This window comes from Phocoena phocoena, chromosome 9 (genome assembly GCF_963924675.1).
Source record: "Phocoena phocoena chromosome 9, mPhoPho1.1, whole genome shotgun sequence".
Lineage (NCBI taxonomy): Eukaryota > Metazoa > Chordata > Mammalia > Artiodactyla > Phocoenidae > Phocoena > Phocoena phocoena.
In genome coordinates this window covers 84089555-84377912 of record NC_089227.1, presented here as the reverse complement: position 1 = coordinate 84377912, position 288358 = coordinate 84089555, and the positions used below count along the sequence as shown (strand labels likewise).

General features: G+C 40.3%; 4 protein-coding genes and 1 pseudogene across 7 annotated transcripts; 3 read left to right on the top strand and 2 right to left on the bottom strand.

Annotated features, from left to right (window-relative positions):
* Window positions 1-5920: 5920 nt before the first annotated feature.
* LOC136128365 (small ribosomal subunit protein uS12-like) lies at window positions 5921-6352 on the bottom strand (annotated as a pseudogene).
* Window positions 6353-73064: 66712 nt separating this feature from the next.
* On the top strand, window positions 73065-75109 carry KLF14 (KLF transcription factor 14). The gene has a single exon (XM_065884134.1). The coding sequence runs from the start codon at window positions 73320-73322 to the stop codon at window positions 74301-74303; it is 984 nt and encodes a 327-aa protein (XP_065740206.1). The 5' UTR covers window positions 73065-73319; the 3' UTR covers window positions 74304-75109.
* Window positions 75110-109087: 33978 nt separating this feature from the next.
* TSGA13 (testis specific 13) lies at window positions 109088-124477 on the top strand. The gene is made up of 8 exons (XM_065884308.1): window positions 109088-109169; window positions 110097-110271; window positions 112661-112739; window positions 114610-114681; window positions 115557-115763; window positions 120237-120376; window positions 120947-121074; window positions 124208-124477. Exons 2-8 carry the CDS (start codon window positions 110249-110251, stop codon window positions 124375-124377), a joined length of 819 nt encoding a protein of 272 aa, XP_065740380.1. The 5' UTR covers window positions 109088-109169; window positions 110097-110248; the 3' UTR covers window positions 124378-124477.
* Window positions 124478-124750: 273 nt separating this feature from the next.
* On the top strand, window positions 124751-254116 carry COPG2 (COPI coat complex subunit gamma 2). The gene is made up of 24 exons (XM_065884270.1): window positions 124751-124848; window positions 126018-126070; window positions 126634-126714; window positions 130098-130169; window positions 139631-139710; window positions 155968-156043; window positions 157733-157825; window positions 158804-158890; window positions 159974-160131; window positions 188082-188215; window positions 189223-189290; window positions 197929-198117; window positions 210240-210335; window positions 210634-210877; window positions 213229-213304; window positions 214154-214257; window positions 214745-214870; window positions 215850-215912; window positions 216375-216514; window positions 217079-217250; window positions 251974-252071; window positions 252818-252956; window positions 253252-253350; window positions 253841-254116. Exons 1-24 carry the CDS (start codon window positions 124812-124814, stop codon window positions 253969-253971), a joined length of 2616 nt encoding a protein of 871 aa, XP_065740342.1. The 5' UTR covers window positions 124751-124811; the 3' UTR covers window positions 253972-254116.
* Window positions 254117-254348: 232 nt separating this feature from the next.
* Window positions 254349-268010, bottom strand: MEST (mesoderm specific transcript). 4 transcript variants are annotated; one of them, XM_065883367.1, is made up of 12 exons: window positions 267831-268010; window positions 264485-264639; window positions 262330-262409; window positions 261844-261921; window positions 261584-261720; window positions 261373-261431; window positions 260230-260270; window positions 259628-259698; window positions 259275-259376; window positions 257831-257907; window positions 256579-256642; window positions 254349-254414 (listed from the first exon to the last, which is right to left on the bottom strand). In XM_065883367.1, the coding sequence occupies exons 1-12, from the start codon at window positions 267854-267856 to the stop codon at window positions 254354-254356; spliced, it is 951 nt and encodes a 316-aa protein (XP_065739439.1). In that variant the 5' UTR covers window positions 267857-268010; the 3' UTR covers window positions 254349-254353. The 4 variants fall into 4 exon arrangements, with proteins under 4 accessions (XP_065739439.1, XP_065739437.1, XP_065739438.1 ...); XM_065883365.1 differs by having other exon boundaries at window positions 254349-255659; window positions 267831-267878; XM_065883366.1 differs by lacking the exon at window positions 254349-254414 and adding an exon at window positions 255542-255659 and having other exon boundaries at window positions 264527-264639; window positions 267831-267856.
* Between the last annotated feature and the right edge of the window lie 20348 nt (window positions 268011-288358).

The following is a 288358-nucleotide window of genomic DNA, read 5'->3' as shown; positions in this document are numbered from 1 at the left end:
CGCTCCACAACGGGAGAGGCCACAACAGTGAGAGGCCCGCATACCGCAAAAAAAAAAAAAAAAAAATACCAATGGCATTTTTCACACAACTAGAATAAGTAATTCTAAAATGTGTATGGAAACGCAAAAGACCACAAATAGCCAAAACAATCTTCAGAAAGAAGAACAAATCTGGAGGTATCATGTGTCCTGATTTCACACTATACTACAAAGCTACAGTAATCAAAACAGTATGGTAATGGCACAAAGACAGACACAAATCAGTGGAACAGAATAGAGAGCCCAGAAATAAACCCATGCACTTATGGTCGATTAATCTATGACAGAGAAGGCAAGAATATACAATGGGAAATACAACCTCTTCAATAAATGAAGGTGGGAAAACTGGACTATTTTCTCACACCATATAAAAAATAAACTTAATATGGATTAAAGACTTAAATGTAAGAGCTGAATCCATAAAATTCTATAAAACAGGCAGTATGCCTGTTTGTATATGTCTCCTTAGGCAAGGGCAACAAAATTAAAAATAAACAAATGGGACTACATCAAAGTAAAAAACTTTTGGACAGTGAAGGAAACTGTCAATGAAAAGGCCTCCTACTAGGAGAAGATATTTGCAAACCATATATTTGATAAGGGGTTTATATCCAAAATATACAAAGAACTAATGAAATTCAACATAAAAAAATAGATTAAAAAAATAGGCAGAGTCAAAACTACAAGATATCACCTCACACCTGTCAGAATGGCTATCATCAGAAAGTCTGCAAATAAATACGGGATAGGATGGGAAGAAAGGGACCCCTTGTACACAGTTAGTGGTAATGTAAATTGATACAACCACTATGAAAATCAATATGGAGGTTCCTCAAAAAACTAAAAGCAGAACTACCATATGATCCTGCAATCCCGCTCCTGCGTATTTATCTGAAGAAAATGAAAACACTAATTTGAAAAGATACATTCACCCCCTATGTTCACTGCAGCGTTATTTAAAATAGCCAAGATATGGAAGCAACCTAAATTCTCATTAATAGATGAATGGATAAAGAAGATGTGATATATGTACACACACACACGATGGAATATTACTCAGCCATAAAAAGAATGAAACCTTGTCATTTGTGACAACTTGGATGGACCTAGAGGATATTATGATAAGTGAAATAAATCAGACAGAGAAAAACAAATACTTCATTATTTGACTTATATGGGGAATCTAAAAAACAAAACAAATGAACAAACATAACAAAACAAACATAGTCATAGATGCAGAGAACAAACAGGTGGTTGCCAGAGGAAAGGGGGTTGGGTGGAGGAGAGAAATAGGTGAGGGGCGTTAAGAGGTAGAAAATTCCAGTTACACAATAAATAAGTTATGGGTATGAAATGTACAGTGTGGGGAATACAGTCACTAATTATATAATATCTTTGTATGGTGACAGATGGTAACTGGGCTTATTGTGGTGATCATTTTGAAATGTAGAGAGGGACTTTCCTGGTGATCCAGTGGTTAAGACTGCACGCTTCCACTGCAGGGGGTACAGGCTCAATCCCTGATTGGGGAACCAAGATGGTAACTGGACTTACTGTGGTGAGAGATGGTAACTGGACTTATTGTGGTGATCATTTTGAAATGTATACAGGGACTTTCCTGGTGATCCAGTGGTTAAGACTCCACGCTTCCACTGCAGGGGGCAGGGGTTCAATCCCCTGGTCGGGGAACCAAGATCTTGCATACCACATGGTACAGCCAAAACAAATAAATAAAAATAAAAAAATTTTTTAAAGCTAAATTTTGTAAAATGTATAGAAATATTGAATCACTACCTGGAACTAACACAGTGTTATAGGTCAATTATACTTCAAAACCAAATAAACAAACTCAGAAAAAGAGATCAGATTTGTGGTTACCAGAGGTAGGAGATGAATATTGAATAAAGGCAGTCAAAAGGTACAAACTTCCAGTTTTAAGATAAATAAGTGCTAGGGATATAATGTACAACATTATATAATATATATATATATATTACATGTGTGTATGTATATATATGTGTGTGTATATATATATAATTAATACTGCTGTATGTTGTATATGAAAGTTATTAAGAGAGTAAATCCTAAGAGTTCTCATCACAAGGGAAATTTTTTTTCAACTTCTTTAATTGTTTTATGAAGTGTAGTTGATTTTCAACATTGTGTTAATTTCAGGTGTACAACTAAGTGATTCAGTTATATATATATATGTTTTCAGATTCTTTTCCACTATAGGTTATTGAATATAGTTCCCTATGCTACACAGTCAGTCCTTTTGTTTATCTATTTTATATATAGTAGTGTGTATTGCTAATCCCAAACTCCTCATTTATCCCTCCCCCCACTTTCCCATTTACTTTTGTATCTATATGAGATGACAGATGTTCACTAAACTTATCATGGTAGTCATTTCATGATGTATGTAAGTCAAATTATTATGCTGTTTACCTTAAGCTTATACAATGCTGTATGTCAATTATATCTCAATAAAACAGGAAAGAATAAAGATATGTACTAGAATATTCATAGAAACATTGTTTATAAAAGCCTAAAGGTAGAAAAAACAAATATGCCTAAACATAAAAATGGATACCTTGGACTTCCCTGGTGGCACAATGGTTAAGAATCTGCCTGCCAATGCAGGGGACACGGGTTCAAGCCCTGGTCAGGGAAGATCCCACATGCTGTGGAGCAACTAAGCTCGTGTGCCACAACTACTGAGCCTGCGCTCTAGAGCCCACAGGCCACAACTACTCAGCCCATGTGCCACAACTACTGAAGCCGCACGCCTAGAGCCCATACTCTGCAACAAGAGAAGCCACTGCAATGAGAAGCCTGCGCATGGCAACGAAGAGTAGCCCCCGCTCACCTCAACTAGAGATAGCCCGTGCGCAGCAACAAAGACCCAACACAGCCAAAAATAAATAAATAAATAATTTAAAAAATGGATACATTTAATAATAACTACATTCATCAGTATAGATTAACTTTACAAATGTTACATTTACTGAAAGAAACAATTCCAACTATATGTGGCCATCTATATAAGTCCCAAATAGCCAAAACTAAACAAGGATACATGCTTATATAGTAAAACTATAAATAAAAGCATGGATATTATTAGCCCAAAGGTTAGGATGGAAGGTGGCTCCTTGAAGAACACATTAAGGAGGGGTGTCTAAGGTCTTGGAATTATTTATTTCTTAACCTGGGTGATAGATACACAGAGATTTATTTATTATCCCTCACACTTTACATTATGTAACGTTCATTCTTTTTTGTTGACATATAACTGACGTATAACGTTATGTAAGTTTAAGGTGTACAATATATTGATTTGATCCATTTATATATTGCAGTAAGAGTGCTACCACAGCATTAGCTAACACTCTGTTATGTTACATAATTGTCATTTCTTTTTTGTGGTGAGAACAATTAATATCTAGTCTTTTAACAACTTTGAAATTTATAACTTAGTATTGTTGACTATAATCACTATGCTGTACATTAGCTCTCCAGGACTTAGTTATCTACTAGTTCCCAGTTTATACCCTTGAACAACACATCCCCACTTCTCCACCCCCCACCTCTGGTAAACACCACTCTACTCCATTTTTTACAAGTTTGTCTTCTTTAGATTCCATATATAAGAGAGATCATACAGTATTTGTCTTTCTCTGACTTGTTTCACTTAGCACAATGCCCTTGAGGTCCATCCATGTTGTTGCAAATGGAAAGATTCCATTCTTTTCGTAGCTGAGCAATATTCCAGTGTGTGTGTGTGTGTGTGTGTGTGTGTGTGTGTGTGTATAACATCTTATATATTGGGTTGGCCAAAATGTTCATTTGAAACCCAAATGAACATTTTGGCCAACTCCCCCCCCAAAAAATATGTATATATCTCACAATTTCTTTATCCATTTATCCACTGATGGACACTTAGATTGTTTCCATATCTTGGCTATTGTAAATAATGCTGTAATGAACATGATCTTTTTGAATTAATGTTTTCATTTCCTTCAGATATATCCCAGAAGTGGAAATGCTGGATCATATGGTAGTTCTATTCTTAGTTTTTTGAGGCACCTCCATACTGTTTTTCATAGTGGCCGCACCAGTTTACGTTCCCACCAATGGTGCACAAGGATTCCCTTTTCTCCACATCCTTGCCAACAGCTGTTGTTTCTAGTCTTTTTGATGATAGCCATTCTAACAGGTGTGAGGTGATATCTCACTGTGGTTTTGATTTGCATTTCTCTAATAATTAGTGATGTCGAGCACCTTTTCATGTGTCTGTTAGCCATCTGTATGTCTTCTTTGGGAAAATGTCTATTCAGATCTTCTGCCTGTTTTTAATTGAATTGTTTATATTTCTGCTATTGAGTTGTATGAGTTCTTTACATATTTTGTATATGAACCCATTATCAGATGTATGATTTGCAAATATTTTCTCCCATTCAGTAGGTTACCTTTTTATTTTGTTGGTGGTTTCCTTTACTGTGCAGCTTTTTTGTTTGATCTAGTCCCACTTGTTTATTTTTTCATTTCTTGCTTTTACTTTTGGTGTCAGATTAAAAAATGTATCACCATGACCTATGTCAAGGAGTTACCACCTATGTTTTCTCCTAGGAATTTTATGGTTTCGGGTCTTACATTCAAGTGTTTAATTCATTTTGAGTTAATTTTTGTGTACAGTGTAAGATAGTCCGATTTTATTTTTTCATGTGGCTGTCCAGTTTTCCCAACACCGTTTATTGAAGAGACTGTCCTTTCTCCATTGTATATTCTTGGCTCCTTTGTTGTAAATTAATTGACCATATATGCGTAGGTTTAGTTCTGGGCTCTATTCTGTTCCATTGGTCTATGTGTTTATTTTTATGCCAGTACCATACTGTTTCAGGAATTGCGATACCTCCAACTTTGTTCTTCTTTCTCAAGGTTGCTTTGACTATTCAGGGTCTTCTGTGGTTCCATACAAACTTTAGGATTTTTTCCTATTTCTGTGAAAAATGCCATTAGAATCTTGATAGGGATTGCATTGAATCTATAGATGGCTTTGGGTAGTATAAACATTTTAACAATATTAATTGTTCCAATTCATGAACACGAGATATCTTTCAATTTGTGTCTTCTTCAGTTTCTTTTATTAATGTCTTATAGTTTTCATTGTATAGGTCTTTCATCTCCTTGGTTAATTTATTTCAAGTATTTTATTGTTTTTGATGCTACTGAATCAAAATGATTGTTTACTTCTTTTTCAGATGTTTTGTTGTTAGTGTATAGAAATAATTGATTTTTGTATGCTGATCTTATATCCTGCAACTTTACTGAATTTGTTGATTAGTTCCAACAAACAGTGTTTTGGTTGAGTCTTTAGGGTTTTCTGTATATAGGATCATGCCATCTGCAAATAGTGACAGTTTTACTTTTTGCTTTCTGATTTGGATGACTTTCATATCTTTGGCCTAGTTGCTCCTAAGTAGGACTTCCAGTACCATATTGAATAAGAGTGGTGAGAGTGGGCACCCTTGTCTCATTCCTGATCTTAGAGGAAAAGCTTTCAACTTTTCACTGATGAGTACAATGTAAGCTGTGGGTTGATCATATTTGCCTTTATGATGCTGAGGTATGGTCTTTCTGTACCAAATTTGTTGAGGGTTCTAATGATGAAAGGACGTATTTTGTCAAAAGCCTTTTCTGCATCTATTGAGATTATCATATGATTTTTATCTTTCATTCTTTTAATATTGTATATCACATTTGCCTATGTTGAACCATCCTTGCATCCCAGAGATAAATCCCTCTTGGTCATGATGTATAACGCTTTTTTTTTTTTTTGGCATATGGAAATTTATTACTATCATGTTTTCATCATCAAAACTTATGATCTTGGTCTTTCCTTCCTGCCTTTGTATAAGGCCAAAAGAGAGACATTGGCTATTTTGACAACCTTAAAGCGGACTCCAGGAATGTCACCAACAGCATGACCTTTGCGACCAAATCCAGCAACCAGAACTTCATCATTTTCCTCAGTAAAATTCAAACAACCATCATAGGGTACAAAGGCTGTGATTTTTTTTGCCATTCTTGATGAGCTGAATCCTGACACCCTTCCTGATGGCAGAATTTGGCTGTTTGGCTTCAATCCTACTTTTTAAAACACACTTCCCTTGGCATTAGAAGCACCTCCAAAAGGGTTGGCCTTCAGGACTGTGCCCAAATGGGCTTTCTTGTACTGTTTATCATGCCACTTCTGGTCTCATTGGTGGCTACAGAGCTTCCTCACAGTACGAAGACTGCGACACTTGCCCATCCTGCCGGTGCCATGGGCCTGAACGAAAGAGTATAACCCTTTTAATGTGTTTCTGCTCTAGGTTTTTGCTTTGTTGTTGCCATGAGGCTTACACGAGACTTCTCAGAGGTAACACAGTGCATTTTAATTTGAGAGCAGCTTGACTTCAGTCATCTATGAAAGTTTCACCCTTTTACTTCTCTGTTTTTATATTTTCGATGTTGCATTTTTATATTGCATATTCATTAACACATTATGGTAACTATTATTACTTTTAATACTCTTTTCCTTTCACCTTTATACTAAAATTAAGTGGTTAACAAACTATCCTATTACAGATTTAGTTTCTAGGTCTGATTGTATATTTATCTTTACCAGTGTGTTATATACTTTTGTATTATTTTGTCACTGATTAGTTTCTTTTCATTTCAGCTCAAAGAACTCCTCTCAGCATTTCTTGCAAGGCAGGTCTAGTGGTGATGAACTCTCTCAGCTTTTGTCTAGAAAAGGCTTTATTTCTTCTTCATATCTGAAGGATAACTTTGCTAGATAGACCATTCATGGCTAGCAAGTTTTTTCTTTCAACCCTTTGAGTATGCCATTCCACACTCTTGGCCTGTAGGGTTTCTGCTACCCATTGATAGCCTAATGGGTGTTCCTTTGTAGGTTACAATCCTTTTTTTCCTAGCTGCTTTTAGAATTCTTTCTATATCCTGAGAAGTATCAAAAATATAAAGAGGGAGAAGTGAAAGGGTGAAACTTTTGTAGATGACTGAAGTCAAGCTGCTATCAAATTAAAATATACTGTGTTATCTGTTAGACGTCTTGTGTAAGCCTCATGGTAACTGCAAAGCAAAAACCCAGAGCAGATACACATTAAAAGTGTTATACATCATGACCAATAGGATGGTTTATTAGCATGTATTTGGGTGCCAAATTCTCTCCTCAGGTTTAGGAAATTCACAGCTATTATTTCTTTAAATAAATTTTCTGCTCCCTCTCTCTCTTTCTGGAACCCCAGTTATTATATTTGTCCTTTTGATAGAATACCATAGACCACGTAGGCTTTTTTCACTCTTTTCGACACTTGTTTTGTTTATTTGCCTCTAACTGGGTTCTTTCCAAATTCCTAATCTCTAGCGCACTTGTTCTGTCTTCCATTTGCTCTGCTCTACTGCAGATTCGACTTCATTTTTCATTTCATATATTGAGTTCTTCAGCTCCAGAATCTCTGTTTGGTTCATTTCTATCTCTTTGGGGAAATATTCATTTTGATCTTGTTTTTTTTTTTTTGAGATTTCATCAAACTGTCTTTGAGTTTTCTTGCAGCTTGTTGAGTTTCTTCAAGACAGCTATTCTGAATTCTCTTTTGGCTAGATCACAACATTCTGTACCTTTGAGCTTTGTTACTGGAGAATCATTATTTTCTTTTTGTAATGGTATGTTTCCTTGATCTTAAATGTTCCTTGTAGTTTTGCATTACTGCTCTCACATTTGAAATTAAGGAGATGCCACCTTAAACCTTTGTTAGTTGGTTTCTGATGGAGTATCCTGTTCAATGGTGTCGTTATTACCTGGGGTTTTATCTCTCTTTGTATTGGTACTCTTACTCCACTTCTCTTGCTCCCTCGTGTGGCAGGATTCTTAAGCTTTTAGGTCTTCTCTGATGCTTACAAGTCACCAGGCAGCCTCCTGGAAACCTCTCTTTTGTTTTCCAGAAGGTGGTGCTATAGCTTCAGTTTGTGGTTTCTCCCTTGTCCACATTACGTGGCCTGTTTCTGAGTGTGCTTCCTAGCCACAGGAGCTTGCTTTCCCTACTGCAGTAGGAAGCGTGCACGTGGAGATGCCACAGACTAGGGCGAGGTGTGGGTTTAGCACTGACCTGTGGATCTAGTAGGGAGATCCTCAGGTGTGGTACTCCCAGGGGTTTGTGGGTGGACTTCCTGCTGAGTGTAATCAGCAGGAAAGGCATCCCTTCTCTGCCTCTTACCCCATCTCCAGTCATGAGAGACCAACCTCAGTACTCTGGGTGCTATTGGAGAGAAACAGGTTTGTCCCACACAACTGAGGTAGCTGGGTACTCACCCCAAACTATCCTCCCCTACCCCTAACGAGGGAGAGGGTGCCGCCACTGGATACATCAGCCTGGTGCAGTGTTTCCTTGGGGGAGGAGACACTGGGAAAGTTCCTCTTACCACCCCCTCTGCTGTGACCAAACTTGTTTTGTTGTTGTTGTTGTTTCTAGAATGGTGTGCTGGAATCTCCAATCAGGAAGGCTGGACTTCTGCGAATTCCCTCTCATACATAAGTATCTGCCCAGGTCAGTACTCTCCAGTTTCGGTATATATTTTTTTCCAATCATAGCAAGAGGGGGTTCTGGGCAGGTTCACTGGCTCCCCTGATTCTGTAGCCTATACCGAAATCTGTCTGTCTATTACTGGATGCACAGGTAGGTGAGACTCCTGGATCCCACAGCTCCCACAAAGGTGCTTTGGTTTGTGGATGGATGTCTATTCTGTTGTTTTAAAAAGGGGACAAAAAAGAGGAATGTTTTATGCCACCATGATGCTGACATCACTCCCCTGATGTAATGTTCATTCTTTATGACATATTTCATAACTGGAAAAATATTGTGTAAACAACATGATATGATAAGGAGTTGATAGCTATCAGAGCTGCCACCTTCTGGGTACACAATGGGATTATCCTCTGGCTCTTTGTGGTTGGGCAAGGGCTAAAGCATATAAAAATTGTAGACTATGGTGCAGAGTTTGGACTTTAGTACAAGGCAGCCACTGGTGGGTTTAGGAGAATGATGTGATATGGATCACATTTTAAAGGGATCATTCTTGCTGCTGCATGGAGGATGTACTGTTGGGGGCAAGTGTGGAAACACAGAGCCCAGTTAGAGAACTGGTAATGGTGAGATGATGGTGACTTAAACTTCACCGATTACAGGCAAAATAGAAGTGTAATTTCTTTGAATGCATTTTGCAGGTGTATCTGAAAGGACTTACAGAAAAGTGGGGAATAGGGGTTGAAGGAAAGAGGGGGATTGTAGATGATCACTGTTTTGGGTTGAACAGCTGAATATATGGTAGGGCCATTTACCATAATGGGAGCAAATGAAGGATTAACAGGTATGGAGAGAGGGAATGGAGCTTATTGTTCTCTGTATTAGCTTTAGACAGCTATGTGCACATGTTAAATAAACCACTAGAGAGACAACCCCATCCCTCAAGGGAACGCCCAGAGCCAAAGATGTATATATTTGGGAGTCAGTAGCATATAAATGATATTTAATTCAAAGGACTAGATTAGATCATTCAGAGAGAATATACATAGAATAAAAGAGTGAAGACAGGAGAAAAACCAGGTTAGTATGCAGTCATAGAAGCCAAAAGAAGAAAGCGTGTTTTGAATGCTGTTGAGAGACTGAGTGAGATATTAAATGATAGTATTTGACAAATGGAGCTAACTGGCAGCTTTGACAAGGGAAGTTTCGACGGAGTACTGTGTGGTGGTGGGGAACAGGGGAGGCAGATGGAGGGGGTTGAGGAGAAAGTGGAAGAAAATGAAGAAAGAGAATGAAGGGAATTTTGGTAAGTTTCCCTCTGAAGGGGAGCCAAACTGGGCTTGGAGGAGGTATGTGGTGAAGGCAGATTTTCTTTTTTTAGGATAGGGGATACTAGAGTGTGCTTGTTTGCTGATGGTGATTCAGGAGTGAGGAAGAAGCTAGTGATGCAGGAGACGAAGAGGTTGATACACTGGGGAAGAGAGGGTTCTGATCCAGGGCACAATGGAGGGGCTGTCCTTTCACTAGAAGAGAGATCCTCCATCCAAGGATGGAAAGGCAGGTAGATGTTGGTTTTAATGATGAAACTATGAGGGAGGGAGTGCTCCTTGATTGTGGCTCTTTTCATTGACTTATGAACAAAATAAGTGGAATAATATTTGATGGAACTAAATAAAGACCCCACTGCACATCAAAAAGATTCCCATGAAGCAATAAATTAATGAAAATCAATCAACCCCTATATATTTCTTGGTTAATCTTAAGATTTAAGGGTAAAGAATGAATTCCATAAGCATGTAAGTAGAAAATAAAATTACAAACAAAGCAAAAAGGCAGGTTGTACTTCTGGTCCAGCCATGATGGAATAGCTAATATCAGATGAATTCTCCTGCTGAAAACAACTATAAAAGATGTACAATGTACATTTAAAAACTGTTTAAAATATTTAGAGAATATGTAACTCAGGCAGGACTTGAGGGGCTACAATATGTGAAACAAAGGAAACATAGTGAGGTGGACTTCATATTTCCCCTGGCTTTTCCCTTGAGGGCATTTGCTATTTCACAGTAAAGCAGGGGAAAAGAATCCTAGTAGAAAACAGCAGATAGAATGTTTAATTCAGAGATGACACAATCATATATACAGAAAATTCAAAAGAATCATTTATCATAATTAATAAATGCATTAACAAGGTCACTAGATACAAGATGGATATTAAAAAATCAATTGTCTTTCTATATACCAGCAACAAAAAATTACACAATGGAATTTTTGAAGATGTGCTGGCTTTGACTCACAGATATAGAGAACAAACCAGGGGCTACCAGTGGTGAGAGGGAAAGGGGGAGGGACACTTTAAGAGTGAGGGGGGAAGGGGTTATTCTGGGATTAGATGAAATCATGTGTGAAACTTCTCAAAATTGTAAAGCACTGTAGAATTTAAAGAATCTTTCATTTAATTTAAAAAATAGGCTGACTTCATATTATGACCAATATATGATGTCAGAAAATAAAACATTGTCTAACAAGTTTTGAGGGGAAATGTTATTTATTTATTTATTTTTGGCTGCGTTTTGGGTCTTCGTTGCTACGCGCGGGCTTTCTCTAGTTGCGGCGAGCAGGGGCTACTCTTTGTTGTGGTGCACAGGCTTCTCATTGCCGTGGCTTCTCTTGTTGTGGAGCACGGGCTCTAGGCCTGTGGGCTTCAGTAGTTGTGGCACGCGGGCTCAGTAGTTGTGGCTCACGGGCTTAGTTGCTCCGCGGCATGTGGGATCTTCCCAGACCAGGGCTCGAACCCGTGTCCCCCGCGTTGGCTGGTGGATTCTTAACGACTGCGCAACCAGAGAAGCCCGAGGGGAAATGTTTGTGATGTGCCAAATTTTCTTTCTTTGAAGCAACAGAAAGACAATCTTAAATATGCAAGGCTGTGCTAGTTTTAATGGTGAAACTATGAAGGAGTGCTATTTTCCACTAAAAATTATTTGATTTTGTACTTCAGCTGCAAGATGAATCAAGACAGAGAGTTCATGAATGCTAAAGACATAGTTTGCAAAAAACTGGCAGTGAGCATCAAATGATCTAAAAACAAGTAACTTTAAGATGCCATTAAGTGTATTCATAAAATATACCTTTTAGGCATATATGGACAAAACAACTGGACAAAAATAGTAGGTAGGTTATAACAAAAGTGGAAGATAGAAGATAATTTTCTCAAACATACTACCATTTCATTATTGACATTAGTCTTTAGAGAATTATAGACTTAAGTATATTTTAGCTTTTTATTGAAGTGTAATATGCATATATAAATATGTACATGTCATAAGTATACAGCTCACTGAATTTTCTCTAGGTGAACACACCTTGCAACTATCCCAGACATCAAGAAATAAAACCTTGTTAGAACCTCAGGAAGTTAAGCATATTTTAAAAAATAACCAGTAATAACTGGTAGAACAAAATGAAAGACACCAACCTACCCTCCAAAAAGTGTAATTATTAAAGGAACTACAATTTACTAAATAAACAGAAGAGGGCGCACGTGAACTGTGAAATACAGTAAGCTGTCAAATCCTTATCCTTGCCTGTTATTGCTAGTCCAAGAAAAAACAGAACATTTCCAAATGAATTGCAAATGGAAGATAACATACAAACAAAGCCAACATATAAAGGTAACATAGAATAAAAATCATAACATTTCAGCCAATAAAAAATCCCTCCCAAAAATGAAGCAGAAGGAAACATGCACAATAACCAAACTGAATTAAACATTGTTAAACATTTGCGGATACGAAAAACACCTAGTCGCAAATTCAAAAACTCAATCCCTCCCCCCCAAAAAACAAAACAAAACAAAACAAAACCCAAGATAACATAAAATGAGAGTCTTGCAATAATGGTGGAAGAGTTTGTTTGGGCCAATCCTCCTACAAATAAGAGCCATGAAATTCCTATCAAAATATAAAAACAACCACTTGAAGGCACTAGAGAACAACCAAAAGGAAGAAGAAACAAGAGGGGGGGTTGACACTTGGGAAAAGAGACCAGACTGGGTAAGTTTTCCCTTTTGATGGCTTTTAGACTAAGGGAAGCCCATAGTCCTCCTCCAAGGGAGCTACTAAAACTTAGATGGAGGTCCAGCGGTTAAGAGTCAGTGGTTGAGACTCCACGCTTCCACTGCAGGGGCCGCGGGCTCAGTCCCTGGTCAGGGAACTAAGATCCCACATGCCATGCCATGCGGCCAAAAAACAAACAAACAAACAGAACTTAGATGGAATCTCACAATCTTAATAGCTTGAAGAATCAAAGGACAGAGTTTGAGGCACCACAGAAGATATTAAGATGGGAGTTGTTATTGTTGAGTTGTGTTTCCCCAAAATTCAAATGTTGAAGTCCTAATCCACAGTATTTTGGAATGCGACCTTACTTGCAAATAGGGTCATTGCAGGTACATTTAGTTAAAATGAAGTCATACTGGAGAAGGGTGGGCCCCAATTTGATAGGACTGGTATCCATACAAAAGGGCGAAACTTGGACACAAACACACACAGGCAGAGTGACACGTGAACATTGGAAGGTAACTGCAAGAACAAATTTTCAAATTTTTCTGAGCATCAAAAAAATTTTAAAGAGAAAAGGAAACATACTACACAGAGAAAGGAACATATTAAATAAAACAAAATGCACAGTAAATATAACATTAAAATAGATATTAAATCAAACCTGTCACTCATTTCAATGCGTGTAAATGGAAACTTACCTGTTAATAAGATTTTCAGATTGATTCACAAAGCACAACGCTACTCTGTGCTCAGGAGATACAACTAAATCAAAGTGATTCAAAATGGCTAGAACGAGGGAGATGTGTAAAGGTATAGCAGGCAAATAAGACAATAAGAAAGCAGAGACTGTGATCATGATGTCAGAAAATGTTGAATCTGGACAAAAAGCATTAAATGAGACAGCAGAATACTTGATAATGCCAAGAGCTTAATTCACAATGATAATACATCAGTTGTGAATATATGTAACACAAATAGCACAGAAACTATCTGTATAAATCAGAAAGTTAAGGATATACATACATAAAACCGCAGCAAAACTAAGAGATATCACTTTTGGTCCAACACAGGACACAGGTCAAATGGACAAAAAATAAGATTATAGAAAATCTAACCAGCATAATCAATATATAGAATACATATATCATGCTAACAGGGTCCCACCTCAAGGGCATGCCAGGCGTTTCTGCTTTTGTGCCTCAGAGCCTTCTGAAAGGCACTGAAATCTGCTGATATGGACTGAATGCTTGTATATTCCCCCAAATCCATAGGCTGAAGCCCTAACCCTCAGTTTCATGGTATTTGGAGGTGGGGCCTCCAGAGGTAATTAGGTTTGGATGAGGTCATGAAGGTGGGGTCCTCATGATGGGATTAGCGACTTTATAAGAGAGAAACCGGAGAGCTTGCGCCCGCCCTCTCTCTCCCTCCCTCTCTCTCTCTCTCTCTCTCTCTCTCTCTCTCTACTGTGAGATGACGCAGTGAGAAGTTGGCTCCCCGCAAGTCAGCAAGACAGTCTCCACCATGCTGGCACTCTATTCTCAGACTTCCAGCCTCTAGAACTTGAGAAAATACTTTTCTATTGTTTAAGCCACCTAGTCTATGGTATTTTGTTATTGAGTTGACTAATATACCTGCTCAGCACATGAGCTAGCCTAGAAGAATGGAGAAGAGAATTAATGCCCCAGTGCCTTTCATCAACCATGGTGGATGAGAGCTGGTGGATAAAAGTGAGAGTTACAGAGTTGCAGAGGCTAAATTCCTGGGGAGTATGGCTGAGGTGTCAGGGCACCCTTCCTCCACCCAGCCCAGGCTCATAGTATAGAGGCTCTACCACAAGCACAGCCAGTAAAGAATATCGGAGCCCCAGGTGCCCTTGCTCCAGCTTGCTCATAGGGAAGACTCTCCATGCCAAGAGAGGCAAGCCACCTACCCAGCTCCCTGCACCTAAAGCAGGGTGTCCTCTCCAAAAGAAGCCAGTTCCAGAGATTTTGCCAGGAGGGAAAGACAGTCTACAGGATTAGAGAGCATCCAAGCTGTCCCCCAAAGAACTGACTTTATTTGAAATAGTGCGAGAACATTCAAGCCTAAGGACACTCTCAAAAACAATGGAGATTTTGTTGGTGAGCAACTAAGAGGAGACTGGTAGCTTCATTAGAGCAACATACTAAATCGTGGGCCAGCTAGCCTAACCATAAAAAATCAGGGAAAGAGACAGCTACAAAAAACACTTCTGAAGTCAGAACAAACCTCAAAGACCTGCCTCAAAAACAACCCCTGCAAAGTGGCTGATGTAATCAGGTCAGACTGAGGAGTGATGTATACCCCGGGGCATTGAAAGCAATAGACCAATCAGCTGGCAGTGAGTGAGCCTAACAGCTGGTGAGAAAGAGACAGTCCAAGGGAGTCCTGCAAAAGCCATGGTCAGACCAGGATGACCACGCACATGCCCAAGGCTGCACCCACTGAGAAGCAACATCAGAGGCTTCACACTGTGGGAATAATAGACTTCACTAAAATATTGCAGCCAGTCACTAAACAAATGAGCGGACAACAAGCCCCAGCATGGGAGGAAATCAGTATCCAGAGTTGCTACAAAGTATTCCTACATGTACAACTTTCAACAAATAATTATAAGACATGCAGAGAGACAGGAAAGACCATACACAGGAAAGAAGCAGGCAACAGACTGCTTATGAAAGGGCCCAACTGTTGAATTTAACAGATAAAGATTTCACAGCAATCCTTAGAACTATGCTTAAAGAGGTAACGGAAACAGTTCTTAAAGAAGTAAAGGAAGAAAGCAATTATACTCCAATAAAGGTGTTAAAAAAGAAAAGAAGTAAAGGAAGGAATGATGACAGTGTCTCATAAAATAGAAAATATCAATATAATAAAGAGATAGAAACTACAAAAAAGAACCAAATGGAAATTCTGGAGTCAATAAGTATAACAGAAATGAAAAATTCACTAGATGGTTCAATATTACATTTGAGCAGGCAAAAGATAGAGTCGACAATTTAAAAAATAAATTTATAGAGATTATGTAATCTGAAGGCCAGAGGAAAAAATGAAAAGTGAACAGAATCTCAAAGAAATGTAGGACACCATTAAGCACATCAATATACACATAATGGGAAGGAGAGGAGAGAGAGAAAGGAGGAGAAATAATGGCTGAAAACTCAAGAAGCTCAACAAGCTCTTAGCAAAATAAACACAAATGCTGAAAGTCAAAGATAAAGAGAAAAATTTGAGAGCAGCAAGAAAAAAGTGACTCATCATTTACAAAAGGATCCCAATAAGATTAACACCTGACTTTCCATTAGAAACAGCAGAGGCATTGGGGTGGCATATTACAAAATACAGAAAGAAAGAAAAATTGAAGGGAGAGATATACAATTTAACAATAATATCTGGAGACTTAAACACCTTGTTTTCAATAATGGTTAGAATATATATATAACATTTTCTCCTATCATAGGACCCAGCAATCCCTTTCCTAAGTACATTCCCAAGAGAATTGACAATCTTCACAAAACAACTTATACACAAATATATGTAGCAGCTTTATTCATAATATCCCAAACCTGAAAATATCCACTTGTTTAACAGGAGAATGGACACATTGTGATACAGCCTCACAATGGAAAACTACTCAGCAATAAAAAGGAAGAGATTACTTTCCTAGGCAACAGCATGTAGGCAACAGCATGACGGAATCTCAGAAACATATGCTTAAGGAAGCCGTCAAACACAAAGGAATATATATGTACTTCATTATTTCACTTATATGAAGTTCAAAAATAGCAAACTCATCTCTGGTGATAAAAATCAGAATACCAGTTGCCTCTAGTGGGGGAGTATTTACTGGAAAGTGACACAAGGGAATTTGGGAGGGTTATGAAAGTGTTTTATATCTTCATTTGGGTGTTATTTTCATGGGTGCCTACTGAGTTAGAGAAAGCTACAGGTCTCCTCCTGTGTAGGGAGAAACCCAGTCTTTCCCTTTTGAGTTTCTCCTGTGTGTCTGCTCTACTCTCACACTACTACCACGTTCACACAGAACACCACTTCTGATACTTCTGGTCACCAAATGTATGGGAGTTTTTCCTACACCAAGCAATTCTCTGTTTCACTGGCTGTCCTACAATTTAACTCAGTTCTGACTCAATCTACCTGGAGATAGTGTCAGAACCCACAGGTTAAGACTGCTCCCACACCACTTCAAATGCCAATTGCAAGAAGTAGGTTCCCAGGTTCCCCACAACTTCTGTCCGACGTGGCTATACATCGGAGGGTCCCACGACGCCCTCCTCAGTGTGATTAATTTGCTAGAGTAGCTCACAGAACTTAGGGAAACATTTATTTACATTTACCAGTTTATTAAAGTATATGATAAAGGATGCAGATGAACAGCCAGATGAAGAAATACACAGGACAAGGTCTGGCAGGATCCTGAGTGTGGGAGCTTCTGTCCCTGTGGAGGTGGGGTGTGTCACCCTCCCAGTGCGGATGTGTTTGGACCTGGAAGTTCTCTGAACCCTGTGCTATTGAAATTTTTATGGAGACGTCCTTACATAGGTATGATCAATTATTGACTGGGGCAAAAATTCCAAGCTTCTAATCATGTCTTGGTCTTTCTCGTAACCAGCTCCTACCAGAAGCCATCCAGGAGCCCACCCATAGTCACTTCAATAGAACAAAAGACGTTCCTAGTGCTCTTATCACTTGGGAATACACAAGGGCTTTAGAGCTCTGTGCCAGGAACTGGAGGCAGAGACCAGTATATATATTTTCTATTATCTCATACATACATTTGTCAAGTGTATGTATAATTAAGATCTCTGTATATATAGTATATGTAAACTGTATCTCAATAAAACTGAGTAAAAAAGGAAATTCATAGAACTAAAACTGAAATTCAGAAATAAAATCTCTGATTATTAAATAAGCCAAAAATTCAAATCTATTTTTTTTCTGCCAGCCTTCTGCTCTAGTTTCAGAGAGAACACCTCTAACCAGGGGCCGATGTGGGTCTTGTGGGGTCTGAAATGTATGTAATTTTGGAGATCTGTTGTGAGCAAGAGAACACAAATGTACAAATATAAAATTAGGCAGGAATGAGAATGTTCATTTAAAGTGATAAAACAGTCATAGCAAATTTAAAAATTGTAAACATATGACAAATACCACAAACATCATAAATCTAATTCAATGTTTTTATTGACTTATTGCCTGACAAACCTCTATGATATGTTTTGTACATATTTTGGCTGCATACTCTTTGATCACCTGTTTATATGAGAGTGACTTTATAATATTTTCTATAGAAAGATATTTCTTTCCTCTAGTATGGTCTTTTGTTTTTTATTTATTTATTTATTTTTTGTGGTACACGGGCCTCTCCCGTTGTGGAGCACAGGCTCCAGACGTGCAGGCTCAGCGGCCATGGCTCACGGGCCCAGCCGCTCCGCGGCACGTGGGATCTTCCCGGACCGGGGCACGAACCCGTGTCCCCTGCATTGGCAGGCGGACTTTCAACCACTGCGCCACCAGGGAAACCCTAGTATGGTCTTATATATATATTTTATTATATACAGTGTATATGCTTATTGCATATAAATGTATCTTTTATGATTGTTTGTAGGGATTCATAAAGGGTGCTACTTCATCCGTAGAAGTTACTGTTTGTGGTTGTAGGCTCATGCCCTGGCAATATTCTTTTGTGTGATTTGCCTAAAAATGTTTGGTGTATTTATAATTGGATTTGCTGCATTATCAAATATATTCCTGATAAGAGTACTTCTATTTTGACCAGGCATCTATAAGAACCAAATCCTGTGCTTATAATTTTACACGTCTAATGATTGTAAGAATTCTCTGTGGACTAGCTTCTGTGTCCATACATTCCAAATCTTGTTCTTCCACCACGACTGACATAATTTGGGGGTTTTTTGTTTTGTTTTGCTTTTTTATTGTAGTATAATTGCTTTACAATGTTGTGTTAGTTTCTGCTGTACAATGAAGTGAATCAGCTATATGTACACCTATATCCCCTCCCTCTTGGACCTCCCTCCCACCCACCCCACCATCCCAGCCATCTAGGTCGTCACAGAGCACCGAGCTGAGCTCTCTGTGCTTTATAGCAGGTTCACACTAGCTATCTATTTTACACATGGCAGTGTATATATGTCAATCCTGGTCTCCCAATTCATCCCACCCTCCCCTTCCACCCCTGTGTCCACATGTCCATTCTCTACGTCAACGTCTCTATTCCTGCCCTGCAAATAGGTTCATCTGTGCTATTTTTCTAGATTCCACATATATGCGTTAATATATGATATTTGTTTTTCTCTTTCTGGCTTACTTCACTCTGTATGACCGACTCTAAGTCCATCCACATCTCTACAAATGACCCAATTTCGTTCCTTCTTATGGCTGAATGATATTCCATCATACATATGTACCACATCTTCTTTATCCATTCATCTGTCGTTGAACATTTAGGTTGTTTCCATATCCTGTCTATTGTAAATAGTGCTGCAATGAACATTGGGTACATGTATCCTTTTGAATTATGGTTTTCTCAGGGTCTATGCCCAGTAGTGGGATTGCTGGGTCATATGATAGTTCTATTTTTAGTTTTTAAAGGAACCTCCGTACGGTTCTCCACAGTGGCTATATCAATTTACATTCCCACCAACACGACTGACATAATTTTGGTGCTGGTCACACATTCCTATTCCTATAGGACAACTGGCCCACAGTTTCATGTCATGATAATTGGGTAAGTTGGCTCTGTGGGTGACAGCAGTGCTCTTAGAAGCCATTCCAGCACCAGGGCACCTAACAGTAACTTAACTCTACAGTAATAACTGCAAATCCCATAAAAATATTCTATTAACCCCAAACTGAATGCATCCCCAGCTCCACTTGGCCTTAGCCAGGTCCAAGTCATGCTGAGGCCACCCAGAAGGACTGGATCTAGGGAGGCATGTGACCAAGAGAAAGTTGAGGAAGGAATAGCAACCTTAACTGACTGTGGTTAAAATAAATACCACGTTTTGCAAATTTTACAGAAACATATGACTGAACACAAATGCTGGACCTCTTCCTGGGACCTTGGAGAGGGCTGTGCGGGTGGGTGGTCCTGAAGCTTAGTTTTCATTAACTGTGTTCATGTAAATCTGTTTCTGTCTCTAATTCTTTGCTAGATGGACACTTGTTGAAGGCACTCTCCTCTCATTCTAATTATGCAGAAACCTCAGCTGTTTCCTTTTCCTCCAAGAAAATCAGGTTTTTGTGTTTGATTTGTGTTTGAGTTGTCCAGTTCCTACAAAAGTTGATCCTAAATTTATACTGCAATTCATCATTCAGAGGAAGCAAAAGGAAGAAAGCCAAGTGGTAACTCGTTAGGGAAGCACTAACCAGAACCACAGTGCCCCCTTTGGGAACTGGAGATCTTTCTCCAGACAAGGTGGTTGGTGAGGAAACCATTTTGGTGGAATTGGATCTCAAAGGTTTTGTTCATTATCTCCCATTATGGGGAGAGCTAAAAGGGGAAATAACTAGAGGGAAATTTCAAAAGGTATAGAAGGAAAGATGTAGGGATAGAATCTAGAAAAAATCAGTCAGACTTTCTGTGAAAGACTTGCATAGAAAACTGAGTCAGTTATTTTCTACATGAGAAAGATGAGTTAGTAATATACTCATGGAAAGAGAGTTTAGACCGACTGGCCACTTGAAATTATTTATGGACCAAAGATATCATGGATATGTACATAAATTAATGAATAGTACATAAATAAAAATCTGAAACCCTCCCTTGATCTACTCATCTCTGCTTTACCCTGAGAGGCAGTGTGGTAAAATGGAAAGTGCACCCAGTGTCAAACATACCCAGATTCTAGTCTCTGTTCTGTCACTCACTACCTTTGTAACTGAGCTTCAGTTTCTCATCTGTAAAATATTAATAATAGTACCTACCTCATCAGGTTGTTGTGATGATCAAATGAGATAATCCATGGAAAGCAGGTGGAATAATGCCTGACACAGTAAATACTCAATACATGTTAACTATTGTGGTGGTTGTTATCACATGGTTTGGAATCCTTGCTCTGCCACTTACTAGCAATGAAATCTTGGGCGAATTATGTAACCTTTCCAAACCTCTGTTTCCTCATCAATAATATGCAATTCTACTTCACAGGATTTCTTTTTTTTAAAAATAAATTTATTTACTTATGTATTTATTTTTAGCTGTTTTGGGTCTTCGTTGCTGTGTGCGGGCTTTCTCTAGTTGCAGTGAGCGGGGGCTACTCTTTGTTGCGGTGCACGGGCTTCTCCTTGCAGTGGCTTCTCTTGTTGTGGAGCACAGGCTCTAGGTGCACGGGCTTCAGCAGTTGTGGCACATGGGCTTCAACAGTTGTGGCTCGTGGGCTCTAGAGCACAGGCTCAGTAGTTGTGGCGCACGGGCTTAGTTGCTCTGCGGCGTGTGGGATCTTCCCGGACCAGGGCTCGAACCCATGTCCCCTGCATTGGCAGGCGGATTCTTAACCACTGCCCCACCAGGGAAGTCCTCACAGGATTTCTATTAGGACTGGAGATAATGTATCTATAGTTAATATAGTGGCGATTCTTAAAAGTGGAAACTGTTATACTTGAGAGCAGACAGATCAGTAAGAAATAATGTTATGTTAGAAAATGATTTCCAAATCATATCACCTTTGTTCAAGTAGGCCATCATTTAGGATAGAAAATGAGCTGTGAAATATATCTGGGACTAGCCAATGAAAGGACATAAGTACACAGATGTCAGTTTTGGTACATTAGGAGCTGAATCCAGTTGAAGGTATTTGACATAGGAGAAGATATCAGATGTATGTGGTAGCCAGCCTCTAAGAGAGTCCCCAATGCTCCCTGCCTCCTGGTATTCACATGCTTGTGTCCCTTCTCACACTGTATCATGGTTGGTCTCTGTGACCAATATATTCTGTGAAGTATGTCACTTTTTATATTGAGATATAATTTACACATATAAAAGCCATCCTTTTAAAGTATGATTTGGTGATTTTTAGTATATTCACCAAGTTGTGCAACCATCACCACTATCTAATTCCAGAATATCCCCCAAAGAAGCCCTGTACCCATTAACAGTCTCTTCCCACTTGCTGTTCTCCCCCAGTCACTGGCACCCCAACCTACTTTCCATCCATTGTATAGATAACCACATTTTGTTTATACATTCATGAGTGGATAGACATATGGGCTATTTCTACCTTTTGGCTAAATCGTGCTGCTATGGACTTTATTTTTATTCTTTGTTGTTCATCTATTTTAGTATTTATGACTGTGGATTTTCTAGATTGTGATACTCATTTCTAGCTTTATTGTACTATGACTGGAATCTGTGATATTGCTTCTTACATTGGGTTGATATTTTCTTTGTGGCTAGTACATGGTCAATTTTTTTTTTTTTTTTCGGTATGCGGGCCTCTCACTGCTGTGGCCTCTCCCGTTGCGGAGCACAGGCTCCGGACGCGCAGGCTCAGCGGCCATGGCTCACGGGCCCAGCCACTCCATGGCATGTGGGATCTTCCCGGACCGGGGCATGAACCCGTGTCCCCTGTATTGACAGGTGGACTCTCAACCACTGCGCCACCAGAGAAGCCCTACATGGTCAATTTTAGAAAATTTTCCTAGGCGCTTGAAAACCAAATGTGTGGTTTTCAGGTGTGGAGTTTTTTATATCCCAATTAGATATACTTAATTATCTTATTTATCTTATTAATTATCTGAGATGTACTTGACTGAAAGCCAGAGGTAGGGTGAGCCTCAAGTTGACTTACCCAGAGGCTACAGCACCAGATCATTTCCCATGATTCTCTTGAGCTAAACCCTCTTGTTTGTCAGTGCTTTGTAAAGATGGCTGAGTAGCGCCAGAACTCACATTCCTACACAACAGCATTCTGAAGACAGATGACCATGTTTCTTTTTTTTGTAGAATGCGGAAATTTTGCCTAGAAGCCCAGTGAATTTTCCAACTCTTTGGCCTAAATTGGGTTATTTGCCCATGTCCATTCCTAAGTAATCACAGGCATGGGGCATACTGCACAGTGACTGCATAGGCCTGGTTTGCTGAAACCATCACTGGGAGGCCTGACAAGATGGTCCTGATTAGGTTAAAACAATGAGGTGCTAACCCTGAATTCTAGACGGGATTAATTCCCTCTATCACCATTACCCCCACTCCAAGTGCACCTCACGTTTCTATTCAATGGGGGAGAGGTAAAAGAATTCCTGGGAGGCATCCACAGCTCCCACTACAGTTTTAAAATCTATTGATCTATCATGAGTAGCAAAAAGAATTTGCGTGTTCCTCCAGATTTTCTTTGTTTTATTTGGTGTGCAAATGTGCATGACTGTTATGTCATGAATGTGGAATGGCATGTTTATCTCATTTGGTGAACTTTAATTTGTCTTTAATTTGCCATTGTCTGATATTAAGATCTCCAGTTTCACAGATGAATGGATAAAGAAGGTGTGGCACATATATACAGTGGAATATTTCTCAGCCATAAAAAGAAACGAAATTGAGCTATTTGTAGTGAGGTGGATGGACCTAGAGTCTGTCATACAGAATAAAGTAAATCAGAAAGAGAAAAACAAATACCGTGTGCTAACACATATATATGGAATCTATAAAAAAAAAATGGTTCTGATGAACCTAGGGGCAGGACAGGAATAAAGATGCAGACGTAGAGAATGGACTTGAGGACACGGGGAGGGGGAAGGGTAAGCTGGGACGAAGTGGGAGAGTAGCATTGACATATATACACTACCAAAGGTAAAACAGATAGCTAGTTGGAAGCAGCTGCATAGCACAGGGAGATCAGCTCGGTGCTTTGTGACCACCTAGAGGGGTGGGACAGGGAGTGTGGGAGGGTGGGAGGGAGACGCAAGAGGGAGGGGATATGGGAATATATGTATACATATAGCTGATTCACTTTGTTATATAGCAGAAACTAACACAACACTGTAAAGCAATCATACTCCAATAAAGATGTGAAAAAAAAAAATCTCTGGGGCTTCCCTGGTGGCGCAGTGGTTGCGAGTCCGCCTGCCAATGCAGGGGACACGGGTTCGTGCCCCGGTCCGGGAAGATCCCACATGCCGTGGAGCGGCTAGGCCCGTGAGCCATGGCCGCTGAGCCTGCGCGTCCGGAGCGTGTGCTCCACAACGGGAGAGGCCACAATGGTGAGAGGCCTGAGTACCGCAAAAAAAAAAAAAATCTCTGCTTTCTCTTTATTTAATTTGCCTTGTATGACTCTTCCTATCCTCTTATTTTTCTAATTGAAGTATACTTGATTTACAATGTTAATTTCTGCTGTACAGCAGTGAGTCAGTTATACATATATACATTCTTTTTTTATATATTCTTTTCCATTATGGTTTATCATAGGATATTGAATATAGTTCTCTGTGCTATACAGTAGGGCCTAGTTGTTCCTATCCTCTTATTTTTGAACTTTCCGAGTCACTTTGTTTTAGTTGTATCCTTTATAAATGGTTTTGTTTTCTGACCCAATGTGTTGTTTTCTTATAATAGCAAAATTTCTTATAATAGCAAAATTAATCCCCCAGGTTTTAAATATTGATACAATATACTAAATCTTCTTTTACTTTACAATCAGATTTATATTGGATTCTCACTTGAAAAATGAGGAAATAGGTTTAATTCTACATTTCACTGCACCATCCTCCCCTTCACACTCAAATCTGACTACTCAATATTACTGTTGTACTGTTAAATAATATACTAATAGTTCTCATATTAATTTATCAACTCTGAAAGGCATCTACTAACTCATCATAGACCATGAGCAAATTGGCATATTTACACTGTCTTCCACTGTTTCTCCTCTTCCGTCTCCTGACGTTAGATAAATCATTTTTCTACCTTAAGAGTAAACACTTACCTGCAGTTTTCTAACTATTCTCTCATTTGTTAAATCTTAGTTTTTCATCCAATGGATTCAAGGCCATCCGTTGTTTTTTGACCCAAAACTTTTCCATTCAACATTTGATTCACAGAAGTTCAACTTATAATACTTTGTTCGAGAAATACACCAGGAAACTGTATTTGAAAATATCTGCCTTCAAACTTGGATAAAAATTTGGTAAAAATATTCACCACTTTTTTCACTAAGAATACTGAATATTGCCAGGTAGTATGAGGCCAAACTGATTCTCCTTTAAAAGTGTCTTATTTTTTCTGCCTGATGCCCAGCAGGTTCATTACGCATGTTTAACTTTATATTATATAGAATATGCTAACCAGAATATGTCTTGTGTGTATTAGCATATGTAGTATTTTCTTAAGATATAGTGTGTACTCTCAATCTGTAGATTAACGTCTATTTTAAGACCTAGTCCTTAATTTCATCTTTGAATGTTTTTTTTTCTTGTTCTTTTTTCTATGGTCACTAATTTTGACTATGTTAACTCAGCTCTCTCTTTTCAAAGCTATCATCTTCTATCCAATCCATTTGCATTCTTTGTTCATTTCCACTTAATAGTATTCAATTTTTTAAAGATTTTATCCCATGACCCCAGGTGTATATATTCAGCAGTATATATTCTACTCATTGCTGATTTAACAGTGATTTTAATTTTCATGATCATTTTAATTTTTCTCCTCTTTCACTTTCTAGATCTCTGCTAACTTATTTTTATTTTCCTGTACTGTCCTATCATTTCTTTCTTGAGCCTCTATATATCTTATATGAACTTACTTTTCATGGAGATCATTTCCTCATTAAATTATTTGATTTCATAAAGAATTCTTTGATCACAAGTTTTACTGGATCATGAGGTAATTTTTCTAGTGTGTGTATTTTTTTCTGTCTTTTATTTATTGTGGCTCTTTTCTTTTTTTCTCATGCATTTTTACATAGGTTCCATTGTGGGGGTTTGTTTTGTTTTATTGTTCTTGTTTGTTTGGTTGGTTTTTTGGTAGTTGTTACCCATCTTGAAGTGAAGGGAATTATTATTGGTCCAGCTACGTGGAGAAGGATAGTATAGGGGCGGGTCCAGGGGCAAGAATCGGAATACGCAGGAGCTTGAGTGTTTGTTTGTTTTCGTAAGTATACAATTAAATTTTTTTTTAGTAAATTTATTGATATATCAATTTAGCTATCACCTAATTTATAATATTTCCATCAGCCCCCAAATTCCCTTATGCCTATTTGAAGTAAATCCTCACTTTCAGTCTCTACAGATTTGCCCTTTCTGGACATTTTATATAGATGGAATAATAATTATGTGATATGTCTATTTTTTCACTTAGCATAATATTTTTGAGATTACCCATGTTGTAGCATTTATCAATAGTTCATTCCCTTTTATTGCTTAGTAATATATGAATATGTACACTTGTTTATCCATTCACCAGTTGATTAACATTTGGATTGTTTCCAGTTTTTGTCTATTGCAAATTATACTGCTATGAACATTCACTTAAAATCTTTGAGAAGACATATATTTACATTTATGGTAGATATGTAGGAGTACAGTTGCTTCATTGTATCATAAGTTTACACCTAACTTTTTAAAAAATAAATTTTATTTATTTATTTATTTTTGGCTGTGTTGGGTCTTCGTTGCAGTGTGCGGGCTTCTCATTGCAGTGGCTTCTCTTGTTGCGGAGCACAGGCTCTAGGTGCACAGGCTTCAGTAGTTGTGGCTCGCGGGATCTAGAGCGCAGGCTCAGTAGTTGCAGCACACAGGCTTAGTTGCTCTGCGGCCTGTGGGATCTTCCTGGACCAGGGCTCAAACCTGTGTCTCCTGCATTGGCAGGAGGATTCTTAACCACTGCGCCACCAGGGAAGTCCTACACCTAACTTTTTAAGAAACTGCCAAAATGTTTTCCAAAGTGGCTGGACCATTTTACATTCCCACTAGCAACGTAGCAACTGTTTATCCACATCCTCACCAACACTTGGTATTGTTTTATTTTTAATTATAGCGTTCCAATAGGCATGTAATAGTGTCTCATTGTAGTCTTAAATCACATTTCCCTAAGGTGTTGGGCATCTCTTCATTTGCTTATTAGCTATTCATAATTTTTTTTGGTGAAATGGGTATTCAAATCTATTGCCTATTATTTAATTGTATTGTTTGTCTTATGGAGTTAAAGGAGCTCTTTATATATTCTGGATATAAGTCCTTTATCCGATATGTGATTTGCAAATATTTTTACCAGTTTGTGGTTTGACTTTTAATTTACTTAATGTTATCTTTTGAAGAGCAACAGTCTTAAATTTTGATGAAGTCTATTTGATCAATTTGTTCTGTAGTGGATCATGGTTTGGGTATCATATCATATTAAGCAAAGAAATCTTTGCTGAATCCAAGGTCACAAAGATTTTCTTCAATGTGTTCTTCTAGAATTTTATAGTTTTAGTTCTTATATTTAGCTCTGTCATCTCATTTTAAGTTGACGTCTGTGTGCTGTGGGTTAAGGGTGTTTTTCTCTTTTCCCTCGAGACCACTTGTTGTTGAAAAAACTATTCTTTCCCCTATTCTGTTGCCTGGGCACCTTTGTTGAAAATCAATTAACCATAATATAAGGATTTATTTCTTAATTCTGACTCTCAACCCTGCTTCATTGATATCTATATCCTTACACTAAAACCACCCAAGCTGTCCCTTTATAGTAAGTTTTAAAATCAAGTACATAAAATCGTGTTCTTACTTTACAAAATCGTTTTGGCTATTTCAGGCTCTTTGCATTCCATAATACATTTTGGGACCAGCTTGCCAATTTCTATTAGAATGCTTCCTAGGATTTGGATAGGGATTGCATTGAACATATAGATCATTTGGGGGACAATTGCCACCTGTTAATTCTGAGTCTTCCAATTCATGAACATAAAATATCTCTCCACTTGTGTAGTCCTTCTTTCTTATCTTAGCAGTGCTTTCTAATTTTCAGTGTACTTGTCTTTTATTAAATTTATTCCTATGCATTTTATTCATTTCAATACTACTGTGAAAAGAATTTTTAAATTTTGGTTTTGGATTATTTGTTGCTGACATATAGAAATACAATTGATTTTTATCTTGATCTTGTATTCTGCATACATGCTAAACTCACTTATTAGTTCTAGCAAGGTTTTTTGTTGACCCTTTAGGATTTTCTCCATATAGGATTATGTCGTCTGGGAATAAAGACTCTAACATCTTCCTCTCAACCTGTATGCCTTTAAATTTATTTTTCTGGCGTTATTCCATTTCTCCAGTACAATGTTGAATAGGGGTGGCGAGAGCAGATGTTCTTGCCTTATCTCTTATATTAGAGAGAAAGCATTCATTCGTTCATCATTAAAAATAATGCTAGCTGTAGGTTTTTTGTAGATGCCTGTTTTATAAGGCTGAGGAAGTTCCCTTCTATTCCTATTTTGTTGAGAGTTTTTATCATAAATAGTTTTTGGCTGTTGTCAAATGTTTGTTTTTTTGTTTCTATTTAAGTGATTATGTGGGTTTTGTCCTCTATTCTATTAGTATGGTGTATTATTACATAAATTGATTTTTGGATGTTAGATCAACCTTCATTCCTGGAATAAATCACACCTGGTCATGGTGTATAATACTTTTCATAGGTTTTTGGATTTGGTTTGCTAATATTTTGTTAAGGAATTTTATGTCTGTTTTAATTAAGGATATTGTTCTGTGGTTTTCTTTTCTTATCATGTCTTTTTCTGGCTTTGTTATTAAGATAATACTAGACTCAGAATGTGTTGGAAAGTGTTTCCTCCTCCTCTATTTGCTGAAAGAGTTTGTGTGAGATTGACATTATTCCATCTTTAGATATTTGATAGAATCCACCAGCGAAGCCATCTGGGCCTAAGCTATGTTTGTAGGAAGATTTTTAATTACAAATTTAGTATCTTTGTTATAGGTCTGTTCAGCCTTTCTGTTTATCTGTTAGTCAATTTTGATAATTTGTGTCCTTCTAGAAATTTACCATTTCATGAAATTAAGTTATCTAATTGTTGGTACAAAGTTGTCCAGAACATTCCCTTATAATCTTTGTTATTTTTGTAGGGTTGACATTGATGATCCTTTTTTTAAACTCCTGATTTTGGTAATCTTGGTCTGTTTTTTTTTTCTTAGTCAAGCTAAAGTTTATCAATTTTGTTGAGCTTTTCAAAGAAACAACTTTTGTATCTACTGATTTTTTTCTATTTTTTTTTCTGTTTTCTGTTTCACTGATCTCCACTCAAATCTTTATTATATCCTTATACTTGTTTTAGGTTGACTTTACTTGTCTTTTTCCAGTTTACTAAAATTGAAGCTTAGATTATTGATTTGAGACCTTCCTTTTTAATATAGGTGTTTAAAGTTACCAATTTCCTCCTGATATTAATATAGCTAGCTATTCCAGCTTTCTTATGATTTCTGTTTGCATAGTATATATTTTTCTATTATATTTCTTTCAAGCCATTTGTGTCTTTGAATCTGAAGTGTGATTTTATAGTCAGAACATAGTTACATCTTGCTATTTTATCCATTCTGACAATACCTGCCTTTTGACTGGAGTATTTAGTTCATTCACATTTAATGTAATTATTGATATGGTTGGATTTACACCTGGTATTTTTCTATTTGTTATCTGCATGTCTAAACCTTTTTTGTTACTCTGTTCCTCCTTATTGTCTTCTTTTATGTTAAGTAAAAATCTTAGCGCACCCTTTTAATTGTTCTGTTGATTTAACTATACATTTTGAATTATCTTCTTAGTGGTTTCTGTAGGGATTACAGTATGCATTTTAATTGATCACAATCTACTTCAGATTAATATTTAGGTTATTCTGGTAAAACAGAAACTTTGCTACTCTATAGCTCCATTTCCTTCTCCCTGTTTACATCTGTATATCTATAGATGCTGTTTATATATTTATATTTAATATATTTATATTTTATGTATTTATATTTATAGTTTATAACACATATAGATATAGCATATAAATATGCTATTACATCTATATGTGTTATAAACCCCAAAACACAATGTTAGTTATTGCTTTAAACAATCTTATGTCTCTTAAATAAAGAGAAAAAAAGAAAAAGAAAAATTTATACAATTATTTACATTTACCCACAGATTTATCACTTTTTGTGTTCTTCATTCCTTCCTTTGGATTTGAATTTCTGTCTGGCATCATTTCTTTTCAGCTTGAAGGACTTCCTTAGTATTAGTATAAGGCAGTTCTAATATCAATTCTCTCAGGCTCTGTTTATCTGGGAATCACTTTATTTCATTTTCAGTTTTGAAGGACACTATGGTGATTAATTATATGTGTCAACTTGACTGTGCCATGAAGTGCCCAGATTAAACATTATTTCTGAATCTGTCTGTGAGGATGTTTCCAGATGAAATTAGCATTTGATTGGTGGGCTCACTAAAGTAGATTGCCTTCCCCAATGTGGGTGGGTATCCTTTAATCCACTGAAAGCCCAAACAGAACAAAAGGTAGAGAAAGGAAGAACTCACCCCTCTCTCTTCCTGCCTGCTGAGCTGGGACATTGGTCTTCTCCTGCCCTTTGACTGGGATTTTCACCATTGGCTCTCCAGGTTCTCACGCAGACTGGAATTATACCATCAGCTTTCCTGGGCCTCCAGCTTGCTTTTGGTATATCATGGGACTTCTCAACCTCCGTTACTGAGTGAGCCAATTCTTCATAATAAATGTCTCTAGATATAGATATAGATATAGATATAGATATATACAGCTCTGTGTCTCTCTAGCTCTCTCTCTGTGGCACTTATAATGTACCACTTCAATGAGTTCCTTTCATACCTGGTACTCAGATGAAGCAGGCATGCTTACCAGAATCTACCCACACTAATTAAAACAAGTGCATGACTTAAAAGAAAAAAAAAAGATCTTGTAGTTCCAATGGATATCATGGCAGGTAAGTTCTTCCATCAGACAGACCCATGCAGGCCCTTTCAAAAAGGCATCTCTTTATCTTGACATTGCCAGCTGAAATGTGTAATGAAGAGAACTTCTCCTTGACCACAGAACTGAAAAATTATTGAAGAGTTAGCCTGGCACTGATTGTAACAGAAACCACAGTGTCCTCGGATTTACAGATATATTATTTAGAATTTACGTAAAAGAGCTGCAGAATGCTTTCTTTTAGTAAGAAGATTCCAAAGACCTGTTGCATGCATATTATTATTAATTTTAGTATTGACACCGGCAGTGCAATACTAGCGTACTTTAAGGGTTAAAAACGTCATGTAAACACTTCTCGATATCAGAGCTAGGTGATATAGATTAGACAGCAACAAAGGGCCTGCATTCAGATCATGCCAGTTCAAACTCAGCCTTGGATTTGTTTCTATGTATTTCATAAACTTGCCTTGCCTGAATATAAACAGAGTACCAGGCAGCAGTGAAATTTCCACACCATTTTCCCTCTTTTTGTTCCATTTACAACAAGAAGCATTTATTTTTCCCCGCAGGCACATATTTATGTGTTCTGCTCAGCAGGGGAAGCTCACACTACCAGAGTGAGTTTATTTTAAACATGCAAATGATGCTTGTATATGTATAGAAAGAGAACTACCTAATAATCACATCAAGGAGGAGAACTGGGGTAGATACTGACTGAGCATAGTGGCTGCATTGAAAGCATGAGGGCTCTTACTAGGTGAAGAGAAACTCTCGTAACCTCAAGTCAAGTTGTAGGGGAAGGAACTTGAGAGAGTATTGTTTCCAGTTAAAAATGCCTTAGTTACCTTCCCTGGAGTAATATTAGTGCTGAATTTGCTCCCCTACCTGGCTCACCTGCGTGCCACTATTGTGCTTATAATACGAGGCTTCAACTTTAGGACTGCCTTTCTATCTGCCAATGACCACCATGAGTCGTTCAGGATGGGATGACAATTTAAAGCTATATATATACGATTTATAATATTAGTTTCAAATGTACAACACAGTGATTCAAAATTTTTATAGATTATACTTCATTTAAAGTTATTATCAAATATTGGCTATATTCCCTGTGCTATACAATATATCCTCGTAGCTTAATTATTTTATAAATAGTAGTTTGTACCTCTTAATCCCATAACCCTACCTTTCCCCTCCTTCTTCCCTCTCCACATTGATAACCACTAGTTTGTTATCTATATCTGTGAGTCCTTTTCTGTTATATTCATTCATTCTATTTTTTAGATAACATACAGTATTTGCCTTTCTCTGTCTGACTTATTTCACTAAGCATAATATTCTCTAGGTCCATCCATGTTGTTGCAAATGGCAAATTTTCATTCTTTTTTATGGCTGAGTAGTATTCTACTGTACGTATATACCACTTCTTCTTTATCCATTCATTTGTTGATGGGCACTTAGATTGCTTCCATATCTTGGTTACTGTTTTCTTTGGATATATACCCAAGGAGTGGGATTGCTGGATCATATGGTAGTTCTATTTTTAGTTTTCTTAGGAAACTCCATACTGTTTTCCACAGTTGCTGCACCAATTTACCAAGAGTGTATGTGGGTTCCCTTTTTTCCACATCCCTGCCAACATTTTTATTTGTGGTCTTATTGATTATAGCCATTCTGACAGATGTGAGGTGATATCTCATTGTGGTTTTGATTTGCATTTCTCTGATGATTAGCAATGTTGAGCATCTTTTCATGTGCCTATTGGCCATCTGTATGTCTTCTTTGGGAAAATGTCTTTTCAGTCCTTTTTCCCATTTTTTAGCGGTTGTTTGTCTTTTTGATATTCAGTTGTATGAGCTGTTTATATATTTTGGATATTAACCCCTTATCGGTCATATCATTTGCAAATATTTTCTCCCATTCAGTAGGCTTTTTGTTTTGTCAGTGGTTTCCTTTGCTGTGCAAGAGCCTTTAAGTTTAATTTGGTCCCATTTGTTTATTTTTGCTTTTGTTTCCTTTGCCTTAGGAGACAGATCTAAAAAAAATATTGCTATGACTTATGTCAAAGAGTGTTGAAATCAATATTTTTAAAGTAACTCAAATAAATCTAGTCTTAATGTATGTTGGCTGGGCCATGGGCCCAGATATAGCAACTTAATCCATCTTCCCAGATGGGAGTCAGGTTGAGAACCTGACTACCTTCCTAGTATCCTCTGGCTGTGAGCTGACTTTGAATGTGAAAACTCCTAAAGGGTTTATGATTTAGTTAAAATTTATGAGCTTTTTCTTTGCCTTAGTTTTCTATCTTAAGTTTCCTAATATATTCAACAATAACTATAATGTGGGGTTAAACTCAGTTATTTTGGTATGGTATATTCTATTCTCAATAAAAAGAAGCCTCTAGATTTATGGGTATCTTGCCTTGACAGAAGTCCATCTAGTGTTACAACAACATAGCTACTATTTTCTTTGAAATACTGTGTTTTTCCTTAGTTCCCCCTGCACTTTGAGGCTAGTAAGGAAGTACAAAAGTTGTTAGGCACTAAAATGTATTTATTTGATTTACTTCCTGACCCATTCTCCCTGACAATGGAAACAGACCATCTCCAATAAGGAATTAAATCACTCAAATATGTCTTTGTAACTGCAGATGAATTAGCTCTTTTATAATAAGCTGCATCTATATATCTGGAAAATATATAATCACTACTTTGGGAAACTGAAAGAAAACCCATTAGAAAGTTTGGGAAAGGACACAGCTGTCTTCCCAGGATTCTTTACACTGTGAACATAAAATAAGGCATGAGAGGTAAAGTCTTGAGAAAGGTGCTTAATACTTAGGGCAAAACAAATGTTTTCTAGCTGATTTATTATCTCCCCTTCTCTCACAAGCAGCAAAGAGCACCAATATAAACTGTAAAATGGAGAATAATCTGAAGGGCCACCAGACAACCATGTTATATGACCCAGATTATTTACTGCAGTGGTTCTCAAACTGTGTCCCTGGACCAGCAACATCAGCATCACCTGGAAACATGCCAGCAGTGCAGATCCTCAGGCCTTACCTCAGACCTATTTCTGGTGTGTTTTCTAATACCACCAAACAATCCTCCAATTCTAGGGGACACAGACTGTGTGTCCTATAAATTTACCTCAATTCTGACACCATCTACCTAGAGACACTGTCAGACTCCACAGGTTAAGGGCTCAGTACAGACTTCAGACACCGATTACAGACACCAATTACAAGTCCAGGTTGTCACCTGTACTTCTGACCAACTGGCTGTAAATCTGAGTTCCTGCAACCCCCTCCTTGGGTTTGATAATTGCCTCGAATGGCTCACAAAGCCCAGGGAAACATTTTCTTACATTTACCGGTTTATTATATAGGATATTATACAGGATGCAGATGAACATCAAGATGAAGAGGTACACAGGTGAGGTCTGAGAGGGTCCCTAATGCAGAGCTTCTGTCCCATGGAGTTGGGGTGCACCTCCCTCCTAGCATGTGGATGGGTCCACCAGTCTGGAAGCTCATCAAATCTTCTTGTTCAAGAGTTTGTATGCAGCTTAATCTGTAGCTCTTCCCCCCACCCGTACTTCCCAGAGGTCAGTGGATGGGGCTGAAAGTTCCAGCCCTCTAATTGCTTGGTCTTTCTGGTGACCAGCCCCATCCTGAGGCTACATAGGGGCCCCATCCTATCACCTCGCTAGCATAAATGCTGGTGTACTCAACAGGGGCTCCTTACAAAAAAAGCAAGACACTCCTACCGCTCGGGAAACTCCAGGGGTTTTAGGAGCTCTGTGCCAGGAACTAGGGACAACGACCAAATATGTCTCTTATTATACCACATACTGAATCAGAAACTCTGGGGATGGGCCCAGCAGTCCTTGTCCTAACAAGTTCTCTAGATGACCCCATTGCTCACTAAAGTTTGGGTACCACTGCTCTACGATATTTTTTTTCTAATTCTGGGGCCTGGTTTTGTAAATTTGCCACATCTCAAAAAGACAGCAGTGGGAAAGTCAGTTTTAATAGAAAAACCATTTCAAACAGAGGAAATAACAGAATAAAGACTGAAGGCCATTGCCTTGGCTGCAGAATAAGCTAATGCATTTACTTTTAGACCTCATCAGTTATTTTTTATTTATTTCCTTTCAATCCCAATATCTTGGAATTAGGTTTTATTGTACCAAAAAGGGCTAATATTCACCCAGAATGTACTAGAACATCATACAAGTCAGCATCTGGTATGACTGGCTGCTGCTCATACCGTACAAGGCTTTAAATAAATCTCTTCAAAAGGCACATGGTAGAAAACACAAACGCATGGAATAACTGTTCTTAGAACTACATTCGCGATTAATGGAAACACATGGAATAACTGTTCTTAGAACTACATTCGCAATTAATAGAAAATACAAATGAAAGAACATAATATGAATGTATCAGGGCAGGATCTCGGCAGAAAGAAGAATTCACTCCAGATGGTTCAAATGAAGAGACCGGAGTGAGGGGGAGATTTTAGAGGGGTGGGCAGGGTGACGGGAACAAATGAAGCAAAGCCAGGGACCCAGAGACTAGCAGCAGCGTGGAGCCACTAGAATCCCTCGGAAGGAAGAGACAAAGGGAGAAAACAATGTCACTGGGGAAGAAGTTCACCCAGTGGGAAATGTTTTCATGGAAGAATCCACTTAGTGCCCAAGATGTGACTCCAAAGCAAGGAAGGAAGGGGGAAGAAGTATCCAGACTTTTCCCTCCTGCCCCACAATCTCTTGCCTCCCATTTGCCAAAGTCAACCAGAAGCTGTTGCAGAGGAGCTTGGTGATGCAATCACAGAGTCCAGCTCTCAGGTCATGGTGCAAAGCAGAGAAGAAAGAGAATAACTGGGTGCAGTGAGGTAATGGAGAATAATGAGAAAGACCAGTTAGGACTCTGAGACTTTGACTCTCATTTAATTCTATTTTTATGGGAATCAGTACATCATTTCTCTTTTAGGACAGATAACTTTAATGCTGAACTCCCATTTTTATAAGGTCTTTAAATAAGTATTTACTGTCTCAATGTTGCATTAACTCTAAAGGTATCAGCAACTATCACCAAATTAATTACCAGAATTATCACGGATTTTTAGGACTTTTGATCCAGAAATGTCATTGGAACAATTTGTGTAGGTAAACAGCTTTAAAACACTGTTGATATTCCACAAGAACTACTCAAAAGACATTAGCATACTTTAATTAACTTTTTTTTTGTGGTACGCGGGGCTCTCACTGCTGTGGCCTCTCCCGTTGCAGAGCACAGGCTCTGGACGCGCAGGCTCAGCGGCCATGGCTCATGGGCCCAGCAGCTCCATGACATGTGGGATCTTCCTGGACCGGGACACGAACCCATGTCCCCTGCATCGGCAGGCGGACTCTCAACCACTGCGCCACCAGGGAAGCCCAATTAACATGTTTTGGTAGTAAAATTATATTTAAATTACATTTTGTTATCCTCCTAATAACTTTACAAGTAATTTTCAGACACATTTGAAACCCTGCCAGAGGGTTTTATTTAATATAAAACAACCAAAGAATTTCACAACATTTATGGAAAGTTTTGATTAACACCCAAATTTCCAAAGCACATCAAGCTCCAGTTTTGCATTCTGTGGTGAATGTGTAATCAGTGGAGGGGGAGGGACACAGAGTCACCTTTTTATAGTTGTCTTTGCTTTATGGATGAGGACAAACCAGACTCCTGAGTTAGGGCAGACTCAGTGGTGGGCTGCGGCTGGATGATACTGGCCCAAGAGGGTCACTGCTCTGCATCTCTTATCAACTCTGTGCAGTGACTTCACATTGAGAGTTCAAAACCTGCCATGATGGGAGTATCTATGGCGATACCACAGAAATCGACAACAAATACAAATAAGGGCTTCCTCCCTCCCTCTCTCCCTCCCTTCCTTCCTTCCTTCCTCCTTCTCCTCCATTTATTCATTCATTTATTCATCCATCCATTTATTTATTTAAGCACAGAGGCCCACCAGGTTCAGCTTCTGGCTAGGACCTGGTTGAGGCCTCTAATTTATTTTTGCTGTCTGGGATTTGCGGGGGATAGCCCCTGCCTATATAATTCCCATTTGAAATAGTTTATTCAATATTAAAATCTTTGTTTGGGGTGATAATACTGGAAGTTTCCACCTCGTATACCAGTTAGTACCTGCATTGCGATGGGGGAGACACCTCCCTCTGGTGCCTTCAGTGTCACTCTACTCTAGGCCTTTAAACTCTCCAGCTCCGGGAGAGAAAGCCTCTTTGAGGACACTGGTCCCCCTCCAGTCTGCCTAGGAGGAGAGCTGAGCCAACCCCTAGCGACTTTCCCCTGAGCCAGCATCCCCCTCCTCAACTTGGGATCCACCTCTGTCTCACCAACCGTCTTCTACTTCCTGTTTCTTTCGGTGTCCCCTGCAGCATGCCTAGGCCCCTCCGGGGACCTGGTAATTGAGGTCCTGATTTTGCTCATTTTAATAATATGCACTTTTTCTTTGATTAGTACCATCCCTTTCCCTTCTCCTCACACACTCCTTTCACTAACGGAAGGAGGTGGAGTGAAATTCAGCTCATCCCTCCCCCGCTCTCAGTTCAGAAGCTATATAAGCCGTGGCCACCAGCCAAGATCCCAAATTAACCTAAACCATAATTTTTCTCCTAATACTTGAATGGTTGGCAAGTTCTGGGCATAATGCCAGATGCTTTCTATCCCAGGCTATGAAGACCATCACTACCGAAATAAAATTGTGCCTGAAATAGAAAAATCAGCTAAGTCAGCTTTTTAACCCTTTAGTGACATTTTCTTTAAGCCATTAGGATTTACTATCCTTGGGAGCTATGGAGCACCCTCATAACAATGAAGTTTCTATTCAACACTTTCTTATTTGTGTTTAACCCAAATATTACATGGTTTTACCAGACTCACATAACAGGCAAATAGAAGTTTAAAGAATAAATTACTTTCTGTACTCTTGACCAAGAGAAGGTCTACGTCTGGGTGAATATGAGCAACGGCCCACCTCTGCAAGTTAGTTTCCCCATTTGCAAAATGGGAACCACAGTGGTGCCCACCCAGTGAGGCTCAGGTAAGACCTAAAACAAAGCTTGCACACAGCAAGCATCCGAGCATATTCATCATCTTTTTCATCATTACTGTTAGTGTGAAAGTCCACGCATCTCCTTCCATCTAAATTTTAACTTACTTTGAGTACATAGGATCCTTCTGAGTTCAAAAATAGAACTCTGGGAATTCCCTGGAAGTCCAGTGATAAGGACTCCATGCTCTCACTGCTAAGGGCCCGGGTTCGATTCCTGGTCGGGGAACTAGGATCCCAAAAGCTGCGTGGCCAAAACAAAACAAAACAAAACAAAACAAAACACCTCAAAATAGAACTCAAGGGTTTCCCTGGTGGCGCAGTGGTTGAGAGTCCACCTGCCGATGCAGGGGATGGGGGTTCGTGCCCCGGTCCGCGAGGATCCCTCGTGCCACGGAGCGGCTGGGCCCGTGAGCCATAGCCGCTGAGCCTGCGTGTCCGGAGCCTGTGCTCCGCAACGGGAGAGGCCACAGCAGTGAGAGGCCCGCGTACCGCAAAAAAAAAAAAAAAAAAAAAAAAAAAGAACTCAATTACTCAAATTTTTCAAAAACTCAATGTTTCTAAATTTTTCTATCTAGAATAGTTTGGGGGTTTTGTTGTTATTTAGTTTTCTTCTGTGAAGAGAAATAATATAAAGGGGCAACACGATTAATTAAAAGTAATTTTCTTATTACTGTTTGGTAAAGGCCTATTGTGCATATAAAAGTCGTTTGGGGACATTATCCAGTCTGCTTTTCTAGGTAGAGTTCCAAACACATTGAAGAAATTGCCACCTGAGAACCAGGGAGAAGGGTCATGAGTTTAATGCGGGGTAGAGGGAAACATAGCCATGGAGAGGATTTTATAATGAGACAAAATTTATCACTCTTGATTCTGGTCTTGTCCTCCCTCTGTAGGATTCTCTCTTTTTCTCATAGCAAAATAACATAAATGGTTTGGTGTAATCAGAGAGAGCTCTCAAAGCAGAATATGCAGAGGCTGGGGGAGGAGGGAGGTTGCTCTAACCGAGGAATGCACTTTCTTCATCTATTATCCATTTTATTATCCTGCAAAATCTAGTGTATTATGTTGTAAACATTTAAAATTCCTCGAAGTATTTATGCACTTAACAAAAAATAAAAAACAAATAAATATGAAAATAAGAGCTCCACAGATACTTAAATGTTGATTACAACTTACATTTTTCAACATCTAATATATCAGATTCTTGTAAATGCTTTAACACCCTTTAAGAATAGGTATAGAGCAACACAGTAATTACAGAACAGATGCATTCACGTACACTCTCACGGGCTATACAAGTGTTAATATTGTCCTCATCTCTTTACTCCAATAGGGAGATTTGTATCGTAAAAGCCTGGAATGTTACTCACCTGAACTCTCATCTTCTCAAATCTAAAACCTTGGCATCCATCCAATTTTACTTGCTGGATTCGGGTTCTTAATCATTTAAGGCCTTTTCGTGTTTTAAAGCTGAAGTGAGGATTACTAGTTCATCTCTATTTTTATTATAAGTAATGCATTTATTTACAGAATAATCGAAGGTTTGCGACTCCTAAGCCTTTCAGATAGAAGCAGATTTGCCTGAATTTAATAATCTAGTAAGGAGAATTATCATTTAGAATTATCCTGGATAAAGAAATACCAATTAGCCAAGTAAAAATTGCTGGTGTGACTGTGCCAGTGTCTCATACTCAGGGCTCTTATTCCCTCTTTTTTCTTAATCTTTCTTCCCCCCAGATCAAACTCTACTAAGAGTATAATTCTTGACTATAAGCGAGATTAGAATATAAAGGTATAGAATGTGCTTTGGAACAACTTCTTCCCTTCACCATACAGATGGCACCCTCAACATGCTACAATTCCTGTTCCCAGGAAGGACGGTCCCTCTTTGGAGATGGGGGCTTATACGTACCTAACCTCAGCCTATAAAGATCATCTTGCCAAACTCCTGATGAAATGGCCTGTTTGAAGCAGAGGGAGCTATTACCCAGGATGCAAATGAACCAGGTGTGCTTTTCAGGAACTACCAGAACAACCAGAAACTAAAGTGACCAGGATCACAGGGTCTGGACAGATGCTGGTGCAGGGCAACTCTCTCTGGCAGGTGGACCCAAACAGAGCTTTTAACTGCTGACCATGAGTGGGTGGGGGACCACTCCTCACCCACTCTGCCAGCTGTCGCAGAATCCAGACTGTACTCGAACATGCAAATGAGTATATCATCTGGGGTTATTTACAAGAGCAAAAGAAGGCCCTCCTTTGGTGAGAGGATTCCAAAGAGTGATTAAACACATCACCATTAGTAATGAAAGAACAGTGTACTTTAAGGGTGAAGAACCCATAAAAACATTTTTGGCTATCAATGCAGATGTGAAGACTTTTTGCTTTTAGATAAAAACTACTGAAATGGAAAATTTCAGGACAAAATGGAACAGCGGGCAAGGATCACCAACTTTGAGGAAAATATGCAACCTGGAAGGCAATGACCAGAATTAACAGGAAAAATGTCCCCAGAAGAAACAAATAATAAAGTGAAAAATCTAGAACTGGAAAAGAACATCTGGCATTTCAGAGAGATTGAGGGGGATATTTAATCCATGAAACAAAAAGAGGATCCCATAAAAAAGAGACATCAGAGAACATGAAAGAACATTCAGTAAATAAAAATGTGATTGTCAAAAAATAAAAGTGGATATATGTATATGTATAACCGATTCACTTTGCTGTACACCTGAAACCAACACAACATTGTAAATCAACTGTGCTCCAATAAAATTTTTTTTTTAAATGTGATTGTCAAAATGGAAAAAAAATCAGTGTAAAACATGAAAAGTACAGTCTAGGAATTCTAAGCAAAAGTAAAACAAAAAGTCAAGAAACTGGAACATGTGAAAAGAAAACCAGTAAAAAGCATCAAGATGAGTTAGGGGGCTTCCCTGGTGGCACAGTGGTTGAGGGTCCGCCTGGCGATGCGGGGGACGTGGGTTCGTGCCCCGGTCTGGGAGGATCCCACATGCCGCGGAGCGGCTGGGCCCGTGGACCATAGTCGCTGGGCCTGAGCGTCCGGAGCCTGTGCTCCGCGGCAGGAGTGGCCGCGGCAGTGAGTGGCCTGCGTACCGCAAAAAAAAATAAAAAAATAAAAAAAAATGAGTTAGCGAGGCCCACATTTGACAAACAATATTCTAATAAGAGAGAGCAGAGAAAGGGAAGGAAGGAGAGCCTTAAAAACCACAAAGCAAATAACAAAGGAAACAGTTTCCCCAGACAGAAGGATATTGGGCTTCATGTTGGAAGGACTCACCAAGTGTGCTTAACCAAAAAGCACCCAGCCTAAGACTGATCTCACGTCACTAGTCCAAACTGGCATTCCCTACTGTGTCCTCCCTCCCCAGATGCAAGGCCTCTCTAGGTTTTCAAAATAGAATCCCACCACACACAGAAAAACTAACAATAAGAAACTATTTTAAAACTATATATATATAAAATATAATATATATATGCTATATATATAGCTTATATATATAACATATATATACATACATAAAATTCTAAAGTGCCTTGAAAAGATGTACGGAGTACAGTGGGAAGAGAATTGAGGGCATGTGTGGCTGAAATTCAGATACAACTTTCCTGAATGAACCATGGCATGGGAAGCACCATGGAAAACCAATCACTTACCAACAGACCAATTACTGTAATACAGGCTCGAGAACTAGATATTTCTGAAATAAAGCCTATGGCTGCTTTTACAATTTTATACCAGAAAGCATACTCTTATAACAGCTCCACGATGTTCTCAAAAGTTTCAATTATTAAGACTCATCATCCCCGTTTCATACCATGTAGCTGTTATCACTCTGACATTTCCTTGTTTACTGCTTGTTTCTTTGTGTGTTGCAGGTTCCACAAAAGCTGGGGCTTTGCATGTCTTGTCCATTTCTCTATTCCCACTGCCTAAAACTGTGCCTGGCACACTGTAGGTGCAATCTTAATGTTGAATGAATGAATGAACAAAACTTCCTGGGATGCAGTTTTCTCTGTGCCTCAGGAGACTCTTAGAGTCCAGCCTGTCATAGTTGGTGTTGGTAATGAAGGTTCTCAATGCTCATCCTGGGTCCCAATTCAAGGACTTCTAAAGACAGCTTCTTTCAAAAAATGTCTTTCCTGGGACTTCCCTGGTGGCACAGTGGTTGAGAATCTGTCTGCCAATGCAGGGGACACAGGTTTGATGCCTGGTCCGGGAAGATCCCACATGCTGTGGAGCAACTGGGCCCGTGTGCCACAACTACTGAAGCCCGTGCGCCTAGAGCCCGTGCTCCACAACAAGAGAAGCCACTGCAGTGAGAAGCCCGCGTACCGCCACGAGGAGTGGCCCCCACTTGCCGCAACTAGAGAAAGCCTGCACGCAGCAATAAAGACTCAGCACAGCCAAAAATAAACAAATTAAACAAATAAGTAAAAAAAAAAGTCTTTCCTGTTGTTGTCAACCCCATTAGCATAGGTACAAAAAGTAAATGTGGAAAAGGCAATATTTGCTGTGACAAAACATAAATGTCCATCAGTGGGGAATGGAGAAATGTTGGGATTTGAGGTGGGCAAAAAATGATACTGCTCTCTCCCTCTTGAGAGAGAAGTTTTTTCTTTTTCTTTTCTTTTAAGGAAAAGTCATAATTCAAAGTCCACATTGAGCTTCTCTGGGGAATGTGACTGAAATGTGAGGCCACAGGTGAGCCTTCTTGTCTCCACTCTCCAAGAGTGGCTCACCTAGGACTTCAGTCTCATGCCTGCTGGAGCAGAGGCCCCCTGGTAGGTTCAATGGGGGAGGAGGCCACATGTGAGCATCTCCCAGGCCAGCCCAGAAAGGGTGAGGCCGCTTATGCCCAGTGAGATAAACCACTCTGAGTCTCATCAGTGAGATTAACCACTCCTACCTAGGGGGTGGAATCATTCATACTGTTACCCTGGGAGTGGAAATTCCCTCATGAAGCAGGAAGGGGAGGAATAAGATTTCCTGCCACGTAAATCATTGGTGGAACACCTAATGTTATAATATGCATCCATTTACAAAAATAAAGTGAGATCTGCTTATACTGACACAAGAAATGCTCCAAAGGATATTAAAAGTGAAGGGAAAAATCACAATGCTATGCATGACATTTTTGTAAAAATAAATGAATAATTCTAACAGATATTAGCATATGAGTAAATAAGGAAAAAAAGAAGACTGTGTATCAAACTTACTGATGGTTATCTTAGGAGGGAGAATTATAAGGGATGTTATCATTGTATTATAATTCGATGATACCTGAGTTTTGTATAATGGAAAAGCATTTCTTCTACAATTAAAAAAAAGAGTAGAAAAAAGGGAATTAAATTAGTGAGTAGAAGACTTTTCTTTTTTTCCTCCCTAAAATTGCCTAGAGAGCAAGAGTAAGAGACAAACTAAATGGGTATCTCTAAAATAATTGGCTCAGCAGATGGCCTTGCCCATGGGTGCCAGCACAAATGGTGAGGGTAGGGAGTTCCAGCCCTCCTGTGCCCTCAAGGCCTCTCCATGCTGTTGTCCCCAGGGTGGGCTTCCTGCTGCCTAGTCCCCACTCCTTCCTGATACACTGGGACAGGAAACCACGGTCTGGGGCCTGGACATTACTGCCTCTGAGGGCACAGAGGAACAAGCATGGCCTTTGGCAGTAGGTACTAGTGCTGCCATGTCCTCAGTGTTTAGGTTTGGGCAAATTACATAACCATCAAAACTCATCAAACTGCACAGTTAAAATGGGTGCCTTTTATTGTATGTAAATTCTGTGTCAATGAAGTTTTTTTATTAAAAACAAACAAAAAAAGTCAGATCACATCACTCCTCTGCTCAAAACCTTGCCACGATCTCCCTTTCACTCAGAGTAAAGGCCTTTCCCTGGCCTCCAAGGCCCTTCACAGTCAGCACCTTCTCTTACCACAATCCAACCTCATCTCCTCAGTGTTCTCCAAACAAGCCAGCACACTCACACTGCTACCTCAGAGCCTTTGCACTGGCTGTTCTCTGTGCCTGGAATGCTCTCCCCCAGATAGCCACATATGCTTTCTTTTCCTTAGACTCAAATTCCATCTTCTCAGTAAGATCCATCCTGACAATCCTATTTAAAATTGTACCGTCTGGGCTTCTCTGGTGGTGCAGTGGTTAGAATCTGCCTGCCAGTGCAGGGGACACAGGTTCGAGCCCTGGTCTGGGAAGATCCCACATGCTGCGGAGCAACTAAGCCCGTGTGCCACAACTACTGAGCCTGTGCTCTAGAGTCTACAGGCCACAACTACTGAGCCCACACATCACAACTACTGAAGCCTGCGTGCCTAGAGTCTGTGCTCCGCAACGAGAAGCCACCGCAATGAGAAGCCCACGCACCGCAACAAAGAGTAGCCTCCGCTCGCCACAACTAGAGGAAGCCCGTGCGCAGCAATGAAGACCCAATGCAGCCAAAAATAAATAAATTTATTTTAAAAATATTGTACCGTCGTTCTCCATTTTATTCATTTTCATCAATGTGCTGATCCTTCCCTAACTGCTGGTGGTATTATAAATTGGTATAGCCACTTGGAGGGACAATTTGGCATTGCTTATTGAAATATAAGATGGGCTTATCCTACAACTCAGTAATTACACTCCTCTGTTTCTACCCTAGATAAACAACTGCATATGTGCATGAGGAGGCAAGTATTAGGATAGTCACTGCAGTGGAGTCTAAAATAGTGGATAAATGAAAATAATTTAAAAGTCCATCAGTAGGGGGGTGGTTAAATATACTAAGATGTATTTGTACTATGAAGTTATATTCAGCATTTAAAAAGAATTAGGTATATGTATTAACGTGGGTGGATCTCCAAGACATATTGTTGAGTGGAGGAAATTAAAATTTTTATCAAAAAAATCAAAGAATGGGTGTGACCATAAAGAGCAGCACCAGGAATCTTTGTGGTGATGGAACAGTTCTGTATCTTGACTGTGATATGATTACATAGAGCTATACACACACAACTGAGTGCATGTAAAACTGGTGAAATCTGGGTAAGTTCTATGGATTGCACCAATGTCAATGTCCTGGTTTTGATAGTGTACTATAGTTATGTAAGATGTTACTTTTGGGGGAGGCTGGGTGAAGGGTATACAGGGTCTCTTGTACTATATTTGCAACTTCCCATGAATCTATAATTATTTAACAAAAAAGTTAAAAAAGAATAAAAAATAAATACTGATGTATTAGAATACTCAATTTGATGATATCAGTTCTCCATAAATTGGCTAGAGTCAATGCAATCTCAAAACTTTTTTAAAGTAACTTGACAAACTGGTTCCAAAATTTATAAGGAAATGCAAAGAACCAAGAATCACAAAAACATTCTTGAAGAACAAAGGAAGAGAATTTGCTCTATCAGGCATGAAGATTTATGATAAAACTATGGTAATAAGGAAGTATGGTATTGCTAAAAAGATAAGCAATTTGATCAGTGGAACAGAATAGAGGATCTGGATATGGAGATAGGGAACCATGAATGTAAGGATGCTTGATTAATGACTAAGCTGGCACTCTAAAATAAAGAGAAAGGATGTACTTTTCAATGAAAAAGTGCTGGGAAATCTGGGTATTTGTACATAAAAAATAAAATTAGATCCTTTCTTCACACCTAACACAAAAATCAACTGAGACATCATATAACTGCTTCAATGAGAAGTTAATGCAAATGAAAAAAGATTCAGAAAACATATATAAAGAAGAATTGAATGGCAGTTTTATGACAGAAAAATGCAGTAACCTAACTTTTAAAACTCAACAGATGGTCTTAATAGCAGAATGAAGAGGACAGAGGAAAGAATCAGTGAACTTGAAACAGAATTCTACCAGTTGTTTAAAGAGGAGTTAATACTATGCTCTTCCAGAAAATAAAAGAGGAGGAAATACTTCTCAACTCAAATTTTGAGGCCAGTATTGCCCTGATGTCAAAACCTGACAGAGACAGCACGCACTCACGCATGCACACACACACGTACACAGAGAGAGAAAACTACAAACTAATATCCTTCATGAGTAGAGATGCAAATTTTAAAACAAACTATCAGCAAATGGAACTCAATAATATATAAAAAGACATACATCATGACCAAGTAGGGTTTATTCCAAGGATGCAGGGCCAGTTCAATAATTAAAAATCAATGTATTCTACCATATTAATAGGCTAAAAAATAAAATTCACATAATCATATCAATTGATTCAGAAAAAATATCTGACAAAACTCAACACCCACTCATGGTAAAAACTGTAAGAAAGCTTGAAATAGAGGAAAATTTCCTCGACTTGATGAAGATCATATTTAATAGTGAAAAACTGAACACCTTCTCACTAAGGTTGGGAATAAGGCAGGAAGCCCACTCTCATCACTATGACTCAGCATAGGACTGGAAGTCCTAGCCAGTGCAATGAAGACAGAAAAGGAAATAAATGACAGATGAACTTTATATGTATGTATGTGTGTGTGTGTGTGTGTATGTGTATATGTATATATATATATATATATATATATATATACACATACACACACACACACACATACACACACATACACCCCAAAACAGCGGAATATACATTCTTTTTAGGTGCATGGGGAACATTCTCCAGGATAGATCACATGCCAGGCCACGAAAGAAGTCTGAATAAATTTAAGAAAGCTGAAGTTATATCAAGGATCTTTCCTGACCACAATGGTTGGAGATTAGAAATTGACTACAATGAAAAAAAGAAAAACAACAGCAGAAAACACAAACACATGGAGGCTAAACAATATGTTACTAAACAACCAATGGATCACTGAATAAGTCAAAGAGGAAATTAAAAAATACCTGGAGACAAATTAAAATGAAAACACAACAATCCAAAAATCTACGAGATTTAGCAAAAGCAGTTCTAAGAGGGAAGTTTATAGCAAAACAGTCCTACCTCAGGAAACAAGAAATATGTCAAACAACCTAACCTTCTATATAAAGGAGATAGAAAAAGAAGAACAAACATACCCAAAGTTAATAGAAGGAAAGAAATAATAAAGATCAGGACAGAAATAAATAAAAACTAAAAAAAAAAAAAAAAAAAGAAAAGATCAATGAAACTAAGAGCTGGTTCTTTGAAAAGATAAACAAAATTGATAAACCTTTAGCAAGATTGATCAAGGAAAAGGGAGGACCCAAATAAATAAAATAAAAAATGAAAGAGGAAAAGTTACAACTGACACCATGGAAATACAAAGGATCATAAGAGATTACTATGAACAATTATATGCTAATAAAATGGACAACCTAGAAGAAATGAACAAATTTCTAGAAATGTACAATCTCCTAAGACTGAATCAGGAAGAAATAGAAAATATGAACAGACCAATTACCAGTAATAAAATTGAATCAGTAATAAAAAAAACTTACAACAAATATAAGTCCCGGACCAGATGGTTTCACAGGTGAATTCTACTAAACATTTAGAGAAGAGTTAACGCCTATCCTTCGCAAACTATTCCAAATAACTGAAGAGGATGGAATGCTTCTGAACTAATTCTACAAGGCCAGCATCACCCTGATACCAAAATCAGACAAAGATATCATGCAAAAAAGGAAATTACAGGTCAATATCACTGATGAACATAGATGCAAAAATCTTCAACAAAATATTAGCCAACTTAATTCAACAATATATTAAAAGGATCATACAGGGAATTCCCTGGCTGTTCAGTGGTTAGGGCTCTGCACGTCCACTGCAGGGGGAACGGGTTCAATACCTGGTTGGGGAACTAAGATTCTGCATGCCACGTGGCGTGACCAGGAAAAAAAACTCATACACCTTCATCAACTGGGATTTATCCCAGTGAGGCAAGGATGGTTCAATACTCGCAAATTAATCATATGATACACTACATTCACAAAATAAAGGTTAAAAATCATGTGATCATCTCGATAGATGCAGAAAAACTTCTGACAAAATTCTGCATCTATTAGTGATAAAAAAATTCTCAACAAAGAGGGTATAGAGGAAGCATAGCTTAACATAATAAAGGCCATATGTAACAAGTCCGCAGCTAACATCACACTCAATGGTGAAAAGCTGAAAGCATTTCTTCTAAGATCAGTAACAAGACAAGGAAGACAACTCTCACCACTTTTATCAAGCACAGTACTGGAAGTCATAGCCACAGCAATCAGATAATAAAAGGAATCCAAATTGGAAAGGAAGAAGTAAAACTGTCACTGTTTCCAGATGACATGATACTATACATAGAAAATCCTAAAGACACTACTAGACTCAAAGTTTAGACACTACTAAACACTACAAACACTACTAGAACTCATCAATGAATTCAGTATAGTTGCAGGATACAGAAATGCAGATGTGGAAATCTGTTGCATTTCAATACACTAACAATGAACTATCAGAGAAATTAAGAAAACAATCCCATTTCTAATTGCATCAAAAAGAATAATATACCTAGACAGAAATCTAACTAAGGAGGTAAAAGACCTGTACCCGGAAAGCTATAAGATATTGATGAAAGAAACTGAAGACAACACAAACAGAAAGATATACTATGTTCATGAATTAGGAGAATTAATAGTTAAAATGACCATACTCCCCAAGGCAATCCACAGATTCAATGCATTCCCTATCAAAATGCCAACAGAATTATTCACAGAACTATAGCAAATAATTCTAAAATTTGTATGGAAACACAAAAGTCCCTGAACAGCCAAAACAATCTTGAGAATGAACACATATATGGTCAATTCATCTATGACAAAGGAGACAAGAATATACAATGGGGAAAGGACAGCCTCTTCAATAATTGGTGTTGGGAAAACAGCTATTTACAAAAGAATCAAACCTGACTACTTTCTTACATCATAAACAAAAATAAACTCAAAATGGATTACAGACTTAAATGTAACACCTGAAACCATAAAACTCCTAGAAGAAAACATAGGCAGTATGTTCTTTGATATTGGTCTTAGCAATATTTTTTGGATATATTTCCTCAGGCAAGGGCAACAAAAGCAAAAATAAACAAATGGGACTACATCAAACTAAAAATGTTTTGTACAGTGAAGGAAACTACCAACGAAACAAAAATGCAGACTACTGAATGGGAGATATCTGCAAATGATATATCCAATAAGGGGTTACTATCCAAAATACACAAAGAAGTCATATAACTCAACATCAAAAAAACAAGCAATCTGATTAAAAAATGGGCAGAGGACCTGAATAGACATTTTTCCAAGGAAGATATACAGATGGCCAACAGACACATGAAAAGATGCTCAACATCACTAATCATTAGGGAAATGCAAATCAAAATCACAATGAGCTATCACTTCACAGCTGTCAATGGCTAGTAGCAAAAAGAGAACAGGTAACAAGTGTAGGCAAGGATGTGGATAAAAGGGAACACTTGTGCACTGTTGGTAGGAATATAAATTGGAACAGCTACTATGGAAAACAGTATGAAGGTTCCTCAAAAAATTAAAAATAGAACTACCATATGATCCAGCAATTCCACTTCTGGGTATTTATCTGAAGAAAATAAAAAAACTAATTTGAAAAGATATATTCACCCCCTATATTCACTGCAGCATTATTTACAATAACCAAGATATGGAAGCAACCTAAGTGTCCATTGATAGATGAATGGATAAAAAGTGGTATAAAAAAGAATGATTTCTTGCCATTTATGACAACATGGATTGACCTAGAGGGTATTATGCTAAGTGAAATAAGTCAGACAGAGAAAGACAAATACCATGTGATTTCACTTATATGTGGAATCTAAAAAACAAAACAAATGAACAAACATAACAAAACAGAAACAGATGCATAGATGCAGAGAACAAATAGGTGATTTCCAGAGGGGAGGGGAGGGGGGAGGGGGATGAGTGAAATAGGTGAGAGAGATTAAGAGGTATAAACTTCCAATTACAAAATAAATGAGTCACAGGGATAAAATGTACAGCATGGGGAATATAGTCAACAATGTTGTAATAACTTTGTATGGTGACAGATGGTAACTAAACTTATGGTGGTTATTTTGTAATATCAAATTACTATGTTGTGCACTTAGAACTAACATAGTGTTGTAAGTCAATTATACTTCTATTTAAAAAATGAATAAAGTAAAAACCCAGACAAGGGTCCCCATATGATTGAATATAGTTATGGATGTTCCTCTCAATGCAATAAGAAACATGAAAGAAGATTAGTTATTGGGAAGGTGGTGGCAAAAATGGTCATTATTTCAGGTGTTGTGACTGTCCATATGGAAACTCAAAGCAATCAGCTAAAAAAAAAAAAAGATTAAAATTCAGACATCAGTAAGGTTGCAAATATTTAAAAATCAGCTGTATTCTATGCCTACACCCATAATAATTACTTAGAAAAATTATGAGTTGAGAAAGATCTAAATGCTAATGCAATTATTTAGAGGTTAATGCAACCTCTAAATAAAGGTTTAGAAATCTTTAAATTGAGATACTAGACCCTAATGATGAAAATTATAACATTTAATTGAGGGAACATAAAAGAAAATCCAAACAGATGGAGAGATCTACAATATTTCTGGATCTAATATTTCTAAACTCAATATGATAAAGCTATAAACTCTCCCCCAATAAATCTCTATATTTCCCACAATCTAAATACCGGTGGGATTTAAAAAACTGAACATAATTATTCTAAAGAACATCTGAAAAAAAAAATGAAAAAAAAAAGTGGGAAAATAACCAATATTATTTTGAAAAAGAGTAATAATGTTTCATTAGTACATATAGTAAGAAAAATTTCAAAATATACTAGATTGTTTATGGCAGATTGCAAATGGCAATTACATTTACAATGTAGCAGATTACAAAATGTTATGAGTACAGTCTGTTAAAAAAATAAATTATGCATAAAAAGGGGAGTGGAGTAGATATGGCAAAATATTGTAAGTGGTTGTCATTGGGTGATGGAATAATGTGTAATTCTTTTTCTTACCTCATCTGCATTTCCTAAATTTTCGACAACAAACATATATAGATACTCTAAAGAGTAAAATGTAGCATTTATTTCATCAAGTCTCAGATCACATCTTTACTCCTTCAGAAAGTCTTCTCTTATTTAACCCCATCCCTCCTGATCTGGGCTAGGTAGTTTCACATTGTTATTTTTATTTGTAGATATAGTGTATCATAATTCTTTGGCTTTCTCTCTTCTAGCCTTGTGAGCTTTTGAAAAATGAAACTGTGTCTTTTATCTGTTTATCCATAATACAGAACCTAATATATAGCAGGTCCTCATTAAATATTTGTTAACTGAATAAATAAATAAGGAAAATAAGAGAAATATACAATAAAGAAAATTTGCAACTCCTTCTAGCACCACTAGAGGGAACTACGTCCCCACCAAGATTATTCTTGGAGCTAATGGATTTTTTTTCTTTTTCTTCTTCTTTTTTTTCTTTTTAATAAACAAGGCTATTCAAATCTGAGAAACCTTCCAGACCATATTATCGAGCCCACCCAAGGGAGCTGAATTTAAACCATTCCTAAGAGTGAAATATGTCTTCTGTGATTAGATAGTCCCAAGATATCCCATCTTATCCAAACTCACTGTACTTCATATCTGCTCCTTTCAGTCTGACACTGATCAAAAGCAGTTTTATTGGTTATCAAAGCATATCCTGTGTCTGTGTCTTGTCTCCACAACAAGCGAGTAAGCTCATGTTTAAGCTCATTTCTCTCTAATTAGCCAGCTCAGTTCTAATCACTAAAGGTGTGCAAAAATATTTTTTAATTGAATGAAAAGGTTAACATTCCCCCTTGAATCATGTGCTACTCTAAGAAAATCTAATATGCGAAATTCCAAATGTATAAAACACAAAAATTATGTGCTTATAAGAACATTCTCAGATTTATAGAAGAGTTCAACACAAAGTTACAATAGAAAGCCTCTCCTGATACACTTAAAATATGATCTTGTTTTTAGAATTAAAGTGGCAGCCACTTTTACATGGGACAATTATGATTTAAATAGTGACAGGCTTTTGCTGATTAGACTTGAGGGGTAGACAAGCCCACTGAAGATGGGCAGAGGTGCTTCCAGAGGAAGGCGTGACTGGAATGCATTTGATGTTTAAAAAAAAGAAAGAAAAAACAACAATGGTTAGGGATCTACTTAGTTGCAGAGCTGCTGTGTCATAGAGGCAGGCTATGATACATACAAGTCGAAAGAAAGGCAGCAGTGGGCAATAGCTTCTCAGCCTCCAGCAGTGCCCATGAGAGGCATGGTGGCTGCTAGAACTCAAATCCCAGCTCCACCACTTGCTGTGTGACGTTGAATAAGTTACTCAACCTCTCAATGCCTCTGTTGCTCCATATGCAAAATGGGGATGATAATTAGAACCACCTGCTCAGATTCTTATGAAGATTAAATGATACAGTATATGAAATAGTACCTGGTACACGGAAAAGCACAAGCTAGTCACTATTACTCATAAGCTCATTCAACAAATTACACAGAAAATTGTCAACAAATTGCACCTAGCACAGAGTAGATACTAGGTAAGTGCAGGCTGTTATCATATGAGAGCAGGACACCCAACAGCCCATAAGTGTTTTGATCCTCATGGAAGGTGTGTTCCCATCACATGTAGGTAGGTGGTCATGAGACTACACTATAGCTTGATAGCACCAGCTGTAACGATTACGCTGGTACCTCTATTCTGATTCATTTCAATATGTAACTTTTTGATAGTAAGTTAGCATTCTATGTAAACATTTTGCTAAGGAGAAAATGTACTGATGAGCTGGTGCTAATATAACTAATATGCCATATGTTATCAGTTTAGGATACAAAATAAGGGTATATTTCCTTTAATGTTCAATTTTGGATTCTTAAGTCCCTTCATGACCAAATTAACAGCAATTAAGACTTTCCAGAGATCTTTCCCTGTAAATATTCTTAAGGAAACAGGGTTCATTCAATTCAATCAACAAGTATTTATCACTGCTATGTGGTAGGCACTACTGAACACTGTAGTTAAAGCAGTAAATGAAACAGCCCTTCAGAATCCCTGCTTTCATTAGGCTCACATTCTAATGGAGGAGACAAGTGAGAATTAAGGAGGGAATTAAATAACATCATAGCTGGATATTGATAAGTACCAAGGAGAAAAAGAAAGCAAGCAAGAGGGATTTATGGGGAAGGTAGAGGTGGAGGTGATGTAATTTTAGGTAGAGAAGCAGGGAAGTCAGGACCTGAAGGAGCTGAGGGTGGCATCCATTGGTCTAAGAGCCAGTTAGCCTTGTAACTCATCCACTGTGAATTTTAGGGACTCAAATGTTCCCCAATCTGGGTCTCCACAACTGCTTACCCCAGGCCATCTCTCCTGCTGAACTCACAGGCATCAGGGATACACCACGACTGCCAGGACCCCTTCTCCCATATGCAGATTCATTCTCTTCATCCTAGAAGTCCTCGCGCCCTGTATCCCCTGCTACTGTTGCCTGTGATAAAGATGATGAAAGCAAGTGGACCCATGTGCCACATCCTCCCCCCACACCTCTCTGGCCTCCTCATAACTCTCAGTTGGGTCCAGTGACCACAGAACATCCCTCCCTCTCTTGCTTTCAACCACAGAATTAGCCACCTCCTAAGACGACAGGCAGAAAGGTCTTCATGGCCCAAAAAGATAATCCCCAAATGAAATACTTCCACACTGATCTGATGCCTAGGGTCTGGGGTAGTCCATCACAGCCACAGGCACCTTCTTATATGAGGATTCTGACCCTGATGTCAGCCAGCTTTTTCTGTAAAGGGCCAGGTAGTAAATTAAATATTTCAGGTTTGTGAGCCACATAGATTTCTGTCCCATATTCTTATTTTTGTTTTACAGTCCATTAAAAAAAAACTTTTTTAAGGTTTCTAGCTCATGGACTGTACACAAACAGACCACAGGTCATAGTTTGGCAATCCCTGTTCTGATCCCTTTGCTGGTTACCAACATTAAAATTAATACATTTTCCCCTTGGTTTATCAGTCTTTTGTTGATTTATTTTTGTTGGTTCATTTAACAGGATACAGTTATCTGCTGCAACAGGTAATGTATCAGTTGTAAGACCTGATACATAGTAGGCATTCACTTTGTTGCAGGGTGAAAAAAAAACTATTTGAATGGCAGGTACCGAAGTTCCTGGTGAGGAGGCAATGGTCTTCTTTGAGAGGACCTTGATAGATCGCCTTGGATGTGGAGGGTGACACTCCACGGCCATGGCTGGGAGGGAGACTGTGATACAGAGTTACACTGCTCTGTAGGGGGCATCAGTGAGCAAACGAATGTTGGGGGGAAAAGTATAATAGATGGGAGGAAAGGGGGAGGGAGAAAACGGAGGTTGGACAACATGTGAAGTAACTGAAGCCCATGAGGAAATGTGGACAGAGACACAGTCCTGTGGCAGAGTGGCCAAAAGACTGTTTTTTTTCAATCAGCAAGGCTGAACAATAGCTCATCTTATGTTATTTGTATTGCTGTAATATAAACTCCTTCCAGATTCCAGACCTCCAGTTTTATGTTTTTTCTTTTTTCTTCACAAGCAGGAATGTGGCTAACTTCAAAACAGGATTTATTTGACGATATAGAACAGATCAAAGATCTGGGCTTAGCAAGCAGTACTGGTGATCTGACCAGCCTGTCACTCTTGAGCCCGGCAGCAGCCACTCCACTCCAGATTCAAAGTTCAGGGAGCCAACTTCTGACTGGCCTGGCTTGGTAGGACACTACATAGCCCCTGTATCTGTTTCCACTAGGGGAGAGGTAACTCCCCAAAGCAGATCAGGGTACTATGACCAGGAAGATGGGGACTGTTGGACAGGCAAAACAACAGATGTCTGCTACACCCGCATCTCCTGTGAGTGGTATTTGAGGAATGAGGGAAGAGAGCAGAGACACACATTCTGGTCATGTGCAGTATGAGGAAGGGAACAGCAGCAGATGAGAGCTCAGGGGAGACAGGAGCTCAGAACCAAAGGTGTCCCTGAGAACATAAATCCTAGGGAGGTCATTGGGATTTCCCCAGGATGTTGAAGGGGCTTGAGCCAATTTTATGAAAAATCTAGATTGCATATTATTTCCCTCACACCATAACTCAATTTGTGGCTCTACTGAGTCTGGGAGATTAAGGATCTGGCTTGATATATGGGACAGGGACAGGGACAGCACCTCCAAGATCATTCCCTGAGCAGCCAACCAGCTTCTCCCATTTAAATGTAAAAAAGGGTCCATTATTTAACAACCCTTGTATCAGGAAGTCCTTCAATACATGAATCCTAGGATTCTGGAATTAAGAAAGGGTCTTTTGAGATCTTCCATTCACTCATTTTATTTACCTGCTTATTGGGGTTCTAAGCCAGAGGTTCTCCAGTGTGGTTCCCAGACCAGCGGCATCAGTATCAACCTGGGAACTTGTTAAAAATGCTAATTCTAAGGCCCATCCCTGATCTACTGAGTCAAAAATTCTGGGGGAGGGGAAGCAATCAGTATTTTAACAAGCCCTCCAGGCGCTTCTGATGCAGGCTTAACTTTGAAAACCAGCAGTCTATGGGATTTGCCACTAACTGTTACAGACAGTTAGTGAAAGAGTCAAGAGAAGATTTCCAGTCCATGTATCTTTTATGTCTCATTCAAATCTCTCTACTGAAATTTGGTCATTTCCTTGCTTTATGCACTAAGTAGTAATATTTCATTCCAATTAACCCTGCATCTGTGCCCCAGAGTATTAGACTTTGACACTCTGCCCCTAGAATTTTGTCACTGTTGGAAAGATTTCTTTTTCTTTATTTACACAAAGTCACGCCTGACTTATTTCCTCTGAGGTTATGAGGGGGGACATCAGTCAGGATCCAATTTCTTCCCCAACCACTCTCTTGCCAATAACTTTGATTTCCCTGTCCCTATTGGCATGAGTTCCAGGACACCTCTTAAATTTCAGTGCTTCAAGGTCATTCAGAGAAGGACCTAGGGACATTTTCCAGCCTCGTGATGCCGCCCAGCATCATGGAAGAGGCAATGTATCACCTCAAGCTTAGCCCAAAGGAGTGCATGCTGACCTAGGTTTAGATCAATCAAGTCATTTCTTCCATTGCAATATCTTCTCAATTTTCTCCGAGTTTATTCCCTTCCCAGCACTGTGACAACCCAATCCCCATGAGAAGCAATGAAGATGTTATAGGAGAGACAGAATGAATAAGCCTTCCAACTGGACCTCCAGGACTAATGCAGATATTTGTCCTCGAAGGAATCCACAGTCATCTTGTTCTTCTTGTTGGATTTGGCCACCTTGTGACATACAGCCCTTTCCTACGATCCAACTTAAATGCTTCTAGGTCAATCTGGTCCCTCCTAATATCTTGGCACCCCTCAGGGGATATCCTACAACATTCATAATGGAGCCAAATACCAAAATCATAGGGAAAATGTGATGGCTCACTGTGGTAGATACCAGTCTCAGGAAAAGTGATTACAAGCTATCACCAGGCACCCCTGTTAAGGGAACAAAGAAATCCAGGCTGCTAGAAAGCTGAGAAACAAAGGGAAGAGAGATGTCAGCCAAAGCTGGTTTAAAGATAGAGCTGTCCAACCCTCAGGCAGAATACCCAGTATTATGTCCTTGCGTGTGGTCAAGTATCCTGTTTTAGGACTGCTTCACAGCCTGTTTGTCTTTCCTCCACACCACACCTGCAAGGGACAGCCCTGACACTGTGATCCTGCCAGTCCTTTTCCTCCTTTTTATAAAAGTTTACAGCAATTTGAGCTCATACAGTATTTACAGAATATGTTCTTCCCTTCACAATTTATCTATAACACATTTCATGTCACTGTATATTTATTATTGCCCACGTAGAGTTTCACTGTAAATAAATAGGAACCATAATATAACCAACCAATTCTCTATTTGGAGACATTTACATTCTTGACTGTATTGCCTTTGTAGCACATTCTATCATTTATCAGTATAAAATTAATTATATTTATTCCATTTACTCTTCTGGTCCTGAATCCTATTTTGTATAATTTTAAACTTAGCACATATGACTGTGTTCCCTTTGGTTGCATTTGTCTCTGATATTTCTGCCCATCCCATTACTTCTCAACTTTCTCTGTCATTTTCACTTTGTGTTTATTCATTTATTTATATTTATTATATGATATCTATAAGATATATTCATTTTATAAACAGCTTATGGCCAAATTTCTTTTTTTTTTTCCCCACTTAATCTGAGAGTCTTTTGTCTTTTGATAGAGATCTTAAAGCCATTCATATCTATCATGACAACAGTTTTACCTGGTCTTTGTTCTGTCTATTTATTTTATGACTTTTATTTTTAATGCTTCCTGGTTCTTTTTTTTTTTCTCACTATAATAGACAAGTTTACCTTCTTTTACCACTGATGATTTGGAAACTACATACCTTTGTGTTTTCTACTTGGGCTTATTGAATTTAAAATGTATAGATATATTTGAATTATACCTCTTTGTTTCATTAATTAAAAAAAAAACTATACAAGTAAAACATAGATACATTTGCATTACAAAAGTTCAAATAAGACCAGAGAATGTAAAGTGAAAAGCAAGTTCCTCCAATCTCATTGCTTTCCCCACAGACAACCACTACCCTGACTCTGTTGTGTATTTCTCCAGCCCTTTCTCTGTGCATGCGTATGTGTTTATGTGTACAGAATTGTAGACTTTTAAAAAATACAAATAGGAACACTATACATTCATTACTATTTGCTTTTTTCATTTAATAATGCATTTCTTTGTAAATAAATATACAGTGCTATATCAGTACTCACATATGTGTCATTTGTCATAACAGTCCATTATATCAATTAACCTCGTTATTTAACCACTCCTCTGCCCACAGACGTTCAAATTGGTTCCTATTTTTCACTATTACAAACAAGGCTCTAATAAAAAATTCTTTCATATACATCTTTGTTCACCTGTGGAAGTACTGCTATAGTATTAATACCTAGAAGTGACATTACTGAGTCAAAAAAATATGCATATTTAAGTTTTTGATAGCTATGCCCAAATTATCCTTCACAATGTACCGTTACATGCTCTTAAAAACTCCACAGGAGTATGTGTAGCCTCACATCCTTAGTAATGCTGGGTTTTAACAATCTTTAAAAGATCTGCTTATCTGATGGCTGAAATGTTATTATAGTATTGCTTTAATTGACAGCTCACTGAGTGACAGTGAGGTGTGAATCTTTTCATGTTTATTGACCATTTGGTTCTTTCTTTGAGCTCCCTGTATTTTACCCTGTACTTACGTACTTTGTCCATTTGTCTTTTATAATATTTATCTTTCTTCATATTAATTTGTAGGTATTAATCCTTGGTCTGTTATGTATGCTGAAAATATATAGTCTCTAAGTCTGTGGCCTGATTTTTAAATTTATGATGATGTTTGTCCTTTAAAAGTTTAATATTTTGTAGTAATCATATCTGTGAGTCTTTTCCTTCAAAGGTTCCTTCCCTATTGCACAACAGTTTTAATAAATTCATACAGCCAAGTAACCACCACCACAAAAAAGATATGGAACAGTTCTATAAACCGCCAAATTCAATTATTCCCTTCTTCCCACACTCAACCTATGGCAACTATGGATCTGTTTTCAAGGATTTCTCATACAAATGGAATCATAAAGTCCATAGCCTCTTACCTGACTTCTTTCACTTAGCATAATGCATATGGAATTCATCCATGTTGTGTGTATTAGCTGTTTATCTCATTTATTGCTGAATAGTACTCTATTGTATGGAAGTACATTCATCCTTCAGGAACAGCGGGGGATTGGTTCCAGGACAGCCCAATACCAAAATCCAGGGATGCTCAAGAACCTTATATAAAATGGTGTAGTATGTGCATATAACCTATGCACACCCTCTCCTATGCTTTAAATAATTTCTAGATTACTCATAATACCTAATACAATGTAAGTGCTATGTAAATAGTTGCCAGTACATGTCAATTCAAGTTTTGGTTTTTGAAATTTTCTGGAACTTTTTTCTTGAGTATTTTTGGTCCTCGGTTGAATCCGCAGATGCAGAGCCTATAGCTACACAGGGCCAACTGTACCACAGTTTGTTGATCCATTCACCAGCCAAAGGACATCTGGGTTGTTTCTGGGTTTTGGCTATTATGAATAAAAATATTATGAACATTCACATGAAGGTCTTTGGGTGAATATAAATTTTCATCTCTCTTGGCTAAATACCAGGAGAGGGATTACTGGATCATGTGTTAAGTGTATGCTTAACTTTATAAGCTATCAAATTGTCTTCCAAAGTGACTAAACTATTTTGCATTCCCACCTGCAATATATGAGAGTTCCAGTTGCTCTGCACTTAGTATTGTCAGGTTTCTAAAAAGCATTCAAATAAGTGAATAGTTGTACCTCATTTCGGTTTTAATTTGCATTTCCCTAACAACGATGTTGCGTATCTTTTGGTATATTTGCCATCCGTATGTCTTCTTTGCTGAAGTGTCTTCTTAAATCATTTGTCTATTTTAAAAACTGTATTTTTTTTAGTATTGAATTTTAAAAGTTCTTTATATTTTTTCAATACAAGTCCTTTGTCAGATATGTAACATGCAAATATTTCTCCCAGTCTGGGTCTTGTTTTCTCATTCCTTTCATAGTGTCTTCTGCAGAGAAATTTTTAATTTTGTTGAAGTCCAATTTACAATTTTTTTCGTCATGGCTTATGCTTTTGGTATTGTATCTAAGAAATCTTTGCCTAACCAAAGTTCACAAAGATTTTGTTTTTCTAGAAATCTTAATGGTTTGGGATTTTACATTTAGGTCCATGATCCATTTTTAGTTAATTCTGTATAAGGTGAAAGGTCTGGATTGAGGTTGTTTTTGCATATGGACTTAGAATTGTTTGAGCACCAACTGTTGAAAATGCTATTCTTTCAGTAGTAGAAATACTATTGATTTTTATATCCTACAATCTTATTAAAATTACTCATTAGCTCTGGTAACTTTTTGGTAGAGTCCTTGGAACTTTCTAAATAGACAATCATGTCTGAAAATAGACAGCTTTATTTCTTCCTTTCCAAGCTGTATGGCTTTCCTTGCCTTACTGTGCTAACTAAATCCTCCAGTATAATGCTAAATAGAAATGAGAGAGTGAAAATCCTTGGCTTGTTTCCAATCTCAGGAAAATCATTTGGTCTTTCATCATTAGGTACAGTGTAGGGTTTTTTGTAGATGCCCTTTATCAAATTAAGGATATTCTTTTCTATTGCTAGTTTTCTAAGAGTTTTTAATCACCAACAGATTTTGAATTTTGTCAAGAGCTTATTCTACCTCTATTGAGATTATTATCCCAGTAGTTTTAATTTTATTTTTATGCTTAGATCTCTAATCCACCTAGAATTTATTCTTTATATTGTGTGTGGAAGTGACTGAACTTTATTTTGCCCTAAATGATTAACTAATTGTTGAAACCCTTTAATAAATTGTCTATCATTTCCCCACTCATTTGAAATGTCACATTTTCATACACGGAGCTCTCATAAATAGCTCTGTTTCTGGACCATCTCTTTTGTTCCATCAATTTATTGGTCTACTCCTATGCCAATCTACACTGAATCAATTACTAAACTTGATGATGTGTTTTAATATCTGCTAGAAAAATGTTATTCCTGTCATTTTACTCTTCCAGATTCGAATCAGCTTGCCAAATTCCATACACAAACCTGTTGATATATTGTCTGGGATAGCATTAAATTTATAAATTTGGGGGAATAATTACCTTATAGCACTGAGCTTTTCTGATAAGAAACAAATGTATTTCTCCATTTATTCAGGCCTTGATTTGTGAACTTCATTCTCTTGTATACTTTCCTTCATGAAGACCTTTATATATTCACCTTACCAATATCTTACTAGTTCTAAAATTTCTGACACTTTTCTTTGATTTTTCCAGGTAGATGGAAATATTTGCCCAAAGTGACAGTTTTGTATCTTCCTTTCCAACATTTATATATCTTATTCTTCTCCCCCTCCCTTTTTTTCATTATTGCATTGAACCAGGACATCAAGTTCAATGCTAAATGGTAGTGGTAGGGGCTACGCCTGGATTGTTCCTCATTTTAATGGGAATGTTTCTAGTATTTCATGAATTAAACATTATGTTTGTTGTAGATTTTTGGTAGAGACACCTTTTCAAATGTAGGACGCTTTCTTCAATCACCTGTTTACAAAGATCTCCTTTTTGAACTAGGAATATGTATTGCATTTTACCAACTATTCTTTTTTTTTTTTTTTTGGCACCTGTTGAGATAATCATCTTTTTTTCTCTTCAGTGAATACAATGAATTCTATTAATGTAGTTTTTACTTTCCAACTACTCTTTCTCCTCTGGGATAAGCTCAATTTGGACCAGATGCAGTATTCTTTTAATACCCTGCTAGATTTCAAATGCTAACAGTTTATTTAGAAATGTATTTATGTTCATAAATGAGATCAACTTCTTCTCTTAGTCCTATGTTCATCTGATTTCAGAACTAGAGTAATATCTACCTCTTAAATGAACTGGAAAGCTTCCAATCTGTTTTATGGGCTAGAACCACATAAATATAACATGAGAAATATCTGCTCCCTCATTTTGGTAGCTCTAGATTGCAAAACTACTTGGGTCTGATGCTTTTTTGGTGGGGGAGAGGGTAAATTTTAAATTATTTTTCCATTCATTTTAGGTGATGGTCCATAGTTTTTCTCCTTCTTATTGAACCAACTTTGGTGATTTGTATGTTTATGGATCAAACATTTCATCTTAATTTTAAATTGCATTTATATAAAGTTGTACATAACAATCATTCCGTTTTTTCCACATTTCTTGTTCCTTACATTATTTATATCTTTTTTTCCCCTTAATCCAACTGACCAAGAATTTATCTACTTGATTGGTCTTCTCAAAGAGTAGTAATGGGCTTTAGTAATGAAGCCCAATTATTTAAAATTTTCATTAATTTCTAGTTTTATTCTTATTCTTCTCTTTCATTTTATTTCTTTGGGTTTATTTTTCCTGTTCTTTTTCTAGCTCTTCAGTCAAATGCTTAGTTTGTTTATTTTCACAATTTCTTTTTTCTACAAGGATTTGAAGCTGTAAAGCTTTCCATTTGGACCACTTTGGCAGCACTCACAGATCTTGAAATGTAATGTGCTCATGTGCTCATTTCCAAGTAGTTTTTAATTTCAATTTTAATTCCTCTTTAATCCAAGTTAATTAGAAGTGTGCTTTCTCATTTTCAAGAGAATAGTTTTTGTCTGTCATTTTTACTATTTTTGTTGTTGTTGTTTAATAGTTTTATGCATGTGGTCAGTGAATGTAGGTTTGAATGATTTCTACTTTTTTTGAATCTATTGAAATTTTCTTTGTAAATAAATATTCATGTAAGTTTAAAAGATATGTATATCTCCCCATTATTTCTTGAGTATAAAGCTTCTTAACAATTGAATCTCCCATATCCTTATTTATTTTTCCTACTTGAAATGTTAATTTGGTTATCTTTGTTCTGTCTGTTCTATTACTTAATTCTAAATTACTGGGTCATTTTGTTTTAGGTATTTTAGGTAGCCAGCATATAGCTCTTTAGGGCTTGGGGTCTTTTCTTTCTTTCTTTCTTTTCCAATCTGTGGGACTCTGTCTTTTCATACGGTTACTAAATCCATTCACATTGTGATTACTGACACTTCTGGACTAATTTTTGCATCTTGTGTATTCTGTTTACAATACTTTGTTATTGTTTCTCCTTTTTTCTCATTTCCCCTTTTGTTGAAAGGATGGTGTTTTCCTATTTAATTTTTTTTTCTTTTAATGGCTAGGAAGTTAGATATCCTATTTCAATTTTTCCAGTGTTTATTTCTTAGCATGTACTTAAACTTGTTTTATAAAATCAATATATTCAATTACTGAATACAACTAGTTTCTCTCCGAACAAGTCAAGAGCCTCTTCTTGCTTTTATTTTTCTCCTTTGCCCCTGCTACCTCCCAAGTAAAGATCATTAGGGATTTTAATCCCACATTGCTTGCTCTTTCTCTCTCTCTCTCTTTCTGCACTCTCCTCAATCAATAATGGTTTTAAATTTTGCCACAAGTTTTGCTGCATTTTGTCACCAGATTTTGTGTTCCTCACACCTTCCTCTTTGATTCATTTTTCATTTTCCTGAAATACATTGTTTAGTTATTCTTCCAGAGAGGGTGCTTGAGTGGTATATTTTCTGAACCCTTACATTTCTGAAAGTGTTTTTATTTTGCTCTCACACTTGAATGATGGGTTCACCTGGGTATAGAATTCTAAGTTCAAAATAATTTCCCCTCAGAACCTTGAAAGCTTTGCTCTACTGTCTCCCTAAATCCACTATTGCTGAAGAGAAGCTTTCCCTCCTAATGGCCACATACCCCACTGCTCTCCTCCTCAGGGACTAGAAAGCAGAATAAAAGGGGAGTCCAACTGGATGTTCCCTGAGCTGCTTCCCCAACCCATGCCACTTCTTAATCACTCGTTCATTCAGCAATTATTTCTTGTGCATGTAATGTTCCAGGCTCTGTACTGGGATTTTTTAAATAAAATACTTCATGCACATAGAAAAGTATAGAGAATAAATAACACAGCAAACAGCAGCATACGCACCACCCACATTGACAAATCTTACCATTTTGCCTTATTTAATTCAGATTTAAAACAAATAAATAAAACACTAAAGAATCTGTTGAAATCTCATTCCCTTTCCTCCCTCAACAGAGATAACTACTGCCTAAAATTTGTTGTTTATCCCACCCATTAATGGATTTTATTTTTAATATGTGGATGTATATGATGGATAATATATGGGTAAACAAAAATTAATAACTAATATTGTGCTTACTACCTGCCTACGGATGGTCTGATCACCTTACACATATTAACTGGTTGTCATTACAACCCAATGAAGTAGGTATTATTATTATCTCCTTTTTATAAATGAGGAGTAACTTAATAAAGGTCACATAGCTGGTGACCAGCTAAGTGACGGCACCAGAACCTGGCAGCCTGGCTGCAGAGTTTGTGCTATTAACAACTATAACATGTTAATTTAGAAGTAATTTCCATGTACTTAACCTTCATGTACAGGCTATCATGCCTTGCATTTTTATGAACATTTAGCTTGCTTCAAAAATTTGCAGCAAATGTTGCACTGAACATATTTGTAGCTGTCTCCTAGGGCTAAAGACAAGAGTTTCTCTAAGGTATATACCAAGGCATGAAATTTCTAAGTCACAGGGTACTTACACCGTCATCTTCACAAATTATTGTCAAATTGCTGCACCAACTTATATTCCTCCTTGTTAAAGGGGAGGGTCCTATGTCTTGTGCTGGGATTTGAATCTGACTTGTTAGTCTCCACACATATTGCTGAACTATTGGGCCATTATACTATAGAACCTTCTATCACCTACTTTTTTCTGTCTTAATGTAGACACCTCAGTCAAGCCTTTGCTCTCAGTCTCATTATGTAAAAATATTTACTGATTATTTACTATGTGCTAATTCTTCATGTCACTGGTTATTTTTTAAAGCTCACAACAGTACAGGCACTGAAAAGTATTTGAAATTAGTCAAATAAAGGCTCACCTGTTTTTCATAAGGTTTTGTATACTTAGCTTAGGCTTGTAAATTAACATGAGCCTGAATGTAACATGAAAGAAGTTCACCTGGATCTAAAATCTAAAAGAAACTGACAGCTAAGAACATAGGGGTTTTATTAAGAATTGAAACTGAATCTAAAACATTAGATTTAAGTTATTAGATTATATCAAACAGAAAGCATTCAATGTTTATAATTTAATATAAACTGTTAGTTTAAAAATACTTTGATAATGACTTATTATCATTATACTAAAAATACTAAATAAAATAATTATATATGGCATTTGAGAAACTACCAAGAGTTGGAATTCCTGTCCTCCAGGAATATACCTATAAAAATATATAACACTTTTTAAAAAATCCTTTTATCCTGTTGCTCAGCCAGGAATGCAGGCCAAACTGCAAAAGCATCAGACTCATACATCCAAATGCCTATCCAGCATCTCTACCATGTATGTCTACAAGGCACCTAAAAGTCTCCAAATACAAACGCCCACTTTCCACCTCCTATATCCTGCTTCTTCTCAAGTCTTCCTCATCTCAAAATACAAAGTATATTCTTCCAGTTGTTGGGCTGAAATCTTAGAGTCATTAGTGAGTCCTCACCATCTCTCCTACCCTATGTCCAACACATCAGCAAGCAGACATCCCTCACTCTAATGCAAAAGACATTCAGACTTGGACCACATCTCACCACCTTCACTGCCACCACTCTGGTCTAAAGTACCACCATCTTTTGCCTGGATTTCTGCAGTGGTTAACTAACCTGTCACCTGCTTCCAGTATCGCCCACACTCTAGTCTATTCTCCACACAGCAATCGGGGTGAACCTCTAAAAAGTAAGTCAGGTCATATCACTGCTCAAAATCCTCCCTAAAACTTACCATATCATTTTTTATACTGGTTTTCAAGGTCCTACATGACCTGCCTCCCACTCATCCAGATCTCAGAACTCATTTAACTCTTACCATGCTCTTATCATCTCTTCCTCTTCACTTACTCTGCATCAGCCTTGTGTTGGCAGAATAATGGCTCCCCAAAGATGTCCAAATACCCAGAACCCATGACTATGTTACGCTATTATAGTAGTTAGACCAAAAGATGATGGAGGTTTGGATTAGGACACTGGAGGGAAAATAGACAATTGAATGGTCAAGGTACATTTTGAAGGTAGAATTAACCAAACATTAGGATGAGTTAGATGTGGGGGCTGATGGAGAGGGAGGTGTCAAGAATGACACCTGGTTTCCTGGCTTGAGAAACAGGATGTATGAAAGTGCTATGTGCCGAGACAGAGAAAAATACAGGAAGATTAGATTTGGGGGTAATAACCAATAAGTCAGCTTTTGAATATATTAAGTTTGAGACATCTATGAGACATCTCAGGAGGGCTGGGTAGTTGTCAAGTAGTCATAGGGATACAAAACTACCTGACATCTCTGGAAAATATATCTGGTGTAAAGATTATAAGTTCATAAATTGTTGGTATATAGGTGTACCTAAGTCATGGAAAATGTTAAAAGTGGGTAGAGAGAATGGGTAGAATTGAGAGAAGAGGGCATTGTACAGAATTCTGCAGAACTTAAAATTTTAAAGATTAGGTAAAGGAAGATAAATGAACAGTTAAGACTGAAAAGGAACAGTTAGAAAGACGGAAGAAAGCCCAAAAGAATGTAGTACCACAGGAGCCAAAAGTGTCTCAAGGATGACTCAACTGCTCTGAAAGATCTATTAATTTGAAGATTCGATTTAGCAACATGGGCCAATGTTGATCTTTTTTTTTTCTTTTTGAGAAAAGAGATTTTTTACTGTGATAAAATATACGTAACAAAATTTACCATTTTTAGGTATACAGTTCAGTGGCATTAAGTACATTCACATCGTTGTGAATCAATATTGATCTTAACAAAAAGAATTTCTGTAGCAAAGTAAGGGCTAAATATTGGAGCAATTTTAATAATACATGAGGGTATGGAAATGGTGACAGAGGACAGATAAGATATCCATCTCTTGAGAAATTTGGCTTTAAAGGGGAATATGGCTATGTGACAGTAGCTAGAGGAGATGGAGAGTCAAGGGGGGAGTTTTTTTAAATTGGAGATATTAGTCCATTATTGAATGTTGATTGAAATTATTCTGTAGAGAAGGAAAGACAGAAGATGATGGAGAGAGAAGAGATATGTTATCATTTGTGGACCTTGAGAAACAAGAAGTAATGGGGCTATAACTCATGAGAATGGACTGGCCTTTGCCAAAAGTGGGGAAGGAGACTGGTACAGATGCAATGGGTTTGCAATATTTCTGGGAATGTTGAATGTCTATTTGAGATTGGTAATCATGAATGGTGATACTAATCTGTCAGTTTATATATTCCTATTCATTTATTCCATATATATTTATAGAATGCCTACCTCCTTTGAACCACTTGTGACCAAAGGGGTAGACAGGTCATCCTTTCCAGGCTTTCAGGAACATCTCTTTGACGTTGCTCCTGGAAGCTTCTGAACAAGCTTGGGGGAGGTAACATTTCTGTAACATTTACTTCAAGCTGCAGTAAACACTACATTGAGGAATTACCCTTATTCTACTTTCCATTTCAAATAATCCTCCATTACTTCCAGAGCAAATTCCTAAGAGGTTACATAATATGCACTGGTTACAGATCAGCTCAAGTGATAGAACACCACCTATATAGAGACCCCAAAGTCTTCTCATCAACTTAAACAACTGATGCTCTGTCCATTATCCAGTGAATTCCTCAACCCCAAGAAACAAGAAAACTCCCCTCCCTATCCAGAGAAACTACCTATGTATAAGGCATCTCTTCCCTGCCACTTCCTCCAACTATGCTTCTTTTCATACAGAGGAATCTCTTGGGAGGCCCTTCCCAGCGGTTGAAGACTGTGTGTCTTCCACTGGAAATGGAAGAGCTCCTTCAGCAACCTCCAAATCAGTATTAGCGCCCCAACCCCAAGCCCCTCATTTGCATTGCTTTTCCAAATTTCAAGAGGATCATCTAGACAATTTGCAGTGTAAGCGCCACATCCACAAATTAAGAAAAACATAAGCAAACACTTACATTAAACACAGAGGCACCTCCTTTTTTTCAGAAAGAGCTTTCCTTAGGTGATCACCTACACAAAAGTAAATGTTACTTTTTCTGTACTGTTGGTAGGAAAGATCCTGTCATCTATGGAAAGCACCCTTCTGAAAATTTAGTGTCTAAGAAGTCACAACGGAATTATGACGTAGGACTGAATGACAATGGAAGCACTATTTTGAAACCTGTGGAATAGAGATAAAGCTTGGGAAATTTCTCTTCAAGGGGAATTTATAGCCCTAAGTTATATTTTTAAAAAAATAAGAAAAGGACTTCCCTTGTGGCGCAGTGGTTAAGAATCTTCCTGCCAGTGGAGGGGACACGGGTTCGAGCCCTGGTCCGGGAAGATTCCCACATGCTGCGGAGCAACTAAGCCCATGTGCCACAACTACTGAAACCCACGAGCCTAGAGCCTGTGAGCCACAACTACTGAGCCCACGTGCCACAACTACTGAAGCCTGTGCGCCTAGAGCCTGTTCTCTGTAACAAAGAGAAGCCATTGCAATGAGAAGCCTGCACGCCGCAAGGAAGAGTAGCCCCCACTCGCCGCAGCTAGAGAAAGCCGGCGCACAGCAACGAAGACCCAATGCAGCCATAAATAAATAAATAAATTTATTCAAAAAGAAAAAATAAGAAAGATTGGAAATCAATGTGTTAGGTATTTAAGTTGAAAAACTTTTTTAAAAAAAGGTGTAACATGCTAAACTAGACAAAAGTATGAGAGATTAATAAAAATAAATATAGAAATTAAATATATTTTAAAAGAAATGGATATGATCAGCAAAAGCTGACTATTTGAAAAGATTGTAGACACACTTCTATAGGTTTGTCTTAAAGTGTAGACAAACCTCTGTTGTCTACATTTTAAGACAAACCTGTTACGACAAAAAGAAAAAAAGAGAATTCACAAGTATGTAATACCAGGAATGAAAAGGAGGATATAACTACAGATACTGTAGAGAATTTTTAAATAATGAGGGAATGCTGTGAACCACATACCAAAATTTTAGAGGCTTAAATGTAATACCTAATTTTTAAAGAAAAAAAAGTGAATTAATAAAGTTGACTCAAGAAGAAATAGAAAATCCAAATAAACTAATAATCATGAGAGAAACTGAACTGAATTTTCAAAACATAATTGTTTCACAGATGAGACTTACCAAATATTCAAGGAACAAATAATACCTATCTCATACAAATCGTTACAGAAAGTAGAAAAAGGGAAACCTCTAAATGCATTTTATGAGAGTGGTATAAACATGGACAAAGGTAGCACAAGAAACGAAGATCATAAGCCAATATCATTTAGGAACATAGATCCTAAAATAAAAAGCACTTGCAAATTGCATGAAGTAGTGTATTAAAAAATAATAGTACATTATGGCAAAACAAGGTTTATGTCAAAGAATGCAAGGATAAATCTACGTTAGAAAAATCTATCAAAGTGACCCGTTACTTTAACATATCAAAGACAAAACCGATAATCATCTCAAAAGTTTTAGAAAAAGCACTTAACAAAATTCAATGTTCATTTCATGGTTTTAAAATATTCCTACTTCAAACTCAACTGGGATAGAAGGGAACTCCCTAACCTTATAAAGCGTTTCTACCAAAAACTTATAGCAACTACCATAAATAATGATGACACATTAGAAACATTCTCAATGACATAGAAATAGGAAAACAATGCTTGCTCTCATTCTTGCTATTTGATGTTATATTGGAGGTCCCAGCCCATCCAATGACATAAGAAAAGGAGAAAGTATTGAGTATTATTTAAGGATAATATTATCTACATAAAAATACAAGAGAATTTAAAAATAAACAGTAAGAAAGTTCAGCATATTTGCTAAAACAGGATTATTCCATGAGAATTCCCTGGCAGTCCAGTGGTTAGGACACTGCGCTCTTACTGCCAAGGGCCCGGGTTCAATTCCCAGTTGGTGAACTAAGATCCCACAAGCCACGTGGCACAGCCAAAAAAACCAGGATTCTTCCAAAATCAGTAACTTTTCCAAACAGCAGCACTAACCAATTTAAAAATTTTTTAAAGGATCCCACTTGAAAAAGCAACAAAAACTGTAAGGTACTGAGGAATAAATCTAACAAAGAGGTACAAGCATTTTATACGCAAAGTATAAAATGTTATGGAAGGATATGAGGAAATCAGAATAATATTAATGTATTGGATGACTCAGTTTTATAAAGATGTCATATCTCCCAAAATTTAACCTACAAATTTAACTCAGCAAAATACTGAGAAGATTTTTCAGTGGAAGTTGACAAACTGATACTAAAGTTAACATGGAAGAGCAGAAGTCCAAAAAATAGCTGGTACAGTTTTTTTAATGAACAAATGGAGGAAATGCCCTTCTACAGGTGAAGACTTATCATAAAGCCATAATAATTAAAACTTTGTAGTACTGTCTCAGAATTGGTTTGATCAGTAGAAAAGGACAAAGTAGGAATATATCCATGAATGTACGGAAATTTAATTTATAATCACAGTGGCATTACACATTAATGGGAGGAATGAAAGACTGTTTAGTAAATCAGGTCATGACAACAGGTTTTCCATGTAGGGGGAGGGAGAATAAAATTAAATTCCTACTTTACACCCTTCCAAAAAATAAGTCCTGGATGGATCAATTTTACAAGTGTGGAAAACAAAACTTTAAAACATTAAGGGAAAAAACATAGGAGGCTATCTTTGTGGCATCACATGTGGAGAGTTGTCTTTAATATGACATAAATGACACAAACTATAAAGAAGATCAGTGAATATGACTACATTTAAAATTTTCTATAGTTCAAAAGTTATTGGAAGTTAAAAGAGAAGTCACAGAATGAGACAATATAATGTTAATATATGTGAACTCCTACAAATCAAGAGGAAAAAAGATGAAAACATACACAGCCCACTGGATAAACGGATGAAGGCTATGAAAAAACAAACCACAGACTCAGAAACCTTAATAACCAGTAAATATATGCTCAACCTCGTTGGCAGTGAGGGAAATCCAAATAAAGCGATGAGATCCTGAGCTTAAAAAAAAAAAATCAAATTGTCAGAAATAAGAAAAGTCTGAATCTAGAAAGTAAGGGAAGGTCATGTGAGGGAAACAAGAACTCTCATACACCGCTGATGGGTGTATAAATTGGAGAACCATTTGGCAGTCTCTAATAGTGTGTAACCTAGCAATTCCCCATATAGGTAGACAGAGAAATTCTACCTACCTATAGAAGACACATGTACACATATGTTCATATTAGCATTGCCCTTAATACCAAAATATTGGCAGCAGCTTAAATATTCATCAATAGGGGAATGAATAAACCCAGCACGTTCACATGCATGGATCTACAATATAGCAATTAAAATGAATGCACTGGATTTATATTTATCAACATGGAAAGAATGAAAACATACCATGAAGGAAAAAAAAAAACAAGTCACAGAATATGCATAGTCCAACACCACACCTGTGCATTTAAAAAATCAAAACAGTACTCTGTATTTGTATGGGTTCATATGTAGTAAAAGTATAAAGCCTAGATTTAAAAGTTACATACCAAATTCGTGATAATGTTTGCCTTTGGAGAAAAGGGTGGAGAATGGTTTTGGGGAGGAGCGCAAAGGGACTTCAATTTTATCAGAATGTTGAATAGTTCAATTAAAAAAAAAAAACAGACCTGAAGCAGATATAGCAAAATGCTAACATTTACCAATTACATGAGATAGGTGCATGGGTGCCTGTAATACTCTCTCTGCATTTTAAAATAGCTTTAGATTTTTTTCTAAATAATAATATTTTTAAAAAACAGCTAGTAAAGAATTCTATCTGATAGAATTTTAATATGTGTAGATAAAGAGTTAATTGTCTAAAATTTTGAAGCAAGCAGCTTTATAATAATTATGTTTTAGAATAGAATCTCCATAAAGATAACAAAGCTGACAAGATCATAAAACTACTGAAATGAATAAAGCAGATTCTATAAGTGTCAACATGGATAGTTCTCAAAATCATACTGAGGGGAAAAAGTATGTTGCAAAATGATATGTACACTACTGTACCATTTATAAAGAAAATTTTAAATATATAAGCATGGACATATATATTTACATATAATATATAGGTAATTAGGTAATAAAGAATAATAACAATGCTGGAAGAATACACACTTTATGATACTGATTACCTAGGCAAGTAAGGAGAGAGAAAGGTGAATGGGACTGGGGAGGAAAATAAGGTGACATTCAACTCTATCTGGAATTTTTAATAAAAATAAAAAACCTGAAGCAAATGTGACAAATATTTCACATTTGATTACCCTAAGAAGTGATACATGAATATTTGTTATTCTTGAGATATATGTATTTCTAATGCTCAAAAGAATAAGTACTGAAGAATTGCAAATAAACTGCACATAATTCAAAAATATGTAAGTAAAGCTTGTATACATCAAAAACGATACGCTATGACTATTTTTAGAAATTATCCTGTTTGCTTTTCTGTGTTTTTAATTTTTTAAAATTCAAAAGAAGAAAAAAATGAAAGCAGTGAAGAAATGTAAACATATACATACATATATCTGATTATATAAAGAGAAAAACCTCCACAATCACAAAACGCCATATGAGCAATTCTATATAAATTGCTGCATTTTCTTATTTTTAATTTTTGTCAAGAGAAAAATAAAAGGTGTTGCCTAGTTGGAAACGTGACTTTCTATTATTAAAATTGTGGGAATCCATTTTAATGTGTTTATCTCGCTGCTAGTCTATAATTTATATTACAGCGTGGAAATTTGTTTGTATGCCTGTGACAGGTTAAAGCAGTTTAAACATGCATTTTTCTTTCGTTGGTTGAATAGTTAAATCGTTACTCAGAGGATTTTAAGTTTCAATTTCAACCATGAGGGGATTCTTTGCTTTTCTTCAAGGTTAAAAATGTTTCTGGTTCAAACTGCTATTAATTAATGGCTACGTAGTGGCTCTATTTAGGGAATTGGTACCGACCCTGGGTTAGCAGTGGAACTGTTAGATGAGAAAACTTTTTTGATGAAGACTCGGGGATATTTTAAATTCGATCTGACAGCGGTAACAGAAGTGAAATGTAATTCCAGCCCGCTTAACTAACAATCGTAATTATGAATCGAAAGACATGTCAGGTATAAGCATTTTTTTCCCTAAATAAAAAAGTTTCTCGGACTCCGCCGGACACCCAGCTGGCGGAGGACCAGCGGGCGAAGGGGGAGCGAAGCCGGCAGGCTGCCCAGAAGTTACGATCGGGGAGTTTTCTCTTTATTAAAATTACCTGGCTCACCAGCAGAGGCAAGAACGCGAAGACAAGATAATTTCTTAGGCTGTTAAAAATGACTTAGCCCGGTGGGCCCCGCGTTCCGAGGGGGTGTCCTGCGGCCGGGGCGGGTCCCGCCGCCCCCGCGGGCTCCGGTGCGTCAGGGGCGCGTCAGGCGGGGCGGGCGCCGCGCGGGCGGCGGCGGCGGCGGCGGCGGCTGCGGCGGCGGCTGCGGCGGGTGGCGGGCGGCGCGCACCGGGCCTCCTGCTTCTCGCTCCGAGGCTGCGGGACGGACGCTCCCGAGAACTCTCTCGCCCGCGGCCGGCCGCGCTCGGACGGCGCGCGCCGGCGGCCCGGCGGTGCCAGCATGTCGGCTGCCGTGGCGTGCCTGGACTACTTCGCCGCCGAGTGCTTGGTGTCCATGTCCGCGGGTGCCGTGGTTCACCGCCGCCTGCCGGACCCCGAGGGCGCGGGCGGAGCGGCAAGCTCGGAGGTGGGTGCGGCGCCGCCGGAGTCCTCTCTGCCGGGTCCGGGGCCACCGGGGCCCGTGTCGGTCCCCCCGTTCCCCCAGGTCCCCGCCCCCAGCCCCGGCGCGGGCGGCGCCGCGCCCCACCTGCTGGCTGCAAGCGTCTTGGCTGACTTGCGCGGCGGCTCTGGGGGGTGCTTTGGAGACTACTCGGGGGAAGCTCTGCGCGCCTCGACCGGTTCCTCCGACCCGACCCCGTGCTCCGGCCCGACCCTGTGCTCCAAGCCGACCCCGGCCACCAGCGCGGCCGAGGTCTCCGGACCCGTGCACTCCTCCCGCGCGCTCGCGGTCCCTGGCGCGCCAGCCATCCCGGGAGTGCCTGCCCACCCTGGCGCGGTCTCCGGCGTGGCCCCTGGGACGGTCCCGGCCCCCGCCACGGGTCCAGGCCCCCGTCGGAGGCCAGTCACACCTGCTGCCAAGCGCCACCGCTGCCCCTTCCCGGGCTGCAACAAAGCTTATTACAAGTCATCGCATCTGAAGTCCCACCAGCGCACCCACACGGGTGAGCGCCCTTTCTCCTGCGACTGGCTCGACTGCGACAAGAAGTTCACGCGCTCCGACGAGCTGGCCCGCCACTACAGGACGCACACGGGCGAGAAGCGCTTCTCCTGCCCACTCTGCCCCAAGCAGTTCTCCCGGAGCGACCACCTGACCAAGCACGCCCGCCGCCACCCAGCCTATCATCCCGACATGATCGAGTACCGGGGGCGCCGTCGCACTCCCCGCGTCGACTCGCAACCCGCCAACCTGGTGGACAGCTCCGGCTCCGTCCCCGGGCAGGTGCCCAGCTTTACCACCTGCTTGTCTGACAGTCATTGCTGTTAGTTGTCCCCTCAAGGACGATCCCCCAGACCATTGTCCTTGCTTTCTTTCTGCCCATCCCTCTTTCCCAGAGTGATTAGACCAAGGCACAGACTGGCTTCTCCGCTCTGAGGGTGGGTCCAGGCAGGCACGTTGGACTCTGGGGAGGGACTGTGGGCCCGAAAATAGCAGGAATCCTTACAACACGTATATCATCCAAAAAAGGGGGGTTTGCCTCAAGACAGCCCCCAGGAACTGATAAGAAGGGATGAACCCCGGTACTCTCCAGAGTCCTGAAGAGTCTCCCTTCCATGGGAACCAGAGATGTGAAACTGGAATTCTCAGGTGCCTGAGGAGCTCTCAGTCTCAAAGGACTCTAGTGTCTTACCCACCCACCAGGGGCGGACCTTGGAGAGGGTGTCAGGGGTGGCAGTCTTGGAAATGTCCAAGACTGGGATGGTGAGAGGCCTTTGGAAACAGAAATGATTTCTATTTCTGTAAACAGCAATGTTTACTAATGTATTTTTAGTGTATTTTAAACAGGGATCACAGGTTGATAGGAGATTGATATCCCCCACTCCCCAACTGCCCCAGCTACCTCTGCTAGGAGAGGCCATGTAAGAGTCCATGTGGATGTATGGCTGGGAGATGCTTCTTGGTGTCTGGGGTGTGGTGCGAGCCTGTTTGCAGGTCCTGTTGCAAGGGTTGGAACCCTGCACTTGTGTCATAGCTTTTCTTCTAATTTGAAGTGCTACTTGGGGAAGTAACTTCCTGGCTCACTCGCAATGATATTGGTTTAAAAATTTGGAAACAATCATAAACGCACCAGAAATAAAAGGGTGATCCAGGCTAGTTCCCACTTCACCAAGAGGGCAAACCCAAGTGACGGTGGGTGAGATAGGTCCAAACCAAGACCTTTCAGAACCATTGTTAACGTTCAGGGAAATAGGGGTTTTTGGTCCCAGCTGGCCACACTCCCAAATAACCTCAGGTGTGGTAGATTCTGTTCATTTCTTAGTGGCTAGCTAGGGGGTTATTTCCCTTGGGGTCTGTGCATTTTTGTTTCTGCAACAGGTGAGTTGGTGGTTTGGGGAGGGGAAGGTGGGAGCGGCTTCTTTCAAACAGCTAGCTGCTCTGGATTTGGAGAAGGGACAGCAAGGTGAAAGTTACTGTCAAATAGGAGGACCCTTCTCCCCTGACCTTGGAGCCCCTCCAAGTTACATCCTCAGGACCCCTCTCCCCCAGTGCAGGAATTGAGCATCACCAGTATTTATTTTTCTCTGTAAGTGTTTCTGCTGCTATGGATGAAATTGTTGGCCACTCTGCTTATGTATGTGTGAATGTGTATACATGTGACCCTTTCATTAGAGATGGGGCTGAAAGGCATTTCCTGCTCTGGTAAAGTCCTCTTTAGCCCCCTTCTGAATATCTTGTCATAGTCCACCAATCACGTTTGTGGAGGATGCCAGGCTCTCAAAGGGCCATAATAGGCATCTAGTTAAACAAACCTCTTTCCCCTGTTTTGCAGATGAAGGTACTGAAGGCTAGGTAAGCTCGAAGTCACATGCTGAGTTGCTGGCAAAAGCCATGACTAGAACTTAGTTATCTGGCCTTCTGAGTGACTCTTTCCCTCATGCTTAGTTACCCCATCTGGGCCCTTAGTCAAAGGGCACCACTCTCCTTTACTACCACCAGGATCCCCTCCTTCCCTGTTCCCTATCATTTCTACGTTCCTTCATCTGTCCAGTCCCCGCTGAACCCTTTGCCTGTTGTGTTTAACCCCAAAGCCCTTTTCTTAGCAGGTTGAGTCCATTCCCTCCTTCCACACCATGTGGACTTAAAGTGGGAATGCCTCTTTAGCATCTTGGGAGAGACTTTATCTTTTGATCTGGTAGATAAATTTTCAATGCCAGTTTCTAGTCCTGGGCACTCTATCTTCCTTGAGAGAGTAAGTGATGTGAACACTGGGACCCTAATAAGTGCCCCTACACTAAGTGAAGGAAGGGCATTTAGGAAGGACTCAAAGGGTATGAAGAGGTTCAGTGTTTCCTGATGAGGACTAAGCAGGGTAGATGGAGCTTTCCTTGAGTTACTTGTGGGAATAGGAGGCCCGCAATTGTGAAGGTGGGTTTTGGTGGTGGAAAGAGTCCTCCCTTTGTTCGGTTTGTCTCCTCAGCTGGGACTTGATAGGAAGGGAACTCTGGGGCCCCCTTGAGGAGTGTGATTTCCCTTTTGTCCCCTTCAGTAGAAGATCTACCATTGGGTAGGTGGACCAATGAAGCTAACAGGAGAGAGACTCCCACTGACCATTCTGGAATTGGGCTCGAGAAAGCGCGACTTTTCCAATCACCCTCTGATAAATAACTTTTGATTTTCAATCTCCCAAGTAGTGTCCTTATTTGAGTTCTTGTACCTTGGGGACTTTTGTCTGGGAAAGGCCTCTGACAAGCTAAATGTAGCATGTCTTTCAGTGACTTCTCCAAGGAATTGGGGTGGTGGGAAGGGAGACAGACAATGGGGGTAATATTAGTAGGCTGACCTTTCTTAGCTTTGGTTATTGTTGTTACCCTTTTCACTCCAGTGGCCAGACAGCTCTTGAGGACCTGTTATTAGTGAAATACCTTGAAAGGGTCTTCCTAGTTTTATTAGTGTTTCTTTTGCTTCTTTTTGTTAATCAGATGGAGCTCAGCAAGTGAGTATGTCTGGGGTTTGGTTGTGGTCAATCTGAACCTCTGGGCTCTTGCCCGACTCCCACCATCCTGAGTTCTGATGTAGGAATGACCTAGTAACAGAATCTTTTAATAGAACTCTTCCTGAAATCTGGGTTGGGAGCTGGGATTGAATTCCAGGTCAGACCTTGGGCATGAGAGAATTGGATCCCCTGCCCCTGCTGGGAGGGGATGAAGAGTACAGGCCTTGCCCCACCCACAGGGACAAGAATCTGTCATTTGTCCCTATTTCCCTATTCTCCTCCAAGTAGGAAACTGTATTGGAATATCACTCTTGGCCTCTGTCTCTACCTCTTACTTAATCTTCAGAGGAAGATTGTGTTCTCTGATGGAGACATACAGAAGAGGGTCATCATGTACACACACATACACACACACACACACACACACTCTCTCTCTCTCTCTCTCTCTCTCTCTCTCTCTCTCTCTCTCTCTCTCTCTTTCTAAGCTCTCTTCTCTCTTTTGTACCTCTGCCTGCAATATGTACCTACTCCACTCGGATCCAGCTTTCATATGGTAAGCACACCTCCTGAGGCCCAGGCCTGCTTTCCAGAGGCAGGTCTGAAGAGCACTTCTCTGTGTCTCCACTTTTGGAACAGCCATTCCCCCTTGCAGCTCCCCAGGTAAGTGTTTTCTTTCTATATTCTTTGGGTGAGTAATACCAATAGGAGGAATTGGGAAGGGTGGGAAAGGCAGTGGAGGGTTGGTATTAGAAAGCCCAATTTTGGCTATAGGTACAGCCTCATCAACAAAATACTGATATTTTGATCCTCATTGGTCTGATTCTTGTATCTATTACCTAGTTGATTGAGAACTTAGAAAGGAAATGAATATGATTAATTTTCCCCCTTAAGCCCCAACACAAGCAAATATGCATTGGCTATTACGTCTTGAGAAATAGGCACTCTGACTGGAATTAGGGGACCAAAATAAGATGTGTAGAGATGGAACATCTGGTTTGCAAGGGCACAGGTTTAGTGCTGTAGTGATCTTGGGCCTTTTAGTTCTTTGGCCTTTTCAAGTTCTAGCAGCTTATGGTAGCTAATGTCCATAGGCAAGTCATTGTTTTTTTAGAGGTACTGGACATAGAGCTTTGCAAAAGTACAGGTCACTGTGGCTGATCTTGATTCACATAGATATAGTTGAGACAGGCTTGCTGCAGAAGGGAAAGGCACTACTGAATGGAAAAATTTGTGCTGCCATTTATTCTCAGCCAGAATTGCAGACGAGGACTTTAAGGAACTTAATGGCATAAGTTCCATGTGTACTTACAACAAACTTGGGAGAGTCTAGCCCTTAAATTGTGCTGGAGATTAGCAGGTGGCATTAGGTTAGTTTCACCCAATTTGGGCTAATCTTGATGGAAGGGGCCAACTTCTTTAATTCACATGGGTGTTCAGAGTCACCTTGCATTTATGTCCCAAGTGCCTGATGTGTTGACTATATGAGCCCTGATGGGAATTTCAAGAACTCAAGTTGTGTGTTCAATCACAGAGGAATGGTGGATTTTAATCATAAACATAAAAAGAGAAATGCAAATGTTTGTTATATGGGGGTTTGGGGTAGAGAGAAGCAATGCTATTGTAATTCCAAAGGCTAGGAAGAGTATTAAAAAGTGTTGTGCCTGGATTCTTCTCTTCCTAGGAAGTAGGTCTATTCAGGAAATCAAGTAAGAATTGTATTTGTTTCAAATATATGTTCAGGCCTTGAAGTCAAAATAGAAGCAGTGGGAGGGTGAAAAGTGAAGGAAGACAGGCCAGTTGATCTGGAGGAAGAAAAGGATTTCTTTAGAAGAAAGGTTGTGTTCTTAAAGGGCACAAAAAATTGACAATACAAATGGGAAAATGAAAATGACACAGAGCCAAATGATCTTACCATGGGACTAAAGAAGAGGGTGGTAGTTTAGTCATTACTTAATTAGAGGAGGTAATTAGAGCCCAAAGAGATATAACAGAAGAATGGAAGCAAGCTCTCAGAGAGAAAACAGAAATGCCCACTACCACCAGGGATCTCAGATCCAGGGAAATATTGAGAGGTACTTACCTGAATCTGTAGAGAAAACAATGGGAAATCATCCCATCAACCCTAAGATGGGTATGTTAGAAGGTTAAAGAAAATATAGATGTATTACTTCTAACATTTTTAGCTTAGTCTCAGTGATATTATCATTGTAAATGGGAACATAAATATGCCTTGGAGAATGTACAGAGTTAGACCTCTAAGGGAAAGCATAGGGTAGATGAGGCACATGAAATAAAGTAATTAATCAAATTAATAGAAATTAGGAAGAAAAATGCATGATCTCAATTGGTTCCAAAACAAGTATTTGTTAAAACTCAACACCAATTTGTGATTTAATTTAAAAACACCTTAGCATGCTGTACAGCAGTAATTAACACAACATTGTAAATCAACTATACTTCAATAAAAGAATAATTAAAAATAAATAAAAAGTAAAAACACCTTAGCAAACCGGTAACAAAAATAATTCTTAAATTGATAAAAAGTGTCTACCAAAAGCCTACAGAAAACATCGAACTTTGAAAGATTGCAGGAATTTCAGTTGACCATATGGTAAGATAGAAAGTTTCAACAAATTCCAGGTAGGCAGTCACATAAAAATACAATAAAAATCTTACCCAAAAATCCATATATGTGGAAATATAAAAGCAAGCCTCTACATAACTCAGATAAAAGTGGCCATTACAAAAATTTAGAACTGACTGAAAACCAAAAGTACAAAACAGCAAAACTTCTGTGATGCAAGCAAACAGCACTGGGGGAGAAAGTACAGTTTATAGCCTTAAATTTTTTACTTAAAAAAAAATTGGAAGTGAACGAACAAGCTTTCAACTCAGAAGAAAAGGAAAATAAATAACCCCAAAGAAAGTAGAAACAGACATTACCATGGGCAATGCATTCTCAGTAGAAAAGATATTGCCCCCAAGGGAGCGAAAATCGGTTCTTGAGGGCTGAAAAAAATGTTAGCTATTACAATGGTTGTGGCTCTTCAAAAGACCATACTACATAAACAGATATGTACTATATGTGTGGTTTAAGGTTGCGGGTTGCAGAGGGAAGAAAGTAGTGATTAAGGGAAAAAAGGTCTAAAAAGTTTCCTAGAGGGGTAATAATGAAAAAAGTTTGAAAAAACACTGCCATGGATAAAGGCAGAAGTTAGTGAAACAGAAAAAGAAAGTGAGTAGAGTGGTCTGAAACACTTTTTAAGAGCCTACTAAAAATAGATTTCTTTGGCAAATATTAAGAAAAAGGAGAGAAGGCACAAAAATTTATCAGGTATAAAAAAGGACATAAAATCATAATGCATGAGCAGATTTTCCTAATTATAAGAGAATATTACAAACAACTTTATATCAATAGAGTTGAAAAATATATGGCTAATTTTACAGGAAAATATAAAATTTCAAAATAGTCTAAGAAGATATAGAAAAACTGAAACTGAAACAGTAGTAAAAGATCTATCCCCAAAAAAGGCACTAGGTCTAGGTGGTTATATAGGCAAGTTCTCTAAACCTTCAAGAAACAGGTAACTTCCATATTTTATAAATTGCTTTAAATCATGGAAAGAGAAAGTTATCCAATTTACTTCATGTTATATAGTTAAGCTAACCTTAATACCAAAACAAGATATATAAAAGATAAGAAAATAATACACCACTTTTTATTTATAAAGATGGATGCAAAAATCCCAAGTACAATAAAATACTAAAAATTGTATTTCAGCAGCAAATGAAAATAATAATGCAACATGATAATGTTAAATTTATCTCAGAAATGCAAGATTAATTCAATAATGGAGGTCTGTTGATATAATTCACTACATTAATTGAAGAAAGGAGAAAATCTGACTTTCCTATATGCCAGCAATCATCAATCAAAGTGTAATAAACTAAGTGATTCCATCCATATACAGTAGCAATGAATAACATAAAGAACCTTTATAGACAAGACTATAGAATTTTGCTGAATGATGTAAAAGAAAATACGACTAAATGGGGATAAATAATGTTCCTGTAGATGGTAAAACTCAATACTATAAAGATGTCCATCCTTGGGACTTCCCTGGTGGTGCAGTGGTTAAGAATCCACCTGCCGATGCAGGGGACACGGGTTTGATGCCTGGTGCAGGAAGATGCCACATGCCATTGAGCAACTAAGCCCGTGTGCCACAACTACTGAGCCTGCGCTCTAGAGCCTGCAAGCCACAGCTACTGAGCCCACGTGCCACAATTACTGAAGCCCGTGCTCTGTAGCAAGGCAAGCCACTGCAATGAGAAGCCCACGCACCGCAATGTCGAGTAGCCCCCGCTCACTGCAACTAGAGAAAGCCCACATGCAGCAATGAAGACCCACCACAGCCCCCCAAAAATTAATGAATTAATTAATTTTTAAAAAGATGTCCATCCTTTTATCAAATTTATGTATTTAATGAAATTCCAATCAAAACAGCAAAAAGATTTTTCATGAAACTTTTTCAAGGAAATATTACAGAAGATCATGGGAGGTGGGGGGGAGAGGGAGGGAGGGAGAGTTGATCTGCCAGGTGTCAAAATACTACAAAGCTATGGTCGTTAAAACAGTGTGGTAATGTGCAGGAATAGACAAATAAGCGGATTGAATAAAGAACCCAGAAATAGACTTGTGACTATAGAAGCTGACATATAAGAGATAAGGCACTTCACATCAGTGTGGAAAAGATAAACTAGTCAGTAAATTTTATTGAGACAATTGGCTCTTCAGTTAAATAAATCAACAAAATAAAACACAGGATTACATTCTATCCCAAATCTTTCAGAAAAATAAATCCCAGATGGTAAAGACCTAAACATTTTTAAGCTATAAAAGCTTATTAAAAAGCTGGAAGATATAATCATTGGATAAAGACCTTCTTGTTTAGGATACAACAATTTTAAAAACAAAAATTTAAAAAAGGAAAAGACAGACTTGACTGTATCCAAATTCTAAAATGTTTTACATCTGAAAACCTAATCAAAGTTAAATATCAAGCTACACTCTGAAAAAAAATTAACAGGCACAGGATTAATATCCAGAATATATAAAGAATCAACAATTTAAGATATAAGGACAAAAAAAAAAGTGGTCAAAGGATAGTAACAGGCAGCTTAAAGAAAGAACCAGGGTTGCGAGGCAGTCAGCGGATCTTTAGCCTTGTATATACAAATGCTTTTTCTCTTTTAAAGTGAGCATATCTCCATGTATTGCTTGCCTACATTTAAAAAAATTGAAAGATATTTTAAAGGAGGGGAAAAATACTATTGATTAAAAAACAAAAGCAGATGGTAAGGTAGGAAAGGATATACCAAGCAAATGTTAATTAAAGCAAGCAGGTATGACAAGATTAATATCAGAGTCAAAATAAAATTCAAAGTATAATACATTAGTGGGACAAATATAGATTATTTTATATTGAGAAAAGGTATAGTACCCTAAGAATCTAAAGTAATTAAAACCCTTTTTGCCCATATATTAGAGATGTCAGCTCAGGAGCTCTAATGCCTATTCCAGGATTTGGACAGGGGTTTCTTCTCCTATCCCTCTCTAGAAATTCAGAGACCCGTCCCCATTTTCTAAGCTCATTGCAGGGGTGGGAGGGTGGAGGTGTGGTGCCAACAAAGGTTAAATCACATAGGAACTGAGCCCAATCTAAATTCCCTCAGGAAGGTCTCTCCACCTCCCCAGGTCTTCCTTCCTTTCTCCTCTTCCAGAATACTCTTTGTTCCTCTCATTTTTTTTTTTTTTACAAAAAGCTCTTGATGATTCAGAGCTTGACCCAGAATGCTAGTTCCCCTTTCAAAATATTTAGTTTAGTAAAGGGGAAGAAAAGAAAACCAGTCAAAAACGTGCAAACATTTACAGAGTGGTAGCATCCTGTATTATCTATAGCTAATTGTATCTTACTAGCAAGCTCCCACTCCTGTTAATGACAGAGGAGAAATTTTAGTTTGTCAAACTCCTCTCAGGGCTACCTCATTCCAAGGGTCTCTCTGATCCTTCCCACCATGGTTTCTGAATGCCAGGAACCCATGGCAGAAGGGAAAACAGTCTCAGTGCTGTGTGCAGTGCTGTTCTCTGGGTCCTCACTCATTTTCCATGCGGTGTGGCTATTCTAGGGATCTCTGGGCATATAGTGCTTATGCCCAATGAGTTAACAACAGGTCCTGTCTGGTTCTTTGGCTGCCTTTCTCATTTCCCTGCTGGAGCCAATGGTCCTGCTATAACCTCTAGTTCTGAGGTCTCTGTTGAATGCAACTTTCTCATCCCAAATGCAGACCTCTTCTGGACCTTGGGTTCTCTCAGCATTTTGGCACTCCTCTTGCCAAGACATAAAATATATTCTGGTCCCTCTCCATATCTCACCAAGGCCATAAGACACTGGGTTACAGACACAGGTCCATCTGCCTAGATATCTCTCAGCCATTTCAGAATTACTTCTTGATGGCACCATGTTGCCCTAGCACTACGCTGAACTTGCAGTGGAAGTGGAGGGTGAGCCCAGAAGTTCCAAATTCGACTTCAACTTATTTGGGTTCCTGATGTCATGTCCATCTTCCCCTTTCTGGGCCAAGACCCAAGGAATGAGGGGACTGATGGGTTCCTTCTCAGGGATACAAGCACCAGCAAGTCTTGTCTCAACCCCACTGACCTTCCCCTTATCCTAGGCTCTTCCAGCTGGAAGAACACTTCACTTCCTCTCTCAGTAGGTGACAACTTCCCACTGTCGTACTCTAAGTTTGCTTCGCCTATGATTATCGTGAAACTTTTTGTCCAGGCTTCATGCTTTGCTCTTAGTGTTTAAGAGTATTTGAAACTTGGAGCTTCTTTTACTTTCCCAACAAAGCTTTCAAGATGACTATTTAGTTATAGGCTTCAAAGGCTGAAATAGAGTCATCGTTTACCTTTGCATTCCTGCTGTAACTATCATGATGTTTTTTGAGGCAAATGGATGCCTTTGGTTAAAGAGGTAATGGTCGCATGGAAGAAAATAAGAAAAAAAATCACATTAATATTTTTCAAAGCATATCTCCCTCTCACCAATTTTTAGTCTGGTTAAAGATTAAGTTATTAGTTCTTGGGAATTCCCTGGCAGTCCGGTGGTTAGGACTCCGTGCTTTCACTTCTGAGGGTCTGGGTTCAATCCCTCGTTGGGGAACTAAGATCCCAGAAGCTATGTGATACAGCCAAAAAAAGAAAAAACAGATTAAGTTATTAGTTCTGAAGGTGTAACTAAGAGCAACCACTCCCATCCCCGACTAATGGGGTCCTTACAAAAGAACAAACTTATTAAATATAAGTAAAACAAAAGGAAGCTAAAGTCTATCTTCCGCAGACCCCTGGAATCAGGAAAAGTCCAAGGAAAAGGAAGGATTATAGTTATTACTGCTCCAAGCAGGATGTGTTTATGGCACAAATAGATGGCAGAGAGGGTATCAGCAGCATCCTGTCACCCAAAGAGTTTTGAGTCCACTTGTGCAGTCAAGGGTGGGACAGCAACTTGGTCAGTGGGTTCCAGCAGGGGTCAGCAATGGATTGGACTGGAATGCATCTAGCAGCCCCAGAGGCAGTGCTAGAGGCTTTCCTTCTGGGGCTGTGTGTATTCATGGCTTTTACCTAAAAGAACGAGGCTTTCATGGACCAGGACATACATTTCAACAAATATTTATTGAGCACTTAGAATGTGTCAGGCACTGTTATAGGCACTTAGGATACAAAGTGAATAAAACAAAGATCCCTGCCCTTATGATCTCATATTTTAGCGGGGATATAGAAAATAAACAATAAGTATATAGTATGTTAAGTAATAAAAGATATGGCGTTAACAAAAAGTAGAGCAGGCTAGGTAGGATCAGGAGTGCTGGGTGGGAGTAGGGGTTAGACTGAGGTAATAAACAGGGTGATCTGGATAGGCTTCATTGTACAAATAGGATATGAACAAAGACTTGAAGGAGGTGAGAAAGTTAGTCGGGAGCTATCTGAGGGGAAATTGTCCAGACAGAGGGAACAGCTAAAGAAACAACCCTAGAGGATGAGATCAAGAAACAGAAAGGAGAACAGGATGGCTGGAGCAGAATTATGATCAGAAGGAAGAGGGGATGCCAGATCATGTGGGTATTATAGCCTACAACTTTGGCTTTTTCTCTGGGTAAAATGGAGAGTCATTGAGGACTTTGAGCAGAAGCATGATATGATCTGCCTTATGCTTAAAAGGATCATTCTGACTGTTATGTTAAAGGGGCTCAAACAAGGTGCTATGTTAGGAAGCAGTTTCGTTAATCTAGATGATGGTGGCTTGGACCAGAGTGACGGTAGAGGAGGTGGTGAGAAGTGGTCAGATTCTAATACGTTTTACAGGAAAAGCCAATAGACTTTCCTAAAAGGTTGGCTACGGGGAGTGAGAGTATGAGAAGAGCCAGAGTGATTCAAATTGCTTTGGCCTGAGCAGCTAGGAGGATGGAGTTACCATAAACTGAGTTGAGGAAGTCTAGATATGTGGACAGGTTTGTAGGGGAAGAACAAGTGTTTAGTTTTGGACATGTTGAGTTTGAGATGTATGTTAGACGACCCAGTGGAAATTTTGAAATAAGTCTGGAGTTTGGGAGAAAGGTCTTGGACTAGAGATTAAAAAGATGGGGGTTGGGCTTCCCTGGTGGCGCAGTGGTTGAGAGTCTGCCTGCCGATGCAGGGGACACGGGTTCGTGCCCCGGTCTGGGAAGATCCCACATGCCGCGGAGCGGCTGAGCCTGCGCGTCCGGAGCCTGTGCTCCGCAACAGTGAGAGGCCCGCGTACCGCAAAAAAAAAAAAAAAAAAAAAAAAAGATGGGGGTTAACTGCATATTTAAAGCTCATAGTCTGAATCAGATCAACAAGAGAATGAGTGTAGAGGGAGAAGAGAAGAAAGGCTAAGGCTGATCCCTGGGACAGTCTTAAAGTGAAGAACTGAGGGAGTTGAGGAGGAACCAGAAAAGGAGCTGAGAAGGCGTGACCAGTGAGGTAGGAAGAAAGCCAACAGCGTGATGTCCTAGAAGCCTAATAAGGAAAGTATCCAAAAAGGGAGTGGTCCACTTTTGTCAGACGATCATGCTAAGTCAACTAGGATGAAGGCTGGGGAGCTGGCCATTGGCTCCCGCCACTCGGCGGTCATTGGTGACCTTGATAAGAGCAGTCGTGGTAGAGTGGTAGGGGTCAATGCCAGATTGCAGTGGATTTAGGAAAGAACAGGAGGAAAGATCCTGGAGACCATGAGTACAGGGAACTATTTGAGACATTTTTCTGTAAGTGGGAGCAAAGAAGTGGAGTGGAAATTGGTAGGGGAAAAGGGGGTCAAGAGAACTGATTGCTTTTTTTTTAGATGGAAAAACAAACAAACATACAACCCAGCCTGTTTATATGCTAATGAAAATGATCCAAGAGGGAGTAAAACGTTGCTAATGCAAGACAGAGATGAGGGAGAACTTCAGGAGTGATATCCTTGAGGAGGCGAAGGCAATGGGATCTAGTGCACAAGCGCAGGGATTGATTTTCGCTAGGAACATGAATATGTAATCTGTGAAGCGGTTGGATGTTCAGATCTCTTCCCTAGGAAGGCCTGCTCCACGTTACAGTGACCGTTTAATTACTTAATTACCGGCACAAAATCTGTGATGGGACATTTGCTTCCCCGATGAATTTTCAGCTTGGACAGTAAAAAGGAAAGTGTCCACCTAGAGTTTTGAGGTGTTAAATTCTTAGTTTCAAATCATACATACCTTTTTCCTTAGATTGCTAATATCACATAATTTCTCATCTCAGAAAACTGTTTTTAAGGCTGAGTGGGACATTTTGATCTCCTTTATAACTGGAATGACTGAGACAGATGGGGTCTTCTGGTCCTTTTTGGTGACATGTGGGCCATTAGCTATATTAACATCTTTGCAACAGGCAATCTTGCCTTACTATCCTGAACACGTATTCCGTCGTGCTCAGAGGACCACTATGATTGTGCTCAGAGTCTGGACTGTGCTGATGTAGTTCCTAGGAACTTTGGTATAGAGGTTGTTCTTGTACAATATGTACATCCAGAGGTTCAGAGACTGTTGTTTTTTTTTTTTTAAAAGACTCCACATTCTGCTAGAGCTCTTGGAGGCCCATCATCTAACAAGGAAGCCTCAAGGGAAAGTAACAGAGTCACTCCAGTCAGAGTAATGGAAACCTCAAGGCCAGAATGACAGTCCTCTCCTGTGTACTGACTTGGGTCCCTCCTGCTTCTTTGGCTTCCCACTTCAGGGAGCTGCAAGGTAGAAGACTGATGGGTGACTGACTGTGTATATAAACTGGAATAAGATGCAGGTCGCTAGACAAGGTGACAAGGCACTGAATCTCCTTCTTGGAAAAAGACACCTTCAGGGGGAAATCTATTTGACAACAGACATTTGTTTTGTTTTGTTTCGTTTTTGCGGTACGCGGGCCTCTCACTGTTGTGGCCTCTCCCGTTGCGGAGCACAGGCTCCGGACGTGCAGGCTCAGCGGCCATGGCTCACGGGCCCAGCCGCTCCGCGGCATGTAGGATCTTCCCGGACCGGGGCACGAACCCGTGTCCCCTGCATCGGCAGGCGGACTCTCAACCACTGCACCACCAGGGAAGCCCGACGACAGACATTTAATGCTCAGAAGTCAGGTACTGACATTCTGGAGCTTGAATATGTACAAATACCTCTGAATGGGCTGTCGATAAGGACATCATTGATACAGTCCTGCAAGAAAATTCTTAGGGAGACGGGAACACCAAGGAAAAGGTCTTGCCACACCACAGAGTAGTACAAGTCAGGAGAATTAATGCAACCATAGTTAAGTATGCTGAGGGTGTGTCACTGAGCATCACAAGTGAAAGGAGGGCTGCTGGTTGGAGTGGACAGAGATCTAGAGGAAAGCATGGGCCATATCAATGGCAGCAAACAATTGTGGTAGATGTTATATCTGAGCCAAGCTAAAGACCCACACAACAATCTCTATGAGTCATCTGTGGCCAATCTTTTTAAGAGGCCATATGAGAGAATCAAAGAGATGAGTGGTAGGAAAATAACCTCTACTGAAGGCTATCAGGCATAGTTGATGAATTTTCCTTTAAAGCCACAAGGCACCAGATATTGCCATGTCATTTGGGGTCCCAGCAACAAACATCTGGCACATTCAGTTGGGTCAATAGAGGGAAATTTAATAAAGGCACTGTCTTCAAAGGTGTGAATAGAAGTGAAGCAAGTATCCTGCAACTAGTAACTTGAGGTACCACTCCTAGACTTGAAGGAGCAAGGGCAGGGGCTTAGCAGCAAGTTACCACACCTGAAGAAAGAGAAAGAGAGAGCTGTGTAGAGAGGGTTACCTGGCAGGTGCAATGTTCTTCAGTTAAGGGGTGAAGCCAGCTTGTACAAGCCTGCCAGGAGGGAACCAAGAAAAAATTACCCAGCTCTCACTCTTCTCCTTCCCATGGATCTATTCTTACTTGCTCACCGTTGGCCAAACCCAGCTGGAAGCCAGACAAGACAGTAGTTTGACTGGCTCAGATTTCTGAGGATAAAGAAGAGCAGAGAGAGGTAGAGAGCGGATAGGGAGGGATATCAAAAGATATTCAGCAAAATATCAATAACTTTAAAGGGCTAGAGGAATGCCAGTAGTCCTTTTTTCTTTTTAACTTGTTTAGATAACAGAACAAAATATCTATTCACTCAAAACAGGAGATCTAGACTACACGTTATGGAACTCTGTTACATTCCTCAAGAAGAGCAGTAACTACCATGTGGTTAGCATAGCCAATAAGATCAACTTTGAAAAACATTACCTTTTACCAATGTATGATTTTAATGCTCTTTTACCCTTATTACAGAGCAAGAGCAATACATCTCCATTGTAGAACATTTAGAAACAGATAAACTGAAAAGAGAAAACAAAATTTCCTGTAATCCCACATTTTAGCAGGACTAATATTATGGGATATGTTTTTTAAGTTTCTTAATCAGACCTTACATATGTATTTGTATACTTTTTAACTTTTTATTCTGACATAATTCTAGACAGAGAAGGTTTGTGTAGCAGTACGCAGAGTTGCCATATACCCTTCACAATGATCGTCCAGATGTTAACCTTTTACCACATTTGCTTTATTCATCTCTCTCTCTGTGTATGTGCACGTGTGCACATATATACATACACAACTATAATTTATACACACATAAACATATTTTTTTCCTGAATCATTTGATAGTAATCAAATTTAAAATCTAACAGAAGCAAGTTATGCCAATAACCTCTAAACCATCAATATCCCCAAGTGTACTGGGAAATCCTCAAAATTAAGAGAATAATAATGATACAAGAATGCTTATCAAGGAATTGATCAGATCAGATCAGAATAGAGTTAGCCAGTAATTGAACACCCTCAGACATTTGTAAATACCCTGCCATCATATTGCAATCCTGAGACAGGCTGTGAAGGGTCCTGTGTGACATTTACCCAGCCATGTTCCTATTTATGGGGATGAGACTCTTTAAACCGGGTTAACCCAAGAGAAATACTAGAGGGCTCAGAGAGGGACCTCAGGAATTCACCTTTGAGCCAGATCATGGACAGCCAGGTAACTGATACTCCATTCCAAAGATTTTGTTGCTGGCATCCCATCTCATTTAGAGTGTATCATTGTGGAGAAGTCAGTTCCGGGTATCCAACTGTAAATGCTTGCTATAGAAGATAGAGAAATTAGTCATTTCTGCCAGGACATAAGCTACCTCCCCGACTGTGGAACCACTGGGGAAAGAAGAGGAATTACTTTCTGTTTCCTGTCAGGTCCTGATTTAAGGAGAATATGTTGGGACTTTGTTAAATAATTTTTTTTCCAGCACAGCACATCACCTTGAGAATTGGCATAAAACAGAGCCAGATGCTAAAATGCCTTCCTGGATAGTTTTCTAGAGTTGGGCCTGTTCCCCTGAGGTGTACAGTTGAAGATATCAGATGGTCCAGCCTTCTAAAAGCCAAACAGCAAGAGGCTTAGCCACAGGGTCAAAGCACAGAACAGCAGAACAGCATTGAGTTGGATGTCAGTTGACAGGAGCCAAGAGAGTCCAACTCAGGCTTATCAAGGAGCAGCACTTGCCTATCTGATCCCAGACTTGGCCCTATTTTAGAAGAAAAATTGCATTATTTTCCTTATAAACTGACACAGGTTTCAGTTAATTTAGGAGACTGTCTCTTGACCAAAAAGAAAAAAGACTATTTTAACATAGTAATTCCTTGCGGAGTGATTTTCCTGAGGATACCTACCAGTGTCCTATGAAGGAGGTTGGCAATTGGTAGTACAGGTGAATGTCTTCTTAAGCCAAAGGACCGGCAAGGGACCTGCCCTGTTCTTTGAGATCAGGAGGGAAAAATGGAGGAAAGATGGTATAGGAGGGCTAACAAGGAAAAGAGAAATCCAGGGCCACTCCCTCACCAAGTTCTCAGTTCCTGGAAGGAACTGCACATGAATCCCTCAAATGCCTGTGGGCCCAAGAGTTAGCTGCAGAGGGTGGATGAGATTGGGGGCTACAGTCTTCAGTGGGATTAAGATGCACACATATATTAAAAAAATGCACACATATAAAAAGAATGTGATGGGAGGACCCCAGTTGGAAGGTAGCCAAGGGGAGAGCTTGAGAACAAATCTTCTCTCAGTGGAGCCTGTTGAAACTACAACCTTGTCCACACTATGCCCATAGACAGTGAGCCAAAGAGAGACATAAACAATCTCTTTGTGGACAACCCAAAAGGTTCTACCCTTGCCGTCCTTCCTCCCCACTCCATAGTCAGAGGGACATGCGCCAGGGAGAGAGGGGTGAGAGCCAGACTGCTCTGAATAAGGGGTTTAGGGGAGACCTTAAAATCACATAGAAGATTTAAGTTGTGAAATGAACAGCAAGGAGTCATAAGAACTGGAAATGACTGTTCTAATAGATGAATCGCCAGGAATTGATAGGAAAGGAAGTTTCAGAAGAGTAGATTATGGCAGCCGCTAGGGGGAAAATTAATTTTATATCCAACAGTTGAGGTTCTTCTCCAAGACATTAAATTTAACATCCAGACACTTATACCCTGCCTCTCCTAAGACGCCTAGATTCCACCATACTCCTCCTGCATTTCTGCCCTCTTATTATAGCAGCAACATTATCAAGGATCAAATGTACACTAACCAACATCATAACCTCTCTTTTAATCTGTTTTCCCAGTGGCATGAGGAGCCCCAAATGGTCAAGAGGTAGCCTCAGCTTCTAATTCAATGGGACCATTGTGGGACTTTTAGTATTAGGAGCTTTAAACAAGCAAAGCCCAAAGCAGTGGAGAAGGGAAATAAGAACTTTGTAAGTGATGTGAGAATCCCACTCCTCCAACATTTAGCCTGATCCATGTATTCTGGCTTTGGGAGAAACAGCCCCATATATAGTCCTGGTTCAGAACATATGCCCTGACAAGCATCCCTATCTTATAAGTGCTCTCAATCATATAAGGTCTCCCTGCTGACACCAAAAATGAATCTTCAAAAACCTTTCTACCCAGTGACTTCTGATGATGGTAAAACCAGGAGATCCCATGGTCATAATCAACCTTTTGCTCTATTACTTTTATGAAGTGTGAATTTCTTGGTCCAAAATAAAGTTATACGAAATATTGTGTTAGTGAATCAACGCTAAGTCCAAAAATGATGCTAATGGGAGAGAAAGGGCAGGCATGGAAAACAAATTCATATCCAGAATAAGTGTTTATTTCAGTATGGGGAAAGAGAAGTCCCTTCCATGACTGAAGAGATTCAGTGTAACTCATTTACCACCACTCACCTGAGTGTGAAGGTTCAGAGGTCACTACTGCTCACAGGTTGATAACCTGAAAAGAAAGAAAAAAATCATGTTATTGAGTTTATGTATAAACTTGAAATCTGCCACTATTTCACTTTGTTTATGAGCCCATTAAACAAGCTCTCAGTGCTGGGAAGGAAACCAACTGATATCTACAGGAGAGGTCATTTTATCTACCTGATGATTCAGCCATCTCTGCAATAGGAGCCTTTTGTTGAGCAGCCGCAGGGGACATGGACATTCTTACACTCTGGGTTCATTCTGAGCTGTTCATTCATTCATTCTCTATCACTCAGGGTCCCAGCAGAAACAAATGGTACATGCAAATTAAGGTATTTCAAAGAGGTAACAAGGGTTATTTACAAAGGCATAGGCAGCATGTAGCACAAAGGACAGTAGAGTACCCTAGCACTGTTTCCACACCTAGACCCAAAAGCAGAGGGAAAAAAAAAACCCAGAAAGATAAACTCATATAGAGAGGGCTACCTGGAGGAAAGCTGTGACATTCATTTGCGATAACCCAATGGGGAGAGAGTCAAGGGACTATATCATTTGACTTAAATGTCCTTCTTCCCTCACATCTCTTCCTAGGATTCCTATTTACCAAACCCAACCAGCAGCCAGAGGACAAAGGATGCAGACCAAACAGGTCAGCCTCCCAGGGCAGAGAATAAGAAATGGGCAGAGAGGTGGAAAAGAGTGGAGAGTGGATCTAGAAAGTCACACAGGAGATATCCAGCACACATTAATTCAAAAATTATTATATGCCAAACACTACTCCAGATGTTGGGAACAGAACAGCCAAAAAACAGACAAAAACTCTTAACCTCATGGAGCTCATAAAATATATAGTATATAAAATATGCACAAGTATCAATAATAATGAGAAAATAAAGCAGGAATGGGATATAGGAAATATTGGCTGGGGAGGATTATCACAATCTTAAATAAGATGACAGATAGGGTTTCGGTTGAAACCTGAAGGAGGTCAGGAATTCATATCTGTAGATATCTTGAAAAGCAGACTATACATAGGGAATAGCAGGTGGAAAGGCTCTTGTGAGTACACGTGGCATATCTGAGAAACAAAGAGAAGGCTAGTAGGTGAGTTGGATTGAGCAAGAGGGATATAGTATTAAGAGATAATAGCAGAGAGGTGAAGGAGTAGTGGAGGCAGGGTGGAGACCATACCATGTATGTAAGGCTTTGTAGGACATTGACAGAATCTTGGCTTTACTCTGAGTGAGATGGGAAACCATTGAAGGGTTTTAAACAGAGGAGCAGCATGGTCTGACATGTGCTTACATCATTATGCTGGCTGCTATGTTGAGATAGACTGATGTGGAGAGGGGAATCCAGGTTAAATAAAGGAGGCCAGTTTGGATAGGAGGATATTACAACAATTCAGTCACGAGACAATGATGGCTTAGGCCAAGATGGTAGCAGGGACAGTGGATGGTAAAGGTGACAGGATTTGCTGAAGTACTGGATATGGATGTGAGAGAGAGCGAGGAAGTTGACTCCAAGGTTTTGTGGTTACTGGAAAAAAAGTAATTGCTATTTACTGAGATAGAGATTGCAAGAAGTTTGAGTTTGGTGTATTTTTCCCTGGGTGGATTTTAGGAGCTCAGTTTTGGACGTGTTGTTTGACATCCCAGTGGAAATGTGAAGATGGATATATGAGTATGGATTTTAGGAGAGAAGGGGAGATTTAAACACGCATGGATATTTGTGTGCCGTGTGTGTGGTGCCCTGGAAACCAAGGAGAGGTAATCAGCTATGACAAATGCTGCTGATAGTTTAAATAAGATTTGAACCTAAAATTACCATTGGAAGAAGCAATGCAGGTGACATTCATAAGAGCAGTTTTAGTAAAGTATGGGGATGTAAGGTGGTTTGAAGTGGGATCAAGAAAAATGGGAAGACAGGGAGCTATACTCAATATCCTATGATAGGGCTTCCCTGGTGGCGCAGTGGTTAAGAATCTGCCTGCCAGTGCAGAGGACATGGGTTCGAGCCCTGGTCTGGGAAGATCCCATATGCTGCGGAACAACTAAACCCGTGCGCCACAACTACTGAGCCTGTGCTCTAGAGCCCACGTGCCACAACTACTGAAGCCCGCACGCCTAGAGCCCTTGCTCCACAGCAAGAGAAGCCACCTCAACGAGAAGCCTGTGTACCACAATGAAGAGCAGCCCCCGCTCACCGCAACTAGAGAAAGCCCGCGCACAGCAACGAAGACCTAACGCAGCCAAAAATAAAAATAAAATAAATTTATATTTTAAAAATCCTGTGATAAACCATAATGAAAAGAATATAAAAAAAGAATGTCTACATGTGTATAACGGAGTCACTTTGCTGTACAGCAGAGATTGGCACAGCGTTGTAAATCAACTATACTTCAACAAAAAAAGTAAAAAAAAAAAAAAAAAAGAGAAAAATGGGAGGAGAAATATTGGAGATAGTAAATATAGACAAACCTTTCAAGGAATTTTGCTGAAAGGGAAGGAGAGGAAAGTGGGGTCAATATAAAGTCTTCTGTCTCAGTAAAGACAGAAGAAATTAAAAGTCTCTTTTTCAAACCTCATTGTCACCAATTCTCCAATTTTGGTCAATTAAAATTTGTCTCAGGGACTTCCTTGGTGGTCCAGTGGTTAAGACTCCACACTCCCAGTGCAGGGGCATGAGTTTGATCCCTTATCAGGGAACTAAGATCCCACATGCTGCACGGTGCGGCCAAAAAAAAAAAATCTCAGAAATTAAGGTATGAGTCTATATAAGAAAAGCTACCAACAAAATTGACAACATCAACCTTATACCACTAGTCACCAAAAACATTTGATTTTTGATAAACACCTATTTATGATGAAAAAACCCTTAAGAAAACTAGGAATAGAAATAGAAGGAAATACTTCACCTTGATAAAGTTCATATGTCAAAAACCAACAGCAAACATAATTAATGGAGAAACTTTAGACCCGGAGCAAGATTAAGATGCCCCCATCTCTGCTATTATTTATACTCAAGGTCCTGGCCAACTTTATAAGGAAAGAAAAAGATGTAAGTAGCTGAAAAACTGTCATTATCTGCAGATGATAGAATCATTGATCTAGAAGAATCAACAGAATCAAAAACTGTTAGAACTAATTTCTCTAAATAATAACCAACTAGAAAATGTAATAAAAATAAAACACTATTCACAGTAGCAACAAAAACTGTGAAGTAACTAGGATTAAATTTAATCCGGTATGTTTAAGACTTCTATGAAGTAAACTTTAAAACTCTAGTAAAGGATATAAAGAAAATCTAAGTAAACAATTTTATCCTCTTAAATGGTACAACTCCATAGGATAATAACTTATTTTGGAAAAAACGAATAGACAATATAAAGAAGATCTAAATAGATAAAATGTCATGCCTTTGGATGGTACAACTTTATAATAACAATGTTTCTCTATATTCATCTATAATTTTAAGTAATCCAACTCAAAATTCCAGTTGGACATTCTGAAGAAGATGATAAGTTGACTCTTAAATATGAATAAAAATCAACTTAAAAAATACGAGTATTGGGAATTCCCTGGCCATCCAGTGGCTAGGACTCTGCGCTTCCACTGCAGCGGTCAAGGGTTAGATCCCTGGTTGGGGAAGTAAGATCCTGCATGCCGTGAGGTGCTGCCAGAACAAAAAAAACAAACAAGCAAAAAATATAAGTATAGAGATAGAATTTGCCGTACCTGATATTAACAGAATTTTGGCGCTTAATACCTGATGAATAAATTTTTGGCTCAAGAACACACAGACCAGTGGAATAGAATAAAGAATTTAGAAACAAAAATTTATCAGAATCAAATGTATACTAAAGAAGGCTCCAAAAATTCATTGAGAAATGAAGATTGCTTTCTTGCTTGATTGATCAATTGATTTGTAGATGATGTTGAGGAAACTGGCTCACTCTGTGGAGCAATATAAACTGAATTATTACCTAACATCATCACTATATTGAGGAATACAAACTGGATCCTTACCTAACATCAAATACAAAGGGGTATTCTAGACGGGTTAACGACTTAAATGTAGGGGTAGGGGGAAAGTCCCAGAAGAAAAATTCAGAGAATATATTTACGTCCTAGGAGCAGGAACAGACTTTTTTTTTTTTTTTTTTTTTTTTTGCGGTACGCGGGCCTCTCACTGCTGTGGCCTCTCCCGTTGCGGAGCACAGGCTCCGGACATGCAGGCTCAGCGGCCATGGCTCACGGGCCCAGCCGCTCTGTGGCATGTGGGATCTTCCCGGACTGGGGCACGAACCCGTGTCCCCTCAATCGGCAGGCAGACTCTCAACCACCGCGCCACGAGGGAAGCCCTCATTGCTGTTTTAATTTGCATTTCGCTGATTATTAATGAGTGTGAACATTTCTTCATATCTTAATCAACTTTTGGTTTCTTCTGCCCATTGTTTTATTGCGATTGCTGTTTTTCTTGTTCATTTGCAAAATTTTTTGGTATATTCTAGATATCAATCCATTGTCAGTTTCTATGAGTACAAGTAATCTTCTTTAATTCTATTATTTGTCTATTCATTTTTTCTCTGGATAGAAAGCTTTTCTTTTTTAATACTTCCACCAAGACTTTTATTAACCATTTTGGTTTTTTAATTATCATTTAAAAATATTTATTTATTTATTTTGGCTACGCGGGGTCTTCGTTGCGGCATGTGGGATCTTTTCTCTTTTAGTTGTGGCATGTGGACTCAGTTATGGCATGCACGCGGGATCTAGTTCCCCGACCAGGGATCAAACTCAGATCCCCTGCATTGAGAGTGTGCAGTCTTACCCACCGGACCAACAGGAAAATCCCTATTAACCATTTTAAAGTGAGCGATTCACTGACACGTTCATTCACAATGTCATGCAACTACTACTTCTATTTAGTTCCAAACATCAGCCCAAAGTAAAACCCTTCTGCATTAAGCTGTTTCTCCCCATGCTGCCTCCCCTACAGCCCTGGCAACAACCAATCTGTTTGATCTCTATGAATGTTTCTATTCTGGATAGGTCATATAATGCAATATGTGGTTTTGTGTCTGACTTCTTTCGTTTCGTACTAAGTATGTGTATGGGGGGATACATCTTAGGTCATGTTCCACAGAAGCAGACGTTGAGATATGGACTTATTTGCCAGTGATGAAAACACTAAGGAAGTCTTCCCAGGATGAACTGGTAAGGGAGTGGGGGATACAGGACAGAAAAAAGAAACCGATGCAGCCAAAAATGAATAAATAAATAAATATTTTAAGAAAGAAAGAAAGAAATGGGACCTAATTAAAAGCTTTTGCACAGTAAAGGAAACCACCAACAAAATGAAAAGACAACTTATTAAATGGGAGAAAATATTTTCAAATGATATGACCACTAAGGAGTTAATATCCAAAATATATAAATAGTTCATATAATTCAATATCAACAAACAAACACACAAACATCCCAATCAAAAAATGGGCAGAATTTCTGAATAGACATTTTTCCAAAGAAGACATACAGATGGCTAACAGGCACAAGAAAAGATACTCAAAATCTTTACGTTGTTTCCATATCCTGGCTATTGTAAATAGTGCTGCAATGAACATTGGGGTACATGTGTTCTTTTGAATTGTGGTTTTCTCAGGGTATATGCCCAGTAGTGGGATTGCTGGGTCATATGGTAGTTCTATTTTCAGTTTTTTAGGGGACCTCCATACTGTTCACTCCACAATTGGTATTGGCTGTATCAATTTACATTCCCACCAACAGTACAAGAGGGTTCCCTTTTCTCCACACCCTCTCCAGCATTTAGGGTCTGTCATACAGAGTGAAGTAAGCCAGAAAGAGAGAAATATCGTATATTAACGCATATATGTGGAATCTAGAAAAATGGTACAAAAAAATCTATTTGCAGGGCAGGAATAGAGACGTAGCTGTAGAGAAGGGACATGTAGACACGGGGGGGAATGGGAGGGTGGGACGAATTGGGAGATTAGGATTGACATATATACACTACCGTGCATAAAATAGATAGCTAGTGAGAACATGCTATAAAGCACAGGAAGCTTAGCTCAGTGCTCTGTGATGACCTAGATGGGTGGGATGGGAGTGGGGTAGGAGGGAGGTCCAAGAGGGAGGGTATAGGGGTATACATATAGCTGATTCACTTTGTTGTACAGCAGAAACTAACACAACATTGTAAAGCAATTATACTCCAATAAAAAAAAAGAAAGGCTATCATCAAAAATTCTACAAATAACAAATGTTGGAGAGGATGTGGAGAAAAGATAACCCTTGTACAACTGTTGGTGGGAATGTAAATTGGTGCAGCCACTATGGAGAACAGTATGGAGGTTCATCAAAAAACTAAAAATAGATTTGCCATATGATCCAGCAATTCCACTCCCGGGTATATATCCAGAAAAAAGGAAAACACTAATTCGAAAAGATACATGCACCCCAGTGTTCATAGCAGCACTATTTACAATAGCCAAGATATGGAAACAACCCAAGTGTCCATCAACAGACGAATGTATAAAGAAGTTGTGGCTTATATATACAATGAAATACTACTCAGCTATAAAAAAGAATGAAATTCTGCCATTTGCAGCAATGTAGATGGACCTAGAGGATATTATGCTTAGTGAAATAAGTTAGAGAAAGATAAATATTATATGATATCACTTATAAGTGGAATCTAAAAAATAATACAAATGAATGTATATGCAAAACAGAAACAGACTCACGGATATAGAAAACATAGTGGTTACCAAATAGGAGAGGGGAGAGGGGAGGGGCAAATTAGGAGTATGGGATTAAGAAATACAAATTACTACATATAAAATTGATAAGCTACAAGGATATATTGTATAGCACAGGGAATTATAACCATTATCTTGTAAAAACTTTTTTTTTTGGCCGCGCCATGTGCAATTTGCGGGATCTTAGTTCCCCAACCAGGGATTGAACATGGGCCCTCGGCAGTGAAAGCACCAAGTCCTAGCCACGGGACCACCAGGGAATTCCCAACTTATAATGGAATATAATCTGTAAAAATACTGAATCACTAAGTGGTATACCTGCAACTAATATAATATAGTAAATGAACTATACTTCAATTAAACAAATAAAATAAGCCATTATTAATAAATTATAGCACCTTAAAAATAATAAAACACATTTTTTAAGTAGTATTGAATTTTGTGGAATGAATATAAATTTTTCTTAGATAAATAAGGATGGAAAATATTTTTATTGAATGATATAGTTCTATAAATTGGTATTTAAAAGCAAGGAAACATTAATAATATTAACAAGCAAGATATTCTGTGGGATATATCTGCATATTCTTCTAGTAATTACCCTTAAATTTTCAATGTGCACGTTTTTACAAATTTAAGAAATATACTCCTGAACAGATGGAGTTAAAAAGGAAGACTGTTTACTTCTGAACTATTCCCTGCCACTTTCCCTGCTATCAAGAAGTATTTTGGTTACATCTTGTCTTTTTGGTAACTATTCATTTTGATAGAATTTAAAATTTAGAGAAAAGTTGTGAGAATGGTATCTACCCTTAAACCAGACTAAACAGTTGTGTACATTTTTCCCCCTTTGCTTTATCACAGGTTTTCAGAAATTTGAGTATAATGTTTCTCAGTACCATTTTCTTTTTGTTTATTCTGCTTTGGGTTTGTTGAGCTTCCTGAATTGGTTGATTGATATTTTTCTTCAAATTTGGAAACTTTTCAGCCATTATCTCTTAAAATATCTTCCCTTCCCCACTTACCAGGGCCTCCAATTACACGTAGGTTAGACCATTTGATATTGTCCTACAGGTCATGAGGCCTTGTTTATTTTTCTTATATGTATTTCATATGTTCTCTATATGCTTCAGTTTGGATAGTTTCTTTTGTTATGTTGTCAGATTTACTGAGATTTTCTTCCTTAGTATCTAGTATGCTATTAAGCCCTTTAGTGTAATTAGATGTTGTATTTTTTTCCTATGGAACCTGTTAGACTCACAACATTCAGTGATAAAAACCCATACAAGCATTTTTACTATGCCAAATATTCAAAAGTTAGTGTTATTGAATGTTTTAATTGTGTGAATTGAAGTATCTGACCAAACAGTTTTTGAACAGGGTAATGTGTTTCTCTTCCATGTGTGAATATTTTCCCCTATATTAATTGAGGTTTCGATTGGGTTAGGTTTTAATCTCATATAGTGTATGCCTATATGTTTTTTCTTTTTATAAATTGAGTTATGAAACTTCCCAGGAGAACTTCCAGAAGTGCTCATGGACCAACATAGAATCTCCTACATCCCCTAAACGTTATCTGTGGGCCAACTCTAGCACCCCGTCAACTGGTGTCTCTCCCCTGAAGTCAAAGTCTCAGGTAAAAGTTAAAGTCTGTACGTGTAGAGGAGCTGCCTAAGACTATGCAGTAAGAAAGAAGAAGGAAGACTGTTCTCTACTCTGATCTCCAGCATATTGGTAACCACTCAAAGATGTCTGGACATGTAAGGGGTAGAGGCCAGGCACTGGGGAAATTGATTGGATTCCTTGCAGATCCAATCATGTAAAGTGCAAATGTTGTTTTAGTCACTACTTAGAGGCTATTTTCACATCCCGAATTATGGATTTGAGCACCTGAAATGCATGTAATAATGTAATAACTATTAATTTGATCAGCTTTCCAATAACTATTTAGCTATATTGGCTTCCTCAAATCCAAATCGATATCTTTTCCCCTTAGCTTATATTTACACTGGCCCTAAAACTCAAAGTTTCTCTGTTATCTGCTTATGGATTCCTGAAGCATCCCTTCCCCAAAGTTTTTATTCCCAGGAATCATCAAAGTCCCCCAGTTGTTCTCATTAAGGCCTTCCTATTTGTTACCATCGGAGGGCGACTTTCAGTAATTTCCTGGGGGCTTCCCTGGTGGCGCAGTGGTTGAGAGTCCACCTGCCAATGCAGGGGACGCAGGTTCGTGCCCCCGTTCGGGAGGATCCCACGTGCTGTGGAGCGGCTGCACCCATGAGCCATGGTCGCTGGGCCTGCGCGTCCGGAGCCTGTGCTCCTCAGCGGGAGAGACCACAACAGTGAGAAGCCCGCGTAACGCAAAAAAAAAAAAAAATTTCCTGGATCCAGGCTCCCTCTTGGGGTATAATTCTAAATTGTTCCCTAATATCATTCCTTTCCTCTTCCATTAAATCTCTCTAGGACACAGTCATTTTCCCAGACCTACTATCATCAAAAACATCTCCCCAAACTTTTCCTATCCTAGTCCCAAGTGTAAAAGCAGCTAGGTCCATATAAAATCAGAGAGATATTCTTCTTTTCTTTTTGTATAAGACTAGTTTTGACATTTCAGATCTCATGTCTTCCCCTGAGTGTCAATCTCTCTTCATTCGTCTACTGATATGCCACTACTTTGCCTTCTATCATTTCTAAAACTAACATTTTCAAGCCATAGTTCTCTCTTCATTTGAAACACCCAGTGGGTTGGCCCTGCCTGCAGATCAGGGCATTCCCACTGTTTCTGGACCAGCCTAACTCCATAAGTAAAGGCATACCAGATGCAGGCTCCCTATAGTGAATTTTCAGCCTTTCCAATGGTATTGTTTCATTCTTCTTGTAAGAATAGACCTCTTCCTCTTCATCTAGTCATGGCTATACTGCTATGGTATTCACAAATGTGATTGGCTCAAAACTAATAGACATATCAGAGCCAAACTGAGAGCACAGAGCAGAGGTGGGTAGGGAGGGAAATGCCTCAAGGAGGCTTTTGATAAGCCACATAAAACCCTTGATTCTGGTTCCACGCTGACTTTTGCTCGCGCCTACTTCTTCTTTAAGAACAAGATAAAAAGGAAGAAGGTTTGGGATGGCTATTTAGTACCACCAACAATGCGTAGCAATAATAAATCAAGCCCCCAACCTCACATAGTCTATTTGGAATTTTTCAGCGGGGTTTTCAGTTACTCATTCATTCAACAAATATTTGCCGAATGTCCACTGTGTATCAAGTAGTACTCTTCCAAGCACTGGGGAGATAGTAGTGAAGAAAGCATGCAAAATCCTTGCCACATTACAGTGTACATTCTTCTAAAGGAGATGGATAATAAATTTTAAAGTATATAAATTCAGGTAAATCAAAGGGTTTTGAAGAATAATAAAGCATAATAAAGAGATAGAATTTCATTGGGAGAGAGCACCTATTTGGAGTGGCTAAGGAAATCCTGTCTTATAAGGTGACACTTGCCCAGAAAAATGAATGGAGTGAGGGTGTAAGTCATTGGAAGTTCTTGGTGAAGAGTGTTCCAGAGACTAGAATTAACAAAAGCCCTGAAAGGGAATGACCTTAGCGTGTTCAAGGAATAGCAAGAAGTCCCAGATGGCAAGAGTTGCTGCCATGATGGAGAGCCTAGAAGGAGATGAAGTTAGGGAGAAGGGTGATCTTGTATAATATAGTAAAGAGTTTGGGTTTTATTTTAAATGCTATAGGAAGTATTGAGAGGGTTTGAGCAGGAAAATTCTGTAACTTTTTAATTTTTACATTTGAAAAAGATCTATCTACAGAAATACATTTGCTTCTTTCCTTCCCCTTCTCCTGTGTGTTTAACACTGTCTCTGGGTTTAACCAAGTGTTCATGAGGACATAAGGGAAGCAGGCCCACCATGCAAACTCAGGGAAATGGAATACTTGGACCATAATTCATAGACTCTTTCTAAAAGCCTGAGAAAGATCACTTAGAATTCTTTCTTATCAAATGTCTTTGATTTCTTAAGGGAAATAGAGCTGATAAGACCTGCCAACAGGCATCTAATCTGTGCCTGACATATTGTTCACTCCCTAACATTACTCCCCCTTTTCCGCATCTCCTGCAAAGGAGATTCATCACAAAGAAAGCTGCAATTGTTTTTAGGCAGCCCATAGTGAAAGGAAGCTTTGGCTTGGACCAGGGTGGTTGGAAGGCAGTCAGATTTGGAACACATTTGGATAATGGAATCAATAGGTCTTGACGATGAATAGATTGGATGTGTAGTTGAGGGAATAAGAGAAATCAAGGATAACTCCAAAGCTTTCTGCCTGAACAGTAGAATAAATGGCAGTGCCACCTCTTGAGATGGGAAAGACTGAGGGAGGAATGATGGGGAGGGAGAATCAAGAATTATTTTGAACTTGTCAAGTCTGAGATATCCGTTAGCATCCAAGAGCAGATGTAAACTGCAATTACATCTGGTCCCCAACCAGAATGTAAGCTCCAAGAGGATAGAGATTTTTGTCTGTTTTGTTTACTACTGTATTCTTGGAGCCTAGATGAGGCCCTGGCACATAGCAGGGTTTTTTGTTTTTTTTTTTTAAATAAATTTATTTATTTATTTTTGGCCACGTTGGGTCTTCGTTGCTGCATGCGGGCTTTCTCTAGTTGCAGCGAGTGGGGGCTTCTCATTGCGGTGGCTTCTCTTTGTGGAGCACGGGCTCTAGTCATGCAGGCTTCAGTAGTTGTGGCACGTGGGCTCAGTAGTTGTGGCTCATGGGCTCTAGAGCGTAGGCTCAGTAGTTGTGGTGCACAGGCTTAGTTGCTCCACGGCATGTGGGATCTTCCTGGACCAGGGCTCGAACCCATGTCCCCTGCACTGGCAGGTGGATTCTTAACAACTGCGCCACCAGGGAAGTCCTACAGCAAGTGTTTGATAAATATTTAGTATTTGCTGAATGAATGAACAAATAAATGAATAAATGTGAGTCTGAAGCTTTCATAGTTTGAAGTCCTGGCCTGTAGCCATTGCTGAGCAGAATGATAAAAAGCAAATGGTGGCAACAAATACCATATATTAATACCTAAAATAGTGAGAGAAAGCCGTGTCTGAGGGGCCTCTTCCCTCTATCAGAACTCAAATTCAAATTTCTGGATTGGCCTGCCACATGGAGAAAAGGGAGACATGGAGGAAAGAGGGCCAGAGCCTGAACAGAGGAATGAGTGAAACCATTTATGTGAACTTTTAACGTATAAGATCTCTCCAAATACAAAGGAAGCCCCAACAGTGATATGAATTTGCTTCTTGAGGGAAAACAAAGTGGAAAAGTGAGAAAGAAGAGGCTTCCTAAAGAGATCCTTCCACATTCCCAACCCCCCTCACCCTAAGTCTACAATACAAAATATTGAAGTTTTTAAAGTTTTTGTCAGCACTGAAGTTCAATATATGGTTTGGTGTGAAAATGTAATGTACAGGAAGACATATAGTTTGGTATGATTATGTATTATCCTACATCACTGTTGCTGGCTATCACACTATGAAAAGTCTGATGTTATTTGAAAGAACTGGAAGGATCAAGAAAATAAAAAAGAGGGTGGGAGAAAACTTGTGTTTTTCAGCCTACTGAGATGCCAATAAATCAGTGCTAATTGCCCAGAGTCTACCTTTTGTGGGTGAACTCAATCTTGTCAATGAATTGTGACACTGTGTCTCCCATATCAGGGTAGCATTCTGTAATACTGACAAATATTCTGCTCTCTTGGAGAGAGGCATCTTTATCGATCACATCTATTTCCTGAACCATTCTGTCTTACAGTTGGGTCTTTGATGCTTGGACTTACAAGCTAAGAATCTGCAACCTTGTTCTGTGGTGCCATTGAGCTAGATCAGGAGAAAGGCTCTGAAGATACAAGAGAATGAAATGTGTCAGTGGGGTTGGGAAGGTGCCGTAAATGGGAAAACACATCTGCTCCTCCAAATAGCATCGCAATCACAACACTTAGAAACTTGCCATGGTGAGCGGCTTCAGTCCCAAGGTTTTTCCTGAGACCACCTTCTGTCCCTTACTGTCCATCCTGTATATTTTTAAAAACCCATTTTCTTCCCTTTTGTTTCTCCTTTGGCCCCCATGTCCCTTACACTCCTGTGATAAATTGAATGAAAGCTCTGTGTACAGAGACAGCTTCCACTCTGTCTTGTGAGTAGATATCCCCATATTTTAAATAGACAGATCTACAAACGAATCTCATGGCCTTGAATTTCCCAGGTTCCCAATCTCCTGATCTTCTTCATATGTCTCTATTTCTGATAGTCTTTCTTAGCTCCATGTTTATTCCACAGTGGCTATTGCTGTGGCTACATTCTCCTCATAAAATTCATTAACTCTGAAAGTCATTTTCCATTCATTCATTGCTGAATAATGCTACTTCTGTTCAGATTTGGTATTGATCAACAGATGAGATGAATGAATGTTTAAACCCTGGTCCCACTCTGTCCGCAGATGGAAGGCAGGTTGCTAGGCAAAGCTTTCTGCCCAGGCTCCAGTTTCTAGCAGGCTTTCATTTTTGCTTTGCCATGGAGATAATTTCCTGAAACCCCTATTTCCTTGTTCGCTGGTAACTGAACCAATGTAGAACATTCACACTACAGCCGCAGCGTTCACTGCAGCCAGGATGTTGAGGTAGTTGACGTACCAAATATATCTCCTCCCCCTACAGGTTCCGAAGAAATTTTTTTAAAAATGCAAAAATCAGGGCTTCCCTGGTGGCGCAGTGGTTGAGAGTCCGCCTGCCGATGCGGGGGACGCAGGTTCGTGCCCCGGTCCCAGAGGATCCCACATGCCGCGGGGCTGCTGGGCCCATGAGCCATGGCCGCTGAGCCTGCGCTCCGCAGCGGAAGAGGCCGCAGCGGTGAGAGGCACGCGTACCGCAAAAAAAAAAAAATGCAAAAATCAAATAATTTCGAAGTATCTGTTTTTGCTAGAGGCTAGTTTGGAGTCTGTGGCTGGGACCTGAATATAAATTTGGCTTCTTGATACATCCCCCTAGCCCCCAGGTAACTTACCACGTGTTGCTGGCAGGTTGTTTGGGAAAGCAAGAGCCAAAATTGGGATTACCTACCCTTGCTCAGTACTATATGCCATAGTTTTTCTTTTCAGAGAAGAAGGGAGGATGCTACCATACCAATACTTTTAAATGAAAAGAAGTTTCTGTTTTATAAGCAGTTAGAAATAGGAGGAGAGGAAGAAAATGGTTCCACAAAGGGTTCTTCCTGCCTCCTGCCCTCACCTAATACTCCCAAAATGCTCTATGCCACCCCAAGCACCCCATCCTTACTACCCAGTGTTTACCTGGGCTGTGAGGTCTCCATCTAGACATAGAAAGTTGTGGAGATGAAGGGTTGAGGAGGAACAATTCTTAGGTCCCATCATAGATCAACACCTAAGGGGTAGTAGAAAGGGGTGACCAACCTGAGTTTTGGTGGATGCAGCTCCTGTGTTTGGAAAGAAGACAGTCAGGGGAGAATGTATGATACATTCACATTATCTTCTCTCAGATGGTCTCTGTTCAAGCAAATCCTGGCTTTGCCATGAACTCAAGCCTAGCAGGTTTTTTGGATCTGTTTTATCTGCCTTATAACTGGTAGCATGGGCTTGCTTATTAAGCTTTGATACTTTTTGTGAGTTTTTAATCGTTTTCTGTACCTTCAAAGGTTGCAGTTTAGATGCTTTAAGGTAGAGGCTCTCCTCTCTTTTCTCATCTCTTCCCGTGATTTCTGGGGCTCCTTTCTCCTGGTTCTCCAACCTCTGGCCACTCCTTTTTGGCATTCTTTACACCATCCACTCGTGATGTTCTTCTTTTAGTGTTTGCTTTATCTGAGGCTCTGTCCCGTGCCTTAGTGTCTTTTCAGCCCACCGTTTCTCCTGCTTAAGCTCATTGGCTCCAATACTTTCAGCTAGCATATATACTTGATGCTGATTCCCAAATGTGTAATTCTTTCCCAAAAGCATATTTTAAGCCATTTACTCGACACTGTCCCCACCTGCATCTCATACTCAGTGGACCAAAACCAAAATTCATCAACTGACTCCATCTTCTTTATGCTACATTTTAGTAAATTGCACCCACGTTCACTCAGGTAACTGAGCTAGAAATGTGACTGTAATATTCATGAGCCCATGGATCCAACCGGTTACCAAGTCTTATTAATCCCACCTTTCTAACATCTTTCAGATCTCCTTCTTTTATCCTTCTTCATTGCCACTACCTTATTTTAGACCTTATATCAGTTCAGGCTTTTTAGGTTGCAATCAACAGAAACAAACTGACTAATTTAAGCAAAGAAGGGGTATTTATTTGAAAAGACATTGGGAAAGCTCACAGAATTGGAGGGAAAACTGAATAACCATGCTTTAAGGAAGACTAGATCTGAGGTGTTTCTGGGGACCTTAGCAGGTGGAGCTCAAACTTTCTGTCTGGGACACTGGGTAAGGTAACTCAGCTACAATCATCTTTCATCTCTCTGTCTTTATCAAATTTTCAAATTCCTAGTAGAAAGAATCTGGTTGACCATCTTTGAATAAGTCATCAGGGCTAGGAAAAAGGGGTGAGTGGCAAAAATTGCCATAGACCCTTCTCAACCCTTCCTCAATACTAACTAGCTTTCTCAAATGCCTCTGCATCTTTCCAATCTATAGTTCACATGGCCACCATTTTTGTATTTTAGAAATATATACTGTTCAAAGTATCCCTACTTAACATCACTCCATAGTACTTCATTATTCATAGAATAACCTACAAGCTCTTCTAGGGACTTCACTCTAGGATTTAGACCCTGGCTTCCTCTCTCATCTCATCCTTGCTACCGTTTCATTAAATCCTTTTTTTAAAATTAACTAATTAATTAATTTTGGCTGCGTTGAGTCTTTGTTGCTGTGCGGACTTTCTCTAGTTGTGGCGAGTGGGGGTTACTCTTGGTTGCGGTGCACATGCTTCTCATTGCAGTGGCTTCTCTTGTTGCGGAGCACGGGCTCTAGGCACGTGGGCTTCAGTAGCTGTGGCGCACGGGCTCACTTTGTGGCTCACAGGCTCTAGGTCGCAGGCTCAGTAGTTGTGGCGCTCGGGCTTTGTTGCTCTACGACATGTGGGATCTTCGTGGGATCGAACCCATGTCCCATGCATTGGCAGGCGGATTCTTAACCACTGTGCCACTAGTGAAGTCCGTTTACCAAATCTTATGTTCCAGGCATACTGTGGTTACTGGCAATGCTCCTAAACAAGACATGCTTTATTCTATGTTCATGTTTTAGCTTGTGTTGCTCCCTCTTTCTCAAATGCCCATTTCCTCTTCTTTTCACCTGGTTGACTCATACTCATCTTTCCAGGCTCACTTTAGGGATGAGTTCCAAACCTCTCCCTGTCTCTCCTTATCCAGGTTAAGTGCTCTTCCTCTCTACTCCGCTAGCATCCTGAACTTCTCTCTAACATGCCCATTGCAACGTGTTGCATTCCACTCTTTCCTGGTCTGTCTTCTAGGTTACACTGTGAGCTCCTTGAGGTCGAAGACTGCATTTAATTTTTATTTGGATCCCATTACCTACGACAGTGCCTAACATGTCATAGATGTTTGGCAAATATATTGAAATAAACAAATATTGATTTTGAATGCCTAATGTATAAAGCACTGTGGGTGGAACAAACATAATATGTATATAATTCATATTTCACTTTCAAGGAGCTTACTGCCTAGGGAGCAAACAATCTGCATATAAGAAAAGTATGCGTAGAATAACAATTTACTATATAATTGCGTGCACAAAATAACAGTACCTACAGGCTAGAATTTGGGATTAGATTGATGTGGAAAGTCTTCTCTGAAGAAGAAAGGCCTAAGTAGTTACGTAAGTAAAGAAGAAGACTCAAATGGTTTGAAGAGGCTGGGGAGAGAGTTTTAAGTTTGGAGAATAAGAGAAATAAATGTTCACTGTGTCTGAGGAAAAGGGTAAAAACATTGGCTAAGGCAGGGGTTGATTAAGATACAGTGAAAATATATCCTTACTGTATAGCACAGGGCACTGTATACAATATCCTGTGATAAACCATAATGGAAAAGAATATGAAAAAAATGTATATATACATGTTAACTGAATCACTTTGCTGTACTGCAGAAATTAACACAACATTGTGAATCAACTATACTTCAATAAATTATTTTCAAAAAGATACAGTGAAAGGGTCAGTGTGTGTGTATGTTGGGGAGTCATAGGTTAGAAAAACAAACTGGAGCAGATTGTAGCAGATTTTGTTTGAAATGTTTGGACTTTTCATTCTCTGACTCCAACATAGAACACCTCAGCATTCTAGATTGCCCTTTCATCACAAATTCCCTGTGTCTCCTCTAGAATATTTTCAAAATGGACAGTTTCCATGTCAAGGGATTTCCCCTTCTTCCCTGAGCTAAGCTTTCCTAATGTCCTTCAAGGTATTGTACACTCCATCTTTCTATTCTTATTTTAGATGTAGTTTTTGTGTTTGTGTGATATTTTCCCCCACACTGGGTTGCAGACAAACAGCACAAGCCTTATATCCCCCAATTTGTTGGCTCCTACTTATTTTAGTTTCAATATACATGTGAGCTGGATTCACAATTCCAGAAAAACTAAAGGTGAGAAAAGGGTGAAAAGCTTATTAGTCTATTTCCCTTGAAGGGAAGTTTCAGAGGTTAACTCAGTCTAGTGATAAACTCTAGTCATATTTAGGGTTTGTGTCTAGACACTCAAACTAGACATAAAGCCTGAGCAATCACCTATCAAAACTATTAACATTAATATAGATCTTTCCTTCAAACCCATAGGCTTTATAGGAGCTTGGGCTAATAGGCCTTATCAAAGCTCTCCTTAATTTTCAGGGCCCCCATTATTTGATCTCATCCTACCTCCCCACTTTTATGTCTTACCACTTCAAACAACAACAGCAAAAGAACAAAAACAAAATAACCTTCCAGTTAGGACTAATATCTGGAAAAGTATGATTATATTGAGAGGGGAGGTATACATTAAAGGATGGCTACTCCTCCAAATTTCTCCCGCAACTGACACGTGAATTAATTTTATTTCAGGTCTTTATATAGGTAAATCTCACCACTGTCGTGGAATTAGAACGTCACCTTTAAATCATTTGGTTAACTCTATTTTTACAGATGAGGAAATTGAGGCCCCAAGAAATGAATTGACTTGCCTAATATGTTAGCATGTATTTGTCATTATTGTTTCACATTTAACAATCACTTTCTCTTCCCTCCCCACAATTACCAACTAAACTTAGGTCCTTGAGGGCAAGGATCATCATGTCTTGTGCATTTTCTGCCTTCACAACGGCATCAATAAGTCTCTTCTTGTTTCCCACACAGGATCAAGAATGGGGCTGAACACAAAGAATGTGCTAAGAAAAGAATGTTTGGATTGAACTGAACCCCTGCAGAACGTGGACTATTTAGAGGCACTGAGTTTGGCCTCTGGGTGAATATTTGCCTTGAGTTGGCCCACTTAGCAGTGAACAGTAATGGGCCAAAGGAGACAGGCCAAGTGTGTAGTCTTGTTTGCCCAACTAAGTTATGAATACCTTCTTATACAGACTCATTTTGTAGTCCATATCACTTTGAACAGTACTAGTCACAGAGTAGACACTCATTAAAAACATTTTAATTGACTTACTGTCCTTGGATCAAAAATCAGATCTTGATCTGTGCTTCATACAGCAACTAGAGTAGCTTTACCAAAAGAAAAACACCGGGCTGTCAAATATGGACGCTGCTGGGCTGAAGAAACATTTTTCATGCAGTTCTATGCCTTAACTTGGCCTTGAACAAGAGTATCTGGGATCCTGTGCTGCCTCTTAGATACCAAAGAATCATTTTGAAAAGTGCTACAATAAAGCCTATAATATAGTGTTAATTATTAGATAACTTAAGGCAACAGTACACATCAAAAGGGCACCAACTCTACGATGTTAAGTGGGGGTGAATTTATTTTGGTCTACCCACAATGTGTCACCCTCTCTCCTGGGGACTATTTTTAAGACCTCTGGCCTGAGTTAATGATGCAGCTGGTGACCAGCAATAGATGGAAGTGAGCCATCCTTGGATGGGATTTGATCCTGGATTTGGGATTATTTATACCATGCTATAGCCCGTTGACCTATCAACTACATAGCTTGGCCATTTCTACTTTTCTTGTTTTGGTCTTTACTCTGCCACCCTCATTTTTAAAGGAGAGAGCTTTAGTTGAGGTAGTTCCAGGGTCCTACTTAATTTAAGCTAGTTTAACCTCCAAAGAGAAAGCAGGCTATTTATTTTAAGTAACCCAATCTTACTGATGAGCATCTTTCACTATGTTAGGGCAGTAAATGGGTTTAGTAAGAATTGGTCAAGGAATCCAAAATACTTTGTTACTAAATATTGCAACTTTTGCCCTTTTTCTCCAAAGGGAACTGGTATCTGGGGGAGAGGAAGATGGGAAAGTAAATGAAAGTTTAGATTATGAGAATATTTGCCACTGATGATTGTTTTTATTACCTTAATTCTAGGTAGGGAAACTTAGATGTGGTTAGGTACATGAGGGAACCAGTAATCCAAGCATGGTCATTAAGAATTGGAAATTTAGTTGGGAAGTTCCACTAACTGTATCCCTTCTCATGGAATCATTGGCTAATTATTGGCAAGGGCAGAGCTCTTTCCATGTGGAGAAGAGTATGCAGGTAGACATTCAAAACAGTAGGTGGTCTTTAAGGGTATTATGATTGTCCAGTTGCCCAAAAGAATTTGCCTAAGCAGTCTACTAGGCCAGTTACTTGAGTGGTCTAAAACCTCTATTTTTTTTTTAAATTGAGGTATAGTTGATGTACAATATTATATAAGTTTCAGGTATACAACATGGTGATTCACAATTTTTAAATGTTATATTCCATTTAAAGTTATTATAGAATATTAGCTATATTCCCTGTGTTGTACAATATATCCTTGTAGCTTATTTATCTTATACATAGTACTTTGTACCTCTTAATCCCCTACTCCTATCTTGCCCCTCCCCCTTCCCACTCCCCACTGGTGACCACTATTTTTTGTTCACTATATCTGTGAGTCTGTTTCTTTTTTGTTATATTTCCTAGTTTGTTTTATTTTTTAGATTCCACATATAAGTGATATCATATAATATTTGTCTTTCTCTGCCTGACTTACTTCACTTAGCATAATACTCTCCAAGACCATACATGTTGTCGCAAATGGCAAAATTTCATTCTTTTTATGGCTGAGTAGTATTCCATTGTACATATATACCACATCTTCTTTATCCATTCGTCTGTTGATGGACCCTCAGGTTGCTTCCATATCTTGGCAATTGTAAATAATGCTGCTATGAATATTAGGGTACATGTATCTTTTTGAATTAGTATCTTCAGGGTTTTTTTTGGATATATACCTAGGAGTGGAATTGCTGGGTCTCATGGTAGTTCCATTTTTAGTTAATTTTTTAGGAACCTCCATACTGTTTTCCATAGTGGCTGCACCAATTTACATCCCCACAGTGTATGAGGGCTCCCTTTTTTCCACATCCTCTGCAACAATTGTTATTTGTGTTCTTTTTGATAATAGCCATTCTGACAAGTGTGAGGTGATAGCTTATTGTGGTTTTAATTTGCATTTCTTAAAACCCCTATTTTAGAAGAAATCAACTTATCAGTTGTCACCATGTCCTCAAGAGGTCCCACTTGATTAACTCTTCACACTGAAGAGCCCAGCATGCAGGCTGAATAATGAGTCCTGTTCTTTACTACCCATACATATGCAATTAGTGATCACCCAAACTGGGCTCTTCTAAGTCATGTCCCCAAACTTCATTGAGAGAGGTTGAGACATGTAGAAGACCAAGACTCTGAGTAAGAAAAAAATAATTCAATATTCTGCCTCTTTTTCAGGTTTCAGTATGGCAAATCAAAGACTTCAAGAACTAGCCCAGTTAAATTTGAGAAAGAAACAATTGTTGATAGTGATGAGGTAAGAAAGAGCATTAGCAATGTTCACTTATAATCTTTCTTTGGAATTGCTTAGACTACTTTATAAGCTGGGTCTCACAAACTTCCTGTTGAAAAGCAAAACAGGGTCAAGATTTATATAGAAAGCAACGTTAATTTATCTAATTTTATGAAAGAGAAACAGAGACATAGAAAAGGGAAGAGACAGGGACATATCAACAAAGAATCAAAACCCAGGGACCAGAAATCTATTTTAGGGGATGAGCGAGTGTTAAACCCTGACTTAAACTTGATTTTGTGGTCACTTCTTGCAACAAAACTCCTTTGGATAGCTTGGTTGCTTCCCAAGGTTTATCATATTCAAGTGAATTTTCCAGGTCAACTTTTATTTCATCAGCCAGAGATAGTACAATTCAACATAAAACTAAAAACATACTCCAATTTGGACATTCTTATGGATTTAGTCAACTACTGGAGACTAATTTGGAAATAAGATGCAATACCTTAGAAAAATTTGGGAGTAAAAACATTTTTCCCAGAGACTTTCCCCAAAAAATTAATTAAAAAAAACAACTATAAAGGAAAAGTCTTCACATCTTCTCCCAAATAAATTTTTCTGAGATGTCTGTGATTCTAAATATATATGTCATATCTGTGAAGCCAGTTTTTCAAATGTATTTTTGTTTTGAACAAAGGGACTTCAGTTTTACAGAAGGTAACACAAATGAAATCATTGCATCTTTGGATTTGTCCCCTATTTCATCCCAGCATTCCTAAAAGAATGTATGGCATATCTCTGCTAATCCTCCCCACAGTCCTCCTCCAAGCCCTGGAAATTGCCAACTCCTGGCATTTTCCTCCCCTCATCACACAGTTCTGTCCTACTCTTACTATCTCCCTCTTCTCCATTCACCTTCTTGCTGCATTCACCTGTTCAGTGTGAGTTCCCTTTCTTCTGAATCCCAGCTTACTATATCACCTCCTTGGGGGCATGGCAATCTTTAGAAATGCTCATCCACATACAGGATTGTGCTCTTTATCTGATTCCTGATTAGGCCAAGCCTGAAGGAGATAACTCAGAGCTTTTATCTCCTTGTGTTCTTGTCCCTTTTATATATCCTTAGACAACCTGGGGCTAAGCTAGAGGCCAGGCAACAGCCCCGGGGGTCAGCAGAAGGAAATGGAGGAGGTCCAGCAACTCTACCACCAGACATGGCACTCAAGCAATCCACCAATCACCAGCACCACCACCAGCAAAAAAACACAAAGTGGTGGACAGAAGGGTTACCAAAATTCAATTACTTTTTGCCACATTTCTGGAAGAATCATATGTCACAGAAATATTCAAAAATGCAGACTGCACCATTGTTTCTCCCTTCTGTGTGCCGCCCCCAGCCCCGAAAGCAGTTATCCCCCAGGCTTCCTTTCACTGACAGCCCTTAAGTTATTGCCCTTCTGTAACTTGTTTTTCTCCTTAAAGGTTGTTTTGTTTTTCACCTGATTTTGCATGTTTTGTTTTGTTTTTCACCTGATTTCCCTTCTATAGAGATGGAAAAGGCAGAAGAAAGAGGTGTGAGCTCTAGGGGTGATTTGTTGCGGTCTAAACTTTGATGCTGCCCTTGTCTATTTCACCCCTTCACTTCCTAACAGCTCCTAACGTTTCACAAAGCTGGTCCACATTTCCATGTACAAGCTACCCTGTCAGGGTGCCTTAGAACCTAGCTCTCCATGCTATGGCTCTCATTCCAGAAACCCAGGGTGCAGAGCATGGAGTTCTTCTCACTTAATTTAAGTTAGAGACCAGATTTTAGCCAGACTAAGGTGAGGTAAGGAATGGAATATTGTTTAGAATAGGTACAACTTGAAATACTAATTTTGATTATTGTCTCTAGATTTTTGATGCAGTCGGGCAATCAAAATTTGTTCTCGAGAACCTTCACCATTACACAGTCCATCCAAATTTGGTAGGTGATAAAAGCATTCCCCCAAGATCTCCAACAGCAAGTTTCAGCTGAGGCCCACTGCAGAGTATCCCAAGTGCCTCCAAGTGTCACCAGCTTCTGTGACTGTGCATCCTCCTAGGACAGGGAAGCAGAGCTGTCTCAGGACACTGTTGGGAATGGTGGTGAGGGAGGAGGGCGGGACTGGGAAGAAGGTGGTCCCTGCAGCTGATTTTTTTGTTTTTAATTGAGAAAACATATTTCAAATCAGGAAGTGTTCTGTTCTCTCCCTCTCCCTTCTTCTCTCTCTAATCCTCCTACTGATGGAAAAGCAAGTTTAGTGGGCGTGCCCCTTCCCCCACTACATCTTCAGTGACATGCTGTCTTTCTGACTGCTTTTCCTTTTTTTAACTTTGTGTTTATTCTGCATATTAATGTGGTTGTGCCTGTGGAGAAACGTTGGTGGGTAGGAAGATGCGGGTAAGGGCTGTGTTGGCCCCCTCAGGGCTCTCTGAACTAGGAGATTTGGCTCCTGGCAGTCTCCCCCCTCTGCCTCAGAGTGAGTTGTAGAGAAGGCCGTTTAGGTTGAACATAGAAACTTCTGCTTGCCCTGTTTTCTTGGGCACAATGTTGGGCACAACTTTTCCACAAGAATGAAGTCACCTCACTCCTTTTAATGTGGAAAGTTTTCCGTCTCATTTCCCCAGCCCCTTGGTCTGTTTGCAGGGAAAAGCTCTGAGAGGAGAAAGGGACAGAGAACTTCAGACATTTTCTATTAAACCCAGCCCCTGTCCGGCTTCTATCCCTACCCCATAGAGGCAAAAGATTAGCCAACTGATTTGTTAATCTGCTCTTGAACTAATCCCTATGTCTCTCTGGAAATCTTTCTGTCTGCTCAGGCCCAGTACTATGAGCCTTTGAAGCCCACTGCACTGCATAAATTCCTGGCTCGAAACAGGAAAATTCAAAGCTTCACATTGAAAGTAACAGAGTATGATCAGGATAAGACCTTACTGATTATGACCAACAACCCACTTCCCTGCTCAATCGACCATCAAGGAAAGGACATGACATCAAAATACTTTTCCAGTGAGTTACTGCTCAAGGTAACGGCACCTGGGGAAGTTTCCTGGCACCCTGAGTAAGGATCCTGAAGAATTAGGAGTTAGCTTGAAGAAGGGAGCTAACCTAACATGGAGGATGGTACTCAGGACCCAACCTCTTCCTTCTTATTCTTTGCCATGTGCTTCACCAAATAGAATCTGAGGGCCTGGGAAATACTCAGAATCAGAGTTGTACAAACTTCGGTCATGAAACTTCATTACACAGAGAAAAGAGGGTCTTAATTCAAAATTGTTCCTCCTTGGTCAAAGATATTTAGTTTGTAATTAACAAAGGGTAAACTAGCCACTGGCTTTCTAGTTGAGTATAAAGTAGCAACAGATAAAACAGGAAATGACGAACAAGGAACAGAAACGAATATCAAATTGGGAAAGGGGTAAAGGGTTATGCTCTATACCCACTGCTCTTGGGTGTCAGAAGGGGAGAACAGAAAATTTACTATCACAACAGCCAGATGTTTGGGACTTTGTTATACACTAGAGAAGTTCAAATTCAATTCAATAAACAATTGCTGGACATACACTAAGCTAAGAACTAAAATATGAAGATGATTACAGGACAGTTTCTATCTTGAAGGAACTTGGAGTCTAACAGGAGAGACAGATCAATAAATGAGATATAAAAAGTAATTATTATATACACCAGGATATATGAATAATAAAAGAATATACAAGATACACTAATATACAGTAGGAAGTAATCAAGGAGGTTTTACAGAAGAGGTGACCCCTGTCCAAAAAAAAAGGAGAATATTCCAATCAGTGGGAAGGGCAAAGGCATAGAGACATGAGAAATTGAGGTGCATTTAGGGGGATGTAAGAGAGTAAATGGCAGGAGATAAAAGGTAAAATCAAATTTGCATTTTAGAAGAGCTTTTTAGGAAGTTGAGAGAAAGGTGTATTAGTTGTGGAAGAGAAAAAAATCAGTAAGATTAGCTATATTGTTACTACAATTGTCAAAGTGAGAGATGCTGAAGAATTGAATAAATCAATAACAGAGGAAATGAAGAAAATCAATTAAGAGATATTTAAGCATATGATCTAAAAAAGATCTTGACAGCCTTGACAGTTGGCCTAATATAACAAGAAGAAATTAAATAAGTGAAAGTGTAAATTTTAAAAATCTAATTATTACAGAAATTTGATGCTGGGAGTGGAATGATCCAAGACAGACTGTTATAATAAAATGTGGTCAATATGGAATTAGTATTTATCAGCTAGATGGATGGCAGTGAGAGATTCCTTTCCAAACGGATGATAAAATGCTAATATCCAGTGGTATATGCTGACAAAGGAGTTAATTAATTCATTGCCTATGGTTCCTTGGGTCTCAGAATTTGTGCCATTTGGACGTAACCTCAGAGGTTGTCTCTCATGGTAGTGGATAACATACACTGAGAGGAACAAATGTCAAGCCAGGGCTGCCTTGCTCAAGGTAGAGAAGGAAATACAAGACTATCACGTAACCTTGGTGCAAGAAGAGCTTTCTTCCAACAGCTGGCACTTTGTGAGCCTTCCAGGTCACATGTGGGACCTGATCGTACTCATGAGTAAATTGTGGTACCAGCCAAATTGTATTAATAGACAGTATTAAGGCTCTGATTGTCAAAGACTGGCAGCATGGTAATTTTATGGGGCTATCTGGAAGAAGTCCAAGAAGATGGAAATGCCCAATATCTAGAATGCCTCTTTAATATTCATGCTGCATCCCTTTCTCTTACTATACAAATGTGATAATCTTTTGTGAGCCTAAGATTATGCACAAAAGAAGCATTCTTTTGCTACACCCAGACATGTGTATAAGAAGAGTGTGGGTACCAGCAATCAAGTTGAAGAATGAACCAGACATGTCTATCACGGTGATTGTTATACTCACAGCCCCTTCTAAGTGACATGGCCCTACCACAGTCTGTGAAGAATAGGATGCCCCGAAAGGTCCTATTTTGAATAACTAGACTCAATTCTCTATGCCTACCTAGGACCAGCGAAGGCCACCTGATCCAGTGAAGCAAAATTCATAGGCTGGTTAGTGACCTGTGGTGTAGATCGGTACCCCCAAATCTAACCAAACAAACAAAACCCAAAAACCAAACCAAAACCCAAACCAACTAACTGGTGTCAAAGTGTTGGCCTCTGTACCACCAGCGCTGAATTAAATCTTGGAGACAGTTTTGGGTGAAGTGGAAAAGAATAGCTTTATTGCTTTGCCAGGCAAAGGGAGACACAGTGGGCTCCTGCCCTGAAAAACTACGTTCCAAACCTGGGAGGATTTGATGAGGAGTTTTACAGTAATGGTTCAAAGGTTACTGATAAGATTAAGGTGTGTGCAGGGCTTGCACTCCTTTAATCTCAGGTGGTCTTGAGGAGCTTCTCTGGTTAATCTTGCCTCAGGTGGTTTCTTGCCTGCTCCTCCCTTGGTTAGCGACTGTTCGAATCTTTCCCTTTGGAACTCAAGGAAGGTCATGGAGGCTGGAGGCTGGAGTCTGTTCCCTATGAACAAGAAATGGGGGACAGAAAGGCTTCTGTGCCCAGGAGCCCCACAGGGTCCTGCTCGGTTTTGTAACTTATCAACAACCAAAATCCCTGAGCTAATCATATTCTTGCTTCCAGGCATCTGAATTGGGAAAGGAAAAGATTGAGGCTGTGGGAATAAAACCTGAAAGGGCATGTAGAGGAAGGCCATAAAAACGTCAAACCATGAGGAAGAAGGTAGGGGCAGCTTGAAGTAGAAATGAATAAGCAGAAGCTGTGGGTAGAAAAAAGATAAGCAGGGTAAAGGTAAGGAATGAACACTAGAGACAGAAGGAAGCAGACAGGAAGAAAGTAGGAAGCGTGTTAATGACATGATGCAAAATGATATGAGACAAGATAGACAAACTCATGCAGTAGTGGTCCTAGATAGTGCTGCCTTGGATTCCAGATAAGATTTTTATTTTTGTTTTTCTGCTCTAAGGTCTAGCTCTGCTAAGGTTTCTGCTCTTTTGTGGCCAGATTATTAGCTGTGTCTTAGGTCCTAGGCACACATGCTGCTACCGTAAAACCCCTACTAATTGAGGTAACTTAAATGAATTCCTGTTCCTCAAAACTGGAAGACTTTAAAGAGAATGAGTACAGAATTGAAAAGACTTGGTTCAGGCAGCAAGCAGTTTTAAAAAAGAGGTTTGAAAATTCTGAGCAAAAACGTTCAGTATGGGTCAATTAGTTTGGTTATTCATTCATTGTCATTCTTTTATTCATTCAACAAATATTTATTGAGCACTTACTATGTACCAGGCAACGTTATGGGGTAGTAAGGATCTATCAGTGACTAAGTCAAAGTTTAATTCCAGTGAGGTAGAAGACCATAAGCAAGCCAACAATCGCACGGATAATGTATAATGTGTTAAGTGCCCCAAAAGCAGGATAAGGGAATGGAGGGTGATGGGTGTGAGTGGTGATTTTAGATAGTGTAGTTAGGGAAGGCTCTCAGAAGCAGCAATGACACTTGAATAGAGACTTTAATAGGATGTGTCCTGCAGTTGCTACAGCTAGCATATTGTTTTCATTTCAGATTGCCACGCATTATATAGATATAATTATAAACATAATGTGTAAATATAAGTTGTAACTTTCTCAAATGAGTGAAAATGAGAGAAATCAGGAGAACAGTGAACCCAAAGCCATGTCATATGAAAAAAAAAAGTTCAAAATGTTGGCAATGTTGAGCCTGGAAGAGAGAGGGCGCTCAGGGGGAACGTGATAGATTTCTTCAAATTCTTTAAGGATTCTGTGGAAGAGACACTAGATTTATTCCGTTTGGACTGTAGGGTAGAAGTTACAGGGGATAGCAATCAGCTGATCAAAGATTAAGTAGGCTGGGATTTTAGATATAGGAAGATGGACCACTTGACAGTGTTACTATGGAGGGAATAAGAGTGTCAGATGAATGGTTAGACTTGATGGTCTTTAAGATCCTTTCTGAAAGTCTTTGATTCTATGACTTTAATAATGATGAAATTATTACCTCACAAAACATCCCATTCTGTGGCCTTTTCACTGCAGACGGAGAATGGGATGTGAATGAGACAGCCATCTCCAAGAAAGGTGGGTAGAATCCCATGGATCTATTTCCCAATTTATTACCAAATGTTTGGTTTCCTAAGCGATTCACTAGTTGAATCCTTCTCAAACCCTGGGAAATTTTTCTTCCATTTACTACAAACGGCTAGTGGGCAAGCTTAATTGATTACTTAGGAAACTGACCTAACTTTGGACAAATCATCTGGCTGTGAAACGAACAGGTATTAGCCCACCCAGGGAACTGTTTTCTCTTCTTTGGGTTTCTGCATCCCTACTTCCCTCTTCGGCAGGTTTCGCTGCATGATATTAGGGGAACGGGAGCTTAGCCCAGGAGCTTAGGTCAGGAAGTCCAGGAGACTCAGCTAACTCCCTCACTTACTCTTCTTCCCTTTGCTGCAGGAAAGTCATCCGCACAAGCCCACAGAGAACTTCTTCCTACCTCTGATGTATCAGAAAAAAAAGTTAAGATCTGGGCTGAAACCAGTCTTCCCTGTGACACTGTTGGAGGACCCCAAATCCAAGAGAGAACAATGGTTTAGGTGAAGTCCTGGCTCTTTCTTACCTTTTCCTTATTCGTGTCAACTATCTCTTTTCAATATGATTTAACAAACACTTTTCGGTTGTACGGAATGTGGACAACTGTATAATAATAGGACAGCTTCCCTACATGATCCCCAACCACACTTCTACCTTAGCAACAGAGAAACAGTAATGCAAAACTAAAGTTTTTCACAAGAATGATTTTCAAGAGTGAAGAAAAGTATTCAAAGGTCCATGCTTTGAGGAAGCAACAAAAAAAAATTTCCCTCGGTGCCTGTTAAGGGTTGTGATATAGGAACAATTTGCTATGTATGAGATTTGATTTGAAACTGGTTATAGGAGAGCTTATATCTTGTTTGGAGAGGAGAGAGGAGATTCTGGAGTTCCTTCATAGGTTTACAATGCTAGGTTCTAGAAGCATCCCTTCCACTGAACAATACTCCCACTCTGTACCAATGAACACCCTCAAATCCTACTGTCCTTTCTTGTCCCCCAGAATCTGAGAATGCAGTGAGTGGTTCCATTAATCCCTCACCCTAGGATCTACTAAATGAACTTTCTTTGTTAAGGTTTTCCACGGACAAGGATTTCAAGAGTGAAGGGAAGTATTCAAAGATCTGTGCTTTGAGAAAACAGAAAAAAATGTACCCTCAGCTCAACTTTGCTCCAGTCTGTAAAAGAGATCTGAGGAGTGACGGTAAGGTCCTCTCTATCAAAACAATGGTTTATGGGATGGAGATGTGGGCAGGAGGGACAAACCATGGGGACGAGAGATAAGGGCAAATCTCTCTTGGAGGTTCTGGAGACTAGTTTTCCTTTTAGCATGGAAGCCAAGAACTGATAGAGGCCCAAGTGGTGCTAGGCTTTCCACCCTGTTTCAATCCTCACATTTCAAGAAAGCTCTAGCATAGTGTTTTCCAAACTACATCACCAACCACTTTACTAGTTTTGGTCAATGAGTTATTTGCCCTGTTATTTACTTAATGTTTTTCTTTCAAATTATTTTTTTTGTCCTAATTAATACTATATCATTGACATCATGGGTTTGATATACTAATCACATGGGTTTTTTTTCTCTTATACATTTCTCTCAAACATTTAATCAAATTCATAATAATTAAATTTTAAAAATTATTTTGGCTGTGTAGGGTCTTCGCTGCTGAGTGCGGGCTTTCACTAGTTGCGGCGAGTGGGGGCTACTCTTCGTCGCGGTGTGAGGGCTTCTCCTTGTGGTGGCTTCTCTTGTCGCGGAGCATGGGCTCTAGGCGTGCGGGCTTCAGTAGTTGTGGCACGAGGGCTCAGTAGTTGTGGCTTGCGAGCTCTAGAGCACAGGCTCAGTAGTTGTGGCGCACGGGCTTAGTTGCTCCGCGGCATGTGGGATCTTCCCAGACCAGGGATCGAACCCATGTCCCCTGCATTGGCAGGCGGATTCTCAACCATTGCGCCACCAGGGAAGTCCCATAATAATTAAAATTTAAAATGTTTATCTATGTATCACCTAAAACTACCCAGTGGTACGCATATCACACTTCGAGGAAAACTGTTCTAGAAGGGCCAAAGGATAAGCTATGCGTCTCAGAGGTCCATGAGTCTCTTTGGGGTTGAGGCAGGACGTGGCGTGGAAGAGGTTTGGGATAAGGTTGTAAGGAAGGGGTACAACAAAAATGCTCCTCACAAATTGTCATTCATTTAGCAACATTTATGGGGCACTTACTCGTGTTGGATATTTATCAAGCACCAATAATAATAGCACTTTCCATATGTAAGACAGATGGATGGGCCAGGTCATGAAGGGCTTTGTATATTTGTATAAATAAGGGCTTAGGTTTTATCCAGCAGGCGGTTGGGACCCACTGAAAAATTTCAGAGCACTGAACACACATTTGTGTATTAGAAGTATAATCGATGGCTCCCCAGACTTCACCAGCCTATGGCTCCAAGATAAGGTTCATTTCTCCCACGGGACTGCTCTCCTCGAGCAGTTCCTGGAACTCCCTAAGGTATGCTTCCCTGTTCTACAAGGCCATCCTGGCGATTGGCAGCCATCCTCAGCTAAAACAGTCACAGTTCCAGAGGTATGAGGTCATATCGTACCATCCCTTACCTGGCTTCTTCAAGTGTCTCTGCTCCTTCTGTACCTATCTGCTGCACCACCTGACATCCCTCCTGCCTCTCTTAACTCCCCATATACAGCTAAAACCAAGCTGTGATATTAAATAACACTTCATAGATGTGAAGAAAAATTAAAGGATGGCAGAGAGTCATTTATCTTGCTTTAAAAGGGGACACTCTTAGGCTCAGCCTCAACCCCTCCTCAGTCCCTTCATACTTCCCAGCAGGCCCCCAGCACATTATCCATTCTTGGGAGTCTCTTGGCTTACCAGCACTGTCTCTGCCTAGGCTCCTAATACCCTTGGCCCAAGAAAGGGGAAAAGGTAGCTCCTTCCCCTAAGCCTGTTTATTTTCAGCCCCCAGAATAAATCAGTAGGAACATCTATTTCCTTCAAGGGAAACTCCACATGGAAAGCAAGCTTTGAGCTTTATAAGCCAGATAAGGCAAACATAAAATAGTACATTTAGTCAGAGCTAAATCTTAAATGATACCATACGCAGGATATCAGCAGTTCAGCTTAAATTCATATTGGGAGGAAGAATTTCTCCAGTCTAGAATCTAATCTGGATTAGAATCTCTCTGATTTTTCAAGGGCATGATTCTGTTAAGGTATCCCAGTTTACATTTCTAAACAGAACACTTAACATCTCAGTCTGCAGCATTTATTAGAATTATGGTGACTTTACAGTTTCCCTCAAGAAAAATGAGTGGATATTTACTTATGTATCTAAAGGGCCCATTATTGTGCTTTTCCTAAACAAAGACAATCCACTGTGAAGTTGAAACAGTGTCTCTACTTCAAGTAAAAGAGAACCTAGCAACTCCTCCTTCCATCAATAATTTTCCACGTTTACCAGGCATCCAAATAAAGAAAGATTACACAGAGAATTGCTTGCTTGGTAAAAGATTACCAGGCCATGAAGGCTGGTTAGGAGGCTGTCCAAGAAACAAACAGATAGGACCTGAATTAAGGTGACAGCAGTAGGAATAAGAAAACAAATTTTTTTTTTTGCGGTACGCGGGGCTCTCACTGTTGTGACCTCTCCCATTGCGGAGCACAGGCTCCGGACGCGCAGGCTCAGCGGCCATGACTCACGGGCCCAGCCGCTTTGCAGCATGTGGGATCTTCCCGGACCGGGGCACGAACTCGTGTCCCCTGCATCGGCAGGCGGACTCTCAACCACTGTGCCACCAGGGAAGCCCAAGAAAACAAATTTAAGGGATATTTACAAGGCATAATACTTCAAAATGGGGGGGGAGGGATGGGAGCAAGAAGAGCCCACAACGGAGGGGTCCAAGAAGGGCAGAAGTTGAAAGAGAATCTGGAAAAAGTGATGACAGTGAAGCCAAAGGTAGAAACAGTTTCTTAGTTACACTCTCGGACAGGAGAACTGAAAAGGCTAAGAGGAATATGAATATACAAGTGAAAGTTCCTTCACTTAGTTAAGCGTTATGTAAGCGTCAAAATGGCCACAGATGGAATCGTTTGAAAGGGGTGGGATTAAATAGGGAAGACCCTAAACTGGTGGGTGTTGATGAAGGGAAGAATTATAAAGAAGGTTGGAATGATAGTCCGTGGTCCAAAACCTATCCTCTTGCTCAGAGTAAAGAGCAGCTTTCTCGGCCCTCCGAGCGGGTCTCTTTTTACGTCTCACAATAAGTGTCCTAAACCCTCTGGAAATCCACATTCACGAAGGTGCCCTGTGCTTTGTTGCAGTCTCCAAGAAGTCAGGGAGCGACCTGCCAACTTCCCAGATGATTTGGGAACCATTAACCCTTTCATCACTCCTGGAGGAGAAGCCCACCAGAACCGCGCCAGGAGAGAGCGCGTTCCGCAACGGAAGGGCCCAGCAGTGGATTATAAAAAACGCCAGTGTCATTAAATGAAAACAAGCCCTACATGCCCCTCGCCTCATCTCCAGAGACTGAGCGGCCTGGAGAAGTCGCCATTTAGGGCGTGCCAACCAAATAAAATCTCATTCTGCCCTCTCCGGGCGTGGGCTGCCGCGTCGCTTGCAGGGTGGGCCGTGGTGAACCCCCTGCTGCGACCTGTCACCGTAGGGGCGGGGACGCGGCCCCGGGGAGCCCACCCTTGGCCCCGCCTCCGCCCGGCTTGGGGAGGAGGAGAGGGCGTGGCCACGTCCCCTGGGGTTGAGAGCGGTCGGCGACTGCCGGGGAGGGCGGGCCTTCTCTCCGAGTGACGGGACCGCGGCCCAACCGGCGCCGGAGCACGGGGCCGACCTTCCTGCAGCTTCTTCCGCTTGCTGGCTGCGGCGCCTGGGACGGTGGCGGTGGGCTTGGGCGCTGGGAAGTCGTCCAAGATGATTAAAAAATTCGACAAGAAGGACGAGGAGTCTGGTACGCGCGGGGCGTCTGACGCCCACCCTCAGCCGCGGGGTCCCCTTCCCCTGCCCGCCGCCACCTGCTCTCGGGGACTGCGGACCTGGGGGCGTGGGCGCCGGTGTGCCGGCGGGCCGGAGTTGGAGCCCAGCCCCTCCTCCGACCCACTCCTCTCCAGCCGGGGGCCTGCCCCTAGCCCCTCCCCCGGGCGCCGGAGCCTCCCCTCAAGTCGCGCGCGAGCGCCCGGGTGCTCGCGCGCAGCCTCGGGCTGCTCGGCGGCCCCGCCCCCAGCCCCCTCCTCCGGCTCAGCTCCTCGGAGCCACCTGCTCCAGTTCGCCAGGCCTGGGCTGCCCACCAGAGTCCGGCCCATGGCAGGTGGCGGAGGTAGTGAGTGTGCGCTTGCGAGAGGCGGGGTGGGGTGGGGTGCTGGTAGTGCAAGGCCCACGGTGGGTCTGGGATTGACGGGACTGAGTGTGTTTGTGAACTTTGTGGTGTCTGTACCTTGCAGTCTCCCCGGGGACCTCTGCTTTGTCCACTTCCGTGCGGGCAAGCCTGCTCCGTGGTACCTAGCTCGTTTAATACTCAAGCATCCAAAAGTGAGTTGCATCTTGATAGCCGTCTTTGGTCCAGAGTAAATGAGGAAGATGCCAAGTCACCTCAAAAAACAAAAACAAACAACCCCCCCCCCCAAAAAAAAACCCTCAGTGATTGATAGCTGCTCTAAGTGTGGTCGAGGGTTGGGTTAGTAAACCTCTGTGGCCCCTTCCAGCTTGACGTTATCTAATTCTCTGATAAACTCCTCACAGTAAATGTTAGAAACACATAAAATAGTGCTTTCCTTTAGGGAAATCCAAAGGACCCTACCACAGTCTCATTAATTTTAGTTGTATGGACATGACAGATATTTCTAACATTCATATAAAAAGAAGGCAGGGAAAGAATACACTCATTTCAGGCAGGGTTTCTGCAAAAGAGAAGTACAGGATCTTGCAGGATAGCAGACAGAGCTAGTGTCAGAATCAGAAGGATTTTAATCAGTTTGTATGCATATTAGTAATGATTATCCCTGTGAAATCCAAGTGGTCACCTCACTTGGGTGAGATTTCCCAAGCATTCAGTACCCTTCTGTAGAAAGTAAGTTTGTGTAGGACAACTATTAAAGACATTTTTTTCCCCCCGTGACATAGGTAGTGGCTCCAATCCTTTTCGGCATCTGGAGAAGAGTGCTGTCTTACAGGAGGTATGGCTTGGAAGTATAGTGTGTTTTTTTCTTTTCTATTCCATTTTAGAATGGGGGACAAAGAGCCCCGGAATGCTCTGATACAAAATAAGAATTAAGGAATGCAACTGAGTTCAAAGAATATATACTTGAGGGAAAAAGAAGAGGGGTTACTTGTCATAGGAGAGTGTAGAGCTTATAGAAATGCAAAAATATGTAGACTCTGTCACATGTTGAGAATTTTAAATAAAACACCAAATGAGGTGTTTAGTGCAAGGTTATTGAAGGAAGTTATAGATATTAAGCCTATTGTATTCAAATGATGTAGATAAATATTGTGATTCTTACTTAATAGTTAAAGCCCACAAGTTGAAGTAGCAGACCTAAGGGAGTGAATAGTATAGAATGGAAAACCTAGGCCACATCTAATAATTTATTATATAACATAATAAGTTGAAAACTGTAAGCAACATTATTTGGATACTGTGATTAAAATGTATAATAGTCTTTATTTAAGTTGATTTTCTGTAATCTGTGATAGCAAAGATAGAAAATATATATAGCAATGTTTTTTGTTTCCACAGGCTCGTATATTCAATGAAACGCCCATCAATCCAAGAAGATGTTTGCATATTCTTACAAAGATTCTTTACTTATTGAACCAGGTAAATTATTTTGATTTTCCTCAGATTTGTGTCCTGGAATAGAAATACATAACATGCAGTGAAGTACTTTCTGGCAAGTGTAATTATTTATTTTTTTAAAATTCACTTAATTTTAAAATTTACGGTGTTTGATTAACATAATAATATGTAAAATTTCTTGAGGACGAGGAGTACGACAGACACTTCTTTTTTATTCATGAGGTACCAAATCAGCTAAGCACATGGTAGGATCTCAACGTTGATTTGAATTTAACAAGTATTAGTTAATATTAAAACATGTTGTTTAGATGTGTTCAGAAAATAAAAATATATTGCAAAATCTTACACAAATTCCAGATAGATATTTTATCCTTTTGGGGGGAGTATATTACTATATTAAAGCTTTGATTTTAATATTCAAATTTTATACAGGCATACCTCATTTTATTATACTTTATTGCATTTTTTTTTACAAATTGAAGGTTTGTAGCAACCCTGCATTGTTAGATGATGGTTAGCATTTTTTTTAGCGGTAAAGTATTTTTAAATTAAGGTATGTACATTGTTTTTTTTTTCAACGTAATGCTGTTGCACAGAATAAACTACAGTATAGTGTAAACATAACTTTTATACGCACTGGGAAACCAAAATATTCCTGTGACGTGCTTTATTGCAGTATTCACTTTATTGCTGTGGTCTGGAACTGAACCCACAGTATCTGCAAGGTATGCCTGTATTTATTTTCCCTACTCCACCACTAGCAGTATGATTCTGCGCTTAATTGTTTTGTACCTTAATGTCTTTTTCTGTAAATGGGGATTATGCTAATACCTGTTTTATAAAGTTATAATGATTAAATGATACAATAAATGTGAAGTACTGTGAATAGTCCTGGACACATAGTAAACATTCAGGAATAGTTTTCATTCGGTCATATAGCATATATATTTATTACATACCTGCTGCGTTCTATGCACTGTTTTAGGCACTGGGGACGTAGCAGACAAAACCAACAAAAATATTTGCACTCATGAAACATAGATCCCACTTGCACTTTTTTTTCTTTTTAAATTAATTAATTTATTTTTGTCTACGTTGGGTCTTCGTTGCTGTGCACAGGCTTTCTCTAGTTGCAGTGAGCGAGGGCTGCTCTTCATTGTGGTGTGCGGGCTTCTCATTGTCGTGGCTTCTCTTGTTGAGGAACACAGGCTCCAGGCGCGCAGGCTTCAGTAGTTGTGGCGTGCTGACTCAGTAGTTGTGACGCGCGGGCTCTAGAGCGCAGGCTCAGAAGTTGTGGCGCACGGGCTTAGTTGCTCCGCGGCATGTGGGATCTTCCCAGACCAGGGATCGAACCTGTGTCCCCTCTATTGGCAGGCAGATTCTTAACAACTGCACCACCAGGGAAGTCCCCCGCTTGCTCTTATTGTTATTTATTTAATTTTTTTTTTCTTGTGTGTGGTTTTATTTTTTTGTTTGTTTCTTGTGTGTTTTTTTGGTTTTTTGTTTTTTTTGCTTCAGACTAAAAAATCTCATGATTTTTAGTCTAGGGCCTTAGAAAATGTGAGTCTGTTTCTTAGATTCACACACACACACACACACACACACACACACACACACACACACCCCTACCTCAGGTGGTTTACATATGGTGCTTAGAAGACTGTGGTTTCCAATCTGAATTCCATGAGAATATTTTTACTTTACTATGCTTCATGACTGAAGACCTCATCCAGAGATAGGAAGTTTTATAGCTTGCAAATGGAGGCAGAGCAACAAGAACATGCTTTTAAATAAAACATATCTATTCACAAACATACATTTTCATGTGGTATTATATTAGAAACATTTAATGCAAAGTCAGTTTGATTTAACTTTTCATAGCATATATTGTGTCCAAGTTGGGGAACTCCAGTCTATAAGCAGAATTTTGAGTAGTTAAAGTTGGTTCAGAGTAGCATGTATTTTTACATTGACCAATACTGCTTTGATGGGCAGCTCATGTTGAAACATATAATTATCTTGATAAGGAAGTTACCCACACAGTCTGATAAACACAGTCAACTAGGTGAACAGATTTGGGAACTTTAACTTAATCTTTTGCCTAGTTCTTGGTAGTGCTTTATGGAAAAATACTTCTAAGTTTCTACTAGAGTTGACATATCCGTATATTCTCTGAGTTTCAAGTCAAAAAGTAGGGACTTAGGATTTACTGTACTAGTATGACTGACAAGTAGATGGGCGTTTGTATGTTCTCTAAATATGAAAGAAAGTAAGGGAAATGTCTTGATGGTGAGCAAGCTGGGTACTCTGACTTAAGTAATTGTAAACTCTTATACTTTGTCTTTCATCCTAAACTTTCAGGGTTTTTCATCAAAATTTGTTTATTCTTACACCTATGACAAATAGATTGACTAGTTATATTTTTTATGAGAGCTGAAGCCCTGAAAAGTGATTGAGCCTAACATATTATATAGGATTGTTTTTAATGAAGAAGTTAACTATTGAAATGGTAATGTTTCAGGTGGTCTGTGGTCTGCAGTGTTTTGACTATTAATAAAATATTGGGTTGGCCAAAAAGTTTGTGTGGGTCTTTCTGTAACATCTTATAGAAAAACCCAAACGAACTTTTTGGCCAACCCAATAGGTTATCTAACACCTCGCTACTCAAAAATATGTGGTTCCCAGATCAGCAGCATTCACATCACTGGGAGCCAATTAGAAATGGAAAATTTTAGGGTTCACACCAGAGCCACTGAATCAGAATCTGCATTTTGGGAAGATCCTCTGATGATTTATTAAGCATGTTGAAGTTCTGACCCAAAGCATGTTTTTAGGGGTTTGAGCCAGTGTCTTGAGATGTATTAGCAGCCCTATAAGCCTTACTTTTATATAACTAATCTGCTGCCCTTTTGGTTGGTCCCTTTTTACCATGTTTTCTGGGATTCCTAATAGATAGTTCTTTACAGTTTAATATTTATTATGCTCCTATGATATTGTCAGGCACTGGATTATAGAAATGTAGAAGGTATGATCTCTGCTCTTAGGCAGTGTAACAGTAACATCCTGTTCTGATAAGGAAGTCAATTTACTATCATTTTCTGTCTCCTTGTAAATCACAATTCTTCAGGGAATTTAAAATAGTTCCTGCTAAAAAGTTAGATACCACTATTCTAGAACTTTCATAAAAGCATGGTATATGATAATGGATTGTTTTAAATAAGGAATGGATAAATGGCTATGTAGGTTTATAAATTAAAAGCCAGAAAAATAGCAAAGAGGCACAATGTTTATACAGAGAGTTTTTCCTGAGTTCTAAAAGATCTTTGCAGAAATAAATGGAAAATCCTTAATTTTTGTTGAGTTTAAGAAATTGTTTTAATTTAAACTTAATTTAAATTACTTAGGGTGAACACTTTGGAACTACGGAAGCCACAGAAGCCTTCTTTGCAATGACTCGATTGTTTCAATCTAATGATGTAAGTCTTTTTTTTTTTTTTAATTCTTTTAGGCTAAAAAAAGCTCCTTTTATCTGTTTTCCTTGGGGGAACTTAGAGTGCTCCAAATTAGGGAAAGTTGCTTGAAATGTTTAAAATTACTTAAAAATTTTCTCTTCATAGAATTTATAAATGTTCATTAAAGGACATATGAAAATGAAAGAATGAAAGTATATAGTTCAAAGCTGTTCACTCACAGATCTACCGTGCAGTCATAAAGACTGCTAATATCCAGCTTCTGGCGTGACACTGCGAAGGTGGACTGGTATAGAAGTCAGAGGACATAGCTATCACATCTCTAAGTTCTTAGTCAAGTTTCTGGTGGGCCTGGGGTTGCTGTTGGCAGATGAGAAGAAGAGCTGGATGCAGAGTGGGGAAGGGACATGGAGTAGGGAAGAAGAAGAGTGAGGACAAACTAAAGCTGCCAGCACCTCTGCATCTGCCTCTCATTACCTTCGACCACCCTGACTTTCAAGCATAATGTGTGCTTCACTTCTGTCTTCCCAATGTGGCACATATTTCCTTTTTGCCCAGCTCTGACTCAGAATCCTCAGAGAAGGGGAATGTGGGATCTGTATTTCCCAGGTTTCTGTTAACATAAATTGGCCAAATTGTGCAGTTCTTTTGGTATATATTGCATATCATCACAGGCCACATTTTGTGCCTGACCCCGAGGATTTTATAGGATTTGAGTCTGTTTATGTGTCTAGATAGTGAGCAGTTTGGGGATTAGGTCCTCAGGAACATCGGTGTCCCATGTAAGGCAACTATCTCAGGGAAAGTCAGTGCACGTTCTTCAGGCAAATGGAGCCTAATTTCCTCAGACAGGGTATGAAGGACTGCTTCTGCTTGCCCAGGAGGCTTGGAGGAATTTAGAGGTTCAAGGTACTTCACTTCATCAGAATCTGCCCTTATGTCCCCATTCCAATTTTCAGGGCCCCTCTCCTTGCCAATCATGGTCCTAACTTTAACATAAAATGGCTCACAAGGGGGTAAATTGAATTTGCATTGTAATTCAGTCACCTGCAGGATATACTTTTCAGAAATCTCAGCCCTGTGTCCACATGGCATGAGGCTTTTTATTAAGGCATTATGGACATTTTCTAGTCCCTGACATAGACCTTAAGCTGTGAATTCAAAACTCCGAGCTTAGCATTTTCTTTTACCTAGTTTGCCAGTGTACTTAGAAGGAACTAGCCCATTATACAACTCATTTTTACAAAAATGTTCTATGGCAGCAACTAGTTGATTACCCAAACCTTTGTCTTCTATAGTCCTTGATTATACTTGTCTGCAGGTGATGATTTAAGTATTTTGCCACGGCATGCCACGGATGACTAGTGTCCCCTTTACCACTGGAGACAGGGTCATTAATTCCTTTTATCAAGTCAGAAAAGCAATTTCAGATTCCTATCCTTAAGGCCCTATTTCCCTTTAGTCACTTCCTGTACCAAAATTTGGGGTTCAATCAGGGAAGCAGAATTGCTGTGTTCATTATTGAATTATTTATTAGAGGAATTAAACTAGAAAACGAGGCATTTCAAGCTGCTGGAGAGTGGGGTCACGGAGAGGGACTATCATAAAAGTTGTGGAAGTCTGCTTCACGTGTCTTGTGGTAGGCCAGAGGCTGTCACTGCTCACAGGGCTGGCAGTTGGGAAGAAGAGCTGGACATGGAGCAGGGAAGAGGATGCAGAGCAGGGAAGAAATAGCGTGAGGACAAACTCGAAGCTTCTAGCACAGAGGTTGTATTAAGAGAAGAAGACATGAAGTAGTTTTCTAGGAAATGGATTGGGGAAATGTAGGATTGTTGGACAGGACGCATGGCCCCTTCAAGTTAGTGGTCATGAATTAAAGTATTCCCAGGTAGCATGGTGAATGTTTTTCTCCAGCTACAGGCTTCAGGTTAAGGCATGGAACAGTTAAAGATGGAATTTAATCAAGATTGGGGTTTTGCCATGTTAGTAAGCAGAGGGAGGAACAAAGAAATTGAGTGATTGAAATATTGACTGTGGAGTCTCTGCTTGGTTAGGAGGCAAGTAAGAACGGGGGCTGATTGGGACAGTAAAGAGTTGATGGAATCAATGGCTTGTAGGTCATGATGGAGTGAAAGAGTTGAGTCAGAAGTGGTGGTTGGAGAGTGAATGCTTGGAAATGAAATACAAAAGGGGTACTGTTATTGAGTAATGACCAGGATATTTTTTTTTTTTTTTGTAGTGACTGAGGTTTAGTAACCATGTACAGCATGATGTGATTTGTTTTGATGGTCCCTTAGGCAGAGTATGGAATTGAGGATATGATTTTTTGTGGGGGTTTTGCCAGTGGCATGTGGAACTCCTTCCTTTCCCAGCCTTCCTTTACCAGAGGGTAATAATTATTTTGAGATTGGTATCCTCCTATGTTTATATATTATATCTGTTTGTATCCATAATATATACTTAGTATTTTTGTGTTTTAAAATATAATCTGAATGATGTCATCTTGATATTATTTTGCAATTTAAAAAATTAATGTTTTTGAGATCTGCCCACTTGCTACAAGTACTTTTACTTTATTTTACTGCTGTATGGAATCCCAGTGTGTGAATATACAGTATTCTTATTTATTTATCCATTCTCCCATTGGTAGATCTATAAGTTGCTTCTACTTTTTCGCTATTACAAATGACATTACACATAATGTTTATGTACATGTCTTCTTGTGCACATAGAGAATTTTTCTGGGGTAGATACCTCTAAGTGGAATTTCTAGGTAATGCTATTTATACGATCTTGCCAAATTGATCTTAAAGGGTTGTACTAATTTACACTGATTTGCTTCATCCTTACGTGCTCCAAATAATAATTTCTATTATCTGATCTAAATATTTGCCATTCACAAGAAGGTGCTATGGCATCTCTTTGTGGTTTTAATTTGCATTGCCATATCACTGCCGAAATTGAAACTCTTTTCATATAGTTAATGGCCATTTTACTTTCCTCCTCTGTGAATTGTCTGTTTATATTCTTTGCTTATTTATATTCCATCTATTGATTTATAGGTTTAAAACTTTATTTTAGCCTTTAAAAAAATCTTTGTTTTTTTACTTTTAAAAATCAGCTTAAATATACAATAAAATTCACCAATTAATTGTACAGTTGTGTTTTGACCAGTGTATAGAGTCATGGAACAATTACCACAGTCATGATACAGAAACTTCATCACCCCAGAATGTGCCCCTATATTTCTTAGTTGTCTGTCTCCTCCCTCAACCCCTAGCACCTGGCAATCACTGATTTACTTCCTGACAACATAGTTTTGCATTTTCTAGAATTTCATTTAGATTTAATCATATAGTATATAGTCATTTATGACTTTTATGTCTTGTTTCTTTCCCTTAGCTTTTGAGATTGATCCAAGTTTTTGTATGTATCAGTAGTTTGTTCATTTTTATTGCTGAGTAGTATTCCACTGTATGGAGGTAGTCTTTATTTATCCGTTCACAAGTTAATGGATATTTGGGTTGTTTCCAGTTTACAGATATTATAAACAAAGCTGCTAAAAATATTCAAGTACAAGTCTTTGTGTGGACCTATGTTTTCATTTTCTTTGGTTAGTATCTAGAAGTGGCATTCTTGGGTTTGCATTTCCTGAATGATGAATGTATTAAGCATGTATTAAGCAAATATATGCTTATCTGCCATACGTTTATCTTCTTTGGTGAAGTGTCTGTTGAAATCTTTTACCTTTTTTTTTTTTTTAAAAAAAATCAGGTTGTTTATCTTCTGCTTATTGAGTTGTAGGTGTTCTTTTTATTTTCTGAATACAAGACCATCATCAGATAGGTGTTTTGTAAATATTTTCTCCTTCCCAGATCCCAGTCTGTGGCTTGCCTTTTCATTCACTCACCACTGCATTCTTTTTCTTTTTTTTTTAAGTATAATATACAAATGGTAAAATTCACCCTTTTTAGGGTATAGTTTTATGAGTTTTGACAAATGCATACAGTAGTATTATCATCACTGCAGTCAAGATTTAGAACATTTCCACCACTCCAAAAAGTTCCCTACTATATGATCTATTCCTCGCATCCTCAGGCCCAGGAAACCAGTAATCTCTTTTCTTTCCTTATAGTTTTGCCTTTCCAGGAAGTCATAAGAATGATATCATACTATATGAAGCCTTTTGAGTCTTCTTTTCAGGCACTTAGCATAATTCATTTGAGATTTGTCCGTGTTATTTTTTGTGTCAGTTTACTCCTTTTTATTTCATTGTAGTAATTTGTTGTATGGATGTACCTCAGTTTACTTGTTCATTAGCTGAAGAGCATTTGGTTTGTTACCATTTTTTGGTGGTTATGAATAATGTTGCTATAAACATTCATGTATAAGTTTTTAAATGTAAGTTTTTATTTCTCTTGGGTAAATACCTAGGAGTGGAATTGCTGGGTCATATGATAGGTGTGTATATGTTTAACTTTGTAAGAAACTGCCAACCCATTTTCCAAAGTGACAGTACCATTCCCCCCATTACTGTATGAAGCTTCTAGTAGCTCTGCATTCTAGCCAGCACTTGGTATTATATGTTTTTTGTTTGTTTGTTTGTTTTTTAATTTTAGTCATTCTAATACGTATGTAGTAGTATCTCTTTGTAGTTTTAATTTGCATTTTCCTAATGACTAATTATCTCAAAATCTTTTTATGTGCTTTTGTTGCCTTCTATATATCTTCCATGATGAAGGATCTGTTTATATCTTTTGCCCAATTTTAATAATTTGGTTGTATATTTCCTTATTATTGAGTTTTGAAGGTCTCAATGTATTGTGGATAGAAGTTGTTTATCAGACGTTTCCCAAATGTTTTCTCCTAGTCTGTGTCTTGTTTTTTCACTTTCTTAGTCTTTAACAGAGCAGAAGTTTTAAGTTTTGATGAAGTCCAGTTTATCATGGTTTTTTTTTCCTGTTATGGATTGTGTTTTTGATGTGTATTATAGAAATCTTTGCCTAACCCAAGGTCACAGAGATTTTCTCCTATGCTTTTTCCCTAGGCATTTTGTAGTTTTTGTGTCTTAAATTGCTTTATGATCATTTTGAGTTAATTTTTCTACATGATATAAAGTGAGGGTTGAATTTCTTTTCATCTCCTTCCTCTTCCTCCACCACTCCCTCCTTTTCCTCCTCCTTTCTTTTCTCATCAAATTCTACTGGAATAATTGCATACCAATATGGAGGGAGGAGGAGGAGGAAGAAATAATGATGATTGCGTTACAATGGCACATTGGAACATTATATTTTTTTTCATTGATATATATATCTATTCTTATTCCAGTATCACACTGTCTTGATTACTGTCGCTTTATAGTAAGTTTTAAATCAGGTCATGCATGTTTTCCTATTTTATTATTTTTTTCTTTTTCAAAGTTGTTTTGGCTCTTCTAAGTTCTTTGCATTCCTCTATGCATTTTAGAATCAACCTGTCCATTTCTATTAAAAAGGCCTGCTGGAATGTTGATGGTGATTGCATTGACTCTAAAGATCAATATGTTCAACTATACTTCAAGAAAATAAAAAAAAAAATGATCAATTTGAGGAGAATTGACATTATAACATTATTGAGTTTTCTACTCCATAGACATGGTATATATTTCCCTTTATTCAGGTCTCTAATTTCTGTCAGCAGTATTGTAGCTTTCAGCATACAAGTCTTATACATACTTTGTGAACTTTATCCCTGAAGCAGTTAACATTTTTTATACTATTGCATTTGTATTGTTTGTAGGTAGTCTATAGAGATTAAATTGATTTTTGTATATTGACCTGTTTCGTGTGATCTTGTTAAATTTATTTATTACTTCTAAGAGTATTTTGGGAGATTCCTTAGGATTTACTTTTTTCAGTCTGTATGCTTTTTTTTTTTTTTTTTTTTTCCGGTATGCGGGCCTCTCACTGTTGTGGCCTCTCCCGTTGTGGAGCACAGGCTCCGGACGCGCAGGCTCAGCAACCATGGCTCACGGGCCCAGCTGCTCCGTGGCATGTGGGATCCTCCTGGACCAGGGCATGAACCTATGTCCCCTGCAGCGGCAGGTGGACTCTCAACCACTGTGCCACCAGGGAAGTCCTGTATGCTTTTTATTTATCTTACCTTTTTGTCTTCTTGCACTATTGTATAGTGTGAATAGAAGTGATGGTAGAGGACATCCTTGCTTTGTTCCTGATCTTAGAGGAAGGGTATTTAATCTTTCACCATTAAATGTGATGCTGGCTCCAAGTTTTTCATAAGTGACCTTTATCAGGTTGAGGAATTTCCTTTCTGTTCCTAGTTTGCTGGGAGACTTTTTTTTTTTCCATAAATGGGTATTGAATTTGGTCAAATGTCTTTTCTATATCCATTGAATTATTGTGGTTTTCCTTTTTTAGTATATTAATATGGTGAGATGCATTTATTTTCCTGGAAAATTTAAAATCTTTGTTTTCTGTTTGTTAAAATTTGTTATGGATTTTGAGTCTGGTCATGAAATATATTTATGTATAGTTTTTTCTTTGGTATTGTATTTGGGTATTGTTGGCTTCGTAAAATGAATTGAGAAGTGGTTCTTCCTCTTCTGCTCTCTGGAAGAGTTTTTCTACAATCATCATTAATTTTTCCTAAAATGTTTGATGGAGTTCACTATTGAAACTATCTTCATTGTAGGAAGGTTTTTGATAATTAACTACTTTAAAAGGAAATAGATATGCTGCTATTCAGACTATTTGTCTTTTTTTTTTTTTTTTTTTTTTTGCGGTACGCGGGCCTCTTGCTGTTGTGGCCTCTCCCGTTGCGGAGCACAGGCTCAGCGGCCATGGCTCACGGGCCTAGCTGCTCCACGGCATGTGGGATCTTCCCAGACAGACCGGGGCACAAACCCGTGTCCCCTGCATCGGCAGGCAGACTCTCAACCACTGCGCCACCAGGGAAGCCCTATCTTGCTGTTTTAATTTGCCTTTCCCTGATGACATATAATGAGGAGCATCTTCTCATATACTTATTTGCCTTCTGTTTTTCTTCTTAAGTGAGGTGTCTGTTAAGGTCTTTGGCCCATTTTAAAATTAGGTTGTTTTTCTTATTTTTGACTTTTAAGAGGTTTTTCTGTTTTTTGGGGGTTTTGTTGGAGTGTATTTTGGATAACAGTCCTTTCTCAGTTATGTATTCTGTAAATATTTTTCCCAGTCTGTGTTATCTTCTCATCCTCTTGACATTGTCTTTTGCAGAGCAGAAGTTTTTAATTGTAATAAAGGCTGACTTATCAATTATTTCTTTCATGGATGATGCCTTTGGTGTTGTATCTAAAAAGTCATCACCATACTCAACATCATCTAGGTTTTCTTCTAGGAATTTTATAGTTTTGCATTTTACAGTTAGGTCTGTGGTCGATTTTGAGTTAATTTTTGTGAAGAGTGTAAGGTCTGTGTCTAGATTCATCTTTTTGGCATGCAGATATCCAGTTGTTCTGGCACCATTTGTTGAGGAGACTATCTTTACTCCATTGTATTGCCTTTGCTCCTTTGTCAAAGATCAGTTTACTATATTTATGTGGGTATATTTCTGGGTTGTCTTTTCTGTTCCATTGATAAATTTGTCCATTCTTACGCCAATACCATTCTGTCTTGTTAGTGTTTACTGCTTTCTTTTTGTTTTTACTCTTCATTCCTTACTGTATTTCTGAGTTATTATCTAGAATAATTTTCCCTGTGCCTGAAGAATATACCTTCTAGAATCCATCTTTTGTAGACTTTAGATACTTTATCCTATGCAAGACCCTGGGCTTATACTTCTGTGGCTATGAGTTGTGTGTTTTTCCATTTTTGGCACCTGTGAATTTCCCTTCATTTTCCCTTGGCTATGTATTAAAATTTTTTTGTTCCTGTTTTATTCAGCATTTCTGTGTATTTGTTTAGGCAGTATAGTTGTTAAAAACACATCTTTGTCAACACTACATTGTCACTCTTTAATTTTAGCCAATTGGTGGGTGTGAGGTGGTATATGAAATGTGGTTTTAATTTGTATTTCCCCAGTGACTAACAGTGTTGAGCCTCCATCTTTTGTGCTTTAGCTAAATTTTTTTGGATTTCCAGTTTTATTCTGCTTCATGGTAGATTTTTGCTTGGGGGGGGGAGTGTAAATTTTCTTCTGCTCTGAAGTTTTGATTGTCCTTTTTTTTGCTTTCTTCTCATAGTAGCTTCATATGGATGTGATATGCCTCATTATCTGCCCCCATGCTGCCTTTCTCATTCTGGGATGATTTTTTTCTGTGTTTAATCACCATGAGAATCCTCACTTTGTTCTGCCTGTTCCTTAATGGGCTCAGTAGTCTCCAACAGATCCTTTGTACAGCTTGGACTCTGGAGCTGGGTCTGATGTATTTGAGTTTCACTACTTATAAGAAATTTGAAGTTACTTGGTAGAGAATGAGGCTAGACAGGCTAGAGGAACCAAGGCTTTGAGCATTGAGTATGAGTGTTTATGAATAAAATCAGAGATCCAGGTGAGGAGAAAGGGTGGGCGAAAGTTTATTTAACACTTCTTTTGGATCCAGATATCCATCTAGAAATCTTGATAATAGAAAATAGTAGTTGTACAACCACAAATACCTTAAGAAAAAATATGCTGAACTGAGGAAAACACAGAGTCTGCATGTCTCTCTGTATATATTTTTAAAGAATTTAAAAAATACACTTTCTAGGACAAGCCTTTAGCACTTTGAAAAACCTGTCTTTGGACTCACATTGTCACAGTCACAGTTTGGGTCCTTCTGTATAAAGATCCATGTAATTAACTGAATTTTTGAATTTTCATCTAGGTGTCTTCTACTGTTAGTGCATCAATTACTTGTGTTTAGGAAATACTAGAATTTTGAATATTTTCTCATCCAGGCCTTTTTTTTTTTTTTTGCGGTACACGGGCCTCTCACTGTTGTGGCCTCTCCCGTTGCGGAGCACAGGCTCCGGACACGCAGGCTCAGCGGCCATGGCTCACAGGCCTAGCCGCTCTGTGGCATGTGGGATCTTCCTGGACTGGGGCACGAACCCATGTCCCCTGCATCGGCAGGCAGACTCTCAACCTCTGCGCCACCAGGGAAGCCCGAGAATCTTTTTTTTTTTTTTTTTAAAGTATTTACTTATTCATTTGGTTGCGCTGGGTCTTACTTGCAGCACATGGGCTCCTTAGTTGTGGCATGCAAACTCTTAGTTGTGGCATGCAAACTCTTAGTTGTGGCATGCATGTGGGATCCAGTTCCCGGACCAGGGATCAAACCTGGGCCCCCTGCGTTGGGAGCACAGAGTCTTATCCCCTGCGCCACCAGGGAAGTCCCCCGAGAATCTTTTTAAGAATAGCTTTCTAAATATATTTACTTGGGGTCCTCACTTCAAACAGTTTAAAAAACCATTTCCTTATGAATAACCTTTTGCCTTTTATAAATAATTTTTCAGCAAACATTGAGAAGAATGTGCTATCTTACTATCAAAGAAATGGCTACCATCTCTGAGGATGTCATAATTGTGACAAGCAGGTATGTGAATAGTTAAAACCTACGATGTGATACTTACATATTTAGTGGAGTATTTGTTGTTCTCTTTCTGTTAATTTTACTTTTTGACTGTAAGAAAGCCAGTAGGAATTGAAAAGAACATAATGTCTTAAAGCATTCTTTTCTAAAATGTGGTTGTCATGTGAAAACCATCTCTGTTTAATAAAGCAGAGAAAGAAGTCACAAAGGATAATACTAATAGATTTGATTACATTTTAAAATGTCATAAAAATATATAAGCAAAACTAAAAAGTAAATGATACATTGAAATAAAATATTTATTTATTAAAAAAATGTTATTTTATATTAGAGTATAGTTGATTTATGAAAAAAATATAACAAGTACATCAAAAGGCTAACATCTATAATGTATAAAGAACTCTTATACTTCAAAAAAACTCCAAATGATACTTCATAAAATAATCAATATAAAGGATCTAAATATCTTTAGTCATTCTCACTAGTAACCAAAAAATGTAATTAAAAATTCAAGAATGAGTTACAATATTTTTTTGTTTTGTTTTTTGTGCTTTTTAAATTCAATTTATTTAAACTAAAAAAAAAACAAACCCCAAAACAGCTCCCCCATTTCTCCCACTCCCCCAGTCCCTGCCTCTGGGAAACCACTAATCTGATCTCTGTATCTATGAGCCTGGTTTTATGTATTTATTTAGATTCCACATATAAAAGAGATCATATGGTACTTGTCTCTCTCCGACTTATTTCACTTAGCATAATGCTCTCAAGGTCCGTACATGTTGTCACAAATGTCAAGATTTCATGGTTTTTTAATGGCCGAATAATATTCCAATGCATATATGTACCCCAATTTCTTTATCCATTCATCTGTTGATGGACACTTAGGTTGTTTCCATATCTTGGCTAATGTAAGTAATGCTGCAGTGAACATGGGAGTGCATATATCTTTTTGAATTAATGTTTTCTTCAGATAAATACCCAGAAATGGAATTGCTGGATCACATGGTAGTTCTACTTCAATATTTTGAGGAACCTCCATACTGTTTTCCATAGTGGCTGTACCAATTTACATTCCCACCAACAGTGCAGAGAGTTCCCTTTTCTTCATGTCCTAAACAACACTTGCTGCTTCTATCTTTTTGATAGTAGCCATTCTAACAGGTGTGAGGTGATAGCTCATTGTGATTTTGATTTACATTTTCCTGATGATTAATGATGTAGAGCATCTTCTCATGTACTTGTTGGCCATCTGTATGTCTTCTTTGGAAAAATGTCTGTTCACATCTGCCCATTTTCAATCAGATTGTTTTTTTTTTGCTATTGAGTTTATGAGTTCTTTATAAATTTTGAAAAATTATAATATTTTGCCAGTCAAATTGGCAAAAAAGAAAAAAGGCAGTCAATACTTGTAAGGGATATTGATATTCTTGTATACAGGAGGTAGAATAATAAATTGATTCAGTTTTTTTAGAAAGCAGCGTGGCAGCATTTGTTGAATGTTTGAAAGGGTTTATCCCTTTGATCCAGTAATTCCACATCTATGGAATTATCCGCAGAAAACAATCAGAGATAGCACAGAAATATTTATATACAATGATGCTTATTGCAACACTGTTTACACTAGCAAAAAGGAAAAAACAACTTGAATGTCTGACATTGTTAAAAATGATCTAATTAATCATGTTTTAGTCATATTATGAAATATTTTAATTTTTTGAATATATTTTTGAGACATCTTTAATGATATGGAAAAGTCTTCTTTTAAAGTGCTAAATGAAAGTTGGATTCAAGTCTGTGTATTCCCTGTAGTCTCTTTTAAAAATATTCTAAGTATGTATATAAAAATATATGATTGGATATACACTGATATATTACCAGTAAGTTATCTCTGGGTGTTTGGAATTGTGGCTATTTATTTTCTTTAAACTTTTGATAATTTCCAAATGTCCTAGAATGAGTATGTATAATTCAGAGTCCTAAGATATATAACAAATGTTATTTAGAAACTAGTTATTAACAGTTATTAATATATAGTTGTAGTTAATAGTTACTAATTATAAGTCATTCAAGTGAATCTGGTATTTGTACAAGAAAATAAGTTTTGGAGGAGGGTACTTACGTTTAACCAGCAGTTGTGTTGAATGTAGTTTCATAATATTAGTAAAGCTTTCAGCTGAAAATAACACAAAGCCAGAATTAAATAGTAACAAACAAAATAAGCACAGAGTAGCTGGTGTTGGTTCAGTAGTTCAATAGTGTCAGGGCTGGTGTCTCTTAAATTCTTTGGGACATCCTCACATTATTGCAAAATAAGATGCCTGAATTACTGGCAGTGCACCATTCAGGGTGGGAGGGGTACCGAGAAGGGGGCCAGAGAGAGCCAGTGCTGTCTGCCCCTTTTATCAGGTATGCAAAAGCTTTTCCCAAGGCAATTTTTAGATTTTATTTGGCACAACTGCGTTATGACTAACGTTAGGAGGTCAGGAAAGTGAGTATATAGCTTTTATAGCCCAAGGGGCAGGCTTGGGAGAAGGGAGGGGATTAAAAATGGGTATCGGATTAGTCAGCTAACAGTGTGTGGCACAAATACAAAACAAAAAAATCTTCACTTAGATTGCTAGATTCACTAAATATTGGAAAAATTAAAAATAGATTAATCAACTGTTGATTGAGGGTGTTTCGTTCCTTTGTTTAGCTGTTAATATTTCCATCTGAGTCCTGTTAGGCCGCTTTGAATCATGGTTTGCTTCTCCTTCGTTTTAAGTAATTAGTAGATGTAGTAGGCAGAATAATGCCCCCTCCACCCCCAAGATATCCCTGTCCTAATTCCTAGAACCTGTGAATATGTTACATTACATGGCAAAGGGGAATTAAAGTTGCTAATCAGCAGATAGGAGAGTATCCTGGATTATCCAGGTGGGCCCAATATAAGGATAAGGGTCCTTAAAAGTAGAAGAGGGAGGCAGAAGAAAAGGGTCAGTAAAGAGATGCGATGATGGAAGCCGGTTCAGAGGGATGCACTGTTGTTGCTGGATTTGGAGATGGTGGAAGGGAGCCATAAGCCAAGGAATATGGGTGATGTCTGGAAGCTGGAAAAGGCAAGGAAATGGATTTACTCCTACAGCCTCCAGAAAGGAATGCCTTGCTGCTGACACCTTGATTTTAGCCCAGTGAGACCTGTGTTGGACCTCACCTTACAGAACTGTAAGGTAAATAAATGAATGTTGTCTTAAGCCTCTAAGTCTGTGGTAATTTGTTACAGCAGCAATAGAAAACTAACAGATTTTTGCAGTATTTAAGTGTATCAAATCAATACATTGTATACCGTACAGTTACACAATGTTATATGTCACTTATATCTCAAAACTAGAAAAAAATCCTAATAGAGACTTTGGTACCTGGAAGTGGGGTGCTGCTGTAACAAATACCTAAAAATGTGGAAGTGGCTTTTTAATTGGGCAGTGAGCAGGTGCTGGAAGAGTTTTGGGGAACATGATAGAAAAAGCCTACACTGCCTTGAACAAACTGGTAGAAATATGGGCGTTAATGACTCTGCTAGACTTGGAAGTGAGGAGCAGGATAGAGAAAACATTTATCATACAGCATTGTGAACAGACTTCATAGAAATATGGACGTTAAAGGTGTTGCTGGTGAGGGCTCAGAAGAAAATGAGGAAGGTATTAGAAACTGGAGGGAAGGGGATCCTTGTTATATTGTGGCAGAAAGCTTAGTGGCATTGTATCCTGCAGATAGGTGGAAAGCAGGGCTTGTAAGCAATGAATTTGGATATTTAACTGACATTTCCAAGCAGAATGTTGAGGTGTGGCTTGGTTTCTTTTTGCCACTTGTAGTAAAATTTGAGAGTAGGGTAATAAATTGAGGAGAGACCTGTTAAACATGAACCAGGAGATCTTGATAAATACCAAATCCTTATGTTGTACACCTGAAACTAATATAATGTTTTATGTCAATTACATCTCAAAAACAAAAATAAACCAGGAGTTGTTGATTTTGGAAATTGTCAGCCTACCAAAATGGCAAAGGATGCTAAAATCAAGAGATGTGTGTTGGGAAAGCCTTCTCTAGAGAAAAAATCAGAGTTACTCTACAGCCTTTTCCTGAAACCTCAGAAAGATTTAAAGGTCAGTGCATTCACTCACACAAAACACTGAGAGATGAAGGGTGTGACTCATAGATTCCCTCAGCATCTAAGCAGAAGCCAAAAATAGAGATGGGATTATCTAGGCAAGATCTGTGGAGGAGCCTCTTGTCTAGTGGAGTCTCTGTACGTATATGGTAGTCCCACAAGGCTCTTGAGAATCTTATACCAGCAGAAACACTGCCAGCTTGGACTGAAAGGAACAGAGAGGTGAAGTGAAAGAAGGCTATCAGAGCCCCAAAATTCTACAGGCAGGAGACAGGCTGATAAGACTCCTCAGCTTTAAACACAAGCTGCCCTTTATAAAAAGGAAGGATGGCTCAGAGGGCGGAGGCCCATAATGTAGAGCTGAGAACCATAGTGAATTCTGCCACGACTTGAAACCTCTTGCAGTTTGCCTGGCTGGATTTCAGAATTGCTTGGGAACAGTAACTCTTTTTTTATCCTTCCATTTTTTCTTTTTGAACTGGAACGTCTGTATGTGTTATCCTATGGCAGTCCCATCTTTGTTTTTCAGAGCAGGGAACTTGTTTTTTAGTTTCACATGTCCATGCATGGAGAGGAATTTTGCCTCAGGATAAATTATACCCAATCTCACCCATCCCTGATTTAGATGATTTTTGATGATAAGATTGGGACTTTTGAGTTGGGTGAGATTTTGGAGTTTTTTTGTGTTTTTTTTTTTTTTTTGACTGCACCGCATGGCACGTGGGATCTTAGCTCCCCAACCAGGGATTGAACCTGTGTCCCCTGCATTGGAAGATGGAGTCTTAACCACTGGACTGCCAGGGAAGTCCTGAGATTTTGGACTTTGAGTTGATGCTATAATGTGTTGATTTGGGGGGGATCTTGGGATAGGGTGAATATTATTTTGCGTATGAGATGGATGCAGCCCTGCTGACACGATGATTTTAGCCCAGTGAGACCTAAGTTGGAATTCTAGCCCATAGAACTAACTGTAAGATAATAAATACATTTTTGTTGTTTTAAGCCACTAATTGTGGTCATTTGTTTTAGCAGGAATAGAAAACTAATATATTAGATGACCATTCTACATGCATAGACAATTGTGTTAGCTTGGTAAGAAATCATGGATATTGAGAAAACCTAAAGGCAGACACTTCACAAAAGAGTATATACAGATAGCCAATAAGCACATGGAAGTGTTCTCAATATTATTAGTCATCAAGGAAATAAAGATTGAAACCTCAGGGAGATACCTTTTCATACTCACTAAAATGGTTAAAATAGAAAAGCCTGACAGCACCCAAATCAACAAGCCTGCTCCAATACCAAGTATGGAACTTGGTGTATGGAACAGTTGAAGCTCTCCTACATTGTAGGTGGGAATGTAGAATGAATGATACAACCACCACAGAAAACGTTTGTCAGTTTCTTATAAAGTTAAATATATACCTACCCTGTGGCCAGTAATTCCACTGCTAAGTATTTACCCAAGAAAATGAAAATCTTTGGCCACAGAAAAGCCTGTATAAGAATTTCATAGCAGCTTTGTGGTAGCCCTAAACCAGAAACAACCCCAAAGTTCATCAGCAGGAAAATGGTTAAACCAACCGTGTTATATTAATACAGTGGATCACTACTCAGCAATAAAAAGGAACAAATTGCTGTTTCAAGCAACAACACAGATACATTCCTAAAATAATATGCTGGAGCAAAAGAAAACAGACACAAAAGAATACATGCTGGATGATTCTATCTATATAAACTCTAAGACCAGTCGAAACTCAGTTGTGACAGAAACCGGAAGTCTGGTAGGTTGGAGGAGACTGACTGGAAGTGGTCATGAGGGAACTTTCTGAGGTGATGGAAGTGTTCAGTATTTTATTTTGGGTAAAGGTTATATGAGTGATCACAATTGCCATCTAACTGAACACTTAAGCTGGCATTTTTATTGTATATAAATTACAACTCAGTTAAAAAAAGAAAAACATGAAGAGATTTAGTTAGTGGCTTAAGGATGGTCAAGTATATTGACAATCTGGTTATACTGTTCTACCCCTGTCTGATGAGACTCACCAGTGAAAAGCTGCATCTGAAGATTGCTTAGAATTCTGGAAATGAGTCCTGAGGAATGACCCATCACTCACATGGGGAGTAGCATGGGGGAATGGGTTTCAGTATGTGATTAGTTACATCCCTAGTCTCAGAAAATCAAAAGAACGTTCATAGGCCATGGTTTAGGAAGAAATAAAGGGGCTGTAGAAACGGCTGTCTGGCAGGCAGTTTTGATATCAATTGTGGGAATAATGTGAGGATTTGGGCAGGGGGAGGATAATACTTAGCTTCCTGAGGGAACTAAGAAGCTAAGACCATCCATAGACTTGGTAAGAAACATGCAAGCCCGAAACAACTTTTCTATTTGAATGGTGCTGCTGTCCCTGACGTTATGTCTGCCAGGACTTGGTGTAGAGCAAGAAAGGAAATGAGATACTATTCTAATCTGACTTAGCCACCACTGTAGTGAAACTTCTCTCTCAAAGATTTCCAGTAATCTCTTAATTGCAAGATCCCAAAGCTGATTTTTCAGTCTGTATTTTAATTGACCTCTCTCTTCGTTTTAATATGGTTAAACGCTCCCTGAAGTTCTACCGTCTTTGGCTTTCACAACCATAGTCCTGAATTTCCTCCCATCTCTGATTATTCCATTTTATTCTTCCACAGAAGTGGCTGTTTTATTCTGCCTGTCACCCTAAATATGGGCATTCCCTGGGGTTCACATCAATGCTTTTGCCATTTCCCAAAGTCATCATGCTATTTGATACTCTGTATCACTGTACATGTTTCTCCCTGTGCCTGCATTTATCCTATTTCCTTTTCCACAAAGCTCAAACATCATTTTACGTATTGACTTTCCTGTTCTTGACAGGTTAGTCATTGTCTCTTCTGCTGTTCTTATAACATTTTGTTTTAACCTCTATTCTAGTGTTTAGTACATTGTGCTGTGATGATTTGTTTACCTGTTTTTCTACCCTCTGTACTGTTAGTTCCTTGAGAGCAAAAATTATATCATATATGACTTTGTAACATTCTTAGAAAAGTGCCTTGCATGTATTAGACCCACAGTAAAAGTTTGTTTCATGAATTAAGCACAGGATAATCCATTTTCTCACTTCAGTTAAGGGGGCTGAAATCATAAGGATTATTTGTCTTTCTCAAGACAGCAGTCACGCATATGAAGAAGTGGAGAAATATGGGTGTATTAGTTGGCTTTCTCCAGACAACAGAACTAATAGGCTATATATAGATATATAGAAAGAGATTTGTTATGAAGGATTGGCTCACGCAGTTATGGAGGCTAAGCCTCATAATCTGCTCTGTGTAAACTGGAGGCCCAGCAAAGCCAGTGGTATAGTTCCAGACCAGACCTGAAGTCCTGGGAACCAGGAGTCCTAATTTCCCAGGGCAGGAGAAGATGGATGTCCCAGCCCAAGCAGAGAGCAAATACTCCCTTCCTCTGCCTTTTTATTCTATTCAGGCTCCTAACTGATTGCGTGATGCCCATTCCTATTGGTGAGGGTGATCTTCTTTATTCAGCTTATTGATTCAAATGCCAGTCTTCTGGAAGCGCACTCATAGACACACCCAGAAATAATGTTTGACCAGTTATCTGGGCATCCCTTAACTCGGTGAAGTTGACACAGAAAATTAACCATCACTGTGGGTTTAATGGGAGTTGAGAAACCTTTCTGTGTCCTGCCTCTTTCCTGCCCAGTCGACAAGCAGACTGCCCTGATTTATTTGGATTCATACTTAATTCTCTTTTAAAATGAAATTGTGGAAAAATTTTGAGAGAAAATCATGAAAATGATGCCAAGTCATAAAACTCCTTTCTCCAAAGCCTAATGAAATGAACACCAGTGAGTAAAAGGGAAAGTCAGGGGACTTTAGATTCTAGCCAAGATGGAGTAAGGGGCAGGCCGTGTCTCCCAATGATCACAACAAAAACCTGTGGACAAAAGTACAGAAAGTGACTACCCGAGGCCTTTGAAAATGGAATAATAACAGTGAATTTGAGGAGAGAAAACAGTAATTAATGAATAACCAGTGTGGTAACAGTGAGTTTCATGTTTATTTTTCCTCTTTATACCCCACGTTTGACCCAAGAGCAGGCTAATGGGAGAACTGTACAGTGGGAGGAGTCAACAAAGGCAGAAGCCCATCTCTCTAGCCTGAGCACAAGTCAAAGAAAAGACCCCTGTAAGCTGGAGAGCATGGGGGAGAATCCTTGTTTGTTATTGTTTTTTTTTGTTTACTTTCTGGTCCTGCCTTGAGGCCAGCCCTAGTTGTGGAACACACTACTATGACGTGACAGCAGTATTTCAGACACGTGAAACCCTGAGATAAGACCTGTCTCTGAGAAAATGGGCCCCTGGCGTGTGAAGAGTGGGGGGAAATCCACATTACAGTTGACCCTTGCAACAGGAGTTTTGAGCTGTGCAGGTCCACTTACACATGGATCCTGAGGAACCACGTATAGGGAGAGCTGAATATAAGTTATATTCAGATTTTCGACTGTGTGGAGGGTTGGCACCCCTAACCCCTGCATTGTTCACGGGTCAACTGTATTCTTTTTTTCCTTCCTTCTTTTATCTCTTTTTCTTGAGGGCTCGCTTCCAAAGAATTGTGCAGTAGCATAGGGAGCTAAAACTCTGAGAGAATCTCATATTTCTAGTGAGAAGAACTGGGAAAAGGAGTCCTTGAGAGCCAGAGAGTGTGGGAGAAATGACATGCACAGAAGGCCACACAGAACTTGCGATCTGAAACTGCCTTGAGTGCTTGGTAAAACGAAAGTCAGCATTCCTCAGAGGCTTTTAACAGGACTCAGAGTCTCATGACATAGTATTCAGAATCTCCAGATACAATCCAAAATGGGTCAACCAGGAAAGTCTGACCAGTTCTCAAGGGAAAAGATAATCAATAGATGCCAACCTGGTTATTATCTAGATGTTGGGATTGTTAAAGACTTGAAAGCAGCTGATACAACCGTGCTCCATAAAGGTGAACACTCTTGAAATGAATAGAAGAGTAGAAATTCTCAGCAGAGAACTATATATATAGAAAAGAACCAACTGAAAATTTTAGAAATTACAAAGTACAACATGCAAAATAAAAAATTCATTGGCTGGGCTCAATAGTAGGAAAGAGATGTCAGAGGAAAGCGTCAGTGAACTTGAAAGTAATTCAGTAGAAATAATTCCAATTAAGAATAAAGAGAAAAAAGATGGAAAACAAAAATACACAGCCCCACTGACCCATGGGACTGTATCAAAGGGTCTTACGTTCATGTCATTGGAGTCCCTGAAGAAGAGGAGAGAGGGATTGGTGCAGAAAATTTTTGAAGAAATTATAGCTGAAAACTTCCAAATTTGGGGAAAGACATAACTTTACAGATTCAAGAAGCTCAGTGAAGCATATGCAAGATAAACTCAAAGGAATCCACACCCAGATCATAAGGAAACTGCTGAAAACCAAAGATAAAGTATAACCCTTGAAAGCAGTTTGAGAAAAATAACTCATTACATATAAGGAAACTCCAGTTTAAAATACTGTGGGAGGACTTCCCTGGTGGCGCAGTGGATAAGACTCCACGCTCCCAATGCAGGGGGCCTGGGTTTGATCCCTGGTCGGGGAACTAGCTCCCACACGCATGCTGCAGCTTAGAGTTTGCATGCCACAACTAAGGAGCCTGTGTGCTGCAACTAAAGAGCTGGCTAGCTGCAACTAAGGAGCCCACCTGCTGCAACTAAGGAGCCCACGTGCTGCAACTAAGGAGCCTGCGAGCCTCAACTGAAGGAGCCCTGGAGCCGCAACGAAGGAGCCCACATGCTGCAACTAAGGAATCCACCTGCCACAACTAAGACCTGGTGCAACCAAATAAATAAATAAATATTTTGAAAAAATACTGTGGATTTCTCATCAGAAAACACATTTCGGAAGATGGTGGAACACCGTCGTTTAAGTGCTGAAGCAAAAGGAAATGACAACCCAGTATTCTGTATCCACAAAAAATATCTTTCAGGAGTGAAAAATAAAGACTTCCTCAGATGAAGGTAAATCAAGAGTATTTGTCACCAGCAGACCTACTCTGAAGGAAATATTAAATGAAGTGTTTTAGGCTGAAGGGAAATGATACTACATCTTTGTAGTACTGAAAGAAAACAAAAAGCACAATTGTTAGCCCAGAATTCTGTGTCCAGCAAAAATAGCTTTCAAAAACAGTTGGCATAAAAGCAATTTCAGACATGAAAAAGCTTAAAGATTTAATCTGTAGCCTTTTTTTTTCTTCTAAGGTCTATGGACCTAAATATAAAACCTAAAGCTACAAAACCTCTGAAAGAAAACATATGGAAAAATCCTTGTGACCTTGAATTAAGCAAAGATTTTTGAGATACAACGTCAAAAGCTTGATCCATAAAGAAAACAAAAAGACAAACCACAGAGTGGAAGAAAATACTTATAAATTATATATAATAAAGGACTAGTATCTAGGGCATATAAAGAGCTTTCAAAATTTAATAATGAGAAAACAATACAATAAAACGTGTAAAATCTGAATAGACACCACTAAAGAAGACATATACATGGCAAATAAAGCAAATGAAAAGATGTTCAACCTTCTTAGTCATTAGGGAAATTCAGTTTAAAACCACAATGAGATACCACTATACATCTTTCAATCGACTAAAAATTAAATAGACTGACTTTAGCAAATATTACTAAGGATGAGGAGGAATTGGATCTCCGGTAGGAATGTAAAGTGGTGAAATCATGTTAGAAAACATTTTTGCAGTTTCTTAAAAAGTTAAACATGAACCTACCATAAGATCCAGTTCGTTCACTTCTAGATATTAACCCAGGTGAAATGAAGCAAAAGTTAAATGGAGGCTTTTGGGGTATAGAGATTTGGAAAGAGCATTATGTCCAATGTTTCCATGAAAAGGGGGCTGAACAAATAGCAAGTTCAGTAATTTATCTGAATCCTTTAGAGTGCTGACACATATCTCAGAGTAACCAACTGGCTCAAAACCTAAAGAGAGATCAGAGCTTACAGCTTACCAGAGCTTGGACTGGGTTTGGTTTCTTGTTGCTCTTGTAACGCTCAGTGCTCCCCAAACTTGGCTTCAAATTCCTCTAGTAATACCCTATGTTTAGGTTGAGGGCTGGTGAGACAGAGTTTTTTTTTTTTTCAATGATTGCCCTCAGCTTTTGGTATTTTCTTCCCCCAGCCCCTCAGAGAGGGTTGTTCTCTTGCAGGTTACTTACTTATCCCTCAGTGCAGTGGGCTGGTAGGGGTGGGAGGCTGTTCTTTGTTCTAATTAAGGCTGCCTTAGGCAGGCACCCTGTTCCTGGATCTTAGGGTTGTGGCCTTCACTTCTGCGCCCCCCCCCCCCAAAAAAAAAGAATAGCCAGGAAATAACTGAAAAAGGGAAAACCGTGAGGAAGGACTAGCTCTACCAGTCAGTGAAATACTAAGGCCTGTACAGTTACAACAGTGTGGTACTGACACGTGAATAGACAAAGAGACCAGTGGAGTAAAATTGTGTGATGACTGTGTAAAGTGTCAGCTCGGCCGTGCTGATTTACATTTTTCAGAATTCTCTGATACAAATGGAAAGTACAGAATTAGACCCAAGGACACATGCAAACTTAGTATATGACAAAGGTGGCATCTCTAATCACTGGGGTAAGCATGTACTTTTTTTTTTTTCTTTCTTTTGCGGTATGCGGGCCTCTCACCACTGCGGCCCCTCCCGCCGCGGAGCACAGGCTCCGGACACACAGGCCCAGCGGCCACGGCCCACGGGCCCAGCCGCTCCGCGGCATGTGGGACCCTCCCGGACCAGGGCACGAACCCACGTCTCCCGCATCGGCAGGTGGACTCCCAACCACTGTGCCACCAGGGAAGCCCCAGCGTGTACTTTTTAATACATGTTTCTGGGACAACTGAGTACTCAGCCACTTAGAAAAAGATAAAATTAGATATGTGTTTCACATCATATACATGAGTAAACTCTAAAAAGATGAGTATAAATTTTAAAAAATGAAACCATGCAAGTACTAGAAGAAAACAGTATATTCTTCTTTAACCTTGGTGTAGGGAAAAGTTTCGTAATTATGACTAAAATCCAAAGGCAATAGAAAGGATTGATAAATTTGACTACATAATTTTTTTAAATTGCATGACCCAAACACCATAAAATATAGATAGAATAAACCAGGGGTTTGCAGTAGGGCCAAGTTGTGGTATAAACAGTTATTCTTAATTTATTGTCATGGTATCCTACATGACATTGCCATTCATTTTATGGCAAAAGCGGAGTGATGGTGGGCTCGTGACTGGGCGGGAGATGAGTAGTTTTATTATATTGTGCTTCACCTAGGAGCAGACAGCCTGATGCTATGATAAGATGGCCTATTGAATGCTCAGCTGAGGTAGTAGGTTGGAGGAAGGACTCTGTGAGGTTGGGGAATTCTCCTTCAAGATGCCATATATCCATTGAATCGATTGCCAGTGTATGGTACTGTCACCAAGAAATAGAATAGGCAGGTCCAGAAATCAAGAGGTGGAAGTAGGACTGGCTCCTCTAACCCTCACTCCCAGTGACTCACTTGTAGAATTTATGCTTCCCATTCTCACCGCGAATGTGGATTAGAGGTCCCGGTTCCCAGGGGACAATGTTTTCAAGGGGTGAAAAGGGGGAAGCATTTAACCCATTGACTCCTGGTTCCCGTGGGTTGTGGATTGTCTCCAGCACAGAAACATCCCACACTTCTGGATTCTACATGTCTGAGTAACAGGTTGGCAACCTAAGGCATCCCACACTGCAGAGTCAGAGCAACCGTGGGGCAGGAAGTGAGCCAGTTTGCACACTTGAAATGATGACTCCTATTGGGTCACTTTGTGTTCTTCATGCTAGTAGACTAGCAGGTAATGAAAGGAGCTGCTATACTTGTAGAGGTAACTGACCTTGATCCCTATCAGGATCTAGGGTTGTTTCTATATAAAGGTGACAGGACTGTATCTAGAATTCAAGGTATTCACTTGAGTATATTTTTGTGCGTTCACGCATGGGAAAATGTTGACTAGGGACTAGGGAACAACCAATGGTCCAACCAGGGTAAATCCAACAAAGGCTCAGATCCCTTGGGATAAAGGTTTGAGTCACCTACCAGACACATCACCAAGATGAGATGAAGTGCTGGCCAAGAGTGAGGGAAATAAAGAATGGGTGGTTATAGGAAGGAGATGATGATTATCAATTATGGCTTTGAAATGTGTTGTAGCAGTGTGGGTTGTACCATGTTCTACTCATCTTCCAGTCTCTTGTAGAAATAGTGGATGGTTACCAGCTTGAAGACTCAGTGATAGATTAGATTCAATGGAAGACATATTCAAATGTGAGGGGTGCAAAAGGTGGGCTGTATTGGGTGCCACTTTTGAGCAACCTCCCGTTTCCTCAGCCTCATCTTTTGTTCCAGCTGTGGCTGTGGTCAACATTGCCATGTAGGGTCCAGCTCACTAGCATCGATAGTGCCTCACTTCAAGTATGTCCTGTGCGTTTTGCTTCCTGCCCTGCAATTTCTTGCACACTCACTGAACTCACATGTGTGAGTTAACATGTGAATGTTAAGAGAATGGGGAGTTAACACTCCAGGGTGAAATCTCTACCAGGGGCTAAGAGCTAGTGGATAAATTCTTTCCTTTTCATCCCTTGAATGTGTGGTTTCTGAGATGTATTTCATTAAGCTCCTCAGAAGATTGGTCATTAAATAACCAGTTGCTTGTGGCAGTGACACACTAGAGAAAACTTCTTTGGGTTGACTTTCCCTCCTCCTTCGTTTACTTCCTTATCTTTTACTTCTCCCTCGAACACACTCCCAAATAAACTATCTGTATGTAAGCCTTTGCTGTCAGGGCAGCCCAAGCTAAACAGAAGTACAGAGCAGGGGTTGGCAAACTATGGCCCATGGCCAAAACTGTTGCCTCATTTTGTAAATAAAGTTTTACTGGAACGTAGCCATGCCTTTTTGTTTATGCATTACTATGGCTACTTCCATGCCATCAGCAAGCCAAGGAGAGAGGACTCAGGAACCAAACTGCCAAGCCTCAGTTTTTCAATCTAATTGGAAAAATGCAAATATTTGTAAAAAAGACTGGTTGATAAATTATTTATCCCCAAACAATGGAAATCTGTGCTACCATTAAAAACATATTTTAGATATACTATTTAGATATTTTAATATATATAAATATCTAAAATTTTAAAACATCTGCCTATAAGGAAAGATTTTCAAGTTATATTACTAAGTAAGATTGAAGGTACCAGAAGAGTGGTGATCCATTGGCATGGCATTTTAAAAAGTCTCTGTGGTTGCATATATTTTAAGAACTTTCTTAAGAAAACTTTAAGCAACTGTTCACAATGACTGTCTCCAGTTGAGTGGCACTACAGGCTAGGGTGGGTGAGGAGAGACTTAGACTTTATATTTTATACCTTTCTGAATACTTTGAAAATGGATTGTTATATGAGTGAAATACTCTACCTAATAATTGAAAAATGAACGAAATTGAAGGACTGTCAGTTATTCACAACTTTCTCCTCTTGGTGCCCTAATGGAGTGAGTTGGAGTTGGAGGCTGTTTTGGATTATGTGAGGGAAGTTGGGTGAGGGAAGAGGTGGATAGTCAGTTTGAGGGTAGTATAAATGCACAGAGGACAAGAGAATGAAGGGTAAAAGAGTGAACAATCTAAAGGTTAAAAACCTTTTAAAATTACGGCCATGAAATTTTGTAGCTCAGTCCACGCTCCTCTGCCTGTTTTTGCAGCTCCACAGAAAGGTCTGAAACCATTGACAATTATTTTAGAAAGCCATTCCTGTGAGAGCGAGACCTCATGAAGTAATCATTTTAGTCAGTTTCTTTTAAAGAGTTATTTTTAAGTCTGATGAGTTTTTGGGATTTTGGGGGATTTCAGCCTGAGGCTCTCTGTATAATTGTCTGCTTTTTATGCCAGTAATCAGTATCTAAAATTATTTATATATTTAGTTTATGTGATTAATATCTCTTTTCCCACTGGAATGTAAGCTCCATGAAGGCAAAGACTTTGTTTTCCTTACTGCCATATTCTTTTTTTTTTTTTTTACATCTTTATTGGAGTATAATTGCTTTACAATGTTGTGTTAGTTTCTGCTGTGTAACAAAGTGAATCAGCTATATGTATACATATATCCCAATATCTGCTTCCCTCCCACCCTCCCTATCCCACCCCTCTAGGTGGTCACAAAGCACCTAGCTGATTTCCCTGTGCTATGTGGCTCCTTCCCACTAGCTCTGTTTTACGTTTGGTAGTGTATATATGTCCGTGCTACTCTCTCACTTCGTCGCAGCTTACCCTTCCCCCACCCCATGTCCTCAAGTCCATTCTCTATGTCTGCATCTTTATTCCTGTCCTGCCACTAAGTTCATCAGTACCAATTTTAAAATTTTTTTTTAGATTCCATATATATGTGATACCATTACCGTATTTGTTTTTCTGATTTGCTTCATTCTGTATGACAGACTCTAGGTCCATCCACCTCACTACAAATAACTCAATTTCGTTTCTTTTCATGGCTGAGTAATATTCCGTTGTATATATGTGCCACACCTTCTTTGTCCATTCATCTGTCTGTGGACCCTTAGGTTGCTTCCATGTCCTGGCTATTGTAAATAGTGCTGCAGTGAACATTGTGGTACATGTCTCATTTTGAATTGTTGTTTTCTCAGGGCATATGCCCAGTAGTGGGATTCCTGGGTCATATGGTAGTTCTATTTTTAGTTTTTTAAGGAACCTTCATACTGTTCTCCATAGTGGCTGTATCAGTTTACATTCCCACCAACTCACTGCTGTATTCTTAAGATTTAAAATAGTCTTCTACCCAATAGTTTTTATATTTATCCAAGGAAGGCATGCAGTAAATACTTGTTTAATCGGTAGTTGTATTAAGATAATTATGGGGACAAGTGGAATTAGCAAGGGGTGGACTCCACAAAAGAGAAAACTTTAATCTTATGGTAACAAATTTGATTTTTCTCAGTCTGACTAAGGACATGACTGGAAAGGAAGATGTGTACCGAGGCCCAGCCATCAGGGCTCTCTGCAGAATCACTGATGTAAGTTCTTTGTTTTACTGAGGTGTCAAAGGGGACCTATGTTTATCTGCAGGTGGCCATGTAAATTTAGTAGGATTCCCTGTCTGACTTTGTGAATCATCAGCAGAAGAGGAACATGACCACCAGAAAGGCTTTTGTGGCTCCAGGTTTTTTTTTCTTTTAGATTGTTTTTTCCTTTTGTTTATTTAGATTATTCTATTTCTCTCTATATTTACCCTCATGGACTTTTGTCATAGTCAGGGCACATTGCTTGCAGGAGACAAAAACCCATTCGAATTTAGCTTTAAAAAAAAAAAAATCTTTCTTACAAAATACAAATCTCTCAGAATTTGAGGTAAAGCTTACAACCAGAACAAGAAATAGGGCAGCTCTAAGGAACTCAGCAGCAAGATTCTCAGATATTTACTATTACGATCCATCATTTACCAGGCTCAAGCCCTCTCATTTAAGTATTTAAGAGAAAAAATCCGATTAGCCATCAGCCAGCCAGTGGCTTGTTATCTACCTGGGTCCAAATCAGGTGTTTAACCTTGACTTAGTCTGTTGTATTAGGAGGGATGAGGTTATAGAGTATGTTAGGCTGTCCCTTTCTTGGAACTCTGAGAAGGAAAGGTTAAAATGAAGGACAGGCTGGGCATTGCCAAGCAAATTGAATAATATTCCAGCTATATTCATGATGGGGTGTATTTTATGTATATGCTTGCAATCTTCTCAAATTTCAAAGGTTGAGCAGGATTAAATGGTAAATCTGGATCCTAGGAGGAGTAATAGAAATGGTTTAGTATTTTTCAGTGCTCAGTTACTTTATTGTGGTTGCTTTTGCTTTTAGCATTAAATTGATACCATAAGACTTGACCATTCCAGGGCTAGCTAAGACTCTTCATCTAAGTATCGATCTTGGTGTGTTTATGCATCCTTACTTACCTGCCACCACCTTCCCAGTGCTAAGCTTTCTTCCAGATAAATTAAAAAGAACTTTATTTTCAGAGGATTTCCTATTGAGGACTCAGTATAGTAGCATATTGCACATTTAATTTCTTATGAATCTAAAATAATCAGAGATTACAGTTGATTATAGGACTCTCTGGGATCCATATAAAATACGTGCCCTACACGTAGAGGTACCTTCAGGACTTTAAAAGCATCCCCATTTAGGAATTTCTTTTATAATATCCCTGATAGGTTCAGCCTCTACTTGTGTATTTCTTCCGAACTGGGATTCTTCATTTTGAGATAGTTTATTTCATTGTGGAACAGTTAATTCCTCTTCCTTACAAATGTTCCTTCTTTTTTTCTTTTTTTTTTTTTTGTGGTACACGTGCCTCTCACTGTTGTGGCCTCTCCCATTGCGGAGCACAGGCTCAGCGGCCATGGGTCATGGGCCCAGCCACTCCACGGCACGTGGGATCTTCCCGGACCGGGGCACGAACCTGTGTCCCCTGCATCGGCAGATGGACTCTCAACCACTGCGCCACCAGGGAAGCCCCCAAATGTTCCTTCTTAAAGCTGCCACTTGGTTGTCTGGGTTTTGCCCTCTGGGATCTGATTATTATATGATAAGCCTTTTAATGCATTCTAAATATTTGCACAGAGACAAATATGTGACTTGTTTTTGTAAATTATTTTGAAGTGGTAGTTTTGGATGAAAATGTTCTGCTTCAACCGCTTTTTCTTTATGAATGTTCTCAGGGAACAATGTTGCAGGCCATTGAAAGATACATGAAACAGGCCATTGTGGATAAAGTCTCCAGTGTATCCAGTTCAGCATTGGTATCTTCCTTAGTAAGTGAACAAGTAACTGGTTCTCATGCCTGGTACAGTTTCTAGTTGCAAAAACAAAGTATCAGTATGATTCTCTCACAAATGAAATATTTAAAAATATGTATACATTTCTGTTACTTTGTACAATAATGCTTTACCTGAAAGAGGAACATTGAGCAATTAAAATGGGCAGTTATAAAAACATGAAATTTTCATATGTTTGAAAGGTTTTGGTAATCAGAAAGCTATGTTGTATATATAATACAGATAGTGGGTTAGGGTGGGATGGGGATCAGGGAAGAAACTGAGCTAATCTCTTTCTTTAAATCTTCCTTTGTGACCTGCCCTTCTACCTCTTGTCTCTTTGTCCTCTGCTTTTGTTGGTGCCCTATGTCTGCAGTGTCCTTCAGTCCAAAGTCTACTGTCCCATTACTAAATTTCCTCCCAGGAAGTGCTGTTTGTTTTAGTAATATCTTTTCTTTCTCTTTTTTATCAAAACAAAATTTATTCATGACAGCCTATCACATTGTATTTGATTAAAATTGGTTACTAATGTGTGAATGGATTAGATCATCTGAATCACGAGAGTTGCTGGTTCTGGAATATAATTGGTCAAGTTTTACAGCAGGTACTCTACTTTTTTATGGTACTCTGTTTTTTTCTTCCAGGTGAGTTTCCTGGAAGTAAAACCTATAATGTTAACATTATTTAAGTACCATCCTATTAATTATCCATTCCCTCCCCGTCCTTCCCCTCTCATTACTTCCCTTTATACACCTTTCCCAGCCCACAAACATATGCTCACCTTTGCAAAGGGGTCTTGGAGGAAGTGTTTCAGGTTTATTAGTTGTCTCAGAGACTTGAAATAGACTTATAAAAGCTATAACATTGTTTCTCTTTTCTGGAAATGTCTGTTAGTAATTTTCCAAGAAAACTAACTCATGTTTCTAAACTTTTAGTGACTATGCATGATCTGTTCTCAATTTTTTCTGTATTTAGCACATGATGAAGATAAGCTATGATGTGGTTAAGCGCTGGGTCAATGAAGCCCAAGAAGCTGCTTCAAGTGATAATATTATGGTCCAGGTACTGTCATTGAATCACCTTAGCTTATGTCTCCACATCATCTTTCTTTAGCCCTACATTTTAGGGGCAGTTTATTGATTCCCCACATGAGTATTAGCTAAAGGCTTATATTAAGCAGCATGATATTTATATTAGTGCATATTCCCAAGTGAGTATCCCACTAATTATGATTACCACTGTAGGCCCTGCTATAGTGTTTAGTAGAAACTGTAGGAATGTTTGAGAAGATTCTTATATTCAGTGGTGGTTTGAGATGCTCATTCCAGAGGTCATAATTCATTTCAGTCCTTTGTTTGAAAAATAATTTGTGAAGATGGATGTTCAATTCCAAGCTTTTCAGGCCTTGATTATACTAGACATTAGAAAAACAGTAAAGAGTAATTATCACTTTGTGAAGCTTTAAAACTGTTCTGTTGGAAAGATCTCCTTTTGATATTCATTACGCTATTCTTAATTAAAAGGAACAAGATTAAATTCTTAACTGGCAATTTTATGTAAAGTACTCCATTTATATTTGAGAGGGTACTTATTTATCCTCTTTTAATGTTTACTTCTCATGTTAGCATATTCACTTATGAGGAAGTAGAGTAGTAATTTTTCCCTTGGGAAACATTCTCACCTTCCTAACTCTGATCATTGTGTTTTTACACAAAGTGCCATGATAATTACATGCCATAAGCCTACTTCAGGAGATTAATCCTTTAACCACTAACATAACCACAGATGATTTAAATCCACTAAGCAAGACCTGTAACACTGGTTAAAGCCTTGGACCTGAGAGCCTTTGTACTAACGATGGATGGGGCAACGCTGAACCTGCTAGAGCCATCTTCAGATTGTATGTCACCCCCTTAATACTTACCTAATCTGTATTAACAACTTCTGAGGGTAAATTAGAAACTCTTATCCTTTCAATCATGCCTGTGTTTGATTCAGTATGAAAAAGATATTCTATTTCTTTACATTAAACTTGGGTATCTTTTTATTAAAAATGTATTTCCGTATGATTCTATATTTATGTAAGTTTTATCCTCTTCCTACTCAGCCTTCTCTCTATATCATATTCTTTTTCTTGTTCTTTAGTACCATGCGTTGGGAGTTTTGTATCACCTTAAAAAGAGTGATCGCCTTGCTGTTTCTAAGATGTTGAATAAATTTACTAAATCTGGTCTCAAATCACAGTTTGCCTACTGCATGTTGATCCGAATTGCCAGTCGCTTACTAAAAGAAAATGAAGAGGGGTAAGTGTTTTCAGCTAATCCTAAGTAATTTTCCATTTGCTGGTTAACATACCTCAGAGTTTATTTCCTTTATGAATATTTTTTGGGCAATGTCGACTTTACAGATGGATTTGGTGTTTTCCAAATCAAGAAAAAAAATATGGGATTCCAAGAATCACAACTTTTTTTTGTGGCCTCTCCCATTGCGGAGCACAGGCTCCGGATGCACAGGCTCAGCGGCCATGGCTCACGGGCCCAGCCGCTCCGCAGCATGTGGGATCTTCCTGGACCGGGGCACGAACCGGTGTCCCCTGCATCGGCAGGCGGACTCTCAACCACTGTGCCACCAGGGAAGCCCAAGAATCACAAATTTTATTTTTACTTTAATGTATGCTCCAGCATATATACTTAACAGATTATGATTGCTAATAATACAATAAATAACAAACTGATATTGAACAAAAATATTTATCATAGGTTATATAGTAGCTAAATGTGAAAGCTGGAAGTGACATTAAGAATCATCTTGTTTATCTTTTTTATTTTTATAAAAGAGAATGTTGAAGTACTGCATTTAATAATTTATTTAAAGCACATGAGGGAAGCTAGTAGAAATACACATTCATAAGGTTCTTATACTGTTCATGAAGTAGTGTTATAGTATCTGATGGTAGACTGATAATATAAGGATGAATACTGTAACCTTTTGAGTAATCACTAAAAAAACTAGGAGATATAAATGTCAACAGAGAAGAAAAAATGGAATATTAAAAAAAATATTCAGGGCTTCCCTGGTGGCACAGTGGTTAAGAATCCACCTGCCAATGCAGGGGACATGGGTTCGAGCCCTGGTCTGGGAAGATCCCACATGCTGCGGAGCAACTAAGCCCGTGCACCACAACTACTGAGCCTGCGCTCTAGATAGAGCCCTTGAGCCACAACTACTGAGCCCATATGCTGCAGCTACCGAAGCCCATGTGCTTAGAGCCTGTGCTCCGCAACAAGAGAAGCCACTGCAATGAGAAGCCCACGCACCGCAATGAAGAGTAGCCCCCGCTCGCTGCACCTAGAGAAAGCTCGTGTGCGGCAACAAAGACCCAACACAGCCAAAAAAAAAAAAAAAAATTTCAGCTGAGCTTCCTGCTTTCAGTAATGGTAGAGTAGCTTGGCTATATTAGCCCTCCTGCAAATACTGATTATATCATTAGTCCAAAACTGTGCGTCCGTGAAACAAAAGAAGCCACACTATTTGAAAGTACTGGTGAGTGGTGAAAAGCAGGCAAAAACTGGAGGGAAATTACTGCGTGGAAGACAGAAACTATACTGGGTGAGATTTGTGTATATCTGGCTGGTCTCTGAGGGCACTCCACAATTTTGGGGTGTGGGATCATAGAAAGCCATAGTATTTATGGACAGTGGGGACAGAACACAGTTTGAAATTAGAAGAATGATGAAAATTTAGGGTGGAAATCCTGGGAAAGAGGGAGCCACAGGTACAGTGAGCCTCAGAATCAATTTTAAACTCTGCAAAAATCTTTGGCTGACTACTCAAGTGTGCTTATACAGGGGAAGACTCTAGTAAACCTGTCCAAAAGCAGTAGCTGTCAGCTGAAAGAACTGAATGGAGAGTTCACTTGCAACTCACCATGGAGAAGATAACGTTTGGAATTCGATCCCAGCTCAGTTAACTGCCTGCTACAGGAACATCTTAGATTCTAGAGTCTTTGCATTATATCGTTCACAATGTCTATATACAGTAATAACTAAAAAAATAAAAATAAAATAAAATTGCTAGAAGTGCAAAGAATTTGGGAAATGTAACCAGTAGTCACATTTTACTATAAGCAGCAAGAGGAAACCAGGTCATACCTTCACCACTTTCCTTGGAAATTCCCTCAAGTAAATATCCCTCAAGTAAATACCCAAAAATTACAAATTCTGCTTTCCACATAACTGTAGGACACAGTTTCACTGAGCTCTGTGCCAGTACATAACAAGGATCCACCTTACTCCATTTTACAATAACAAGTTTCTGACTTCCTTCTGATCCTCCAAGACCAGCTTTCTACAAGCAGTCTGTGAGCCCTCACTGCCTCTCCTTCAAGATCAAATTTATAATAACAGCCCGTCAAGGCATTTTAGATTTTCTTCATTATGCTCACTAGAATTCTTCCAGCCTCTGCCTATTGTCTGGTTCCAAAAGCAGTTCCACAATTTTAGGTATTATAGTAGCACCTCACTTCCAGGTACCAAAATCTGTATTAGTGTTTTATTGCTGCCATAACAAATTACCACAAATGTAATCACAACATCCATGATCTCACAGTTCTTTAGGTTAGACATTGGTCTCATGGGGTAAAGTTAAGATGTTGGCAGTGTGCTTTTGCTTACTGGAGGCTTTGGGAAAAAATCCACTTGCAATCTCGTTAAGGTTGTTGGCCAAATTCATTTCTTTGTGGTTATAGATTGTAAGTCCCTGTTTCCTTGCTGGCTGTCAGCCAGGGGTTGGTCTGTGCCATTTAAGGTAACATATTCACAGGTTCCATGGAGGAAAGCATGGACATCTTTGGGAAGCCATTTTGCCTGCTACAAGTACAATAACTGAAATGGATTATTTGCTGGATGAGCCTAACACCAAACTAGAGATGGCTGAGGAGAGTGAAAGTGTTAGTGAATTTGAAGATAGTGCTATAGAAAGTAACTAATTTGAAGAACAGAGAGAACAGATTAAGGAAAAATAAACAGAGCTTCAGAGAACTGTGGCATAATATCACTTGATATATGATTGGAATCCAGAGGGAGATGTGAGAGAATGGAGCAAAAACGGTATATGAAGAAATAATGAACAAGTATTTCCCAGTATGCATTTATTCTAGAACTGTAAGGTTGACCTAACAGTCAAAAATCAACATAATATTTCTCATCTAAAGAATAAAGGAGGGCTTCCCTGGTGGCGCAGTGGTTGAGAGTCCACCTGCCGATGCAGGGGACACAGGTTCGTGCCCCGGTCCGGGAAGATTCCGCATGCCGCGGAGCGGCTGGGCTTGCACGTCCGGAGCCTGTGCTCCGCAATGGGAGAGGCCACAACAGTGAGAGGCCCGCGTACCGCAAAAAAAAAAAAAAAAAAAAAAAAAAAAGAATAAAGGAGATAAATCTTAACATCTTGATGCTAAAAAGCAATTGATAAAATTCAGTGGCAATTTGTAATTAAAAATATCTTTTCAAAGCAAATAATAGAAGGGAACATAATTATTCTGGTAAGAGTACCAAAAAATCTACAATAAACTTTATACTTATTGATGAACAATTAAAGGCTTTTCCTTTAAGATTGTGAATGAGACAAGGATGCTTGCTAATCCTGTTTTTTAAGTAACATTTTACTGGAAGGCCCTACTTGGTGCAATAAGTTAAGAAAAAAATAAAATACCTAAAGATTTGAAAGATGACATGAAAGTGTCTTTGCAGACAACATGACTGTGTATATAGAAAGTGCAAAATAATCTATATATTACCTATTAGAATTGATACATGCATTTACCAAAGTTACTGGATAGGCTAATATCCAGAATCAATTTTATTTCTACATACCAGCAACTGATCAATAAGATACAATTTTGAAAAGATGGTACCATTTTAATTAAAATCAAATCATTAGGAATAAATCTACCGAAAATTGTATACATCTCTACACAGAAAATTATCAAATGTTATTTAAAGTAAGACTTGAATAAATGGAGGGATATATCATGTTTTTAGATTAGAATATTCAATACTGTAAAGATAGCACATCATCTTATTTTGATTCATGAATTCATTGAACCCTCAATCAGAATTTCAATTGACTTCTTTTAAATACCAAACAGAAATGCATACGTTTGTGTGTCAAAAGACATACCAAGGATACCTTTAGTACTGTTTTTCATAATAGCCCTGAAATGGAAGCAGGCCAAAGGTCCATCACTGGTAGAATCAAAAAATAAATTGTGGTATATTCATATAGTAAACAGTATGCAACAGTGGAAATGAACATATTACATTGTCAAATGTAACCACATGGATAAATCTCAAAGAAGTCACATACAAATACATTCTGTATAGTTTTGTATAAATTAATTTCAGACTTAACTGGCACAACTAATCTGTAGTATTTTTTTGTTTGTTTTTGTTTTTGCGGTATGCGGGCCTCTCACTATTGTGGCCTCTCCCGTTGCGGAGCACAGGCTCCGGACGCGCAGGCTCAGCGGGCATGGCTCAAGGGGCCAGCCAATCCGCGGCATGTGGGATCTTCCCAGACCGGGGCACGAACCCGTGTCCCCTGCATCGACAGGCGGACTCTCAACCACTGCGCCACCAGGGAAGCCTACCATGATGAATATTGGTGTTAGATGGAAGTAAAAGCATGTTAAGGTTTTTGTGGTTTGTTTTTGTTTGGGAGGAAGATATTGTTAGTGATATTAAACTTTGTCAGAAATATATATGGGTTAGTAACTAAGAATATAAATGGAATATAAAGCTTTAATAATGTTGAAATAAAAATGGAACAAAGAAAAGTTGATTGAAGGTTGGTAAGGAAAAAATAATAAAGGCAAAGTATATAAATAGAAAAAAGAAAATAAATTGGATAGAATTAAGTGTAAATGTGTTATCTCTTGCTGTGTGACAGATTAGCCCAAAACATAGCCGCTTATAGCAGACATTTATTATCTCACAGTTTCTGTGAGATAGGAATTTGGAAGTAGCTTAGCCGTCTGGTTTTGGTTCAGGGTTCTTCATGAAGTTGCAGTCAAGTTGTCAGAGCTGTAGTCATCTGAATCTGGAAGATTCCAATTTCATTCATGCAGTAGTTGATAGGCCTCAGTTTCTTCCTGGCTATTGACCACGTGCTTCGTTTCTCACTTTGAGAGCCTTTCTCTAGGCTGCCTGGACGTCCTCACAGCCTGGCATCTGGCTTCTCCAGAGTGAACTGAGGGAGAGAGCCTAAGGTGGAAGCTGCAGTGTTTTATAACCTAATCTTGAAAGTGACATGCCATCACCTCTGATGCTTTCTCTTGGTCACACAGACCAACCCTCGTATAATGTGGGAGGGGACTACACAAGGATGTAGACATTCAAAAGTGGAGATTTGGGAGGACCATCTTGGAGGCTGGCTAGCAAACAAGATATTTCAATTATAATAATAAATGTAAATGGGTTTACTTACATTATTAAAGGATTACTTATTAAAAGAGTCTCAGATTGGTTAAACAAAATAACAGACCTACTATATAGCTTTTTACATAAGACACTTCCAAACAGAATGACGAGGAAACATTTCAAGTAAATATGTCAAGAATATATGCTAGATATATACTAACACAAAGAAATAGTTTAGCATTATTAATCTAGCCCCAATAGGAATCAAGGTTTAAAGCATTAAAAATGACAGTGGGATTTTGTATTTTGACAAAAGTAATGGTCTTAAAAATGGTATAACAGGAGCGATCTTACATATACTTAACAGCGTTGTTTCAAAATATGTAAAGCGAAATGTTAAATACAAGAAATTAAGGTCTTGGGAGACTTTATTTATTTTTGGATTTTGAATTTTATTTTTTTATACAGCAGGTTCTTATTAGTTATCTGTTTTATACATATTAGTGTATATATGTCAATCCCAATCTCAAGGTCTTGGGAGACTTTAAACACTTCTCTTAGATGGCCAATCAAGCATAAAAACTTCAGACTGTCGTTGACCTGTATATCACTGATAACAAAATTGACCTTGGATTTATAACCCTGTGTCCAAGAGAGAATACATAATATTAATTCTTTAAAATTTTTAAATTGAGAAACATAATGTACATATAGAAAAATGCATAAAAGTTGTAGTTGTATACATTATGTCCACTTTCTGTGAGACACTCTTATATACATTAGGTGGTAGTACATTTCTGGTATTTCAGAAATGTTTTATGTATCCTTCTTGGTCATAACTACCCCCAGTAGAAACCACTTTCTGACTTTTATGGTAGTTATTTCTTTGCTTTTATTTAGAATTTTACCCCCCTGTGCATGTATCCCTAAACAGTAAAGTTTAGTTTTCCCTTGTTTTGAACATTCTGTCTGTAGAATCATGCAGTATTTTGGGTCTTGTTTTTTTTTTTTTTTCCACTCAGTATTCTGGTGTAAGATTCACCCTTGCTTTTGGTGTAGCTCTAGTTCATTTTAATTATATTTTATATTTCCTTGATTGAATACTTCCTAGTTTATTTATATTCATTCCTCTATTAATGGGCGTTTGGATTATTTTCTGTTTGGAGGACTTATTAATAATGAAATGGCTATAAACAGTATCCCTGTACCTCATACCACACTGCCTCATTACCATAGCTTTATGACTTTGTATGTAAGCATGCATTTCTATAGGATACATATCTAGGAATAGAATTGCTAGATCATTGGGTATACATCTCTTTACTAGCTAACGTTAGACTTGTTTTCAAAGTGATTGTACCAATTTACACTCCAGCCAGCAGTGTGGGATTTCCTGAGGCTTGATATTGTCAAACTTTAAAAATTTTACTAATCTAAGGGGTATATTATATATTTTTTATTGAGCTATAACTTGCATATCATAAAATTCACCTTTGTAAAGTGTATAATTCAGTGGTCCTTAGTATATTCACAAAGTTGTATAACCACTACTACTAACTCCAGAACATTTTTACCACCCTAAAAAGAAAACCCCAACCCATTAACAGTCCTACTCCCTATTCTACCCTCCCCTCAACCCCTGGAAAACATTAATCTGCTTCCTGTCTCTATGGATTTGCCTGTTCTGGACAGTTCATATAAGTGGAATCATACAATATGTGGTCTTTAGTTTTTGGTTTCACTTACAATAATCTTTTCAGGGTTCATCTATATTGAAGAAGTATCAGTACCTCATTCTTTTTATGGGTGAATAATATTCCACTGGGTGGCTATACCATATTTTATTTATTCATTCGTCTGTTGATGGACATTTGGATTGTTCCCACTCTTTGGCTATTATGAATAATGCTGCTATTGGCAGTCATGCATAATTTTTTACGTGGACATGTTTTCAATTCTCTTGGATATTTACCTGTGAGTAGAATCCCCAGGTCATAATGTAACTATGTTTAACTTTTCGAGGAGTGCCAAACTGTTTGACAAAGTGGTTGTAACCATTTTACATTCTTGCCAGCAGTGTGTGAAGTTCTGATTTCTCCACATCCTCACCAACACTCACTATTGTCTGTCTTTTCTTACTATACACACCATAGTAGGTATGAAGAGGTATATCAATGTGGGATTTTTCCCCCCGCCACTGGAAAAGTTTTATTGAAAAAAAAATTATACAGATAAGTTCTTGGTCTGACAGCAAGAAAAGTTTTAGTTCTCTAACAAGTTTCAGCATCTTTTCATATGCTTATTGGGCATTTGTATATCTTTTTAAAATCCTTTGCTCGTTTAAAAAAAAATGGGGTTATTTGTCTTTTATTGTTGTTTGAAATAGTTGTTAAATATATTTTGGATACTAGACCTTTACTAGGTATATAATTTTCAAGTATTTCCTCCCATTCTGTGGCCTTCCTTTTCACTTTCTTGATAATGTCCTTTGAAGTACAGAAGTTTTAAATTTTAATGAAGTCTAATTTGTCTTTCTTTCTTTGGTTGCTTGTGCCTTGTTATTATACCCAGGAAACCATTATCTAACCCAAGGTCACAAAGATTTACACCTGTGCTTCCTTCTTCTAAGAGTTTTATTTTTTACATTTTGGTCTTTGATCCATTTTGAGATATTTTTGTATATGGTGTGAAGCAGGGGTCCATTTTCATTCTTTTGCATGTGGATATGCAGTTGCAATATGAGTTTGCAGTTGTCTCAGCACCATTTGTTGAGAGACTGGTCCTTTTCCCTTGAATTGTCTTGGCATCATTGTCAAATCATTGTGGTTTTAATTTGTAATTTTCTAATTACTAATGAGTTTGAGAACCTTTTTCTATATTTATGAGCCATTTGGATATTCTTTTTATTTAAATATCTATTGGAGTTTTGCCCTTTTTTTTTGTTTGGGTTATCTGTTTTATCCTTATTGATTTCTAGTTCTTCTGTATTCTAGATGTGAGTCCTTTGTTGGTTGTATAAGTTGCAAATAGCTTTTCCCACTCAAGTTTGTCTGTTCCCTTTCTTGATATCTTAATGAACAGAACATTCTTAAAGGTCATGTCATTCTTTTACTTTCAGAATAATATTTTTGGTGTCTTGATCAAGAAATGTTTTCTACCCCAAGTTCTCAAATGTATCTTCTGATTTTCTACAAGCGTTATAGTTTTAACTTCCATGTTTTAGGTCTATAATCTACCTGGAATTGTTTTTTGGATATGGTATAAGGTAGCAGTCTTTTTTTCCCATATGGATATGCAGTAGTCCCAGCACCATTTGTTGAAATACCTGTCTATACCCATTGCTATGCAATATCAGCTTTGCCATGAAACAGGCATCCTTATATGCATTGGTCTGTTTCTGGGCTCCTGTTCTCCACTACTCTATATTTCTCTCCCTGTACCAGCAAAACATTGCCTTATCATCACAGCTTTATAATAGTGTAGATATATGGTAGAACAAATCCTCCTCTCTTATTCATTTGCAGTAGTGTTTCTCAGTTCTTGTTTTGTATCCTTATTTCTCTTCTCTCTGTGTGTGTATATAATTTTATCAGGGATTGTTTAGCTTTCCCCTCAGTTGAGTTTGCCTCTTCCTGGGACACTCCCACCAAGAACATTAATAAAAACCAAGAAGTTCTAACCTGGGCAATCTTATCCCCAGATTTTTCATTCATTGGGACTTTAGGGATATTTTTCCACAGGCAGCTAGTGAGACCAACCATCCCAATGACTGGCCATGCTGCCAAAATGAGTCTCTTTTGGTCATGCTGCCAAATGACCTCTCATTCTTTGATCCACTTCCAGAAAGCTACAGTAGAAACCTGGCTTGATGCCCACCTTGCTGTAACAATTTTTATGCAAATAAGTACAAATATCCAAGCAAAACTCATACCTAACCTACTGGAGTAACATTCATTGGGCAAAACGCATAGACTGGTGCAGTACTAGTTGCACTGGGCTCCACATTGCCTTTTCATCCTAGGACAGTGTACAGAGGTCTATCAGGACCATTTTTCTCACCCCGAGAAAGGGATTATGACCCTTGGGTTTTGAGATTTTTAAACTACTGTGTATAAATATGCCAACAAATTGGATAACCTAGAACCTATTTTGACGGCTTAACATAAATTTTGAGGGAAGCAGCCCTTCCCTGGCATAATCAAGGGCTGGGATCCAAACCTTGCCAGATGTATGACATGGCATGCTAGTAGTAGAAATCTCCATGTCCACCTTTACTGTTGGGGAAGCACCAGCCCCTCCTTTGGCATGATAGGAAGGAGCTTGAGTACAAGCTTTGTGGGTGACCAGAATCGATTACACATTTAGCTGAGTCCAGTTGTTATGGAAGTTCATAGGAATCCAGCTTCTTTTCTGAGTGGCCGGAAGATCAGTTTTAGACAAAATGACCATACTCCGCACTTGTTAAACTCATTTATTAATTTCCAGAATTTCTCTGGCAATTATTTTTGATTTTGTATGTCCAGTATTATAGTTGGCCTTTAAAAAAATTACAGTTTTTGCTATGAACTTCCCTCTTAGTACTGCTTTTACTGCATCCCATAAGTTTTGGTATGCTGTGTTTTTGTTTGTATGAAGGTATTTTCTAATTTCTCTTTTGATTTCTTCTTTGACCCATTGGTTGTTCAAGAGTGTGTTGTTTAATTTTCGTATGTTTGTGAATTTTCCAGTTTCCTTTTGTTAATTCTAATTTCATCCCATTGTGGTTGAAAAAGATACTTGGTATGATTTTAATCTTCTTGAATTTGTTAAGACTTGTTACCTAATGTGATCTATTCTGGAGAACATTCCCTGTGCACTTGAGAAGAATGTGTATTTTGCTGCTGTTGGGCAAAATGTTCTGTATATGTCTGTTAGGTCAATGTAGTTCCAGCCCACTGCTTCCTTATTGATTTTCTGTCTGGATGTTTTATCCATTATTGAAAGTGGGGTATTGAAGTCTTCTACTATTATTGAATTGCTCTCTTTTCCCTTCAGATCTGTCAATGTTTGCTATATTTAGTTTTTTGAAAATTGTTTTGACTATTCTGGGTCCTTTATATTTCCATATAATTTTAGGATCAGCTTTGAATTTCTACAACAAAAAGCCTGCTGGCATTTTGATAGGGCTCACATTGAATAGAATAGATCTATTTTGGATAAATCAAGTTGGGAGAATTTCCATCTTGACAATATCTAGTCTTCCAGTCCATGAACAGAAATTGTTTCTCCATTTATTTAGATTTCTCAGCAGGGTTTTGTAGTTTTCAGTGTAAAAGTCTTGCATTGCTTTTATTAAATTTATTTCTAAGTATTTTACTCTTTCTGATGCTGCTGTGAATGGAAATGTTCTGTTAATTTTGTTTTGGATTAATTGTTGCCAATATATAGAAATCAGCAGTTGATTGTTGATTTTTGATTTTCACGTGTTGATCTTGTATCCTGTAACCTTGATATGGTCATTTATTTGTTCCATTTGTGTGTGTGTGTGTGTGTGTGTGTGTGTGTGTTATATTCCTTGGGATTTTCATGTACAGGATCATGTCATCTGAGAACAAATACAGTTTTACTTCTTCCTTTCCAAACTAGATGTCTTTAATTTCTTTTTTTCCTAATTGTACCATCTTGAACCTTCAGTACAATGTTGAATAGAAGTGGTGAAAGCAGGTATCCTTGCCTTGTCCCTGATCTTAAGGGGAAAGCATTAAGCATGACGTTAACCATGGATTTTATGAAGATGCCCTTTATCAGGTTGAGGGGATTCCCTTCATTCTCTAGCCTTTTTGAGAGTATTTATCATAAATGGGTGTTAGATTTTGTTGACTGCTTTTTCTGTACCTGTTAAGATGATCATGTGGTTTCTGTCCTTTTTATTATTAATTTGGTATGTAACACAAAGTGATTTTCTTTTTCCTTTTTTAAAATTGAGGTAGAGTTGATTTACAATATTATATGTTTCAGGTGTACAACATAGTGATTCACAATTTTTAAAGGTTATACTCCATTTCTAGTCATTATCAAATCTTGTGTGTATTACCTGTGCTGTACAATATATCCTTGTAGCTTATTTATTTTATGAATAATAGTTTGTGTCTCTTACTCTCCTACCCCTATATTGCCGCTCCCCCTTCCCTCTCCCTACTGGTAACCACTAGTTTGTTCTCTATATGTGTGAGTCTTTTTCTTTTTTGTTATATTCACTAGTTTGTTTTATTTTTTAGATTCCACATATAAATGATATCATACAGTATTTGTCTTTCTCTGACTTATTTCACTTAGCATAATATCCTCCAAGTTCATCCATGTTGTTACAAACAGTAAAATTTCATTTATTTTTATGGCTGAGTGGTATTCCCCTGTGTATATATACGACATATTCTTTATCCATTCATCTGTTCATGGACACTTAGGTTGCTTCTATATTTTGGCTGTTGTAAATAATGCTGCTGTGAACACTGGGGTGCATATACCTTTTTGAATTAACATTTTCCTTTTCTTTGAATATATCCCCAGGAGTGGAATTGCTGGATCATATGGTAGCTCTGTTTTTAGTTTTCTGAGGAGTCTCCATATTGTTTTCCATAGTGGCTGCACCAATTTATATTCCCACCAACAGTGTAGGAGGGTTCCCTTTTCTCCACACCATTCTCCACAGCATTTGTTATTTGTGGACTGTTTAATGATGTCTGTTCTGGCAAGTATGAGGTGATATCTCATTGTGGTTTTGATTTGCATTTCTCTAATAACTAGTGATGTTGAGCATCTTTACATGTGCCTGTTGGCTATCTGTATGCCTTCTTTGGAATAATGACTATTCTGTACTTCTGCCCATTTTTAAATCAGGTTGTTTGTTTTTTTGTTTGTTGTGTTTTTGTTTTTCTTAACATCTTTGTTGGAGTATAATTGCTTTACAATCGTATGTTAGTTTCTGCTGTATAACAAAGTGAATCAGCTATACATATACATGTATCCCCATATCTCCTCCCTCTTGTGTCTCTCTCCCACCCTCCCTATCCCACCCCTCTAGGTGGACACAAAGCATGGACCTGATCTCCCTGTGCTATGTGGCTGCTTCCCACTAGCTATGCCACTATCTCACTTCTTCCCAGCTTACCCTTCCCACTCCCCATGTCCTCAAGTTCATTCTCTACATCTGCATCTTTATTCCTGTCCTGCCCCTAGGTTCTTCAGAACCATTTTTTTTTTTTTTTAGAATCCACATATATGTGTTAGCATACGGTATTTGTTTTTCTCTTTCTGACTTACTTCACTCTGTATGACAGACTCTAGGTCCATCCACCTCACTACAAATAACTCAATTTCGTTTCTTTTTATGGCTGAGTAATATTCCATTGTATATATGTGCCACATCTTCTTTATCCATTCATCTGTCGACGGACACTCAGGTTGCTTCCATGTCCTGGGTATTGTAAATAGAGCTGCAATGAACATTGTGGTACATGACTCTTCTTGAATTATGGTTTTCTCAGGGTATATGCCCAGTAGTGGGATTGCTCAGTCATATGGTAGTTCTATTTTTAGTTTTTTAAGGAACCTCCATACTGTTCTCCATAGTGGCTGTATCAATTTACGTTCCCCTCAACAGTGCAAGAGGGTTCCCTTTTCTCCACACCCTCTCCAGCATTTATTGTTTGTAGATTTTCTGATGATGGTCATTCTGATTGGTGTGAGGTGATAGCTCATTGTGGTTTTGATTTGCATTTCTCTAATGAGTAGTGATGTTGCGCATCCTTTCATGTGTTTGTTGTCAATCTGTATATCTTCTTTGGAGAAATGTCTATTTAGGTCTTCTGCCCATTTTTGGATTGGGTTGTTTTTTGATATTGAGCTGCATGAGCTGCTTGTATATTTTGGAGATTAATGCTTTGTCAGTTGCTTCGTTTGCAAATATTTTCTCCCATTCTGAGGGTTGTCTTGTTTATGTTTTCCTTTGCTGTGCAAAAGCTTTTAAGTTTCATTAGGTCCCATTTGTTTATTTTTGTTTTTATTTATCTTTCTCTAGGAGGTGGGTCAAACAGGATCTTGCTGTGATTTATGTCATAGAGTGTTCTGCCTGTGTTTTCCTCTAAGAGATTTATAGTGTCTGGCCTTATATTTAGGTCTTTAATCCATTTTGAGGTTTTTTTGTGTGTGTATGGTGTTAGGGAGTGTTCTAACTTCATTCTTTTACATTTAGCTGTCCAGTTTTCCTAGCACCACTTATTGAAGAGGTTGCCTTTTTTCCATTGTATATTCTTGCCTCCTTTATCAAAGATGAGGTGACCATATGTGCGTGATTTATCTTTTGGCTTTCTCCCCTGTTCCATTGATCTATATTTCTGTGTTTGTGCCAGTACCATACTGTCTTGATTACTGTAACTTTGTAGTATAGTCTGAAGTCCGGGAGCCTGATTCTTCCAGCTCCGTTTTTCTTTCTCACGGTTGCTTCGGGTATTCGGGGTCTTTTGTGTTTCTATACAGATTGTGAAATTTTTGTTCTAGTTCTGTGAAAAATGCCATTGGTAGTTTGCTAGGGATTGCATTGAATCTGTAGATTGCTTTGGGTAGTATAGTCATTTTCACAATGTTGACTCTTCCAATCCAAGAATATGGTATATCTCTCCATATGTTTGTATCATCTGTAATTTCTTTCATCAGTGTCTTACAGTTTTCTGCATACAGGTCTTTTGTCTCCAGGTAGATTTATTCCTAGGTATTTTATTCTTCTTGTTGCAGTGGTAAATGGGAGTGTTTCCTTAATTTCTCTTTCATATTTTTCATCATTAGTGTATAGGAATGCAAGAGATTTCTGTGCATTCATTTTGTATCCTACTACTTTACCAAATTCATTGATTAGCTCTAGTAGTTTTCTGGTGGCATCCTTAGGATTCTCTATGTATGGTATCATGTCATCTTCAAACAGTGACAGTTTGACTTCTTTTCCAATTTGTATTCCTTTTATTTCTTTTTCTTCTCTGATTGCTGTGGCTAAAACTTCCAAAACTATGTTGAATAATAGTGGTGACAGTGGGCAACCTTGTCTTTTTCCTGATCTTAGTAGAACTGGTTTCAGTTTTTCACCATATGGCCTTTATTATTTTGAGGTAAGTTCCCTCTATGCCCACTTTCTGGAGGGTTTTTATCATAAACCGGTGTTGAATTTTGTCAAAAGCTTTTTCTGCATCTGTTGAGATGATCATGTGGTTTTTCTCCTTTAATTTGTTAATATGGTGTATCACATTGATTGATTCACGTATATTGAAGAATCCTTGCATTCCTGGCATAAACCCCACTTGATCATGGGGCATGAGCCTTTTAATGTGCTGTTGGATTCTGTTTGCTAGTATTTTGTTGAGGATTTTTGCATCTATGTTCGTCAGTGATACTGGCCTGTAGTTTTCTTTTTTGTGACATCTTTGTCTGGTTTTGGTATCAAAGTGAAGGTGGCCTCGTAGAATGAGTTGGGGAGTGTTCCTCCTTCTGCTATATTTTGGAAGAGTTTGAGAAGGATAGATGTTAGCTCTTCTCTAAATGTTTGATAGAATTCACCTGTGAAGCCATCTGGTCCTGGGCTTTTGTTTGTTGGAAGAGATTTTTAATCACAGTTTCAATTTCAGTGCTTGTGACTGGTCTGTTCACATTTGCTGTTTCTTCCTGGTTCAGTCTCAGAAGGTTGTGATTTTCTAAGAATTTGTCCATTTCTTCTAGGTTGTCCATTTTATTGGCATATAGTTGCTTGTAGTAATCTCTCGTGATCCTTTGTATTTCCGCAGTGTCAGTTGTTACTTCTCCTTTTTCATTTCTAATTCTGTTGATTTGAGTCTTCTCCCTTTTTTTCTTTGTGAGTCTGGCTAATGGTTTATCAATTTCGTTTAACTTCTCAAAGAACCAGCTTTTAGTTTTATCGATCTTTGCTATCGTTTCCTTCATTTCTTTTCCATTTATTTCTGATCTGATCTTTATGATTTCTTTCCTTCTGCTAACTTTGGGTTTTTTTTGTTCTTTCTCTAATTGCTTTAAGTGTAAGGTTAGGTTCTTTATTTGAGGTGTTTCTTGTTTCTTGAGGTAGGATTGTATTGCTATAAACTTCCCTCTTAGAACTGCTTTTTCTGCATCCCATAGGTTTTGGGTCATCGTGTTTTCATTGTCATTTGTTTCTAGGTATTTTTTGATTTCCTCTTTGATTTATTCAGTTATCTCTTGGTTCTTTAGTAGTGTATTGTTTAGCCTTCATGTGTTTGTATTTTTTTACACATTTTTTTCCCTGTAATTGATATCTAGTCTCATAGTGTTGTGGTTGGAAAAGATACTTGATACGGTTTCAGTTTTCCTAAATTTACCAAGGCTTAATTTGTGACCCAAGATATGATCTATCCTGGAGAATGTTCCATGAGCACTTGAGAAGAACATGTATTCTGTTGTTTTGGGATGGAATGTCCTATAAATATCAATTAAGTCTATCTTGTTTAATGTATCATTTTTTTTATTGTTGTTTTTTGTTTGTTTGTTTGTGGTACATGGGCCTCTCACTGTTGTGGCCTCTCCCGCTGTGCTCCTGGTGCGCAGGCACAGCGGCCATGGCTCACGGGCCCAGCCACTCCACGGCACGTGGGATCCCCCCGGACCGGGGCACGAACCCGCGTCCCCTGCATCGGCAGGCGGACTCCCAACTACTGCACCACCAGGGAGGCCCTAATGTATCACTTAAAGCTTGTGTTTCCTTATTTATTTTCATTTTGGATGATCTATCCCTTGGTGAATGTGGGGTGTTGAAGTCCCCTATTATTATTGTGTTACTGATTGATTTCCCCTTTTATGGCCGTTAGCATTTGCCTTATATATTGTGGTGCTCTTATGTTGGGTGCATAAATATTTACAACTGTTATATCTCCTTCTTGGATTGATCCCTTGATCATTATGTAGTGTCCTTCTTTGTCTCTTGTAATACTCTTTATTTTAAAGTCTATTTTGTCTGATACAAGAATTGCTACTCCAGCTTTCTTTTGATTTCCATTTGCATGGAATTTCTTTTTCCATTCCCACACTTTCATTCTGTATGTGTCCTTAGGTCTGAAGTGGGTTTCTTGTAGACAGCAAATATACGGGTCTTGTTTTTGGATCCACTCAGCCAGTCTATGTCTTTTGGTTGGAGCATTTAATCCATTTAACTTTAAGGTAATTATCGATATGTATGTTGCTATTACCATTTTCTTAATTGTTTGGGGTTTGTTATTGTAGGTCTTTTCCTTGTTTTGTGTTTCCTGCCTAGAGAAGTTCCTTTAGCATTTGTTGTAAAGCTGGTTTGGTGGTGCTGAATTATCTTAGCTTTTGCTTGGCTGTAAAGGTTTTAATTTCTCCATCGAATCTGAATGAGATCCTTGCTGGATAGCGTAATCTTGGTTGTAGGTTTTTCCTTTTCATCACTTTAAGTATGTCCTACCACACCCTTCTGGCTTGCAGAGTTTCTGCTGAGAAATCAGCTGTTAACCTTATGGGGATTCCCTTGTTTGTTATTTGTTGATTTTCTCTTTTAATATTTTTTCTTTGTATTTAATTTTTGATAGTTTGATTAATATGTGTCTTGGCGTGTTTCTCCTTGGATTTATTCTGTATGGGACTCTTTGTGCTTGGACTTGATTGACTATTTCCTTTCCCATATTAGGGAAGTTTTCAACTATAATCTCTTCAAATATCTTCCCACTCTGTTTCTTTTTCTCTTCTTCTTCTGGGACCTCTATAATTTGAATGTTGGTGCATTTAATGTTGTCCCAGAGGTCTCTGAGACTGTCCCCAATTCTTTTCGTTCTTGTTTCTTTATTTCTGCTCTGTGGTAGTAATTACCACTATTTTATATTCCAGGTCACTTATCCATTCTTCTGCCTCTGTTATTCTTCTATTGATTCCTTCTAGAGAATCTTAAATTTCATTTATTGTGTTGTTCATCATTGTTTGTTTGCTCTTTAGTTCTTCCAGGTCCTTGTTAAACTTTTCTTGTATTTTCTCCATTCTATTTCCAAGATTTTGGATCATTTTACTATCATTACTCTGAATTATTTTTCAGGTAGACTGCCTATTTCCTCTTCATTTGTTTGGTCTGGTGGGTTTTTACCTTACTCCTTCATATGCTGTGTGTTTCTCTGTCTTCTCATTTTGCTTAACTTACTGTGCTTGGAATCTCCTTTTTCCCAGGCTGCAGATTCGTTGTTCCCGTTGTTTTCGGTGTCTGCCCTCAGTGTGTAAGGCTGGTACAGTGGGTTGTGTAGGCTTCCTGGTGGAGGGGACTGGTGCCTGTGTTCTGGTGGATGAGGCTGGGTCTTGTCTTTCTGGTGGGCAGTATCACGTCTGGTGGTGTGTTTTGGGGTGTCTGTGAACTTATTATGATTTTAGGCAGCCTCTCTGCTAATGGGTGGGGTTGTGTTCCTGTCTTGCTAGTTGTTTGGTATGGGGTGTCCAGACCTGTAGCTTGCTGGTCGTTGAGTGGAGCTGGGTCTTAGCGTTGAGATGGAGATCTCTGGGAGAGCTTTTGCTGTTTGATATTACATGGGGCCGGGAGGTCTCTGGTGGTCCAATGTCCTGAACTTGGCTCTCCCACGTAAGAGGCTCAGGCCTGACACCCGGCCAGAGCACCAAGACCCTGTCAGCCACACAGCTCAGAAGAAAAGGGAGAAAGAAAAAGAAAGAAAGAAAAAATAAAGTTATTAAAGTAAAAAATTATTAAAAATAAAAATAATTTAAAAAAAGGAGAGCAACCAAACCAATAAACAAATCCACCAATGATAACAAGCAGTAAAAACTATGCTAAAAAAAAAAGTGGACAGACAGAACCCTAGGACAAATGGTAAAAGCAAAGGTATACAGACAAAATCACACAAAGAAGCATACACACATACACACTCACAAAGAGAGAAAAAGGAAAAAATATATAATATATATAAAAGGAAGAGAGCAACCAAGTCAGTAAACAAATCTACCAATGATAAGCTCTAAATACTAAACTAAGATAAACATAAAATCAGAAACAAATTAGATGCTGAAAGCAAACCCCATTCTACAGTTGCTCCCAAAGTCTACCACCTCAATTTTGGGATAATTCGTTGTCTATTCAGGTTTTCCACAGATGCAGGGTACATCAAGTTTATTGCTCCTGAGGCTTCTAGGAGAAATTTCCCCTTCCTTGTTCACACGGCTCCTGGCGTTCAGCTTTGGATTTGGCCCTCCCTCTGCGTTTAGGTCGCCTGAGGGCTTCTGTTCCCTTTTGGGAAGTCTGAGGTCTTCTGCCGGTGTTCAGTAGGAGTTGTTACACATGTAGATGTATTTTTGATGTATTTGTGGGGAGGAAGGTGATCTCCGCGTCTTACTCCTCTGCCATTTTGAAGGTCCTCATGATTTTCTGATGTTAAATCAATTTTGTTTGCATTCTTGGGAAAAATGCTACTTGATCATGATATATAATTCTTTTTATGTATTGGTGGATTCAGGTTGCTGATATTTTGTTAAAGAGTTCATATGTCTATGTCAGGAGGGATATTGGTCTGTTGTTTTCTGAGAATTTGTCAGGCTTTGTTATCCAGGTAATAATGGCATCACATCATTAGCTGGGAGGTAGTGTACCCTCATTTATGTTATAAAAGAGTGTGTGAAGGATTGGTATTATTTCTTTAAATATTTGATAGAATTAACCAATGAAGCTGTTGTGACCTTTGCTTTTTTTGAGAGAAGGTTTTGGGTTTTTTTTGCAGTACTCGGGCCTCTCACTGCTGTGGCCTCTCCAGTTGTGGAGCACAGGCTCTGGACGTGCAGGCTCAGTGGCCATGGCTCACGGGCCCAGCTGCTCCGTGGCATGTGGGATCTTCCTGGACCGGGGCACGAACCCGTGTTCCCTGCCTCAGCAGGCAGACTCTCAACCACTGCGCCACCAGGGAAGCTCTTGAGGGAAGGTTTTAAGTAACTAACTCATAGGTCTGTTTAGATTCTATATTTCTTTGTAAGTCAAGTTTGGTAGTTTGGTATTTCTAGGGATTTTGCCATTTCATCTAAGTTATCTAATTTGTTGGCATATAGTTGTTCATAATATTCTCTTATAATCATTTAAATTCCTTTAGGGTCAGTAGTGTTGTCCTTTACTTCATTCCTGATTTTGGTAATTTGTATTCTTCGCTTTTTTTTTTCCTTGTTTAGTCTAGCTAAAGGTTTGTCAATTTTGTTGAATTTTTTCAAAGAACTAGCTTTGTGCTTCGTTCATTTTTTTTCATTGTTATTTTTCTGCATTCTAGTCCATCGATCTTTTCTCTGATCTTTATTTACTTTCTTCTTGCTGTGGACTTGGTTTACTCTTCTTTTTCTAATTTCTTTATCGTGGATACTTAGGTTACTGATTTGAGACCTTTCTTCTTTTCTCGTATAGGTGGTTAGAGCTGTAAATTTCCCTCCAAGCATTGTTTTGGCTACATCTCATAAATTTTGATTTACTGTGGTGGTGTTGTCATTCTGTTTCAGATTTTTTCTTGTTTTCCATTTGATTTATTCTGGATACATGGGTTACTTAGAAATAAGTTGTTTAATTTCCAAATATTGGGGATTTCCTTTATTTTCTGTTGCTAATTTATAATTTACTTCAGTCGTGGTTGGGGAATATGCTTTGATGATTTCTATCCTTTTAAATGTATTGAGACTTACTTTATGACTGGCATTTAATCTGTCTTTGAGAACTGTCCATGTGCACTTGAAAAGAATGTATTTTATAGTCACTGGGTTGAATGTTCTAAGTTGAGTTGAGGAATTAAATTGTTCAGGTCCTCTATATCCCTGATGATTTTGTCTAGTTGTTCTATCAGCTATTGGGTAGGTATAGACATCTCCAGCTCTTATTGTTAAAAGATCTATTTCTCCTTTAGTGTTAAGTTTTTTTTTTTTTTCGTTTTTGTTTTTTGCGGTACGCGGGCCTCTCACTGCTGTGGCCCCTCCTGTCACAGAGCACAGGCTCTGGATGCACAGCCCAGTGGCCATGGCTCATGGGCCCAGCTGCCCCGCGGTACGTGGGATCCTCCCGGACTGGGGCAGAAACCTGCACCCCTGCACTGGGAGCAGACTCCAACCACTGCGCCACCAGGGAAGCCCTAGTGTTAAGTTTTGCTTCATATATTTTGAGGCTCTGTTGTTAAGTGTGTATATGTTTATCATTGTTATATCATCCTGATGTATTGAGCAGCTTCTCATTATGTCTCTTTTTGTTTCTTGTAATATTTTGTCTTAAATTCTCTGTCTGATATTAATATAGCCACTCCTGATCTCTTATGATTAGTTTGCATGGCATATCTTTTCCCATCACTTTACTTTCATCTCATTTGTATCTTTGAATCTAATGTGTATCTCTTGTAGACGGCACATAGTTTGATCTTGCTTTTTTATCCTGTCTGGCAATCTCTATCTTTTGGTTGGGGTGTTTAGACCTTTCACATTTAATATAATTATTGACATGGTTGTATTTACCTTCACCATTTTGCTGTTTTTTCTATAGAAGTGTCTTTTTTGTTCCTCTCTTCCTCTTTGACTGCCTTCTTTTGCGTTAAATAAAATTTTCATTGAATCATTTTAATTTCTCTGTCAATATTTTTACTGTTTAAAAAGTTGTTTCTCGGGCTTCCCTGGTGGCGCAGTGGTTGGGGGTCTGTCTGCTGATGCAGGGGATGCGGGTTCGTGCCCCGGTCCGGGAGGATCCCACATGCCGCGGAGCGGCTAGGCCCGTGGGCCATGGCCGCTGGGCCTGCACGTCCAGAGCCTGTGCTCCACAACGGGAGAGACCGCAGCAGTGAGAGGCCCGCATACTGCAAAAAAAGAAAAAAAAAAAGTTGTTTCTCTGGGGATTAGAATATGCATTTTAATTTACCATGATTTACTTCAGATTAAGACTAATTTAATTTTAGTAAAATATAGAATCTTTGCTCCAGTATAATTCTGTTCTCTCCCTGCTCCTGTTTGCTATTATTGTCATATATTACATATATGAGCATTATCCAATAATGCAGTGTTATAATTATTTTTATATAATTTTATGTCCTTTAATTAGTTAAGAGAAATGAAAAAAATTATTTGTAGAATAATTTATATTAACTCATATTTACCATTTCTGGTGCTCTTTATTTCTCATTGATTATTCATGTCACTGGAGTCAGTCTTTCCATTTAACAGACTTCGTTTAGTATTTTTTATAAATCAGGTATGTTAGCAATACATTGTCTCAGTCACTGCTTATCTGGGCATGTCCTTTTATTAGCCTTCATTTTTGGAACATAGTTCTGCTGGATAGAGAATTTTTATCTTTTTATTTCAACACTTTGAATATGACATTCTCTATTTCATTGTTTCAGGTGAAAAGACACTAATTGTATTGTTGCTCCCCTGTACAATGTGATGAGTAGCTTTTATCTTGCTTCTGTCAAGATTTTCTCTTTGTCTTATGCTTTCAGCACTTTGATTATGGTGTGTCTATATTTGGATCTTTTTTTATTTTTCCAACTTGGGATTTGTTGAGCTTCTCAAGTGTGTAGATTAATATTTTTAACAAATTTTGGTAGTTTTTGGTCATTATTTCTCAGGATATTCCTTTTGTCCCTTTGTCTCTCTCCTTTCCTTCTGGGACTCCTATCGTGAAAATGTTGGTACACTTAGTCGTATTCCATAGGTCTCCAAGGCTCTGTTTTTTTTTTTTTCCTTCATTCTTTATTTTCCTCAGCTAGATTATCTCAGTTTAACCTATCCTCAAGTTTTCTGGCTTTTTCTACTGTCAGTGCAAATCAGCTGTTGAATTGCAGATTTGAATTTTTTATAAGTTGTTTCTGAACTCTCTCAGTTTTTTAAAAATTGAAGTACAGTTGATTTACACTACTGTGTTTCAGGTGTACAGCAAAGTGATTCATTCTTTTTTATGGCTGAGTAATTGTGTGTGTGTGTGTGTGTGTGTGTGTGTGTGTGTATTATATATATATGCATATTACCTCTTCTTTATCCATTCATCTGTTGATGGATACTTAGGTTGCTTCCATGTCTTGGCTGTTGTAAATAATGCTGCTATGAACATTGGGGTGCATGTATCTTTTCGAATTAGAGTTTTTGTCTTTTCTGGTTATATGCCCAAGAATAGGATTGCTGGATCATTTGGTAGCTCTATTTTTAGTTTTTTAAGGAAACTCCATACTGTTTTCCCTACTTACTGGTTGCACCAGTTTACATTCCCACCAACAGTGTAGGAGGGTTCCCTTTTCTCCACACCCTTTCCAGCATTTATTATTTATAGACTTTTTTTTTTTTTTGCGGTACACATGCCTCTCACTGTTGTGGCTTCTCCCATTGCGGAGCACAGGCTCCGGATGCGCAGGCTCAGCCGCCATGGCTCACGGGGCCAGCAGCTCTGCGGCATGTGGGATCCTCCCGGACCTGGGCATGAACCCGTGTCCCCTGCATTGGCAGGCGGACTCTGAACCACTGCGCCACCAGGGAAGCCCTATTTATAGACTTTTTGATGATAGCCATTCTGACTGGTGTAAAGCGATACCTCCTTGTGGTTTTGATTTGCATTTAATTAGTGATATTGACCATCTTTTTTTTTTTTTTTTTTTGTGGTACGTGGGCTTCTCACTGTTGTGGCCTCTCCCGTTGCGGAGCACAGGCTCCGGACCCACAGGCTCAGCGGCCATGGCTCACGGGGCCAGCAGCTCTGCGGCATGTGGGATCCTCCCGGACTGGGGCACGAACCCGCGTCCCCTGCATCAGCAGGCGGACTCTCAACCACTGCGCCACCAGGGAAGCCCTTGACCATCTTTTCATATGCATGTTGGCCATCTGTATATCTTCTTTGGAAAAATGTCTATGTCATCTGCTCATTTTTTGATTGGGTTGTTTGTTTTTTTGATATTGAGTTTTATGAGCTGTTTTTATATTTTGGAAATTAACCCCTTGTCAGTCACATTGTTTGCAAATATTTTCTCACATTCTATAGGTTGTATTTTCATTTCGTTGATGGTTTCCTTTGCTATGCAGAAGCTTTTAAGTTTGATTAGGTCCCGTTTATTTTTGGTTTTTTTTCTATTGCCTTGGGAGACTGGTCTAAGAAAATATTGCTACTATTTATGTCAAAGAATGTTTTGCCTGTCTTCTAGGAGTTTTACGGTGTCACATCCTATATGTGTCTTTAAGGCATTTTGAGTTTATTTTTGTATATGATGTGAAGGAGTGTTCTAATTTCATTGATTTACAAATAGCTGTCCAGCTTTCCCAACACCATTTGCTGAAGGCACTGTGTTTTCTCCATTGTATATTCTTGCCTCCTTTGCTGAAGATTAATTGTATGGGTTTGTTTCTGGGCTCTCTATTCTGTTCCATTGATCTGTATGTCTGCTTTTGTGCCAATACCACAGTGTTTTGATTAGTGTAGCTTTGTAGTATTGTCTGAAGTCTGGGAGAGTTATACCTCCAGCTTTGTTCTTTTTCCTCAGAATTGCTTTGCCAATTCGGGGCCTTCTGTGATTCCATATAAATTTTAGGATTATTTGTTCTAGTTCTGTGAAAAATGTCATGGGTAATTTGATAGATATAGCATTAAATCTGTAGATTGCTTTCAGTAGTATGGCCATTTTAATAATATTAATTCTTCCGATCCAAGAGCGTGGGATATCTTTTCATTTCTGTGAATCATCTTCAGTTTCCTTTATCAGTGTTTTAGAGTTATCAGCATATAGGTCTTTCACCTCCTTGGTTAGGTTTATTCCTGTGTTTTTGTGTGTGTTTAGTGCGATTTTAAACTTTTTTTTTTTACTTTCTGATATTTCATTGTTACTGTAAAGAAATGCAGATTTCTGTATATTAATCTTGTACCCTGCTACCTTGCTGAATTCATTTATTAGTTCTAATAGTTTTTGTGTGGAGTCTTTAGGGTTTTCTGTATAGAGTATTGTGTCATCTGCATATAATGACAATTTTACCTCTTCCCTTCCAATTTGGATACATTTTATTTCTTTTTCTTGTCTGGTTGCTGAGGCTAGGACTTCCAAAAATATGTTGAATAGCAGTGGTAAGAGTGGGCACCCTTGTCTTGTTCCAGAATTTAGTGGGAAGGCTTTCGGCTTTTCACTGTTGAGTATTGTGTTGGCTCTGGGTTTGTCGTAAATGGTTTTTATTATGTTGAGATGTATTCCCCCTATACTCACTTCAGTGAGAGTTTTCATCGTGAATGGGTGTTGAATTTTATCACATGCTTTTTCTACATCTATTGAGATGATCATGTGGTTTTTGTCGTTTCTTTTGTTGATGTGGTATATCACATTGATTGATTTGCATATGTTGAACCATCTTTGTGACCCTGGTAAGAATCCAACTTGATCATGGTGTATGATCCTTTATATGTGTTGTTGGAGTTGGCTTGCTTAAATTTTGTTGAGGATTTTTGCATCTCTATTTGTCAAAGATATTGGCCAGTAATTTTCTTTTATTTGTAGTGTCTTTGTTTTTGGTATCAGGGTGATGGTGGCTGCATAAACTGACTTTGGGAGTGTTTCCTCCTCTTAAGTCTTTTGGAATAATTTGAGAAGGATAGGTATACGTTCCTCTTTGTATGTTTGGTTGAATTCCCCAGTTAAGCCATCTGGTCCTGGATTTTGTTTGTGGGGAGTTTTTTTAGTTTTTTTGTTTGTTTTTTATTACAGATTCTAGTTCACTTCTAGTGATTGGTCTGTTCAAATTATGTTTCTTCTTGATTCAATTCTGGCTATGTTTCTAAAACCTTTTCTGTTTCTTCTCGGTTGTTCAATTTGTTGGTTTATAACTGTTCATAGTATTTTCTTATGACTTTTTGTATTTCTGCAGTATTGGTTGTTTTTTCTCATTTCTTATTTTGTTTATTTGGGTCTTCTCTCTTTTCTTCTTGTTAGCCTGGCTAGAGGTTTGTCGATTTTGTTTATCCTTTCAAAAAAACCAGCTCTTGGTTTTATCGAGCTTTTCTATTGTTTTGATCTCTATTTTATTTATTTCCTCTCTGATCTTTATTATTTCCTTCCTTCTAATGACTTTGGCTTTTGTTTATTTTTCTTTTTTCTAATTCTTTTAGGTGGTAGGTTAGGTTATTTGCTTGAGATTTTACTTGTTGCTCAAGAAAGGCCTGTATCGCTCTGAATTTCCCTCTTTGAACTACTTCTGCTGCATCGCATAGATTTTGTAAGGTTGTGTTTTCATTGTCGTTTGTCTCGAGGTATTTTCTGATTTCCTCTTTGATTTCATTGTTGACTCATTGATTTTTTAGTAGGATGTTGTTTAGTCTCCGTGTGATTTTTTTTCCCATTTTTCTTTCTGTGGTTGATTTCTAGTTTGATACTGTTGTGGTCAGAAAAAATGCTTGAAATAATTTCTTCTTAAATTCATTGAGGCTTGTTTTGTGTCCTCATGTGTGGTCTATCCTAGAGAATGTTCCATGAGCACTTGAAAAGAATGTGTATTTTGTTTTTTTTTTGTTTTTTTTGGATGAAGTGTCCTGTAGATACCAATTAAGTACATCTGTTCTGTTGTGTCATTTAGGATCTCTCTTGCCTTATTGATTTTCTGTCTGAAAGATCTGTCCATTGATGTCAGTGGGGTGTTAAAGTCTCCTACTATTATTGTATTCCTGTCAATTTCTCCCTTTATGTCTGTTAGTATTTATTTTGTATATTTAGGTGTTCCTACATTGGGTGCATATATACGTTAACAAGTGTAATGTCCTCTTCTTGTATTAATCCCTTTATCATTATATAGTGTCCTTCTTTGTCTTTCTTTTTGGACTTTGTTTTAAAGTCTGTTTTGTCTGATACGAATATCGCTACTCCTGCTTTCTTATTGTTTCCATTTGCATGAAGTATCTTTTTCCATCCCCTCACTTTCAATCTATGTGTGACTTTTGCCCTAAAGTGAGTCTCTTGTAGGCAGCGTATTGTAGGTACTTGTTTTTTTATCTGAGCAGATTTGAAATTTTTATTCTAGTTATGCACTTTCCAAATCCAGAGTTTCTATTTGGTTCCTTTAAAAAAAAAAACAACTAATTTTTTCCTCTTTATTGATACTCTCTCTTGGGTGAGGCATGATTGTCATGCCTTTAACTTTTTAATTCCCTTTAATTCTTTAGATGTGGTTTCTTTTGCTTCTTTGAACATATTTATATTAGTTGACTTAAAGGCTTTGCCTAGTAAATCCAACATCTGGGCTCCCTCAAGAATAATTTCTATTGACTGCTTTTTTTCACTGTATATGGGCCATACCTCACTATTTCTTTGTGTGTCATAGCTTTTTGTCAAAAACTGGATATTTAATATACTGTGGTAACTGACAATCTTATTTCCCCCTTTTCCATTCTCAGAGTTTATTTTTGTTGCTGTTTGTTGTTGTTGTTTGTTTAGTGACTTTCCTGGACTAATTCTGCAGTCCTTATTCCTTGTCATGTGTGGCTACTGAAGTCTGCTTGGTTAGCTGAGTCTTCGGATAATGATTTGACAGATTTTCTTAAATGCTTTTGACCAACATGTCTCCCATCTTTTTTTCAGTGGGCATTTTGTGTGTTGGGGTATGCATAACTGTGCCTTAGTCTTCCCTTCCTAATTGTGCAGAAACTCAAAGTCAAGCATGGGTGAGAGGCTAGAGCTCTGTAAGCTCTTTCCTGGGTATTTGCACAGCCTTCTAGATCCCCAGGAATATGTCAGAAATTAAAGCCCCTTATGGGCATCTCATTTCTTAGATTTTCCTTTTAAGTTTTTTTGGCCAGACTCTTGTTTGCGCCAACTAGAATCAGTACCTGTGGCAACTGCAGTGTTAAGCAATTGCCGCCGTTTTTTGGAGACAAACCTCCTGGGGATAGGGCTTTCCTCACTGAGTGTCCTCAGAGTTAGATGAAATAAAAATTAGCTTCGGGAATTCCCTGGTGGTCCAGTGGTTTGGACTCCACGCTTCCACTGCAGAGTGCATGGGCTTGACCCCTGGTTGGGGAACTGAGATCCCACATGCTGTGTAGTGTGGCCAAAAAATTAGCTTCATGAATGGGGCTTTTTTTAAGGAGCATCATTCAGGTCAAGTAGTGACAGTGCTCTGGGAACAGGGCTTTTGATGGTGCTCCAAATTCATCTGCCTCCTTCAGTGGCTACTAGGCTGCTGGCTTTCATAACTAGTGTGGTTCTGAGGCCCAGGTTTCCAAGGCTACCATGAAGCTGGGAAGAGGGTATGAAATAGAGCAAGTTAAAATACCAGAAAGCTTACTGTTCTTATGAAGATTCAGCTGTTCCTCTTGAATAAATGTTCCTAGGATTGTTGCAATCCTTTAGCTAACTTCTAGTGTGCTGAAAAAGTTGATTTTGAAAATTTACACCAGTATTCTCATTGCTTTTATGGAGGAGTGTATTTTCAGAGGTCCTTCATTCATAATTCCAAAAGTGCTTCTCATTCTGTCTTTGCTTTTTTTAAAAAAAAAATTTTATTTATTTGGTCGCACCAGGTCTTAATTGCGGCTCGTGGGCTTGTTAGTTGCAGCTTGTGGGCTTGTTAGTTGCGGCTCACTGGCTCCTTAGTTGCAGCACACAGGCTCCTTAGTTGTAGCATATGAACTCTCAGTTGCGGCATGCATGTGGGATCTAATTCCCTGACCAGGGATTGAACCCAGGCCCCCTGCATTGGGAGCATGGAGTCTTAACCACTGTGCCACCAGGGAAGTCCCCCTGTCTGTGCATTTAGCCACTATGCACATTGTCTCTGTTCTTTATGATATCTAATTATGGCCTGTGTATATTTATTGTCAGCCATGAAAGTCCAGTCTTCGATTTCATTGAGAGCTGCTTGCGAAATAAACATGAAATGGTTATTTATGAAGCTGCTTCAGCTATCATCCATCTTCCTAACTGTACTGCAAGGGAGTTGGCACCTGCTGTTTCAGGTTAGTTGTATATTTGATAACTGGCTTTTGTTTATTTTCTTATGTTTTTGTTTTAAGTTCCATAGGTCTACAGAATAGGTATTTTTGAACCTTAGCTCTGTATATATAGTTTTTACATTTTGATACATAAATGGTTTATTTTAGCTGTTTTTTAGTTAAAATTGTACCTCCATATCCTTGGGTTCCACATCCCACCAATTCAACCCAATCGATTCACAGTTCGTTGAATCCTCAGATGTGGAACCTGCAAATACATACCAAGGGCTGATTGTGCTACACCATTTTATATAAGGGTCTTTAGCATCCCCAGATTTTGGTATCTGCTAGGCATCCTGGAAGGTCCGGGGTCCATTCCCCTGCAGATATGGAGGGGTGACTGTATTTCTTTTTCTGAAGTTATCATTTCCCCATATTAAAAAATTTAAGTTTTTACTTAGAAAACAAGTAACTTTAATGCCTTCAGTTTTCCATGTTTAAAAAACCCATTTATTCTTACAACCATAAATATTCCTACTCTTTAAATTCAGGTATTAATGGGTATATTAACTTTTTTAGGAAAAAAAAATAAACTTTGTTTCCTATATATAAAGTTTTTATAGCTCAACAAAAAGTACTTTTTCTATTTTTGATGATGTATTTTTCATGTGAATTTTTTTTTCTTTTCTTTTCTTTTTTTTTTTTTGCGGTACGCGGGCCTCTCACTGTTGTGGCCTCTCCCATTGCGGAGCACAGGCTCCGGACATGCACGCTCAGCGGCCAAGGCTCACAGGCCCAGCCGCTCCGTGGCATGTGGGATCCTCCCAGACCGGGGCATGAACCCGCGTCCCCTGCATCGGCAGGTGGACTCTCAACCACTGCGCCACCAGGGAAGCCCCATGTGAATTTTTGATGCTGTCATCTAATTTCCTTATGCGTATTTTGAATGTGATTCTTCATGTATTGTATTTTCAGAAACATGCTATATGTTGAAATGAGCTATGTTCACAGTGACCTTTTTTCTTTCCTAGTTCTTCAGCTTTTCTGTAGTTCTCCTAAGCCAGCTTTGAGATATGCAGCTGTGAGGACCTTGAACAAGGTAGGTGTTCCTTTGCTAACTATTGACTTGTATCAGTGTTCAATTGAGAAACATTAAATACGAAGCATTTGGCTTTCTGTCCAAGGTTAGTAGATATGATTTATGGGCTTCACTTCTGTAGCACCTCACTTGTATTTGCAGCTTTAGATGTGGCCATTTATACTATTATTCATGTGCTCAATAGCCACATGTAGTTAGTGACTATCATATTAGACACTGCAGATATAGAATATTTCTATCATTGCAGGAAGTTCTCTTGGACAGTGTTGGTCTATAGCGACACTATCCAATAGAAATACTATGTGAGTCACATACGCAATTTTAAATTTTATTGTAACCACGTTAAATTCTTTATGATGAGATTAATTTTAAACATATATTTTATTTACCCTAACATTTATAAAGTTTATCAACGTGATCAGTATTAAATTATTAGAGATATATTTTACCTTCTGTTTTTCATACTAAGTCTTTGATATCTGGTGTATATTTTGTATTTACAGCATACCTCTGTTTGGAATAACCACATTTCAAAGGCTTAGTAGTCACATATGGTTATTGACTACCATATTGGACAGCATAAATCTAGAGGATAGAGTGCAGAAACACAGAATGAATTAAATAACTATAAAAGTTTTATTTTATTTATGTTTTTAAATATTTATGTGGCTGTGCTGGGTCTCAGTTGCGCCAGGCAGGCTTCTTAGTTGTGGCTTACCAGCTCCTTAGTTGCGGCTCACTGGCTTCCTAGTTGTGGCATGTGAACTCTTAGTTGTGGCATGCATGTGGGATCTAGTTCCCTGACCAGGGATCGAACCTAGACTCCCTGCATTGGGAGTGTGAAGTCCCAACCATTGTGCCACCAGGGAAGTCCCTAAAAATTTTAAATGAAAGTTTAATGTTGTAGAATAATGGTCTAGTGTAATATGTGGTCGACTAAATTAATTGTATTAACAACTGGAGGAGAGAAATTTAGAGCAGCCATGAAAGGAGGCTTTATAGAACAATATGAATTCTATTTTGAAGAGTTGATATTGGTCCACATTCCATCATCTATAATCTTGGGACCAGATGTATCTCAGAAATCAGTATTTTGAGAATTTTAGAGAGGTAATATGGTGCCATCTCTTATATTAATACTAACCCCTTTGGGCCTAGAGCAGTTAGACACATTAGACATGTTAATATTTCTGCTTTATACATATGACTATCCTCACTACATGGAATAAATTAAAACTTAGTTTTACATTAGTTTGGGTCATTTTTTGCTGTTAAGTGAATTCTGATGGCAATACTTTGCTGAGTTCTCAAAATTTTAGCATTATGGATAAAGGATTCTATACCAGTATTGGATTAGGCAGAGAGGCAAACATCATCAACAAAAGCAAAGAAGCAGGACAATGACAGACATGTTTTAGTGACCGTGAGCAATCCAGTTTGGTTGCAGTTTGCTTGCTTAAATACAGAAGTGTTTTATAAGTGGTAAGATATTACATTTAAGTGTTTTCGAGTAGTGTTTATCATTCTAGGTCCTACTCTCAGATACTCTAAAATCTAGTAGAATAGATAACCATGAACACATGTACTTAAGGACGAACAGGCCAACTGTAATAAAAGACAGACTATGATATTGTTATAAAGGTTATAGAAACCTAGGAAGATAAAGTGCTGTGCTATACTGTAACTAGCAGTTAATCATTTATCAAATGATATATCGTATCTTATTTATTACAAACATTCATCTTGAAACAATTGCCTTTTAATGTATGTTGTCCCATTTAGATTTTAAAAAGCCATTTACCTTAATTAAAATTTCTGCCCAGTCCCTCCCATCAAGCCTCTTAGATAGCCTCATCCACCAGAGGGCAGAGAGCAGAAGCAAGAAGAACTACAGTCCTGCAGCCTGTGGAAAAAAACCACATTCACAGAAAGATAGACAAGATGAAAAGGTAGAGGGCTATGTACCAGATGAAGGAACAAGATAAAACCCAAGAAAAACAACTAAATGAAGTGGAGATAGGCAACCTTCGAGAAAAAGAACTCAGAGTAATGATAGTGAAGATGATCCAGGACCTCAGAAACACAATGGAGGCAAAGAATGAGAAGATGCAAGAAATGTTTAACAAAGACCTAGAAGAATTAAAGAACAAACAAACAGAGATGAACAATACAATAACTGAAATGAAAACTACACAAGAAGGAGTCAATAACAGAATAACTGAGGCAGAAGAATGGATAAGTGACCTGGAAGACAGAATGGTGGAATTCACTGCTGCAAAACAGAATAAAGAAAAAAGAATGAAAAGAAATGAAGACAGCCTAAGAGACCTCTGGGACAACATTAAACGCAACAACATTCGCATTATACGGGTCCCAGAAACAGAAGAGAGAAAGGACCAGAGAAAATATTTGAAGAGATAATAGTTGATAACTTCCCTAACATGGGAAAGGAAATAGCCACCCAAGTCCAGAAAGCACAGAGAGTCCCATATAGGATAAACCCAAGGAGAAACACACTGAGGCACATAGTAATCAAATTGGCAAAAATTACAGACAAAGAAAAATTACTGAAAGCAGCAAGAGAAAAACGACAAATAACATACAAAGGAACTCCCATAAGGTTAACAACTGATTTCTCAGCAGAAACTCTACAAGCCAGAAGGGAGTGGCATGATATACTTAAAGTGATGAAAGGGAAGAACTCACACCAAGATTACTCTACCTGGCAAGAATCTCATTCAGATTCGATGGAGAAACTAAAACGTTTACAGATAAGCAAAAGCTGAGAGAATTCAGCACCACCAAACCAGCTCTACAGCAAATGCTAAAGGAACTTCTCTAAGTGGGAAACAAAAGAGGAGAAAAGGACCTACAAAAACAAACCCAAAACAATTAAGAAAATGGTCATAGGAACATACATATCAATAATTACCTTAAATGTGAATGGATTAAATGCTCCAACCAAAAGACAAAGGCTTGCTGAATGGATACAAAAACAAGACCCATATATATGCTGTCTACAAGAGACCCACTTCAGACCTAGGGACACATACAAACTGAAAGTGAGGGGATGGAAAAAGATATTCCATGCAAATGGAAATCAAAAGAAAGCTGGAGTAGCAATACTCATATCAGATAAAATAGACTTTAAAATAAGAATGTTACAAGAGACAAGGAAGGACACAACATAATGATCAAGGGATCAATCCAAGAAGAAGATATAACAATTATAAATATACATGCACCCAACATAGGAGCACCTCAATACATAAGGCAAGTGCTAACAGCTATAAAAGAAGAAATCAACAGTTAACGCAATAATAGTGGGGGACTTTAACACCTCACTTACACCAATGGACAGATCATCCAAAATGAAAATAAATAAGGAAACATAAGCTTTAAGTGACACAGTAGACCAGATAGATTTAATCGATATTTATAGGACCTTCCATCCAAAAACAGCAAGATTACACTTTCTTCTCAAGTGCACACAGAACATTCTCCAGGATATATCACATCTTGGGTCACAAATCAAGCCTCAGTAAATTTAAGAATATTGAAATCATATCAAGCATCTTTTCTGACCACAGCGCTATGAGATTAGAAATGAATTACAGGGGAAAAACGTAAAAAACACAAACACATGGAGGCTAAACAATACGTCACTGAATAACCAAGGGATCACTGAATAAATCAAAAAAGAAATTTAAAAATACCTAGAGACAAATGACAATGAAAACACGACGATCCAAAACCTATGGGATGCAGCAAAAGCAGTTCTAAGAGGGAAGTTTATAGCTACACAAGCCTACCTCAAGAAACAAGAAAAATCTCAAAAAAGCAATCTAACCTTACACCTAAAGGAAGGAGAGAAAGAAGAATAAACAAAACCCAAAGTTCGCAGAAGGAAAGAAATCCTAAAGATAAGAGCAGAAATAAATGAAGTAGAAACAAAGAAAACAATAGCAAAGATCAATAAAACTAACAGCTGGTTGTTTGAGAAGATAAACAAAATAGATAAACCATTAGCCAGACTCATCAAGAAAAAGAGGGAGAGGACTCGTCAATAAAATTAGAAATGAAAAAGGAGAAGTTACAACAGACACCACAGAAATACAAAACATCCTAAGAGACTACTACAAGCAACTCTATGCCAATAAAATGGACAACCTGGAAGAAATGGACAAACTCTTAGAAAGGTATAACCTTCCAAGACTGAACCAAGAAGAAACAGAAAATATGAAAAGACCAATCACAAGTAATGAAATTGAAACTGTGATTAAAAATCTTCCAACATGACTTCCCTGGTGGCGCAGTGGTTGAGAGTCTGCCTGCCGATGTGGGGGACACGGGTTCGTGCCCCGGTCCGGGAAGATCCCACGTGCCGCGGAGCAGCTGGGCCGTGAGCCATGGCCGCTTAGCCTGCATGTCCAGAGCCTGTGCTCTTCAACGGGAAAGGCCACAACAATGAGAGGCCCACATACTGCAAAAAAAAAAAAAAAAAAAAAAAAAATCTTCCAACAAACAAAAGTCCTGGACCAGATGGCTTCACAGGTGAATTCTATCAAACATTTAGAGAAGAGCTAACACCCATCCTTCTCAAACTCTTCCAAAAACTTGCAGAGGAGGGAACACTCCCAAACTCATTCTGGGAGGCCACCATCACCCTGATACCAAAACCAGACAAAGATACTACAAAAAAAGAAAACTATAGACCAATATCACTGATGAATATAGATGCAAAAATCCTCGACAAAATACTAGCAAACAGAATCCAACAACACATTAAAAGGATCATACACCATGATCAAGTGGGGTTTATTCCAGGAATGCAAGAATTCTTAAATATACGCAAATCAATCAATGTGATACACCATATTAACAAATTGAAGAATAAAAACCGTATGATCATCTCAATAGATGCAGAAGAAGCTTTTGCCAGAATTCAACACCCATTTATGATAAAAACTCTCCAGAAAGGGCATAGAGGGAACCTACCTCAATATAATAAAGGCCATATATGACAAACCCACAGCAAACATCATTCTCAATGGTGAAACACTGAAAGCATTTCCTCTAAGATCAGGAACAAGACAAGGATGTCCACTCTCACCACTATTATTCAACATAGCTTTGGAAGTCCTAGCCACGGCAATCAGAGAAGAAAAAGAAATAAAAGGAATACAAACTGGAAAAGAAGAAGTAAAACTGTCACTGTTTGCAGATGACATGATACTATACATAGAGAATCCTAAAAATGCCACCAGAAAACTACTAGAGCTAATCAATGAATTTGGTAAAGTTGCAGGATACAAAATTAATGCACAGAAATCTCTTGCATTCCCATACACTAATGATGAAAAATCTGAAAGAGAAATTAAGGAAACAGTCCCATTTACCATTGCAACATAAAGAATAAAATACTTAGGAATAAACCTACCTAGGGAGACAGAAGACCTGTATGCAGAAAACTGTAAGACACTGATGAAAGAAATTAATGATGATACCAACAGATGGTGAGATATACCATGTTCTTGGATTGGAAGAATCAATATTGTGAAAATGACTATACTACCCAAACCAATCTACAGATTCAATGCAATCCCTATCAAATTACCAGTGGCATTTTTTATGTAACTAGTACAAAGTAATCTTAAAATTTTGTGGAGACACAAAAGACCCTGAATAGCCAAAGCAGTCGTGAGGGAAAACAACAGAGCTGGAGGAATCAGACTCCCTGACTTCAGACAATACTACGAAGCTACAGTAATCAAGACAATATCGTACTGGCACAAGAAAAGAAACATAGATCAATGGAACAAGATAGAAAGCCCAGAGATAAACCCAGACACCTATGGTCAACTAACCTATGACAAAGGAGGCAAAGATATACAATGGAGAAACGACAGTCACTTCAATAAGTGGTGCTGGGAAAACTGCACAGCTACATGTAAAAAAATGAAATTAGAACACTCCCTAACACCATACACAAAAATAAACACAAAATGGATTCGAGGTCTTTCCTGGTGGTGTAGTGGTTGAGAGTCTGCCTGCCGCTGCAGGGGACATGGGTTCATGCCCCGGTCCAGGAGGATCTCACATGCCACAGAGCGGCTGGGCCCGTGAGCCATGGCTGCTGAGCCTGCACATCCAGGGCCTGTGCTCCGCAATGGGAGAGGCCACAACAGTGAGAGGCCCGTGTACTGCCAAAAAAAAAAAAAATGGATTGGAGACCTAAATGTAAGATCGGACACTATAAAACTCTTTAGAGGAAAACATAGGAAGAATACTCTGACATAAATCATAGCAAGATATTTTTTGATCCACGTCCTAGAGTAATGGAAATAAGCACAAAAATAATCAAATGGGACCTAATGAAACTTCAAAACTTTTTGCACAGCAAAGGAAACCATAAACAAGACGAAAAGACAACCCTCAGAATGGGAGAAAATATTCACAAACGCATCAATGGACAAAGGATTAATCTCCAAAATATATAAACAGCTCATGCAGCTCAATATTAAAGAAACAAACAACCCAATCCAAAAATGGGCAGAAGACCTAAATAGACCTTTCTCCAAAGGAAACATACACATGGCCAAGAAGCACATGAAATGCTGCTCATCACTAATTATTAGAGAAATGCAAATCAAAACCACAGTGAGGGATCACCTCACACCAGTTCAAACACACATCATCAGAAAATCTACAAACAAATGCTGGAGAGGGTGTGGAGAAAAGGGAGCCCTCTTGCACTGTTGGTGGGAATGTAAATTGATACAGCCACTATGGAGAACAGTATGGAGGTTCCTTAAAAAACTAAAACTAGAATTACCATATGATCCAGCAATCCCACTACTGGGCATATACCCAGAGAAAACCATAATTCAAAAAGACACATGCACCCCAATGTTTATGGCAGCACTATTTATAATAGCCAGGCATGGAAGCAACCTAAATGCCCATCTACAGAGGAATGGATAAAGAAGATGTACATATATACAATGGAATATTACTCAGCCAGAAAAAGGAACAAAATTGAGTCATTTGTTGAGACATGGATGGATCTAGAGACTGTCTAGAGAGAGTGAAGTAAGTCAGAAAGAGAAAAACAAATATTGTATATTAACGCATATATGCGGAACCTAGAAAAATGGTACAGATGATCCGGTTTGCAGGGTAGAAGTTGAGACACAGATGTAGAGAACAAACATGGAAACCAAGGGGGGAGAACTGCGGTGGGTTGGGGATGGTGGTGTGCTGAATTGGGCGATTCGGATTGACATGTATACACTGATGTGTATAAAATTGATAACTAATAAGAACCTGCAGTATAAAAAAATAAACAAATAGAAAAACTATACTAAACTTTCTTTGGGTTATTTATATGGAAATATGTTAATATAAATGTTTCAAACATTACATGAAATTTCTAAAAATCTTATATGTTCTGGTATAATGTTATAAGTCATAATTCTAGTTATTACTTTAAAATGTGTATCTCAGAAATAACTAAATTTCCTTGTCAATTGCATTGTTATGAACTTTCATCAAATCTTTAACCGTGGTCATTTTAAAAAAATTAATTTATTTATTTTTAGGTGTGTTGTGTCTTCATTTCTGTGCAAGGGCTTTCTCTAGTTGTGGCAAGCAGGGGCCACTCTTCATCGCGGTACGTGGGCCTCTCACTATTGCGGTCTCTCTTGTTCCGGAGCACAGGCTCCAGACGCACAGGATCGGTAGTTGTGGCTCACGGGCCTAGTTGCTCTGTGGCATGTGGGATCTTCCCAGACCAGGGCTCGAACCCGTGTCCCCTGCATTAGCAGGCAGATTCTCAACCAGTGCGCCACCAGGGAAGCCTCAACCGTGGTCATTTTTAAGTCTTTTGTCATTTACAGACAGTTCTGGGTGTACTCTGATGCTTTCACTAACATGTTCCTATAAAAGAGTTTCATCTTCAAGGAATTCATGGAAAAGACTCTGACAAGTACAGGTTTCTGGTAACTGACCATACGGCTGAACTGAATGAATAAGCATTTTCAGAACTCTAATGGAAAACTGATGAATTCATAAAAGTGCTAACAAGATCAAGATAAAAAAAAAATTAATTACATGAGACTGAGTGAACTGAAGAGGATGATTATAATTTTTGTGACTTTCTGTTTGAATAATAATAAAAAAAATCCCACAAGGATTCAGAGGCAAAAAATATACAAATCAATTTTCACTGCAAAGTAAAGGAGCTGTTACAGTGGAGGATTACTGGACTGAATGTCAATATTATGACATAGTATGAGTATGTTTCATGTTTGGTAATTGCAATCATTGTTGCTTTTGTTGTGGTCATCCATTTACAATGCTTGGTGTCAGTTTATTTATCTCTTGTAAAAAGAAAATACAGTGTGTGTGTGAGTTGTGAAAAAAAAAAGGGAAACTTTTAAATTCCTGATTCTGGTTTTGCACAACTGTATAATTAATGGTGACTATCATATTATAAGGGGAGGCCCAAATAGAAGTTACAAATAAAGGAAATAAAATTCCATATAAAAATTTTTCTATTTTCGTCTTCTTTTATTTTTTAAAGTTCTGGTCTTTATCAGTAGCAATTCGCTGAATTTTTTTCATGCCCTTTGGCCAGGTGGCAATGAAGCACCCCTCTGCTGTTACTGCCTGCAATCTGGACTTAGAAAACTTGATCACAGACTCAAACAGAAGCATTGCTACACTGGCCATTACTACACTCCTCAAAACAGGAAGTGAGAGCAGTGTGGACAGGCTTATGAAGCAGATATCATCCTTTGTGTCTGAAATCTCAGATGAGTTCAAGGTAAGAGTTTAAATATGAGCATGTTTTCTCCCAGTCTCTGGCTTCCCTATTTCATTTCTTTTTTTTTTAAATTTCAATAAATTTTATTTGCTTTTTAAAAATATAAATCTTATTAAAAATAGAGATGTACATGACATATATATATTAAGAATATAAATAAATCACCTAAAAAACAGCTACAAATTATCCACAATCTCAATACCCAAGAACAACTTTATGATATTTGTTAAACATGATTCCAAATATAGCTCTGTATATGTGCAGTTGGGTAAATGAATAGCTAGATATATTCAGAAAAAAATTAAGAGAAATATAATCATACTATGCATAGTGTTTTAAAATTAACAATATAAAAATATATTTTGAACTTTAAAAAGGAAAATAATTAAAACTGAAGTTAATTGTGAACTTCAAATAAGTATTTCTTTACGCAAGACAATTTTTTCTTTTTTTATTTTAAACATTTTATCAAGAAGGCACATTTTTTTAATACAGCAGGTTTTATTAGTCATCAATTTTATACACACCAGTGTATACGTGTCAATCCCAATCGCCCAATTTATCACACACCCCCCCCACCCCCGCATGGCTTTCCCCCTTGGTGTCCATACGTTTGTTCTCTAATTTCTGCCCTGCAAACTGGTTCGTCTGTACCATTTTTCTAGGTTCCACATATATGCGTTAATAAACGATATTTGTTTTTCTCTTTCTGACTTACTTCACTCTGTATGACACTCTCTAGATCCATCCACGGCTCAACAAATGACCCAATTTCATTCCTTTTTATGGCTGAGTAATATTCCATTGTATATATGTACCACATCTTCTTTATCCATTCCTCTGTAGATGGGCATTTAGGTTGATTCCATAACCTGGCTATTGTAAACAGTGCTGCAATGAACATTGGGGTGCATGTGTCTTTTTGAATTATGGTTTTCTCTGGGTATATGCCCAGTAGTGGGATTGCTGGATCATATGATAATACTAGTTTTAGTTTTTTAAGGACCCTCCATACTGTTCTCCATAGTGGCTGTATCAATTTACATTCCCACCAACAGTGCAAGAGGGCTCCCTTTTCTCCACACACTCTCCAGCATTTGTTGTTTGTAGATTTTCTGATAATGTGTATTCTAACTGGTGTGAGGTGATATCTCATTGTAGTTTTGATTTGCATTTCTCTAATAATTAGTGATGAGCGGCTTTTCATGCGCTTCTTGGCCATCTGTATGTCTTTTTTGGAGAAAGGTCTATTTAGGTCTTCTGCCCATTTTGGATTGAGTGTTTGTTTTTTAATATTGAGCTGCATGAGCTGTTTATATATTTTGGAGATTAATCCTTTGTCCGTTGCTTCATTTGCAAATATTTTCTCCCATTCTGAGGGTTGTTTATTCATCTTGTTTATGGTTTCCTTTGCTGTGCAAAAGCTTTGAAGTTTCATTAGGTCCCATTTGTTTATTTTTGTTTTTATTTCCATTACCCTAGGAGGGAGATCCAAAAAGATCTTGCTGTGATTTATGTCAAAGAGTGTTCTTCCTATGCTTTCCTCTAAGAGTTTTATAGTGTCCGGTCTTACATTTAGGTCTCTAATCCATTTTGAGTTTATTTTTGTGTATGGTGTTAGGGAGTGTTCTAATTTCATTCTTTTACATGTAGCTGTCCAGTTTCCCCAGCACCACTTATTGAAGAGACTGTCTTTTCTCCATTTTATATCCTTGCCTCCTTTGTCATAGGTTAGTTGACCATAGGTGCATGGGTTTATCTCTGGGTTTTCTATCTTGTTCCATTGATCAGTGTTTCTTTTCTTGTGCCAGTACCATGTTGTCTTGATTACTGTAGCTTTGTAGTATAGTCTGAAGTCAGGGAGTCCGATTCCTCCAGCTCCGTTTTATCCCCTCAAGACTGCTTTGGCTATTCGGGGTCTTTTGTGTCTCCATACAAATTTTAAGATTACTTTGTTCTAGTTATGTGAAAAATGCCATTGGTAATTTGATAGGGATTACATTGAATCTGTAGATTGGTTTGGGTAGTATAGTCATTTTCACAATATTGATTCTTCCAATCCAAGAACATGGTATATCTCACCATCTGTTGGTATCATCATTAATTTCTTTCATCAGTGTCTTATAGTTTTCTGCATACAGGTCTTCTGTCTTTCTAGGTAGGTTTATTCCTAAGTATTTTATTCTTTATGTTGCAGTGGTAAGTGGGAGTGTTTCCTTAATTTCTCTTTCAGATTTTTCATCATTAGTGTATAGGAATGCAAGAGATTTCTGTGCATTAATTTTGTATCCTGCAACTTTACCAAATTCATTGATTAGCTCTAGTAGTTTTCTGGTGGCATTTTTAGGATTCTCTATGTATAGTATCATGTCATCTGCAAACAGTGACAGTTTTACTTCTTCTTTTCCAGTTTGTATTCCTTTTATTTCTTTTTCTTCTCCAATTGCCGTGGCTAGGACTTCCAAAGCTATGTTGAATAATAGTGGTGAGAGTGGACATCCTTGTCTTGTTCCTGATCTTAGAGGAAATGCTTTCAGTGTTTCACCATTGAGAATGATGTTTGCTGTGGGTTTGTCATATATGGCCTTTATTATATTGAGGTAGGTTCCCTCTATGCCCTTTCTGGAGAGTTTTTATCATAAATGGGTGTTGAATTCTGGCAAAAGCTTCTTCTGCATCTATTGAGATGATCATATGGTTTTTATTCTTCAGTTTGTTAATATGGTGTATCACATTGATTGATTTGCGTATATTTAAGAATCCTTGCATCCCTGGGATAAGTCCCACTTGATCATGGTGTATGATCCTTTTAATGTGTTGTTGGATTCTGTTTGCTAATATTTTGTTGAGGATTTTTGCGTCTATATTCATCAGTGATATTGGTCTATAGTTTTCTTTTTTGGTAGTATCTTTGTCTGGTTTTGGTATCAGGGTGATGGTGGCCTCCCAGAATGAGTTTGGGAGTGTTCCCTCCTCTGCAAGTTTCTGGAAGAGTTTGAGAAGGATGGGTGTTAGCTCTTCTCTAAATGTTTGATAGAATTCACCTGTGAAGCCATCTGGTCCCGGACTTTTGTTTGTTGGAAGATTTTTAATCACAGTTTCAATTTTATTACTTGTGACTGGTCTTTTCATATTTTCTGTTTCTTCCTGGTTCAGTCTTGGAAGGTTATATCTTTCTATGAATTTGTCCATTTCTTCCAGGTTGTCAATTTTTTTGGCATAGAGTTGCTTGTAGTAGTCTCTTAGGATGTTTTGTATTTCTGTGGTGTCTGTTGTAACTTCTCCTTTTTCATTTCTAATTTTATTGATTTGAGTCCTCTCCCTCTTTTTCTTGATGAGTCTGGCTAATGGTTTATCTATTTTGTTTATCTTCTCAAACAACCAGCTGTTAGTTTTATTGATCTTTGCTATTGTTTTCTTTGTTTCTACTTCATTTATTTCTGCTCTGATCTTTATGATTTCTTTCCTTCTGCAAACTTTGGGTTTTGTTTATTCTTCTTTCTCTCGTTCCTTTAGGTGTAAGGTTAGATTGCTTTTTTGAGATTTTTCTTGTTTCTTGAGGTAGGCTTGTGTAGCTATAAACTTCCCTCTTAGAACTGCTTTTGCTGCATCCCATAGGTTTTGGATCGTCGTGTTTTCATTGTCATTTGTCTCTAGGTATTTTTTGATTTCCTCTGATTTCTTCAGTGATCTCTTGGTTATTTAGTAACGTATTGTTTAGCCTCTGTGTGTGTGTTTTTTTTACAATTTTTCCCCTGTAATTCATTTCTAATCTCATAGCGCTGTGGTCAGAAAAGATGCTTGATATGATTTCAATATTCTTAAATTTACTGAGGCTTGATTTGTGACCCAGGATGTGATCTATCCTGGGGAATGTTCTGTGTGCACTTGAGAAGAAAGTGTAATCTGCTGTTTTTGGATGGAATGTCCTATAAATATCGATTAAATCTATCTGGTCTACTGTTTCACTTAAAGCTTATGTTTCCTTATTTATTTTCATTTTGGATGATCTGTCCATTGGTGTAAGTGAGGTGTTAAAGTCCCCCACTATTATTGCATTAACTGTTGATTTCTTCTTTTATAGCTGTTAGCACTTGCCTTATGTATTGAGGTGCTCCTATGTTGGGTGCATGTATATTTATAATTGTTATATCTTCTTCTTGGATTGATCCCTTGATCATTATGTTGTGTCCTTCCTTGTCTCTTGTAACATTCTTAAAGTCTTTTATCTGATATGAGTATTGCTACTCCAGCTTTCTTTTGATTTCCATTTGCATGGAATATCTTTTTCCATCCCCTCACTTTCAGTTTGTATGTGTCCCTAGGTCTGAAGTGGGTCTCTTGTAGACAGCATATATATGGGTCTTGTTTTTGTATCCATTCAGCAAGCCTTTGTCTTTTGGTTGGAGCATTTAATCCATTCACATTTAAGGTAATTATTGATATGTATGTTCCTATGACCATTTTCTTAATTGTTTTGGGTTTGTTTTTGTAGGTCCTTTTCTCCTCTTTTGTTTCCCACTTAGAGAAGTTCCTTTAGCATTTGTTGTAGAGCTGGTTTGGTGGTGCTGAATTCTCTCAGCTTTTGCTTATCTGTAAACGTTTTAGTTTCTCCACCAAATCTGAATGAGATCCTTGCTGGTAGAGTAATCTTGGTTGTGGGTTCTTCCCTTTCATCACTTTAAGTATATCATGCCACTCCCTTCTGGCTTGTAGAGTTTCTGCTGAGAAATCAGCTGTTAACCTTATGGGAGTTCCCTTGTATGTTTTTTGTCGTTTTTCCCTTGCTGCTTTCAGTAATTTTTCTTTGTCTGTAATTTTTGCCAATTTGATTACTATGTGTCTTGGCATGTTTCTCTTTGGGTTTATCCTGCCTGGGACTCTCTGTGCTTCCTGGACTTGGGTGGCTATTTCCTTTCCCATGTTAGGGAAGTTTTCAACTATTATCTCTTCAAATATTTTCTCTGGTCCTTTCTCTCTTCTGTTTCTGGGACCCGTATAATGCGAATGTTGTTGTGTTTTATGTTGTCCCAGAGGTCTCTTAGGCCGTCTTCATTTCTTTTCATTCTTTTTTCTTTATTCTGTTTTGCAGCAGTGAATTCCACCATTCTGTCTTCCAGGTCACTTATCCATTCTTCTGCCTCAGTTATTCTGTTATTGACTCCTTCTTGTGTAGTTTTCATTTCAGTTATTGTATTGTTCATCTCTGTTTGTTTGTTCTTTAATTCTTCTAGGTCTTTGTTAAACATTTCTTGCATCTTCTCAATCTTTGCCTCCATTGTTTTTCCGAGGACCTGGATCATCTTCACTATCATTATTCTGAATTCTTTTTCTTGAAGGTTGCCTATCTCCACTTAATTTAGTTGTTTTTCTTGGGTTTTATCTTGTCCCTTCATCTGGTACATAGCGCTCTGCCTTTTCATCTTGTGTATTTTTCTGTGAATGTGGTTTTTGTTCCACAGGCTGCAGGATTGTAGTTCTTCTTGCTTCTGCTGTCTGCCCTGTGGTAGATGAGGCTATCTAAGAGGCTTGTGCTAGTTTCCTGATGGGAGGGACTGGTGGTGGGGAGAGCTGACTGTTTCTGTGTTGGGCAGAGCTCAGTAAAACTTTAATCCTCTTGACTGTTGAGGGGTGGGGCTGGGTTCCCTCCCTGTTGTTTGTTTTGCCTGAAGCCACCCAACACTGGAGCCTACCTGGGCTCTTTGGTGGGGCTAATGGCAGACTCTGGGAGGGCTCACGCCAAGGAGTACTCCCAGAACTTCTGCTGCCAGTGTCCTTGTCCCCATGGTGATCTACAGCACCCACCTCCTTTACAGGAGACCCTACAACACTAGCAGGCAGGTCTGGTTCAGTCTCCCCTGGGGTCACTGCTCCTTCCCCTGGGTCCCGTTGCACACACTACTTTGTGTGTGCCCTCCAAGAGTGAAGTCTCTGGTTCCCCCAGTCCTGTCAAAGTCCTGCAGTCAAATCCCACTAGCTTTCAAAGTCTAATTCTCTAGGAATTCCTCGTCCCGTTGCCGGACCCCCAGGTTGGGAAGCCTGACATGGGGCTCCACCTTCACTCCAGTTGGTGGACTTCTGTGGTTTAAGTGTTCTCCAGTTTGTGAGTCACCCACCCAGCAGTTATGGGATTTGATTTTACTGTGATTGCGTCCCTCCTACCATCTCATTGTGGCTTCTCCTTTGTCTTTGGATGTGGGTTATCTTTTTTGGTGAGTTCCAGTGTCTTCCTGTCAGTGATTGTCCAGCAGCTAGTTGTGATTCTGGTGTTCTCACAAGAGGCAGTAAAAACACGTCCTTCTACTCCGCCATCTTGTTTTAGTTCCCTATTTCGTTTCTTAACAGTGTCTTTTGATGAGCAGAAGTTTTAAATTTTTATGAAGTCTAATTTATTAATTTTTTTCCTTCACAGTTATTGCTTCCTGTGTCCTAAAAATCTTTTGTCTATTTCCAAGTCTTAAAGATATTTTCCTATGTTTTATTGTAAATGTTTTACAGTTTAGCTTTTACATTTTGGTCTATGATCCAACTTGAATTAATATTTGTATGTGATAAGTTCAGTTTTTTTCCATACTGATTTCCACCCATTCTAGCATAATTTGTTTAAAACACTTCTCTTTCCCCATTGGTGTGCCTTGGCATCTTTGTCTAAAAAGCAGATAACCATATAATTGTAGGTGTATTTCTGGGATCCATATCACATTCTATCGAACTATTTGTCAATCCTATGCCAGTACCTCACTGTATCGATTAATGTAGCTTTATGGTACCTCTTAAATATGTGGTCTTCCAACTTTGTCCTTCTTTTTTTTAATATTCTAGTTCCTATTTCCATATACAATTTAGAACCAACTTATAATTTCTGTAAAACAAAGCCTTCTAGGATTGTGATTGGGGTTGTGTTGAATCTATAATAAATTTGAGGAGAATTGATAGCTTAATATTATTTATTCTTCCAGTTTATGAATATGGTGTACCTCTCCCTTTATTTAGGTTTTCTTTGTTTTCCCTGAGCAGTGTTTTATAGCATTTATTCTAGAGGTCTTGCATGTCTTTTGTTAAATTTATGTATAAATATTTTATGCTTTTTAAATTCCATTTTATTAACATTTCTATTTCATTGTTTGCTACTAGTATATTAAAAATACGTTTTAGGGGCTTCCCTGGTGGTGCAGTGGTTGAGAGTCCGCCTGCCCATGCAGAGGACACGGGTTCATGCCCTGGTCCGGGAAGATCCCACATGCCATGGAGCGGCTAGGCCCATGAGCCATGGCTGCTGAGCCTGCGCGTCCAGAGCCTGTGCTCCACAACGGGAGAGGCCACAACAGTGAGAGGCCTGCGTACCGCAAAAAAAAAAAAAAAAAAAAATCTTTTTTGTTTTTTAACTCTCCCATAATTTGGTATCCTTGCTGAGTCCCCTTATTGGTTCTAGTAGTTGTTATATGCATTCCTTAGGATTGTCCATATAAATAGTCATGTTATCTATGAATGGAGACATTTTTACTTCATTTCCAATCTAAATACCTTTCCTTTCTTTTTCTTGCCTTATTAAAATGACTGGGACTTCCAATACAGTGTTGAAGAGAACTGGTGAGAATGTGTCAGAGATCATCAAAATAGCAATAAATTTCAGTTAGAAGAATTAAAGTAAAAAGATATTATTCCTTCATTTTTATTTAATTCTCAGTCAAGAGGTATAGCTGACTCTGTTTACTCTCTTCTTGTATTTATCTACTTTTAAAAAACAAATGTAGCCTGTATATTCAAGTAGACATTTTGAATCTTTGGGAAACCTTGGGAGGTTATGAAGGTCATTTTGTAATATAGTTTATTGAATGAATCTCGTATGCTTGGATGTTTAAATAGTCTGCAGTATTTTGTGATTACAAATAATGCTGCAGTGGATAACTTTCTGCATGTGTTTTCTTGAAATTTTGGAGGTGTGTCCTCAGGGTAAATTCCTAGAAGTTCATATACTAGATTGAAAGGTAAATAAATATGTAGTTTTGTAGAGAATGTTAAATTCTACCAGGAGTGTGAAAGAGTACCAGTTGCCCCATAGCCTTACCAATAGAGTACATATGTTGTATTTTGAAGTTTTTCCAGTCAGTTGGGTGAGAAAGGATATCTCAGTGTAGTTTTAATTTGAATTTGTCTTACGATGAGGGAAGGTAAACATTTTTGCATATTTTTAAAGATCATTTAATATCTCTTTTTTAATATTGTCTGCTCATATCTTTTTCCCATTTTCTATAAGATTTTTGGTCTTTTGTTTCCTCAGTTAAAGTTTTTTGTATATTAGGGATATTTTTTCTTCATCTGTGAAATGTGTTGTGGTATTTTCTCCCAGTTTGTCATTTGACTTTCCTTATGATGTCTTCTGTCATGCACAAGTTTTTAATTTTTATGTTGTCAAATTTGTTGATCTTTTTTTTTTAAACATCTTTATTGGAGTATAATTGCTTTACAATGTTGTGTTAGTTTCTGCTTTATAACAAAGTGAATCAGCTATATATATACATATATCCCCATACCTCTTCCCTCTTGTGTCTCCCTCCCTATCCCACCCCTCTAGGTGGTCACAAAGCACCAAGTTAATCTCCCTGTGCTATGTGGCTGCTTCCCACTAGCTATCGGTTTTACATTTGGTAGTGTATATATATCCATGCCACTCTCTCACTTTGTCCCAGGTTACCCTTCCCCCTCCCTGTGTCCTCAAGTCCATTCTCTAGTAGGTCTGCATCTTTTCCTGTCCTGCCCCTAGGTTCATCATGACCACTTTTCTTTTTTAGATTCTATATATATGTGTTAGCATACAGTATTTGTTTTTCTCTTTCTGACTTACTTCACTCTGTATGAAAGTCTCTAGGTCCATCCACCTCACTACAAATAACTCAGTTTCGTTTCTTTTTATGGCTGAGTAATATTCCATTGTATATATGTGCCACATCTTCTTTTGTTGATCTTTTCTTTTATTACATTGGGCCTTTGAGTAATAGTTAGAAAGCCTTTCCCTTCAGACTATAGAATCTGAATGGGTGTAAGAATTCACCCATGTTTTCTTCTAGTATATGTATAGTTTCATGTTTTACATTTAAATCTCTGATCCAGTGGATTTTATTATTGTATGTAAAATGAGAAGTGGATCTAATCTTATCCTTTTCCAGTGACTATCCAGTTGCCCCCCAAAATTTTATTTAAAATTCTGTCTTTGCCCAGTATTTGAGATATTACCTTTATCATATACTAAAGTTCCATATGTACTTGGGTCTATTTGGGGGCTTTCTATTCTGTTCTTTTGTTTTCTTTACCTATTCATGCACCAGTACTACACACTATTTTAAATATAGAAGCTTTGTAAGGATGTTTGAATATTACTACACACTATTTTAAATATAGAAGCTTTGTAAGGATGTTTGAATATCTGTTAGTCTCCTTTCATAGCTCTTTATTTTCATTGTTTCCCTAGCTGTTCTTACATGTTTATATTTCCTTATGAATTTTAGTATTAACTTGTCTAGCTTCATTTAAAAAAAAATCTCAGGACTTCCTGGCAGTCCAGTAGTTAAGACTCTTTGCTTCTACTGTAGTGGGTGCGGGTTTGATCCCTGATTGGGGAACTAAGATTCCACATGCTGCATGGTGTGGCAAAAAAACCCAAAATGAACAAACAAAAAAACCTCATTGGCATTTTTATTGGGATCATGTTAAATTTATAAGTTTTCTTAGGGGAGAACAAATAATGATGTTGAGATATCCTAATGAAGAAAAGGGATATTTCTTAATTTGTTCAAGTCTACTTTTGTGCCTTTCATGAATATTTTATAGTATTTTTTATATTAGATTTGAATGTTTTAAAAATTCTTTTATGTACTTTATTGTTGCTGTTATAAATCTTTTTTTACTCATTGTGTTTTCTAACTAGTTATTATTTGTGTATATGAATAGTATTATCTTTGCATTTTAACTTTACAGCCTGCTACCTTGCTGAATTATTTTATTGAGTTAGTTTTATCATAAATTCTCTAGGGTTTCCATGCTATACTGTTATATCATCTGTAAATAAAGATAGTTTTGTCTTTTAGTTTCTAATTCTTATTCCCCTAATTGTTTTCTCCTGTCTAATTGCATTGGCTAATAGTGCTGGAATAATGTCAAATAACAGTTGAGACAGTAGCATCCTTGTTTTGTTTCTGACCTTAAAGTAAATGACTCTTGGGGTTCCCTATTAAGTAATATGCTGGCAGTACGATTGAGGGGTGTGTGTGTGTGTGTGTGTGTGTGTTTGTGTGTGTGTGTGTGTGTGTGTGTGTGTGTAAAATGGAAGTGTCCATTCCTGTTTTATTTTTTTAAGAATTTTTATTAGGAATGACTGTTGGATTTTATCAAAGGTTTTTCAACATCTATGGATATAGTCATGATTTTTCTCCTCAGACTCATTAATATTGATGAATGATATTAATTTTCTAATGTTGAATCATTCTTGCATTCTTAGTATAAATTCCATTTCATCATGGCATATTCTTTTCTTACTGTAGTGTTGGAGTCTGTTAGCTAATGTATCACTTAGAATTTTTGCATCAATGTTCATAAATGATTTCCATCTGTAATTTTTCTTTTTGTATGTATACCATCTTTATTAGGTTTATATATCAATGCTTCATAAAAGATTGTGGATGTTTTCTTTCATTTTCTATGCTCTGAAACAACATATATAGATTTGGGACTATCTGGTTGGCAGACAGTTCTCCCGTCTTCCATAAATTTCTTGCATTTCTGCACACCCCGCAAATTAGGCACTAACTGCCCTTTGTTTCCTACTGTACCAGTTTTGTTCCCTTTGTGTAGTGCAAGATCTCTTCCAGTCTCAAAAGATACAGCATCTCCCTAAAAGTAGTAAATGGCCGGTTTCCATACAGCCCTAGAAGATACAGCTAGTCCTGCCTCTAGAGCAAAAAGCAAACATGCTCATTGCCTAGTATAATAAAGGTAATGTTTCCCTTCTGAATAGAGGACTGGCATGCTTACTGCCCACTGTAAAATATTCAAGTTCCATATCTCAAAATCTCCTGTAATGCAGCCTACTGTGGGCTCAAGTATTATCCGGCCCTTTTTGCATTGTCCTATGGTAACTGGGGCTTAGGAAACTGACCCCCAAATGCTGATATCCTGGCTACTGCTTCTGCTGTCATTAAATAACTGTCTTTCATCTCTGATCCAGGATTCTTGTGTATTCTTCTAGCATCCATGAAATTGTAGCAGTCTAACCTGTTAGCTTGCAAGTAGGGTAAAATTTCACACTCTTTTTACTTCTTGACACTGGTCTTTAAAGTTGTGGTAAAAATTTCCTAGAAACCATTTTGTGAAATAGTTCTTTGGTAACTTTCTCTATTTCTTCTATGGAAATGAGTCTTTAAGCTTTTTATCTTTACTGTTCACTTTAAAATTTATATGTGAAAATTTTAAATGTAAAATTTTAAAATATGCTCAAAGCTTATTTGCTTGGAGTAAAGGGGTGGGGTCTTTTTTTTTTTAATTAATTAATTTTATTTATTTATTTTTGGCTGCACTGGGTCTTCATTGCTTGCTCGCGGGCTTTCTCTAGTTGCAGCAAGCAGGGGCTACTCTTCGTTGTGGTGCGCAGGCCTCTCGTTGCGGTGGCCTCTCTTGTTGCGGAGCACGGGCTTTAGGCACGCGGGCTTCCATAGTTGTGGCACGTGGGCTCAGTAGTTGTGGCTCGCGGGCTCCAGAGCGCAGACTCAGCAGCTGTGGTGCACAGGCCCAGCTGCTCCGCGGCATGTAGGATCTTCCTGGACCAGGCCTCGAACCCACGTCCCCTGCATTGGCAGGTGGGCTCTCAATCACTGTGCCACCAGGGAAGCCCTGAGGTCTCTTGAATACACTTCATTTTTACATTGCTTTTTATTTTCCTCTGAGGTCTCTTTTGCTTATCTTTCATGAAGAACCATTATTGTTATTTTAGTTAACTATAGTGCCTTCTTAGCTTACAGTAAATAAGTAGCTAAAGTTATAAAGATGAACGTCCTTTCTGTGTTTTCCTCTAGGTGGTAGTTGTACAGTCATTATAAAGGTGCATGTCCTTTTTGTTTGTTTTTCTACAGGTGGTGGTTGTACAGGCAATTAGCGCTCTCTGTCAGAAATACCCTCGAAAGCACAGCGTCATGATGACTTTCCTCTCCAACATGCTCCGAGATGACGTAGGTGCACTACTTTTTAATCATGTGAAGTTGCTCTCTTAAATTCTTATGCCATGGTATTTAAAGCAGCTTTCTTTATCATCTCAGTATGCATCTCAAATAATGTGCCTAATTCTGTTTTCTGTCTTATTACTAGACATGCTGTTGCTTTGGCTTTCCCACTTGGAGGAAAAAAACGCTTTTGTTTTTTTCATAATGGAAGGGAAATGAAATCTGAATGTTATAGCATGAGCCTTGGAGTATAAGCATTTCTCCAAAAAGTATCCTCAGAATGAATGGCAGTTTTCTCTTTTGCCAGGGAGGCTTTGAATATAAGCGAGCCATTGTGGACTGCATAATCAGCATTGTGGAAGAGAACCCTGAGAGTAAAGAGGCAGGTCTAGCCCACCTTTGTGAATTCATTGAGGACTGTGAACACACTGTTCTGGCTACTAAGATTCTACATTTGTTGGGCAAAGAGGGCCCCAGAACGCCTGTCCCCTCCAAGTATATCCGCTTTATTTTTAATAGGGTGGTACTGGAGAATGAGGCTGTCAGAGCTGGTGAGTCATTGCAACACTAATAATGGTGTAACTGCTGATTTTGTGAAATGCTTATTAACTCAAGGGGGTGGTAATGAAATTGGAAAATGAAGTTGCAACGTCTATTTGATGGTGGGATCTTGGAGCACACTTAAGCCCCAGATGTACAGCTATTTCTTTGTATTCCATTTTCCATCCTGATTTCTGCCTGTATCAGAGACAAATAACCCTTGACTTTCGGTATGACAGAAGATTATGATGGCGTCATCCATTTTTTCCAAGTTATGGCCATAAGTATGAATGTCTGTGAAATTTGTGTGTCTTTCTGCCTCTGTAGTTATATTTTATTTTATTTTTTTGTGGTACGCGGGCCTCTCACTGCTGTGGCCTCTCCCGTTGCGGAGCACAGGCTCCGGACACGCAGGCTCAGCGGCCATGGCTCACGGGCCCAGCCACTCCGCGGCATGTGGGATCCTCCTGGACTGGGGCATGAACCCGTGTCCCCTGCATCGGCAGGCGGACTCTCAACCACTGCGCCACCAGGGAAGCCCTCTGTAGTTTTTAAGTGACTTTTTAAACAGGGCTTAGGGTTTTTTTACTTCCTCCTCCCCTTAGCATGTGAACTGGTACAAATCTCCCCTGTTAAAACTATAAGCCTTCCTTTGATCCAATGTCTCTCACTAGCTACTGACCATACTTCCCTGTTATGTAACCTTGTAGGAGCTATTACTAGCTGCCCCTATGAACTTATTCTCCATTTTCTCTTCAACTCACTATAATCTTGCTCTCTCCCTTAAAAATCTTCTGAAGCTATTTTTTTTGGTAATTACTTATAAGCTAGTTGGAAAATCAAGTTAGACACTTCAATGTTCTTACCCTTGTTCACCTCAGTCAATTTGATGTACTGTTGGCCTAAACACTTCATGAAACTCTCTTCCCTTGGTTTCCACAATAGCCTGCATCTTTCCATCACTCCTCAGTCTTACTTATAGAGCTTCTGTTCCGTTCCTTAAAACGTTAGTTTTCCTTAGGGGTTTGTCTTCTCAACATACACATTCATTCTGGTGATCATTTCCAGAGCTCTGCTGATATGCTATGGCATTGCAGTCTCTTTCGTGAACTTGCACGTCTAGCTATCTAAGGCACTTTAAATTCAGCTTGAAATCCAAATTATCCCAAACAGAAATCCTCACCTATATCATCCACTCAGTTGCAAGGCTAGAACCTTACCCTATTGTTTTATAACCCCCATCTATCCTTTGGCAAAGTTCTTTCCATTCTATCTCCTCAAAATGCATTTCTTCCTTGTCTTTTTTCGTAGATTTCCTGAGGGCTGCATTAGGCTCCCATCCATTTCAGTTGCCCAACTAGTCTGACTGCTTGTAGTCTCGCCCATATCCAGTATATTCTCCACACTCTGCTACCAAAGTGGTCGTTAGACACAAAATCTCACAAATTTAGAGTAGTACACTCTGCTACAAATACACAGATTCATCCTGTATTTAACACCCGTTAATAATAGCCTTGAGGTTGAACCATAACCGAATTTTGTTTTGTCTCTAGTCTCTCACTTTTCTCCTGCTCTCCAGCACAGGTCTAGTGCTTCAGCCTTGCTCAGCTGTGTCCAGTCCCAGGATCTTGCCACACTTTCTTGTCTGGCCTGAGAGCCTTGGTACTTTTTATTCTCTCTCCCTCAAATGCTCTTTTCCTGCCCTCTGGCTAACTGTATTTGTTCTTCAGACTTTAGCTCAAGTAATAAGTGTCAACTCCTTGTCTGTCTCCTCCTCCTCCAATTCTGACTTACGTTCCTTTCTCTACTCACGTAGTACCCTGGATATAGTCCTACCATGGACTTCCTGTGCTATGTTCTAACTACCTCTTTACTTACCTGTCTTTCCCACTGGAGTACAACTCCTTGATGTCTTCTGTCTTTCTGCCTCCAGCATCTAGCACAACTCCTGACAAAGGTTAAGTAAGCAGTAAACCTCTGTTGATACAGTGACTTTTAATAGTAGAGTTTTTTGGGTTTTTGTTTTTGTTTTTTAATGTGTGGGGCTGGTTGTTTAAGATTAGAGCTTAATCAGTGTGGTATATAAGGAGCTGGACTGGAAGATAGCTCATATAAGGAATACATATGATCCTTTTTCCTCAATGCATGGCAAGTTTTCTTACTTAGAGCTCTCTTGGGCCTGCTGATTTCTATTTATGCTTAAATGGATCAAGGAAATAAGATCAAGAAACTCACAGTAAAACAGTAAGAGTTTATTCCAACTGAACACGGGGACACTCCTCTAATTTTTTTTTTTTAAATGATTACTGCTTGACTCTGAGAAGCCAATATTCATGTTGTTTTGTTTTATGCTCCATTACAGCTGCTGTGAGTGCTTTGGCTAAATTTGGGGCTCAGAATGAGAATCTTCTCCCAAGTATCCTAGTACTCTTACAAAGGTAATTAAAAGAATGTCTTTTTCTTTTCTTTTATTTTCTTTTTAAAATAAGAATGCCATGTGGCTGAATAGAGAATTCCTCATTGTACCATATCAAAATGCATTGCAGGACCTAAGAGTAGAGCTGATGGAGTCAGGGCAAATGGCATTTTTCTTATTCTTCTGGTAATTTTGCATGTGCTAAGTACATGTAAAATTTGACTTCTAATTTCTCTTGCATGATTTTGAGGAAGTGACTTAAATACATGTGCCTCAATTTGTATAACAGGGGCCAACTTCAAAGAGATTCACTATGTAGAGTTGAAAATACCAGCTTTTCATGGTCTCCTTGACTCCCTATTTGATGAGGAAAAGACTTGCTTTAGCAAACACTCTGTGATTACATCTTGTAATTGAAGCAGAAAAATTACAAGCCAAAGGCTGGCTGGTTTAAATCAAATAAATTGCCATTTGAGTGATATCAATGCCTGGATTCGGAATGCTTTTTAGTATCCTTGGAAAGTATAATATTACCATTTTTAAATTATATTCGAAGTCTAAATCTTTACCAGGGTCATGTGGTTGCAGATCCAAGAATAGACTCCAAACTGCTATTTTATGTTATTGTGTCCTTCCTAATTATTTTAATGCCTACTTATGTAGTGCTTCTGATTCATAATGACACCATTTCTTTACCATTTGAGAACAGTACCCGATATTTGTGGAGATTTTAGGATCTGCCGTTGGCTGTTGTTGAGCTCTTTTATAAAGGCAGTATCAGATGGCCTGGATCGTGTCCTTTAGGTATAGTGGTAAAGCTATTGGAAATCATTAAGGTGCTGTGACATGTATCTTCTGTATCCCTGGACAGGTGTATGATGGATACTGATGATGAGGTACGGGATAGAGCTACCTTCTATCTGAACGTGCTGCAGCAGAGGCAGATGGCGCTGAACGCTACATATATCTTCAATGGTCAGTGAGAGCCAAGAATGGAGACAAGTACACTTTTGTTCCACAAATGGTGTCTGAGAAGCATATCCATGATGATTTGCATATGAGCTGGCTTCACTAGGCAAAATGCTTGGTTTCTGTCTTTGAATGCGCTTCCATTTCTAGGGAGACCTAAAGTATGTAAAAGCCCAAAGAATATTGCTTTTTCCTGATCCTCCTTGAGCTCCCTCTTGGATGGGTTTACCTTTTTTTCCCTTATGCTATCATCGTTTCCATGGGTCTCCATTGCTTTGTTTTCTGGAAGATACTTCTATTTTGTTGAAAATTCCTATGCTCTGCTCCTGTGCTTCCTTGGATGAAATTATAAGAGCCTTTATTTTTTATTATTTAGGTTATAAAATCTGTGGTTATAGTTTTCTTTAGAAAGCTTAGATAAATATTACAAATCTGGGCCTATCTGGGTCCTAGGATTGGCAAGAAGTAGTGCTGAGAGTTTTCTGTTTCATAGGTCTGACAGTCTCTGTACCAGGGATGGAGAAAGCCTTACACCAGTACACACTGGAGCCTTCAGAAAAGCCCTTTGATATGAAATCTATTCCTCTTGCTATGGCTGCTGTCTTTGAACAGAAAGCAGGTAAGGGGAACACCGTTAGTTTTTCTATGTATAAGTAGTTTTACACCAATAAAATACACTGTTAGCATATTTTCTTTAATATTTCTTTTAATGGTCACTGCTTCTAATCTTACAGAACTAAGATGGATGATACTTTTTTTTTTCCCCCCCGGTACGCGGGCCTCTCACTGTTGTGGCCCCTCCCGTTGCGGAGCACAGGCTCCGGACGCGCAGGCCCAGCGGCCACGGCTCACGGGCCCAGCCACTCCGCGGCATGTGGGATCTTCCTGGACCAGGGCATGAACCCGTGTCCCCTGCATCGGCAGGCAGACTCTAAACCACTGCGCCACCAAGGAAGCCCCCTGGATGATTCTTTTTAAATTAGGGTTTAAAATTTTTTTCCCTTGTTTTCTCATGAAAGCAAGAATGTGAATTGTGACTCAGATTGAAATTTTTTTTTTTTAATGCTAAGTGTTACAGCGTTTGAAGTTAGTTGTCACCGTGTGTTTCAGAGCAGTAATTGTGCTGTCACCTCTTATTTTTATTTTCCGATATTAGTTAACTTCTTAATTAATTTTTCTGTTGGAGGCTTAAAAAAATAAAGGAACAAAGTGTGTAGTGGTTAGAACCGAAAATGAAAGAGCTTACGCTTTCAACATTTTTAGGTTTTTTGTTGGTACTATATAAATAGTTTTTCCTGTTTGAATCACGAGATTTGTTTTATAAACTGTTCCTCCTTTTAAGAGTAATTAATAAAAACATTTCGGTCCATTAAAGCAAATTTTGTATTTTTAGGACTTACTTTATTATTTCATAAAATATGTTCACTAAATACATTTTGAGTGTTCCTCCAAAAAAGATGACAGAGAACCTCCTGGTATGATTCAGCACTAGCACCTTACGTTTATCTGCTTAACGTTTCTGTCCTCACCTCCTGCCTGCATGTTTGGCTTGATAGTAGGAGGGAAGCTCATTTGATTGCTCATACTTGTCTTTGTAGAAATCACACTGACGGCTACTAAGCCCGAGAAGTTGGCTCCTTCCAGGCAAGACATTTTCCAAGGTATGATGATTTGATGTGTAGAAGCAGTAGCCTAGCACCCGAGGCATTGTAAGTATAATGAAGGCCACTACTTTTGTTCAATTTGATTAATTCTCAGTACGGGAGATCGTTGTATGGCCGAATATTGATTGTCCTAGCTTACAGTTGCGGGCGCTACCTGGAGTCTGTGGGACTTTCCAATTTCCAGTTGCCAGCTTACGGAGAATGCTTTTCTTACTCTGTATCAGGGAATTCAAATTCTATGAAATTAGGAATTAAGTTTGTCTGTCTGTTTGTTGCTTTTAGTAATTGAGTGTATAAACTCTTACTTAAAAGATTATTTCACTAAAGCTTGGGGACACATTAGTTGAGTGTTCAACTATTAGTAAGACTATGGAAACTTAAAACATTTTAGACACCCAGAGTAATGTCTTCCCTATCTTCTTACTTTCCTCCTCCTTTTCTTTCCTTTTTTCTTGATAGAACAACTGGCTGTCATTCCTGAGTTTATGAATCTAGGACCCTTGTTCAAGTCTTCTGAGCCTGTTCAACTTACAGAAGCAGAGACAGAATATTTTGTTCGTTGTATCAAGCACATGTTTACCAATCATATTGTGTTCCAGGTGAGATAAGCGCCAGAACTGGCTCCACTAAGGGGTTTAGTATTAATCGCCTTTTAGTTTATGATTCTCGTTCCTTTTGTAGAGAAGCAAATTTAGCAGCATATCTGGTTTTCTTTCCTAACTCCATAGCTGTAGAGATGTGATGGATAGCTTTTGATGATTTAAATTTAAAAAGACATAAAACTGAAATGTCTGAAGAAGTTGGACAGCATAAAGTATAACCTGTGGAAAAAATAATCATCATTTAATATCAGGGTAAAATAAGTGTGTCATTCCAAGAACTTGGATTTCAGTTTGGTTCTCAGACAGCTATCAGACTTCTACCATCTTGTTTGGTAGAACTCAGTCTCAGGAAGGAGGAAAACACTGGTTAATATAAACAAAAAAGACCTCAAGAATAAGGTTATCCTCGTTGCCTCAGGAAAAATCTTAGGGGGAGACATGCGTGGTGTTTAGAAAGTATGGAGGGTTCCAGAACTCAGTCGTGGGTTATGGGTGGGAAGGAACAACTTGCTTGCAAACAGTTCTTCTCCTTCATAACTTTCCTATTTGCTGACTTTTCAGTTTGACTGTACCAATACTCTCAATGACCAGCTACTGGAGAAAGTGACAGTGCAGGTGGAACCATCAGATTCCTATGAAGTGCTGTGTTGTATCCCAGTCCCCAGCCTACCTTATAATCAACCAGGAATATGCTACACTCTTGTTCGTTTACCTGATGATGACTCTACAGCAGGTAATAACAGAATGGAAGAGATATGATTAAGAGTGCATTACCACTTGAGCTCTTAAATGTCTGGACAGATGTTTGGGGTTCAAGAATTTGTTTCTTTTCTGGAATTAAATGATGGTATATTTATAAAATGAGTTACTGCTTACAGAAATATTAATTTTATAACCAAGTTTCTGAGTAAAATATGCTGGACATTTAATTGTAAAACAGAAACTGGATGTATACAGTGGTAGCCCAAAGAGGAACTCAGACTTTCTGTTGGAACAGTGTCACCACTAGTGAGGGTTCATATACCTGATGTCTCCTATGAAGGATCATGGCCTAATTCTCCCTGAATGTTTCTTTCCAGGGCATCCTAAGGACTTTTTATTTAGTAGATCCATGGCATCATAAAATATATTGTTTTTAAGGGTCCTGTAACACGAGGCAAGTGTCTAAGAGTATGTCTCAGCCTAATGAGTGGCTTAGCCAACATCTGTGTATCCACATTTGAGAAGGGCTTGTAATCTGCTTGACCTGTATGCAGTCTTGGGGGTGGGGTGGGGTGGGGTGGGGGAGGCCTGTGAAGAACAGCCAATTGCTAGTGCCAGTGGTATTTACAAATTGGGGGTTTGAGATCTTCTAACCTATGAATGTCTAGTATTTGTTGTACTTGATTTCTTTTTCCCATTTTCCCACCTGAGTTCTTTTCTTCCCATATTCACTGCAGAGTTTTCACAACTGTTACCCAGTTTTCTCTGAAATAAGCACACACATTGCACTTACATTTTGAACAATTTTTATTACTAGTACAGGAAAAAACAATTTTTACTACTAATACAGGAAAAAACAATTTTTACTACTAATACAGGAAAAATCAGATAGAAGTTAACAAATATTGGGAAAGTTACAGAGTTACAAGAAATCGTAAAAGCACTAGTAAATAGTTATCCCTGGTCATCATTCATTACATTTGGGGCTTAACCTGTCTTCCCTTAGCCCCTCTCCCAACTCCCTTTTTAGATGTTGGTTCTGGGAGCCCCTGCCCAATCTTACCTGTGTTGGATGATAGACCAGGCTACTCAACTCTAGCACGAGGTAGATTCAAGTTGGCACCATTGCTGGGTCTGAACCCCAGGTTGTTCCCTCTGGCCCTGGGTGGACCTGCAGTTGCGGCCACCCTGGATCCATAAGCTCCTGGGTAGGAAGGCACTTTCCTATCTGGCCTCCACTATTTCTCCTTCGAGCATTAGGCCATCCAACTTTAACCTTTAATTACCTCCTTTATCCCTTTATGAGGTTTCTCTTATTCAGTTCCCTTTTAGCTTCACTTTCTTTCCTGGTCTGTTTCCCTCTGGTTAGATTTGACTTATGTCCACCAGCCAGTAATTAAGCTGGCTGTACTCTTATGTAAATAAAGCTAGTTTTATTTACCCTTATTCTAAACCAGTATCTTGGCCCAGTCTTAATGTAGCCCTATGGCTTCTGCCATCATCCTGGGATACACCATACTTCTTCAGTTTTTTCCAGTAGGCACCTCTCCATATTTCAAAATTCTAACCCCATTTTACTTCCCACTAAGTTTCTGTTTTTTAAGGGATGCCATTACTTCGCCACTTAATTTTGGAAGCAAAATGCTGAACTCATTGGTTAAAGAATCAAGCTCTCCCCAATTGAGAATACTAGCTCCTCCCATTTCCCCAGGTTCACTTGGATAACTGATAACTCAGGTGCCTCACACACCAGGGAGTGGTTCTAACAGAATACAATAAATACAATTTTACAATATCAAGATACATAAAACAACAATATTGAAATTACAGAAGTTACATATAGTATAGGAGAAAACAACAACAACAGAAAACACTTCTACTAAGACAGAAAGCATAGGGAGGTTTTCTTACCCCTCGTTACTGTGGAGTTAATTTCTTTTTAAAACAGATCTTACAAATTAGCCCAGAGGTTTCAACCTTTGGTCTGCTGGCTATGGACTCTTTTGCTCGATGGTTGTTAGTATTTTGTCTATAAAAATTTGTCATTTGGAGAATTTTCTTTCTTTTCTGTTAAATTCAAAGGGTTTGCTGGTTGATGTTAAAACTTAGTTATAAACTCTTGTGATTGCATCTTGGAGAAAAGAAATGGAATTCTTCCAATGGAAGTCTCAACACTTGGACTTTTAAAATTTTGTTAGTAGTTGATTTACGTTTTACCTATCATTTACCTGCTTAAAAAAAAACTCCTTTCTATTCTTTAGTCTTTGTTAGAAACTCTAAAATTTTTAATCCATGGCCAATCCAAAGTCTTTGCTGTGCAATGAATAGAAGTGAAATACCAGGGCATAGGTGGTAATAAGAGTCTTTTCCACATGCCTTCCTTTCAGCATTTTCCCATTGCAGATATTCTGGATTTTACCAATCACCTGAAGATCTATACATCAATCACCTCTGCTTGTCTCATCTCAGAAAATATATTTTCCGTATAGTCACAGAAAAAAATAGAAATTCTATAGATTGTGATTTCCTTCAACTTGAAAACTGTATAGAATAGAAAGTAATGTAGGTTTTGGAGATAGATAAATTCGATTTGAATTCTGACTCTGTTACACACTGAGTGTGTAATCATAGGCAAGTTATTTGATCTCTGTAAACCTTCTAGGATTGTTGTAAGGATAAAATGAAATTAAGTAACGTGATTAGCGTGGTGCCAGACACACAGTAAATACTTAATAGATAGAGGCTATTATTGTTTCAATTCTGAAACTATCCACTTTCTCCTTTTATCCTCTTTAACAATCAAGTCTTTCACAGTTCAAAAGACACCCACCCACCCATATCCTCAGAAAGTTATTCCATCACCTGTTCTTACCTTTTCTGTATCTTTAAACTTTCCCACTCCTCCTTACTTTATAAGTATACAAAAAATCTATGCCATCTGAAAAAATTTACTTTAACTCAACATCAAGATATTACCATAACTCCTTCCCTGAAATCCTGGGCAAATTGTGGAAAGAGTAATCAACATCGTAAGTCTCAATTTAGTCCTACTTATCTTCCATCCTCCAACAACTACTCTTTACTGAAAAATTTCTAGAAAAGCCTTCAAGGCAGCATGCTTTCTTAGTGTCCTTTCTCATCCAGCAACGTTCCTTCCTCTGAATGTTTATTACACCAGTAACAACATATATATGCAACATTCTACAAATTTTTCCCCACTTTGGACCTCTGTAATGACTCTACCTTTTTGCTTTATTACTTACTCAGAACCATTCTAATCCCTATATTGCTTTTATTATTGAACTCTTGGTCCTCATTGCATCATTATTTCCCATTTCAACAAATTTAGATAACTCATTTAAATAGCCTTCAATAGAAAATATCCATACTAAGATCAAGTTTAACAGGACATGTATATGAGTTTCTCTTTCTGGTTTTTTTTTTTGTGTGTTTTTTTTTTTTTTGCGGTACGCGGGCCTCTCACTGTTGTGGCCTCTCCCATTGCGGAGCACAGGCTCCGGATGCGCAGGCTCAGCGGTCATGGCTCACGGGCCCAGCCGCTCCGCGACACGTGGGATCTTCCCAGACCGGGGCACGAACCCGTGTCCCCTGCATCGTTAGGCGGACTCTCAACCACTGCGCCACCAGGGAAGCCCTCTCTGTTTTTCATTAGGGATGCTGCCTCCCATTTAACAATTCATAACTCTTTCATATTATACATACATACTGCAGTTCTTGCAGTTCTACATTTCCTTAAACCTTTATCTTAATGAGCTACCACAGGATCCTGATGGACTCCAATCTCTTCGCTGAATCTGTTTTCTCCATTCCATTATTTGCTATTCAGTATTAGCCATATTAACTCCTGACAATCTGAATTAAATCCACAGCTTCAGTTAAGTAAAATTTATCTGTTTTTTTTACTTTGACGCACCTCCAACCACTCACTGGGATCCATATTAATGACCCTTGGTGGAACTTTGCATTCTTCCAAGCTAAGCACGTAATCTGAATTTTTACTCAAATGCTAATAAAAAAGCAGGATAGGCTGAACATTACTATTTAGCCACCATTTCCCCTACCTTTATCACTAGAATTTGTATCAGCCTAGCCGTAGAATCCATATTCCTCCAAATCTGACCCGTTAATGAGACTTGCCAAGATTCCAGTTTGAGACCTCATTCACCTGTTCATTCATCTTGCAGCCAACCTCCCTTTCCTCAAACACACTGAAATTTCAACATTTCCTCTGTGCTGACTTTGAACCTGTTTTCCTATCCTAGTTCATGTTCCCATTTCACACCATCATTGATAACTGTCATCTTTATTGCTGCCTTTCTTAAATGATAACATCTCTCCAGAATGCAATATAAACATGGCACATCCACTCATTTCCTTTTTCCCCATCTTGTAGCCTTAGAAAAACTGGTTCACAGTCTGGCCTTTAAATGGATTCAGTATGTGAAAATGTGTGAAATTACTCCTTGACCTACTCTTATTATTCAAAACAACCCCATTCTCTGGCACGTGTCTTCATCTTAGGATGTCAGGAGCACTAATGTTACGAGGACTGCTGCTGACGCTCTCCCTTCAGATTTTGTTTTATGAGTTCATCTCTATGTGACCATTTATTCTCTTGAATCTACCCACTTCGACATAATTGTCTGATAGATTTTTCAGGCAGCCACCCACCAATTTCCTTGTGGTAATTTCTTTTTATATATTTCTCCCATTTCCCTTTATTCCATTAACTGTGGTCAAGTTGAACAGGTCGCACTGTGCATCCTAGCCGTTATAATGCTCCTTAGTAATTCCGAGAATGATTTGCATGTAAGTATCTAAGGCTGTTGACTTAGTTCCAATTTTATTTTAACCACTTCTTTTCTCTTTTTCCTCTGCTCATTTTCATTGGAAAAACAATGAACGTATAAACACTATATCAGCACCTGTAGGAGGCATATTTTACCAGTGCTAAATACAATTCTTTCAAAATCAAATTGATTGCACTATACACCTTTGCTTTGTACTTGGCTATGCTGTAGCCTCTCCCTCTATAAACATTCTACATTGTCTATCTTCCCATAAAACAGTGCTTTCCCACAGATACAACAGATAGCACCTGTACTTTCTTTTATTCACTAGTGTACAGCTGCTGTCTGGCCTCAATACCACCCCTCCTGCCCCTGAGATCTGCTGACGTCCCCAGATTGGGAGCTCTTGAAGCTGTCTTCCCCTTTTCTGTAGAGCCCCCTTTAACTTCCCTGAGCCCTTCACACATTCATGAGGTTCTTCCCCTCATCCATGCTGCCTGTCCCTTTCTTTTCCCATTGACTCCCCTGACCCATCTCAATACTGGCCTACCACCTTCATGGACACTCGAGAATCCAAGGATCTCTCTCTTTGCAGGCTGGGTGTGGACTGAACGTTGCTCAGCCCATCCTCTGCCTTTTCTCCCACTCTTGTCTTCAAGAGCCTCTCTGCTTTATCTTCAACATCCCATCCTACTTCCCCTACCACCTGTCAGTCATGCCACAGATGCAGTGGTCTTTTCCTTGACATCTGTCTCTTCTTGACCTGCCCTCATGCTCCCCAGTCTCCAGCTTCTTGGTCTGCAATGTGCTGTAGTGACTCCATATGCTGTCCCCATTCATCCCTAAGCACCGTGTCTTTTCAGGTCCCTCAGGCTTCTGTCTGACCTTCCATCGTTTCGTGTCGTCATGCCCTGCATTGACAGGCTCGTCTCCAACATTTTCCACAGACCACTACTTTTACCAGCTCATCCTCTTCTCACCTCGTCCACCTCCCCCATGTTCCAACCTGGCCTTACCCACGCTGTCCTCTCCCTCCTGCATGTGCTTCCTCACACCCTTGGCCCACTCATGGGTGCACAGCTCCTGGACCCTCGACATCCAACTCCATCCTTTGGGCTCTTTGCTATCACACTCTGTGCAGTGTGTTCCCTGATCCTCTCAACAAGCCTCTCCTGCCCTGGTTGCTGGGTGCCATTGCCTCACCTTCCTCACTCTTCTTAGCCATTGGACCTCCTCTTCTCTACCACCTGTTTCAGAATGCTCACCTGATTTCGCCTATGTCCGGGGCCCACCTTCATCATCTCTCCTTATTTCCTTCTCTACTGTATGTATAGCAAAGAAACTGTCCTACCTGAGCCATGTGACATTCTTTTTTTTTATGTGACATTCTTTAAAGAAGCTGCTGTCTGTTCACCTTCCAGCTGGATTCAGTTATCTCCTCTGCTCTGTGCTCCCTTCTCCGTCCCCCATCCACTGCTCAACCCAGTTGAGTCGTCTCTGCTTCAGGCACACTGTGTTGAATCCTCACGCTCCGCCCACCAACCCACGCTCACGAGCCAGGCTGAGCTTGCCTCCCGGGCCGCGCGACCCCGCGACATCACTCCCTGTAACCTTTCAGGTTTCCATCCAGACCCCTTGTCACGTACTCTTCTGACACAGCTCTCAGGGAGGCTCCGGCCTCTGATTCTCCGACCTTTTTCTTTCACCGCAGCACTCTCACCTTCTTCCCGCCCTCTTGCCCCCACACCTGCCAGACCCACTCCCGACACCACCGCCCTCAGTCTGGACCTGCACAGAGCCCTGGGTCCTGCTGTCCGCCCTCCCTCCCCCCTCGGGGCAGTCATCTCTCTTCCAGATGCTCTCCTGCACTGTCCTCTCCCATCCCATCTGCCCCTTCCTTCTGCGTGGACACCCCCCTCCGGTGCTCTCTGCTCACATACACACAACCCAACTTCCTCTCAGTCACCACTTCCATCTCCCTCAGCCTTACTCCTCCAGAGTCCTAAGCTCAGGGACAGCATGCTTGCAATCCACTCCCAACAGATTGACCGGAATCCCCCTCCCCCCTCCCCCCTCCCCCAATCATTCCAGGTGCCTTGCTGGCTACATTCATTTACTCGCTGTCTCCCTGGTCCTGCCTGGGTCCTTGTCCTCCATGTCTGACACTCTTGGCTCTGATGCCTCCGTCTGCCCGACTCGGGCTCATCTGCTCATGCTTCACCCCTCTTCCCAGCTGCCCACCCTGCCCCCTCCGCCCAGTGATTCTCACCCGAGGATGCGTGACCCCCAAGGCAAGCCTATCAGCATCATCTTTCAGGAATGCTTTTGGGTTTTCTTTTTTGATTTTTTTGGTTTTGTTTTTGTTTTGAGCAGAGTACTGCTCTCCCTCAGATGTTCTGACAGGCCTCCCTTGGGGTCCATGCCCACAGCCCCCCTTGGGTGAAATCGACCCCCCCCCCGGGGAAGAATCACTGCTGTGGAAGCCCAGCGTGCCTCCCTGGGCTGCACTCCCCCCTTGCCCGCCTCTAGGCTCCCATCGGTGGCCATTGACCCTTGTTCCTCAAGGATCCTAGCCCTGCCCCCACTCTGACACTGGCCCGGCACTGTCCTCCTGGAACCATCACATTCCCTTCCGTACTAACTCACTGACACCTGACGTGCCATAAACCCCGTTCTGCGTTAAAACACTATTCTTTTCACACACCCCTATATACCCCTCCTGCCCCCCATCCTTTATGACCCTCAGGCACTGGGACAATATCTTTGGTGCTTGTCCTTCTTGCCGCTTGCCATTGTCTATCACCCTAGGTTACCCCTCCTCATATCAGACCCACGACACCGTCCCCCTGGAGAGCCTTGCCCCTACTGTCCTCACCTCCCTCTGTGATTCCTGCCAGGCAGACCTTTCCCTCCCTTCCTGCAGCTACTCTCCTTTGTCCTCTCTGGGTGGCTTCCCTGGTCTTCCCAGCCCTCTCCTCACTCAGCCTGAAGTCATCACCCCAACACTGGACTTGAAATCAGTCCAGAAGCACAGTTAAAGTAGATGATTTTCTCAGTGTCTGCAGTTGGATCTCCCTCCCCACCCCACCTCCACTGCCAGCAATCCCAACCCTGTCCTCCCATACAACCCTGTCAAACCCGACCTGCACCCCGACCCCAACGCCATCCCCATCCCCACTCATTCCCTGAGCTCCTCCCTCCCCGCCCCCAGCGGATCCGTAGTAAAGAGCCTGGCGGAAGAGTTGCACCCTTGCCACAATATTCGAGGCTGTAGCAGCGGCCACTGCTCCCCACCCCCTGCCTGCCACCCTCCACTCCTCCCTCCCCAAGCCTCTGCTCCCACTGGCTGGCCCTGTAACTCTGAGGTTCCTTCTGGTTGGCACCTCCGAGATCTGCCTGGATTCCTACCTGCCCACCTCCCTCTCCCCGCTGCTCCCCTGTTGGTGTCCAGCCTGTGTCCCTTCCGCTGCGCTCCATTCTCCATCCTCCCCTGGATGCCTCCCATCACCTGGTCTGTCTCTGGTAGGTGACCCTCCTGTCGTGCCACATCAAGACCCCATTTGAACATTCCTTCCTGTGACCTCTCCTCACGTGGTCCGTTCCTTCCCTTTCCCTCCCTGGCCCAGGGAAAGCGTCTGCCTCTTCTCTAGGGCCCATGATGTCATCTCGGTGCTCCCTGATGCCTGTCATCGAGTTGCATTGGGTCATCCCTTCTCCGTAGGGGGTGCTCCCTCCTGTGACCTGCTCTCACAGCTCATGCTCTTTCCTTCCCCTGCCCTGCCACGTTCTCTCCTGAAATCACGGGCTGTCATTGGTCTGGTCCTTATACTGGCTTGGGCCACCGTTTCCCTTTAGGCTCCCTTTTCCTTAGTCGTGTTCTGTCTCACCTTCCTTCCTCTTCTCTCTTCCCTTTTAATCAAGCCATTGCCCACGGGACTTTACATCAGGCCCCCACTTCGCTATCTTCTCCTTCCCTCACCTCCACTGCTTTCACCTCTCCTCCTTCGGACCCTGGGGTACACCCCTGCCCATTGCCTTGCTCTCCCACTCCGTGATGACGTGGTCCAGATCCCTCCTTTGCCCTCCTTCCCTCTTGGCCATATTTTAAGACTCTTCTGGTTGTCCATCCCATTCTGCCTGCCCCCTCTGCTGTTCCCCAGATCCACTCTGCTCATCATGAGACCCCACCTCCACCTCTCCACCATTCTGCCCCTCGCTGTCTCTCCCTGTGCCTCTCTGCTGCCCCCATTCTCTTCTCTGACTACACATATGGTTTGAAGGTCCCTGGTTCCCTGTGTGGACTCCCTCTGCCACATCCTAGGACTCCACCCTTTATAGCTCCCTTGTAATAGCAGAAGCACTGTTGATACCACCTGAATTCCTGACCACTTCTCTGCCAATTCTAAGCATATTTGCTACCAACACACTGGGCTCCATCCACTTGAGTCCATCCTGAAGTCCCTGAGGTTACCTGCCAGTCATTTCTGTGCAGGATGTATCTAATGTGCAGTGCTGCTCTGTTTCCTCCATGTCACCACAGTCATTGTGGCTCCTGTCCCCAATTGCTCCTAAGAGCCCTGGGTCTTTAAACACCCAGGCTTTGGCATCTCAGCTGGGACCTGCTCTGCTCCTACCACTGGGCCTCAGTACTGCACAGGCCACTCCTCTTGAGCCGTGAGATCAGTGGATGTCCCCACATTCATGAGGTTCTCTCCCCTCTTCTGTGCCTGTCCCTTACTTGTGCCATCGACTACCTGACCCAACCTGCTCCCTCCTTCTCATAGCTGCCCAAGATGCCTCTGTCTCTTGCTATCCAGAGTGGGTGGGGATTGGACGTTACTTGGCCCATACTCTGCCTTTTCTTCCGCTGAGAAACGCTCTAGTACATCTGCAGCATCCGTCCTATTTCCCCTGCCACCTGAGTCACGCAAGGTCTTCGCTCCTGTTCCTCAATACCTGCTCCCTCTCTTCCGACACACGCTCATGTTCCTGACCGCCAATTCCTGGTCCACAAAGTGCTGTCCATGGCCTCTGAAAACAGCCATAAGGATCCTACATTTCGGGTCTGCCATTTTGGAAAAGGTGGTTGTCTCTGGGTCCTCTCTGATGTTTCTTTTTCTCACCATGCCCCGTCTCCAGCATTTTCAGTGGGCCTCTACCTCTACCAGCCCAGGCTCCTCTGGCCTTACCCACCTCTCCCTGCTCCTCGCTTGCCTTACCTGCGCTGTGCTGTTCCCCCTGCATGGGCTTCCTCTGACCCTGGGTCCAATATTCAGGGCAAGGTTCCTGGATTCTCCACATCCACTCTCTCCTGTGTGCTCTTTGCCATCCTCCCAGCACAGTGTGTTCCCTGATCCTTGCAGCAAGCCTCTCCTGCCCTGGCTGCTGGGCACCATCACCCGACCTTCCTCCTTCTTCTGGCCCATTGGACCCCTTCTCCTCTACCACACTCTCTCACCAGTTGGAGGCAGCTCACCTGACCTCCTGGGCCCAGTTCCCAAGTCTCTGCTGCTTTGCAGTTACTGCATACACAGCAAAGGAACTGTCCTACCTGAGCCACGTGACGTTCTTTAAAGAAGCTGCTGTCTGTGCACCTTCCAGCTGGATTCAGTTATCTCCTCTGCTCTGTGCTCCCTTCTCCGTCCCCCATCCACTGCTCAACCCAGTTGAGTCGTCTCTGCTTCAGGCACACTGTGTTGAATCCTCACGCTCCGCCCACCAACCCACGCTCACGAGCCAGGCTGAGCTTGCCTCCCGGGCCGCGCGACCCCGCGACATCACTCCCTGTAACCTTTCAGGTTTCCATCCAGACCCCTTGTCACGTACTCTTCTGACACAGCTCTCAGGGAGGCTCCGGCCTCTGATTCTCCGACCTTTTTCTTTCACCGCAGCACTCTCACCTTCTTCCCGCCCTCTTGCCCCCGCACCTGCCAGACCCACTCCCGACACCACCGCCCTCAGTCTGGACTTGCACAGAGCCCTGGGTCCTGCTGTCCGCCCTCCCTCCCCCCTCGGGGCAGTCATCTCTCTCCCAGACGCTCTCCTGCGCTGTCCTCTCCCGTCTCTTTTCATGCCCACAGCCCCACCCACCCCTTGTATCCCCTGCGCTTCATGACTCTCAGGCATGTGACAGTATCTTTGGTCTAATTCTCCTCTTTCTCAGTGCTTGTCATTTGTCCCTTTGAATAGTTTATCCCTCCTCATTTCAGATCTGTGACACCCCCTGCCCTTACGGTCATAATGTCCATCCGTCTTTCCTGCCAACCAGCTGTTTCCCTTCTGCCTTCCTGCAGCCGCTCTCCTTTGTCCTCTCTGGGCGGCTTCAGTGCTCTCACCCTCCCTCTTAACGTGCTCATCACCCCCAGCACCGGACTTGTAATCGGTCCACAAGCTCAGTTAAAGTAGGTGACTTTCTCAGTGCCTGGAGCTTGATTCATGTGTCCTGACTCCAACCCCCGTCCCCCCATCCCCACTGATCCCAACCCTGCCCTCCCACCCAACCCAGTCAACCCCTACCTGCACCCCAATCCTGATCCCCGTCCCAAAGTCCATCCCCCAAGCTCTCACCCCATCCCTGCCAGATCCACAGTAAAGAGCCTGGCTGAAAAGTTCCACCCTTGCTGCAACCTTTGAGGCTGTAAGAGCAGTCCCTGCTCCCCGCCCCCTGCCTGCCACCCCTTTCCCCCTCCTCCTTCCCCATGTCTCTGCTCCCACTGGCTGGCCCCAGTACTCTGCACTTCCTTCCAGTTAGCGCCTCTGACATCTACCTGGTTTCCTACCTGCCACCTCCCTCTTCTCATTGCTCCTCTTAGTGGTAACCAGCCTGCCTCCTTCCACCTTTCTCCATCCTCCCCTGTGCACCTTCCATCACCTGGTCTGTCTCTGGCAGGTGACTCTCCCTTGGTGCTGCATTGAGGCCCCCATTTTGACATTCCTTCCCAAGACCTTTCCTCGTGGGACCCATTCCTTCCCTTTCCCTCCCTGGCCCAGGGATAGCATCTCCCTCTTCTCTAGGGCCTGTGATGTCATCTCAGTGCTCCCTGATGCCTGTCATCGAGTTGCATTGAGTCATCCCTTCTCCATAGGGGGTGCTCCCTCCTGTGACCGGCTCTCACAGCTCACGCTCTTTTCATCCCCTGCCCTGCCACGTTCTCTCCTGAAATCATGGGCTGTCACTGGTCTGGTCCTTCCGCTGGCTTGGGCCACCGTTTCCCTTTAGGCTCCCTTTTCCTTAGTCTTGCTCTGTGTCACCTTCCTTCCTCTTCTCTCTTCCCTTTTAATCAAGCCATTGCCCACGGGAGTTTACACCAGGCCCCTACTTCCCTGTTTTCTCCTTCCCTCACCTCCACTGCTTCCATCTCTCTTCCTTTGGACCGAGGATGCACCCCTGCCCATCGCCTTGCTCTCCCACTCCCCAATAACATGTCCAGACACCCCTCTTTCCGTCTAGGCCACGCTCCCCTCACAGCACCCATGTGCAGATCTTAAGACCCTCCAACTGCCCCCCGTCCCATTCGGCCTTGCTCCCTCTGTTGTTTGGGTCCAGCCTCCCAAACAAGAGTCCCTCACCCTCCAACCATTTAGCATCCCACCCATTGCTCTCTCCCCTTATGGTCCTTTCCTGCCCACATTATCTTCTCAAACTAGACCTCTGATACCCGACTGGCTTCACAGGTCCCAGCTGTTCCCCTGATTACCTGTGCAGAGGCTTTCTGCCACTTGCTAACCTCCATTCTTCAGCACCTGATGAATAGCAGAAGAATGGATTTGGTGATTGATGACAAATGCTGTTACCACCTTAGTTCCCACCCATTCCTGTGCCATTTCTAAGCAGGCTTGCTACCTGCACACTGGATTCCACCTGGTCCTTTCCAGTGTCCCTGAGGGTACCTGCTAGTAGTTTGTGTGCGGGGTCTATCTGATGGTACAGCACTGCCCTGTCCTCTGTGTCACCAGCCGTTGTGGCCCTTTCCCCCTTGCTCTGAGGGCCTTGGGTCTTCAAAGGCCCAGGCAATGGTGTCTCAGCTCTGCTTTGCTCCTACCATCTGGCATCAGTGCCACACAAAACCTTCTTGCCTCCTGAGATCTCCCCAAGTCCCAGATTGGGAGCCCTTCAGGCTGCCCTGCTCTTCTCTGCAGTGCCCCCTTTACCTGTTCTGAGCCCCGAGCATGTCCATGATGTTCTTTCCCCTCTTCACTGCCACCTGTTCCTTCCTTTTCCCATCGACTTCCCTGACCCAACTTGTATCCCGCAGACACCTTTCATGGCTGCCCGAGACTCCAATGTCTCTCTCTTTCCAAGCTGGCTGCCACTGAACTGGCTTGGCCCCTCATCCACCTTTTCTCCTGCTCTTGTCTCCAGGAGCCCCTCTGCTTCCTCTTCAACATCTCATCCTACTTCCTCTACCAGCCGCCAGTCATGTGACACATTTCCCAATCTTTCCCTTCTTCTTTGACCTGCCTTTATGTTCCCCCATTGCCAGCTTCTTGGTCCCCAGCATGCTGTACTGAACCCAGGCTGTCTGAATTCCCACCAAAGCATGCTACATTTTGGGCCTACCATTTTGGAGAAAATCGTTGCTTCTAGGTGCTCTCTGACCTTTCATCATCTCACCATGTGCTACGCTGACAGGGCTGTCTCCAAATTTCCAAAGAGCCACTGCCTCTACCATCTCAGCCTCCTCGGGCCTCACCCACCTCTCCCTGCTCCTCACCTGCCTGACCCTCGCAGTGCGCCTCCTCCTGCATGGGCTTCCTCACGCCCTCAACCCACTTTTGGGAGCACGGCTCCTAGATTCTCCACATCCACTGTCTCCTTCTAGCCCTTTGTCATCCATCTCTTGATGCAGTGTGTTCCCAGGTCCTCTCAACAAGCCTCTCCTGCCCTGGCTGCTGGACGCCATCGCCTGCAGTTTCTCACTCATCTGGCCCGTTGGATCCCCTCTTCTCTCCATACCCTCCCACCTGTCAGAGACTGCTCACCTGGCCTCCTGGTTTCAAGGTCTCTCCTGCTTTGCTCCTCTACTGCAACACAGTAAAAAACTGTCCTACCCGAGCATGTAACTTTTTTCAGCTACCGCTGTGAACCTCCCAACTGGATTCAGTTGTTCCTCGGCTGACTGCTCCCTTCTTGATCCTCACCTGCTGCTCAACCCAGTTCAACCCTCTTTGCCTCAGACACACAGTACTGAGTCCACAGACTCTGCCCACCACCCCACACTCAGCCCTGGGGACCTACGCTGTACTTTCCTCCGGGACCTCGTAAAGCTTGCTGCCTGTAACCTTTCATGCTTCCATTCCAGACCCCTTGTTGCATGCTCTTCTGACAGCTCTCAGGGAGCCTCCCCCTCTGATCCTCCTCCCCTCTTCCTTCCACTCCAGTACTTCGACTTCTGCCTCCCTCCTGCCTGACATCATCCCGTTCGGTCTCGAACTGCACAGAGCCCCGAGTCCTGCTGTCTGCCCTCCCTCTCTCCTCCTCCCTCTCCAGCAGTCGTCTCTCTCCCAGATGCACTCCTCCGTGTTTTGTCCCATCCGTCTGCCCTTTCTTCACTGTGGACATCTCGCCCAGAGCTCTCTGCTCAGATGTGCACAACCCACCTTCCTTTTGGTCGCCATTCCCATCTCTCTCAGCCCTACTCCTCAGGTGTCCTCAGCTCAGGGACCACCACCTTGTTGCCCACCCTCTCTACCATGGATGGTGACTCCTAAGCTGCCCCCTCTCATTCCAGGCCCTTTGTTGGCTCACTGTCTGCTTGGTCTGGGTCCTTGTCCTCCATGTCTGACACTCTTGGCTCTGATGCCTCCGTCTGCCCGACGCGGGCTCATCTGCTCATGCTTCACCCCTCTTCCCAGCTGCCCACCCTGCCCCCTCCGCCCAGTGATTCTCACCCGAGGATGCGTGACCCCCGGGCAAGCCTATCAGCCTCATTATCCCGGCGTGCTCTTGTGCTTTCCTTTGGGGATTTTCTTGATTTCTCTTTGTATTGAGCAGAGTGCTACTCACTGTTCAGATGTTTTCATGGAACTCTCTTGGGGCCATTGCGCACAGCTTCTCCCTGGGTGAAATCCACTGCCCGTCCCCATGATGGTCCCTGCTGGGGAAGCCCAATGTGACCTCCTGGGCTGCACTCTCCCTTGCCCACCTCTAGCCTCCCGTTGGTTGCCACTGACACTTCTTCAGAATCCCCAAATGGCCCCACTCTGACACTGGTCAGTACTCAGAACCACCACAATCCCTTCCGCAGCTACTCACTGACACCCGACAGGACACAAATCTCAGTCTGCATGTGTTGTTCTTTTCACACACACATCCCACACGTCTTCTACCCATCCTCAATGACTCTCAGGCAGTGGGACAATATCACTGGTCAAAATCTGGTCCTTCTTGGCACCGGCCATTGTTTTTTTCCCTACTTTACCCCTCCTCATGGCTGGCCCACGACATTGTCCCCCTGCAGAGCCTTGCCCCATGGTCCTTCTGTCCCTCTGTGACTCCTGCCAGGCAGACCTTTCCCTCCCTCCCTTCCTGCAGCTACTCTCCTTTGTCCTCTCTGGGTGGCTTCCCTGGTCTTTCCAGTCCTCTCCTCAGCCTGAAGTCATCACCCCAGCACTGGACTTGAAATCAGTCCAGAAGCGCAATTAAAGTAGGTGATATTCTCAGTGCCTAGAGATTGGCTCATGTCCCTCCACCCACCCCATTAATCGCAGCCCTACCCTCCCATCCAACCCAGTCAAACCCAACCCATACCCCCACCCTAAACCTGTCCCTCTCCCCCTCCCCACCCCATCCCCTCACCCTTCCCACACACCCACTGACCCCATCCCCAGCTCCCCCCGCCCCCAGCGGATCCGTAGTAAAGAGCCTGGCGGAAGAGTTGCACCCTTGCCACAACATTCGAGGCTGTAGCAGCGGCCACTGCTCCCCACCCCCTGCCTGCCACCCTCCACTCCTCCCTCCCCAAGCCTCTGCTCCCACTGGCTGGCCCTGTAACTCTGAGGTTCCTTCTGGTTGGCACCTCTGAGATCTGCCTGTTTTCCTACCTGCCCACCTCCCTCTTCCCGCTGCTCCCCGTTGGTGTCTAGCCTGTGTCCCTTCTGCTGTGCTCCATTCTCCATCGTCCCCTGGATGCCTCCCATCACCTGGTCTGTCTCTGGTAGGTGGCCCTCCTGTCGTGCCACATCAAGACCCCATTTGAACATTCCTTCCTGTGACCTCTCCTCACGTGGTCCGTTCCTTCCCTTTCCCTCCCTGGCCCAGGGAAAGCGTCTGCCTCTTCTCTAGGGCCCATGATGTCATCTCGGTGCTCCCTGATGCCTGTCATCGAGTTGCATTGGGTCATCCCTTTTCCGTAGGGGGTGCTCCCTCGTGTGACTGGCTCTCACAGCTCACGCTCTTTCCATCCCCTGCCCTGCCACGTTCTCTCCAGTATCATCTGCTGTCTCTCGTCCGGTCCTTCCACAGGCCCAGGCCACTGTTTCCCTTTAGGCTGCCTTTGCCTTAGCCTTCCCCTGTCTCACCTTCCTTCCACTCCTCTCTTCCCTTTTAGTTAAGCCATTGCCCACAGTTCTTTACACCAAGCTGGCACTTCCTCCTCTTCTTCCTTCCCTGGCCTCTACTGCTTCCATTTCTGCTCCATCAGCCCCCGTGATGCACCCCTGTCAGATGTCCTTGACCTCACACTCCCCCTTGACAGAGTCCAGATACCTTTTGCTCTCTTTCCTCTACTTCATCTTCAACTTCCCCTTCCATCTGCCAGTTCCTGGGTGGATTCAGTGGTCTTTTCCTTGACATCTGCTCCCTTCTGCCGTGAAGCTCCACCTGTTGCCAGCTTCTTCCTCTTTCATGTGCGGCTATGAATGCTTCTGCTCTCCCCCTACTTTTTCTAGTCCACCGTTTTGGAGAAGGTTGACGCTTCTGTGAGCTTCTCCCTGACCTCTCACATCTCCCCATGCCCTGCACTGACAGAGTTGTCTCCAGCGTTTTCAATGGGCCAGTATCTCTACCAGCTCATTCTCCTCTGGCCTCCTCCCACCACTCCCGTTTTCCTTGCTGGCCTTACCTGCTCTTTGCTCTGCCACCTGCATGCCCTTGGCCCATTCCTAGGGGCAAAAGTTCCTGGATTCTCCATGTCCACTGCCACCTACAGGTTCAATTCCATCCCACTCTTGGTGCAGTGCTTTCCTGACCTTTTCAACAAGCCTCTCCTGCCCTAACCCCAAAGCTCCACGGCCAGCCCTTTCTCACCCTTCCTGCCCTATGGACCATCTCTCTCTACCATATTCTCCCACCCTTAGGAGACTGCTCCCCTGACCTCCTACCTCCCGGGCCCAGTTTCTAGGTCTCTGCCGCTTTGCAGTTACTGCATACATAGCAAAGGAACTGTCCTACCTGAGCCACGTGACATTTTTCAGCTACCATTGTGAACTTTCCAGCTGGACTCGGTTGTCTTCTCTGCTGAGTGCTGCCTTCTTGATCCACCACCTGCTGCTCAACCAAATTCAGTCATCTTTGTCTTAGAAGCAATGCACTGAATCTGCGCTCCATCCACCAACCCATACTCACGCCCTGTGGACGTAGTGTATGGTTTCCTCCTGGGCCCCCAAAATGTCGCTCCCTGTAACCTTGCATATTTCTATTCAGACTCCTTTGTTGCTTATTTTTCTGACACAGCTCTTGGGGAGCCTCTTCCTCTGATTCCCCTTTTTCCTTTCACAGTGGCACTTCTGCCCTTCTCTTAGCTTTGCACCTGCCACCCCACATGCTACACCATGCTTCTCCATCTCGTCCTGCAGTGATGGGTGCTGCCTTCCGTCCCTCCTTGTCTGCTTCTCCTCCCTCCCTAGCAGTCATCTCTCTACCAGATGCTCTCCTGCACTGTCCTCTCCCGTCCCATCTGCCCCTTCCTTCTGCGTGGACACCCCTCTCCGGTGCTCTCTGCTCACATACACACAACCCAACTTCCTCTCAGTCACCACTTCCATCTCCCTCAGCCTTACTCCTCCAGAGTCCTAAGCTCAGGGACAGCATGCTTGCAATCCACTCCCAACAGATTGACCGGAATCCCCCTCCCCCCTCCCCCCTCCCCCAATCATTCCAGGTGCCTTGCTGGCTACATTCATTTACTCGCTGTCTCCCTGGACCTGCCTGGGTCCTTGTCCTCCATGTCTGACACTCTTGACTCTGATGCCTCCGTCTGCCCGACTCGGGCTCATCTGCTCATGCTTCACCCCTCTTCCCAGCTGCCCACCCTGCCCCCTCCGCCCAGTGATTCTCACCCGAGGATGCGTGACCCCCAAGGCAAGCCTATCAGCATCATCTTTCAGGAATGTTTTTGGGTTTTCTTTTTTGATTTTTTTGGTTTTGTTTTTGTTTTGAGCAGAGTACTGCTCTCCCTCAGATGTTCTGACAGGCCTCCCTTGGGGTCCATGCCCACAGCCCCCCTTGGGTGAAATCGACCCCCCCCCCCGGGGAAGAATCACTGCTGTGGAAGCCCAGCGTGCCTCCCTGGGCTGCACTCCCCCCTTGCCCGCCTCTAGGCTCCCATCGGTGGCCATTGACCCTTGTTCCTCAAGGATCCTAGCCCTGCCCCCACTCTGACACTGGCCCGGCACTGTCCTCCTGGAACCATCACATTCCCTTCCGTACTAACTCACTGACACCTGACGTGCCATAAACCCCGTTCTGCGTTAAAACACTATTCTTTTCACACACCCCTATATACCCCTCCTGCCCCCCATCCTTTATGACCCTCAGGCACTGGGACAGTATCTTTGGTGCTTGTCCTTCTTGCCGCTTGCCATTGTCTATCACCCTAGGTTACCCCTCCTCATATCAGACCCACGACACCGTCCCCCTGGAGAGCCTTGCCCCTACTGTCCTCACCTCCCTCTGTGATTCCTGCCAGGCAGACCTTTCCCTCCCTTCCTGCAGCTACTCTCCTTTGTCCTCTCTGGGTGGCTTCCCTGGTCTTCCCAGTCCTCTTCTCAGCCTGAAGTCATCACCCCAACACTGGACTTGAAATCAGTCCAGAAGCACAGTTAAAGTAGATGATTTTCTCAGTGTCTGCAGTTGGATCTCCCTCCCCACCCCACCTCCACTGCCAGCAATCCCAACCCTGTCCTCCCATACAACCCTGTCAAACCCGACCTGCACCCCGACCCCAACGCCATCCCCATCCCCACTCATTCCCTGAGCTCCTCCCTCCCCGCCCCCAGCGGATCCGTAGTAAAGAGCCTGGCGGAAGAGTTGCACCCTTGCCACAATATTCGAGGCTGTAGCAGCGGCCACTGCTCCCCACCCCCTGCCTGCCACCCTCCACTCCTCCCTCCCCAAGCCTCTGCTCCCACTGGCTGGCCCTGTAACTCTGAGGTTCCTTCTGGTTGGCACCTCCGAGATCTGCCTGGATTCCTACCTGCCCACCTCCCTCTTCCATCACCTCCACTGCTTTCGTCTCTCCTCCCACAGGCCCCAGAATGCACCCCTGCCCATCACCTTGCTCTCCCACTCCCCGATGACATGGTCTGGATCCACTCTTTGCCCTCTTTCCCTCTAGGCTACGATCCCCTCGTGTACAGATTTTAAGATCCTCCTCTCTCTCCATCCCATTCTGCATTGCCCCCTCTGTTGTTTCCTGGATTAAGTCTCCCAAACAAGAGTCCCTTACCCCTCAAGCCTCTACCATCCCACCCACTGCTTGCTCCCCCTGTGCCCCTTTTCTGCACACACTGTCTTCTCAGACTAGACCTCGGACACCCCACTCCTTTTGAAGGTCCCCCTCCTTCCATGTGTGCAGTCTCTCCACCACATGCTAGGCCTGCACCACCACCCTTTCCAGTGCCCCTGGAATAGCAAAAGCTCAGAATCAGTGATGGTTGGGAAATGTCAACACAGCCTTGGTTCTCCCTCACTCCCCTGCCATTTTAAGCATATTTGCTACCCGCACTCTGAACTCCAACCACTAAGTCCATCCGAAATCTCTGAGGTTACCTACTAGTGGTTTCTCTGTAGAGTCCTCCTTAATGTGCAACGATGCCCAGTTTCCTCAGTTTTACCACAGTCGTATCAGGGGATGGACCCCGTTTGTTCCTGAGGGCCCCAGGTCTTCAAATGCCCAGGCTGTTAGGTCTCACCTCTGCACTGCACCTGCCTTCTGGTCCCAATACCACACATCCTACCCCCCTTAACCCTGAGATCTGCCAAAGTCCCCAGATTAACAGCTCTTCAGGCTGCCTTCCCCCTTCTACCCTGAGCCCCTCACATACTCGTAAGGTTCTCTCCCTTCTCCTGTGGTGCTTGTCCCTGTTTCTCTTCCCTGCCACCCCCTGAGCAGCTCCCCTACTACTGTCAGTCATGAGAAGGATTCAGTACTCTTTTCCTTGACTAGCCCTCATGCTCCCAGGATGGCCAGTCTCTTTGTCCCCAGTGTGCTAATACTAAGTCCATCTGCCATCCAAATTCACCCCTAAACACCCTACCTTTTTGGGTCCACGACATTGAATGAAGAAGGTCATTGCTTCTGCGTGCTTCTCTGTGACCGTTCTTCTCACCATGCCCCGTCTCTAGCACTTTCAATGGGCCTCTACCCCTACCAGCCCAGGCTCCTCGGGCCTCACCCACCTCTCCCTGCTCCTCGCCTGCCTTACCTGCGCGGTGCTCTTCCTCCTGCATGGGCTTCCTCTCACCCTTGGCCCACCTTTGAGGGCAGATTCTCCACACCCACTCTGTCCTTCTAACTCTCTGCCATCCCTCTCGGCAGTGTGTTCCCTGATTCGCTCAACAAGCCTCTCCTGCCCTGGCTGCCGGGCGCCATCACCTGCAGTTCCTCACTCTTGCGGCCCGTCGGAGCCCGCGTCTCTACCACACTCTCAGTTGTTGGAGGCAGCTCACCTGATCTCCTAATCCTGGGCCCAGTTTCTAGGTCTCTGCTGCTTTGCATCTCTATGGCACACACAGCAACACTTTCAGCTACTGTCTGTGCACCTTCCAGCTGGATTCAGTTATCTCCTCTGCTCTGTGCTCCCTTCTCCGTCCCCCATCCACTGCTCAACCCAGTTGAGTCGTCTCTGCTTCAGGCACACTGTGTTGAATCCTCACGCTCCGCCCACCAACCCACGCTCACGAGCCAGGCTGAGCTTGCCTCCCGGGCCGCGCGACCCCGCGACATCACTCCCTGTAACCTTTCAGGTTTCCATCCAGACCCCTTGTCACGTACTCTTCTGACACAGCTCTCAGGGAGGCTCCGGCCTCTGATTCTCCGACCTTTTTCTTTCACCGCAGCACTCTCACCTTCTTCCCGCCCTCTTGCCCCCGCACCTGCCAGACCCACTCCCGACACCACCGCCCTCAGTCTGGACCTGCACAGAGCCCTGGGTCCTGCTGTCCGCCCTCCCTCCCCCCTCGGGGCAGTCATCTCTCTTCCAGATGCTCTCCTGCACTGTCCTCTCCCATCCCATCTGCCCCTTCCTTCTGCGTGGACACCCCCCTCCGGTGCTCTCTGCTCACATACACACAACCCAACTTCCTCTCAGTCACCACTTCCATCTCCCTCAGCCTTACTCCTCCAGAGTCCTAAGCTCAGGGACAGCATGCTTGCAATCCACTCCCAACAGATTGACCGGAATCCCCCTCCCCCCTCCCCCCTCCCCCAATCGTTCCAGGTGCCTTGCTGGCTACATTCATTTACTCGCTGTCTCCCTGGTCCTGCCTGGGTCCTTGTCCTCCATGTCTGACACTCTTGGCTCTGATGCCTCCGTCTGCCCGACGCGGGCTCATCTGCTCATGCTTCACCCCTCTTCCCAGCTGCCCACCCTGCCCCCTCCGCCCAGTGATTCTCACCCGAGGATGCGTGACCCCCAAGGCAAGCCTATCAGCATCATCTTTCAGGAATGTTTTTGGGTTTTCTTTTTTGATTTTTTTGGTTTTGTTTTTGTTTTGAGCAGAGTACTGCTCTCCCTCAGATGTTCTGACAGGCCTCCCTTGGGGTCCATGCCCACAGCCCCCCTTGGGTGAAATCGACCCCCCCCCCCCCGGGGAAGAATCACTGCTGTGGAAGCCCAGCGTGCCTCCCTGGGCTGCACTCCCCCCTTGCCCGCCTCTAGGCTCCCATCGGTGGCCATTGACCCTTGTTCCTCAAGGATCCTAGCCCTGCCCCCACTCTGACACTGATCCAGCCATCCCTTCTTGGGACCGACACAATCCCTTCCATCTGACACGCCCCAAACTCCAGCCTACTTGACATAGTTATACTTTTCATTTTCTTAGGTCTGTCTTCCCTATTAGTCAAGAATCATTGTTGAATGTGACTAATTCTTTTTACTTAAACTTCCTAAACCATTCCACATTCATTCCATTGTTTAATTTTACTTGTTTTGAAAGTGCTTAGTGTTCACTGTGTTAGAACAGAACCCTGGAAATCTACTCATTGCAGCCCTCATTATTTTCTATATTTAATATTTTGCAGGACATGCTCTAACCTTTTCCTCTCATCCCTCATTCCTCTACTCCACTCTCATTCCCATTTAACATTTTCTCCACTTTCATAAATACTTTGTATGTTTTAAGTTTATATACTATAACAAGTTTGGCAGGATTCTCTGTTCTACCACCTTATTTAACCCACTCTTTGCTATTATCCCCATCATGTGTTGGTTTTACTAGACTCTAGTTTTGTCATTGTCTTTCTGTAATCCATGCAGTTTTCCTCTCCTTTGTTCTTCCTCTATTTCCATTACTACTGAATAAGGTCATTTTTGTCTCATTTTTGTTTCTTCTCATGGAATCCTTTAGTCGTATGTGTAACTCTAGTTTTGCATATCTGTTTTGTTCCTCTTTCTCTCCTCTGCCATATTTTAACCCCCTAGTTAACCTGTCCCTGTTCCGTGATTCATCCAGTACCATCTTACGAAGTTATAAATCCTTTCTAGATGTGCCGTTTTCAGTTCCATTCCATGACACCCTTTGCCCCCGTCAGCTGAATTCTTCTTTATCCATATTGTGTTAACTTCGTTCTCCACTTGGCCTTTTTCTAATACTCCACTCTACTGCATGTAGTCGCCTTCTGACTTGTTTCCATCTGCCTTCACTTTCTTCGGTACTTTTCGCCTGTCTTTAATCCTGTGTCCATTTCTGCCCTCAATAAAGATCTCCTTATTGTGAAACTGTTTTACCCTATATTTTATCTAGTTACTCTGAAATGTTTTCTTATCCATACAGTGCTCTTTTTACTTGGTTTCTATCACCTATATTCTTCCTTGTTCCATTAGATACAATTATAGTGCCAAACCTTGTTTTTCAGTATGTCATTCCTCACATGATCTTTCCCATCTAAAGTTAAATTTTGCTTTTCCACCCATTTTCTTCTTCTTTTTTCCCTATTCTGCCTTTTATTAAACATCCATATACTGAGTATGTACCACTCTCATACGCTCACTAGTACCTCGCTCTTTGGTTCCTCTTTTTGTTCTACATTCATTGCTCAATCCGTTTCCATATTTCTTCTTTTTACATATTTTGCTGAATTGCTTTGGTTTTCCATTTATTCCTTGGTAGGATCACTGCAATTTGTGTTGTTTTAGGTCCACTTCACTGATTTTATCTCTGACCTTTCTGCCGACTACACTTCTTTATACAAACGTACTTTCCCACATACGGTCCCTCTTATGTCTCATTTTCAGTTATCACTTTATCTCCCCCTTTTCTTCCTTTAAGAAATGCCTCACCACACAGTTCTCTTCCTGGCTCAACTGCTTTATAAGTACAATAAGCAATTTTCATTATCCTTTCTTTAAAATATGCTGAATCGCAGTTTTTCTTAGTAAATGGTCATATTGCAATATCTTAAATTTGAAAAGGCCCATAACCATTTTCCTTTTAAAAAAATCCAACGTATCTTCTCAACCATCACAAAAATGCTATTATAAAAACTTTTAAGTATTTCTTATAATATAAACCATTTTAAAGAACAACTACATAATTATTTAACATAAAATTCATTCACTAGTGTACATGTTTGTAGTACAAAATGATCCCATACTATGATATAAGACTGTAATTGCATTCTCCTTTTACAATGCATGGAATAATGAAAGGTTCTCAAGAGAAATAACAAATGCATATACATTTTCAAAATGCATTGTATAAATAAGAAACTCTTGGGAAACATTTACTTACCAATTGGCGAATTGCTGGAGTTGTTCCACACATATTATAGGGAAGATGATAGGAATAATGCACAACACATTTAAAAACCTTGAGCATAGGAAGTAAACCTATAGATAAAAGAACTATGTCTGCAGCAAACATATACTATCCCAAATAGACTGTACAAACTCAAAGTTTTTGCTAGCACAAGAATGCTAACTCACTGTACCAAGTTTCCCAAGCACATGGTGATATGTAGGTAAAAACTTTTCATGTTAACAAGTATTTTGGTAATGTGAGTAGATAGCTGGTGATACCTGCATTCCTCATTCTGGTCTCAGTAATATTTGCCATTTTGTGCCTTGCATATTACAAACCCAGCCTAATTCATACATCCCTTCCCTAACCAGCATCTTCTCTCCTTTCCTCTTTCCTCTTTTTCTTTTATACGAGTCTTTGCAGTTACTTCTTTCACTTTCAGCCGGTCCTAACGTGACTCCTTAACTTCTCAGCAAACTAACATCACACTTACAGGCAGGTCTTCCATAACTCCTTCTGACTATTTGCCTTACCAGATCTTAAACATTCCCTTATCTTTCACCCACAGATTCTATAATATATCAATAAATGCAGTATTATTCCCTTGAGATTGCCTTATCATGATCCGCAACCACTCCTCAACCAATAGCATTCATTTGCTCTACATACTGAAAAGTATCCAATCCACACCTTCTAAAAGGTCAATCAATGGTGATATCTTTAAGGTTTCCACCAATGCCTTCTTGTCAAGGTTTATGTTAATCCATCTCTTTCTAACCTTTCTTAACAAGCAATCACTTCAGCCATAAATTTCCCACAAAGACTTCAAGAGCCAGCCTACCCAAGTCCTGTTCTTTTTCAGGGCCCGGATCCTCTTTCATTCTATATATGCAGTTCGGGGACCTGATGGTTCTGTTTCTTTCATTCACACCTGATCTATCTTGTTGCCATTCCAGCTACTCAGAACTACTGTCTAATTCACACAATGCCCCTTTACTTACTTGCCATTCTCTCCTATTTTCTTTTTATTCTGTCATGACCTTTAGCCTTAGTATGGAGCAAAAGCCATTTCTTCCATCTGTATGACTATTCAGATAATGTCTTTCCATCTATCCATTTTCTCCTTTTCCCCTTTCTCCTTTTGCTGCAAACTCCCTACATTTCCTCCAACATTCCTTCTTCTTTCGGCTATATCATTCCAGTGAATCTAATCATCTTTTCTGGATATGTACACTTTTAATGTTCAGCACTCACAGTTCAACCTTCATCCATCTTCCTTATTTCCTGCATTCTGTACTGAAATCTGTTACCACCCTCCACTGAGTCTGGATTTTCCCAGGATTTCTGCTCTGGCCCATTTTAAGTCCAATCACATTTAATTGCTCTCTAACCTCTCATTCTATTGACTACACTGATTGCTTCACATCTTTTCCAACAGAGCTTTCTGGGCAGCAACACATCATACTCCAGCTCTTATTTGGTGGCATTCTCACCTCTTTCCTTGGCTGGTTGATATCTGGCTTACCGCACGACCCTTCACTGAACTTCTAATTCTCATCTCTCTGTGCTCCTCATCCTGGACCTGCTCAGTGCCCTTCCTCGTTTAACATTTTGCTAAACTGCATGTTCTGCACCACAGCCTACGTCCTAGACTCCCTCTCCTTACTTAGATCTCAGCCTCAATTCTTTTCGCTCTCTCTCTTTAAAAATATATCTCAGCAGGTTCTCTCACAGCCAGTCCTAACATGATACTTTAATTTCTGAGCGCTTTAACATCATACCTCAACAAGCTCTTCCTGAGTTCCTTTGATTATTTGCTCTGTCATATACATGAACATCTATAATATTTTTGGCTTCCATCTGTCATCATAGTGAGGGACACATTAGTCTCCTCTTGAGGCGCACTTCCACTCACTTCTTACCAAGTACACTTCATCCTCTCACCAGATGAACGACCCACCTGCACTCTCTAGTTGGTCAAACCAGCATCTTTCAGGTTGCTATCTATGACTTTTCATCAAGGTTCATTCTAACTTCCCCCTCTAACCATTCTTATCAACCAAGCCCTTTAATTAAAATGTTCTGTTCCCCCAAAATTCATATACCTACTACCCCACTTCTTTATATCTTAACTTTATGCTATATTTGATTGAGATTTTTTTAAAGAAATAGAACAGTACACATATAATTGAGACTTCCTTTGTACCACTTTAGAATCATTTACCTCTTTCCCTTCCAAGAGAAAATCACTAAATACTTAAATATTTATCCTCATATATATTTTATACTTTTCATAAATATTCATATATCCATAATATGTAATGCTGTCTTTGAGGGATATATATATATGTTCATTCTTAAAAAAAATTTTTTTCCCATCAAGACTTTGAGTGCTAGTCTACTTTCTAACTCCTATTCATTTATATGCAGGCCTTTACTTCTCTCTAGTTATATACCACTCATTGTCATCTTTAACTAACACCAAACATTTTTAACCAGTTAGACCCCTTCTGAGATCTGACAGATTTCTCCATTCCAAGTCTCTTCAATTCACATCTTATTTGCCTTTTTGCTACTCTGACTACTGAGAACCCTACTCTAATGCATGCAATGCTCCCATTATTTAGATTAAAACCCCCTCTTCTTTCTTATTCTGTTATGCTCTACCATATCTTAACTATCCATTTCAGCTACTATCCTATGTCATAGCAAAGGGTACAGTAGTTTTCTAGTGAGGTTTACCTCCCTAGCGATTCCCAACTACTCCTCAAGAAATACAGATAGTCTTCTCTATAGGCAAACCACTGGCCCGTGCTCCCTAGCTGGTCATGTGGCCTCTCCTGTTGCGGAGCACAGGCTCCGGACGCACAGGCTCAGCGGCCATGGCTCACGGGCCCAGCTGCTCCGCAGCATGTGGGATCTTCCCGGACTGGGGCACGAACCCGCAGGCAGACTCTCAACCACTGCACCACCAGGGAAGCCCCTAACCAAGCTTTTAATTAAAAAATTTTACCCACAGCATTAAGAGCTAGTCTACTCTATAATTCCCATTTTTAGCCAGGTCCTTGAAACTCTGTTAGATACACCACTCATTACCGTTGGGCCTTCCCATCCAATTTGAACATTTAAGGAAATCTCCATTCTGAGTCTCTTTATTACACACCTGATCTGTATTGCTGCTATTCCATTACTCTTCAGTCTTCTATAGTTCATACAATAGTCCTTTATTCAGTTAACAAACTTTCTTTTCCTTTTCATTCCATCACAATCTTGGTCTAAATATGGTACCATAACTACCACCAGTCAATAGATACCATTCTTAAATCATCCCTTCACATCTGTGGGAAGCTTCACTTTGCTCTTACATTGCTTTCCCCCGATCCTTATTTTGCCCTAGAGAAACATGCTGCCTTGTCTTCTGTGTCCCTCCTTTCAGCTTCCACGTACATTCACATCATTCTTACAGATTCAGCTGTCCCTTTGGGCTAGATACTCCCCTCATGTTGGACACTCACTGCTCAAGAAGCCCTGCTGTCTTCCCTTTGTGTCCTACACTCTTCACTGCATTTGTCTGTATTCTCGGTTTAGCATAAACTTCATAGGATTCCTGCCACTGGCCTGCCTTTTATGTGCATCCCACTTGGCCTGTTTCTGACCTTTCACTCTATTGACCACACCCATTGCTTCTAGTATTTTTCCAAAAAAGCATCCTGGACAGCAAAACTTTATACTCCAATTCTTACTTTGCTGCATTTTAACCTCACTTTCTCTCATTCATACACAACTCTGACAAAATTCCAATCCCCATTTCCTAATGTTCCCATTTAGACCTCTTCAGTGTCCTCCCATATTGATTTTTCTACACTGCATGTTCTGCACGCCAGCCCAATTCACACACACTTTCTGCTTAGTTAGTTTCCAATCTCCATCTTTTGCTCTTTCCTTCTTTGCTATTTTTTCATACAAGTCTCCTCAGGTGCTTCTCTCACTTACTGCAAATTCTAATATATTTCCTTAACTTCTGAGTATATCTTTAATGTCCCTCTTATGGGACATTCTTTCCAATTTCCCTTTGGAGGATTCCCCCATATATCTTAACCTTTCATAGTGATGAATGCATATTCTTTTTGAGGTTTCCTCCTCTCCTGATCCCCACTCTGTGCCTCACTCAAAACCAATTTTCTACTCTTTTTTTTTTTTTTTTTTTTTTTTGCGGTACGCGGGCCTCTCACCGTTGTGGCCTCTTCCGTTGCGGAGCACAGGCTCTGGACGCGCAGGCCCAGCAGCCATGGCTCACGGGACCAGCCGCTCCGCGGCATGTGGGATCCTCCCGGACCGGGGCATGAACCCATGTCCCCTGCATCAGCACGTGGACTCCCAACCACTGCGCCACTAGGGAAGCCCCAATTTTCTACTCTTTAGATAAGCCTTTCCCTTAGATAGCTTCTAACCTGTCTTCTTCCTTTCCATCGTGTTCTTTGGCCCAGCTATGGTGCCTATGCCTCCAGGTGGTATCAGTGACAATTTCTATGTCAATATTAAGTGATACCTTCTCATCTGGCTGGCAGCAATTTTAACTTTGCTGTTTTACTCCTTTTTCTTTATTTTGCCTTATTAAAAACTGTACCTTGTATTCAGCATCCCTGTTTCATTCAGAGACTGTATGTACGATCATTCCCATAGATTCAGTAATCTCTTCTAGATAAACGGACACCTCATATTCAGCAGTCACTGTTCAGGCTCTGGACTGGATTATATAGTTCCAGCCCATGCAGCCTCTCTCTTCCACAAAGCTTCCTGAACGGTTCCCCCTCATAACCTCAATTCTTATTTAGCCACATTCCCTCCTTCCTCTCTCTTTTTGAGTGGCTGCAATCTAGATAAACATAAAATCACTCTGTTAAAGTTCCTACTCTCCCATGTGCCAGGCTTTCTCACTCTAGCACTCCTTAATGCCCTTACCCATTGGCCATGTTACTCTCCTGCAAGTTCCTCACCCGAGTCTAATTCACATGGCCCTTTTCCCTTTTTTAGTCGCCATTCTCTCCTTGTCTACTATCCTTTCTTGCAAGTCTCCTCAGTTGCTTCTCTAATTTTCAGCTAATTAGATTTAGCTGCTAGCAAAGATTTTTTTAATCGGGATTACTCTTAATCTGCCTTTGTCTAAAGCAGTGGCTCTCAAACTGCAGTTTGTTAAAATACAAACTGCTGAGCCCCACCCCAAATTTCTGATTCAGTAGGTCTAGTAGGGCGAAGAATGACATATTCCTAGGCAGAGCTGATAGAACACATCTTAAGAAGCACTGCTCTAAAATTTCCCCCAACCAAGCCCTTTAATTAAAAATTTCCCACGAAGGCATCAAGAGCAAGTCTACTCCTATCACTCCTTTTCAGGCCTCTATTTCTCTCCCATTATATAGACTAGTCACTGCAGTCTGGTTTATACCCAACATACCACTCAGGCCCATTCTCACACTATAGGCTTCCCCATTCTGGGAGTCGTTATGGTCCTGTGGTTTTACTTATTACCACCCACCTACTCAGAATCGTTCTCTAGTCTATACAGTGCTCCTCTTAGCTTTACCCCCCACTCCTCCTTCTGTGTCTTTTGGCCCAAGTATGGGATCCTCTCCTTCCAGTCAATACCTGTCATTCTTCAAATGGCATTCTTTTAATCTGGGGGCACCTGTAATGTTGTTCTCCCATTCCTTTTCCCTTGCTACCTGTCTTGCCCTAAAGAAATATGCTGCCTTATCTTCAGCTTCTCTTCTTTTTTTAGCTACCATCTCTGTTTCATTCAAGTGGATTCAGTCTCCTCCCAAACAGCACTCCCTAGCCAGGTTCTCTCCCCAGGAGCTGTCTCGCCACTTTCAGAAAATCTTGACACGACAGAGTAAATTCTAAGGATAACTTTAATGTGGCATTTGCAGGATATTCATTTGTATCTCTCTTTGGTGGTCTGCCCTCCCACGTCTTAATTATACATATAGCATAATTTCATCTACCATCTGTACATGAAAATAACAAATGAAGTTTTACTTTTGAGTTGGGCATGATCGCTAGCCACTCAGCCCTCAGTATTAGTCATCCATGCTATAGACCAGTGCTCAGAGATTTATCCTGGTGTCTTTAAGGTTGCTGGCCTGTCTTTATATCAGAGTTCATCTTAGTCCATCTCCTTCCAATCCTCCTAGCTAAAACTTCCCACCAAAACTTCCCATTACTTTTCGGGCCCTGTCCTCCCATCGTATATACTGCTTTTCAAAGTCTGGCGTTAAGACCCATCATTTAACCAGATAGACCCATTATAAGATCTTACAAGAGTTCTCATTCTGGAAAACTGTGTTCCTCATCTGCCCATGCCACTCCACCTGTTCTCAACTACTCTTCCTATAGTTCTTCCCTTATGTAGTTTCCAGTCTCTCTCTTCTTTCTTATTTAATCATGATCTTCGGTACAAGTATGGTACCATATCCCTCCTGTCAGTACCTGCCGATCTTCAAATGACCCCCTCTCTTCTGCAGCTCTTCCACTCTTTTCCTTGATTGACCCTAGAGAAACACCTATATTACCTACAGTCACTTGTTTTTTCAGCTACCATCTTTATATCATCTCTCATGGATTGAGAAGTCTCTTCTTTCATCTTGTTTTCTGTACACTGTTCTGAATACATTTGCATTCTCAGTTCAGTACAGACCTTCATAGGATTCTTGCCACTGGCCATGGCTTGGATCCATCCCATTTAGACTCTTTAATATGTCACTCCATTGGTCATACTTGTTGCTTCAAATATCATTTGAGAAAAGATTCCCAGATTCCGTTAGTGAGGCACACCCTCATTAACACCAGCTCTCATTAGCCACTTCCTCTCCACGTCCTCTCTCCTCTTTGTCTGTAATCTGGCTTAGCTCCCGTCTCTCTACTTAATACGCAGCTCTGCCCTTTTCCAGTGTTCCTCCTTTTGGCCCTGTTTAATGCCCTTCCCTACTCACACCTTATATTCGGCACCCCAGCTTAAACCCTCCATCTTCTGTTTTTATGCTTCTAGCCTCCGTCTTCTCCCCTCTCTCCATGATAGTTTCATACAAATCTCCCTAGGAAATGTCTGTCACTGTTAGCCATGGTAGGTAACTTCTAAGAGCAACCAATTTTAATGGCGCACTGCAGTCATCTACGATGTCTTAGCTCCCCATCACCCTTTCATTTACCATCTTGTCTGCAGAAGGAATGGAGGCAAAGTACTTCTCTGGAGGTGTATTTCCCTCAGAATCTTCACCCATTCTCCAACAATAATCTATCTTCTGGCCAAACTACCTATTCACGCCCTCTATTAAGTCAAACCTACTCTCTCTAAAGTTGGCAGCAATGGGTTTTTAATCCGCATTCATTGTAAGCAGCTTCCTTATAAACTTTCCTGTCACCCAAGTCCTTTAACAGTTTCCCTCCAAATCGGTGCTTCAGGAGCTAATCTACTCCTGCCTCCTACTCAGGTCCTTGCTCCTCGCACTTTCTGTGCACTTCTCGTTGCTATACGGTCTTTACATCCAAAATGTGTCCAATTAGACCATTTTGAGCTCTGACAGGATTCCCCATTTGAGGTCTTTATTACACACCTGCTCGGCCTTCTATGCTCTCCACTATACAATATTTCCATTTCTCTGCCTCCAGTCTCTCTTTTCTTTCTTTATTCCAGCATGACTTTTGGCCCAGGAATGCTGACTTATCCTTCCAGTTGATGTCTGTCATTCCTTTGCGTCTCCTTTCTGTCTGAGGGCAACTTTAATCTTGCTTTTCTGTACCTTTCTTCCTTTTCCCCCATATTTGTCCTAGAGAAAAGCCTTATCTCCAGCACCCCTTCTGCCACATGTGTAGCATTTTCCTGGGAGGCACGTTCTCCCCATTTTTGGCACTCACTGCTCAACTTGCTTGCTTTCACCTGCCTTGATTTCCTGCACACTCTACGCATCCCTTCCTTCTCAGTTTGGTCCAGACCTGTGGGGATTGCTGCAGGTAGCCTGTGTTTCAGGCCCATCCCTCCTACCCTCTTATCTTTCACCCCACTGACCACATCATTTTCTGTAACTATTATTCCAGCAAAGCTTTCTGGAATCTCCTCATAACCCCACTTATTTAGTCATAGTCTTCCCTCTAGTGGTTGAGGCCTGACAGCTCCCACCAAATCTCCCACTCTGCCATTTGCCACACTGCATGTTCTGCGCCCTGGCCTAATTCACACGGCTCGCTCCTTTCTTAGCTTCCAGCATCCATCTTTTCTCTAATTCTGTGTTTTGGTATTTCTTTTTCCTACAAGTTTCCTCAGTAGTTATCTCCCATTTTCAGTCAGTTCTCAGACAAGCCTGATTTCTGGGGACAGTCTTAATGTAGACCTCCAGGGCATTCCTCTCTTATTCCCTTGGTTATCTGCCGCGCTTCATTCATGAAGCTCTCATCTTTGTTATGGCAGTGGACTCGGTATTGTTCTCTTGCCATGGAAAGGCTCTCTCCCACCCCCTTCTCCTCACCCAGTGTTAGTCATCCTCTCTCACAACACTGAGCGACTGCTACCAGTGGCTTTTAATGGAGTTCACCTTAGATTCCGTGTAACCTCTTACTGTATTAACCAAACCATTTATTTGAAAATTTGCCACAAAAGTTTCAGAAACATTATCTCTATTAATATCATTCCTATTTGCTTCCTTAATCCATTTTTCCTTATCACTTAACTTATATATAAAGTGTCTTCTGTCTTTACTTATACATAAAATTCAACCAGTTAGCCCAGTCTGTGATCTACCATTATTCCTGACTGTCTCTCCTTATTCCTCTTCCTCATTTGCCAGTAGCCTCCATGAACCAACCTGGGGTTCATATAATCTTCTATTACTCAACATCTATCCTGCCTCTCCATTTTTATTTGATCATGACCTTTGTTCATACCGTAATCCCATTCTCTCCTTTAATTTTTTCTTTTTTAAATACCTCAACTGACGCATTCTAGGTTTGTGTTAATTTCCACTTCTTTCTTTCTTCTTCTTCCCCCTTCCTCCTGCAGAAAATCCTACCTTAATTTAAACAAGATCCTTCTTTCACCGACCCCCTATTGCACTGAAATACATTCTGTAGTTTTGATAGGTACACTCTTTCCTATATGGGGCAATCCGTTCCCATCATCTGTTTTCGGTATGCTAGCGTGAATTCATTTGCTCTCTGAATTCAGGCCTATTCATAGGATTCCTACCAGTGGCTTTAATTACCTCTAACATTTCAATCTCTTGACTGCCTCAGCTACTAGAGCCTGCTGGAAAATATCTAGTCTCCTTCCTTTGAAATATAAGGTATTTCAAATTTGTTCCTAAACACATTCTCTTCTCAGCACCTATGTATTACCGTCTCTCTTCTTCCAATTACTCCACTGCCTTTCTAGCCTCATTCCTTTAGCTCGTGTACCTTCCTCTGCTTGCCAAAGCTCTTTTGCATCTTTTGAGATCCAATTAAACTGTACATCCTTTCAAATTTTTTATGATTTTCCAAGGCTGTTAATCCTGCACTCCCACATAGCACTCTATTAAAACTTATATTAAAGAACCTATGGTACTAAATTGTAATGTCACAGGTATATATAGGTAGATCTCTCACACACACTGTTATTCAACTCCTAGACAATCAGCTGTGGGGAAAAAGGTCATGTCTTAGTCGTCTTTTTATCTAAGGATCTGGCATATTCATTTATACCTTTACATTATAAATGTACTGACATTTTCTACATTTTTGGATGGAGGGAGTTTAAAGTTAAGACTGAACAAATGAAAGTCTGACTACCCAACCTGTCATATATGGTCTTTACATCTGAGTCTATTCTTTCCTGTCCTTGCCTATTCCCCAAGTAACTTTCTAACTCCACAGTTTCATATATATATATATACATATATATATATATATATATACACACACACACACACACACACACACATGAAATTTTTTAAACCTACAAGCCTTTTCCAGACCATGGACTAGACCCTTATGTGCCTTTTCTTCGTCCATGGTTAATAAATCCTCTCCTTTAGACAGTTCAGAAAATCCTATCTTCTTCATGAAGACTTCATTTTCCTTCATTTCTTCCACTGATTATCTCAAAACATATAATTACCCACTTGCTTTCCCATTGTACAACACTGACTTCACCAATATTAGAACTTCATTACTGACCTACTCACTAAAGGTTGAAAGTTGACATAAAGCTAGTTCATTCTGGTGATCTCTGAACCCACTTTTGGTCCAGTCTACAGATATGATATCTGTAAAGGTATCGAGACTGTGATATACTTAGTATTAATTTAACGATCTGTGTGTTTTACCATCCATATTTTATGCTTTGTTTGTCAGCTCCTAAAGTAGTGGTTCTTAACGTGTTGACAGGCATGACAAAAAGCCCCTTAAAAAGTGTCTCCCCTGCTGCTTTCCTGATCTGTAGTCAGATGCTCTACCACTGAGCTATACCCCCTGCTTTCCTTATCTGAACATAAAAACAGAGTTTTGCCCATGTTGTCTTTTCTGTACTGTTCTAACTCGCAGCGGGAACGGATTGTAAAGTCCAGCGTACCGGCTTCCTTTGAGAACTACGACCCTAGAAAACAGCCTACATACGTGTCACTTGCTAATTCAGAACACAGAGCCAAGGGCAGATGGTGCTTCCTAAGTTACTGATGGAAACCGTGCGCTTGCGCTGCCCATTGACGCAGGCTCGCCTGCTCTCTCTCCTCCAGCTGCAGGTACCTTCAGCTGCACCATGAAATTCACTGTCCGGGACTGCGACCCTGACACGGGGGTTCCAGCTGAGGAGGGCTATGATGATGAGTACGTGGTGAGTCTCCCCTGCAGAGAGACTCACTTTGACCCCTTGCACCACTGAGTGACTTCTGTCTGGAGAGAACATTTTCATCTGACATGAACTTACGGGATTGTATTCTTCTCAAACACATTACAGCTGAGGAGGACCTGGGCTAATCCTGTGGTGGGAGTGCATCATGCCAAAGAGAATTGGGATTTACCACTTCAGTACTGATTAAAGCAAAACCCACCCTTTTTAATGTTTTTATAATAGGGATAACTAAGAGATGAAAAGAATTACATGATTTTCATTGAGATCAGTTTTATTTAACGTATTGGGGGTAGGGTTTTTGTTGTTCAGCAGCTTCTAGTTTGCTTATAATGTAGCCACATCATGGACTGAAAAGCCTTCACAGAATGCAGGGAAAAGTTTTAGAAATATCTACCTGTTCGTGAATGTGAAGTTCAGAAGGCCCTGTACGGCTTGAACTCTGCAGTTACGTGTGGCAATGTGACTGCTTTGTACCTACACCAGGGCTACAGACGTTGATCTGAATATGGCTCTTGCCAGATGACCTGTTTTCTTGCTCTCTTTGCTAGGGCCTACCTTGTCAGACTTATCCAGACTACAGAACTTCAAACTAGCTTGGTAGTAGAGGTTTTCCTAGGCTCCTGCAAAGGCTATAACACAGGATGATAAAACCAAATGAACTAATCTCTTCTACCTTTGTACTGAACTGAGAGGACTCATTTTCTGACCCCTGTTTGTTAACCCACTAGCTAGAAGATCTTGAAGTGACTGTGTCTGACCACATTCAGAAGGTAATGAAGCCTAACTTTGCTGCTGCCTGGGAAGAGGTAGGCGACACCTTTGAGAAAGAAGAGACCTTTGCCCTCAGTTCTACCAAAACTCTTGAAGGTGAGAACAGTTTTGCTATCAGTATATTGCCTGATAGCAGTCTAACACCTAATAGGCATATTTGTTATTCCAAAAGGACTCCCTTTTCTTTAAAAACTCCGTAAACTATTTCACTTTAAAAGGCCAGAACGCTGTCTTCATCATCTAACAGGGTCAACCCATTTCCAGTCCAGTAGCCTCCCTCCAAACACCACCACCAACCCTGTGCACCCCCAACTCCCAGCACCAGCCAGTGCAGAGGCAGATCCCTACGCTGACCTTTTCTCATACGGTTGCATCAATCTTCTCAACACAGAAGCTGTCAACAACATCATCACATTTCTGGGCATGCAGCCATGTGAGAGGTCAGACAAAGTACCTGAGAACAAGAATTCCCATTCCCTCTATCTGGCAGGTAAGAAACTTTCACCAGATTTCTCCTGTATTTTGTTGCAAAATTTGATAGGAAGGCATGTGCATGGGCATCTCATGCCCTGCTACTGTCCCATTATCCCATTATATGAGTTACAACTTGAAGCCCCATCAAAATGAATAATTTGTTTCAGCTGTTTAATTTGCATGCTATTCTTAGATGGTTCTTTTAAGATGTATATTTGGCCCAAGACACTTAAATCTCTTCTACAGATACCAGTGCCCCCCCCCCCCCCCCCCGCTTAAGTACTCCATATCGATATTATTGAATACCTTCTATGTACCTGGTATTATTGGAATATAAAAGATTATTTAGAATTTGTTTGTAGGATTCAATTCCCACCATAAGCACAAATCTCTAGAAAAGCTGAACTAAAATAATAGAAAGGAAATGCAGGCAGAGCACGATCAATTTCATTATTCAGAGCTTGTTTTGAGTTCTTAAATGGTTTTCCTCACTTTTTTCCTCTCAGGTGTATACAGAGGTGGCTATGATTTATTGGTGAGGTCCAGGTTGGCCTTAGCAGATGGGGTGACCATGCAGGTGACTGTCAGAAGCAAAGAGGGAACACCTGTAGATGTTATCTTGGCTTCTGTTGGATAAGTTTTTACTGGGTGAGATGAATGTACCCTTCACTGTCAGTGGGCTTTCAGGCTATTGGCATGAATTTCCCAGAATCATACTTTCAAAAATGAATGACTTCAGAAAAGCAAATTAAATGTTTGGCCCTGAGCCAGCAGATCAAGCAGATGTCTGTCCTTGTGCATGTCTTTTTGTTGTTCCTTTTTCTTTGTATTATACTTGGTCAGCTTTGGTATGGTACTACAGCTTTGGGTGATCTTGAAAATCAAATACTATCCTATGCCCCAGCTGCTTAACTTCATTAAGTTCTTTAATTCACTGTGTATCTGAAAGCTCCTGGCAATGTTGGAAAGCTTTTATCCCAGAGGGGTGGTGGGGGAGCGGGAGCCAGAGTCCACTTTTGTCAAAATTCATTTTTATTAATAGAAAATAAACACTTATTCCAGTTGTTATACTTGAAGTTGCTAATAAAAAAAAAAAGAATTTAAAATCACCACTTAATAATCCTGTTTTAACTGAGACAATGAAACTGTGGCTTAAAAAAAAAAGTATTCAGCACCATTTGCTCATAGAACTTTCAGACTTTGTTCTTAAAGTTTCTAGAACTTTCCTGTCTGTAAAGTACAGGAATTGCTGCGCTACATGAGGAACCCTCTCTGGGACGACCAACGAGAAGTTAAGCAATCAGTATATATTCAGCCTGGTAACTTGGACCGTACAACGATCCCCTCCTCTCCACTCCGGCTCAGGAGGGACATGCTTCTAAGCACTGAGGTATGACGAGTCCGACTGTTATTAGCTGGAAAGACCAGTTCTAACAGCAAATAACAGTAAATCTCTGGCACAGAGACTACTGTCCTTAATGTTCTGTGATTTTAGGAAATTCTGTAAATAGCTTGGCTTTACTTCAATTTACTCAGAAATGAAACATGTTTAATAAGGTTAAACTACTCTGCTAGAGTAAGTGTCTGCTGGTTTAGTGTCCTTATAAAATACATACATAATACGTGTAGGTAAATCATAGTCTTAAAGTATACTTAGAATACTGCGTTATTGAAACCAAAGTCTAACAAAATGACTACAGTTAGAAGCAGCTAATGAAACTAAATCCAAAGTTCTGACAAGGGAGACTCATTCTCACTTGAAGCTGTGTCACTTAGAGAATTAAAGCCATTCAAGGCGAGGTGAAGGTGGCACCTTTAGATAATTCCAACCAGGGCCAGAAATTAGCATTTCTAAATATTTCAGAAAAATCCATAGAAGTGTTTCAAAGACTTTTATGCAAAAGAATGTCTGTCTGTCTGTCTTTCTGCATCAGTGAGTAGTAGTGCCCATCAGAATTTCCTAATAACACAAAGGCAAGTCCATACACTTGATCAGATGTCAAAGGAATGGGAGGTGGACTATTAGGTCACCCTTAGAGCTTCTGCTGGCTTTTTACTATATGCTGTTCACCAGTGTGAGTCAGGTGGACTTTTGTGAGAGAAGAGTGTTTGGTGGCCAGGACCTCTTTTGGGCGTTTCTTGCTAAGTGGAATACACAACAGATAAGGGAATAGGGGAGGTAATACAGGGAAGCTACTCTTTCCAGCTCAGAAGGAGTTGATGAAGCCCATATATGCATTCAAGAAGCCCATGGGATCCTCTAGCTGTGGATAGTGGCTAATGTGGTCATCCAGAATCGACACTGTGGACCGCGGCAGCGTTTTCCTAGTGGAAGAGAACAGCATGTAGGTGAACTTGAGGCTGGAGGGAGGGGGAGGGATGTAAGCCAGTGGGCAGCCCTAGTAAACGCCCCTGTGGACATACCACACTGGAAGGAACCAACAAAGAGCTTATTCACCTTCTACTTTGGAATTATATCTATCTTAGGCAGGTAAACTTGCCAATTCCATTTATGATGTATACAGACTAGTTTTTAAATGCTCATACTCCAACAGACAACAACGTGAAAACATAACACATATGCAACACATGTCAGAGCGGGATGACTTTCAGCTCCTTGGAGAAGTGGGCCATTCAGCAATTCACTGTCCAAGTAAAGATAACAAAAGACCTTGCTTAACCTGAGGAGATGAGAGAGGGTATTTTTGTTTAAAATTAAATGTAAGCTATTTACTACTGGGTTGTTTCTACTAGGCCATGTGAAGGTATGGAACATTTTTATGTGACATAATCAAGCTCTCATATTCCGACACCTTCCAAATAAATACCTAGAGAGGAGAACAACCTGCAAAGGCACTTTCCCACAGTTCATTCTCCCCATGCAGTCTCCTCAGCTGAGGCCAATGAGCTGGCTTTACAATCAGACTAAAGCAAACGCTTCTTAAAATATATCCACTTCCATTCCTTGGTTCACGTGATAGCTGTTTCTTACCTGTACATCTCGGAACATGTAGTAACCATGATAGTGAAAACAGACTGTATAAACCAAGAGAATGTATAACTGAAGTTCTTGATCTTTACATTATGTGAGAGTAAGATTCCCCATTTCATCCTCTATTATGTGTTTCCTAGATGAACAGCCAGTGAGGTCAGAGACAGAGGCTAGACTGCCTCAACAGACAGTCCTGTTCACCACTGTCAGGATGAGGTACTAAGAAAACAAAGACCCCTGAGGGAGACTCACCTGTACAGCTCCAAAAACTCTGGATAGGGATTCACTGGATCCAGTGGCCCATAGATAAAATGAACTAGGAAAGGGAAGAGGAATGAATTATTAACAGCGCTCACATCCATTTTTCTATTCCCACTGCAAAATTAACTACCCCTCAAAAACAAAATTTTTTTTCTTTAAATTTTTTTCATAATAGAAAACCTAGCTTCTTTCAATTAGTAGGTTACAAGGAACATATGGGAACAAGCCTAAAAATCAGTCCATTTGAGACCTTTTCTCCTATAAACAACCATTCAGTCCCTTCATCTCTTCTGTGCCCTGGACCAAAAGGAATAAGCCCCACTTCCAACATTCCATTTTTATAAATCCAGAAGACTGTCATTCTTTAAGTCTCTCTCTTCAGTTACAGTTGACCCTTGACATTTGAAATCAACCAGTGATATCCTGAGCACTAATTACTCTGTATGAGATAGTGCACTGAATTTCTTTTTTAAATCCGTAAGAATGAAGAGACAAATAAATAAGCAGAGACCACCTATAGCCTCTTTATTAGTAATCTAAACAGCCTGCTGTCCCAGCAATTCAGCATTGAACGTGGCAGCTACTGACAATGCACAGCACAGAAACTGTTCCAACTCGCACTCCTGACAGAGACACCAACTCCCTTTGCAACAGGATCTCAATGTTTTATATACTTCTCTTCAACACATGTCACTGGCTGCCAGATTAAAGAAAGGATGGCCAGTTACATCTGAACTTCAGATAGTGACTTTTTTTTTTAGCATATCTCAAATACTGCATAGCATATACTTATCCTAAATAGGTGTTTGTTGTTTATCTGAAATTCAAATTTAGCTAGTTATCTTGTATCTTTGTTTGCTAAGTCCAGCAGTTATTTAACCCGTAGTCCCTCAGTTTTCCTATCAAGAGGTAATATAGAGGGACTTCTCTGGTGGTGCAGTGGTTAAGAATCCGCCTGCCAATGCAGGGGACACGGGTTGGAGCCCTGGTTGCAGGAAGATCCCACATGCTGCAGAGCAACTAAGCCCGTGCGCCACAACTAGTGAGCCTGCGCTCTAGAGCCCGCAAGCCACAACTACTGAGCCCTTGTGCCACAACTACTGAAGCCTGCATGCCTAGAGCCCGTGCTCTGCAACGAGAAGCCACCACAATGAGAAGCCCATGCGCTGCAACTAAGACCCAACACAGCCCAAGATAAACTTTATTTAAAAAAAGAAAAAAGAGGTAATATAGAAATACTCACTGGGAATAGATACAGAGGCAAGAGCTCCCACCCAGCGTCTTCTAAACTTCTTCCTTTGATTGATGTACTGCAAGAGACTATAGGACAGATAAGTCAGCCAGAGTAAAACAAGAAACTTTTTTTTGCTATGGGGATGCAAAGGCCTGACAGGAACCACAAGGAACACGACCTACTGAACACGATCAATGTTTTCTCAATCCAGAAGCAACTTGGCATTCCTGGGAATGGCCCACTTAATTTACCCGTTTCCGTTACCCTCTAGAGTTAACCACCATGTAGCTATGGCAGTGATCACGCCTACTATCGATGTTAGAATTAATGGTTCTTTGTGTTTATTAAGCAGGGAATGAAATCTAGGAAGGCTGGAAGTTACTTTGGATTACATGTGACTAAAGTCTGGGTCTAGAATTCTGATTTTGGCTTCACCACTAACAAGCTCTGTGACTCAAAAGTTGTTGGTAACACACACATCTTTCCTCATCTTCAAGAGACTGAACTACATGATCTCTAAATTGGCATTTACTTCTAAAATTCTGTGTAGAAGTTCATGAGCACAAAACTTCAACCTCTGCATTTCATCTGACCACAGATAAAATGGAGGCAGAGTCCTCATCCTACAGTGTAAGATGTCACAGCTACATTTTAGAACTCAAATTCATGTATTCTAATTATTCTGCCTGCCAACTCCAGGACAATTAATTTTGTGAACTTCAAATATCACCTCTTAGAAATGGTATTTAGTTTCTTGAAAGCACAAGGGAATTTTACAAGAGGGCTTTGTTTTTCAGTTTTTTTATATTAAAATGAATCTTCAAGGGTCCCATTCCTTAGGGAGGAATGGCTCCCTCGACCTCACAGTTCCCAGCAGAGCCACCAGTTAACACACTGGAAGCTACACTGACCCAGCTGGCAAAGAGACAGGGCCTTACCCCAAGTAGTTCTGGATACACTATCTCTAGGTCCCTCTGCGAAAGTGGCTACATTCTCATTTGAACCAAAGCATGGGGATTCTTTGTACAAGACAGAGAAACCTCCCTTCTCAGTCCCTGTTGCTACAGAAAAGATATGAAAAAGGAAACAATCTGTACTTTGAGAGAGGCATTAAGCACCTTTCAGAATTATGATTAGACATTTTGAAACATTTACTATTGACAAAAGGTCCAAAGACGATTTGCCAGTCAGTCAGTTACAGACTAAATTAGCATTAGAATTTGCAGCTGTTTATCCAAACTTATGGTGCCAAATGGCTTAGGCTCAGAGCTCACTCTATTCTCAATTTCTTTCTTCTTAGAAAGTACAGAGCATGACTTTTTGGTTTGCCTCATAGGTCATAACCACTCTCCTTGTGGTTATGAAAGCAAGGAACAGAACACACAATCCCACATCTTTCCCCACTTCCCAAAAGAAGTGTCTCTGGAAACCAAAGCAAAGGGTTATTTCTTACCTGTCAATAACCAAGTTCCCGTCATTGTTGCGTATCCCTGCCCACATGTCCCACAGTTCACTCTCAGAGGGTCGAGTGTATGGCCCAAAGACCGGGGTGAGACTGAACGAGTCCAAAAAAGCAGAAAGGTAAGTGTGAGAAGAACTCAGTACATCAAGTATGATTGGAACCTCAGGTCATGTATGTCTGACCCTTGACTGGTTTATGAATTCCTTCTACTACTTGCCTGGCAGTGGTCAACACCTTTACTTTAAAGGGTCAAACCCTAAGATTTGGCCCAGAACTTTAATGGCAGCAACTTTTCACTACATTGCTCCCATGCTGAAGTGAATCAGTGTTTGACAATGACTTACCCTCGAGAGAATACGAAGAAGTTCATCAGTCGCGTGAGGATGGGTGACAGCATGCCTCCATCTTTGAGAAGCTATAGGTGTAAAAGTAAAAATCAAGAGTCCAAAGAAAGAAAACTATCCAGGATAAAAGGTTTTATATTAGGAACTAAAAAAGGACTTTAGCCAAATCTGCTGGCTTTTAGTTTCTTGTTTTGCTTACCCACATTCTTCTCCCATAGAAAACAAACCTATTTCTAATTCCCTTTAAGATTACATTCTACGCTTCCCTAAATCCCGAAGACTTTTAACTGATTTATTCAACTTTAGACTAGGATCCCAATTTGTTCAAACATCATGCTAAAGACACAACTCTTTAGATAGCTGTACTTCTCCAAATATTTGTTGCTGTCATTCTCAGAAATAAGCCTTTATTTATCTAGGGGTCACTTCTGCTTTATTTTTCCTTTATTAAGGAAAAAATTAACTTCATTAACATGAGTTCATGATGAAACAGATTTTAACTACAGCCCTTGAGAGCAGGTATGGCCGTTATAAAGATACCAGCATTATTTATATCAGTATAAACCTTAAAAACTAAAGATCTAGTCAGTGGAGTAACCAACCTTTTGGAGAAGGAGAGGACGGTGAGTCTCAGGAAATATACCTGTAGGAGAAGAGACTTAGGGTAGTTATTTACCAACAATCTTAGGCCAAACATAGGCCCATTATTGGAGACAATTCACCCTATTAGTCACGTTGAGGGCTTTTACTGCCAAAAACCAAACTACAAAAAAAAACTTAGTACTGTCATTTATTATTTATCCAGGGAATTCTGTGTTTACCAGGTCAAACTCTATCCCACTGGGATCACTTTCCCCACTGTAGAGAGAAGGGAAAAATATGTCATGGTCATCCACATTGCTGATGCCTAGACTCTGGCTCCCCTTAGCGTTTCCACCCGTTCCTCAGAATACATAATGTTGTTAACTATTCGGGCTGCAAAGGAAACCAGAGATTTTTCAGAAGTGTAGATACTTCAAAACACCTAGAGCTTTTCCGTTTCCATTTTTTTCCAGAGTCAATGGGAGAAAGCCATGAGCGTTACTGATAAAGGGACAAACAGACTCCTCTCCCAATCTGCCCTTAAGGTATTCTAAGGTATTCGGGGGACACCTGGATATTCATGGATTTACAAGCCAGGCTCAATGGCAGGCAAAGAACGAGAAACATCTCCAAAAGGTCTAAAATCAAGGGCTCACTAATTTCCAACTGAAACTTGGCACTGCTGTGAATTGAGAGTTTATGACACAAACCACAGCAGTAGTAGAAGCACCTGTGGCTTCATCTCAACTGTCTGCAGAACCCACTGCAGTTGTTGCAGAGATTGCGAAATACCATCTGCACTCCCCGCTACTTCTAGTCACAGTTGTTCCCAGACACACCACAAGATCTTGCTGGAAAATGCATTAAATACATTTTAAAAAGCACATCTTACTATAACACAGCTTTTTATTAACTTATGTCAAGATAATCAGTTTCCTTTGTAATCTTACTTTATTTTCTATATTTAAAAATATTACTCTGAGAAAGCGTCAGTAAATCTCATCAGGCCACAAAGTGGTTCATGGCATGAAAGAGGTAAAGATCCACCACTTTGCTTGGGTCTGTTTGCAGTACCATCAGGTTACCATTTAGACGTCACCGCCGTATCTAAATGTGGCCCTCTAGGCTACACCTCACTTTCCACCCGCCTCCAAGGCAGTTACCTCCATTCGACAGACAGAGACTCTTGATGGTAAGCCGACCAGATCGATTCTGCTTGAACCTAGAGATGGGGAGGGAAACACATAGCTTACTGAGCAGCTGAAGACAAACTCCCAAGAGGGAAAAGGGCCAGAAAGAACCCAGAACAATGTACTTCTCTCATCTTAAACGAGTGAAACCTGTGAATTGTACACAAGTCATGGCTTCACTGACCTATAGAGCAGCTCCTGAGCAACGATATCCCCATAGTCGTGAGACAACAGGTTGATCCTACGGTTCTGGAGCCCCAGATGCCGCAAAAGAGCTTCCACGATGCTGGCCTGCTCGAATATGGAATAGTGATGTGGTCTCTAGGGAAAGGAGAGCCCAGATACACAGGGTGAAGTCAAGGGTGCAGGTGTGTCTGCCAGCCTGACCCCTCCATCCTTGCCTACCCGCATCCCGCAACACTGCCCCATCTAGATGCTGCTTACCGGTTTGTCACTGAAGCCAAAGCCTAGGAAATCAAGGGCAATCACTCGATGAAACCTGAGGGTCAGACCTTCCCAAATCTACAAGAAGGAAAGGGATGGTTTGGTCTTTCTAATCCTGCCCCTCCTCTTCTCCAACCTACAGCAGCAAAGGAGTTTCATCCCTATCTCAGCTTAATAAACAGACTTCGATAAAGGGAAAATCTCATGAAACCACCACAGGCCCACAAATGATCCTCCTGAAAAGTGCTTTATTCCTTATAATTAATCTCCATTGAGGGAGGAACTCCAACATTTTTTAACTTGGCAATGATCGCTCCCAGATTGCCAAAGACTTTTTTACTCCCTTACAGTAAATGAGCAACAGTTCTACATTTAATCCTATTTTATTAAGCAACTCAAATATGCAAGTCTCCCAGTGCTGACAACAAAATCCTCGATTTTGGATTTTTAAAGGCATAGAAGGATCCAGAAGTCTGATTTCCTTACCTTGTACCAATCATAGCTGGATGTTGGAAAGCCGTGTAAAAGCACAACTATCTCTGGACTTCCAACCACACCCACAGAGTCTGGGAAGAGAGAGATCAGTTAGGCCGATGCCCTAAGAAAATAACCTTGAAGGTATGAAAAATCTAAATAATCTGGTATAAAGGACAAGAAACCTTGACCAAATTAATGAAATTAAAATAATAGATTTTTTTTAAAATGAAAGCTTATTGCTTTACGTAAGACTAGGCATTTGATATCTGTTTTCTTTTATTCTGTATATTTAAAAATTGTAAATATAGCCAATATTTTATAACTTTAAATGGAGTATAATCTATTAAAATATTGAATCACTAATGTTCTACACCTGAACTAATATTGTAGATCAACTATACTTCAATTTTTTATAAACGTAAATAGCTCGCTTTATATGAAAATACTTGACGGCAGACTGCTTACTTTCACCTAGATTTTTAAGAAGTATTTCCTCATTTCTCCCTTTATTCTGTATCATTAATATGTAAATTGCTTTTCCACAGTAAAAAGTAAAGCTTCACAGTTAAAAGTATACAGTCACAACTTAATAACTACAAGTTCTTTGTACCTTATTATTAATGGCCTCACAAAAATTCCCTTCCTCAACCCAGTGAGTGCCTCAGTTTATGCCATTTGTCCAACAATTTTATTTCCCGCAGAGGAGACTCAACTGAATATTAAGAGCATAATGCTCAACTATTGCAAAATTCTAGCAACTATAAGAAAAGGCCAATAAACATGAACATTTTTTAATGTATAAACATCTTTTAAATTAGCCAAATATTTAAACAGTAAGTAGCCTTGCTAATAAAAAATAGTATTAGATTAAAACTGATAGATTCATATACTGCCACTGGCATGAGAATTTGATAATAAGGTTTACAAAAATAATTCAGTTAGAAGCAATGAAAAATTGTATATACTTTAGCCTAGGAGTCTTATTCTTGAGAATCCATGCAAATAAATCATTTCATTTACATGAAGTACTATTTGAAAAAATAAGGAAAAAATTAACACATACATGGAGATTTCCCTTTAACATTATTTAAAACATTGGAAAACTAGAAACAACCTAAGTGACCAACATAAAGAAAATTATATACTTACTTTTAGTTGAATATAGCGAATGAGAGGAGGTCAGGAGCAATAATGAAAAACGGTTTATGACAAACATTTTTCGTTATTGCTCTTGACCCCCGCCCAAAAGCAATCTTTTCCAATCTTGTTTCTCATTCCCTTTACCTATAAAATGAGGTGAACAGCACCTACCTCCAAGTACTGTTGTAAAGATTAAACGAAATTATGAAGGTTGAAAACATAATTCAATGCCTAGCATAAGGTAATTGGTAAGTAGCAGTCATAATAATTATTAGCAAATTAACTTAGACAAAAGTATAAGACTTAAATCACATTTAGTTATACATATAACAAATAATCTTTATAGAAACAATAAAATGAAATCAGAGATGAGGGGAACAGAACCAATGGCAGCTGTATCTATGGATGTTGTTTACATTATCTGACACTAGGGGCGCTCACAAAAGAAAGCCAGTACTATCTATCACTGCAAATCAGACTACAAAGTAAATTATACTGGTCACAGATAGACTACCAAATGTAAAATAGATAGCTAGTGGGAAGCAGCCGCATAGCTGGGAGATCAGCTCGGTGCTTTGTGACCACCTAGAGGGGTGGGATAGGGAGGGTGGGAGGGAGACGCAAGAGGGAGGAGATAATGGGGATATATGTATACGTATAGCTGATTCACTTTGTTATACAGCAGAAACTAACACACCACTGTAAAGCAATTATACTCCAATAAAGATGTTAAAAAAAAAAGTCAAAATCAGAAAAAATAAATAAATTATACTAACAAGTCAGTCTATGGACGTTGGAATCTCCATTCTACCACCCTCACCCTCCCAGCAATTTTCTTTGAGTTTCCCTGCTATCAAATTAATGAGGGGAATTAGTCCATTCCTTCAAATGGACACTACACAGAAAAAGAGGTTTTTCCCCTCCATCACTGAGGGGCAACAGAGACCAATGGACGCAAAATAAGTACCTCAGAGGGACCCACGGGACCTCTACGTGCAGAGTGTTTCAAGAGCCCTGTTCTTACCTTGGTAGAAGATACGCAGTCCCTTGTAGGTAAAAAATTTGCCTGATGACTTCCATGAGTGAAGAGCAGGGGAAAGCTGGGGGGGCGGGATGTGCAGATAGGCTGCAAGCAGGGGCACAGCCAACAGCCCCACCTGGACCCACCACTCCCTCATCCTGTAGGGAAATCAGAAACCCGGGGTAAGCAGTTGGGTGACACTGTACACGATTCTAACACAAGCCCCAAACTGGTAAAACAGGGTGGGGAATTTCTGTACCATGTGGGGACTACCCTGTCCTCCATGTCAACCATGGCAGAAAATTTACCAAGAATGTACGTGTGCTCTGCCTGCTATGGCAATCACCATATTTGCTCATCATTCTAATTTTAAGGAAAAAAATATACTATTTTCATATGTAATCTTCCCCCTCAACTTCATCCCACTTTAACCCCACAGCCCCTCCCCTTGTGCTCTTCCCAAGACCTGCTGTAGAGGTTTTATATAAAGTAAAAGGAAGATAAATTACTTAAGTAACTTCATTGTCTTTTATCAAGGCTTCCTGTGGGGAGGGAGGGTTCCCTTCATATTTACTCTAAAAGCTCTACCATCTACCCACCAGCCCCGCACCGGTAAAATGTTTTACATATATATATATATATATATATATATTTTTTTTTTTTTTTTAAACTAATGTTTGTTTAAAAAAAAAAAAAGTAGGAACATCACATGTCCTAAAGCAGAGAGCTGCTCTTGATTTTCTATTTATCAACCCTTTGACTCCAGTGAAGCCCAGTTTGCTACTACTATCTGGATTTGTGCTGAGAAACTGCTCAGGGTAAAGAGCCTGTGAAAGTAAGACGATAGGTGCCCTGTATATTCCAACGTAAGCAGCTTTATCATGACCCTGAATATCTAATCTCTTGAGAGGTCAGGGCAGCAGATTATATTTCTGCTTTTCTTAGCAGACTCTTGAGGAAGCTCCCCCATTTATTTAATTTCTTAGGATGCCCCTTCCTTCCCATCCCCCCAAAAAGAGGGGCAGAGCATCTGAGAACTGATTTCGTTTTGGGGAGGAAAGCACTGATTTGCACACCCAACTTTCCCATGCCCAGGACTTCGAAGGTCCAGATCAATTCATCCACAATGACAAGAAGTGCTAAACAGGAATTAGAAAGAGTTCCCTCTGTTTCTAGCTTATGACTCCTGATGGCCACCAGGGAAAGAACCATCAGTAGAATGGAAATTCTCTTAAAAACAGCCAGAATGGAAATACCGTCTAAAACTAAAATAAGAATTGTCAAGAACACAGAACTATAAATAAGGGGAATTAATTGTGAAAGCCCTGGTGGAAATGTCTTTGTGCCTGTATCCTTCTACCATATTACCTGTAATCTGGCCACAATCTCTAACAAACTAATCCAACTCACAAGATATTTATTTATTTTAGAGTTTTTTTCAAAAAATAAGAGCCTGTAGTTTCACATCCACAGAGAATCTCAGCTCTTTTGACTATTTTTAAGGTGTCACCAGGGCGGTCTTTTTTTTTTCTTCCCCCCTCTGAAGTCCATATCCATAAAACAGACCCAGTGATTTGGTTTTACCTTCCAAGGTAGACATATTAAAGATTAAGAAATGATTAGAAAAAATGCCCGGAACATGACCATTATATCACAATATCCACCCCCCACAGTAGTAGTAGGCTACATCCCATTATCTCCTGAAAAGGTGAGATGACTACAAGTATCAGGTTTAGATGATCATTTCTAAGCGCTACCTGTCCTGGACTTAAGCTTATACATTTTCACCTGCGCATTTCATCACTCCTGATCCCCGTACTTCTCATCTCATTCATTGACGGGTTCCAGCAGCCGAGTCTCTGCAGTGACTCAGCAGAGAGCCGGGGAGGGGATACGAGAGGAGCTGAGTAGGAGAGGCTCCCCCGCCCCGCCGCTGCCCACCATGCGGGGCGGTGAGGGGAAGGACGGACACTCTCCGCTCGGGACACCCTCACCCCGCACCTCTTCCTTCTCTTTTACGCTAAGAAAGCGAAGAGGCAACCCCTCAGAAAGCCGCTTTCTGTCTTAATTACTTCAGTAAAAATGCCCCCAACAACATTTTAGGATTTTTAGTACGTAAGCAATCAGGCAGTCAGTAGGCAAAATAGATTAAACATTTTTTGACCCAAATCTCCATTCTTTGATGAGCCAAGAATCAAGAGTACAAATTCAGCAAACCCCAGTAACAAACCTTCCAGAAATTAATGAACCTTTCCGAGCCTTTATTTCTTCATCTTGTAAATAGGAAAAATACACACATTTAATACCACCAAACCTGCCCACTTCACAGCATCGTGGTGAGACTATGAACTATTTTGTAAACCAATGCAAATAATTCATGTGTAATATTATGAGTTTGGTCACATCATTCTCACTTGGCTTCCTGTTACTGAAATCTCAAAAATACTTACGCCTCGGTGATAAGACACTGCCAGTTCTAGTCACACCTATGCGGTAACTCACGCCACGGCGACACCAGGGTCTTCAAATCCTAAATCACCGCAGGGCAATACCGGGGTCTCAAAATTCTAAATCGCGCCAGGGCGATGCAGGGGTCTAGAAACCCTAAATCGTGTCAGGGTGATATTCGGATGTTAAAATCCTAATTCACGCCAAGGCAAAACCCAGATCTAGAAACCCTAAACCGCGCCAAAGCGATGCTGGGATATAAAAACCCTAATCGCGCCAAGGCGTTACCGGGGTCTAAAAATCTTAAATCGCGTCAAAGTGAAACCGGGTCTAGAAACACTAATTCACACCTAGGGGGTACTGGGATCTAAAAATCCTCAATCGCGCAAGGGTGACACCAGGATCTAAAAAACCGTCAATCGCACCAAGGCGATGCCGGGGTCTAAAAATCCTCAATCATGCCAGGATGATGCCGAGGTCTAAAAAAAATTGTAAACCATATCAGAGTAATACCAGGGTCTAAAAATCCTAAGTCACTCCAGGGCGCTACCAGGGTCTAGAAATTCTAAACCGCACAGGGTGACGCCAGGGTCTAGAAATTCTAAATTGCATCAGAGAGATACGAGGGTCTAGAAATCCTAAATCAGGGAGATCAAGCGTTCTGAACATTCTACTGTGTGCAGGCGAGACATCCTCTTCCAAGCAGGTAGAACGGGCTCAGAGGACGGGAATGCATGCCCCTCACCCTCCAGAGATTTTCCCTCTACTGCGGGAGTCGCGCTCTGGCAGCCCCAGCTCGGACGGACAAAGTCCCACCCGCTGGCCCGCACCCCATTTGGGGACGACGGCTGCAAGCCAGTCACACACGCTCCCCCCACCCCCGCTCCCACCACGCACCCACCTGCGGAGGCGATCTCGGCGCACCATGGTGGCGTCTTATCCCATGCCGCCTGCACACCGGCCCTGAGCAAAGGGCGCGCCGCAGCGCCCGCAGCGGTGCAGGGTCGGCCGGCAGCTGGGCGCAGCCCACAGCCCGCGAGGGCGGCGCGGCCGCGGCAAGCAGCGAGCGGCCACCGGGGCGTGCGCTGCGGCAATGCGCAAGGCGCGGTTGCCGCAGAGGAGGCGCCGCCCGCCGTGATGCGCCGGGATGTGCTGGTGGCCGCGGCAGCGCAGAGTGAGTGGGCACCGACTTTTAGAGCCCACCCGCGCCCCGCCCCTGGCCCGCCCACCGCGCCGCAGTGCCCCTCCCGCCGAGGCCACCCCCTTCCCCGCAGCCCCGCTGAGGGCGCAAGGATGGGGCGCCCCTCCTACAGCAGCTGCTCCGGAGGGCTCCTTCAGGGGTATTGACCCCCACCAGCACCCCGCTGCTCCCTCACGGCCCCCTACCCTGAACCACAGGTTCTATAGCAAAAATCCTCCTCTGGCGAGTTAACACTACAGGAAGAGACGACAGACTTCCTGAGACTCCATCACCTCCCCCGAGACCACCCATAGGCCCCCCACCCCAGCCCCAGAGGTGGCCACTCGACCTCAGATGCAGTGGGACCAGGGCTTCCGCTGTGGTGCCGGCTCACATCCCGCTCACGATCCGCGCTGAGGCGGGGGCTCTGAACCGCTCGAGTGCCCGGGCCAAAGCAGCGGTCCCTGAACGCCCAATACCTCCTAGGTCCCTAACTACAGGTACCCACCAAGGGCACAACCGAGTGGCTAGGGAAAGACAAGCTCGGCTGGGCTACCGCAGAGCTAATCGGCTGATTCAAGGGACGGCCGCTCGAGAGCAAAAAACGGGGCAAAACTTGCAGCAAGTCTGGGCTCTCTCGGTCAGCCACCGCCGCGGCGCTGGGCACGTTTCCTCTGCAGCAGCGCGACGTGGTCGGCGTGCCGGAGGCCCGCCGCAGCCCTCCCACGGCACCCACTCCCGGCACTAGCCCGTCCTGTGCTGGAAAGAATGATCGGCCGAATTATGAGACTAAAGCTCCCTTTGTTTATGCATTTATTTAAGACTGAATCACAATGCGAGGGCCCCAGTGGTACAGAAAAGAGGGAAGGATTTTTTTCTTCATCCACAATCCTTTAAAAGACATCTATCACGCCTTTGAAGAGAAAAGTGTAGAGAATCAGTGTCTGTTCGTTTTCTGGCTGTAAATTGAATTCCTGACAAACGCGTGGGCTGCGAGCGAGCCAGGCGGCCCGAGCGGTGCCGGCTCCCTCCAGCAGGGGCGCTGCAGGCCTCTCTTCCACTCGTGCCCGCCCAGGCCGCCCCGCCACTCAGCTGCCCAGAGCGCGGGCGAGCAAGATTCCGAACATCTGGGCGAAAGGCCGGGCCAGCCGAGCCCACCCGGTACCTCACAGTGTGCCAGGGAGCTGAGGGCCACCAGTCAGACATAGGAGAAACCGCCATCTATGAGCGTGTCACCAAAACGTGTGGCGCAGTCCAGGGTACACCTCTACTGGTGTCGATTCCGAGGTTCATGAAACCAATGCTTAATTTAGCACCTCCAGAGCGCTAAGAGCCAGGTGTGCAAAGACGAAGGAGGAATGGCCCCTGCCCCCAAAGCGAGCTGCTGTCCATCCGGTGAGGATGACACACAAGAACTGACGGTGCTTAAATTTTCCCTTTAATTTCCTATCAGCGTTTTGTGACAGGTTGGCCCCCTCCCCCTAACATGCAAGCCCCTCAAAGCCCGAGCCCAAGTATTATTCACCTTTTGTATCCCCAGAGCCTGCCACGGCGCTGGCCACAAAGCAGACTCCTAATAAATACTGCATGAATAAGTACAAGAATTTGAGGGCGCACAGGGGAGGAAGTAATTAAGGGGAGGGGGGAAAGGGTTGTCTTGAATGATGAATAGACATTTACCAGAGACAAAGAGCATTCCAACCAGAGGGGACGGCATTCGCAAAGCACCGGAGGCGCAGGACCGCACAGCCTTTGGGGAAAACTCCAAGTCCTTTGGGCCGTGGCGCTGGTAGACAAAAAATTAGGCTAGAAAGAGTATTTCAACCTAAGGAGTTTACAATTTGTCCCGAAGAAAATGAGGAGCCACCGATGGATTTAAACCCTCTGTGGCCTTAATTGGTTACTTAATGAAATTTAAATTACTCCCCTTAACAAGTGGAAGATTACCTATTTTAACGAACCATCACCTTTTAAGGACTGAAATAATTACTCAACAAAATTTAAATCGGTCCTTTCAACAGAATAAAGACTTTCCTATTTTAACTAAGACAACAATATATAACAAACTTGGCATTATAGTTTTTCGTATTTACTCTCAATGGAACCTGTAAGTCCTACAAACAATTCCGCACTTTCATTCTCACCATACCAGAAGCACCAGCACCCGAGATGAAGGCAATTTTGTATTTAACGGACTGAGCGCTCACAAAGGATCTTATTCTGAAAGCCATGGAACATGTCCACCCACATGGAACAAGTAGGCAGACAGGAGGGGAGACTGCTGGGGGGTGGGGGGCGGCAGAGGAGACCAAGGGAAGCACTTGAAGACAACGGGAATTCTAAGTCTGATGCTCAAGACAAACCCTCCCGGACAGAGTGCTAGGAAAAACCTCCTTGGAAAAGGAGGGCTCAAGGTTGAGAAGGACTTCAAACCCATAACTCGTTTAGGCAAAGGAAGCATTCCTGTTTGGAAGAACCTCCCAGCACAGAGGCAAGGAGTCTGGAAAACGCAGAGGATACTAACAGAGATCAGCCTGGCTAAAGCCGGGAGAGAATGCTAGAGAATGCCCCAGAAGCCAAACAGTTAATGAGTTTTTTAACCGTGCCTGACTTACAGAGAGAAGCTTCCTCCACCAGGGGAGAATCTGGCCCAAGGTATAAAACATTTGGAGTGCCTGAGAAAACATGTAGCCGTACATAAATCCAAAGCCTGCCTCTGGCTGGTTCTCAGCGCACCCTTTCATTTCTCGGATACAAACACCACACTTGACCGACATCACAGGCAGCAGCATTCCCTCAACCCGTAGCTTATCATACATTCCTGTCACATTCCAATTCTCAGACAGTCCCACATAAAAAGACCTCAGATTTGTGCAAAGATGAGGGTAGAAAGCTCAGCATTTATTAGCTTGCTGATGTGCAACAGTGGTGAGATCAGCAGGGCTGGTACTGTGGGTTCAATAATCATTTTTTTTGAACCCCCATTTGAGACCCATAATATGACAACAAGGATATTTATGGAGACAACAGGACAGAACTGGGACTGCCACTTGCAAGAGCCATAATTATCAATTCAAATAAGCTAAAGAAGTCCAAGATGGGGGAAACTGAACAGCAGCACATAAAGCGAATCAGGATTTTAGTTGCCAGTGAGTCAATGTGATATGGCTCCAAAAAAAAAACCACTGTAGACTGTAGACTGTAATTAGAGAAGCACCCAGAATGAGCTAATCCTGCTCTATTCTGCTAGTGAGAAAGTGTTTTATTTTGTTCTGCACAGCAGATATTAAGAGACACATAAACAGGAATTTGTTCAGAGAAGACCGACTAAAATGCATTGCAAATTATGTCACTGAAGGTGTAACAGCTGTCATATTTTATGCTCCTACTATAGCATGGATCTTCACCCAATTTATCCCTAATTCTCATAATAACTCGCTAGATGAGTACTTTCATCCGTATTTTTCAGAGAAAGATACAGCAGCTCAGAGCACTGTTAGTATGTGAAGGGACTGGGAACTGAGCGCAGATGCATCTGGCTCCAAAGCTGGCGTTCTTTCCACTACCCCACACTGCCTCCCTGTTTAAAATAACCGGGCATGTTTAGTTGGAAGAAAAGAACCCTTGTGGAGTGAGTGGAAGAAGGGAAATGTGTTAGCAGTCCTCAAATATTTGTGGAAGCAGCATTAGACATTTTATTCTGTATGGCTCCAATGAGTGCAAATTGTAGAGAAACAGATGTCAATTCAACATAAAGAATTTTCCAACAGGGTTGTCTAGAGACTGGGTAGCTCAGCCATTTGGGGACGTGACAAGTTCGCTGTCTCTAGGGGTTGGGTAGCCCTGCGGCAGGTATGCAAGGTCTGGATAAATGCATGAATGACCTTTAAGGTCTTTTCCCATCTGACAGAAACTAAGGCTCAGAGAAGCATTGGAACTTGGCCAGGGTGACCCCTCCCTGAAAGGTCAGATCCACAACAAGATCTTTCCTGGGTGTCCCTCAGCCCAGAGCTCTTTGTACATCATGCTATTTCATGCTGAGGGCAAGACAAACTGAAGAAATTATGCATACAATCACATCAACCTCCCTCTCAATCAAATTTAACCCATATATCCAAAAAGCGACCGGTGTCTTCCTTCCTCTTCAGGCTCGTTTTTGGGCAAAAATCTTTGGCTGAAAATAGTTCAAAAGGTAAGTGGGAGAGGAGAGAAGCAAGGGAGCTGAATAACCCATTAACCAGATAAGATAAACCTAAGAGACTGTTTCTAGAGATTACAGTATTACTGAGCACCCCTAAAGTATCTTTACACACCCTTTGCATTACTGGGCACATCCCATAATCCCAAGTCTGGTACTATTCTGCTGTTCCACACCTGGAATACATCTTATACACTCACACATAAATAGGTTGAAGGATTTGAAATAAAATCATATCTTGCATTTTTATAGCTCTTTACCCTTTCATGTATATTATCTCATCTGATGCTCATCACAGTCCTCTAAGGAAAACAGCTTTCTTTCGGACGGACAAGCAATTTCCTAGCTGCCTGGGGAAGAAAGGGCTACGGCACACAATTCATTTTTTTTTAAACTACATTCCACATTAAATTATTCCCCCAGCCTGGATGAGTCAACCCAGAAGCAGGTGTTTTGCTTTTCCTCGATTGCTATCACCACCGCAAACCTTCAGCTGTCTTCCCCCACCGTGCCCTCTAGGGCCCCCACCCCCGCTACTACCGCAGCGCTTGGTCCCCAGCCGGTTACTAAGCACTCGCTCTGCACAGCCCCGCACTCGCTGCTCCAACTCTCAGCGAAAACTACACCCCCTCCCCACCGGCGCCAGGTGGCCGCGTCCCCGTGCCCCCAACATTCGCCCAGGCCCGTGTGACTGCGACCTTCCCAACCACCAATGAGGTCCCGAAGCGGGAAGGCGCATCCTCCCGGGAACTCGAGACCCGATTTCCTGGAGGGATGGTCAAGCCGACTGACTGAGTGACTAAACGCTCTGTGGGGAGTCAAGCCTCGGGCGAGGGTTAGGGGACTTCTGTGTTCTCGTCCGACCGCGAGGTTCTAGGAGACGATGACCGAGGACCTCGCCCGCGTGGCCCTCGAGTGGCGCGCACACCTCGTGCGGCCACCCACCAACCTCCGCGTAATCCGGCACGCCCCAGCCGGTCCTCACGGCCTCCCGGGCCACTATCACTCAAAGCTTGGCCCCAGGATTGGTGTAGTCCACGCACACCAGCCACATACCCCGAGTGTGTCCATGCCCAGTCATCCGCTGGGCTAGGAGGCTAAAGGTGGAGGGTCACTCCTTCCCCGCCTGTTTCCTACCTGATTCAGGTAAGACCTGGGCTACAAGACTCCATGTTTGGGGACCCGGTTGCGCATGCGCTTCCCGCGGCCAGAGCTTCTCCGCCTGACCCCAGTCCCAGGGAAGACCCAGCCAAGCCACCGAATACCCGGTTCTGGGCTAGAGCGTCGCCACCTCCGCGCACCGGCCCATCGCCCCCGAGCCCAACCTATGCTGCCGCCTTCTCCCTGCCGGGCGTCAGCGCCACCTATTGCGAAGGGCATGAAACGGCAGGCTGTGCATTGAATGAGGCTGAATAAACGAATAAACTTTTATAGGGCCCAATCTGAGTACATTTACGTGGTAAAACTGAAGGCCAAAGATAGTTATTAACTATGTCGAGATTTCTGGCGAACCTTCCATATCTCAACCATTTCCCTAACTTCATAGTTACCCTAAAGATTCCCAAATCTGTATCTCCAGCCCTTCTCTCTACTCCAAACTCTAGATCCATATATTTGACTACCTTCTGTTCCTCTTCACATGAATGGCCTACACACGTCTTATACTCCACAAGGACTAAGTTAAATTCATTACCCTTCCTCCACTACAAACTAACCACCCCCCTTCCCCAGAACCTGTGCTACTTTCTTTATTCTCTGTTGCGGTTAATGGCATCATTAGCCACTCCAGTCTACTGCACTCAATTACCAATACCTGTGGCGTAATGGAATGAAGCTAAAAAGCCAAGCAGCCTTGGGTACAAATCCCAGCAAGTTCTCTCCTTCCCCCTGCTCTTCATCTTACTTCCCAAGTATCTTGGATTCATCTTGCTTCCCTCCATTCCCAACCGTTTCCCCTTGCTCAGGCCTCATTATCTCTCACTTGGACTACTGCCTCCTAATTGGTTTCCAGGTCTCCACGATCACACCTTTCTAATTCATCATTCACACACCTGCCCAAAGTGATTTTTCTAAAATGCAAATCAGATCGCATCTCTTTCTGTCTTCAAACTCTGTATACTAACTCCTATTCCCAATGCTAAATTCAAGCTCTTTAACTGGACATGCAAAACACTTCCAAATCTGGACCTTCCCTTCCTCTAGAATCTTCTCTCTTACCACCTGCACCTCTCCCAAACTTCATAATCTGACTTAATGTTGCTAATTGCAGTTCCTCCCAAAACACTGTGTGGTTTCCATTCTCCATGCCCTTACACATCTTTCCCCTGCCAAATACATTCGTCCCCACTTAGGCTACCTAAAAACTTCATTACTCAAAATTCACCTTAGTTGTCACATGCACTTGAAAGCCTTCCCTGAAGCCTTCCTACAGAAATATCACTCCCTCTGTGCTATCTCTGTCCCTGTTGACCACTGTGTGCCAGACACTGTGCTAAACTCCTTATGTACGTTATATCATTTAATTCTGATGATAATGCTATAAAAGAACTATTATTATCCTAATTTTATGGATGAGAAAGCTGAGGCTTTGAAAGATGAAGGAGCTTGCCCAAGGATGCAGAGGTGGTAAGTTGTGGAGCCAGGATCTGAACGCAGATATGTCTACTCATGTTTATCTATTCATCAAAAAGGTTTGTAGAATTAAATGATATATGAAAAATCACAGATCATCTTTTAAAAGTATTACAGAGTTTATTTTTTAAAGGAAAAACACACAGTTGTTCTACTCTAGTAGATGGAAATAGAGTGTTCTACTTTAAACTAATGGTATCGAAGGCCAAATAAATAGCCTTGACATCAAGCTGAATAAGGAAACAATCCTGCTATTATTCTGTATAATTTTTTCTTATGATATGAATGTTATGAATGTTTTTGCTAAGGGACTGATGTATTGTAAACCATTAATAAGTAGAATTTTTTAAAAAAAATCTCCTTCTGGATAAGTGGGGGAAGAGAGATCTATTGATAAATTGAAAGAGTCACCATAGAAGTTCAAAAACTTGCCAAAGATGGGGATACCATGATATCATGAGGGATGTATGGAGTCTAAATGAGTTAATATGTGTAAAGAGAAGAGTTTCTGGCACAGAGAAAGCACCATATCATTGCTATTGCTATTACTGTTGCTGTTGTTAAGAACTTCAGTAGCTCCCAATTCAGTGGTAAAGACAAACACATAAGCTGATGAGTGAATAACACAGCTATGAACAAAGGTCTGTTGCGAGTTCCCAGAGGAGGCGGGGCTGAGGATCTTCCAGGGAATAGGAAGAGGGGCAGGGAACAAGATGGCACCCAGAGGCCATATGACTGAGAAAGGAGTAAGTTGCTGGAACCAGAGGAACACCACCTAACTTCTGCAGAAACGTTTTATTTGTTGGCAGATCTTTTACTTCTGAAAGCTCTGTTTCTTAGAAACTCTAACGTTTAAAGTTTCCTTACTATTCCAAGCATTCTTTTGCTTCTGGCCCAGCAATGGGACCTTAGCCACTGGGCAAAAGAGCAAGACTTTTACCCAGATGACATGAAAGTATGGAGGAGGGGAGAATAGGTGACTGAAGCTTATGATGGGGTGACCAAGTACTCAAGGGAAGTTCCGGCCCCACCCAGAAGTCCAGCTGGGATAATCAGGACTCCAGAAGGGGAAAACACATTCCCATCCCCCAGGCTCCAGCCCCTCCCTAGCAGAGGAGAAACAGATGCGCACAGACTTAGTGATGTGTGCCTTGATCAGGAGGGAAGGGCAGAGGCCATCATCCAACTTGGCAGGCACTGCCCAAGAAGGCCCACCTTTTTCCTCCAAACCCATGCCAGGTGTCTAGCACACTAACTCAGTGTTTCCCAAGCCAAACGACATGGAAGGCTGCTTAAAAGTCTACATTCTTTACCACAGGCCATTAACTTTACATGTAGGCAAAACATATTTATGTTCCTCCTGTTCTTCAATAAACAGAGTAAAGAAACTTTCTGTGGGTAGTTCACTCCAGACCAGTGAAATGAGGCCAGCTATTCTGATGGGAATAACTAATGAGACACATACAGAAACGAAGTTCAACGTTAAACAGAGGAACACTGTTGGTAGAATTGAATAGATACAACTTTTTTGGAGGGCATTTTGGCAATAGCTATTAAAATTGATCCGGCAATTCCACTTTCCCAAATTTATTCTGTGTGTATACTCCCTGACATGTGTCCAAGGATGAACAATGTTGCATTATTTGGAAAAAGAATCTTTTTAACTGAAAACAAGCTAAATATCCATCTATAAGGTGCTGGTTATGAGGCTGTCTAACGTGTAAAGCTTTTCAATGTACACGAAAATGCAAGGTTCAAAAGAGTGTGTATATTATAATCCTACTTGTATAAAAACCTGTATGTATCATATAACTAAATATGTTGATATTTACAATATTAATATATTTACATATGTATTAGAAATCCCTGGAAACATCCAGATGTGGCAAAGTGGAAGCTTAGGGGCAAATCTGGTCTACAGGGAGATTCGTTTATTGCGCTTTTTTGTTTTAAATTTAAATGTGAACGCCCGTAGAAAGGGCCCTTTACTCTCTAGTCTCACACCCTTCAGTTCCCCCAGCTGTTACTTGGCCTGGTCCCTAAATGTGAGTGAGGATAGATGCAGGCACTTGTGGGGGTAGCTGGAGGCATGCTTTTAGTATTTACTTTCCACTTCTGATCTGTAAGCAAACATGACATTTATGACTTAAGGGAGGGTAGAGTGGGGACTGACGTCTTTCCATGTCGGAGAGAACAAGGACTAGAGGAAAATAAGGATCCTGAGAGATGAGACACTGATTTGGAAGTTACTGCTACAGGCGAGATAAGGAGTAAGCGGAGGCTGAGCCAGCCAGAGCAAGGATGAATTGTGAAGCCCAGATTTGAAACTTCTTTCAAAATCCCTTATCAGCCACTGCAGTTAAAGGAATGTACAGGCTTCTCTTCCTTCTTCTTTCTTTCCTGTCATGAATAATCGCAGCCTGTGGTTTATCACATGGGCAGCTGGGCAGGACTCTGTTGTGCTCTGTGGGAACCCAGCTCTGCTCATAGCACTCCTGGAGAGTCTCATTCTCCTGTGCCTGTGAGTTAATTTCTTTCCCTTCACAGTGTTGGCACCAGCTGTACAGAAAGCAGGAGTCTTCAGCACCAAATATACAGCAGAAATCAAACTTGGATGTGCCTGTACAGAGTCTATCAGATAGTACTGTCCTGCCCTTTGTCTACCTGTAGGATCAGTGGCTTCCACAGTTAACTTCAAGACAATGTTAGAAACCCTAATAGTCTGTAAATAAGAGTAAAGCTTTACCTTAAAATAAGAACAAGGAAAACTCCCAAATGAAACATTCCCTTGTTTTTGGCAGCAGTTAACAGACAGCAGCTGGTGTGAGACTCCTGGATGCCATACTATGCTCTTTCATCTGCTGGAAATTCTTCAGCTGAATGAAATTATTCATTTGAAAGTTTTCATTGAATTTAGGCTGGTATTTCAGGGACTTTTTCTTCTGTAGTCTGAACAGTGGGGAATGCATCATGGTGCTAAATTGGGGAGATTGGGCCGTGAATATAGTCCAATCCATGAATTACTCTTTTTTGAGGGGCTGGTTCATTGAGGGAGAGAGAGCGAGAGAGAGGAATCAGAGATTTTATAACTATAGGAGGGATTATGTCCCATCTATGAGTCACTCGACCCCCATTCCCATTATCTCTGTCCACAATATTATGCCTGTCATAGACACTCACGTGCTTCAGCGCAAATCCACTAAGTTCACACAAGTATCCCAAATGACCATCAGCTGATGGATGGATACATAAAATGTGGTATATGCATACAATGGAATATCATTTGGCAACAAAAAGGGTTGAAGTGCAGATACATGATACACCGTGGATGAACCTTGAAAACATTATGCTAAGTAACAGAAGTCAGACACGAAAGACCACATGTTATATAATTCCATTTCTACAAAATTCCAGAAGCGGCAAATCTATGGAGACCAAAAGCAGATTAGTGGTTGCCTAGGGCTGGGGTAGGAGGGGGGAAGGAGAGTGAATGCTAATAGGTATAGGGATTTTGTGGATGGAGGTGGTGCATCTAAAATTAATAGTGGGACTTCCCTGGTGGTGCAGTGGTTAAGAATCCACCTGCCAATGTAGGGGACACAGGTTCGAGCCCTGGTCTGGGAAGATCCTACATGCTGCGTGGAGCAACTAAGCCCATGTGCCACAACTAATGAGCCTACACTCTAGAGCCTGCGAGCCACAACTACTGAGCCCACCTGCCACAACTACTGAAGCCTGTGCGCCTAGAGCCCGTGCTCCTCAACAAGAGAAGCCACCACAATGAGAAGCCCCCGAACTGCAACAAAGAGTAGCCGCACTCACCACAACTAGAGAAAGCCAGTGCACAGCAACGAAGACCCAACGCAGCCAAAAATAAATATATTTTTAAAAAAATTAATAGTGGTAATAGTTACACAATTCTGTGAGTATAATAAAAACCACTGTAAATTTTAAATAGGTGAATTATATGTTGCATAAAGTGTATCTCAATAAAGTCATTACTGAAAAGATAAAAGGAAGGAAAGATGTATACCAAGAAAACATTAGTTTAAAAAGCTGAAATGACATATAATATTATAAAAAAGATTTTGGACAAGGAATATTACCATGGATAAAGAAGGATTTCACAGTGAAAAAGGAATTAATTCATACAAAAAAAATCCTATACGCGTATGCATATGGTAATAGAGCTTCAAAATAACTTAAGCAAAAACTGATGGAATTAGAGGAGAAATAGCCAAATCCACAATTATAACTAGGGGTTTTTATATTCCTCTCTCAAAAATTTATAGAGGAAACAGTAAATCAGAATATACAACACTTGAACAATACTATCAATCAACTACAACTAATTATCATTTAAAGAAAACTCCACACAACAAAAGTAGAACACCCAGTCTTTTCAACCGAACATGGACTATTCATCAAGGTAGATCATACTCAAGATAGATCATATTCTGTATCATATTGGATAGGTCTCAATAAATGCAAAAGGACTGAATTCATTTGAACATATTCTCTAACCACAATGGAACTAAATTATAAATCAATAACAGAAAAATATATGGAAATCCTCAAGCATTTAGAAATTAAACAGTAGACTTCTAAATAATCCATGGGTCCAATACAAATCACAAGTGAAATTATTAAAAATTTGAACTGAATGGAAATAAAAACACAATACATCAAAATTTGTGGGAGGGCTTCCTTGGTGGCGCCGTGGTTGAGAGTCCGCCTGCCGATGCAGGGGACACGGGTTCGTGACCCGCTCCAGGAAGATCCCACATGCCGTGGAGCATCTGGGCCCGTGAGCCATGGCCACTGAGCCTGCGCGCCCGGAGCCTGTGCCCCTCAACGGGAGAGGCCACAGCAGTGAGAGGCCCGCGTATCGCAAAAAAAAAAAAAAAAAAAAAAATGTGGGATACAGCTAAAACTGTGCTAAGAAGGAAATTTATAGCAATGAATACAATCATCCCTTGGTACCTGTGGGGGGATTGGTTCCAAAACCACCACCCCCATACAAAAACCCAAGGATGCTCAAGTCCCTTTTATAAAATGGCTGTAGTACGGCTGGCCCTCCTTATCCCTGGGTTCCTCATCCTTGCATTCAACCAACTGCTCATCCCACAGATAAGGGGAGCTGACGGTATTTAACAAGAACAGTCTCAGATCAAAAATCTAATCTTCGGGGCTTCCCTGGGGGCGCAGGGGCTGAGAGTCTGCCTGCTGATGCAGGGGACACGGGTTCATGCCCCGGTCCAGGAAGATCCCACGTGCCGCGGAGCGGCTGGGCCCGTGAGCCATGGCCGCTGAGCCTGTGCGTCCGGAGCCCGTGCTCCGCAACGGGAGAGGCCACAACAGTGAGAGGCCCGAGCACCGCAAAAAAAAAAAAAAAAAGAAAAGAAAAATCTAATCTTCCACCTTAAGAAACAGTAAAAAGAAGAGCAAAGTAAACCCAAGTAAGTAGAAGGAAGGAAATAATAAAGAGCAGAATCTATGAAACTGAAAACAGAAAAACAGTAGAGAAAAATCAATGAAAATAAAAGCTAATTCTTTGAAAAGATCAATAAAATTAATAAAAGTCAGATGAATCAGGGAAAAGAAGACAAAACTTACCAGTGTCAGGAATAAAAGAGAAGAGAATAAAGATCCTCAGACATTAAAAGGATGAAAAGGCAATATTATGGACAACTTTATGCCAATAAATTCAACAACTTCAATGAAAGACAAATTCCTTAAAAAATACAAACTACCAAAGGTCATTCAAGAAGAAAGAAATGAACACAATATCCCTATAGCTACCAAATAAATCGGACTCATGGTTAAAAACCTCCTCACAAAGAAAACTCCAGGCATAGGTGACTTCACTGGTGAATGCCACCAAACATTTCAGGAAGGAATAATCCCAATTTTACACAGTCGTCTAGAAATAAAAGAGGAGGGGACACTTCCCAAATCATTTTATAAGGCCAGCATTATTCTGTTCCCGAAACCAGACAAAGGCATTACAAGAAAAGAAAACTACAGACCAATATCCTCATGAACATAGGTGCAGAAATCCTTAACAAATGTTTTGCAAATTAAATCTAGCAACATATCAATTGAATGACACATCATGACGAAATGGGGCTTATCCAAGGAATGTCAGATTGTTTCAGTATTCAAAAATCAATCAGTGTAATTCACCACATTAACAAACTAAAAAAGAAAAATCACCTCAATAGATGCAAAAAGCATTTAACAAAAGTCAAACCCATTTTTAATGAAAATTCTTAGCAAATTAGGAATAACGAAACTTCCTCAACACAGTTAAGGACATCTATGAAAAACCTACAGCTGACATTATTCCTAATGCCTTCCTTCCTAATATAGGGAACAATGCAAGGATTTCTACTTACCACATTTCTGTTCAGCATTGTCCTGGAGGCCCTAGACAGTGGAATAATGCAAGAAAAAGAAATAAAAGTCATACATATTGAGAAAGAATAAGTAAAACAAAATCTATTTATATACAACATGATTGTATGTGTTGAAAATCCTAAAGAATCTACAGAAAAGTTACCAGAACCACGAAGTGAGTTTAGTAAGATTATAGAATACAAGGTTAATATATAAAATCAACTGTGTGTCTATTTACTAGCAATGAACAATTATAAAATGAATTTTTAAATACCATTTAAAAATATGAACTACTTGGGGATAAATTAAATAAAACATTACAAGATTTGTACACTGAAAACATCACTGAGAAAAATTAAGGAAGATCTAAATAAATGAAGTTATATCATGTTCATGGGTTAGAAGCCTCAATATTGTTAAAATAGCAATTCTCTCCAAACTGAGCTACAGATTTGACACAATCACAAAAAAAAGGCAAGCAGACTTTTTTTTTTTTTTTTTTTTTTGCGGTACGCGGGCCTCTCACCGCTGCGGCCCCTCCCGCTGCGGAGCACAGGCTCAGGACACACAGGCCCAGCAGCCACGGCTCATGGGCCCAGCCGCTCCGCAGCATGTGGGATCATCCTGGAACCGGGCACGAACCCGTGTCCCCTGCATCGGCAGGCGGACCCTCAACCACTGTGCCACCAGGGAAGTTCCAAGCAGACTTTTTTGTAGAAAGTAACAGCTGATTGTAAAGTTTATGTGGAAATGCAAAAAGCGGAGAATAGCCAAAATGGTTTTTAAAATAGAGAACAAAGTTAGAGGACTTACACTACCTTATTTCAAGACTTACTATAAAACTACAGTAATCAAGACAAGGTGATGTAATTGTAAAAACAGACATGTAGAGCAATGTAACAGAATAGAGAGTCCATAAATAGACCCACATATGCATAGTAATTTGATTTTCAACAAAGGTGCCAAGGCAGTTCAGTAGTGAAAAGATAATATTTTCAGAAAATAATACCAGAACAAGTGGATATCCATATGCAGCACACATATATATACATACACACAAATGGGGGGGTGAACCTGGAATCTTACCTCACTCCATTTACAAAATTTAATTCAAAATAAATTATAGCCTACATAAAAAATGTATTCAGAATGGATTACAGATCTAAACATTATGAGAACTATAACCATAATAGTTCTAGAAGAAAACATGAGAGGAAAGTCTTAGTCGGCTTTGGTTAGGCAAATATTTCTCAACTAGGACATAAAAATATAAAACATAACAGGAAAAATGATAAATTGGACTTCATCAAAATTAAAACCTTTTGTTCTCAAAAGAAGTTGTGATAAAAATGAAAAGGAAAGTGACACACTGAAAGCATTCACAATACATATAACTTATAAAGGACTTGTATACAACATACGTAAGAATCCTGCAACTCAGTAAGAAGACAAACAGCCCAATTTTTAAATGAGCAAAAGATTCCAACAGACACTTCACCAGAGAAGACATATGAATGGCAAATAAGCACATAAAAAATGCTTAATATCATTCATCATTGGTGAAATGCAAACTAAAATCACAGTGCAATTCTACTTCAGACTCAGTAAAGTGACTAAAATTAAAAAGACTAACAATCCAAGTGTTTACAAGGATGTGGAACAACTGAAACTCTCATACATTGCTGATGAGAATATGAAATTATATAACCTCTTTGGAAAACAGGCTGTTTCTCATAAAGCATACTTACTATATGGACTCAATTACTCTGATACTGGGTATTACCCAAGAGAAATGAAAATGTATGCTCACATAAAGACTTGTTGAATGTTCAGAGCAATTTTATTTATAACAGTCAAATCTAGAAAAACCCTTCAACTTGTAAATGGATAAATTATACAATATCCACTCAATTGAATGATACTCGGCAATAAAAGGAAACAAATTATTGATACATGCAGCAATGTGGGTGTTTCTTAAAGCATTCTAAGTGAAAGAAGCCAGACAAAAAAGACTACAAACTATATGATTTCATTTACATAAAATCCCCAAACTTTTGGGGGTGGTGGAGACATTCTCTATATCCTGATTATGAATGTGGTGAAATGGCTAATATATACAATATACGGTTAACTCTTGAACAACATGGGAGTTAGAGGCACTGATCCTCTGCTCAGTTAAAAGTCCAAGCATAGGAGCTTCCCTGGTGGCGCAGTGGTTGAGAATCTGCCTGCCGATGCAGGGGACACGGGTTCATGCCCCGGTCCGGGAAGATCCCGCATGCTGCGGAGCGGCTGGGCTCGTGAGCCATGGCCGCTGAGCCTGTGCGTCCGGAGCCTGTGCTCCGCAACGGGAGAGGCCACGACAGTGAGAGGCCTGTGTACCGCAAAAAAAAAAAAAAAAAAGTCCAAGCGTAATTTACAGCCAGCCCTCCACATCCTTGATTCAACCAACCCCAGATCATGTAGTACTGTAGTACAAATTTAGTGAAAAAAATTTTCATATAAGTGGACCCATGCAGTTCAAACCCATGTTTTTCAAGGGTCAACTGTACACTTAAACTTATTAAATTTTATTGTATGTGAATTATACTTCAGTAAAGCTGATTTTTAAGGTGATGTAAAAATATTTAGTATAAGTTTAGAAAAAGTCTGGAAGAATGTACATTAAATTCTTAACAATGGAGAAGAAATTACAAAAGACTTTCAACTTCTATTTCACTTTGTTATATACTCTATAATGTTTTATCTTTTTCCAAAGAGACTTCTATATTAGTCAGGATTCTTATGATTGCTAGTGACAGAAACATAACTCAAACTAATTTAAGAAAAGGCGAAATTTATTGGTTTATTGTGTCACTAGTTCATTTATTTATTGCGTCATCTGGGGGTAGATTCAGACATAGCTGGATCTAGGTGCTCCACTGAAGTTTTTGAGAATGAAGCTTTCCTCATCTATTAGTTCTTCCTTCCCCTGCATTGGCTTCATTCTCAGACTGTCTCTCTCCCTGTGAGGATGACACAGCAGCCTAATAGCTTAGCAACCTCAGAGGAAAAGTCACACCAGGAAAAGTCCTGAGCCAACTCTCAAAGAAGCAGCTGGGACACATTTCCTTCCCTGAGCCCTGGCACCCTGATGGCCAGGCATGGGTCACAGGACCATGCATGGAGCTGAGCAGGGTGGTCTCAGCCCCATACTGAAGAGTGGTTCCCAAAAGGAGAGAGAAAAAAAAAAAGAGGGTCTGATATCAGAATAAAGGCAGCTTAGCAGGCATAAACAGCAGATGACTACTATAATATACTGCTTTTAGAATTAAGGAAAAAGTTATTTTGCTTTTAATCTTTATAATAACAGAGCCCAAGGAAATATCTTCTGGTGCTTTTCTAACAGAGCATAGCATAAAGCCCACTGTTATGCACTGAATGTGTGGGTCCCCCCAAAGTTCATATGTTGAAACCCTAACCCCCCATATGATGATATCAGGAGGTAGAGTCTTTGAGAGGTAGCTAGGTTTAGATGAGGTTATGAGGGCGGAGCCTCCATGATGGAATTCATTTCCTTCTAAGAAGAGAAAGAGACTAGAACACTCTCTCTCCACCATGTGAGGATACAGTGAGGAGGTGGCCATCTATAAGCCAAGAAGCAGGCCCTCACAGGACGCTGAATCTGCCAGCACCTTGATCTTGAACTTCCCAGCCTCCAGAACTGTAAGAAATAAATCTTCATTGTGTAAGTCATCCGTTCTATGGTAATTGTTATAGCAGCCCAAGCTGACTACATGACCCACATATCAGCCTTCTCTGATGGATTAGGGAGGAGTTAAGGAAGATGCCATCCAAGGGGAACCCTTTCCTCGCCAAAACAGAGGGTAATTTGTAGAATGGAGTAGAGGTAAGATAGGGCTTGGAGAAGATTTGTGTAATCCCTTGAGGGAAACGACATAGGTGGTTGACTAGAGATGAAAAAAAGGACTTCCAAGTAAAGCCAAGGGTGGCCATGTGACACACCATGTGGCCATTATGGGATAGGGGGATGGCTGAAACGATCGTGGTGTTGCTTCCGTGCGCTACCTGGAATCAAGCTGCGGGACAACAATACTGCACTTCTGAAGTGTCAGGCCACTTGTGCTTGATGGTAAATAATTTTAAATACTTTTATATTAACACACACAAGAATGCATTATGAAGTAGAATGCAAAAATTGCATGGGATTTTTAAGATAAAATACAAACTCCTTGCTTGCAATAACCCCTTCAGGCTGCCTCTCACTCTCTCCTTCATGTGAATTCAGGTTCCTCTGCCATTAGAAATTCTTTGGTGGAAAATTTTGAGAAGTATTTCTTTAAGGAATAAGGGCTGGGGATAAAGGATGTTCTTGGGGTTTTTACAGTGTCCAGACACTTTGCCAGAAGAAGAAACCAGGCAAGGATTCAGGAAGATTTGGGATTTTGAAGACAGGGCTAACATCTGGAGGGATTGGCAGAACCGATGCTAGTATATGCATAAGGGACTGAGGTTCAGGGCTGCTCACGTAAATCCTAAGAGCAGCTGCATTCCTGGGTAACATCTCATGTGGAAAGCATGGGATCCTGCCCTGGCTTAGGGTCTGGATTAGCATCTCTTTGAGGAGTAGGAATCTAGTGTTCTTGCAGAGGCACATCCATTTCTGGGGTCAGGGGAAGTTCATCTCTGAACAACAAGCTCTGGTGAGCAGCTTTTTGCCTCAGAATTGGTGGAGAAGAGAGATGGAGCCCAGAAGGTTTAGAGTTCACAGGTTTAATAAGATATGGGAGATCCACAAAGGGTCATAAAAATAAAAGGACATTTTAACACCACAAAAGTAAAAAGGACAAAATGGAAATGATAGCCCTTCCCCAGAAAAGGACCATTAGCTGGCACCTGGTCTTTTTTTTCATCACAAGGCAGAAGAAAAATTTTATCACAGATCACAGCATTCTGAGGAACTGAGAATACTGCAGTGAAGGACAGGATGGGTCCTTCCTTTTATGCACTCTGGGATAACTGAAAATTACCCCCAGGAGGACTTTATTTAAAAACAGAGGAATGAGCTAACACTACTGTAGTCATCATATTGCAATATTTAAATGTATCAAACCTACACTTTATACATCTTAAATTTAAACATTGCATAATGTTATACGTTAATTATATCTCAGAAAAATAAAAAAGAAGACAGGGAGAAAGACAAGCTCATGGCAATTAGCAGGACATCTACAACCTGACCACAGGATAGCAAAGGACACTCCTGCTTCTGTCTCTCCTGGGTGGGGACCCTCGAAATCTTAATAAGTCTTGGCCATTATGGTGAATTTTAGAGGGCAAGGAACAAGGGGAGGTGGAGCAGAATGAGAGAATTAAATTGGAAATATAGATTCTTGAACTGAGGTAGATAAAGAAATTAAATAATTATAAACCCAAAGGCCAAAAAATGGAAAAAAACAATCAACCTGCACCTGGAGCATTAGGTTCTGGAAATCCAATTTGCACATAGAGAGTGGAGGGGCCTTCGCTGAGGGGGGTGTGCCAGGAGCTGAGGCCCCGCTGGTGAGCAGAGGACCGTTGCCCTGGAGACAGTCTTAGCTTAGAAATGGCAAACAGGAAAATAACAGGGGCTTAAGGGAGAAAGAAGAAAAAAGGCACTGCCTGGGATGGTTGATATCTTAGAAACCAGACTATACTGCATGAAACAAATGTACTTAAAAGGATAAATACAGATTTAACTGCTTTGAATAATGAAGATAGGAAGAAGGAAGATATTTTAGTTGTTTCTGGGTTTGGATGGGTGATCAGACACTCAAGAGATTTAACAGAAGAAAAAAGAGAAATGTGTTAGAGCAGAAACTGAGATACACTTGACTATCTCCTAGCCTCTGTTCCAGAATGTACTATTGAAATGTGCTCTCAGAGAGCTATTGATAGAGAAATAATAACAAAAATAAATCCAGGGAGCTTCCTTCTTGGTGCCCATGATAATAACTTGAGATGGCAGATTTAAGAGGGAGAAGTCCAGAGCTATTTAGCATAAAATTCAGAGGTAATAATTAGCTAGTTTCAAGGCAAGGCAATGATTGAGGGGAAATGGCTTGGGCAACCATGGCCAGGAGATTTGGGGGTTAAGACTTGGTCAAAGTAGGTCTGGACACCCTCTTCAAAGTGGCTAAGGGTTTTGATACTGAAATAGGAACCCCGAGAGACTGGAGCTAGAGAAGGGACTTCCTGGAGCAGAAAAAGCCAGGAAGATCGGTCAAAGGGCTTGGAGTAAGGGACAACTGGGAGAAGCAAGCCTGGGATGTGCACAGAGGACAGACGTGAAGCTAAAAACAATAGCCAATAACAAAGGAAAGAGGAATAGGGACAGGTGGATAATATATCGCCTTGGGCAATTGCTGAGAATGGACTACAGCCGTGGTTCTCAACGTGTAGCCCCCTGACCAGCAGCATCAGCATCATCTGGAATTTGGTAAAACGCAAATGGTCCGTCCCCCTGAATCAGCAACCCTGGGGATAGGCTCAGCAATCTGTGTTTCAGTAAGCCCTCGAAGTGAGAGCAATGCACTCTAAAGTTTGAGAACAACCCTACTGAAGCATCCCTGGCTTGCCTTTAATGGCTGCTGAGACCAACAAGCCAGGGAGCAGGGCTCCCTTAAACCTCTGGGTTGGCCTAGATGGGTGAATAAATGGTGAGACTCACTGAAGGGGAGCCACAAGAAGCCATGTCTGGGTTTGACACTGGTGTTGGACTGATAGGAGAAGTTTTAAGCAAAACTACACAGCTCATAGAAGAGAGGTAGACAGGGCTAGCCTAAGTACTAGGACTTTAGGAAGAATCAGAATTCACTGATAATTTCTCTTATCACAGAACTAGCTCTGGAAAATGACAGGTTTATAATAGAATTAGTGAACCCAGTAACAGAAAACAAACAAAGGTGACCCTATGATCTGAATATTGAACATGTATACAGGTTAGAAGGCCCCCAGGAAATGGAAGAAGTACATTTTCAGC

Excerpts from the sequence above, each read along its gene's own strand:
- MEST (XM_065883365.1), bottom strand. The coding sequence starts at position 267,856 with ATGGTGCGCCGAGATCGCCTCCGCAG. Across the intron at positions 260,271-261,372 it reads TCTCTGTCTGTCGAATGGAG|GTATATTTCCTGAGACTCAC; the intron begins GTAACTGCCTTG and ends CTTCTCCTACAG. Across the intron at positions 255,660-256,578 it reads GAGTTTTTGGAGCTGTACAG|GAAAACGCTGCCGCGGTCCA; the intron begins GTGAGTCTCCCT and ends CTCTTCCACTAG.
- TSGA13 (XM_065884308.1), top strand. The coding sequence starts at position 110,249 with ATGGGCCAAAGGAGACAGGCCAA. Across the intron at positions 110,272-112,660 it reads GGCCAAAGGAGACAGGCCAA|GTTTCAGTATGGCAAATCAA; the intron begins GTGTGTAGTCTT and ends CCTCTTTTTCAG. Across the intron at positions 120,377-120,946 it reads AAGAGAGAACAATGGTTTAG|GTTTTCCACGGACAAGGATT; the intron begins GTGAAGTCCTGG and ends TTCTTTGTTAAG.
- KLF14 (XM_065884134.1), top strand. The coding sequence starts at position 73,320 with ATGTCGGCTGCCGTGGCGTGCCTGGACTACTTCGCCGCCGAGTGCTTG.
- COPG2 (XM_065884270.1), top strand. The coding sequence starts at position 124,812 with ATGATTAAAAAATTCGACAAGAAGGACGAGGAGTCTG. Across the intron at positions 126,071-126,633 it reads AGAGTGCTGTCTTACAGGAG|GCTCGTATATTCAATGAAAC; the intron begins GTATGGCTTGGA and ends TTGTTTCCACAG. Across the intron at positions 253,351-253,840 it reads CCATTCCCTCTATCTGGCAG|GTGTATACAGAGGTGGCTAT; the intron begins GTAAGAAACTTT and ends TTTTCCTCTCAG.